Below are 246,561 nucleotides of genomic sequence, written 5' to 3'. Positions count from 1 at the left end.
ATTTGATACTGGTACATAAACATCCAGGCTTTCTCTAGAGTGCTTCCTTAGTATGACCTGTCTGATTCTCCTGGACCGCTTCAAAGCTATCTAACACTGGAGAGGTTCTTGGTGAGCAGATGATGCATTGCACTTCTGCCTTTTTCTCACCACTGCTTTCCAAGAGATTTACAGATTTTTTTGAACTTGGAGCTCTAACCTGTCCCTGAGGCAAACACAATATAAATGTCCTGGCCCCACAGCTGCAGGCAGGAGAGCTGAGAATCAAGGAAAGCTTTTGGCAGGCTTGCAACTAGATCTTAGATTTCCCATTACAAGGCTGGTGCCTTAATAAAGCAGGGAGAGTCTGTGTTTAATTATCCCCTTGTCTGGGAGTTGCCTTCCTGATTTTGGAAGAAGTTTTGGCATTTTACTGATGATCTTGTTACTAATTCCTTTGGTGTTTCCTACAAATCATGGAAATTAATACTTTTCAAAACCACAGTGTATTCCCAGATAATTGCTTCCAGTGCGCTCCACAAAGGCGCATGGTTTCAGAGTTTTGAAATGCTCTGTAAGGAGGTGTACTGCTGTGAAGCCCCTTTGCAGTGATCAAATTACTTATATCATGTTGAGGATAGAAAGGAGGAGAAGAGATCGACTCTGAAAAGGAGAAAAAAAATAATGAAAGGTGTCTGTGGCTTAAGCGGAGGGTGAACTCCACCAAGTCAGAGCACAGAGCACACCCATCGTTCCAGTGAAGGGACTGCATTCTTAAGAGGTGAAGCATTTCAGCCTGGAAAATGGACAAGACGATAAGGGCCGTTGCCTCTTGATTAGAATCGACTTCTGGCAGGGGAATAACCTACATTTGGACAGATTTTCCCAGCCACAATTAGGCACTTTTCAGATGGTAATCCTTAGGAAAGCAATCTATTACTTTCAGCTCTGTATTTGTAGCAAAAATCTGTGGGAAATTAAGATCTGGAGCAAACTAAGCACTTCAGGGAAGTATACTCCCTACAATTGAATAAATACACATACAGCATTTTTCTAAAGATCCCTTTTAATGTAGGCAATTTTTGTTCTTTGGTCACAGGTGAGCACTATATGGGCAGTGAGTTGAGGTGAGAACAAATTCTGCTTTCATGGAATATATTTTTTAAGTCAGGAAAATATTGCTAGTCACAAGATTCTGTAAACCATTTTAAATACTGTATGGTTTGTAATGAATAAAGGGTAGGCAATTTTAAGCAGGATATAGGATTAGAGAGATAAAATTATAGCTGGGAAAATGAAAGAATTTGAGAAAACTGTGGAGATGTTAAAAAAATAAAAAAGATGTCCTTTATCAAAGCTTGCTTTTAAAACTTATAATGCAAAGATGATGATCTTGAAGGAACTATCACACCTACGTAATCATAGGAGGTAACTGATTTACTCTTTTTTGTTCCAAATATAAATAGATAAAAGATAAAACCCATATGAAAGTATTAATGCTCACTAGTGTGATTTCCTGAATAATATGGACTATGGAATTTAACCAGTATTAATAAGTATTTAGTAACTATTGACCTGTATTGAAAATAAGAAACAAAGAATAATTGTGTCTTTCACTATCGCAGACTAACGAGCTAACATGAGAAGAAAGAGAATGTCATTAAAGATATGCTTTATAAGAAATGTATCAAAAAGAGTCAGATTAAGTATTAAAAATTTATAATCATCTTCATATGAAAAGGATGTGCCTGGCTCCCTTATTTGTCACTGTCCTTAATTAGGTAGGAAATAGAGCTCTTCAGTGAGTGCTGCACCAACTTCCACTCAATTTATAGCATGTTATTAAGGAGCCAGAAGTATTTCAAATACGCATATTAGTCTTTTTCTCTTATTCCTTACAATGACTTGTTTGAGTTGAGGCTTGCTCTGGCATAAATAGTTTATCTGTGCAGTCATGAGTACTGCAAATGGAATTGTCCACATAAATAAAGGCTGCAGGACTGGGCTTGAAGTCAGGTAGATTCAGGCTAGTGCAGAGGTTTACCATGGAGAAGTCTTTGCAGCAGACTTATGACTATTTCTGGGAATGCTGCTTCGTTGAGTTTTTTTACATGCTGAAAGCTCTGCCCATGTATAGAATATATTGTAACTAATTTTGACTATCAACATCAGAAATCTTTTGTGAAACAGATTTAATGTAATGGTTTAGCTTTTCTTATTTATTTCTTTGTAACGTACTGAACCCTTGCCTGGTTCCTAAGAGTCCATCAGACTAACGCCTCCCTTCTGGGACATCTGGTTGCTGAGGAAGCAGCAATCAGGGGCAAGACTCACTGGGCTGGCATCGGTGGAGGCCTTCTACCTGAACTGCTCTGGCAGATCCCAAAGAGGAGGTTACTGGTCTTAGCCAGCAGTTTAGGAAAGTGATGATGTTTTCATTGTGGTAGAGACTCACTGTAGGTTCTAGGTCCCAGAAAGACTATGCGAAAGGATCTCTAAAGTTGCAGGGTAAACAGCCACTTTTAATTTCATTTCAGATGGAGGAAAGCCAGCTTTTAAAGACCAGGTGAAAAGTGCACCCTTTTATCCCTAGTACGACAAAGTGAAATTGAAGTTGCCCCAGGTCCAGGATTAGAGCTACGGGTCTATTTATCATTTATTTTGTGATGTTCATAAAGCTGTTAAGTGTTTTGATGCTAGTATCATTAAAATGCAGCTGACGTTATTCTTCTCATATTTCCACTGTGTCAGCGTTACTGAGATAAAAACAAAAAACACCCACTTAGAAAAAGCGTACCTTGAAGGCAGAAGTAAATCTTGTCTGTCTTCTCTCTCTTTTGCTGGAGAAATAAAAGCCATGCAACTGAATTATTTTCAAATGTCTGTATTGAGCGATGGACTTTCACCCTTTTGCTTGTATTGAACTTGAGTCTCAAGTCAATTTTCTTTTGATTCCGAAATTCAACCATGTTGTTTCTATTTGTGCCTTTTGCACAGCCCTCACCCATTCTGCCCAGTTGGTTGTTTAGTCCATTCCAGAACTGTATTTCTCAATAGCTGTTGTTCAGTCAAACTGTGTGGTGTATATGTGTGTTCACACCACTTTGATTTCAGAAGAAAGATTAATTCCCTCAGAGGTTCTGTCCATGTTTTAGTTTTGCTGTGTTTCTTTTCTAAAACAGCCTTTCATCTTTACTGGCAGATTAAAGGGAGGAAGCCTCAGATCACAATATGAATGGTGGGAAAGGACTTAAGTCATTCAGGGAACGCATTTGGGAGACAGGCATGCAAGCTTTATTACAGGAGAGAAAAGGGTGAAGGACCTGACAATTTAAACTGGGTATGGATTAACAGTTTCAGAAGTCCTTCCACCCTGGCTCCCCCTGTGCTGCTCCATTTGTAATAGTGACTGTGGGAAAAACTAAATCAAAGTCACTAAGTTGCAAGTCACTGGCTTTTTTTTTTTGTGGTTCTCTGCAATACCAGCAGACTGGTCCCAGAGATCCAGAGGTCCTCCTGTATTGGATTTTGTGGATGACTCCTGTAACTGGTCTGAGCTTCCCTGTCAAATGCTGGTGTAGACAAACGACAAGAAGCTTGGAAGCTTGTGTAGGCCATCTGTTCCTCTAATTTTTTCACCTGTAAAGAGCAAGCCTTTTTGCTGTGAATCAGAGGATGAAATTTGAAGTGACATGTCAACAAAGGACGCCCAGTGGTTGCACTAATTGACAGTCTTCAATCTAAAAATGAGAGTATGATCTGTTGCTGATAATTTGTTGTTGTTGATGATGATTACAAGATATTTGGTATGTTTTCTTCAGGCTGGGAGGAACTGGGAGGGGGAGTGATTGGGTGTTTTGTTTTCTAAATAAAAGATTCCGAGTCTTGTTGTGCAGCTTAATTAGCACCTTCAGCACATGTTTCCACCTTATACAGAAACTGATGAAACCTGCTGAACTTAATGTGAATCTTCCTGTTGACTTCAAAGGACAGCAGAACTGATCCAAGATCTGTGCTGAGCTGACCTCTGTATGTTTTAAGAAACACAATTCCACTGCTTCTCTCAAGGCTTTGCCTCACTCAGCTTCCTTACATGCTGGCCTCCCCATGCTTACTGTTCTCCTTTCAAATCTGTTTCAAGCAATAGCTTCTTTTCTTCTCCACACTTTAGAAAGGCGTTTGGCTAGAGCGCTTATTTTGCAGCCATCACTAAAAAGTAATTGCATAAGGAGAAATTTTGGCTTGGCCAGCACAGTTACTAGCTCAGCTTACTTAGTAAGCAAGCTTGGTGGATGCATTCCTCCCTCCCCACCCTCCTCCTCCTCCTCCCAGGGGCAGAGCCCAGGTTCCAACTCTCACGCAGGGTAGCCAGCAAAGTTCAGCTTCTCTCTGAAAGCAGAAAGTAACCGACAAGGGGACCGTGACTGAGTGCAAAAGGGTTAATAGGAATGCTGCACTTCTGTTCCAAGAGGCTGCTGTCGCTAATCAGGCTGTTTATATTTACAGCTTTCCCATTCATCCCCACTGAGCAAAAAGCACGGCTCTGAAAACAGAGCCCGAGCATTGCTGTATGTTAGACAGACTGTGTGTAGTATCTGATTGCTAACTGAAGAGACTCAGAGACTGTGGACTCAGTTTTTCTACCTGTGGTAAAACACACCTGCACTTAGCAAGCGCATAATAATTAGTGATGCTCGGGACAGTGTTTGTGAGCTGGCTCCCTGCTCACAAGTGCCCTTAGTCTTGATTTGGGACTCACAAGAGAACTGCAGGGATATGCTGGAGTGGCACTCACATACCAGACATTCCTTATCATGAAGATGAAGAGGGGTGAGAGCTTTCTGGATAGGGGGAATAATGGCAGGGTTATCCTTTCCTTCAGTTTGCTGGGGCCTGCCTACTGATTTAAATTGTAAACAGTATTACAAACCAGCTGTGACAGTTTGTTGTTTCTTGGGAGAAACACCTGATTTCTACTAATATATAGTACAAAAGGGGAAGAAAAAGGAAAAATTATAAATCTCTTCTAATTTAACATCAATCCCTTTTCATAACTTAAGTTATATTAACCACAGGTAGGTAATGTCAGTTCCTTTGGAACCCTGTGATCTTACTTTTTTAACAGTACAGTGTTTCCTTTTCCTTCCCTTTCCACTACCATGATGTTTAAAGACTGCATAGTGGCATGTGTCTGGTACGGTCAGCAGGACAGGTTCCCTGCTATCATGGCATCTATTAATAGAATCAAGCTCACTCTTAAAATTAGCTAGGTTTAGTCCTCTCGTCTTCTGTGTAAGAGCCAATTCATTCCTCTGGGGGTAGAAGTCAACTCATTTCCAGCCTGAGTGTGTTCCAAGACAGAATCACAGAAGGGCTGAGGTTGGCAGGGACCTCTGGAGATCACCTCGTCCCTGTCCAGGACCATGTCCAGATGGCTTTTGAGCATCTCCAAGGATGGAGGCTCCACCACCTCCCTGAGCAACCTATGGCAGTGCTCAGTCACTCTCACAGTGACAAAGTGTTTCCTGACATTCCGAGGGAACCTCTTGTGTTCCAGTTTGTGCCCGTTGCCCCTGGTCCTGTCACTGGGCACCCCTGAAAAGAGCCTGGCCCTGTCAGCTTTGCACCCTCCCTTCAGGTATTTATATACATTGATGAGATCCCCCTGAGCCTTCTCTTCTCCAGGCTGAACAGTGCCAGCTCTCTCAGGCTCTCCTGTGAGGAAAGATGCTCCAGTCCCTCAGTCATCTTTGTGGCCCTGCACTGGTCTCACTCCAGTAAGTCCATGTCTGTCTTCTACTGGGGAATCCAGAACGGGACACAGCATTCCAGATGGGGCCTCATCAGTGCTGAGCAGTGGGGAAGGATCACCTCCCTCGACCTGTTGGCAGCTCTCTTCCTAACGCAGCCCAGAAGAAAAGGGGTACATGAAAGACAGTTTACACCCATTTGTTCTTGTGCTAGTCTTTTCCTTGAACTTGACTAGCACCGTGCTTTTAAATAGTCTGAAAGGAAGCATAAACAGCCATATCCCCTCTTAGTCTTCATTTTGCTAGACTAAACAAACCGAACTTTTCTAGTCTGGTCTTGTTTGATAATATTCACCACTCCCCAGTCCTCCCAGTAACCCTTTTGTGGGTCTATTCCAGTTTGAATTCCTCTTCCCTAAATGCTGTACTGAGTTTTCTAGGTGGAGGCTCAGCAATGCTTTTTACAGTGTCATCCATACCTCTTCTTTCACTGTTGGAAATAACTCCAGTGATAACAGCCCCAACTACATATGCTTTTGTTATGATATCACTTGGTTGTGAATCCAGGCTGAATACCCACTGCTCTCCTCAGTATAAACAAATTTAGGAAGGTATTTGAGTCAGGGGTGGAGTGCTTCCTGGGGTGAAAAAGGGATGGCATACAGATAATTAACATCAATAGCAACAAAAATGTAAATAAACCCATCAGTGTATCATTTCTTTCCCTGACAGCTAGGGAATGTAAGCTACATAGCAGATGACTAGCTGTCAGAGGAGGACAGAAGTGTTGCCTGTATCTGAGGTTAGGATTGCAGGGATGTTAAATTCCCTGCCAGAAACCAAATCCCTCCTGAGATGACAGAAAGGTTCACTTTGGATTCAGTAAAAACTTCAGCCAGACTTCCAGAGCGTAGAGAAATGCATCTGAGCAGTATAAAAATTTTTTCTTGCCACTTTTTTCCCCTTCTTTGCATCCCATCGGTTTCCTGGCTATAGCTGTATTCATTAGTCTGCTTCTAAGCTCATTTATTAAATATTTCACTTTTCATCTGTAGGTAGCAATGACCATTAAAGTTCTCACAGTAATTTGAAATTATTTCTTCCTGCTAAGTGATAGAAGATGGGGAACAGAGCTCCCTGCCCCCTGTTCTTCAGTGAGTGGAGTGAAGGGATTATCCTCTGCAGAATGGTCATGCAGTTAAATGTCGCTAAATTTGAGCAGCTTCTCTCACAGAGGGGTTTGTCTCATCCACTGTGCTGAATATTGGACTGAAGTTTCTAAAAGACTATTGCAATATTGTATCAGAGGAGGGGAGAAAACGTCGGATCCCATCAGTGAAATTGCATGTGATACTACACCCCCCCCACACACAAATCCCCCCCCCCCCGCCACCCCCCCGCCCCCACCCCCCCCCAAGGAACATTTCAGCTTGATGGAGACTTGACAGCGACTGCCTCAGGGACATTCGCTCTAATTGTTCACCTCTGATCCCAGAGTGTGATCTACTCTCAGGCCCCCAGGGTGGCTGCGGAGGCGGAGGTAGGGTCCTAGCAGAGGTTAGGACCCCATCGAGGTAAAGCCAAACAGGTCACTCAAAACATGTAAATTGGCCTGTAAGAACAGATTTAGTCTATTCATTACTGAAAGAGCCTGTAAGCCAACTCTGTTCAGAGCTGAGGTAGGTTTAAACTGCAGTGCCTGTTAAAAGGCAGGAATCTAAATACATAGCTGTCACCCACCTCACATAGCATTCAGCAGCATCTCTCAGACAGAATAATGTTTAGGTGCATATATTCTGCATTTATTCCTAATGCTGGCAATTAAAATGTCGTCTTTTCTTTCTGGATGTCAGAAGAGCATCTGTCACCACGGCCCCTTTCTGGGCCCAGAGTGTTGCCATAAATACACTGGACATAAAGGGCAATTTTCATGCCTCCTGCACAGCTTTAGAGACAGTCAAAACAGATCTCTGATAAGGCAGAGGTGGCAAACATCCAGCCTGACTAATGTCCAGCTTCAATTTGAAGCAAAAAGGAAATGGAAAAGCAGCCTGAAAACCTAGCTGAGGGCACAGAGCAAAATCCTGCTCTCACGTACTCCGTTGTAAATTCAACGTACCTGTCCAGTCAGGTTACTCGCAAAGCCCACTGATGTGTGTGAGGCAGAAATTTGATTCCCAGTGTACAATTACAGGCAGGCATTTGTTTCCCTAGGTGCTCTCTAAATGCATTTTATTCAATGAAAAATACAAGTTTGTGTGCATAAAAGGACACTCGTTAGTGTCCTGTCACAAATATAAAGTCATATTTTATCCCACCCCTCCAATATGAAATATTTCTCCCTTCTGGAATGTCCAGGCCTCCTTCCTGTGTGCTAAATGCTATTTTAATAAAACAAATTATTACCAATTCTTCTTTTTCACCAACATCAGTGGAATATTTATCAATTATTTTGTTAGAGCTACGATTTCTTCCTATGCTTTTTCCTAAAGTAAGTATAATATATTAGATCATTAACCTTAAAAATATCTGTTGGCTTCATTATACAGTATTTGTTCATTTCTTTCTGTCAGATTGGATGATGATGATATAATGTGTTTGGGATGAAAATAAAGTTTTGTTTTCTCTGTTAATTTTAATTTAAAAAAATGCTCAGTAAAAATTTGGAAACCCAAAGAAAACTTTAATTTTGGTCAATCATAAAATACATACCTTGGGTTAAATTTGGTAGTAAAAACCTTCATTGTAAGCATCTTTTGGACTTTGGGTGCTGTAAAAATCAAACACTTTGTCTTTCTTTTGACACTTTCAACACTGAAAGAAAAACATTGCTTTGTTTCCCATGCTCTCACCACTGCCAGCTCCTCCTCTTTGGCTCCTGTGACACGAGATGAAGTTGGACGTGCCAGTGACAGCGTGCACCAGTCAGGCACAGCAAGATATGAACTGGGGATGCTGATGACAAGATAGATATTCTTGGCAGGCACCATGACATTTCTCCCTGCCCTTTGCCAAAGAAAGGAGGTCAGTGGAACACTCTGCCCTACCGGCAGGGCTTCGGGCATCAATTCTGGGTGCACAGCATCGCTCCTCCGTTTCCATGGGATGAAGTAGAGCAATTGGTCCTCCTGCTCAAAATATATGGGAAGACGTGGGCATGCCTTCATGTCAAATCACATTATCTGTGTTATGCCTTGGGAAGATGAGGAGCATCTGGAGCTTCCCACCAGTCAAATGCAAGGAGTGGTATTTCCTTTATGCTCTTTGCTGAACTGTGGATCAATGGACAAATGTATGGAAATGCTGAAAGGGAAGAAACAAAAATGAAACAGATGGAAAGCAAGAGATGGACAAAGATTCAATCTTGGCCCTAGTGAAGCTGCAAAATTCCTTTTGACTGCAGTGGTGCAGAACCAGAACAAAATAGGGGTGGAGAAAAGCAAGGATAGGAAAAGGAAATTGGGGAAAGATGATTTTGTCCCCATGTTCCCATTCCTGTTCCACTCACCCACCAGCAGCCTCCACTATCTCTGGCTCTCATCTTTTTGCATTGTTGAAGCAGTAAACTGTCATTTCTCATCTAGAATCATCCATCCATCCATCCATCCATCCATCCATCCATCTGCATGTCTGGGATAGCTGGCAGCTAATTCTGATGGGTGAACAACCCATCAGTATCCCTCACCAGTTCTCACAGGGCATGTAAACTGATCAAGCTAACAAAGGCTGACAGGTGATAGACATTCATCCACAGTTGCTACCGGTAGCAAAGACAGAGATGTAAAAGGTTCCATATGGTAGCTGTGTTCAATGGGGAAACACAATGCCAGAAGAGAAACATTTCATCAGCCTGAACTGCACTCATTTCCCACAGTCCTTCACAGATTGCTCTTTGGGCTCCCTAACAATCTCATGGGGCCCCTAAAATGTAACTCTCTTCTTATTCTGCTGTAACGCCAAAGGTTTAGGGGACACCAGAAATATATTCTGCTACGTGCATGCTGCATAATAAATGTTGTCAGGTCATGGTACAGATGTTACCAAAAGCCCTTCCTCAAGAGGACAGAAAACCTTGGTGGAACCAGCACCTCATTCATGGCAGTTGTTTTTCAGGGCACGTTGATGTGAATGAAAAAGCAAAAATCCTTTTACCAATCACCTAACACCAGAAAAAAATCAGGATTTCACAAGAAGAGAACAGCTACAGTCTATATTAGAACAAACTAGGTCGCATCTCCCTTTTCAAACACTTTTGCATGGCTGGCTTTCTGTACCTGCAAATGGTGGAATATCATTCACGAGCCTATTCCAGACATTAGTGCAAGTTTCTTCCCAAGACTCTTCCCACAGCCAAAATCATAGTCAGTCTCATAAAGACTCCGTTTAGTTTCTCTTCAGCTAATATCATTGTTTTTATTTAATCTTGCAATGATGTAGTTTTTCCACTAAGAAGTGGAAAATCAAGACGGAAGGGAATATTTTCCCTTCCATCTGTTGGCTGTCTTCTCTTTCCCAGTAGCATCCAAGTTTCACTAAACAAATCCATTCCTGCACAGCCATTTCATGCCTTATCTTGAGCCAGCGCTTACTTTGATCTGGGTTCTTATAGTCTACAGTCATAAGTAGGATGTCTCATTTCAACATCGTTCCTTTTCTTTACTCATTGAGCCGCATGTTTACAATGCATTTCGTAACGAACTTCATTTCTTATTGCCTACTTCACAGGCAAGAAATCCACGTGCAACAGCTTCTGCTAGTGATGTTCTCCAGATGCCCAGCTCTATTTGGTAACATTTTGCGAAGTGTGTCTCTTATTTCTTTTCAGCATTCCTGCAAGCTGTGGCCATTCAGGGCAGCCAGGCCTCCTCCAGAGTTGTTCCTCTCAGTCGCTTTGCAGGGCTCTTCTGGCTGGTGCGCTGGCACCTGGGGAGGTGGTGTCACTCTTCTAAGCTCCATCCCTTGTTTTTACTTCTGTTTAAAAGGTCTGCTCTTTCTCAGTGCAGCTATCTGTTCATCATTGGATGTTTAGTCCATTCTCCCTACAGTGGTTTAGCCCCAGAGTAGACAGAATAATCCCGTTTGGGTTTGAGCCTCTCTTTTCCGTAAAGAGAATGTTATAGACATTGCTATTTTGCACCTGGGATTCCTGCCAGTTAGCTGCATTGACGATAAGGATTGATTCTTCAGAAGATATTTTACTGGAGCCAAGGAAACATTTCTGGGGAGAAAACAAAGTTTTAACAGGACACTTCAAAAAACTGGCTATCCTGAGCTCATAAGCCTACTGCAGTTTTAACTAAAAATCTTTCTTGGCTTGTCCACTGGAAGCTCGCCATCCTTGGAGCTCATGGTTGCTGGGGTAATGCACTGCTATTTGTAACACTTTTCCCCAACATTGAACTTGCTGCTAGTAGATGGACACAAGTCTGTCCTGTGGCATTTGGGTTGGCGCTTGTCCACGGTAGCCCATCGCGGCCTGGAAAAGCTGTGCGGCAAGAGTGACCTCAGTGCTTCGCAGGCAGCCCTGTTCCAAGGAGGCAAAGCACAGGCCGGGGCTGGGGCAGGGCTTGTTGCTCTTGTCACCTTGGGGTGCAGCACTGTTTCCAAGCATCTATAATGCACGTTGCTTCCCGGTAACACTCACATTTCACCCAGGTCATCCATGCTGGCACCAGGACTGCACCAGACAGGTCATTATTTTCTAACTGAGCATTGCATATCTTTTGTAAAAAAAAATAAAAATAAAAAAATCCCCTAGCACCATGACATTTCATTCGGGGCAGTTTGTGGCCCTTCCTTGCCACAAGGAAACTTGGTGTCCAGTAGGACAAGCCGGTGGCTGTGTGGTGACGGCGGCTCCCGGGAAGGGCCCGAGGGCACAGGCCCTCAACAGCTACCGCCACTAGGGCCGGGCAAGCCACGCGACGACAAAGCGCAACGCCCGGCTTCCCCGGCCCGCTTTACGCATGCGTGGACGAGCGCGCCAGCGCCACCTTCCCGCCCTTTTCGCCACTGCAAGGAGTAGCCCGTCGCGCATGCTCACTCGGAGGAAGCGGCTATCCGAGGTGAGGGGGGGACTTCCCCCCCCCAACCCCTCACCGAAGGCGCTCGGGTGTTTCCGTTCTTTTCCGGCGCTGCTGGCCTGGGCGCCGCAATCCCGGCGGCGCGGCGGGAGGAGGCGGAAGATGGCGGTTGGGATTGGCGGGGAGGCGGTGGCAGGCGCGGCGGCAGCAGCGGTTATGCAAACGAGGCCGTCGGCAGCCAGCGCCAGAGCCGGTGTGGACCGCAGCTGAGCAGGGAGGCGGCTGGGGCTGCGCCACCACCGTCCTCCCCGGCGCCGGACACTCCTCCTCTCCCTCCCTCGCCGCCTCTCGCCTTCCCCGCCTGCCCCGGCCCCCCGCCCTCGCCTCGGCCCGGCATGGACGTTGGCGCTCCGCCGTGTCGCTGTGCGCGGCGCTGCGAGGCCGCGAGCCGCCGCTGCCGCTGAGCGGGGCCGCCCGCCGCTCCCGGGAGGGTGGGAAGATGTCGGACACCAAGGTGAAAGTTGCTGTCAGGGTCCGGCCGATGAACAGGAGAGGTAACGGGCGGGCGGCGCTGGGGAAGGGGGCGGCGGGGTCTGGGGGCGCGGAGGTGGCGGGGGGGAGTGTGGGGAGGAGGCGGCACCGGGGCGCGCCTGAGGCGGGCGCAGCGCCCCTCCGCGCCCCTGGCTTCTCCCCCGGGCTGGCGGGAGGTTAAACCCCCTCACACACTCACACACACCCCCGCTGCCTGCCCCTCGCTCCTTCGAGCTGGCACGCCTGTGAGCCTGCCCCCGCCGAGGGGGAGCCGGCGGGGGGCGAGCTGCCCCGGCGTGCGAGGAGAAGGGGGGGGGGGGTATGTGCTTTTGCCCTGGATACAGCCCCCCGCCGTGTCGCCTTGCAGAGCTGGACCTGAATACCAAGTGCATCGTGGAGATGGAAGGGAACCAGACTGTGCTTCACCCGCCGCCTTCCAACACCAAGCAGGGAGAAAGGTAAAAATCCAATTCGCCAGATAAAAACCCAGCCCCGGTTTCTCTGGTTCGCCCTCGCAGACGCTTCGCCTGGCTTTGTTAGGGGAGCGGTGGGGTCCTCAAGTTCTTGCTCGGGGCCGTTCAGGGGAGCGGGCAAGGGCGGGCGCCAGCCAGGGATTGCTGCCTTGGGCTTTCATCGCTGGGATGTGAGGACTAGATCTTCCTTTCCCGGCTTCCTGAGTAGAGTCAGAGGTACCCAAATTGGGATGTAGAGACAGGAGATCCCTATTGGCCTTCCAGGGCTAGAAGCTGATTCTTGATTAACTGCTCAAAAAACCAGCTGTTGGTTGGGTAAGGACTTAAACTGACTGTGTGTGCTGTTTTCAGAAACTTCCCTTGAGTGCAGGCTGCTAATAACTTGATGTAACCTTTGGGGGAACGAGAAGCAGAATCTGCATTTTATGCTAGTGATGGCATTTTTTTAAAAGTTTGTTTACTAGATTTTAACGTATTTTGCATTTGAAAAGGCTAGATTCTTTATTAATTCAGTGTTGTTCTGTCAAGTATCCTATGAGAATATGCTAAAATAATTTTGAAATCTGGCATTTAGTTGTGATGCCCCAGTAAAGAATACCCTTGGAAATAATCCAAAATACCAATGCACTAGACTGTAAAAATAGATCAGAACAGGAAAAGATTTCTTTCCTTTGAGGGAGTGCAGGGAAAGACAGGGAGGTGCAAGGGGAATAGTTACGTTGTATGCTTATCTCTTCAGTTACCTGTTGACTGTTCAACTTGAAGTTGATCTGTTTAAATATATTTAATGCCAAGCAGTGTGATATCATTTGCATGGTTATAGAGATTTTAATCTGAACACATTCTTACTACTTAAGGTTTTATTAAGAATATCTTTGATCGAGTTCATCATAGTTAGGAAGAAAATATAGTGTGAGAATTTTTTTTTTCCAAAGGTGATATGTCAAGTTTTTATAGTTTTCCAACAGGAAAGGTTGAGACCTTTTCTATTTTTGCATGTCCAAGATGTGAGGTGCTTCTCACCTTAATCCACATACTGGAATATAGCTGTGATCACACCAATTTAACTTAAATCCAACTTGCATTGTTTTCAGAACCATTGTTGTGTCTAATGTGCTGCCCTAGGTCTTGAAAGATCTGTGCTTGTTTTCTGCCTCTTGCACAGATCTTTGTGTGATCTTCTATGTGTCATGCTGCCTCTGTGGGTCTTAGCATCCCATCTGTAAATTGGAAATCTTGTTTTTCTTGAGACTATTCTATTTTAGAAAGTTTGAGTTGTTTGGGGTTTTTTTCCTTCTGTATATTGAAGTGTATATGTGGCCTCCATCACAACGCGGCTCTAATAAGAATAACATTAACTCTTTAAAGTGAGTGGATTTGACAGGCATAAAACATGAAATACAAATAGAGTTTACAAAGCAAGAAGAGAATTAAGATTTAAAATTCATTATTTCAATAGAATAAAGAGTCTGTAACATGAATTTTGCTTGTTGTGCACATTGACCTGCAGGTATTCAGTAAGACTGTGCAGTGACTCTATTTTTTGAGACCTTGTGTTTATCTGGCTTTAATACCTATAATATGTATAAATTCTCCTACTTGGTTGGAATTGGCTTCTGGTTGTGCGCTGAGCGCCTTGCAAGCAATCTGTGGCGCTTGTGTGTGACCTCACCATCGGCAGCTGTGTTGGCAGGTGATAGCTGTCCTGCTTGCAGCCCAGTGTGAGGCTGGAATTTGGCCGGCTGTTACGTGTGTGACTTACGCATTTGAAGCAACTGCCTGATATGAGCGGATTGGTGATATCAGTGAGAAATATTGATCAGAAGTAACTCACATATAGTTTAAATACCTTCTGGATGGCAGGTGTTGTATGTAACCTGTTAAGGTGCCTAAGACTTTCTTAGCACCTTGTGAAGATCCTTATGTTTTCTTCAGTGCTGAACTGTTGATTTCTATTTTTTTACTCAAGATAAATAGTTTAATTTCTCATGATGAAGAATGAATTCTGTTCTGTGTGTACCCACCATAAAATGTCTGTATAAACTGGCTCTGAATTGCATAGTAGTTGCTGCTTTACTTGGATTGACGCCTTGGCAGGGTTAGAGATGTCAAATGGATTTTTGGTTTTCTTTGTGTAGCTTGTTTTTATATAGCTCAACTGGATTTTTCTTTCAGAGCAACCATGTCACTGCAAAAAAGATTTCACTTGTTAGAGTCTTTCTCTACTATATTGCTTTATTTTAATATTCTGTTTAGTTTTACCTTTCCCTTTTTATGTTTTATCTTTTTATATGGAAATTTCCCTTTTCTAGGTGAGTGGAAGTACAAGTTTGTACTGCACTTTGGAATAAGAATAAGAAGCCTTCTAAAGCAAATTTAGTTTCCAGGGCTGCTTTTCTTAATTCAGCTGAAGCCAAGAGACTATAGGGTATGGGGAATAGAATGCAGGACCATGGTCTTTATTTGCTTTGTTTTCTCAGTTATAATTTTAAAGGTACTGACGGAATTTTCTGAAGTCAAATTAGGTAGCTCTTTAATAATAATAACATTATAAAATTTGCTCTTGGAAGAATATCCAAGGCTAGGAAAATCAAATTTTACAAGCTTTGCCTATTCTGTAAGGAGTTCTTGAATTAAATCTAAGTTAGGATGCATGATGTTAATCAGTCTCTAGGTTTTATTAAGGATATTTCTGAAGGATTTTAGATGGGCAAGCAATGCTAGTTTTACAAGTGGTGAAAAAAGCCTATGTCCCAGACAGTGCTGTCATTTGTCCAACTTTCACTATAGCATTAGAGGAAAATCAGTAAGTTAGAACCATAAATTAGAACAGGGTTCTTACTCCCATCTTCTAACTGCTAGACCACACAGCGTCTGCACCTTAGCAAACACAGCTACAAAATAGTAATTGCTATTAAATACAAGCGTTTTGTCTTTTTATGAGCAGCAGCCCTGCTGTTCCCCACAGGCACACGACTTTGAGCGTTCTAAACTAATGAAAGAGGAAAACCAGAACATAGTAAAACGGAACAATCTGAGCCTGCAAAGCACAGGAAAGTCTTTATCAACTGAAATAATAGTAGACAGAGTTCAGAAAGGAACGGTTTTCATTAGCTGGTATCAGGTATAATCTTTGGTGCTGGCAAAGTTTTTTGTAAGTTGGTTGTTGGACTTCAAACCTTTAACCCTTGTTTTACTGTCAGTAGTAGCAGTAGTTTCCTTTATATCTGCCTAAGTGTGCTTGTGTGTCATTTTAGTTACCGCTCCTGTCTCATACTCATTTCTTCCCCGACGCTGGTATGGATTTCCCTTTCTTCCCCAGAAAGGAAAAGAACAACATCTTGTCTTTCTGGGAACCCTCTGATTTTTGTCTCTTCACCTGAGAATTTGAATTTCCTTTCTCGAAGTACACTCTTCCTGAAAACATTATTCCAACTAACAGTCTTTTAGAAGTGGGTATTATGTTTCAAAGCTAATTGTATACGTCTTGCTAGAAATGTTTGTATTTGGTTGTTGGCCATAAGGTACAGTATTAAAATGTAACCATGAAATAATTAGAGTATGGAGTTACACACAGTCTTTCAAAATATTTGAGTAATTTTTTAGAATGGAAACATGACACCTCTCTAGGTCTATGAAAGATTTGACTTTATGTTAGAGTCGTTATTTTTAATAGGACAAACTAGGTTTTGCCAGGTTCTTCCTCTGCTTTTAATTGTTAAAATATGCTTTCCTCCAGCCTTACCTTTCAGTTACACTTTTTAACACATAGGATCTGAAAAAGAAGGTTTTATTTTAGTTCCCTGACAACAGCTCTTCATGATGTTATTTTTCCTTTAGTAAGCAAAATATTTGTCTTGACAGAAATAAATAAGGAACTATGGAGACAGTAGAACTGAAATACTATTTGAACTGTAGTTTTGACTGAAACAAAAAGTCATCTATTGGGCAATTTATTCCGCTAGGGCACAGTAGCCTTGTGCAAACTTTGGCTTATTAAAGATCCCAAGTCAGAAGATAAGACAGAAATCATCCGTGTGTGGAGCTGAACGTAAAATTACCACTTTGCTCAGAAGGTATCTTCTAAGCCTGTCTTAATTCTTTTTTAAAAAAACATTTTATGACTTGCTTGCTCTGTCTTCTTTCATAATCATTTTGATGACAGACAGATAGCACCAAGGCCAAATTCTACTTAGGTAAAACGCTTCTTATTCCTTTAAATTACTAAAGGTTGCAGAATATGCGGGGCACAGGGGTTGAGTTACATATAAGCTCTCTAATAAAATAAATAGCTAGGAACAGGTGTGTGTGAGTAGTGTTTGTAGGTCATGGTATTTCCAAAGATGAGTATCTGAAGCACAGATTTCTTCCCTAGGTATGTTGTCCTAAAACGGGTGTCTGGAAAACAGCTGTTGCTCCCCCCCTGCCTTGGAGAAAGTATAATTTGATTTTGGATGCTCTTTGGTACATAGTCCTTCACATGGTGGTTGTGGCATTTTTTTTTTTTTTTCACATCTTGGTTTGAAAAGCATCAGAGATGAGAGAAAAGCGCTGTTGTTGGGAGGGGATGCCCATTTCTGGTAATGGTCCCTTTTTCAAACTTAAACTTGAAGAAGCTGAAACAGGAAAGCTGTTAATTACTTCCATATCTGAAGGAATGACAACGAGATTGTGTCTTTGATGCATATACTCCAAATTATCACCTATCTGAGGTAGATCATAAAATAATAGCAGGCAGTGACTTTTATTTTTGCAGGAAATTGTAAAAGTAATCTGACTTTGACCTCTTCTGTTAACTTTCCTGTTAGACATCAGTGTTCAGGATGTGAACTGTTAGCTTTGAACCTTTGCAGAAGAGGTGAGTTTGAATTATATGAAATGTGCGGTTGGAAAATGTTATTTGGAATTATTTTTGCATTGCTTTAATTCATTCATGTCTCAGATGGGATACTAGATGCAGTTCCATGAAACTGCTGTTCTTAAATTCCATGTAATTTGAAACAAAATGAGACAGAAACTTGTAATTCAAAATATTGTGTGGCATGGCCCTTGGTTCTACCTTCTTAAGGTGGCCTGAACTGTGAGTAAATGCAACATCCATTGTTTCACCATGTTTATAAGATCCAGACAGCTGTTAGGACCTTGTGCTTTGGTCTTTAAACGGCATTGCTAGAAGAAACCAGCGTTGGAGGCTGTTGGGATTGTGGGTAAGCAGCTAGTAGTACTTAACTGGCAGTATTTCAGAACAAAAATAGATAAAGTGTTTGAAGAGAAGGAAAACTCTGCTTGGTATGACCATGTTTAGGCAATCGTTGCTTTGTAGCCATTCTCTGCTCTTGGACTACTGAGTATTATGTTCAAATATCTCTGACTAGAACACAGTAAAATGAGGTTCAGCTTTGAATCTGGCCAATTTTTCTGTTTTGTGATGTTAAAATGCCTACATTGTGAAACATTAAAAGATTTGTTAAAAAGATTAGTAGGCCTTTAGACATACTTAGCTTCTGTGTTTGGAAGGGGCAGGTATGCATGCACTTGCCTATTACTGCAGCCAGAGGTGTTTTTTGAGATCTGGATTACTAGTCAATGCACCTTGAATATGTTGTTTATTGAAATGAATTATGAATTTAAAAAATGTGCAGCTCTTTTAAAATGGATTGGGGAGGGCTTTTCTTTAGGGAGATCAGGACTAAAGGAAAAGTTTTACTTCCTTTGCGCCCTTAGTATAAATAGTAGAGGCAGCTTTCTTGTTTTGAAAAAAAAAAAAAAAAAAAAAGATTCTTTGCTCTGTTGTGCCTCTTGTAGGTTTATTAAATGTGCATATGGTAAGATTTCAAACTTCTAATTAAATTCACTGTAATTTAATATTTTCAAAATTTAAAGTTAAATGATACTTTTGAACATATTGTAGTAACCCAGGTGTGGTCTAGATTCAAAATACTTCAGGAAGTGCTTAAGAAGCCCTGTTCTGCAGAACCTGAGCTCAGAGAGAGGTCATGCACACCAGCTGCACTTCCATGCAGGTCTGTGTACTGCACAGACCTGGGTTGTGAATCTTGATCCAAAGTTAGGGGATAAAGTGAGTCCCTTCTTGGTCTCTGGCCCCCAGTGCAGTATGCACAGGCAAGGCATCTGTTATTCAAGGAGTCAACATGGTGGTGCTTCTAGTAACAAGATTACAACTGAATCTTTAAATTGACAAACGTACTTGTTGCTGTTGTGTTTGAGACATTATCAGATTTGAAATCTTTCGTTCCTGTGCAGTTGGATGCAGATTGTGCAGCAGCAGCAGTAGCTGCCTCTGGCTGTGTTGCTGGTGTCTCTTGCATGAACAGACTGTCCTTAACGATGGGAAAGTAGTACAGTGTCTTTGGCCCGCCCTGGGCATGGCTTGAATCTATTAATGGAAACAATTACTGCCTACTGTAGCGAAATGCCAGCTGCTGCAGCAATGCTGTGCAGATGTTGTTGCTTAACTGAATAACTTCTCTGATTGCTCAGTTCCTTGTATTGTGTGAGGATGTCTGTTACTGATGGCAGTGTGGAGAAGGCTCTTTAAGGAAGTGTGAAAGTGTTGGCTGGAGACAGCGAATTTTACATCTTTAGTAAGTGCAGCCTACAAAGAAAAGGCCCCCACTGTGCAATGATGTGCACCACAGGACTCAGCTGTCAAGTTAACTTGTGACCCAAAGCACTAAGTTAACTAAAACAGTCATGCTCTTGTCTGGAAGTAATGTTGCTGTGTGTCTTTTTACAAGAGGCAGTAGAAGGGATATAAGCTTTTCCAGTCAGTACCTGACTTTGTATGTTGATATGAAATTGGTCATCAGAGTTTCAGGACTGCTGGAGCTTGAGTTGATTGTGTGTCTTTACGATCCTTCTGTGGCATGTGATGGGTGTTCACCAGTGGCTAGGGAGGAGCTCGGTAAGATAACGACAAGCAGATTGAAAATTTGCTGTATGAAGGTCAATCAGAAAAATGCATTGCTGACAGGAGTTGAAAATCAATGACATGAGCTCGAGATATCTATGTTGATGAAGAGCAGGAGTTAAACAAGCTGTTTTCAATGCTGTGGGACGGTGTCCCTTTATGTAATTTCTTGTTTTGGAGGAGGGAAAGGGAATCCATGGCGCTCTGATGCTCTTGTGCTTGGTTAGTGTTAATTATCCTCTGCAGTTCTGACCTTTATTTTTGATAGTTGCCTTTTAATCTAAAAATAATAATTAAAAAAATACCAACCCTCAGTCATCAAAACATCTAATGAAATTCATAACCATATCCCGAACTAATACATTCCTTAGTCATCAGCCACAGCCTTTATTTGGCATTTTATTGCATCCTAAATAGAGGCAACCTCAAGCATGTACATGCTTACCAAATACACCTACATCTTCCTTGGATAACGTGAAGTTAGTGGCTTGTAAGGTGTAACTTTTTCACTAGGAGCTAATCTGATTGTTCCATCTCATTTCACATAGGTGGACCTAGGGAAATCTATATGGTAACAGCCCCTAATGAAGTCCCTAATGATTTATCATCCTATAGTAACTTAGTTATAACTCAGGACAAAGATTTATACCACAATGACTCTTTTGATAGGTTAAGCCATGAATATATGGGGTTACAGCATTGGTGGATAAGGGAAGGGCAACTGACATCATCTACCTGGACTTGTGCAAGGCATTTGACACTGTCCCGCACGACATCCTTGTCTTTAAATTGGAGAGACATGGATCTGATGGATGGACCTCTCGGTGGGTGAGGAATTGGCTGGATGGTCGCACTCAAAGAGTTGTGGTCAACGGCTCGATGTCCAGGTGGAGACCAGTGATGGGTGGTGTTCTGCAGGGGTTGGTACTGGGACCGGCACTGTTTAACATCTTTTGTCGGCAACACGGACAGTGGGATCAAGTGCACCCCCAGCAAGTTTGCTGATGACGCCAAGCTGTGTGGTGCAATTGGCACACTGGAGGGAAGGGATGCCATCCAGAGGGACCTTGACAGGCTAGAGAAGTGGGTCCGTGCGAACCACGTGAAGTTCAACAAGGCCAAGTGCAAGGTCCTGCATGTGGGTCGGCGCAATCCCAAGCATGACTATAGGCTGGGCGAGGAATGAATTGAAAGCAGCCCCGAGGAGAAAGACTTGGGGGTATTGATTGATGAGAAGCTCAACATGAGCCGGCAGTGTGTATTTGCAGCCCAGAAAGCCAACCGTGTCCTGGGCTGCATCAAAAGAAGTGTGACCAGCAGGTCGAGGGAGGTGATCCTGTCCCTCTACTCTGCTCTCGTGAGACCCCACCTGGAGTACTGCATCCAGCTCTGGGGGCCCCAGTACAGGAGAGACATGGAGCTGTTGGAGCGAGTCCAGAGGAGGGCCACGAAGCTGATCGGAGGGCTGGAGCACCTCTCCTGTGAGGACAGGCTGAGAGAGTTGGGGTTGTTCAGCCTGGAGAAAAGGCGACTCCAGGGAGATCTAATTGTGGCTTACCAGTACCTGAAGGGGGCCTACAGGAAGGATGGTGAGGGACTGTTTGTGAGGGAGTGTAGTGACAGGACAAGGGGTAATGGTTTCAAGCTGAAGGAGGGTCGATTTAGATGAGATGTTAGGAAGAAATTCTTTACTGTTAAGAGTGGTGAGGCACTGGCACAGGTTGCCCAGAGAGGTTGTGGATGCCCCCTCCCTGGAAGTGTTCAAGGCCAGGTTGGATGGGGCTTTGGGCAACGTGGCCTAGTGGAAGATGTCCCTGCCCATGTCAGGGGTGTTGGAACTAGATGATCTTTGAGTTCCTTCCAACCCTAACCATTCTATGATTCTATATTTTGGTGCTTATTAATGGTACATTACTTATTTTGAGCTATATCAATCAACGCAGCAATAGAAAGGTGTGTCTGAAACACTGCTGTGTGCTTGTGTTAGTGCATGATAACTCGCACAGTTAGTGATGATGCTGAAGATAGGGACAAAGAGGCCCATTGTGTACCAGCAACAAGGTACATACTTACGGTCTGTTTCTAGATACTAGCCCTCACCAAGCCTGTGCTGCTGCCTCTTCATGTTTAGTAACAGCATACATAGGCTAGTACTGGCTTACTTTGAGATTCATGGCGTCACTGCATCATCTTTTTGCAGTGTATGTATATTCCAAGAATTTTAAGCATTTCATAAACATGAATCAAAGCAGCTGCTGTGGCTGGAATGGTATGCTTATCTTTGCATGTGTTTATGAAGATACTGTTCAATGTGTCTAAAAAACCTGTCAGGATGCATTGTGAACTGTAAACTTTCTGTAATTTGATGCTTTGTTTTAAAAACACATTGCTGCAAATGTCAATATTTAAATATTTTTTCTGAAATTTTTTTTGTATTGGAAAATACTTTAGACTTGCAAATAAAATGAAAAAATGTACATGATATCCTGTTTATTGAGCTTACATTTTCTTAGTTTATTCCACAGTCTCTTTTTAAACATAAATGTAAATCCCAATGTACAAAAGTCTCCAGGCGAGATTAAATTTTCTTCTAGCGTAAGACTTCAAAATTCTGAATCCGTCTCTTAAGCTACTGGAATAACTTTTCTAGCATTAAATACAAGTATGTGGAGCTGTCTGTTTTGCTTAATTTTTTTTTTATATGATGACAACATCAGATCTTAGATGAGAAACTGCAGTACTTGAAACTTCTTCCCACATGGTTTCGACTTTTTGTTTGACTTTATGATTAAAATCATGTGCAGTGTAGCTGAGAAGGCCTTTCACAAATTTGATTCTTTCAGAGTTGAAGGAAAAAGGATTGGGTGAGGTGGAAGGGGAAGTTTATCTGCAAAATGAATGGATTGGTACAGTGACTGGCATTGGCTGCAATGTAATTTTTAATACTTGTGTACTTACTTTTGATGACATTTACTTCAAATTTACTCTCTGATTCAAAAGCTAAGGCTTATTTTACAGTAGATGAGCTTTTGCTAAAGATCAGTCAACAGAGCATTCCAGCAGAGGCACAGAGCTGGCGGAAGTTTTCTACTGGCAAAGCTGCTTTATGGCCCTGAATGAGCAGCATCCTGGTCTGCTTTGGAAAGTTTCTTTGTCAGCATCTGTCGATGTGAGGTTTTTTTATGTATGCAATATGATATAAGTCTGCAGTGCTTTAAACTTGTTTTGGCTCAGTAGTGCCACCTCCCTGAATGATGCAAGTCCTAAGCATTTTGATGTTTTTTGGTGTTTTTTTCCTTCCTGTCATACCAAGTTGTCATTTTGAGATGTTTCTAAATTTTCTGTAGACTTCAGATGTGTTTTTCAGAGCATTTTATCTAATGAAATCAGGCTGAAACAGAAATTGGCCATTTGGCAAAATAAATAAATGTTCTTGTATTTGCTGTATGCAGCTGAAGATGTTAATACATTACTTGCGTATCCTCTGAATGTTCAGCAAGCAGTAGTTAAGTTTGAGTGTTATTTTGAAAGAGAACTTTGCAGTTATGTAAGGGAGTAAGAGCAGAAACCATTTGGAGTCTTCCTGCACCTTCCTGTTGTACTGTATTGGGTTAAAAAGATGGTTCTGAAGGTTTTTTTTTTTTAGAAATGTATCATGGAACACCATCCCACCACTCCAGTTTTGCTGTTTTGCAGCTTCTTACTTTGACCACAGTGGATATGCTATTCTGAAACAAACTGTCTAGAAAACAATCTGGTATTTTCCATAGCGCCCATTACATTTAAAAGGAAGAAAGGTTTGAGAGGTTCTCCTTCTTCTGGTGTAAATCTAATCCTTGTACCTGCATTCTTGATTGGAGTGCCCTTGAGAAATGCTGCTTCAGTGTCCGCAGAGAAACTGAGACACAAGGAAATGCAAAAGATGGCTTGTTAATGGATTTGCTGCTGACATGGTAGAATATAGGGAAAGGATACTTGGGGACCAGGACTGGAAGGATAATGAAAGGCAAAAGAGAGGTACAGAAGTGGATGCCCAACAGCATGATGAAACTCCTCAAAGTACTTGTTGGAGGAAAACAAAACAAACAACAAAACCCAAGAGCATCCAATAAGGTTTTTCACATCCTACTGAAAATGTGTATGAGGAACTGACATTGTCTGGGGTGGTAGTACAGTCTTCATGTGTGTTCTGGTTGAGATCCAAGTTGAAAACAGAAAGGAAAATCAGTTCTGGTAAACAGACTGTTGAACACTGGACAGCTTGCCCTGTAGCTTCCTTGTCAAGAGCTTCCAAGTCCTTAGTATGTTTATTGCTTGAGATGTTTATAATGTTGCAGCTAAGTTCATGTCATATTTCTAATTTTCATTACATAGATGTAATGTATATTTTTAACACTGTATTTTTACTGTTTATTATATTAAATGTCATGATTGAGAATCTGTCTAAATTGGCTGTGAAATAATCCACTTGGAAACAGTTGTGTGTCCATCAAAAGGATGGTGAAAGTGTGTATGAAGATGCAACACTTAAGTGTTCTCCTAAGGTCTCTTTCAATGGAAGAGTATCTTTAAATTTTTTTTTTAATAAATTCAGTAGATGTTCTGTCCCTCTCAGCATCCCAGTTCCATGGTTTGATTCCCTCTTACTGTCAGAAGTGCTGTGTACTGAAGGAAGGGGATGTGTGACTTCCCCACAGTGCAAGTTAGAAGTTAGCTCTTGCCAGTTCTTTTTTAAAATGCTCAGCAGGGCGTAGAGGATGAGTACTGAACCTAGATAGAGACATCAGTCTAATCTCTCCTCTCTTGTTTAATTACTCTTTGGGGAGGGACTGCATCCTCTGAAGTAGTTTTCGAAGTTTCAGTTTTGCAGACATGAATGTGGCAATGGGAAGCTTTTTTTCAGAACTACTAATGGTGTGCAAGCTTTGTGCCCTTAGTATAATCTGTCCTTACTGCCAACACCACTCACAGATAGAAGCTTTGCATATGCTTCAAGGAATGTGGTGTACCTTTATTTGAAGTTTCAGAATGGCATCTTGCAACTCTGCTAGTTTAAACCCAGAAATGCAGTTCCACAGTGTTGAGCTGGCTGAATGCTCTTAGTGTTTTGCAATGCTCATGTGTTTTTTGAGTTGAGTTTCTTCTGGTGCATGGTCTGACTCATCTTATTGGTTTGCTGTTTGAGATATTTTGAAATAAGGAAGAAATTCATGGCTCATGTGCAAGACAGACTCAAATATACTTCGAAAATACTCTTGCACTCACGATCAAGATGTAATATGAGTTTTACAGAAACCTCTCCAAGCCAGCTCGATCTTAATCTGTCACCCTCTGTCAAGAAGGGTGTTGTGGAATGACATCTGGAGGATCTCACAGTTTTAATGTTTGTTTTTCTGAAGATATCTGCATCTTCATCTTGGTTCAGAAAAGACAGAGGCAAGTGAGTCACATGAGTGACCTCTTGCCTGCTTGCCTTTGCTGTGATTAAAAAGGGAAAGTAAATGCTAAGTATTTGTCTGTGGACTTTGAAATTAGGTATTATGAAATGGAATTGCAGAACTGAATTTTGAAGGAGAAATTTTTCATCAGTAGTGTATAAAATGAAAGAAAACAGAAATGTTAACAATGACATGCAGTTGTTATGTAGGAAAAGAAAAACTAAATTAGCTCTTTTTTTTATTTTCAAGAACCATTTAGGAGTGATAGGAGTCTGACTGACTGGTAGCTGTAATGAGCAATGTCAGAGTTTAGTGAGCTCAAGACAAGTGTTTGATTAGACAACTTGCACTTTTTTCCAAATAATAGTGGAAAAGCTTTGTATTTGAAATATTTTTATAATTATCATTCTACTTTGCATCCAAAATAGAAGGCAAATTATGGATTCCCTACATAATTTTTGCTCTAAATGGAAGGAACAAAGGATGCCATATGTCTTTTGTTTTTCTCTCCTAAAGATCGAGATTGGGGAAATCGTGATTCTTTAAAAAAAATCATGTTACTTTGGTTTTGGTTTGGTTTTGTTCTCTCTTTATACATCTTTCTGCATATGAGGCAGGTCACTTCTCTGCCCCAGTACTGTTAATCTAAGAGTATTTGAAATGGAATGCTTGCCTTAGCTGCAGCTTCTCTTGTAGCAGATCTTTCTACTCACGCTCTTTTACTTTCATGTCTCAGTTTGCAGATGTAGTAGATGAAAATAAATTGAACTGATCTAAAGTTTCTAGTCAAACAACATGACTTTTAGCCATTTTTGGAGTAGAATGGCTATTTAAGCAAAACGGAAACGGTTGACTCCTTATTACATTGAAAATTTTTGAGAATTGAGTGCTGCTGCTGACTCTTATTTAAAATATAAGTGACGATGGGTCAAAGTGGGAAAGCTACACTGAAAAATTAATGTGATAAACTTTTTCAATAATTTTGAACTTATTTCTGCATTTGTCAAACCTGAATTTTGTTTGCTGTTCACCTACTTTCTTATTCATTGCTGCAATCCTTCATATTCTTATCCTAATGTTATTAATCAAACCCTGCTGACCTCAGTAGTATCTGCCTTCTTGGATCACTAATTAACATAATGCTTATCAGAGTTCAGAACCTGCCTACCTTTTCATATGACTTTTCATGGTGTTTCAGACTCATCTACTTGTTCCGAGTCTTTCTTCCTCCTTAATATATTGACTTCACATTCTCTTCTAAGGATTTTTGTCAACTTTTTGAGAGACCACATGTAATTCTCCTTTATTTCTTCTAGCTTGTTTTGTGTAACTCTATTTGCTATGCAGGCAGATCTCTAGGTAGATCATTTAGGCTGTGGGTTATTTATGGCAGAGATAATTAGCTGAGTTGCAGGTCCTGAAACAGAAGAATTGCAGCTCAGTGTTGTGGACATTTAGCTGGTAAGCTTTGTGGGGCCTCACCTCCTCCCGTGCAGAGTCAGATCAGGCATCTCGGTGCTGGACTCCTAGAGCCTGGTTGCACAGTGCAAATACTGGGCAGCCATGGATGATGTCAGCTTGGGTCTAGCAAGGCTTCGTTAGCCTGTGCTATGCCTGCTGCCTCTGAAGTTTGTGGTTGTCCCTCTGAACTTGAAAGTGGGAGGAGGTGGCAATGATGGAGTCAAGAGCAGTGCCAGGCAGGGATAGGAAAGGGCAAAAAGTAGCTGGGTGTGGGCCTCTGCTGCTGTTGCACTAGTTCAGATGCAGTGCAGGATGAGCGCAGGATTAGGTAATGAGGCAAAGCTGACGGGGGTCTCCTAATACTCAGAGTTCGGGAACTGGCTGTACGGAGATAACTAATTGAGTCCACAGTGTTGATTTGGTGTTTGGGAGTGTCTGCAACATGCTTCTGAGCATACACTCTGTTATCTGGGAATTTCCGTTGTCAAGAGTGTTTCAGTCTACACTCAGTGTGAGTAGTAGAGCTGACTGCAGATCTCAACACAGATGGTACTAAATGGAACTCTAAAGCTGTGTATGAACATTTTAAGTTGAATTTAAAGTACTTCATCAAATATGAGAAACAAAGTAGGTGAAATACTTTACTGAAAAGTGGGGTAAAACTCCCAGTTTGATTTAAATACACCTATAGACGTAACTGATTGAGCTGAGTGTTAAATTTAAAGCATGGATATTTGTGGTACCAGGAAAAACATTCATTGGGGAAGAATACATTTTTTACTGTTCTATGAAAGAGACATTCCATTGTGTAACTGCAGTACAGGATCACTTGCTCATAGATGCCAGCACAGGCCACAAACTGGACTACAGTCTCTGGGTGAACATGCAGATGCCTGGGCCCAGTAGCGAAGGCTGACTTATCAGCATGCAGGCTCGTTAAATATACACAGCTAATCTTTATACTAAACCTCATCATTTCTGTGGAAGCGTATCCATAGATAAAGTTTATGCCTTTCTCTGTTCTTCCCCAATTTAACTTTCTTCTTCTACCCCTCATCCTCCTGACCTTCTACCTGCATTCTCCCATGCTTTTTAAAGATACCATTTAAAGTTTTATCTCCAGAAGTGATGGTGTTTCAGAGTAAAGAGATTGAGTGCTGTTAGCAACTCCCAGCAGCACTCTGCTGCTTATTCTAAATTGGAAGCTTTGATTATGTTTAATTGTCTGCAGTTGGTGTGGTAGCATGTGTGTTGCTTGTGTCTCAGTTCCTTTGTCTGCTTTCTGTACCTCACTCTCTGAGTATCTTACATTGTAGTACTCACTGACAGTGGTTGGGTTGGGGTTTTTTCCCCCCTCCTATTACCAACTGCTTTTGTTTCTGTGTGCTAATTGCTAAATATCTCTCTCCTGTTCTGAAACTTGTTAGGGCTGGCAGCTTGATTCCATCTAGTTTAGAGTTTGGTTGGGTTTTTTTTTCTGCTGCAATAAGACAAATCTTATAAGGGAATAACTTTTTTCACAATGCAACTATGCTTAGCAACTGTGGGAGCTAAAACACTCAGCTAGACCCCAGTGAATTTCTGCAGGGTGATACAAACTCGTGTTCTCAAACTCTCCCTTCTCTTAACTTGGAGTGCTCCTTTGCTCACTGTATCCAGGCTAGGGCAGTGCACTCAAGTGGTACCTAATCAGGTGCTCTCCACCATGTGAAAGTGTCCGTGGACCTTCTCTATTTTTAGCCATTGGCTTGCCTGTTCTCCACTTTTTTGCTTTGTTTTGTGCCTGAGCTAATAAAAGCCTGGCTGGACTCAGTGTCTGCTTTTTGTCTGCACAAATAAACCCACAACATGGATAAAATTCTCACAGGTAATGGCAGTGGGAAGATATTTCAAACAACTTCCACCTTTCAGTAAAATAATACAGTAGTGTTCCACTCTCTGTAAACAAATGTTCATAAAATGAATTGTGGATATAAACCTGGCTCTGCAGTCTGAGATCACAGCTCAAAAAAACGTTTTGAGGGGATAATACTGTTGGCTGCAAGCCAAGGAGGGGAAAAAGATTCAGGGAAGACTTAAATAAGAATGAACAATTTTTCAAGAAGGAAGGATTATCATATATTTAAAATATTTGAGCTGTAGATAGACTTGGGGCTATTTGAGTAAAATCCCACTGAGAATACCGCATGTTGTTTGAACACATGTTTTAAATGTAAAAGTGTATCTGGAGAGAAACAAATTGTTTAAGAAAACTACTATTTTCTGATAGTGGTATGCAGTGCAGGCTGCTAGTCAGAGTTCAAGATGTCTCTACTTGTGTATTTTGTAAAGATTTCTGTGTGATGATGTCTGCTATCAATAAATGTAAGAGTTACATAGTTGTAGGAAGTCAGTTTGGGAAGGTGATTATGATGACTGGCAATCTTTGACTAAAGGATTTGGTAGTAAAGTTGCTTAGTTTGTCAGTATGGCCTTTAAACTATGATAAGATTCAAGAAGATGCAAAATCAGGTTTTTGTTAATTGTAGCCCTCTAGAATTTTAGAGGCCGGATTCTTAATCTCCTTATATCCTGTTGTCAGCTCTGTCTATATTGTCTATCACTGTATCTCTTGGAGCTCAACAGCTGTTGTGTTGGAAAAGAGTAGACCTGTCAACCTTTCCCACAGGGGCTTTGAGTATGAGAATAGTAATGTTGCTACCGAGGTCAGCATGTTGCTGCAAATTCACTGGGCAAGTTCTGTGGAGAAAGTAGTTGTTGATCTCAGGTAGAGAGTTTTCAGAGCAAAATTATCTTTAAGCTAATCTGCTAGGTGCCTATTTGAAGCACATTACTGTGCTTTTTATGCAGCGCAATACATGGAATAAATTGATGAGCAGAGGTCTGGTGAAGCATGTGAAAGGAATTACAGAAGTAGTTGAGCAGGGGTGAAATGCTTGTGTGAAATGCTGGGGTTTTTGGGAATTGGGCAGGCTTGAGTTGAAAATTAAAATGGATTTTTAATGCTTCTTTTAAAGTTACGTTTTAGACTGGGTTTAGTATCAAAGGATTCAAAAAATTAAATACTTCTTTTCAGAGTTTAAGTTTACAGGTCAAAAACCAAAATGAAGAATCCAGAGATTTTATTAAGCAAATGTAATAGTAAGTTAGAGATCTCTGTAGGTTGTATACAAGTTTTGATTTCCAAAGACTGTAAAAACAGGGCATTCTTTTTTTTTTTTTTTTTTTTTCAATATTTGATGTAATATTTTTAAGGTAGAGACATCAAATAGCTCCTGTTTTCTGTCCCTTTTCTACAATTGCCTTTCCTGAGTACTCGTTTCTCTGGTGAACTCAAAGGCAGGTGAAGAGTGATCAATTCTGAGGATGTTCTTGCTGTCAGAAGGATATTTTTCATAATGTTCCCCGTTTCCTTGAACAAAGTGTTCCAGTTGTCTCTATCCAGTAGAGATACCATCAATTACAAGTAATTAATGGGGCAAATCAGATTATGATCTGTGGTTTTTCTTTTTGAGAGGTAAGATTATTAAAATGTCTATTTTAGTCTAATAATTCTGCATATGGCAGATCTGACCTGAAGTTCTGTTTCTGAGGAAGAAAAACATTTTCATGTTGGACATTAGAGTTCAGAATTCAAGATATGAATGAGTGCTGGAATTCAAGAAAAAATGTGTTCAGAATTGTACTATTCGTTTATACCTTACACACTGCAATATCTTTGACATAACCTTGAAATACAAAATACGGCATTTTGAAGGGCTTAAAACAATTTGTCAAAGTGGCAGTGAAATGACTATTGTTTCATCATGCATCACCTCTGAATGTATTGCAATAGTATAAGGGAGAACATACCCCCATCTACTTGATTCTTTTCCAGGAACCTGCAAAGGTAAAATACTGTATTATCTCAAGAATTACTTCAGTTCGCAGATTGCTTCAGGAGACTTGTCTGGTAGGCACACGTCAGCTATCCAATAAGTTTTTTTTCCTGACTCTCTTACTGCAACATGTTACTAGTAATGAGTAGAAAATAACACCTTTTTTGGGGGGGGGGAATAGCTAATTTTAATTATACAACTGTAGCTTTTTAATTTACACATGACTGGAAGGAAGCCTGGGCCTCCAAGCTATTTTTGTGCATCAATGCTAAACTTAAAATCTAAAGCTGCCGAAAGGAGCAAGTAACAATGTAGAAAATACAAAAAAAAAAGTAAAAAAAAAACAATCAAAATCAACAATTTCATGTAAGTGATGTGAGCTGTCTTAAGTGTCTGTGGGCCAGGCAAACTTTGCTACCTTGCAATTGCTGTTTGCAGCTACTGTGGCTCTGCTGATTCTTGGTAACATCATTATGTCTGAGCTTATTCAAAGTATTGAGATACAGAGAACTAATGACTGTTTACAACCACTACTATACAACATATAATAAATTATACAGAGATAATATCTGTGAAGGAAATATTATTTGAAGGCAGTTTATGTACTGACCACCAGGTTTGCATAGCGTTAAATCTTTAAATTTGTCTAAAAGGGGAGCCTTCATCCTCCTTACCCATTTCTGTTGACTGGTTTTGGATGTCTGTAATTAATGCAGCTTCCTATTTAAATAAGATGATCATGAGAGTTCCCCAAATCATAATACAGTGATTTAATATTAGTCTCTTTTGTATTGGAGTTCTCCATTGTTAAAATCCCAGCTTTGCTCTTTTATGGACTAATCTTGCATATTGTGTTGATGTTTTATAAAATCTGTTGTAGCTGACATAATGACTTTAGATCAAAGCTTCTCTCTTTCTTTCTTGGAGTTGCTCAGGTTATTGTATATTGCTTTTGGGATTGTGGTCATTTAAATTGAGCATTGAGAAATCTATGAATGAAAGCTGGCAAGCTTGATTAGTCCTCTGGTAGTGGTGTTGCCTTCCTTCAGTTTCCATTCCTACAAAATAAGGTCCACTACTGGTTTTCAGACTGCACTGCACCTATGTTGATAAAGCATGTAGAAAGAGCCATTAATCACATAAGTTTTAACTGACGTTTGTGATGTTAGTAGCAATATTTTAGGGGAGGGCTGGGAAGATGCATTTTTATAGGGCATTGCAATGGATCACCATGTGCGAGGTCAGTCCTCAATTTCAGTGCATATTTATCACTTTGATGTAGTAGCTTAGAAGTAAATGTTTGAGATAATTGGAAGTTATAAAATGAGGTAGCTCTTTAGTGTATTTATTAGCATAGATTCTTAAACCTAGCCACAAAAATTCCCTGTATTTAGCTATACTATTATAATTGTCAGTCTATTAATAACTAATAAAACCATTCTGATTTCATAATAGGAGAAGGAAAACTTTGGGAAAAAAAATGAAAATAGAGAAGAATCAACTTTAACTTTCATTTAATAAAAAGCGCGCAATCTGACTCTTGCTTTCAATTTGTGGCATATTTTCAAAGGCTGGAAGATCTTTACTCCTGGTAAACACATGATTAGTGTCTTTACCACTTCTAGGAAAGTTTTCACTTCGCTAATATATATTTTGGTTGCTCCTGTGCAGTATTAACCTTAAAAATTGGTTGTGAAGGGGAGCAAAATGCTGACAAACGTAATGTGATGCATGAAATATGGATTACTAAATAGAAATACATGAAGGCAATTAAAAGACAACATTCATTTATTAGCAAAAGCTTTACTTATTCCTTCTGAATTGTACCTTTTTCCATATAGTCAGTCCACGTGAGGTGCAGTAGTGGGGAATTCCTTTGGGTTGATCAGAGGTCAGATTACTTTGGCGTAGTAGCTAAATCTTTCCCATGCATCTTCTTCTAGCTTCCTAAAATGAAATGCTGTATAACTTACTGAGGACTGAGAATTTTACGCTTTTTCTTCAGAAAAGTGAGTGAAACTATAGACAATAACTTAGACTGGATGAACAACTGACCTTGAGCTCAAGATCGTGATCAGGTAGTGCTTTGCACATCAGCTGAGGTGATGTCAGAAGTTAGTAACCTTCATCCATTTAATTCTGTGCCCTGAGAGTTAATTTCAGTGTTAAGTAGCTCTCCTCTTGAAGAGATGCTTTGTAGCATTTCAGCTAATCTTTTTTTCAACTGTGATACTTATAAAATGTTTGAATTAATATTTTTAAAAAACAGGTATTTTAGTTTTACTAATAGTAAATTAATAATTTCACAGATATATTATACCAGGAACAGGTTTCTTCACGTACCAAAGACTAACAGCTAAAAGCTCAAGTCCAGTGAAGGGGGGGCAGAAGTGCACAGTTACTTAATTATTGGAAGAAACTGCTAAAGTAAAGAAAGATTGTAGCTGCAAACTTGAGGAAACAAGATAGGTTTTTCCTTTTGCCTTTGACCATCTTGCGCTTCTCCTCTTTCTGGATTGTACGGTAGGTGAGACAAGTCAGCCTCCTTTCTGAAATGTAGAAAGCTTTGACGTCCTGCTGCCTTGGACAAAGCTGAGATGGTGGTTACCATCCTCTGGGTTTCTGATGTCACAGAAAATGTCTTTTGTCTTCAAAGCCTGCACTAAGAACTACATCTCTAAACTTTTCTTTCTTTAATAACTGCATCTCAGGGTGCTGGTGGGGGTGGTGTTGGCAAATCAGGAGGAGTATAGTATGCAAATGAAAGTAACAGTTTAATCTCAGTCACAAAATGAGATTTCATAGGTTTGAGAGGAAGTATGTGATAACACATTTCGGTAACTATCAAATATAAGATGGTTAATTAACCTTTTCTCATTGTCCATGTCTATCAGCTAGGACCACCTTCTTTTAACAGCAGCTTTTTCTTTGGTATTTGTCTGCTCTGTGTATTTAGGCTCAACAGTTTACTGAAAGATAAGAATCAGAAATTACTTGGAAATATGGAAAATTGAAGCCTTGTGCAGGCAGAAGAAGGTTGACGGCTCTGAGACAAGTACTGCATTGCACAGAAGCTGTAGAAGGACAAAAGATAGAAGAGCGTTATGGATTATGAGCTGTGTCAGGAGGGTTTGTTACAAAATGCATAGATGAGAAAGAGGAATTTAGTGAGCATGATAGAGTCAAGAGCTGGTGACAGTTCACGAGAAAATTTCTACTGCACATGTCCATTTAATAAATAAAATGAATTACCAAAAAGTTGCACATACTCTATTAAACTGTTGAAGTTGTGTTTCCTTGGTCTGGGTGCTTACTGATGCCTACAGTAACTTTGTTGTGACTTCAGAGAGAAGGGTGGATGGAAAGCCCACTAAAATTCTGGTAAAATTTCATTTTTAGTATCTTCCAGATCATAGTCCCAAAATTCTGCAATTTACAAGCAGGGGAACATGAAATTTCCCATTGCATGTTTATGATGATGATTGCTTGAGTGTTCTCCAATAGTTTGTATCTTGTCATTTAAAATATAAAAGGACACGTAAAATCTTAATCAATATTCAATTAAGTATTGTTTGAGAGAGAGAAAAACTGTTTCCTGAACACTTGCTTCAGAGGTGTCATCCTCCAAGTGGCCTCTTGAACTGTAAAGATGTCTCTGATTTTAGAAATCTATTTCAATTTGTATACAGGAAACAGTATACTGCCTTGATGTAGCACCTTCTCTTTTTTTTTTTTTTAAGTAATTTTAGCTGATTTAATAGACATGTTTGAAAAAAAAGTAATTGTAATGCTTTTTGAGATTGAGGTGCCAAGTAGTGTTGTCTGGTGGGGTGTTTTTGGGTTTGGGTTTTTTTTTCTTAAATGGCGAAAAGGTTCACAGGGGTGTTTAGTTGATTCTCTTGCTATGCAAGGCTGCTGTTAATGCGCTTGACTTTTATTATTGCCAGCTGAATAAGCAGCTCAAAGCAGCTAACAGAATTTTATATTAGTCTTATACCAGCTGGAGTCAGCACAGATAGCAGTAATAGTTTCCATCACTGGGCAAAGATAAATGGCTGCTCTGTTGTAAACATGGAATCATAGAATGATTTGGGTTGGAAGGGACCTTAAAGATCATCTAGTTCCAACCCCCCTGCTACAGGCAGGGACACCCTCCACTAGACCAGGTTGCCCAAAGCCCCATCTAACCTCGTCTTAAACACTTCCAGGGAGGGGGCATCCACAGCTTCTCTGGGCAACCTGTGCCAGTGCCTCACCACTCTAACAGTAAAGAATTTCTTCCTAACATCTCATCTAAATCGACCCTCCTTCAGCTTGAAACCATTACCCCTTGTCCTGTCACTACACTCCCTCATAAACAGTCCCTCACCATCTTTCCCGTAGGCCCCTTCAGATACTGGTAAGCCACAATTAGATCTCCCCAGAGCCTTCTCTTCTCCAGGCTGAACAACCCCAACTCTCTCAGCCTGTCCTCACAGGAGAGGTGCTCCAGCCCTCCGATCAGCTTCGTGGCCCTCCTCTGGACTCGCTCCAACAGCTCCATGTCCCTCCTGTACTGGGGCCCCCAGAGCTGGACGCAGTACTCCAGGTGGGGTCTCACAAGAGCAGAGTAGAGGGGCAGGATCACCTCCCTCGACCTGCTGGTCACACCTCTTTTGATGCAGCCCAGGACACAGTTGGCTTTCTGGGCTGCAAGCGCACACTGCCGGCTCATGTTGAGCTTCTCATCAATCAATACCCCCAAGTCCTCCTCCTTGGGGCTGCTTTCAATCCATTCCTCGCCCAGCCTATAGTCATGCTTGGGAAGAGTGTTAAATAAGAGATACCAAGTAACATATTTGCTGGTATCTGTTTAGATGCATTGAGTATCTGTAAGACCAAGTCCTGAAGCTAACAATGTTAGATTTCTGTGAACTTCATTATTATGGACAACCTTGATGTTAAGAAAAGCACCTTTTTAATAAATAATAGACTTCAAGAAGACAGAGAAGTGAAGTATTTGTAAAGAGACAAGGTGCGATGGATCAGATGGCGTGTATGTGCAATTACACTAAATTAGAATCATCCACGTCTTGGATTTGGAGGAAAAAAATGGAAACTGAATTGTTGGGAAATGTTTTCTTTTTCCTCAGCTTGTGGCAGAGGTGGAGAATAGAGGCGATGTCTCACATAGAGACTGTGGGAGTTTGCAAATAGAATGGTCAGTGTTTAGCAAAGGAAGAGAAAATCCTCTGATACAAATTGAAGCTTAGATGAGGTGATTTAGTTGGAATTAGGTCAGAAGGCACTGGTTTCTGTTGGGAAGGGAAAATTGCTGTAAATCCTGTGTCACAATTTTCTGAGATTATGGAAGTAATTTGCAGTAATGAAGAATAGACAGCTTTTAAAAGCTCTTCAGGAACTGGTTTGAAAAAAAAAAAGTTCATGAAAGTAACTTCTCTGGTTTGGCTTTCTGTGAATGCAGGAACATATGAAATATGTTCTCTGAAGAAATGCATCTGCTTGTGTGTTGGTTATTTTGAAGTTTATTCCATTTAATTTTTCCCCCCTCTAAGACATGAGAAAGTAGGTCTTTTTAGTTAGGCTCTATGCTTTTACTAAGTTTTGGGGTTTTGTATTTTATATTTTGTATCTTTGTCCTCTTTAGTACCTTACTATTTTTGTTCAGCACTGTTTTAGATCCACAGATAATACCATCAATTCAAATAATTATCTGTACATGGTGACAAGACAGCTGTGCAGAGGAGATTCTTTTCTGTTATCTTTGAAGAGTAATGAAGTGAATGATAAAGATATACAAAAGTGACTAGCATAGGAACAGTTGTAACTCATTTAAGAAAAAAAACAACCCTCCAGACTTAATTATTTTTTCAGTTACGGCATGGAAGAGAAAAAATAGTAAATAATTGCTTTTACTGTGGAGCTCTTTGCAGGATGTGGGTAAAGGAAACAATTGAGCAAGACTTGGAGAGCAAAGATGCGCTTTTTTCCCTGCCAGAGAGTCACCAAGCTTTCCCTTGCTGTAGAGCAGCATTTGGGACCTCACACAACCCTATAGGTAAAATGGAGCGAGCATATATAGATACGGCTTTGAATTAGTTGTTCGTGTCAGGTGTTAATGATTCAGATGACATCTTGGAAGAATATTTCTAAGGTTGAGGTGTTTGATAATTCTTAGCAGTTCTCCCACTGTTAATTTAGTGTTGCTGTTGGCAATAAAAGAAGAGTGAAGGTAGGCTGGGTGCAGGTGTGTCTGCTGCTGTTGGGTGACAGGGACGCTCAAGGCTCTGTCTAATGTTGCCATGTTGTGCCTCCCTTCTGGAGAAGACATTATGAAGGTATTAAATTCTAACTTTGATTTTATATTCCAGGCTGTGCCAGGTTTTGGTACCAAGGTGAGAGGTGTGTGAGAATGGTAGTCTCTCATTCAGGGAAGTCTGGGGTATATTTTATTGTGGCTTCCTGGGGGACAACTCAGATCTGACCATGAAAGTACAATGGGAATTCGCAGATTGCTAAAGGATAGTCAGTGTATAGAGTACACTTTTTTCTTTTTGTGATTTTTTTCCCTCCTCCCCCCCCCCCCCCCCCCCCCCCCTTTCATGTGTGAGATGTGTTTCTGGAAGAGAGTTGCTGTTGGGTGATGAGGCGACCTAAGAAAAACTGTTTTGAGACAGCTCTTCAAATGGGCCAAGTAATTAATTTTTTTTTTAAAACAAGCTTAGACAGATTTCAGATTTGTAAAAATCTGCTTTTAAGCTGCTCAGTTGGAAATGAGTATGTCACCCAGATCTTCCTGTATTCTTTTTCCTGCTACTGCCTCCCCAGATTAAAGCATACATTTCCAAAATCTCTCTTGCAGTATGCCCCTCTGAAAGCTTAACTAGGAGCTAGCTACTCATATTGCAGTAACGATAGGCTTACTTTAGATACACTAAACTACTCTCTAGGACTAGCATTGGATGGATTTTATTCCTTCTTTGGAAATTTAGTGACCAAGATACCAAGTTTACCAGGGCTACTGTCATTTGTCTATTGTAGTTATTTATCCTAAAACATGAAATCCATAAAATGTGACTTTAAGTTAAAGTTCGTGCTGGTTTGAGACCTGATGCGGCACATGAAATTTCATCCTTTTTTGTGGTCCTGTGGTTTTGTAGATAGGTGTCTGTCTACATTGGAAGACTGCACGATAGGGTAGAAGTACCATTAGGAGCAGAAATAATGCTGTGTGTTGGTGCTCATTGTACTATTTAGAACTTAGATATTTTCCTGGAGTTGTCTTTTTGTTTCTCTCCAGTTTAAACAGAGAAATTATCCCTCTTTTTTTTTTTTTTTCTGGACTTTGATTAGCATGGTAAATAAACTTGAGTTACATCACTTGTTTATACGGGTCTCAATCAAAACTTTTTTTCACAGCTGTGCTCCGTTTCCACAGAGCTTCCCTTTCACTGTAGTTCAGTGTTATGTTTGACCTGAAGTATGAAGCTGTCATGGGAACAACATGTCTGGAGGATTGTTCACAGACTGGTTTGCTTTTGAAGCAGGATTCCTGGTTAGCTTTCATGCCAATAGTTAGACAATGTCAATAAGGAAACAATTGCTTTTGCTGATAATTGTTCCTTCAAATGCTTGTTTGGGGCTGTTCCTTCAGTAGGAGGGTATGTGCTTTGATGGAGATGATTACAGCATATTTCTATCAGTTTTCTGAGGAGAATCTTTTGGAAAAATATTAATCATCTGCAAGGTATTACTGCAGTATGAGAAAGAAAAGCTCCTCTCCTGTGCCTCACATATTTAAACGTTGCTGACTGTGCAGTTTTCGTGTTTTGTGCTGTGGGTTAATCATTAATATGTAGTATATATACATAACATGCCCCAGGACACAGACACATGAGTCTGTTAACCCACGGCATTTCAGGCACTCTGTTTTGAAAGATTGCAGACACCTCATGAAACCCCTAAATGTGATTTGACTATAGATACAGGACCAAGTATATCTCTGTATGAATTCAGGCAGCATTTCTCATGCTGACGTTCCTGCATTTCAAGGCACAATGCTCTATTTCTCATATTTCTGACAGTGTCCGGTTTGTATACGCACCTGACTTAATCTAGGGTTATTACTTAGACCTTGCCCTTTCTGCTCTGGATTCGTAAAGTATTATGTCCTTAAGTTGTTGGGAAATCTGGTAGCCAAATACTGAAGGATGATGAGTCTAGCCAGCTATTGGATTATCATTTGTATTATTGCAACTGTAAGTGCTGTGGTACAGTAGCTTTTTCTGCTTTGTTTTTATACATCATGTATTTTCCCTGTGGAACAGACCAGATGATTTATACATCTTTTTCAGATATTTTGGGGAAAAAACATTCTCTCACCTTGTATTTCTTTAATGTTGATCTAAAGTCTGATCCCATTATATGAAACTCTATCCTTGCATATAGAAGAGGATAGATCCAGTTGCTTCTTTGGCCTAAACAGATTTATGCTGAATTTCCCATCAAGATCAGCGGTGGGCTACAGGGCTAGCACTCCTGCGCACACCCTTATCTTCTGTTCATCACATCTGACTGGACTGTTGCTCTGGAAACCGTTGTAATGTCGCAAGTGACTTCATTATGATTAAATGAGGGGAAAAAAATAGAACAAAAGAGCACATTCCTGTTTCAACATGCAACTTGGAAACTGAAACTGTCTCACATACATTCTCTGTATTTCAGAGCACTTTTTGGTAACAGGACACAGATCTGTCCTGCTGGTCAGGAGTAAGATCTGTGATTTGAAATTGCTATTATTTATTTCCTTTAAATAGAATATATAATCAACTGATGTAGTTACAAGGATAGCTGTTTTAGACTATTAAGAGCTGTGCATGGATCTGTCAAAAAAGAACCAATTAGTATTTACACTTACATCTTTGTCCCTCACAGAGACTAATGACTTGTCTTAAACACTGAGAATGCTTTAGTTTCCAATTATATCGGGGATTATTTTCTATTTATTTCTAGTATCTGTATAATATTTGAGTTTCTGAAACAGGTCTGTAACTGCAACTAACCAGAAGATTATAAAAATGTGTCAGGATGCTGCAAAATTATTTGGCACTGGCTCAGCATTGTTACTGATCTAAAGGGATTTCTATGTCTTTCCTGGTTACTTATGGTTTGGTTTTGTTTTTTTTTTTCTCAGTTCACACTTAATAGCTTGTCTGTTAAGTTTAAATCTTCAGTGCTGTATGGTAGATAAATATAGCTTATTAATGACTAAAAAAGTGGAATACAGAGTTAAGGTTTCCTAGACCTACCCCCTGTCTTTTTTTCCGCCTTAACTCCCTAGAAGCTACTTGCTGAAGGTTACCCAGCCTCTAGTTTTCTAAGCAGCAAACTCTTATATCCGTGCAACTTGCATTCAAAAACGTATAATGGTTGGGAGTGAGCTCAGTGGTTCTTGCTTGGAGGTGCGAGAGAGGACAAAGAGATCAGTAGCCCTGCAGGGGTGCCGCCACTGCTCCCCAGCACAGTGGGCATGGACAGTGCTGTTTGGATGTCCAGCTAATTAACCCTGACCATCCCACTGGTCCTCAGCGGCGCATCTGGGTTACTCACTGGTTTCTGTAGTAGCGCAGTGTGCTGCTGGTCACATGTCAGTGCTTTGCTGGGAATCTCTCCAGAACTGAGCTGTGGTTTCTGAGCTGTGGCAGCCTGTCCTCCTGGGCCTTAGAATAAAGGGGGCTGCTTGCTGTTCACTGAGGGATGTACACTCATCTGCATCGTCATTTGGAGTATTCCTTGCTACTCCCACCTCTGTACAGAGGTGAAATCAATAATAGGCCTGCAAAAGTTTAAAAAGGCTTGGCATAATGTTTCCATTAAGGCTCTAAAGATAATAACAAAGCTGAGGGACTTGTGTACAGGGAGAACTGATTTAGTCGTGTTGCTCCCAGGAGCAGCTTGATAGGTGCCACCACAAATTAATTAATCTTTTTTTTTTTTTCTCTCCTCGTTCATTCATTTGACTTTATTGTCACTGGTTTGTTACACTGAATGAAGTAGTTGACTTGTGAGATGTGTAACAGAAGTGACTGAAGTATAGACAGTAAGTGGGATGAGGCATGCTGCAGAGATACAAGAACAGTTTTTTTTCTTTGGCTATATCCATATGAATTGCTAAAATCAACATTTGCAGCCATTAATAAACTTTAAAGTCATTAATACTTTCAAGTAAATTGTCGTTTTCTTCCCTAACAGTGTCTAATGCCGTCCTTTTTTGGCAAAGCAAAATGAGTAAGTCTATCCTGAGTAATACATGAATTATCTTTTCCATTATCTCTCAGGAAGTTCTGATTGTTTCTGAAACTTTGCGTACTACTGATCTGCTACCTGAGGAATGTGTCCACTCCCTCTATTGTATAAATACATGGTGTAACCATTAGTATGAATCTGTTGTTCAGTTGTTCTTTCTGGAAAAATAATTAATGGTATCAAACTAGTATATTTTCTCGTACAAAGCAATCATTCTCTGTGAATGTATGTTTTTATAGTCTATGTAGATACAGGTAGATGAGCATCTTGGAGATAAAACTGTTTGCATAATATCATGTGCCCTTTTGCTTTTGTTGCTGGAATCCTAAGTTAATTTCTGAATCATAAATTCTGATCACAATATGAAGACAGCCACTTAGTCATGCTGTTTCTGAAGAAGGTCTGAAGTAGGACTTCATTATCAAGGATAGTATTGCGAATATGCATGTTCTAGGATCAGTCAAATACTGTTAACACTCACATGCAAAGTGTACATTTGTGCAATCACCATAGTCATGTGAATTATCAGTTTAATAAATGAGATAAGATGTGTAAATAACTATTTAATTCACAAAATTCTGACAGACTATTTTCATTGCATGCTGTTACTGAACACATTTAAGTTGATATTTTTAGCAGATACACATTGTACTGAGGCACAGTAGTTGTGAGAGGCCAGTTCTTTCTGAATTGCTATTTATAGGCTGGCCTGGAATGCTCACATGATGATATTGTTTGTCATCTTGGGTATTTATATTGCCAGGGATGCTATGGCAAAGAGCTTCTCAGTGTTTCCATGATACAGTTCTATTTCCAAGATGTATACCTAGTGCCTAACATAAAGCTTAGCTTGAAGATTGAGGATGTACCTCCTCTGCAAGTGGAATAAATGCTGTCTTCATATTTTTGAAAGACCTATGTGATTGTAATGGCTTGTATATTTCATTATCATGTTGCTACAACAAATGTTAAAACACGTGGAAGTTAAAACCGGATCTGAAATGTATCCATGGAAAAATGGTCAAAGAATAGACAGAAAACTGAAACTTAAGCATTGCAATTTGTATGTGAGATCATTCTAGTACAGGAGTTCAACCCAAAATGTCCAAGGCATGAACGGTTTCGAGCTGGGGTAGTGAGACCCTGTTGAAAATACAGGCTAAAATTAATGTTGGCAATACGTCAGCATTTTGTTTCAAAGTGTTCTTTAGTTTTATTAGCTTAGGTTCACTCCAGTTCTTTAGCACAGTGATTAAAAAAGATAAAAAGACCAACTTCATTTGAGGAGACTAGAAAAGGAAGAGCAGAAAATAAACAAGCTGTTAGGAAGAGACTACCACTTATGTGTAGTTGTAATAAAATATGCCAAGGCAAAAAGGTGAAAACCAAATTTTTTGTCAGCTGCTTCATGGAATTTTCCTGTCTGTCTTCTACCTGTCATGTTATTTTTTCACCCTTCTTTATAAAATGGTTTGAATTGCTGACTTTTCACTTCAGAATATTGATCTTTTGGTTGGTTAAGTGAGGTAAGGCTTCCCTGTGTTTGTCTTGTAAATTGTTTAGGGCTGAATTTTCTGTTTTCTATATTTACTAACCTTCATTTTTATTCTCTAATACCATTTCACCAGCTTAATTTACAACCCAGCAAGGGGTGAAGAAGCAGCTATGTATAGCAAAGGGTACTTTTGTGCATTTAAACCTGGGCTTTATGAGCAAATGAACCTCATCCTTCTTAAGTTTAGTTTAAATTTTTGAGAAATCTTACCCGTCAGCTTTTGGATCTTGAGCACTTAAAACTTTCTGTTTTAAAGAAATTGTATTGCCAAGTTAATCTCAGTAACAAACAATGGGAGGGAAGAGTTGAATGTTTTTGTGGAATCTCCTATTTTGTCTTCTAGTTGTTTTTATAAAGCTCTAAAAGCAGCTTCAAAAGTTCACCTGAATTTAAAAAAAAAAAAAGTACGTTTACTAATAATATTCTTTCTAAATTCTCAGTTACTCAAAAGATTTATTTTCCCGCCGGTTATGAGTACAATCTCACCCATGATATTCTCAGAGCGGTGTATTGTTACAACACTGAACAAATTGTCTTAGGACAACAGCAAATGTGATACTTGAAAAAATTATTTTCTTTACAATTAGGCCCAGGCTTTTACACTTTGTCAAGATTCCTCCCAACTGCAGATGCGCAGAGCAGCATCTTGGTGCTCCATTCCCATTTGCTCAGCATCACACCGCTGTGACGGCATTGCTTGCCAACGCAGATTTTGAAGACACTGTTTAATGGTTGATATTTACATGTCTCTGCTATTAACAAAGGGAAAGGTGGTCCTGTGAAGTAGCACACCTTGGAACACACAGCGCTGTCTGTCACTGCAAGGTCTTGTGTCAAGATTTCAGTTGAGAGGCTGTTGATGCATCTGTGGCCCCTCGTATCTTCAACTGCATGTGCAGGGACCTTTGCTCACTAGTGTTCACGCCGCTGTCGCTAGATCCTGTGACGTAAAAGTTGAAGATAACAAGCACTTTCCGCTTCTGCTGTCTACCACTGTGTGATTCATGGAGAAATGACCACTGACTGTCATTTTCTTCTATAAGGAAGAAAGAATCTTCATCTTCCACTTGCCTCCTATTCTCCCCTTCTCCTACCCAAAAGGTTGAAGAATTTATTCATTATGTTTGAAATAATGAATTCATTTTAGGAGGGGATTTGAGTGTGGGATCCCCACTAACAGGAGAGGATTTGATGAGACTTTTCAGTGTACAAAGGAGGCTAGCCTTCTCTCCCTCCCTCTAAAGGGAGTAGAACGGTACTAAGGATTTTTCAGTTTGACAAGCTGGGGTTGCATTTGATTTAATGTATGCAATGCTGTCTTCCAGAGAATTTTTTGAATGAGAGAGGATTTAGAAAATTCTTGACGCTTCCTGCAGCACTCTACAAAAATTATGTTTATTTGCAACTGCCCAAGAGTCAAGAGTTACTGTTCTTCTAGTAATTGAAGTACTTACCCTAAATTTCTTGATACAGATTAGTCTAAAAAAGTGCCATTTGGGAAAGCTAGGTTTCTATTGAAAGGTTACCATTTTTATGTATCCCTATTTTGTGCAGTTAACTTCTTTTTTCACTTAGCTTGATAGTAATTTTTATATAGCTGATGTATAACTAAAGGAAATGTTATATTGAGCTTTTGAGTTTTGGTTGTACATGTTAGGGGCAGATTTCATTGCCTTAAAAAGAGGAGGGTTCGATTAGGAAAGACACATTAAATATGAAATCATTGCTTTTCTGCTTTTCCGTTGACTAGTTAGCCACAGGTGTTGCACAGAGGAGTAGGTACAGGTACGTTCAGTAAGACATGCAGAGGACATACATTTTTGTGGGAGGTAGCACAAGGGACATTAAGTAGAAATAGAATTGCAATCCCAAAATGTAGCTGCTCAGTTTATAGTATAGTCATGGAGGTGGAAAGCTGCGTCTGTATTTGAAGGAAGCTTTTGCATGTTACATTTATCTTGATCCTCAGTATTTAGAAAGTGAGGGATAGAAAAGCTAACATGCCTGTAAAATTTTCCATTGCAACCTATTGAGAAGACAACTGTGAATAAAACAAATGGTTTTAGTCCTTTGGATTATGAAGCAAAAATACTGTCTCTAGCCTTGCTTTCTTCCTGGAGTATTATTTCTTGGATGCAGGTTTTAAATTGGATGGTGCCTCAAATCTGTTTGCAACATATTTTTTAAAAAAAAAGTACTGAACATTGCTTCATGTCCCAAGTTTTAGATTTGATTGTGCAGACAGGTCCTAAGGTAGAAGGATGTTTTTGCTGTATTTCACAACACAGTTCTGTCATTTTGGTTTTGGACTTTTGTACCACCTTTTTTCAAATTGCTGCATTTCTTAACCTGCAACTTTTTCTTCTGAAACAATGGAAAATGGTGTATTAATAATGGCATCATCATTTCAGATAATTGCAGAACCCCTTGATCAGTTTTCTCCAGTAAACTTATCAACACTGTTAACTATTTAAAAAAATTAGTGCCTAGCAAAAGTATTGATAGCATTTTTAAGAGTCAAACTTCATTATTTTCTACAATGCTTTTCAGCAATCCCTATGTGAATGGTATTGGGTGGATAGTTTAGTTAAGGTCTCACACATGATTTTGTTCCCTTTAGAAGGGACATATTCTTTCTGCAAATTTCCTTAGCCTCTTTTTACAAAGACTTCTGGAAGATTCAAGACCCAAAATGATTTTACAGGTTCCAGTGAGTTATTTTAAGCTACCAAGGCACTGACACTTGGGCTTCAAGTGTTTTGGAGCAAAAGAAGCCATTCACAACCCATGGACTGTGACTTTTGATTTCTCTTGGTTATTAAAAATCACAGACTCAGTAGCGGTAAGCCACATGTCCCACCAAAATCATTTCCCCCGCCCCTGCACACCTCATGTGGAGTCCTGAAGAGGTCTCTGCTTGGTCTGGTATTTCTTCTTTCATAAATGAACTGGAGAAGGGGTGAATACTGGTATGACAGAGTATATTGGCAGCACTATGCTGGCAGCCACAGAAAGTCGTGGGAGGACCTTCAGGTGGGTTGTGGCTGGCTGATAAAAGGGTACATGAAACTCGCTGTGAAATGTGGGACTGTTACAACCTACCGAGGAAGCAGGTTGGAAAAGAGCAGGAAACAAAGGAGGAAGCTTTGTCTCTCTGTGCAGCTGCAAAGAGATCTTGACTGCTGTGTTTTATTCTCGCCCTCCTGTCTCAAAAAAAGTGTGCTGGAACTAAGTAGTAGTAGAGAATGACAGTAAGGCTGGTGAGCTTACAGACCACTTTTACATGAGGAACCAATAAAAAAAAGCGAGAGGCCTTTGGTCTAGAAGATGACAGCTGGGGTGGGGAAAGGGGTATGGTTAGAGATCTGTACATCTGTGAACAGCAGGAGGAATGATATACTGCCTGATATCTTCCAAGAGCTGTGGGACTTTACCTTAAATTATCAGGAGGTGGGTTCAGAACAAATAGAAAGATACACTCCTTTTGTGATATGCAGGTAGCCTGGCAGTCAGTACAACTTCACCTCTCTCTCTCCGGCTTCATGTTCCCAGCTGCATGTTGATGTTTACTGTGTGCGTTCCCTGCATTGGTACAGCCGTTTTCTGGTCTGTAAACTAAATTGGTGAAGACAATTTTTAAAATAAAGATTGGCAAAGCAAACTAACACTTCCCCCTGACGCTTCGACCCCCCTCATCCCACGTTTAACTGGCAGAGGCACAGCCAAATGTGACGCTGTGGCACAGAGCTGGGAACAAGAAGCTGGAGAAGAGCAGAAACTTCTTAAACTGGCTTTGCCTCTTGAAAAATTACAATGAGGTATTCTTAGGGCAGCTGTTGCCAATGTCTGTTACTCTGAAGCTTACTCATTCTACCTCAGACCTGAAACAGAGAGTACATGCTTGAAGCCCTACCTGTTTTTCCTCCTCCCCATCCCTGCAGAGATAAAACTATTTCACCTGCAGCCTAGTTAAAGATACAATCTCAGCTTTCAAAGTTTTTCTTTCTGTTTCTGAAATGTTCTTAGCACTTCCTAGCTAAAGTAGTTCTTCAGCTTTCAAAAAGTAAATGATTTCTACAGTTCTTGCCTCCTTGTTTCTTTCCTGATGTCTAATGCAAACTGAAATTTTTCATAATTCGTCCCTTTGCAATCCATAGAAGACCTAGGTGATGGTTCTTCAAGAGTACTGTAGGAATATAGCAAAGACTAGAGTTATGCTTTCTATGTGAAAATATTTTTGTTTCTATGAATGTACATATTTTCGAAACTGTTTAAATATGAATGTTACTTCATAAGGAACGCAGTATGAATACAACATAGGAACTCTACCATTCTAAAAGACACTTGGTAGAACCTCTTCTGAAATATTCTCTACTTTTCAGATTCACTATGTTTAAGAAATACGAGTTCAAACTGATGTGAAGATGGCTAGAGGACTGGAGAACCCACATAAAAGCATGCTTAGAACTAGGAGAGAAGCGTAACGCATGAGGCCATATGTAGAAAGCAGAGTTGGATTGAAGTGTTAAATTACAGGATAATGTTGGCACAAGAACAAATAAATGAGATTAAATTTCTTCAATATCAGAAATGGGGAAAGTTTTCTGGACAGCAGGAGAATGAATAGCCTTCCACGAGGCAGAACACCACAACTGACTTTGAATTGTTCAGACTCCATCTTAAAAGACTTTATGGCATTGTTGCCTGTGACGGTTATAGACTACATGACCTGGAGATCCTTGCTCTATGTTTTATTGCTTTATTCAGCAAGTTAATGGATATTGGCAGATGTGATCACACTTTTTAGCTATAAGAACAGACGTAAGTAATTTTTTTGTTTCTGTCTTCTCAGGAAATACTGAAAATCCATTTCAGTTCTGAGGTAGTTCTTTGATCACAGTAATGACTTGTGCACCATAACATTGTGATCTCTTTCTAGACTTTCTTAAAAGCCATCAGTGTCTGTGAAGTCTGAGATTACTTCTGTTTCTCCTATGCTATCTTGCGATGCTCACTAAAACAGCATTCTTGCTGTGCTTGTGATCTGTATGTCCACGTTTACTCTTTGAAATCAACATTTTTTTATATTGAGAACTGCTTGTAATACTTCATCTGGAATTTTACTTTTGACTTTGTCCTGGTTTCAGCTGAGAGGGTTCATTTTCTTCACAGTAGCTAGTATGGGGCTATGTTTTGGATTTGTGCTGGAAACAGCGTTGATAATATAGAGATGTTTTTGTTATGTGGACCTGTTGTTGAGCAGTGCTTACACAGAGCCAAGGCCTTTTCTGCTTCTCACACCGCCTTGCTAGTGGCACGGCTGGGGGGTGCACAAGGAGTTGGGAGGGGACATAGATAGGACAGGTGATCCAAACTAGCCAAAGAGGGTATTCCATACCATATGACATCATGCTCAGCATAAAAGGGGGGCTAGCCGGGGAGGGGGGTAGCAGCTCCAGGACGCGTGGCTTGGGGACAGTCCGGTTTCGGGACAGGTCTGAGCATATGGTCTGAGTTGTACGGTCCTTGGGTGAGAAACTGCATTGTGTATTACCAGTTTCGTATACTCTGTTAAGTACTGTTTTGTTTTGTTCTGTTTTGTCTTCCCTTCTCCCTTTGCTATCCCAGTAAACTGTCCTTATACCAACCCACCAGGTCTTGCCTTTTCCTTCCCATTCTCCTCCCCATCCCACTGAGCGGGGCGGGGGGGGGAGTGAGTGGGTGGCTGCGTGGTGCTTGGCTGCCGGCTGGGGCTAAACCACGACAGACTTGCACTGTAGCATTGCTGTTTGTTTTTGAAAAAATTGCAATTTTTATGGGACAGAGGCCAAGTGTTTTGTGTGTATTGTAAAAGTGAAGTCTATTGTAACAAAACAAATAATTATAAATTATGCCCCTCTTCTAAGTTTGAATGCTGTACTACAATTGCTTGCATTTAGCTGCGGACTCATTCTCCACTGAGGCACTTCAAAGCTGTATCTGTCTTCACTTACACAGAGACTCTCTCTAGAAAGTTAAAGTCAGCAGTAAATCAGCTTTGTCTGGTTTAACCATTTTTAATATTTCTGACTTGCACATGCAAACTATTTTTTTTTTCCCTGAGAATTATTTGAATATGTACTTTATGCCTTCTGGCTCTTACTGAGTTTTCTTTCAGAGTTTGTCTTTAAGCATTACATTTGCACTGGAGCTGTAGAGTCACTTTCTTAGTAATGACTGTGACCATCTGCTTAGAACTAAAGAAAATAGAGATTAAATTAAACCTCCTTTATCTGCCAGAGAAAACTGAAAATTGCTACTGTGATGATAAAGTAGTACTGTCCAAACTTGTTTACTGAAAATAATAGGTGAAACCTGGATGCCAGTCCTTGCCTGATAATGTCATTTGATGGGCACAATGAATAATAATCTTCATAGGAGACTGACTGTATCTTTTGGGAGATGCGAAGAAATTTCAGGCATAAAAAACAGATGTGAAACCCTACTGAAGGTTGCTGAGCTGCCACAAATTTTATATTTCATGTTGAAAATTTCTTTCTATGAAACTGATATGTATGGGTTGGTATGGGGAGCATGTCACCAAAGGATTTTTTCAGAGGTGGTTTTTATTGACTTTTTTTAATTGATACAAATCTGGGATGATAGTAATGGTTACAAATTCCTGAATCACAAACCTTGCAGATCATCTTTTATACTAATGTTCATGCTCCTGCTCTATGCCACAATATCTTTAAAAAATAGATTTTAGCATTTTTCACAGAAGGCATGAGGTTGTCAGGGACCTCTGGAGGTCACCTGGTCCAACCCCCCTGCTCAAGCAGGGCCACCTAGAGCCAGTTGCACAGGACCATGTCCAGACAGCTTTTGAAATCTTTAAGGAGAGACACTCCACCACCTCCCTGGGCAACCTGTGGCAGCGCTCGGTCACTCTCACAGTGACAAAGTGTTTCCTGATGTTCAGAGGGAACCTCCTGTGTTTTCAGTCTGTGCCCATTGCCTCTGGTCCTGTCACTGGGCACCACTGAAAAGAGCCTGGCTCTGTCGTCTTTGCATCCTCCATTTGGGTATTTGTATCCATTGATGAGATCCCCCTGAGCCTTCTCCAAGCTGAACAGTGCTAGCTCTCTCAGCCTCTCCTCATAGGAAAAATGCTCCAGTCTCTAATTTTTAACTTTTTAATTTTTTTCCTGATTCTATTATTCTCCAGCATATAAAGCCAGACTTCCTTAAGAACATGAATTCAACAATTTAGGATTCAATTAGATCTAGAAAACGAATTTGCTTAATACTGGATTCAAATACCATGTGGGTTTTTTAATCTGTGAATCTGTTAAAGTCATATATTCCAGTCATAAGATGATCCTTGTTTGTTTTTTTTTTTTCCCTGCAAAGATGTTATGTTGCTACAGATCTAAATATTTCCTGTTTCATTGTACATAAGTGGTGTGCACTTCATTTTTCAGTCTAGGAAAATTTAGGGATCTTGTTTATTTTTCCACAGTGCTAGTTATAGTGGTTGCATAGAAGTCTGGAGTGTTTGTCGCTCTTCTCATTTATGTCTTACCATATGGCACGTGGTGTGTAGGTGGTTGTTGTTACTACCAAGTGCATGTTATTACATACATAACATAATGCCTTGCTATGCTAATGTGTATTGTCCTCAAACCTGGGTAAAGTTTTAATATTGAATACAAATTAATGAACAGTGTTTTCTTTCTGATAAGTTCATTTAATATTCATGTCACTCAAAACCCATGCTAGGATGAAACGAAAATAGTGATTTGTGAATTTTGCTGAGTCTCAGATAACTTTTTCATAATGCTAACATACATCTGCAGAGCTGTATGAAAGGATGAAGTGTCAAGCTCAATTAGCATCTCTCTTGAAATCTCATTAGTAACATAAAGTAAATGAAATTTGAATGGTAATTTTCCCTGTCGTGGTAAAGGAACGTGACGGTGAGACTTGGGGGTTCTTGTTTGTTGTCCAGCCTGAACACACGGTCAGGACTGTTGCACATGTATCTTCAGAAACTTCTCAACCATATCCTTGTCCTGATCAAATAAGAAAGAATATGCTTACCTCCCAGCAAAAAGAGTGATTTTTTTTTTTTCCTTTTTTCCATTTACTAAGTAAGGTGTTACAACTAAGGTTCAGATCCAGTTACTCAGTTAATACCTGATGTTTCTTTCTGGTACATAGCCTTTCCACTAAGTAGAGAACTTCTGTCTTGGTCCTCGTCAATGAAGCTGCTAATGGCTGTTTATATCTTTGTAGCAAATTGTAATGCTTGAGTTTTGAACAGGCAAACAAAGTAAAATTTAATTTATGAAATGCTATGTTGCTTATCAGATTTCCTTCACATGCCTTTGAAAGTGATCTGTCTTGCAGTAAATACTATATACAGTGATAAAATAGCAGTATATTTTTCAAATAGCTTTGAGCACTACCTGCACAAGGGGTGTATCTTCACTGTAGCCTAGTGTTTTGATGGTTCTTACAGGCAACATTTCTGAAGGAATTTCTCAGGAGTGGTAGGATTGAAAGGTAACACTTTCCATTGACATTGGAGGCTTACAAGGTAGCTAATAGCTGGGAGTAGCTAACCCAGGTGACTAGTTGGTTGGGTGTGAGAGTCTCAACAGAGTTTGTGTACAGAGTTGAAATGCCAGTTAATGCTTGGGGTATTTTTCTTTTTGAGAGTGCTAGTAATAATGCAACAGAATAAGAATAATGGGTGCCGAATAAATGCCATGGTAATTTTATTAACACTTCTAGAATGTGTTTCCACATACTTTCCGGAACTATAGTATGTTTGTCCTGACAGCAGTTTCATTGCATTCAGGCTAAGAATGATTCGAGACAAGTCTAAAGAGCTAACAGATCTTGGGTTCTGAGATGGGATTCTTTTTCCCCTCCCTCTTTTCGTCATCCTGATTAGTTAGTAAAAAACTGATTAGTAAAAATCTCCTCATTTAGATTCTTTTGTATTCAGTTTTATTGCAAAGGAGGGAAAAAGAAGCCATTTTAGAACGGTCAGGACTAGGTAGCGTAACTAGTAGGAATCATTAGGTAGACTTGCATTCCTTTGCCTTTTGTTACAAGGCTAGCTGGATGTTAATAAGAACAAGCTTAGTATACTTATGACTGTGGTTATGCTGTGCTTCTGATAGGTGTAGCAGGTTTTCATTACGATAACTAGTCTTGGGTAGGGTTTGAATGAGTATGATTAAAGACTTGGGGAAAACAGAGTAATGTGGTAAGTTCTGGATGGGGTCTCAGCAGTCAGTCTCTTGCCAGAGAGCAGAACGACAATTTTAATCAATTTTTGCCTTTTCAGTAAAATTAACTGACATGGAACTTTTTTTAAAAAAGCTTATTTTATGTGGGACGATAGACAAATTTTTTTTAGTGAACTTTCTAGCAAAGTGATAGATTAATCTTTCTACTTATGGGTTGTGACTGTTCTAAGCTGATTGCTGTTTGCAAAGTGGCAAGCTGTTGCATGTAGGACAGGTATCAGCCCTTTTTCAGGCTGTCGGTAGAGGTTGGTTTTACATGAACACGAAGGCTTCTGTGTAAAGATTAGAAGCACTTGAACTTCATGTCAACAGATTAGTGGCATTGGAATAATAATGCCTTGGGCATTAAGAATAGTCAGGACTTGGCAGTGGAAGGTAGAGTAGGGACTAGTGGTGTTCCAGGGCAGTTGTCACTTTGTTTTTCATCTTGTAAATGTCAGAATATAATGCCTTTCATTTATTTGAATGAGCTTGTGTTCGTTTTATAACCTGTGGTGCCTTGGTTTTTTTTGGTCTTTCATCACTGTTGTAGTGGATGAAAGAGTGAAACCCTGTTATGGTGAAGTATCCAGGGATTTTCTAGGTTTGTTCTGTGTCATGGAAGTCACTCTGCTACTGTAACGTCTTTTTTGTTTAACTTGCACTGCAGTATTCGTCATTCTGATTTCAGTATCTGACTTTTTTTGTGCATATCATAAGGTTTGCAGTGAGTAGCACAACTTCTTGATACAATGTTTCCATAAAATGTGAGAGAGCAACTTCTTTTTGCAGTATGCATCTGTTTCTGGTGGTGTTTCTGATTATGATCACTACTGCCTTATTATGCAGGCACTTGGTCAAATCGCTTTACTTGTTAAAATCATAGAATCATAGAATGGTTTGGGTTGGAAGGGACCTTAAAGATCATCTAGTTCCAACCCCCCTGCTACAGGCAGGGACACCCTCCACTAGACCAGGTTGCCCAAAGCCCCATCTAACCTCGTCTTAAACACTTCCAGGGAGGGGGCATCCACAGCTTCTCTGGGCAACCTGTGCCAGTGCCTCACCACTCTAACAGTAAAGAATTTCTTCCTAACATCTCATCTAAATCGACCCTCCTTCAGCTTGAAACCATTACCCCTTGTCCTGTCACTACACTCCCTCATAAACAGTCCCTCACCATCTTTCCTGTAGGCCCCTTCAGATACTGGTAAGCCACAATTAGATCTCCCCAGAGCCTTCTCTTCTCCAGGCTGAACAACCCCAACTCTCTCAGCCTGTCCTCACAGGAGAGGTGCTCCAGCCCTCCGATCAGCTTCGTGGCCCTCCTCTGGACTCGCTCCAACAGCTCCATGTCTCTCTTGTACTGGGGCCCCCAGAGCTGGACGCAGTACTCCAGGTGGGGTCTCACAAGAGCTGAGTAGAGGGGCAGGATCACCTCCCTCGACCTGCTGGTCACACCTCTTTTGATGCAGCCCAGGACACAGTTGATTTTCAGGGCTGCAAGCGCACACTGCCGGCTCATGTTGAGCTTCTCATCAATCAATACCCCCAAGTCCTTCTCCTTGGGGCTGCTTTCAATCCATTCCTCAAAAAAAAAAGGCTTCCCGTCCTGAGGGAAACCCGGCCACAGGCTGCGCCCAGCCCGGCCCCTGCCCTTCCCTGAACTTAGCAACCCAGCGCCACGAAAGGAGAACCGAAAGGCGCCGGGGTGACACACCACCCAGGAGGAAAGCCCAGGACCTGCGGTACCTTTCCTGGCTCCTCCGGGAAGAGCACCCAGTTATCCTCAGCGCCTCACGGCGACCTCCCTCTCACGGGCCTTATTCCATCACCCCTACACAGCCAGCCCCGGCGTCCTGCCGCCTGCCCGCGCTGCGAAGAGCCGGCCGCCGCGGGGGGAGGCGGAGCGGGGCCCAGCGAGCCGGGGCTGGGGGCGGACCCGCGACTTGTTTTTCTTTTGCTGTTCTTCGAAGGATTATTTTGTCTATGGAACAGACTTTTGCTGCATTGGAGGATTAAACAGATACAGGGTATGTGCTGCCCACTGTATGCAAGAATATAAAATAACTATCTATACTTGTGTATGTATATGTGTCAAGCAGTATGTAATGTAACTCTTCAAGGAATCCTAGTATCGAATTGTGATACCAACTTCACTGGTCAGTGCTATAGGAGGTGCCCCAGCCAAGCACAAAGGTGGGACATTGTTCCCTTTAAAGGCATTGCCTCTAGCATTTTCTTTGATCATCTTTAGTATTTAGAAAATAGAAGGGGGAAATGGGCAAGTACATGTCCTTTTTCTGTGTTCTTTGTAGAGAAAATGGTGTACTGCCAGTAGTTTGCAGTACATGATCATCTGAAACTGTTACTGTGGCAGACTGCGATCTTTTTCTAGATACGTGCTTTTATTTAGTACAGTGTCCATTAATAAAATATAGGCATGCTTTTTAAGGTGCTTGGTATTCAGCCTGCAAGTAACAGCCTGCAGTGATAAACCATGAGACAACGAAAGGTCCTAGACCTGTGTGATCTTACTGTGAAAGATAGGAGAAACATCATCTCTTTGCTTCTACATAATTTACGTTGTTTGCAGTTAGGAGTGCTGAATGTCTGCTGTCTCGGGTGCAGCCACTCTGAAAGCCTTACATACATGGATAAACAGACTGCAGTTACTTCAGTAAAGCAAGGTGTGCTCGTTATGATGGTCCTACCACTAGTTTGTTCCCTTGCTTTCTGCCTTTGAGTGAGGCAAACACACACTGCTAGTGATACTCTCAGCCTGAGCTGTGAGGCAGCCTGATTTAGCAAAAAAAAAAAAAAAAAAATTAAAAAACTCAGTACTATAATACTTGTTTTGAACAGCTGGTGTTTGGATTCCAGAGATGCTGGAGCAGTGGAATGTAAAAAATATTATTTTTATCTATCAGGATGATCTTTTACATTTGTTCATCTTTATGCTTACAGAGGAAAGAAGGAAGACTCGTTTTTCAACTCATCATAAAAAATCTGAGGACTTCTCTCCCTTTTCTAGTATGTTGGTAGTTGCTTGTAATAATTCTTTTGACCAGCGATTCTGAGGAGTGCCTCAATGACTATGTAGCTACTACATGTAAACAATTAGTTATATATTTCAGAAAACAGAGAGTACCATGAATTTGCTGTGGTTGCATGTGTGACAAGAGCCAAAAGGTATTTCAGACTCAGTGTTTTAGATGATGATTTCTGGTGTAGTCAGAAGAGCAAGCTGCAAAGTCATGTGGTTCATTCATCATCTGCTGTAGATATTATATGTGGTTACTTAACATAGCTGGTTATGATTGCTTCATCTTCATTAACTAATTGTGAGAAAGGAAAAGAATCCAGCAAATGCTTTCCAAAATGTGAAATAATTATAGTACAATTGTGCCCTACTTGGCATCTTAGCACAGCCAAATAGGAGATGAATTGGGCTGCATGGATGTTGTTTCAAAGAATCTAAGACCTGTTTTTCAAAGATGCCTTGTTCCTTTGTCTCCTTCAATGTGGAGCACCTGGTTTTATACCTACATTCTCATTTTTAAACGTACCTTGCCCCTACTGAAGGTGACGTTCTTAATGGGGGGTGGGTGAGGTGATAAAACCCCATTATATGGAATGGGGAGAAAAAACAGTTATTTCAAGGTTTTTTGATGTATAAAATATTTTTCCTTCTGGTAGAAGTGTCATTTGGTTGGGAATGCTAATCACACTTGCTAAGGGACAAAAAACAGGTGTAGTTCTGAGATTAAGTCTTTGAGATGACAGTATTGTGTACTTCTGGATGCAAGAGTGTCTTCTGTTGCTTCCTATTGCATGGGACTATTTTTCTAGTCAGAATACATAATGCCAGCTTATATCAACTTTTTATATCCTGTGAAATAGTGTAGGTAGTTAAAAAAGAACAACCTTTGCTGTTGTTAAACTACTAGCAAAATGCACTTCCATCATGTACTGTCACAGGCAGCGGGTAGATGGCACAGAGAAAACGTGGATGCAGTCAGGAATATTTCTCATTCATGTGCTAGCATAGGACATGAGAACTGACATTTTGTGAATCACTTCTCTTGGCAGACATGAGAAGCATTATGTTTAAATTTTAAATTTAAGCATTATGTTTCTGTGTTGGGTTTGCGTGGCAAGGTTTTGGTAGCGGGGGGGCTACAGGGGTGGCTTCTGTGAGAAGCTGCTAGAAGCTCCCCCTGTGTCTGACAGAGCCAATGCCAGCCGGCTCTAAGACGGGCCCACCACTGGCCAAGGCCAAGCCAATCAGCGCCTCTGTGATAACATATTTAAGAAGAAGAAAAACACTTGGAGAGAGAGCTTTTGCAGCCGGCGAGAGGAGTGAGAAGATGTAAGAAACTCTGCAGACACCAAGGTCAGGGCAGAAGGAGGGGGAGGAGGTGCTCCAGGCGCCGGAGCAGAGATCCCCCTGCAGCCCGTGGTGAAGGCCATGGTGAAGCAGGCTGTCCCCCTGCAGCCCATGGAGGAAGGATGAGGGGGTGTAGAGATTCCACCTGCAGCCCATGGAGGACCCCATGCCGGAGCAGGTGGAGGCACCTGAAGGAGGCTGCGGCCCGTGGGAAGCCCACACTGGAGCAAGTTCCAGGCCGGACCTGTGGACCCGTGCAGAGGGGAGCCCACGCCAGAGCAGGTTTGCTGGCAGGACTTGTGACCTCGTGGGGGACCCCACGCTGGAGCAGTTTGCTCCTGAAGGTCTGCACCCCATGAGAGGGACTCCATGGTGGAGCAGGGGAACGATGAGAGGAGTCCTCCCCCTGAGGATGAAGAAGCGGCAGAAACACCATGAGATGAACTGACCGTAACCCCCACTCCCCATCCCCCTGTGCCGCAGAGGGGGGGAAGGTTGAAGCCGGGAATGAAGTTGAGCCCGAGAAGATGGGAGGGGTGGGGGGAAGTGTTTTAAGAGTTGATTTCATTTCTCATTCCTCTACTCTGTTTTGCCTAGTAATAAATTAGATGAATTCCCTCTCTAAGTTCAGTCTGTTTTGCTCGTGACGATAATTAGTGAGTGATCTCTCCCTGTCCTTATCTTGACCTACAAGCATTTCGTTATACTTCTTCTCCCCTGCCTAGTGAATGAGGGGAGTGAGAGAGCGGCTCTGGTGGGCACCTGGCCCCCAGCCAGGCTCAACCCACCACAGTTTCATTTTTAAATTTAAGCATTTAGTTTTATCAAGAGACAACAGGGAAAAAAAAGTTTGCATTAGCAAAAAGCTTTCTAGAAATTGGTTTTCTCTGTCTGGATAAAAATTGGAGGTAGCTACGCACTCTGCGATCTTGATGTGTGTTAGCCAAGCAGGACAGGAGAGGCTTAGTACTGTTGTGAAAGGTAAAGCCTGTATAGATACCCTCAGTAGACATACTACTCAGTAAAGTTAGAAAATCATTCTAGTGATATTTTACTAAAGTCATGATGGCTTAAGGAGAAAGGCAGGAGGAAGTTCAGAAGTTCAGTGGGCTTTGTGGTCATTGAAATTCATACTTTTCCTCTGACCTGTAAGAATGTTTTTCAGGCACTTGGTGGTATTTACTTTGGATTTGAGTTCTAGGCACGTGAGAAAAGTCAGTCTTCTGAGTGTGAAGATGGAAGATGTCCTTTGTCAGGTTAAACCAAAATCTGCCATTGTGCAGATGCATTACAAGGTTAGGTAACTCTGATAATTTCTTGAAGCGTACTAGCTGTCCACTTTAGATGAGATTTTGTTGTCATTCGAAAGGTATACCTGCACGTTGTCATTGACACCATGGATGATTAGACATGGAATTAAAAATTCCGGGAAGTAAAAATTCTAATTGTTGTATCACTGTGATCTGTTGTCTGTCCCTCCTCGCCCTCTCCCCCCCAGCCCCAGCTGTGACACTGAATCACCACATTTGTATGGTCAATGTTAGGTAAAAATTGAGACAAATTCAATTATTTATGAAGCTGAAAGCTGCTGGTTTCTGGGAAAGAAACCATACAGCATGTGTTGAAAAAAGAACCCACCAAACAAAACAAAAAACTTACGTGAAAAATTGATTGAGGCTAATGCAGGTTTTATAGCACATCTTTAAGCTGCTACAGATGTGATTTCTGGTAAACTGTGAACAGTTTTTATTTATTATCTGAATCTTTTGGTTGAAGAAAGTATTTCAGAGTGTCTCCATCTGAATTACTGCCAGGATAAAGGTTACAGTGAGTTGGTTAGCTGGAATTTCCAAATAGTGAAAAATATTCAAAGTACAGCTAAATGTGTTTTTCAATTAGAGTGTATTCTGCACAAGCTCTGAGCCACCTGGACATGAGTTAGCTGTGAGCTGAGCCTGTGTGGCCACCATTAATGAAAGGGTAAAGCTGCAATGAGTGGTTTGGCTCAGGGACAAAGTATGTTTGCCTTATACCAGTACCACGTACCAGCTATGTAACTTCTGGTTTAGGCAGACATGTCATCTAAGGTACGAGCTGAGAGTAGGCAGAAAAGATTGTGTAAGATGTGTTTGTGGATTTGTGACTCTGCAGCTTTTTTGCTGAGCCGTTGTATTGTGGGTTGCTAAGAAGACTGCTCCAAAGTGGTGTTGTTCCACACCCCCACCCCCCTTCTGACTTGGTGGAGTTCGTATTTGTAGTCTGGTGGGTGAAAGCATGGATTGGTCCCATGTGTTTATGCATTGAGACTATAGCCTCTTGATATCTTTGAATTTTGTGTAGTGTGTCTGTTGCTGGGTAGATAGAGACCTTTCATCCATATCCCTGTAAACTTTACTATGTTCTCTTATTTCAATACAAAATTTAAACATATGCCTAAGGCTGCAGTTTTCATGAATGGCCTAAGTCAGTCTAATTCTACACTGTATTTTCAGCTCCTCTCTTGCAGCGGTATTAGCGAGCACAGGGTTGCACAGTGAGACAGGGCAGCAATCTCACTTGAAAGAAAGAAATCTCATCAAAAAACCTCAAACTGATTTAATTTACTATGTGGCCATATGGCTGCAAGCATAAGCAGAAAAGCATTTAAGGACAAGTTGAAGTACACTGAACTGGTGTCTTTAGTTTGGGGGTTTGTCATCTCTTTTATTTCTGACAGCACTCATTGGAGTTGTGTGTGAGGTGTAACTGTTTTTGCGTTGGCTTCCTATGCTCCATGTAGGCTTTCTGTGGCTAGGAATAACACAAGTTTATTTTTCTTCACACTTCTATAATGTCTACAATACACATTTATTTGACTGTTACCTTGGTCTCACGTGTGTAACACTGCTGAAGTCAGTGGGGCTTCATCCTGGCACCTTGGTCTGCCAGTTTGCAGGCTCAGTTTGCCACAAAAGATGGGCTGTGTTTTGACTTCCATGACAAAACACATGCTTGTCTTCTTTCTGGAACTTAGTGCTGTTAGATTTTTATACCTATAAGGAATCTGACATTTTCCTTTCTTTTCAATGTGGGGCTGTTTTAGTAATTAAGTAATTACTGGTTAAAAATCTGTGGTGTATCATATAAATATCTTCTGATCCGATTAGTCTTAAATACATTGTGGATTACAAAAAAGTTCAGATAATAGTAGTGATGTACACTGACTTTATTTCTTTTCTTTTTCTTTGCTCCTTCCCTTTACGTGAATGGTGTATTCATACTTCTCATCGTCGTTGCTGCTTTTTTTTTTGCCAATCATCTAGAAAACCACCCAAGGTAAGTATTTTGTCTCTTTTTGCATTTGTACCTGCTTGAAAATGTTGAGCAATGCAGAAGTGTTGGGCATGTTGCCATGGCATGTGATCAATACAGCTTTGATAAAGGAAAATACATTTTAAAAAAAAATCTATTCCTCACGCTGCTAACTTAAAGACTTCATAATTCCAGAAGAATAAGTTATAATCCAACTGACATGCAGACATATAATTTGTTAAAGCTGTGACCAGGACAAGCTATGATTTTAATGTATACATAAAAACATTTGAAAGAGTAAATAGGTATTGTGTGTAAAACATTTCATTGCATATAATTGTGCTTAAAAGTTAAAATACTATTTTTAAAATGTGGCAAAACACATCTAGTAAGAAATGAACTGTTGTTGTTTGTAATTGATGATATTTAGGAATTAATAATTTGTGTAAAAGTGGCCAAAGTGCACTGGAATTCGCCTAGAAAAGATTCTCTATGCTGTTTGTAATGCAGAGGAAGGGAGTGAGGATGAGTGTTACGTACCTGTTGGGATAGAGAAGGAGCCTTACTGGGATGACAAATACAGTAGCAGTTTAGGACTGGTAGCAATGATAAGGTAAAAGGACTGTGTAAACCACGTCTTGTCAGCAAATGCAAAACACTGTATTGGTATTTTGTTTCAGCATTTTAATGATAATTTTATCCTTTTTGTTTCCATTGGAGGGTACTTTTTACAGCAGAAAGCTGTAGCTAGCTCTGAATGTGGTTTTATTTTCTGTTATTCTGATTTGTAGATCTTCAAGAAACAGTGTATGCAAATCTGATGTGACTTCTACAGGTGTAGCAGAGCATTCTATAGGCCTTCTGGGAGTAGAAATTGGGATGGATATTGATCCATATATCTGTCTTATATAGATATCTATGGACTTTATGGTCCAGACAGCTATTTTATATGTGTGTGTGCATATATAGATATAACATTTATATGTATTGTTTTGATTAATTTTTTGAAGTATCAGAAGAAAATATCTAAGTCACATGTATTATTCCCAATAGGCAGAGAAGAATAGAACAAACTCTATTTTAACACAAATTGAAGTAATCATATTTGAAAAAAAAACCAAACCAAAATATGTAATTTAAGGTCACAGTAGGTGAAAATGAATAGCACTGATATTACAGTTTAAGATGATAGGCTGTACTGATTGATTTTTTTTTTTCCCCCTAGAATGATTGAATTTCTTAAAATCATGGACCTAGTTTTTAATTTCTCAATTTTTTGAAAGCATTTGATAAAGTAGTTCTGTCAATCCCAGTTAATATATGTAATACAAAAGAGTTTGTTCATGGTTAACAATTTTTAAAAAAGCAGAAAAACCTCCCTCCTTCCTGTTGTTGTAATTTCACAAAAACTTTTTTACAGGAGCCTTCATTTGCTGTAGTACATAATTCATGTGCCATTATAGGCAGATAAAGTTATTCTTGGCATTATGTAAAAGCTTAATTATGGCCTTGCATTTCTTTGACAAAAACATAACAGCTGCACGCTTGTGCATATATGCCACGTTATTGTTAGGTATAGTTAGATGGTCATTAATATCCTTCAGCTATAATGCTGAAACTTAATGGTGTTGTGCGAAATGTTTATCAGTTTGAGACAGAAGAAGGTTCTTATCGTCAGTGGAAATAGGCCTTGAGTTTGTAAAGATGTAACATGAAATTTGATGTTCTTGATTTATACAGTTTTTAGGGTACTGTGCATAGTTGATTGTCTTCAAATTAGGATTTTTTTAAAAATGAAATTTCATAAATATTCTTCCAGCCATGGATGAATTGTGATCCCAGTTCAACTCCGTAGCTCAGAAGCTGTGGTAGGAAAAGTTATTTAAGGATATTAGGGTGTTTTGCTATTTCTTTAAACATCATGTTTAAGTGCATTACTACTCATGGGATTTTAATGTAATTTTGTGACAAAGGTAAACAGTTGTTCTGACATGAGATTTGTGAACTGTGCCCTAGGCCACCTTTGGATTTTCTGTCCATACTTCTTTAGGCCTGTGGTAGGTCTTGTGTTTTTCGTACAGTGACCAACTTCTTTCTTTTTAATTCATTTACACTAAGCTTGCCAGTGTAGACTGTTTGCTGTTTCCTAATGTATCTCCTTTATCACTTACCTCCATCAGCAGTTGTAATAGGGATGTAGGAACAGCTGCCTGGTGAATGAAAATTTCCCTTCCTCAGTTCTCCCTTGTTTTTCTTTTTAGTGACCAGGTAGCCCTGTAAGTCACCCTGCATGTCAGACTGACTGCTTCATGGAGATTCATGTGAGCGATGTCTTCACCTGTCCAGCATAACTTTTTTCTCTAAAAACAAAGCATGATTAATTGGCCATCTATCAGTCAGATGGGAATGGCTATTAAACATGTTAGCTGTGCATTTACAATATTGTATAAATGCATAGACAGTACACATTAGGGGTTATGATCTGTCTGGGTAGTGCCCTGTTAAGTGCTGGAAGCCCCAGACTCTAGCCTATACTGAGGATTAGGCTTCAAAACAACAGATAATGAATGTGAAATTAGACTCTTTTCTAAACTAATTATGTCATTTGGCTTAATCTGGCAAGCAGTTAATATTGGATATGGTACTCATTACCTGCAAGTCGTTCACGTAAGTGTACTTGCACGTGTAAACCCTTAACATTATTAATTCTTCAAGCCAATGATTAGGGGCTTTAATAAAAATGAGTTCTGCAGAATACTGTTTTGGCTATTTAAAATGTGAATACCCCTTGGCTGTCTTTTCTGATTCTCTGAGAAGTTACTACTATGTAGCAGTCAGGCACAATGGCCCTTCTAGTTTAAAATCTGCAATCTTGTTTTAAGCCACAGGTACAGGTGAATTTGAGACAAAACTCCAGATTTTTAACTCATGTGGTGGGTGCGTAGACCTGTGTCACTGTTTGCTTTGCTGTGGAAGCCATAACCTCTAGCTGCCTCGTTAGCAAAATAGTAACCAACAGCTGCCTTAAACTGCTGTAGGTGTTTGAAAAAATCTGAATCAAAGCCCCATATCTTTTCTTTACTTAAACTTCGTGGTTACCAGAACAAGTCTTTTGTTTAACTTTTAATAGTTACTAACACTCTGTGTACCATTCTCTGTAACCTAGAAATGGCCTACGTAACTCTGTTACCCAGGGTAATGTGCATGCTTATGGTGACTCTGGATACAGTAGTACCACAATCTAGCACTTCCTGGCTAATTCTTTCTCATTTTGATGTGTTTCCGCTGTAATGTTTGAGAGTTAAAATTCTTATAATGAATATATAATGAGTATGTACTCAAGCTCATACACATATTTGTACTATGGACTTCCAATTGTGCAAGATCTGTCCTGGTGAGTTGTGTTCCATTACTTGTAGCTCTGTCTGTTACTTGACTATTTCTAGATGTCTAAAATGTGATGTCCAAAATTTTTCCAACTGTCATACCACTCAGACTGAAAATACTGTGCAATGTCAAACACTGAAATAATAGGGCTGGGAAAAACCCGCCCTGTTGGTCTGTTAGCTCCACTCAAAATTTTTGGTTTAGAAGCTACTACCCTAGTGTGGCAGGTTCTTGGCAGCTTCCTTTTATCTAGCTTTCTCTTTTAAATGCCAGGCTGAAGTATGAGGTACAGAATCTTGCAAAAATAAGAAAATTTCAAGGCTTGTTTGTTAGTTCCCTCTGTAATTTAAGAGCCCGGAATAATTTTGGGTCCAGTTGTGAGAACTGGCCAACACCTGTGTGAACTTACATCTGCTTGTGGTTGAATGCCAACCTGTGCAGACACTTGAAGCAGATGTATACCTGTCTTTTGTGGTTTTCCCGTTTTGCTTACCTTCTGAAAATACCTTAAGCTTCCCGGTATAGTGGCTGTGGAATTGACATCAGAGCAGTAGGAAAGCAGAAATACTCATCCATATAGTCACAGAGAGTTGCTCAAAATGCTTAGAAGAATAACTGAAAGTTCAGGAAATCAATAGTGGAGATACAGGTAACAATTTTCAACTTTGAGTTTCAAACAAAAAATATTTGCCTTTTTTCTTCTAATGTTAAAACACCTAAATGGAATAGATTTTTCCATAATGTAGTTAAAAACTAATTCACAGAGGGTACTTGAAGTTTAAAAAGTTCGGTTTGTGTGTCACAGATCTCTCCTTTCAAATATGTTTTAATAGTAGTTTTGATATAGTTGAGTGATACAGTTTTGATGTTAGTTGGTAAAGTTTTTTTGCTTGCTTCAGAAAGCTAAAAAGGCATTTTTAGTGCCCAGTAATGCCCAGTTTGAGTACTGGCCATTGAGTCTAAGACTTCCGCATTAACAGAACTTCTGATAGCTTTGATAGTCATATTGACAGGGGGTTTAATACCTTCTTCAGGGAAATGGATCTTGGGGAGAAAAAATTAATAAGAAAAAAATTATTATTCTGCATACTCATATCAAAAGAAAAATTAATACCCCCCAGTTTTGTTTTCAAGGAATAATAATCAGTGAAGATGGGAGAAGGAAGGGAGCACCTTAGACGAGACTTAGAGGGTTTTTTCTTCCTCACAGTGTAGGTTCTGTATTTTGACCCCAAGTACACTTGTGTGCTCTACTTGGGACTACATGTCCTGCAGTTCCTGCACTAGAGGTCAGGAAAATATAAACTAGTAAGTCATCTTTATACAGAAAAGATGATCAATAGGGTCGCTCTTCAGGTAGGACACTGTCCTACAGGCATTTCCCATAAAATGCCTTCATTACGTACCTGAGGAAGAGCCTCACTGACTGGGACCAAGTTTCTCGCTCTTGTATGCCTTATTTCTCACTCTGTTAATTCTTGCATTTGGAGTCTATTTTCCCAAAGGTCTGAGTTGTCCTGAAAATTGCTTTGATTGGGTGCTTCCTTAAATTACTGTTGCTGGGAATGTTCAAGGTTACTCTTTTGTCATCACTGATCAAAGTAATTTTTAAAGTTTTGCCAGCCTGTTTTAATGGAGAAGGGAGTTTTACTGCAGCTGCTCTATATGTTTTGCAGATAGTGCATGCCCCAGCAGTTTCTACTTTTTCTTGCCTGACTTTTTTTTTTTTTTAAAGTAATCTCGCTACTCCTGTTAGAAGGATTTGGCAAATTTCCAGAACAGATTTTATAAATAGCCTAAGTCCATGTCCTGGCTTTTTATGTTTAGTATGAAAACATACTAAAATGCTGTATTTAATTTTTTTTTGTTTTGAGACAGAATTTTTCTCTTCCTATTGCATAATTATTTCAGAGCTTTTAAAAATGAATTTGACCAATTTTTACCTTTAAAAAACTCTAAATAAAAACTGCTTTTCTGTGAGAAACATTTGGCTCCAAGTACATATTTTAGTTTTGAAAATCTCTTTGCAAGATCAGTATTTAAATTATGAGTCACTGAATAATCCTGTCATGATTTTCCATGTTAACTAGGGGGAAAATGTGTAGGACAATAGATTAAATTGGCCTACAGTATTGTTGTATTGACATTTAAATCATTACAGATGAGCATGTGTAGCTGGGTAAGCTTTCTGAACTGGGCTGTGTGATCCACTGCAGAAAATACTTAGTTTCAAGGGGAAAGAATGGGCATCTGTTAGATTTGGATCATTACAATTGGGTTTTCTTTTGTAGTTGAAATGCTTGCCATTCAATTGTAGAGAGATTAGGTATCCTTACCAAGTCCTGTGAGGAAAATTTCCTTAGAAGTGGAATGTGAGAAGAAAAAACACTATTTCTTGGGCTGTAAAAGTTAGGAAAAGGGTTAGAGCGTTCTTACTGATGATGAAGAGTTCATTATGCCTGGATTTGAAGCATGATGAACAAATGCACAAAAGTAATATAAAATGTCTCGTACTTAACGTGGAGGCCTGAAGTTAAGGTGATGTAACTGCCGCATTTTGCCTGCAGTTCAGTGGCAAAACAACATCTTTGACTCAGTCACATCAGGAAATGTCGTGACTCATGAGGTTGTCTCTTTCTGTTTGTGCTGCAGTAAGTGACTCAGACCTCCCTGTTAGATTATTAGTATGGAAGTTTTTTTTGTTTTCCCTTCAGAAGGGAACTCCAGAACTGTTTCACTCTTGTGGGCTAAGTGTTGTCTCAGTATTGAGTCTTCTCTTAGGCCATTTGATGAGTTTTGCATTAAGTTGGAGGAAAGGGAAGCTGATGAGGTTGCTGCACTACCAGGTTTTTATCTTTCTGAAATATTTGCAGTAACAGACATTTTCGGAAGAGTTAGGCTACAATATATCTGTAGATTAGATTGCATAGTAATTCTGCAATAGCAGGGAATTCAAGGTGTTCTACATCCCCAAAAGCCAAAAGGAAATTATGTATCTTCTTCCTCACTTCAGGGTTTGTCTCACAGGGAATTTGACATTTCTTCTAGTAGAGCCTGTAGCTCTTGCTCTACATTGACCTGCATGATTTGTCTCACTGAGGAGATCAGCTGTTGGAAGACCAGGCAAAGAAAATCTTGGCCCAGGCAAAGTTTGAATAAAGAAGGTTGTTTGGTTTTTTCCCCCCATCTCTTGGGATACCAAAAGAAAAAAAAAATAAAAATCTATATCATTAACTCATCCACTGTCAGTTTACCATGGTAAAATGTGGGAAATACACTGCATCTTAAGGTGTGTTTGTGGCAATATAGAGCTGTTAAAACAACAGTGTTAAATGGCTATACCATGATGTTCTCAACTGTGCAGAAAAAATAACTTGGATCAAATCCCAACATGTTAAGTGGTTTTACAGGACACTGTTCCAGGTCCACAAGCCCACTGAGCACAATATTGAATCTCATTCAATTTCTACCCAGCTGGAATTCTTGACTGAAATGATATTAAGTCTTTTCATTACAGCAGGCTCTGATAGCTTGTTTGTCCAATAGAGCTACATTTTCTATTTCTAGTTTTTGAGCTTCCTCTACTGAGATCCAGTACTGTCCTCTGAGTTTAGGCAGATAATCTGATACTATTTATTTGCTCCTTAAGGCCTGTAAGTAGTAATGCTCTTCTATGAGCATTAGAAGTCCAACCCGTGGTAAAACTTTTTTGCATCTTGTATTAATGTCTGCTAAATAGTCATCTTGCCAAGTTCTGTATATTTAGTCCTTTTGGTGCTGTTTCATTACTGTTGGCAGAAACTTTTGTCAGCATTAAGTGCCTGGAGAGGAGTGGAGCTAATTATTAGGTTTTGGCTGTGTTTTGAAGTCTGTATTAAGGATACAGTAAGCAGTATTTTCTATTGTGTATAATACAGATAGAAAAGAAGTACCACAGTTCTGCAACTCTCAATATTTCCCAGAAGTAGTCCTGCTGATGAAGCCTTTTTACAGTTCTGATTTAGGATCCATAGAAACAATAGAGCCTAACTGCAGTTAAGCAGTTATGGATTTGTACTGCTTTAAGAGTCTTGTAGCCACAGAATCACAGAATGGTAGGGGTTGGAAGGGACCTCTGGAGATCATCTAGTCCAACCCCTCTGCTAAAGCAGGTTCACCTAGAGCAAGTTGCACAGGATTGTGTCCAGGCGGGTTTTGAGTATCTCCGGAAAGAGTTCCTAATTTATATTTTTATGTGCTTCTATAGGTGTTTGCCTTTGATCACTGCTTCTGGTCCATGGATGAATCAAACACCACAAAATATGCAGGTAAACTATTTTCCATACATTTGACAATAAATAATTTGAGAACATATGAGAGCTTGGGGTTTTGTTTTGTGGAGGTGTTTTGCATTTTGTAATGTGACTTCTTCACAGAAACAGATTTCTCATTTTTAAAAGGATTGAGTCATCTGAGTGCTAGTGTCTCAGTTTAAAAGGAATGTAAGCTTTAAGGTGCCTGGTACACTGGGAGGGCACTGGAGCATCAGGAGGGATGCTTTTACATCTAAGCTATAGTGTTTGTTTTTTTAATCCCCTGGAAGAGCCTTTTTTGAGTATTCTTTTTGTCACTTAAAATGAAATTTCAGTTCTGCATCAGAAATTACTTCTGACTAATGCTAGTGATGAACATGTGTGCTCTCAATGGTTTGCATTCCTGTGCATGAGAGAGGAATAAAGCATGTTATCCTCAGTGTGATTATTTCAGGTCTTTCAAGTCATTCATAGTCTGATTGTTCAGATCCCTAATGTTTTTCAGTGATTAGTTTTATGACTCCTTCCTCCCAAAAGCTGGATAATCCAGGCGAGATTGTAGTTAGTTTTTTGATAACTGGATTTGTGTATTAGCATATTCATACTTTATAAGAGGACTTGTTTTGATAGAAATGGCTCTGAACACTGGGATTTCAAGGCTGTGATCCATGGAAAGGGGAAAAAAAAAGTTTTTTCGATTTAAATGTTCATATTATGAAGTTTTGTGGCCCATAAGAAATTTTGAAGCTTAATAGGGTTAATCAGCTCAAAGTTTGAGATCAATAGTCTAATAAATGAACTGTCATATACTTGTGTTAAAATGTATCTCTGACTGCCGTAGCCCCTGGTATCAAATCCCAAATCTTAGGGATTGCACATGATCATAGATTCCACTGTATTTCTTACTTCCCTGAGCAAAGATAGGTTTCTTCAGGAAAAAAGTTCTGCGTCTGTCTTTCAATAACTGTTTGCACTGCACAGTATTCATAGGTTTAGCTGGTAGGGCCATTGGAGCACACAGCACCTCCTTTTGTGCCTGCATCCCTCCATTTCCTTTGAAAGGAAGCAGGTGATGGTATGCACCCAGGTCTTGGCACCATGTGCAAGTAGGAACTGCACCTGTTGGGTGCACCATGGTGCTAACCCGCTTGTAGAGAAGAGATAAACCAGGGAAACACCCCTAACCAGTTAAACTTGTTTCTGTCTGGGATTAACCCATCTCCAGGTGAATTCAGTGGAGTTCTAACTCTATTTATTTTTAATTTGAGTTAAAACTTGATTTCTCTAGCCTCTTTCAGAAGTTGTCATTGAATTATTCTTATCTGAGAATTTGAAGTTTTATTATCTGTATACAGATGAACCTCTTGTCAGAGTGGACTCTAGGAAGCTGCCACCCACATCTCGCGTTTTCTTACTGGCCAGAAAGCTGTAAGGTGTTTTTTTGCCCATTCCAGATAGTGTTCCTGCCTGGGGAAAAAAAACAACAAAACCAACCAAACTGTTTTCCTTGGGTTTTTTTCTTTTTTTTTTTTTTCCTCTTAGAAATATGATAAGAATGTGAACTTCAAGACTTGCATATAAAAAACAATGGTTTCACTGATGATTTTTTTTTTTTGTATGGTCTTGAAGTTAACTTGTGACTTTCAGCCCTCATGTTCTAGAACATAATGAATTGGGCAGAATATCAAAATAAAAGTTAAAAAATAAAAATCTATTTCAGGCCCAAGTTACTGGGTTGCTGGCTTGTTCACTTGCTTGTGTATGAGCTGATACTATCTAGTACTAAAGTAGCGTTTCTTGTTTTAAAGCCAACAAACCAAATGCTGAAATGGCAAGATTTCAGTTTTTACATATTTTTAGCATTAAGGTGCCCTAAGTCTTTTTCACAGCTTGGCCTAAATGTACTAAACAAAAAAATAACTGGTTTTGGTTGGGGTTTTTAATAATTCCTTTGCCTCATGGAACAACCCCCTGTTGTTCTAGGCACCTTGCAAATATACATGTTGTCTATGTCTAGAGATCATACCAGAGACTGTTACAGAATTAACAAGCTTAAGACTCCAAACGAGCCACCTGCCAGGCTAAGTTTTTGAACTAAACTGTAATTTTGTGGTTAGACACTGGACTACAGAAGGGATGCTGATCTGGAAGCTAGACAGATATGTTAAATACTCCCTGCCTGAAGTAATTCTGTGTGGATGTGTAAGTTTAACGTCATTGGCAAGAGCAATGATTAGTTGCACAATTAAAAGGAAATGCGTGTAAAGCTTGAAGGCGAAGTCCAGAGTGCTTGTTGTATGTAAGTAATATATAAGCTTCAAGCTTAAATAAAATTCTTGAAATAAAAAAGGTATATGAGACAAATTTAGTTGAAAAAACCCTTTTATCTGCATCACAGAAATACAGTGGAAGGTTTAACAAGAGATTCTCAAGTACTAGGCTACTCTGTCATGGTGCTCTGTGCAAAACCAAAACATGCTCATCTTGCGTTCTGTTGAATAGATCTGTGTATATCATACTATATTAAAGATTTTGTCAGTTGATGTGGGACATCAGAAAAGCCATGAAATGGTGTGCACCACAGACAGCATAGGTCCAAATTCTGTGTTGACTTATGCAGATAACTCTTCTATGTTGTTGGTGTGGTTTTTTTTTTTTTAATGTCAACAAAACCAAAGTTTTTACTCTCCTGGAAATGCACCTTTGTTACAGGATCCTTAAGGCTATCATACGTTGATTATAGGCTGCTTTTATATTTCACTTTGATCCACAATACTACTGGCGCTTATTAATATTGTTTGCATAAGAGCAAGATTCTTGTTTGGATAAACTTAATTGCATGGGTAATTGGTAACAATTCTCAGGCTGTGGGGGAGCAGGGCTGACCCTGAAATGGCATTAGCCATCTCTTTCTCTTATCTCACAGAATGAGTTTAGTGCATTTTAATCTTTTTTTGGCTGAAGCTAAGGCTTATTTTGTATGGACTAATTTTCTTTCTGAACTCCTATTCAGGGTAGTACAAGGGATCTTATTCCAATTTGAAAGTTATCTTCTCTTTCCAGCATTTGAAAATATTGGGATTGTTGCTATGAAGGCCTAATGCTGTGTATTTAGGTTCTAACTTTTATTTCAATAACCCTGTATGTACAAAGCACTAAACTACCTTTTTTTTTTTCCCCCCTAAATAATCATGGTATAGAAGTAGGTTGCTGGTAGCAGAATTTCTTTCTAGCAATTTTTTTCCACTGAAGTGGAAATTGGGTTCTAAATTTGAAGATGATCCAGCAATATCACTAACATAAATAGTGACTGAAGTGGAAATTGGGTTCTAAATTTGAAGATGATCCAGCAATATCACTAACATAAATAGTGAAGATGACCTTCACATGAGGAAAAACATCTAGAGAGAGCATCTTTGCAGCTGTCCTTGCAGGACTGTATCTCTCATTGAGACAGGGACTGGAGCACAGAAGAGGAATAAGCTCTTTCACAAGACCTTTGTGGAAGAGGTGCTTTGGTTTCAGATACTGCAAGAGATGGAGACTTCTTTAACAACTTGATATCCCAGCTTAGAGATCGCAAGATGCAGAACCTCCTCTGAATCGCTCTTAAGACTGAAAATGAAGTGTCAGTGTGTTTCGTTTTAATCCAACCAATTAGCAGGTAGAGGATTACTCTGAATACTGCGGCTGTGTGTTTCCGAACAATATGTGGCTGCATTGTTCCAAGCAAGGAACGGTTACAAACCTCTGGGTTTGTGCTGATCATCACGTGGTAGCTCATGGGCCTTTTTTCTGATAATTCTGAGAGACATAGTTGGGTATTTGGCAAGTATATGAGCCTCTTATCTGAAAGGAAAAAAAATAACCAAAAATGGATCAATGAAATAGATTTTTGAGAAAGGAGAGGAATTTTGTTATAGGACAGAATGAATTTGCCTTGATCTGGAAAAGGGATAAGCTTTGCCTGGCAGGCTATAGGAGAGAAGTTTTGAGAATATGCAAAACAGCATTTTATTACTGCTCGTTTCTTGACTTGAATGGGTCAAGAGTCAGTTCATGGATAAGGACACACCTGCTTGCTTTGAAAAGCTCACAGACACCAATAACAGCTCAGCATTTTGGTGAAGGGGAGGACACAGAAGTTCTCAGCGACAAGAACAAAGAATTCTTTTTACAAGCCTAGACAACAGTAAGACCCTATTGAATTCTACAGTGAAGTGGATTTTTTAAAAGAAAGGAAAGGAACTCTTCAGTTTAGGAAGGATTCAAGAGATGGTATAAATACCTACCATAGCACTTGGGCAGGCCCATTCCAAGGACCTCAGGCTGTATTGACTCGACTGTGGATTTTTCTTAAACCCCCTAAACTGCATCACATTTTGGACTGAAATTTCAGATCTGTGTTTCTGCAGGCTGCATTGTCCTGAGAGGCTAAACACCTGACTTTGGGCTAAACTTTAATTTCATATGAAATACATATATATGCTGACTACTGCTCTTCCAGCAGCTGTTTTAAAAGGAAACAAACCAGGCAAGTGGCTTGAAGAACTGTACACTTCTGCCCTTGTGAATGATAGTAAATTGTGGATTTTTAGCAGACAGGAGTGTCTGTAGTTCAGGCCTACCCACTTAAGCTGTAATGTGGGAGAAACCTATCCCTGTCTTACTGTTCCCTTGAATTTTTTACTTTTTTAAGAGGAGACTCTACATAGTATGTAGGACTTAATTTTGTGTCACACAGCTGACAACTGACCTGTACATTTTTGAGGAAACTTAATTATTCAGTATGATTTTAGTACCGTATGGGTACACTTAAAATATAGGTGTTGCGGCACCTAATTTGAAGCACTGAAGACCTTTTAGTGGTTTAAAGATTTGAATGTTAAAGACTCCAGTGCTTTATCAGTTCTGTAGTGTTAGGCTGCAGCAGTTAAATGATGCTCGCTCTTATGTTTTTACGTTTTAAGGTGAACCATTGACATATTTTTTCCAGTTTTAGAGAGATTCTTTAAAAACTGTTATCTAGTAGAGCTTTTAATAATTCTGGTCTTCACAAATAAAGTTTTATTTTAACTGTTACATCATGGAACCAACTGCAATTTATTGTTGTCAAGATTTGCTTGTTAAAATGTTGTGAGTTAGAGATTAAGCCATAAAGAGACTTGAATTTTCAGTGCTGCACATAACAAGTTGTTATTTGATTCTAGCTATTTTTACCATGTAAAGGAGGGGGTTCAGGAACGGCAGCGATGTGTCATAGCGTTGCAGTCGTGACCTGGCTGAATGATTCTGTGTTAATAGGAGACAAATATCCCTATTTCAGATCAATGAGTTGTTGTCAACTAGAAATACTAGACATCTGGAAACCAGACACTGAAACTAGTTTTTGTTACAGTGCGTCTTGAACATGTTTGTCCTTAAATGAGCAGATCTTAGGAAAGACTATACTGTTAACTGCCTTTTTTTTAAAAGGGAGTTTTGGCAAGGGTGCAGCCCTTTTTCCTCCCCTCCCCTTTCTTCTATCCGCTGTCTGTCACCAGTCTAGCGAACTGCGAACGTATAAACTGTATTTGTAAATGTCACTGGCTTAATTTTGCAGATTGTGAGAAGAGGTCCTAGGGTTCCTCTGCAATGTGTAGGTTTCCCTAGGAATGCTGTCAAAGTGGGTCTTCCTATCAGGGCTTCAGAAACTATAAGGGAGTGATTTTGAGGAAGAGAAGGGGAAAAAGCATAGAGATACAAAAAATAATGCTTAAATATCTCATTCTGAAAATGGTATGTGTTGTAATATTCTTGCATGTCATGATACTGATTTATCTTTGTGTTTTCAGGGACTTTTAATTATCTTACATATTTTCTGAATTTAAATATTCTAATAATTCATACTGGCTCAGAGATTCCATGTAAGACATTCATGTACAGTTCTTTGGGCAGATAATGCGAAAGTTTTATTTTAGAATTAATAGTAATTTAATAGCCATTATTAACACATGCAATGCCATACTTTGCTACTTTTGTTTTATATTTTTGCCATTGAAATACCCAGCCATTTCAGAAGGTAGAGAACATGTGAAAAAACTTTTTAGCTTCAAAGTGTCATACTAAATGCCCTTGCTGCATGGTAACGGCACAAGCATTTGAAAGTTCCAGGAATTTAAGTAGGTTAAAATGTAAATCTGAGAGGAGCATGGGTTTCCTTTAGCTTTCAGATAAGTCACAGATACCATTCTGAATGCTGAAATCTTCAATACCTTTAGTATGGTTATTTCTAAAAGGAGAGATGTTTATTATCTTGGTTTATGTGTTTATGGAAGAATGTCTGAGTATGTCAGAGTGCTGAACACGTGAAAGTACTCAGTCCTAAGAGCTGATGGGAAGATTCTTGGGTCAGTTTCCTGTTGGAAGTGGCCTCCTGAGGTACTAAGTGTTATTCATTTGATCTTTCTTAGATTTCTTTTTTTTCTCTACTGTTGGTATCAGGCTTGTCAAAATGTACAAATTGTGTCTTGAAGCTGCGAAGACACTTACAGCTGTCTGGTGAAAGTGGAAAAGATTTCCGTATTGTCCTGACGTTGCTTTCCACTACATCTTCAGAACCGAGTGGGCATCCACCAGTGTTTCTCAGGTTTCGATTAGCAGAGCATCCCTAACGCTGGGTTAACAGGGTTGCCTGCTTTGCAGCATTCGGAACACTGCCACATGAGCCTTAACCAGAGTTACAGAGCATCCGGCAACATTGTCTGATAATCTTCCTCACTTCCTGATTCCAGGTCAACAGTCTTGCTCCTTAAAGTAAAGGAAACAAGATTATTTAGACTGTGTTCTGCAAGAAAAAATCACCAGACTTTTCTCCATTTTCCTCAAAGGGATGAGCAGACAGGTGTAGGGGAAAATATATTTTTTTTTCTGTATTTCTCTGTTTTTCTGTAAATGAAGTTAGAATAGAGTTAAAACCCCTGCTTACCTCTTTAAACACCAGGTATCTGTGGAAGAAAAGTCCTGTAAATAAGCGAAAGTATTAATTGCAGGTGATATAGATGCATTTAGCAAAACAAAAATGCAGTAGTGTAGGCAATGGAACTGCATTATTTCTTTTGATTGACCATAAATGCATGTAGACATAATTCTCTATAATACAGATTTTGCAATCAATTTGCACACCCACTAATAAAATCTGTGAGGGAAGCAGTGAGATTGCTTGATGAAAAATATCGAAACACCATGGTTGATATTCTGCTACCCTCAACACTGCACTGCATTAGCAATGAATAAAATACCCGTAATTGAAGTTTAATATCTGGTGTTCTTTTCTGTTAGTGCACTTAAAAGCAAATTTTATTTTCTCCCATGATAATTCGACTGGTTACTACAAAGATCACTCTTTAATGACCCATTTGTCTATGTTTGTATTACTGAGCTCTGAAAAACTGTAATAAACCCACCATTTTAGAATTATGTATCATGGCCTGATTGACTTTCAGATTTAGCATTGACCATTTGAAAATTAAATCCGTTCTGAAAAAAAGAATCCAGCTTTGCCTGTGAGATTCAAACTGGTTTCCTTTCCTGATATTTAGCAGTAAGAGATTCTGTAGGTCATCTTATGCCTATCATGACTGTGCACAGTTTTATAACACTGTGATATCTGGTTTTTTTCCTTGGGAACCATGGGGGAGGTTACTGTTTTATTGCTGTTCAGAAGTGGATAATGAAAGTTTTTTTTCCTTTTCTGACAAATGGTTTTACTCTCCACTCACAATCATTGTGGAATATATACTCTTTTTTTCCTCTTAATAATTATACTCAACTTCAACCTTTGCTTGATTTTGCATTCTTGCTCAGCCAGATAAAGAGGCAGGGAGCCACTTACTGACATTTGGTAACTTCAAAATGTGCTCTCAGGAGCTGTTTGGAAAGCAAATTTTTGTGTATTGTATGTTCTTGTTAAAATCTTCCACTGATATATTTTCTTCATTCATTTTTCAGTAGTTTAACATTCTCTATAGCAATTTCCAGATTATTGAACGGTGTGCTCTCAACATAGATAGGAAATGACCAAATGATCATAAGTTGAATGAGAAGTGAATGAATGTGCATGGGGAAGGAGATTGAGCTATTCCAGAGTACAGATTCTCCTCTGGTTTTAATTCCTATATTTAACATTTCTGAACTGTGTTAATCCAAGGAGCAGTGACACTTTGAAATTTTAGAAATTCAACTGGAAAGATACAGAAAGACCATTTGATAGGGCATCGCTGCACTAGTTTTTCCTTTACAGCAGAAGAGAAATTAGGTTAAAGGAAAAATAAAAGTAATATACTACTTTTTATTCCTATTTACATGTCTGTAAATCATTCCACAATCATTCTGCAGGTTGTTCTGCAGGAATTTTCTGGACTACTAATTACTCAAGGATCATAGAACATACATTTTCTCATGCAATGTATAAACGTATAGCTAGACCTTTTTTTTTATGCCAGTATGTTCCATTTTGAGAACTAGGGAAGTCACTATTGCATCCACAGTACAAAATAATTTCTTGTAACTGAAAACTGCTGAAACTAACTTACCAAAATGAGAGATGCAGCTGATCATAGCTGTTCAGAAAGTCACCAGCAGTGAATGTAAGTTGAAAACCAAACACCAGAAGGTGCATAAATACTGTCCTTAGCTCAGCTCTGCTTGTTTTGGCTGTATGCACAGCTGGTGTAACTCTCTGATCAGAACTCAAAGCAGACAACCCATTGACCCTCTTCATGGTGTGCATATTCTGGGCTTTCCTCTTAAAAAAAACCCAGACTAACCACTATGCCTATTTTAATTTTCTATGTCTAAAAGATTGAATCATATCTAAAATCTGCCTGGCACAGGCAGACAATTTTCAGACTATGAAATTCTGCAGCTTATGTTTCAAACTATGGATTTGCCAGAATATATCCTTAAACAGCTCTGTTGAAGTCTTACAGCCTCCTAATATGCACTTCCTTCCTGAATGTCATCGGAATGCTTTTATCTTGGTTTCAGCCTCACCTTGCCGTGGGGTGAATCGTAATAGTTTACAGTGAAACTTGAGGCCAGCTCCCAAGAGAACAACTGCTACTATTTCTAGCATGGTATTTGTTGTACCTCTAATATCCTAGTTCACTAATGGGTTTCGTTGCAATTCTGTTTCAGAACTCCTTTGGGTATAGTTTGTGATTAAAGAATGTATATTAATTGCAAAATTTACATTTAAATAATACAAAATGTAGACATTTATGTTACTTTCTAAGCATTCAACTTACATGACACCTTTCGAAGAACTGCTGCCTTCGCAGGAAAATCAGCACTGTATTTAAACACAGAGGTAGCTGTTAACACTAGTTTCAGGCAACAGTTTTGAACTTGTCACTCAGTTGTGCATGAAATCATTTTTGTTCATCAGTGCAGTCAGTAGTAAAAAATAATTTGCAAACCTTTTTTTTTTCTTCTTCCCCTTTCAGTAAATTCTAGTCTGATATTCAGTTTAAAATAAACTTAAATAATTATTTTCTAGGTCAAGAAGTGGTGTTCAAGTGCCTTGGAGAAGGAATTCTCGAAAAGGCCTTTCAGGGATATAATGCTTGTATTTTTGCCTATGGACAGACAGGTGAGTCTCCTGTGCTAAAGGGGAAGAACATTTTGTACACATGGGAAGTGGGAAGAGCAAAACATAAATATGAAGCTAGATAATATTTAAAAATTGTATTTTGAAATAACGTAATGTGAAATGTCAAACATTTGGCACAGCTGGTGACAGTGTAAAGTTCTTAAAGCAGCTCTGTAAGTTCCTAGCTACTACCTATTGGGGCCACTTTCAAAGCCTGAAAGGAGTAGTTCATACCAAAGGCTTTTTTGTTTGAGTGTGTTCAAAGGGGTCTCAAGTAATGGCCCTGCTGAAGGAAACCTTTTAAGATAACTTCTCTTTTTGTTTACCTGTACATTGTAGTCCAAAGAGCAAGCTATCTATCTGGAATAGAATGTCAAGTTGTTCTGATACGTGCTTCTGGAGGAATAAAGAGTATTAAAACATGTGCTTCATGAACACATAAGTAGCTCAGAAACTAGAGTCTAAAACATTTTCTTCTCCTTTTTTCCTTTAGGTTCAGGAAAATCCTTTTCAATGATGGGCAATGCAGAGCAGCTGGGTCTGATCCCACGGCTCTGTTGTGCTTTATTTCAGAGAATCTCTGTGGAAGAAAATGAATCTCATACTTTCAAAGTTGAAGTGTCCTATATGGAAATCTACAATGAGAAAGTCAGAGATCTGCTTGACCCAAAAGGGTGAGTGGCTTCACTCTCCCTCACAGCTTTCCTTATTTTTCTCTGAAACTATAAAAGTAGAAATCACCTTTGGAAGTCCTTGAGAAGGTTTTTTCAGAATGTATGTTTATATGACTTCTTTAGAAAGGCTTAGATACCAAACACTAGAAAGAAGACAGTATCTATGTATAGCTTGTATATGAAGTAGTAACTGGCAAGGATCAATTTAAATATTAGGATACCATCATAATGATGCAAACAAATACTGTGTGAAGTAGTTTACCACCAGAAATCAAGACTATGTACAAGTAAATTCAGGGGTATTTTTGCCATATGATCCAGAATTTTCATCAGCTGGGAGTTTGAAGCTTATTTACAGCTTGTTTTGATTATTTACAGCTGGTTTAGATGTTGAACTTTTTGAATGTGGAAGAGTAACACCTCAGAATATACTCATGGCACGCTTTTTTCCATTTTGTCTACACAAAATACTGGTTAGGCTTGGAGATGTAGTTTGATACATCTAAACTACATTTGTAGTTTGTAGTAGACAGGAGGTAGTTTGATAGTTTTTGGGGGTTTTTTTTGGCTGAGTATTGATATGTGTGATATATTTTGATTCTTGAATATAATTGCGCTAGGTGAAGAAGTACACAAGTTAGTTAAAAAGGTAGATTTGAGACTTACTTGATACATGTCAACAAAGCATGGAAAATGCAAGAAGAATTGAAGCTTTAGCAAATTGCTGTGGGGGAGGAGTTTTGGTTTCCTTTTGTGTCAGCATTCTTTCTGCCTAATAAGGCCTTTTGGGTTTTGTTCCAGCCACAAATCCTGGGGTGGGAGGATGCATTAAGGATAATCATGTATATAGATTAAAAATGGTTAGATTAATTTGAGTCTTTATTGTTAATTTGAGTTAAAAATTATTTTTCCTCCTGTTACAAGACATAAATTGACTTCCACTATATAGCAGATTCTTACAATTTCATACTGTAATTTTTGTTGTTCAATAAATTTCATGCTAGTGGTTGTGCATAAAGTCTACTTTATTCCATAGGAGTCGACAGTCCCTTAAGGTTCGAGAGCACAAAGTGTTGGGACCATATGTAGATGGCCTGTCTCAGCTGGCTGTTACAAACTTTGAGGTAAATCTAAACCAATTACAAGTTTATAAATAACACCTATGTACATAAGCAGTAGGAATCTTATAAGAGAGAAGCTAGTATCTATCAAAACATTTTGGTTCTTGAGTGTTTATGGTCTCTGGCAATCACAGAGATCTTCTTTAATGCTTCAGGAGTATTTATTTCATGTAAAAGCATTGGATTTGCCTTTGTATTGGTTAAAAACATAATAGTAGTATCTCTTTACTTTACAGTTTTCAGTGCATATAGTAAACACCAAGAACACAGTGTTTCCTTGACATGGGAAATATGAGGCTTCTAAAATAAAAATATTAGTCTTCCAGCATGAGTTCCTTTGATTTTTTTTTTTGTTGTTGTTGAATACAACCTCTTATTTTATATGGGTGTATTGCATGAGGACCTACAACAAGGCTTATATAATTAATAATTTAAATCATGACAGCATCTGAGCCTACTTGCGTTACCAAAACACATTCAAATAAATCAATATTGTAGAAGCCAGTGAACTACTGCAGCTACAATGGAAATAATTAAAGCGGTGCAGTTGTATGAATTGCGTAGGCCTTTCATTTTATGAGGAAGCTGATTTGGAAATGTTGGCTTTTAAAATATGTTCATTCTTTGTGTAGTTTTATGTGGGAACCATTTTGCTTTTTTAATGAGGATTTTTATTTTTCTGAAGCATCTGCGTGTGTTAGAGTTGTAAAAACTGCTCTTGCAGCTTTTGTGGTGAATTGTGTACTTTGAAAGCCCACCTCCTTTGTTCAAATTCTAGGAAATTTTGTTCATATCTAGTTTTTGGCTGATGACTTTTATGAAGCTGTCTTGGAAGACTCAGCAGACATATATCAGACTCAGCGTATTCATCTTTGTTTTTACATATATGGGAAGGTACAGGCTCCAAGTGAGGTAACCCTTTGAGCCAATTAAGTGAAGATAGTATTAGTGCAGTTCAGTAAAGAGACACGTTGTGTTCACTTGTGTAAGTAGATCTGTGCTGGCCTGATTACTGGCATTAAACAATATGATTTGTAATGTGGATGTTACCAACATATTTCAGCAGCAGATAAGGAGGAAGTGCACTGAAGGTAGTTGCTGGGTTTTTAAGCACAGCACAGCATTTAAAACAAAAATGTGATTTAAAGTCCTTCTGTGGAATTATATATACTCCGTACCAATACATCTCAAAACGCACGAAGAATTTTGTCATTACTTCTGCCTTCCCTTCTTCCTCTCTCCCACACGTACACACCCTTCCATCTAGATGGGGATTTTGTTCAGCAAGCACAATACTTGCCTTTATCCTAGCATCATTTTCTACTCTTTTTGCTCTAGGATATTGAGTCACTGATGTCGGAGGGAAACAAATCACGAACAGTTGCTGCAACCAACATGAATGAAGAAAGCAGCCGCTCTCATGCTGTATTCAATATTATAGTGACTCAGACACTTTATGACCTGCATTCTGGTGTATGTATTTCTGTTGGTTAATTTATGAAGTTGTGGTGAATTATTCTTCTTCCCTCCTCTTCCACATACATTATCTGTTTAGCTGTGTTTTTACCTTCAATGCCATGGGGTCCAGTAATTAAAGTAATATTGGCAAGACCATAAGATTGAGAGAACCCTTGAAGAGTGAGGAAGCACACCAGATAAAGCAAACAGTTGGGTCACTTTTTAAGATTATATTGCCACCACAAAACCTGTCTTAGGTCTTAACTGTTGCTGAAGTTGATATGTTTTAATGACCTTCTCTGCCAGTAAGTTTGTTGTTGTTACTACGCAGCTGATTCTGGTTCATTAGTGCTTCAACCCTTTCCTATAAAATATTATGAAGAACAGTGTTTCATGGTACCAATGTCAGACATGTTAGCACTTTGTGCTGGTGTTTCTTAGCTATTGTTCTCCTGTGTCCCATCTGCGCAGAATTCCGGAGAGAAGGTCAGCAAGGTCAGCCTGGTGGATTTGGCTGGGAGTGAGAGAGTGTCCAAAACGGGAGCTGCAGGAGAACGTCTGAAGGAAGGCAGTAACATAAACAAGTAAGACATTGGCGTACGCAGGTTGCAAAGCTTAATCTTGTAAGAATCACTGTCGTTTTCTTGGCCTCCTCTCTTGGTGTGCTTGTCACAAGTCAATTCTTCTGACGAGGTCTATCATTTGCAGTTTGATATGGCTCTTTCAGCTGCTCTGTGCTAAACACCATGTGTTTCCGTACATTGGCATGGGGACCCTGATTCATACTTGACTCAGATGAGGGCTATATGGAAACAGTGACAGCACTGCTCTTTAATTAAGCATATACCTTTTGTGATTCATTTATACACCCTGTCCCCAGGCTCCTGTGTTTGTCTCATCATCTGCTCAAGGAAGAATGCAAAATTGCAGAGTTGAATGGCTTTGTTCCAACATGTATTAAAATATGTAAGAGTATAATTCACAGTTTAAGAAAACCAGATCAGAATGAATCTGTGTTAGTTTAGCATTGCCTTGGGCACTTGTACTCAAGCAATGACAAGTTTCAAGGCACTTTTTTTACTGTAATTACTGTGTTACTGCCCAAAAGCAAGAATTTAGCACACTATTACCACTGCCTTAAATATACTAATTTTCCTGGGAAAGTAAGAGTTTAACTGTTACATTAAAAGCTACTGCTTTTTCAATTTAATTTTAAAATGCTCCAAAATGTTTTGGTATTTTAACTTAACAATGACAGCACGAAGTGTGTTTGAACAGCATTTGTACTTAAAATGATTTAAAATTACCTCTTTTTAGGGTTTGAACATGTTTGTTCTTTCTGGCTTAATTTCTAATCTACTTTGTGTTTAATGCATCATATTGCTAGCCACACTGGCATAGTCCTTGTGAAACAAAATGATGTGGCTCTGTTTGCCTAATGGGGCAGGGTACCCCACAGGGTAAAGTTACTAGTTAAATTCAGATTGGTTTTACTAGAAACTGTGTGTTTGTATTTTGCATAAGCAAAGGGGAAATTAAATGTTTAATTCTTAGAGAAGAATTCAAGTACCAACTCTCCCACCAGCTATTAACAAATTGCAAGTGTAGCTGTAGATACAGAAAGATTTCCTATTTTTTCTATTAGGACCCTCACACTCAGTGTTAAAATTCTACAGTATCGATGCAGTAGGGGAAGGTTGTCTTGCCCACGCTAAACCTCTTTGACAATACAGGACTTCAGGTGCAAGCACCAAACTTTTCTGTAAAAGATATTTTAGAAGTGGACAACTCTACATTTTCCCATCAATTAAATTATTATATGGTATGAATCTGTATTACTTAGTCAATTTTTTAAGCATTCTCTATTTGAAATCTCTTTTGGAACTGGTAGGCAAAAGAGAATTCTTAGTGCTGTGCTTGGTGTCTTCTGTTAGATTTTTGTTGTTACTTGGAGCTTTAATGAAGTCTGACTCTTACTGGAAGTCTCAAAATTCGTATACGTGTTTTATCAGACTAGTTCTTCGGAGAACATTGTGTACAATCTTCATTTGGATGTGATGCACCTTACTTATTAGGTAAAGGCAATAATCTTTCCTGGAGTGATATAGTATACTTAAACCATATACCTTACTATGTCAGCTCCTTTTTTAAATTTTTTTTTATTCTTTTATTAAAAAGCAGTAAATTGAGTTGGTAGCATGCACCGTGTTTAATGGGATCAAAAATTGAGCTGCTGAAATTACCTGGCAATTAAATTTACTGCTTGCACTATGTTTCATTGCCTTGAAGAAAAATGTGGAAACAACATACCCGTTCTGTATTTACAAGGCAGGGAAAATGCATACTCATCTGTGTGTACCAAAACTAAGTAGCGTGACATTCAGCCTCTGCAGGTTTCTCCGCTCTTCGTTTTCTGTATGAAACCTGGCTAGGGCTCTGGTAGCTGCCGCTTCCATCCCACAACTCATCCTGTTGTAAACGCTCTTTCCTATCGTGGGTCAGCATGTTGCAGAGGGGAGGTGACAGATCGCTCTCCCACTTACTGAAACAACAGAGAGTTGTGTCATTTTGTTAACATGTTCATTAAGTTGTAATAAAGATTACTTCTGGTTTTCTCAGACCTGATGCAGAGTTGCCGTGGTGAAGGTGCTGGATGTCTGCTCTTTATTATCCAGGTTTTTGGGGGACTTGCCGTACCTCACAGGAAAGCTGGATGTGCTGGTTCCTCCCCAGGATGTGCTAATTCCCATACCTAGCATAGAAATTCAGGTGCTTAACAACTTTGTGGTGTAGTCAAAGAATTTCTAGAATACAATAGTAAGAGGAAGCAGAATAAACAAGCTGTCAGTTAGTGTCTAAGAAAAATACTTTCTGTGACCAGTCTGCAATTTTAACTCAGATTAGTAAAATCATAGCTGTTGTAATTTTAACTTGAGAATGCAAAAAGAAGCCTTTAAAATGTAGGCGGTGGGACGGAAGGAATGGGTTGGGACAGGTCTGGCTGCAAGCTGATTTTTAGGGAGTTTTTTTTTATTCAGAGTTAACTAATAGAAAGGTGGTTTCTGCTCATTGAAGAATTTGGCTGTAAGTTGTACAGAAGTAGCTTGAATGGGTATCATTTAGGGACAGAGGTGTTCCCTGCGGTGAGGAAGCACCACTTCCCTCCAAGTGCCACTGAGCTTCCCTGCCACCCACTAGCAAGGGCAACCTGGTCGTGCCTGAGGAACAGGGACGAGGAGAACAGAAAGTGTGCAGAAATGGCTCATGCCCTTGCACCACGTAAGTTCAGTCTGCTGCTTCTGAACTGCCTCAGACTGCTGTGCACTATGGGCTTAGGTTGATTCATTGTATAAGTAGTGTGAGATAGGATCAAAGTAATGATGGATCTCTGATGAATCATTTAGCATGAAGGAAAGCAGCTGATGAGTCCTGTAATTATTTTGTTGGGCAGCCATTTCTTTTACTGCTTTCCTTAAAGTCTTTAAACAACTTTGTGTTAGAAATCTCAAGCAGAATGCATAAATGACTCCAGTTTGGCTGTTATTGCAGATGTTAACAGTCTTAAAATCAGTATTTATAAGGAGCAGAAATATTATCACATCTTTTAATCCTGTGCTAATAAACTGTAGCTTATAATTTCCTGTTCATTAAAATACAGTGCCTATAACTCGAATTGGTGTTGCAGCCCTGTTGTGAAATAGTTTTCAGTGATAGGCCTTTGTGAATCCCGGTTCTTCCCATCCCCCTTCTGAGTGTCCTTTTCTTCCCCCTCCCTCGGTTTTTTGCTTTGGTTTTCGCATTTCCCCTCACTTAGAGGGAAAGAGGAATCGGAGGACAATAGACCAGGGTGATTTTTTTAACTTTATGCTTCTTGAAGATGGACTCCATCGGGATTATGCTGGTGGTGCTTTTCAGTTGTGCTGTAGGAGGTTGCTATGGAGCAACATACAGCATCCTACTGTTTGTTCTCGCATGTTTAGCATGCTGTCGTCTCCGTCTGGGGAGACCAGAGATTGGAGGCAAGAACCAATTCTCCCTCCCTCATCTTCCCCCCCCCCACAAGCTTTCAGACGTTGTTAAGCTTTTGTTTAGGTCAAAAACCTAAAACTGTCCTTTTTTCTGTGAATTTTTCAGAGGTGAGTTGGAAAGTTATCGTATAGACAAATTTACAAAATAGGGTGCTCTCTTGGGAGATCAGATTGCCTAGCCTCTCCTTAAATTTCTTTTTCTTCTAATTTTGCTTTCGGGGGGGTATGCTATATCTCTATACCACTTTGTGCTATATGCAGTATGGGATGTATTTTGTGACACATGTAATGGTTCTTGTTACCTTACCCTCAGATAGTCTTCCTTGAAATAGTCTTCTGCAACATTTTTTGTCACTTTCTAAATGTTATTGCTGAACCACTGGTGGTTTCCAGGAGCACTAAGGCCTTGTTACAAATACTGTGCAAACACTGCCTATCAACTAAAATAATAGTACTACTTTGAAAAGAAAACTCAAAAGGATGGAGTGGAACAGTACAATTAAAGATTTATTTGACTATCTAATTGCAATGCTGCTGAAATTTTCCTTGCTAGTTATAAAGAGTAGCATATAATTGGGTGTGAGTATGATGGACCAGTATGCTCTTGGGCTTCAGCACTGTCTGTTTTAAAACCCTATAGGCATCTGTTTAATGTTCTCAGGCTCCTGAACCAGCTCATTATCTTAAACATACTCACCCCAAGAGCCCCGATGTCACTTAAAATTTACACAGGGTTGTATAACAGTTGGATTACATAATGCACATAGATTGCTAATTCAGTTACCCCTGTGGGTAGGAGTGGTACATGTACCAAAATGAATGAGTTATCTGTATTTTCTTCACGATTCTAGAGTGGTGTTTGGGATGTGGCTGTCTGCTAAGCAATTTGGGGGCTTTTCTCTTTCATGCTTGTGCAACATTTTTGTAACTGGGAGATTGTTTGGTCTGTTCCCCCCACAAGAAGCTACTGAGGCTCCACCTCAATTATAAGTCAACCCATTTGTCAAGGAACCTCTTAATAATTTTTTTCTGATGAGCAGTCTTCCATTGTTGTGTGATGGCTGATTAGTTACTGGTTCACCAGGCAGACTAGTTCTCCTGGGCCATAGCTCGCTTTGTGTTGAGGATGCCTCCTTACAGCTTCAGAATTTTTCAGTTTTAGTCTGTTGTTGAGCCAGTGCTCTTAAATCATTGTTCCTAGAGACAGTGGATTCTTGCTGTGCTGCCAATGTTGACTCTTAACAGCATTGTGAGATAGCATCCAAGATAGAAAGATTTTTAGTCTCCGAGAAAAGGTAGATATCAAAGGCAGTGATTCTCCACGTACTAAAGCACTCTGCTTTACACTTTTCAAACTATTTTAAATACCCGAGTATTTCAACTTGGTCTCAGTCTTCCTGGAACTTGGTCTTAGTACTAGATCAGATGAAACACTGTAGATACCAATCTTTTTCTTCCGAATATGTAACTTTAATAAATACATTGCCCTGTTTGGAGCAGGGCAATGGGCTAGCTGATCTCCTGTGGTCGTTTCCAACTTAAATTATTCTGTGATATTTTAAAAATTGGATGTGAAGTTCTGCAGAGCACAAATTAAACTCTTCAGAAAATCCCCTTTTCTGTGTGTAATTAAATCTACATTTGCAATATGTGTAAAAGCTGTTCTACTGTGTTGCATTTATAGATCACTTTCAACGCTGGGCTTGGTTATATCATCACTCGCTGACCAAGCAGCAGGGAAGGGGAAAAACAAGTTTGTGCCTTACAGAGACTCTGTACTCACTTGGCTTCTCAAGGTAATTAATATTTTCTGTTCACCCTGTTTACAAGATGTCAGCTTAAAAATGTGGAGGAACATTGTAGCATACCTCTGTGTACGTGAACTTCTCATCTATTTTTTTAAAGAAATGAGCTAGGGAGTTCTCGTAGCTCTAAGTTGTTCCAAGTAACATGGACAGCTAAGCGTATCTTGTGTTACTTCTATGTAAAGTCCTATTTGGCTATTTTCAGTTATAGTGGACTCAAAGCTGGTGGAGGTGGCTGGAAGTGTTTATGGATCATATGGGTTAGTTTGCATCCAGAGTACCTTTCAGTGTCTAAATAGTAAGCTTTGTATTTTAAGTAGCTTTGTAAAGACATTGTATAGTCTCAGTACAATTTTTAACCCTCAAACTTTCCGTGGATGTGCTCTGTAGGACAACTTGGGAGGAAACAGCCAAACTGCCATGATAGCCACAATTAGTCCAGCAGCAGACAACTATGAAGAAACACTCTCTACTCTGAGATACGCAGACAGAGCCAAAAGGATAGTTAATCATGCTGTGGTGAATGAAGATCCAAATGCTAGGGTCATCAGAGAATTACGTGAAGAAGTTGAAAAACTGAAAGAACAGCTCTCGCAAGCTGAGGTAACAGAATTCACAGTACAATGTAAACAAGAGTTTCCCAAGGGAATGTCCAACGCTGACTGGAAGACTAGCTTTCTTTTTAAGCCTTACAAAATGAGGAGGGGAAGAGTCTTGCACTTTTTTAAATAATTAACCTTTTTTCCTGATATAAATCCAACATAATATTTGCTTATATTTAATAACTTTGTAATGACAGCATTGTTCTGAGGGTGACCCTTGTCAGAATAGACTGTTCTTGAAGAACTTCATGTCAAGGAATAATTGATGCAGCACAGATTAAGAGCTAGAGTAAAATTTCAGTCTGTAGACTTACTAGCAGAAATCATTTTTGCATTGGTGGACTGTATAATTTTATGATGTCAGATGGAAAAATGTGAAAAGCTGTAAATCTGGTATTGAGCCACAAAATATGTGGGACATTTCTCTCCTTGACATTTGTGAAAATCTATAAAAAAAATTTCAAAACTGCAACACTGAAATGATTAGCAATTTGTTTTACTGACTTAACACTGTGTGATTGCTGCTTATCTTAGGTTTATACTTCTAACTGGAGAGTAAAATATCAGGGTAGGCTAGTTTACTTGCTGATATGTGGAGACATTAGACACTGCACTGCAGAAAAATATTTTTTTCTTCAAGCAATACACAAAATACTGGTGGAAAAAGAACAGAAGGGTGCCTGAGGGCAAATTTGTGTGGTGTTTAAACTTCACATTCATTTAAGGAATAGTGTGCCTTGTATGAACAGTTCCTTACAGGCTGATATGGGAGAATCTGCTTTAAGAAAAAAAACTATTCACTTTTTCATAAATAAAAATCTGTTCTAATCCCCTATTTTAAATCAGAAAATATTATTTTAGCACATTCTTAATTATGCTGGCAGACTGTGGCTGAACACGATCAGTAGGAAGGTGTCCAAAGTCTTACAAATTTTTTTTAAAAGTTTTTTTTTTCTCTTACGCCTTCTGTTAAAAACAGTTATATAGAGTTATAGGCCAGCTTGTTGAATTGTTATTTGGCACTGGACGTATTCAAGCCCTTTGCTTTTGTTTCCTGTTATGAAATGAGAAGCCTATGTTAGCTCCAGAGCGTGCCTTCAAAGGTAATCAACAGGGTCAGTCTGAAAGCTTCCAACTCTAGGAACACTTAAGAAACTGAGATAGAATGGAAGGCTAAATATTGAGAGGAATTTGTATTTGAAACTAGGGTTGGAAGAAAGACTTCCCAGTTGAACTTCAGACAGCTGAGACTTAAAGTTTTAAAATATTCAGATATTTTTATACAGACACTGAAGCTTGAGTAGCCAGGCCCAGAGATTTTGTTGGTTTCATTAACCTCTGGAGCTGCGTTGATCCTCAGCTATTTCAGATCCAGACCATTATAGGTCGACTCTGTCCTCTTCCTTTACCAATGACCTGTTTCTTCATCTTCTGCCATGAAAACCTTGGGGATATAACATGAAATTTAGCAAGTATAGATTTCAACTATGTTGCTGTGTTGTTTCTTTGTGCAAGCAGATATTGCAGTGGGAAGAGTAGCTGAAGGTTTTTGCTGATTTCTGTCTTTTAGGCCATGAAGGCACCAGAACTGAAGGAAAAATTGGAAGAATCTGAAAAACTAATAAAAGAGCTAACAGTCACCTGGGAAGAAAAGCTAAGGAAAACAGAAGAAATTGCACAGGTATTTCAGACATTTTGTGGAGAAAAGGCCAGATACTCATATAGCTTGTCAGCTGAATTTCATGAGCTTCAGTGCTGCCTTCCCCACCAGCTATTTAGAATTCCTCTGGATTTTTGTCTTTTCCCCTGGTTTCTGTTTTTTTTGTGATTTTGTTTTGTTCTGGTGAGTCTAAATGTCATTAGAATAAATGTAGCTGTCTCATGATATCATTGAGCAAAGCTAATATTTGCTTTTAAAATGAACCATCTAAATATGTTTGGGCAGCTCATTTATAAGACCACAGTGGGATCTTGGATGTGTTTCCCTTGAAGTGACTAAGAAAATGAAGAATTACAAAAGGATCAGAATTTTGGGTGGTATTTGTTGCTTTTGCTTTTAGTGACTTCTAAACCAGAGAAGGAAAATGTGTACATGTGTTCACTACTGTTTGTTCATTATTATTGTACTTAAAATAAGACTTCTGCATTCCAGTGTACTTTTGTATCATTTCCACATTCTAGTCCTAATGTTCCAGAAGTGTGTTTTGGTGCAACTACTGTTTAAATTTAAAAAAAAAAAAGCGGGAGAAAAACCTAACCAACCCCAACCAGCCAAACAAAAAACTCCAGCACCCAAACTGGAGCAAAGCAAAAGACATGTGTGATCGAGTAAATGCTTTAGCTGAATTAGTAGTAATAATAATGATAATACTGCAAAAGAATAAACCTAACCTGTGGCATGCTATTTTCTATATTATCTATGATTATGATTATCTTTGAAGTAATTGCAACTGAGACTATTTTCTAACTAACGTAGAGGTTCAAAGCCACATTGTGTTACTTATGAGTGACTCTAATAAAATCAATAGGGCTGCTTAGGTAAGTAAGTTCCACTTTGGGGAAGCAGGTGTTTGAAGATTAAATCTAACTTTTTATTGTTGGTGTATAAAAATAAATTCTATTAAACATATTGTACGTGACCAACGTCTTAAGTTCTGTTTCTGCTAGCAATATAAAAATGCACATTCAAGCATGCATGTCTTCAGCTTTGGTTGCTCTGCTTTCATTTACTTGCTGTACTTGTCTCTACATATTGCAGCAGGCAGGAATAACCTATTTTTGTCCTTGCAGGAGAGGCAAAGACAGCTAGAGAGCATGGGAATTTCCCTTGAGTCTTCAGGTATCAAGGTTGGGGATGACAAGTGTTACCTGGTGAACCTGAATGCAGACCCTGCACTCAATGAGCTTTTGGTTTACTATTTAAAGGTAAGAATGTGAACAGGATGTTTACACAGAATGAAAGGACACTTGTTTATTGTTTTGAATTTCTGGCTCAATTTGTTATTCAGAGGGTATTTAGATTTTTAAGACTAGTTGCAGCAAAATAGGATGGGCCTCCTCCTACTGTTTAGGCTTTTGTTCTCCCTTTTGCAGTTCATCCTCATGGTTTTCCTAATTCATCTCCTGTTTGCCAGCAGTGGGAGAAGTGCTCAGTGTGTACCAGTCTTGAAATAAATTCTAGCGTTTCTAGACAGGATATGAACAGAATTGCCTTTTGGACTGAACTTGAAGTGAGAGCCTCGTGTTAGATACTTTTTGTTAGCGAACTGAGGATTGCTTTATATATTCAATGAATTAATCATAAAGTGATGATGTTTAGTAGTAATTGGTAAGAGTAAACATAATCTTCGATGACAGAAAAGCTTAAGAGAAAGGTGAAAAACTGCACTGTTAAATATACAGGAATTTATTTTCCTAGTACCACTAGCTTTCATACCATTCTGTTTAGCAGAGTCTTGTGTCAGAGTGACGTAGTATCAAATACAAACCTAATAAGTCCATAAGGAAACATGAGCTTGTCAATACGATATGAAAGACTACCCTGTCTATTTTTGTAGTTATTTTTCTGCTTTAGTGGCTGAGATAGGGCTTCTGCATTTGAACAGTAGCAAATAAAGCACTTCTCTAACAGCAGTAAAATATTTCAGCCGAAACTACAATATGACTTTAAATTATGTAGAGACTAGTATGTTTAGTTGAGTTGTTATATGGCTGTATTCTGAAAAGCAGCTGACTCCATGCACCTTGTTTTACTGTCCATGTTGTCCTCTGTTATATATGCCTATATGACATGGCTGGTTTTCTTCATTATTTGCATTTATTGCTTGTGTACAAGCATAGTCTGAGAATATTTTTAAATCAGAATTTGTGTGTCAACTGCTTTATCTTCATACAGTTTTAGATAAAGCAAAATAAAGTGCAGAGCAGAAGCACAGTTTGTGTGTGATTTTTTTACAGTCTTCGTATCTCCTGTGGCACCATTTCTGCTCTATAGAAGTGCTTAGCAAAGGAGACCATGTATATTGTGCAGTCTCAGTGCTTTAGCTAATATTTTCTTAGTTATATAAACAATGATAGTTTGCTTGTCTCTTAGTAACAGATTATTTTCTAGGATCACACAAGAGTTGGTGCAGATACCTCTCAGGATATACAGCTCTTTGGTATAGGAATTCAACCAGAACACTGTGAGATTGATATTGCTTTAGGTGGAGAAGTTACACTCACACCAAAAGAAAATGCAAGGTAAGAAAGATCATTGGCACTTTCCAGTGAAGTGTTTGCTTTTCTTTACCAGAAGATAACTTCCGTGCATTTTTGTTTTACATAGAAGTATCTTAGATTCCGATCAATGAGTAGCTTCAATATAGATGACTTAAGTAGATACTTAGAAGTGAAATTCAGTGACAAAACAGATTTCCCCACACGCGTACACATCCACCCAACCACTCTGCAGCCTAACAGGCTATCAGTGATTTGGCTCAGAGTAAACCATTGCAAGAAGGTGATCGGTGGGAATGAGGGACCATTGCTTGTCTGTATCTTGGGGGGTAACAGGATCACTGAGATGCTGCTGGCTGTTCTGACCCATGTGATGGGATAGTAGGCTGGTTCTTGAGGGTAAATTGTGCCTCGTTGTAAAGCTCAGTATTCTGTGAGAAAGAGGTGTTTTAAACATCTGAAGATCTTTAAATTCTTTTCTAAATCTTTAATTATTGTTGTGTCTAGTAAATATGCAGTGTGATGTCACATTTCTCCTTTTGTTTCGACTTCTGTATTTTAATTATTTTTCATTTTGGGGACACTGTGGCTTCTTGGGTGGAATTGTAAATGTCTTTATCATTTCATCTCTAGTGGCATGTGATAAGCAGTACCTTTGTCCTAGTTAATAGTCATGCTGCTTGACTGAAATCTGAATATCTAAATAATGTGTAGATTAGTATTAGAATGAGAAACAAAAGTTTGAGACACAACTTTTAAAAAAATACGATCTCTTTTGTTCTGCCTTCAGTAAAATATTTCTTAGCATTTGCATTTTTCTTCTGCAACCTATAGTACAAAATTTCAAACAGATGGGATTCAGACTTGTGGTGACAGAGTTACTGTACTCGAAATCAGTTATTTTGACTGGCATGAACAAAGGCAAATGTTAGTGGAAAAAACATACTTTGTTTTACTCATGCCTGATCTGCAATGCTTAAGTAACTGTTCTTGAGATACTAGTGTCAAGAGAAATTTAGTTCCAGAATTTCATCGAAAAAATAAAAGTAAAAAAATTCTGAGTTTAAATCAAATGCTTACATGTTTGTGTTGACTTATTTGAGAGAGACAACTGAATACAGAACACTGCATCTGAAAAGGTTTTTTTATTTTACTTAATTTTTTTCCCCTTTCAAATAAAATGTTCTGCTTTGTAACTCCCATATGCAGAAGTTCAACAGCTCCATTTTTCCCATTTTGTGATTGAAACTTAAATGCGAAGAAACCGAAATGCAAATATAGCAGTATACCAGATGTTCACAAAAATAGAGCCTTATTAATAATAGACTCCATTTGTTAAAAGAATGAAACTTGGATCTAAGGGTCCTTTTCTTACGCTTGAATGCCGAGTATGTTAACAGTGTGTTTTACAGCTCTGTGTTGACTATCTTACGTCTTGGAGAGCTTTATCAGTAGGATTTGCATGCATTCAAGTTTACAGACCGTTTATAAGAAACAGGCAGTGACCCAGTTTGAGAAATGGGCATTTAGAGAAAAACCATGCAACTAAAAGCAACCTTTTCTGTACGTTTACGGAAGAGTTGTACCAGCCACAGCTGGAGGGGAAAGGTGCTTTGGTTTAGTTCCAACAGTAGAAATCAAACCAGTGACTTTCTCATTGATTCTTTAATGAGCACTTAGCAGATTTGTGCATCATGATACAAATCACTGTCTGTAGATGGGAGAAACAGTAGATTTTGTAGTTACTTTTCAACCTTTTATTTTTAGGATTTCACTGAAGTTATATTTTCTTCTTTCAGATCCTGTGTAAATGGTGCACTGGTATGTTCTGTCACTCAGTTATGGCATGGAGATAGAATATTATGGGGAAACAACCACTTTTTTAGGTAATAGTTGATATTTACATTCCAGCCTCTTTATGTTCAGCTTTTTTTTTCTACTTCTACTGTTCTACATAAACTTTTTAGAAACTGAATTTCAATTTTTACACAGAATCAATTTACCAAAGAGGAAACGACGGGATTGGCTGAAAGACCTTGAGAAAGAAACTTCGTTAGGAGAGCATGATCTTGATGCAGCCAGCGAAGCTTCTTCAGAACCAGACTACAACTATGAGTTTGCGCAAATGGAAGTTATTATGAAGACACTGAATAGTAACGGTAAGGCAACTGCCAGGTGAAAATGCTCTTTTGTATTGTCTAACAAAATCAGCATGGAACTTTAATTTCTGGGTAAAACAAGTGGTACTCTTGCTCCAGGGGCCTTTGGAGTATTTTCAGGAAAAGATATTTTACAGAAACAATGTTAGGCACATATATACTTACATACATGTATATGTATGCACCTAGATATAAATACACACACAAATTAGTAGTTGGTTTACGCCCTGTCACACAATTTTACCTGTATATCTGCTGTCCTTTATAGTGCAGCTGAGTTGTAATCATATGCCTGTCAAATCATTGTCTAAGTTCTGCTAACCTCTTGCTTTTGCAAGTTGCTGCAGACAAATATGGCTCAGTTATTCATCCTTCTTTCTGTATCAAATACTACTGACACCGTTTTAACCTTCGTAGAAAAACACTGAAATGATAACAAATCAATAGTCAGATGTCAGCTAGCGTGTTTTTTAACGGTTGATCACTCTCAGTATTTTATTTAAGTTTTGTTAAAATCTATTGTGATGCCTTCTCTGGATGGTATAATACAATACAGTATATATAAAATAATGGTATGTATATATAAAACAACATGGTGTTTTCATGATTTCCAGAAGGTGACTCATAGTTCATATGATATAATATGGTATGAAAAACTTGGTAAACTACTGAATGCTTTGTACAGGGTTTTTAATACACGAAATTTGAGGCAAATGCCTTGGGTTTTGGTGACTGACCAAGAAGGCACAGCAGATGGTGTTTCATTGCTTTCTGTTCTCCTTTCTCCATATCTTCAAGTATTTCCATTGTCTGCTGTGGTTTACTTGTTGAATTACAGTATTTACTTTGTTCTTGGTTCTTTAACTTTCACTGTTTTGCCGTTGAGTACAGCATGATGGTTTCATATGCTTGATGCTCTAGCAATAGTTTGCAGGTTTTTTACAGTTTGATTTTAATGGGATTACTTGTGAGTTACAGGGTCAGGTCGTTTCAGTTGGTGTGAAATTAATGTTTTGATAACAGAAATACTCTCATTATGGTTCGCTCATACCAGGAGACGAATTTCAGATGAATCTGCCATCCTGGTGGTCTTCAGTGTTGTCATCCCTCGTGAAGATTCTGTTGCCTGTCTTAAGGCCTCAAACCATCCCATATCTGTGCCAAAACTGGGACAAAGGTTTTGAACTCAATTGGCTCATGCATGAGACTGCTGGAGAAGTTTGAAAGCATTAATTGATGCTTGTTCTGCTTGTCACTAACCAGGGATTTAACTAAACTGTAGCAGTCTACAATGAGTCAGTGTTCTTTGAACGGAAGGTCACATTTTTTGGTTTTCATGTGTTGTTATCTAGCAGATGGAAATGATTCTTCACAATGTTTCAGTGTCTTTGCATTTTAGTTCAGTAGGCTTTTTTGATTGTGGTCCAGGACAATTTTTGTCTTGGTCAGTTGTTTTCTGTGTCTTTGCTCAAGAGCAGCACAGACCTTGCTGTTTCAGTAGAGCTCTTTCCTCCTTAATGCACCGTAAATGTTTGCAGTTGTACATGTCGCACAGTTTCAGAGGCATCATAACCCAATTATTCTGCTTGTTGTGTCTTCTGCTCCCTCCCACATAGGTGTTGCTTAAATAAGTTGGAGTAGTAAGTGATAATAAAACCCTGACAAAACAAGTCGCTGCGAGGATCATAGGCTGGTCTTTTGATTCGAAGTCCAGTAGCTCTTCCAGCTTCTGTCCTTCTCAATGGTATAGCTAAAATACAGATTTTGTTTTTTTCCTGACAGGCTTCCAGTTTGTTGGGTGAGAAGTAAAGCAGCTTAGTCGCAATACCATTTATTTATTCTTCTTTAAAATGAAAAAAAAATATGGGTAAGAATGAAGAAATAACTAAATAACTGAAGACAGTTAATTCTGTCATCTGCATTTGCTGGAGAAACCCTGGGAGGGGAATATAGGGTTATTTTAAAAATTTGATTAGATGATTATTTTATAGGCATGTATGGGTTTGGGATTTTTCTTTCATATCAGTGGTTTGATATAGCCCAAAGCAAGAGTTTTTTGGTTTTCCTTTGTTTTGGGTTTTTTCCCCCCCTCTTGATCTATTTGAGAACAGTAACCCTCTTTTAAATAAATAGCCTAGCTTCTCCAGGGCACAAACATATTTGTTTTTATGGCATGTAACCAGGACAACAGTGTCACATATTGCATCCGGCTCCAGAGAAGCTCTGAGGAAAAAGTGTAACTTCGAAAACAGCTGTAAAGAAAATATCCAGATTCTTTCCTTCCTTCAGCATGTTCACTTTCTTTGTGGGATTCTGTCAGATCAGCTTTGTACTGCTAATTTGTGATGCTGGTCAAACACAGAATGCAGCAAAGAAGTTTACTTTAATCTTATATATGGTGCAGTGGTTAAGTAAACAATGTCATTAGGTTACGCAGCTTCTCATTAAAGCAAAGAAAACTGTTAGAGCTCAGGGTGGGGATTTTGATGAAACTTAGCAAAACAGCCTGTGTCATAACCTTCTTCTAGCTTGCTTAGAAAAATGCACTTACACAAAATCTTAAGGAATTTATTCAGCATTGTTGTTACTGGATTAAGAGATTCCAGATGTGAATTAAGGGACATTGCAGGAAGGTAGTAAATGCTGTTCATCCTGCAGAGAAAGTACATTCTTCTGGTTCAACGTTAATATTCTAACAATTTGCAGAGGATTAACTGCATACGATTGGTCTTCTTGGGGCCATTCAACTCTTGTCACATAAATATATAAAGGATTGGGACTTGGGACTTTTAACACTGTATGGAAATTGTTGTGTGTTTGGTGGGCACTGGGTAGAATCTTCCCTAATTTATTTGACTTTGCATGAGAAATCCAAAATTGTGCACCATGGTATTTAAATCTAACTTAAATACTATTGTAGTTCTTTTGAATTGTGAAAAACTTGACTGTTTATTTTTTTCATCTTTTAAATAGGTGGTTTACAATTCACACCATATTTTGGTTTTTCACTGTGAAAGGCTTGGGATTTTCTATGTAAACTCTTTCAAAAATTAAATTGAAGAGTTTTCTAAAAGTATAAATTTACCTCTTGCATTTCAATACAAGCACAACCCACTTTTTTTTTTTTCCCTCCAAACAGTAGTGGATTTGGTTGAAATTGGGAATTTTTAGGCTAGGTTCTTGCATCTTGTTCCAAATATTTTCCATGGTATAATTTGATCATGTGGTGGTTGTGATCCTGTAAATCTAGATGGCTGAAAAGATCACTTTTATTAAGGAAATCTGCTCCCTGAACTCAGGGCTGGTCTTTGAGCAGTTTAGGAAAGTCTTGTCTTAATGAGTCAGCCTTAGATTCATTTCCTGTATTTGCAAACACAACAGAGGGCTTTTAATTTCTTCCATGCCTCTTCTCTATCGTCTGCATAGTACCTGATTTCTCAACCATTCTTACATGTAACTAAAGCTGGTTTAGGGATTATGCGGTAAAACCTATGCATGTGAAGGTAGTTCTGGTGTTATCCAGAGGAGTGTTAGGAGAATAATGATGATGCAGATCAGCATTAATAACTTGATTTGTAACCTAGAATATTAGAACTTGGTTCAGTCAATTGTTTTTGTTGCACTGTCTGTTTAAAAGCTAAAAATAGCTGTCTTTCTGAGAATGTCATGTATGAAAAAGTAATATTTCTGGTTATTTTAAGACACTTTTATGCATCACTGTTTTGCTATTTGGTTGCTATTTATACTGACTAATTCTTAACTTTGTGCTTTATAATTACTATTGTGGTGGCATTTTATGATGCCTTTGTGTGAAGCCAGTGATTTCTTCCATGACTAAGGCTAGGGCCACAGTAGCAACTTACAGTACTGTTTGTTTTCTGCTAAAAATAAAGATGTGCTTTACATCAATCTTAGCATTTCAAAAAAGGATGCTGAGAGGCAAACACAAACCCTCTGTAACAGCAGAACCCTGGAGATGCTGTTTGCTTCTCTGGCATTTATAATAGGAAGGATTTGTTTTACAAAGTGACTTGCTTCACTGGTATATTGAAACTGTAGACAGTGAGTTAGTTTATCTTTAGTAAAATTAGTATCTGTAGTTTTAGTACTAAGTCATAGATTACTAAATACAGTAATGCTACATTGGTTTGCAAAGATACAGGAGCTGTGGGTTTTGGGAGAGAGTATGTACGTGTTATGGTGACCAACATACGCTACCAGTGATGAAAACCCTACAGAACCTTTCATTTGAATTCTCTATTGCATGCTATAGTAACCCAAATTTTGTTTCATGTAGCATTGTAATATCAGCAAAACTTGTACAAAATCTTACAAGGAATGGGTTTTGGTAGCGAAGGCAAGATGGTTCATAACTAAATCACACTGATGTGTTTTGGGTGTTTTGGGTTTTTGGGGGGTTTTTTTGTTTTTGTTTTTGTTTTTTTTTTTTTTTTTGAGAAGCACACCTCTAGTTCCATAGTGGGACAGCGTGATTAAATCTAGGTTTATTTTTCTCCCTCCTTTGTGACAGACTGGCATCCTTAAAAGTCACAGCAGCTCTTTTTTTTTTTTTTTTTTTATGGTTGCAAAACAGAGGAGATATCACAAAGAATTGTTTTAAAGCTGAAGTTTTTTGAATCTGAAAATCCTGATATGTCCTAGAGCTGCAATGTTGCTTCCCCTAGTAATCCACCTCTCCAACTGCGGAACTCCTCTCCCTTCCCCTTCTGAAGTACAGAATCAGCAGTTTGTTAGGTGATGTGCTGTCACGCAGATACTCATCTAGGCTGTCCCTCTTGCAAACCACTGTTTTGCTCTGTTTAAGCTTTCAGATGTATATACATGAAGCAGATGTATACTGGTAGTATATAGGATTGCTCTTTCAGAGGCACAGCCTGGCATTGGACCTAAAACCAGAAATAGACAAATGAGTGTTTCTTTAATTTGAATGCAATTTAGGTTTAACCATAGCTGATTGACACAAGCGGTTGTTGTTTCAGGATAGAGTATCCAAATGGATATTTGTTCTGGGTTGATACTGAGATGAAATGTGGTTTGTAAAGCCAAATGCAGAAGTCCCCTCCAGAATGTACTTTGCTTCAGTGCTGTGAAGCGCGTTTGTGCAATGTGATGTGTAACTAGTCAGGCAATTTGTTTGTCTCAATTTTCATCTGCGGCTCTCCAGCATGTTTCATTCTCTACCAAAATAGAAAAAGCAAATTGCTTTTTACTTCCTTAAGTTGCTTCCTTCTCTGGTTAACATCATCTTCCCTCATATTTTGCTTTGTTCTCTTCTTATTAATTTGTCCCCTTTCCTACTGGGATTCTGGAACTTAATATAACTTCACAGTATCGAAGTATGCAGTAGACGACGGTCTTAACCATTGTTCTAGCTTCTTTGCATGCTGTATTTTTTTTTTATGCTTGGATTTATTTAGTTAATGCAATATTTATTATTTTGGGAGGCAATGGCTGTCTTGTGTTTGCAAAGACTCTGGGATATGTTGATTGCTGGTTACCAAATAATCGATGACTGTTCTGTAATGCTGAAATGGCATTTTCTCACTTTTCTGGGTTTTTCTCTTTTTTTTTTTTTTCCCTCTCCTTTTAGACCCAGTACAAAATGTGGTCCAGATCTTGGAGAAACAGTACTTGGAAGAGAAGCGGAGTGCTCTCGAGGAGCAGCGGCTGATGTATGAACGTGAGTTAGAGCTGTTGCGGCAGCAGCTCTCTCCAGAAAGGCAGCATCAGCATGGCAGCGACAGACTCTCCTACACTACTCAGACTGCACAGCAGAAAGTAAATCTCTGGACAGAAGAGAGGTGAGAATACTGGAGTTAAAACAAAGGAATTAATAAGAACTACAAAGGTTAAAAGATGGGGCTTGAACCACCTGTCAGAAACCGATAATATTTTTTGGTAGACTTGACATGCAGTACAAGATCTGCCTGTGCCAAAGTGTTAGGATTTCATTTAGTGCTAGGTTCTGATGTGTAATGTGCATACAAGATCTTCCTATTTGATTTAACACACAAATGAAATAAGAATTTAGCCTTTATTGATCAGCATTATAGCATTTTTTAATTGTGGTTTGTGGGTTTTTTAACTAGAAAAGTGCTTCTGAAATGTTTAGTTTAGCAATTATTGTTCTAAGTTCCTTCTGGAAAGAAAGGATAGCACAGAGGTAAATTTGTCAACTGAGACTAAGATGTCCGCTAAGGGGCATTGTGTGTTGAGAGTATACAATGAGAGCACAGTATTTTGCAATCTAAAACCTATAAAAAAATACAGAAAATGGGAGTCCTTAAATGTTGTATGTCTGTGTTTCTAAAAGTAAGCCCAGCTTTAGAAGAGAATTGCTGTGTATTTAAGAACTGCAGAATAGTCAAACAGAGTATGTTTGAGCTGTTTAAGAAGGAGAAGGCTTGCCATGAGGTGAACAGGCCTCTTTGCAAAGGAATAGCATGGCACCTGAATGCAACCGTGGTGAAAGATTGTGAGATTTGCAGGGAGAGTTAAAAAAGCAGACTAGTAAGATGTAAGCAGAGTTTAAGCAGCATGTGTGTTTGCATCTTGGCAGCAAGAGAAGCTTGTTCTTGGTATCATTGGGGAGAGAAGGACCATGCTCCATGGAGGGAAGTTCTAGAGGCAGCAACTGAGATGATTTAAGTTTTCTGCATACAACATAAGAAGGACATGGACCTGTTGGAGCAAGTTCGGAGGAAGGCAATGAAGATGATCAGAGGGCTGGAGCACCTCTCCTATGAAGACAGGCTGAGAGAGTTGGGGCTGTTCAGCTTGGAGGAGAGAAGGCTCCAGGGAGACCTTAGAGCAGCCTTCCAGTACCTAAAGGGGGCCTACAGGAAAGCTGGAGAGGGACTGTTTACAAGGGCATGGAGTGATAGGACAAGGGGTAATGGCTTTAAGCTGAAGGAGGGTAGATGTAGATTAGATATAAGGAAGAAATTCTTTGCTGTGAGGGTGGTGAGGCACTGGAACAGATTGTCCAGAGAAGTCGTCCGCCCCTGGAAGTGTTCAAGGCCAGGTTGGATGGGGCTTTGGGCAACGTGGTCTGGTGGAGGGTGTCCCTGCCCATGGCAGGGGGAGTGGCATTAGATGATCTTCAAGGTCCCTTCCAACCCAAACCAGTCTATGATTGTATGATTTTCTTTTAAAACAGAAGCTTCATTATTCGCTCAGCCTTTTTCCTGTGTGTAGCGAGTTTGAGTGCTCTTTCCTATTTTGATTACTTTTGCTTTATTCTTCACCATTAAAAAACCCCAATACACACATGTACTAGAGAAGTCTAAAGAAAGACAGCCAAGATTGTGTTGCAGCTTTCAAATTCAGAGCGTTAGAGCAGAAAAGATCTTGGTTTGGTTTTTGTGCAAGGTTTTGTCTTGTAATTTCTGCCCAGTTTGGCCTGGGAAAAACCCTAAACAAACTGTTGACCTACTCACCAGTGATGACTAGTATGTTTTCCATTGCAAATATAGGGAGAAGTAGTGCTGTGTTTCAACATTAATTAAAATAATTGTTTGCCCTGGTAAGAGCTAAAAACAGAATCATTGGGAACTGAATGTAAAGCATTGCAGAGTCATGGCTGGGATTTGCAGGCTCTTTTAGGGCTGCAGAAGGAGTGCAAAATAAGAAACATGCTACTTGGAATCATTACTATTCAGAACTGCTTTGAGCACAGCAAGGCCATCAAGAAATCATTGATAACCCACTTCAGTAGCAGAGATGAGAACTGAGCTTACTGGCAAGGGAAGCAATACCTTTAAAAAGATGCAACAGAAGGGAAAAGGAAGGAGCAAAAAAATTCTTGCCTGTCCTTGAGAGGAAAAAAATGTAATTGATCAACTTAAAATTAACCAACCACCATAACATGTAATGACATGAAAAATGAGAATCTGGAGTGATATCAAGGCTAAGTGTTCTGCCAGCCTTCTCAGTAGTTGTTAGATGTTTCTTAGGAGGAGCTGTGCTTTGAGTAAGCATTTTTGCCTCTGGATTTTATGAGTGAATGCTTTATGTAACTGTTGGACTACTTGAAGACTGTATTTTGCTGCATTGTAAAAAAAAGAGGAGAATGAATGCTCTTGGTAGTGATCAGTAAGGAGTCTGATAATGGTTTGGTGGCATTGCCATTGAATAAGTAGTTTTCTGGAAGAACTTATCAGTTTCCTGTCCTCCAGAAGATCCTCTTAGGTATACTTTTCATTTGTTTCTAGTTCTAGATGATATTTGGGCTTCTGAAGAAAAGGGCAAAAAAGTTGAATCTTCTTAAATAATGAAAGCAGAAAAAAAAATCTTTGGGGTATTTCTGTTGTAAAAGCATGGCAACATGGTGCTGAGAGGGTGTTTACCAGCCAAATGACCAGAGGGCAAGAAATGCAGGAAAAAAATGGGAAGACTGGATGTGAAGAACGTGCAAAAGAGCTAAATGTCTGGATTGTATGGGATTTGATGAGTGCTATTTTAGCTGTCACTCTGTTGCCATTGCAAGTGAAGCTGAGCTCTGCCAGATCAGCCAGTAAAATGAATTTGATAGGTGTCAGATGTAGGCACATGGTTATATCTGAACACGTTGCAGAGTTTATTCTGGCTTTGTGCTGACTATGGAAGGACAGGTGATACCTGACCTGGCATTAAAACTTGTTGGCATAAAGTTAACCCACTGTAACTTTGAACAAATTTAATTTGTCGTGGCGAGGGGAGGTGGTGGTGTGCTGGAACAGGGGTTCAGTTCAGCATATTTTGTATCTGGCCTTAGGAATCCCAGAGACTTGCAATGACACCTGGTGAGTGTCAGATGTCAGTTTCCCCTAGTGTTTGGCTTAAATGATTGTTTCAGGATTTCATGTTCAGTGGGTATTTACTTCGGTTAATACCCTGATGGAGCTTGTCATATGTTTTGTGTAGTAAGAGTTAAGAAATCCTATCTGAAACTTTTTTTTTTTGCTTAAGTTTCTGGAAGGGTGCTGGCACAGCTATATACAGAAAAATACAACTGTAATGAGAACTACCCATAATAATTGGTTGAATTACTCATAAGTCCTCCTAATAGTCCCATTCCTTTCTCAAGAATCTTGCTAAGAAAAGATTGATGTGGGAGCCTCCCCAAAAAGCTCACCAGATGCCAGTTTCCTGGATCAAGGAAGGGACAGTCTGTAGCTGAATCCCATTGCTCTTACAGCACTTACAGATCAAAGCTGCCTTCTGTTTCTCAAGCTAGGCAGCTGTCTCACAGTGGTTGCAGGTGTAATGCCCTCTCAGTATTAAGTACTATTTTGTGAGTAATTCTTGACTCTACCTTCATTTTCTGGGTGAATCCAAAATTATAGCCGTCTGTGGAATGTGTCACTCCCATGGTCTGGAATTGCTCCATTTAATCTTGATGGCCTGGATAACAGAAGCAAGAGAGAGAGGGAAAGGAATTTTCCGTGTAATGCTGTGAGCAGATACGGAGGAGATGGACTAAAAATCCACTGATAGTAGCAGTTATTTAAGATCCAATAAAACCCACCGGTGTTGCAAACTTAGGCCTGATGGGGGAGAGAGACAAAGCTGCATGTTTCAGCATGTTGAAGGCACTAAAATTCCAGGCTGCTCATTAACACTGCTGGTTGTTTACCACTTTGGTATGGTATCAGGGAACCAGCAGAATGCAATTTTAATTACCCAAGCTGTTTTTTGGGGTATTTTGAAAAAAGATAGCCACTAAAGAAGAATTATGTTGGGGGTTGAAAGGCATATTAACAGTTGTTTGTGGTTTGTACTAAAGACATACAGAAGATCTAAGTTTATCTGAATAAAGGCAAATAGGTAAACTTTGCCTGTATTCAAAGCAAGGCCCAAGAGTTTGTTTGTTCCACCTACACTTGTCCATAATGTAATGTATTTTGTAGAAATGAGAAGTGTATATGCACAACGTGTACTGTATTTCAGTAGGATTTTGCATAGAAAAGCTAAAAAAAAAAAAAAAAAAAGTCATCAGGAAAGTGCTGGTCACTGAAATACCTGAAGTTTGATCATGAGTTTTATGAAGATGATGAGACACAGTAAGTGCTGTTTGGATTCCAACGAAAGGCAGAGAGAGGGATTTCACATTTGCTCAGAGGATAATCGTGATACTTTTAAAAGGCAAATTAAAGACAAGAATCCCAGGTGAGAGTGTATCTTAGTATCACAGTTGCGAGGTATAGTATGTGTTATAGCAGGTTTGCCAGGTGTTACGTTAGAAGAGATTTGCTCAGACAGGCCTTAGAAACCTTTTTGGAATTTTTCCAGAGACTGTTAACTGTACCGAGTGCGCAAGCTTTAACTTGTGCTCATTCATCTATTACTTAAAAGGTACTTTGGGTATATAGGACCTAAGATTTTTACTGTTTTAGTGTGTACACTTCAGATCTCTTAAGTATATGAAGGGAGGTCGGGGGGTCTATAGTGCTGCAGCACTGTGATGTAAAGCTGTGACCTGCAGTGATTGCAGGTTCCAACATCATGATCTGAGGAAAAGCAGGTTTTATCAAGATGAAGTCTCACATGTTGGGACCGGTAGTTTCTGTGGAACAGGACTCCAGATTAAAGACAAAGACAGCTGCAATTATTTCATTTCTTGAAAATTAGGAATGTCCCTAGGGCTTTTAACAAGTCATCACTGTAACGGCTCCCATAGTACTGTGCCCTTTTATTTGGACATTACCGTGCTAGACTTACCTCAGCAGTAATGTGTTTGTTTAATATGTGATCACTGCTTTTCTTCAATAAAGTGGTCTTTCCAATAATAGAAATAGGTTTCTGTGTATTTTTCATGTTACCTACTGCACCACAGGGATGAATTGTTTCGACAGAGCCTGGCTAAACTTCGAGAACAGATAGTAAAGGCAAATACACTGGTGAGAGAAGCAAACTTCTTAGCAGAAGAAATGAGTAAGCTAACAGATTATCAAGTAACACTTCAAATCCGTGCTGAAAACCTCAGTGCCAACAAAAAGGTAATGACACCAAAGAAAGCTGGAAAATACAGTTTTATGGCTAATCTAAAATATGTGTACGTATATAACATTCATCTAACTTGAGGCCATAAAATGGTACTTTTGTTAGATTATGCATAGGCAAAATATGGGTGCTACCTGACTTAAAATTATTCACTTTCAATGTATTAAAGTAAAAATGGGAACATAGCATCAAGTATGGCTCTTGCTGTTCTTTCAAGTATACGATCACCATATGTGCATGTGGTTTGTGAACAGACATTTGCATTTTATTGCTGTAAAACCTGCATTTTAGTTACCTTTGCAAAAATTACTGGGCTTTGTTATAGATGCCTACAATTTTTTTGTCTTAAGGGTTTTCTAGTTGTAGTGCTGCTGTAAATACAATGATAGCAATTAGGATAATATGCTTGTCATAAGTGGTCTGACTGAGAGTGTTAATGTTCCTGTGTTGAATGGTAGTTGTCTGAGAAGGACAGAGAGGTCTGGATCCTCAGAGATGTATAGGGCATGCTGTGTTTGACAACAGAGATAGTATGGCTGGCATGCAGAGAGAAGCTGTATGTTCTGTATTTTATTCCTTTTTAGGAATGCACTTTGAGTGAAGAGTTAAACTACTTACATGCACCTTTCCTGCAGTGATTATTTTTTCCTCTGATTTAGAGGGGTGCAATAGTAAGTGAGCCTGCTATTCAAGTGAGAAGAAAAGGAAAAGGTACTCAAGTGTGGACTATTGAGAAATTAGAGAACAAATTGATTGACATGAGAGACCTCTATCAAGAATGGAAGGAGAAAATTCCTGAGGTATTGTATGTATTTTCTGAAAGAGATCAGACATTGAGTTTGTTCTTTTAACCCCTTTTAATATGTTGTACAGATGAAGTGCAATGACTTTCTATATGAAAGGGTATCGTATTGTGTTTTAAAAAAAACCCAACACCCCCCCCCCAAAAAAACCCCAAAAAACCCAACCCCAAAAACCAAACTATGAATAATACTAAATATTCAAAATGTCCATGCATAATAAAACACAGCTATGTCTATCCTCACTTGCAATCTCAGATATAAGTGTGCTGAGGTCAGATATAATTGTGCTGAGGTAGTGACTCAGGATACCACTGAGAGTGTACCTGGCATAGAATAGGTGCCGTGCAGATGGGTACCAGCTCTGAATGGAAGCAGCGAGCTGCATTAGAAATAAAATGGTTAAATTGCGGTCAGTATCAAAGCTAGCAAGGATGCTGCTTAGATACACTCAAGTTGCTGAACATTTTAGTGGGGTAGAACTTGATCTTAAAATGTGAAATATTTTGTAATTTCATCTGTATATCCCCAACCTTAAAGCAGTGAAGAAATCAATTGAAGATACTTAGTCTACATCAGTATCTCCATCAAAACTAACTGGTGTTTCCTGAGAATTTTAGTAGTACGTTAGCCTTGGCAAATAAGCGTGAGACTTGTCAAAAGCTTGCTTGTTTTCTGGCAAGAGATAGACATGAGATTTGGTGTTCCAGAAGATGCCCTCTAAGTATCCAGGTGGAAGTGCATAGGAAGTATATCTTGCTGTCTTGTGGCTGATAGGGAGCACCTAAATTACTTGCATCAAGAATCATTCTCAAATATGTTTGAACAGCTGTTGTGCCTTTGTTAAATGCCTTGGATGGGACAATGGCAATCTCTAAAATCATAACACAGGGGAGGTCAAGCACTTCATTTGTGCCCATTGAAGACAACGATGATTTTGCTGCTGACTTTAGTAAGAAGTGATAGCACATCCTTTGAATATATTATGTCTAGCTGAGCCAGGATCGCCCTTGCCATAACCTATATCATCCATAATGCATGTGTTCTGTGTACTACATAAAAACACATAGGTCGAATGCATGTGTCAAAGATGGAGGAGGAGGAGAAGGGAAGGAGCTAACAGGTCCACTGAGGAGTGCATGTCATGCTAGGAATCTGCATGAATTCTTTGTGGCTGCGTATGGTGTACTCACATAGAAAATGCTGCAGATATGAACTGGGCTCTACGGGAGTCATAAGAACACGTGTAGGCTTAAGTGGGAGTTGTTCTGCACCTTCCCTTTGCCCTTGTAGTGGTACCCAGCAGCCAGACCAGCTATTGAACCTGATGATGATTTGTCCTCTCATTTAAAAAGTGTAAACAGAGCAGAAAAGGTGAAACTTCCTGAAATCAATGGCTACTGTGCTTGCTTCTGGTAAAATCTGCTTTGTCTTGACATCATGAAAAAATGTAGATCATCATATTACTATATCCCATAGTAATGAAAGGATTGTATAATGTCTTATCTCAAAGATTGCATTTCAAATTTGTGATAGGCTTCTAGTCTCTTTCTACTTATGTAACAGGAAGGAACAGAAAAGATGGGCAGTGACTTAATTTTTGTACCATGATCCCATACTGTGTGGTTATTTGATTTTTGTCTTCGCACCCTTACAGTTTTTGACATACCTTTTGTGATCTTTAAAACAGGTAAGGAAGCTCATTGGCAGAAGAGGTGATCCTTTTTATGAAGCGCAAGAGAATCACAATTTAATTGGCGTCGCAAATGTGTTTTTGGAGTGCCTTTTCTATGATGTTAAGCTGCAGTACGCTGTGCCCATCATCAGCCAGCAGGGGGAGGTAAATCCAAAGACTGCCCTAACGTATAACGGGCTGGGCACACCTATACACTCATACCTACGGGGCTAACATGGCTTTTTGCCGGGAGACTTAATGTACACTCAGTTTTCAACAAGCAAATGATGCTTAGTGTCTTGCTTCCCCAGTGAATAAGCGCTTTGCAAATTGCTCTGTGTGTTTTCTGTTTAATTGTTTACAGTTGCCCAGCTACTAAAATAGTAGCTGGGCAGTTTCTAGTGTCTGTAGGTAACTGGACAAAACCCAGCATATTAAGGTTTTGATGTACAGTCATGACACTCTATGCCCTTTCTGTTGTGTGTGAATTAAAAAGGTCAGTAGTTCTGCATACAAATAATTATTTTTTATTTTACCTCTTTTTTTGACATTGTTGCTTTTCATTTGGTGGTTGAGAGCTGTTCAGTTCTGCTTCTGCACACCTCCTAGAGTTAGATATTTACCATCTTAATGTCTTTAAGTCCTTTGTGCACAGGTTCTTAGTATTTCTCTTGCCTTAGGTTGCAGGACGGTTGCATGTTGAAGTAATGCGAGTCACTGGGTCTGTCCCAGAACGCGTAGTAGAAGGAGATGACTCATCTGAGAACTCCAGTGAGAGTGGGAGTCTGGAAGTCATGGATAACAATGGAGAAATTATTCATAGAGCGAAAAAGCTGTCCTGCAGGGTAAGTGAGAACGCAGGATGAAGTTAACAGTTTCAGGCCTTCATAACTATGTAGTCGGTCTGATGTAAAGTACTAAGCTGTGTAGGTTATTGCTTGCTTAAAGTTCTCTAAAGAGAAAAGAGACTTTTCTTGTTCTGGTTCAGTGTAGGTCAGTCTAACTGGCTGTGGTTGCCTGTGACTGGGAATAAATTTGCATTAGTTTCTAGTATATGCCAGTCTGTCATAAATACTGACGTTACAAGGGCTGTCCTTCTTGGCAGACACAGAAGGGGAAACGGTTTTTCTGTGTAACCATTTCCTGTGGTTTGTTTGATCATACAATGTAGAATCTATGGGTGGTGTCTGGATTTCATTTATTCTGTGATGGAAGTGCCTTATTCTCCACTTGAACTTACCAGCTTCCTCAAAGAAAACATGCACATGGGTGGGTAGATAGATGCGTGTAACTGCTTTCCTTGCATCTGCAATTCTGTGTATGCAAAATATAAATTTCCAAAATAGAGACATCCTTAGACAGCAATTGGAGGTGCCCTTTAAAAATTCTTCTTGGCTATTGGTACTTTTGGATTAAAAATTTAGGTTTTGTACAATTTACAATTGAAGAAGAAACAATCATATTTATGAGAACATCTGTGTTGTATCCTCAGGTAAAAATAAAAGAAGCAACTGGACTGCCACCTAATCTCTCCAACTTTGTCTTTTGTCAATATACATTTTGGGATCAGTGCGAATCAATAGCGGCACCAGTGGTAGATCCAGATGTGCCTTCACCTCAGAGCAAGGATGCTCATTTTACAGTGACCTTCTCTCACTGTAAGGTAACTATTTTTATTATGAAATAGTGTTACCAGGAGGATGGTATGTTTGAGATAAGCAATTTAGGATTTGAGCCTTGTTTTGCTGGGGGAAGAAGGAGGGAATCAAGTTGTATAACTAATGACTTTTGACTGTACTTCAGAAGGCCATAATATTTCATCTCATTACTGCTTCAAAATGCAGCAAAATGAAAAAATCTTTCAATTATTGGTCTTTTCAGATGTCATCTTTAAACTATAGTGTTCATTGGACAATGACATCTTATTACCTACTTGTTTGGCAAACTCAGTAACTTAAAGATTATTGGAGCTGTGACATCATTTTAATGGAAATTTTCAAAGCATGAAACGCAGTATGCAGAAGCAGGAATTCCTGAGATTACGTGTTTTGCAACTTTCTTGACCAGAGTGGAGCTTTATGATCCAAACTGTATGGTTTTACCATGGAAGTGGTTAGTTTGTTGTGTCCTTACAAACTAGTTGAGATACAATTATTTCATTTGATTGGATGCAATTATGTTTTTCTCATTGCCAGGACTACGTGGTGAACGTCACAGAGGAGTTTTTGGAGTTCATTTCAGAAGGAGCTCTTGCTATTGAGGTGTGGGGTCACAGATGTAGTGGCAATGGCAGTTCTGTTTGGGAAGTCGATTCTCTTCATGCTAAAACTAGGACACTGAGAGACAGGTACAGATAACAAATTACTCATGAATGATTCCATCAACTTTCCAAAGGCTTTCTAATATTTGCGGTGCACAAAATTTACTTTGGTGAGGCAACCATTAGTTTTTGTGGGGATGTCTTTTTAGGTGGAATGAAGTAACTCGAAGAATAGAAATGTGGATTTCCATACAAGAATTGAATGAGATGGGAGAATATACCGCAGTTGAACTCCATCAGGCAAAAGATGTAAACACAGGGGGGATTTTCCAGCTTAGGCAGGTACGTATCTTTTTCCTGTCGTCTTATTCGTGCCTAAATTGATTCTTAATTTTATTCTTAGTTTTTCTCTGTTTTTTCTCTTGCCCTCTCTTTCTTTCTTTCTTTCTTTCTTTCTATCTCTCAATTACCTGTTCAGGGTCATTCTCGCAGAGTTCAGGTGACAGTGAAACCCGTGCAACACTCGGGAACGTTGCCTCTCATGGTAGAAGCAATTCTTTCAGTCTCTGTAGGTGGTGTGACTGCGAGATCAACCAAACTACAAAGAGGCTTGGACAGCTACCAGGTAAGACGGTTACTTTTTCATGTGTGGATTTATACTTTGTTTGGTTGGTTTTTGCTGTTCTAGAGCCAGCCCACCATAGTTCCATAAGGAACCTTAGCACACTGATACATGATATGGAATTTTGCAGTTTTACTGTGTTTGAGGCCAATATGTATAATGTGAGCATATGCTGCTAAATTTGTTTTTTTGGGTTTTTTGCTTATAACTTGGTACATAACTGATAAAGAGCCAAGTGTGGTAGTTGAGTTTACATAAGACAGAAGCAATATTGAAATTGGTTTTACCTTTGCGTGTAGAAGTGATTAATAGTAGATTCCTAGATCCATTAATTTCCTTCCCTTACAAGGATGGCAAAAGTCAAGGAGAGGAAAAGCAGGAAAAAAAAATAGAGAAAATGTCTTATAGTGAGGGCACTGTCTATTTTTTCAAAAAGGACTGAGCTGTTACTTGATCAGAATTGGAAATAGCCATCACTGAATGTGAAAGGCCTATTTCATTTAGCAGAAAAATTCTTAAGAAGTATAAATGGCTTCAAGCTGATACTGGACAAATTCATATTGGAAATAAAGCATGCTTTTAACAGCAATGGCAAAGAACAAGCGGAACGGGCTACCCAAGGAAGCGAGGTGCATTCAGAACCACAAGTAATTACAGCCTTAAATACACACGAAACTGTAAAACATGAAGATGGGTGATATGCTTGCTCAGTCCTTTTTCTGGCACTGTATTCTATCATAATTTTTTTGTAAATATATTCACTAATTCTCAAATCACGGTTGAGATGCTATAGTCTGTAATGAAAAGAATCTGTTTCTACCTGTTAATAAGACTTTGGTTATTTGAATGTTGTAATTTTAACATCATACAAGTTTGTGGCAGAAATGTTTGTATTCATGTTTTGGGGTATTTCTGTGAGTTTTTCTGTTGAGAGAAATGCATGTTCTTTTGTGTTTTACAAAATTTATTTTCTCCTACCAGAAGGAGGAGGATGATGGTGGTGATATGGATAGTTACCAGGTATTGCTGCTGTTGCTGTCAATCCTGTGGCATGGGGCACAGCTAATGCTAATAGCCAGCAACTTTCAAATGAACAAATGTACTGGAGCAAGCAAAACCGGCTTTGAAATATATATATGCTGTGCATTTAAGAGGCTACCTGGGCTATAAAACACTGCTATTTCCATTTATCTTGTGACTTTATACTTTTGCAGTGTGCTCTCTTCTCTAGTACTCCGCAGTCAGCTCTCCTAACTGGCTACATGAATTGCTATGTGAATAAAAGCCTTTAATTTCGAATGAAAACAGCCCAGTGCGTATCATAGAGTAAAGAACAACCACCTGCAGTTGCAGGCATCTTTCCCAACCAAATTATACAGCATAGGGGTTTTTGTTTGTTTTCTAAAGAAAACATTGTAACCTTTTTAGTTGTGCAGTTTTCTGAAATGCTAGTGGGGGAGAGAGGGGAGGGTGTGAGTGGGGGGAATACAGAAGCTTCAGTGAAGCTATTTTTTTATCTGCACAGAAACAAACCTTGAGCTTGGCTTTTCGTCTGATAAGTAAATACAGGACAGTCACAGTTTAGAAAGCATAACAGAAGAGTCATTTAAAAGGCAATGAAGGGCAAAAGAGGAAACGCCTAAAAAGTAAAACACATTGCAAATGTCTACATGGAAGACTTATTTCTAGTAGGCAGCTTTACAGAAGTAAAATCCAGTTAGTTGAGAATGCTGACATCCCTTGAGATGATGTATTAGGTTTTACAGAAATGTCAAAAATACCAGTTAGGTACTAACTTCTTGCGGGCTGTTTATGCGCTTCCTGACTTATCACAGAGAAGAATGAACCAGTTTTTCTGTGATACCACAAAGCATGATTGCATGACGGGATTTGTTTGCATGAGAAATCTTCTAATTGCACTTATAGCAGCTGCTAGCAATGGAATTTTGTGCAGGTTTGAGGGCATACTGACCTGTCTAATCTTCAGGAGAACTTATGATCAACTGATGATACCTGTTTTTCCTATTCCATACACTGTTAAAAAGTTTGATTGCCACTTCTGTGAGTAATTAGCCTATGGTGTATAATTCTGTTCAGCAACTGAGTTAGTCGCATTTTCTTTTCCTCCTGTTGGAATTTGAGACTTGAAAGCAATAAGCTTCCATTCATGGGTGATGAGGTACTTAATCAGTGTGCATGTCATTTGGGGAAAAAAGTTTTCTGCATCATGCAAGCTGTTTAATACCAATTCTGATGAAATTATCACAAAATTCACTGCCCTTTAATCTTAACCACATAACCTCATAACTTGCTTTTTCTCTTTCCATGTTAGGAAGAAGATTTAAACTGTGTACGAGAAAGGTGGTCTGATGCATTGATAAAACGCAGAGAATACTTGGATGAGCAGATTCAAAAGATCAGCAATAAACAAGGTTTGAAGCTTAAAGTCCCTGTCATAAGTACTTTATTCCCTATATCACAGAGAATGTATCTCATATATAACACTAATCTTTTTCACTGTAGAAAAATCTGAGGATGATATAGAACGAGAAGCCCGGCTGGTTGAGCAGTGGGTAGGGCTGACAGAAGAGAGGAATGCAGTGTTTGTTCCAGCACCAGGCAGTGGAATTCCCGGTGCCCCTGCAAATTGGTACGTTCAGAAAAAATGTTGGGGTGGTTAGCTTTTTCTACATGAATGTTGCACGCTGCAAAGTAAAAATCTGAGGATGTTTTAGAGCTTTCTACATTTTCCTGTAATGCTACCGGTTACACTCAGCTGGCAGAAGGCTAGAAGGTCAAGTGCTGGTTTGAATGTAAGAAAGGTTTACTCAGTTAACAAATTACATAAAGTAGCTTTGAGATAGCTTTCAAGGTCTGAAAATCACTTTTGAATTCAACATAGTATTTTACGCTTGTCTGAGAGAGTTAACCTGTAGTTTGACTCCTTTTAAAAAAGGAGTGGTTCAAGAATGAATGGTAGAACACATTATAATTTTACTAAAAAGGGGTAGGGAGGGAAAAAATTCATTTAATTTCATTTAAATTTGTGTTTTAGTTAAGATAATTGGAACCGATGTGCAAAGATGAGGAATGCAATGTGTTAGATTTGGGAACGTGTGGACAAGAAATATGGCTCTAATCAAGTGTACGCTGATGCCTGTGATAATACCCAATATCTTCATTGGGTGAATGATGTAGTGATAATCTTTCCTTGTAATTTTTTTCCTTTATCCGCCTGAAGCATGCTGTGCTCATACAGCAAAAAGTGTATTTATTGATATAAAGACTATGCCTTGCCAGTAGTTATGTATCTAGTTGTTTGAAAGGTTGCTAACCTTTATGTATGAGATAACTGCAACCAGTTATCTTCCTAAGATGCAGAACAGGATGTTTAAAACTGTCATCCTCACAGCAACGGAAATGTGCTGTGCGGTGTGAATTAAGTTTTGGTAAAGCACTACATTTAGCTGCGTGTGTAGATAAACAAAATATTGTCTGTGCAACATAGATGTTCAAATTAACCATCAAAATGTTGACAGCCTTAGTCATCGGTTACAGTTAATATGAATCTTGCATAGAGATCTGTTTGCCCAAATTATCTTAGATATGAATTTGCCTGTTGACAGCAGTTTGTTTTGTTTCAGGATTCCACCTGCAGGAATGGAAACTCATATACCTGTCCTGTTCCTTGATTTGAATGGTATGTTGTAACAGCAGATTAGGAAACTTGGGTGGCAGGGATTAGTTTGGATCAATGAATTGATAAATGGAAGAATTAATTTGAAATGTCTAAGAAATCAAGCAAGCCCTGGCGATGGCACTGTCTGATATGGCTTGTGAAATGTTTTTTCTTCTGATTCTGTATGTTGGAATAATTAAGCACAACTATTTTAAAATAAAGGTAAAAATCAGGGAACATGCAAGTACAGGGATAGGCTGTACAACAGAAAATAGCATAAGAGAGCAATCTTAGCTTAAATTGGACAGCAGATAAGAAAATCCTGTATACGTTTTAATGTACGAATTCACATATCTTAAAAGCACTGATGGAGAATCTCCCAGTGCTTCCAGACCTTCTTCCACTGAGGTATCTGTAGAGTTTTAAACTGCTGGTTTAATGAAGGGCGTGTTAGGACTACAATAAGCGTTTTGTTAGGGAATCTGTATGTTCTCCCTTTGAAGGTGTTTCGTTTTACATGCAAGAAGACTATTAGTATATATACTCTTAGGACATAGATAACACATAAGCAACAAGAGACTAGAGTTAGCACTACATTTAAGGACTATTTAGGAAGCAAACCTGTAAGTATAAACTTGGACATAAAGCAGAGGAGGATCCACAGGCCTTGTCACATCCAGCACTTTAGTGGGCTACTAGACATGTTTATGTAGGCAACACATTAATACCTGCTTTAGAAGCTCCTTTTGGAAAATTATATACGCGCTTTCCTTCATCTGTGCTCACAAGAAATGTTATCATTTGTTTTTTCATTATCAGCAGAGATTAGCAGACAGAAGACCAAACAGGATATTTAAACAGATTGATGGATCATTGCACAACTTTTTTTTGTTTAGCTAAAAGCCTAATGTAGCTGGAACTGCTATTCTCAATTTAAAGATTCCCTGATATGTCAGAAGTGATTTAACTAAGAGATGAGCCAGTTAGACTGACAGGTAGATAAATCAGATTTTTTTCTGGTTGGGTAAATTAACGTTATGAATACTAGAACGAGTTTTCAGTTTTGTTTGGGTTTCGTGAGAATGTGTCCAGGCTGAGTCTTAGCCTGGGTTTACTTCCTTTCTTTTGTATGCTGAAATCGTCTTCAAAATTATGCATAGTAATAATATTAATTGGGATTAAATGTATTATGAAATATGGGTAGGACTTTATTACAACTTTGTATTACAACTTTGCCTCTATATATTAATATCCTTTGGTATAAAACTATTTCATTCTTTGCACATTTGTTTCATTAGCTGATGACCTCAGTGCCAATGAACAACTTATAGGTCCCCATGCATCAGGAGTTAACTCAATACTACCAAAGGAGCATGGGAGTCCATTCTTTTATCTGCCGATCATAAAACACAGTGACGATGAGGTAAATTGTTAGCAAGCCTCCTTCTCGACAACTGCAGCTTATGTTAACACTTTCTTCTTATATTTTATTTTCTACTTGTATGTATTTAATCATTATGATTATCTTTCTGTCTTAGAAGTACCATCTATATCTGGTGCAGCCTTCATTTTCTGCCCTATTTATTTAGAATTTAAGAGGATATGACTTGTTAGCTCTTCTGCCTTAATTCAGAGGTGACAAGTCTTAGCTCTTCTTGGCAAAAGAATAATTCAGCTGCCTGACTCAAAATCCCTTTTTCTTCTTTCCTCTCCCCTTCATCATTCCTCTTGCAGGCTCTTGATTCTTCAGAGAAAACTACTTCATTTATTGTGCACGCTAGGCAAAGCTTAATATTTAAATAAAACTTTTTCCTTTATAGTACACAATTGCTTTTTTAAATGTAAAGTTTGGGAATCGTTGGAAAAGAATGGTTCTGAATCTATTTTGGAACTTCTTAACTTATTTCTTCCACATTCTGTGCCAACTCAGGCCATTGCTTCAGAGACCATTTCCAGAATAAATGGGATGCCCAAGTTGGGGAGGAGGCAGGGGGAAGGAAAAAGATGTTCTGCAGGATGGGAGCGTGTTTATTCTGTATGGGCAGTTATAACCTAAGTCAACGCAGGTGGAAGATTTGACATTGCAACTGTATTAAAAGTTTATTAAATTCGATAGGATTTTTATTCCTTCCTCCAGTCTTGCTTCTGCTTTCCTTTCTGTCTTCAGCTGTGTGAAGACTTCCTTTTGGGGCAGGGTTTGCACAGTGCAGAGATTGTGCTCACAATTGTATTCCGTAATATCTTAACACTTTTATGCTGCTTCTGATAAATTCCTTGCTATGAAAAGGAGGTTTGACTCCACTTTGTGCAATGATGCTTATTTTTCTTTCATTAAAGAATTGTTTCACTTCATGATAAGTCATTATAAATTATACCTGTTGTTAGAGTAATTGAATCTTTGATTTCTCTTTCTTTCCTCCATTTCATTTGTCTGCATAGGTTTCAGCCACTGCTGCTTGGGACTCTTCTGTCCATGATTCAGTGCACCTGAACAGGGTAACTCCTCAAAATGAGAGAATTTACTTAATAGTGAAGACTACTGTGCAGCTCAGCCATCCTGCTGCAATGGAACTGGTATTACGCAAAAGGATTGCAGCCAATATTTATAACAAGCAGGTAATAAGTTTTTGGAGTTTTTTGTTACTAATTTTTTTCATATCCTTAATTTTATGAATGTGTTTACTTAGCTGCTTGCTTCATTTTGTGTAAGTTTGGTCTCTTCAATTATTATGAAAGACAAATGAAAAACAGATTATTATAGGTTGCAGCGAAGCTGTGCACTTCTGGTATAGTGTTTTGAAGTGTCTGTCTTTCGACCTGATTTGGTTCAGAGTGTAACGGGTGTTACTTTTGTAACAAAAAAGAAGTTTACCTTCCTGTCTATACAATTTGAAATGTTCTTTGATTTAGAGAAGCTTGCAGTAGCTTATCTAATGCAGGGTCACTATAGCCACTCTATTCCTGAAAGCATCTTTGGGGCCTTCAAATGTTTGGTCTAAACACAATTGATCTTTTTTCTTTCTCTTTGCTGCTTTCTCTGTTAATTGCAGACGAGGCTTGTTTCCCACCGCTACCCAAATGTATACATCTCCACCCCCATTTAACACAATGATTTTGGATAGGGTGTTTTCTTTGGCAGCAAGAGTGGTTGCTGTTCCCCTTGCTTTGCTGCTTCGTGCGTTTAGACAATGAGGTGCTCTCTGAAGTTACACTCCTTTGTTTCCCAGATGATTGAGACCAAAGACGATTTCAGAATTGCTTCAGATCTTGCCATGCAGTGGCAGGGGAGGAGCACAGAACAGCCATCGTACTTCTAAGCAACTTGCTAAGCAGCTGGATCCTCTGCCTTTCTGCATTTGGCGTATTGTCCTTTGCTAGTTTCATTTGTCTAAAATCCCTTATTAGATGAAAGTTGGCAGTTAGTGATGTACGGGCTACCTGACAATGAAGCATGCTAAACTCATGATTACAACAGTGAGAACTTTGGTTAGCATTTCAGTTATGGCTAGAAAGCAGAGTTATGCTTTGCTATTGCAAAAGGAATTTTCTATCTGTTTAACAGGCGGCTGACAAAATGAGAAAAGTTGGCGTCTCTAATATACAGACTTCTTTGCAGCCACAGTTTCTCAGTTACAAGTTAATACACGAGAATAGAGCATCAGTGCAAATTAGGAGGAGAACGTTGTTGATTGAACTTAGTAGCATTGTCTACAGAGCACAGGGCAGTAAAGGTTACTTAAAGGATCATTAATGCTAAAAAGGAATGTACTAAATTATGGTCCTGAAAAATATGCTTTTGTGGTAAAATACATTTTTGCATTGCGACCTTTTATTTCTTAGAATGTCACAACTAATCATTGTCAAAATGATAATTGAAAATTACTTTGTTTCTAGAGTTTTACCCAGAGCCTGAAAAGGAGAATATCCTTGAAAAATATATACTATGCCTGTGGAGTGACCTATGAAATAGTATCTAATATACCAAAGGTAAATTATACCATATTTCTCTGGTGAATTCATTGAAAGGAACAGAATTACCTACTGTAGTGGGTGATACTGATTGGGAAGTAAATGTCCTGCTTTACTAATGGGGGTGGCTTGCCAAAGTGTATATTCTGAAGTTCAGCGGTGAGATCATGTTTATCTTTAAAAAGTTGAAAACTGTGGGAATTTTATTTTCTCTTCTACTGTGTTTAGCTGAGTTCTTGTAGTAGAGCTATTTTTGAAATCATATTAGTGTCTACAGAGAGAATATAGAAGGTAGTTAGAGGGATGTTCAGGTCAGTGAAAACAGAATAGCTGGGAAAATGAATTCACAGGAGTATAAATTGCTTTTTATAGAAAAGGCTTGTACAAATTATAAATGTAGTATAAAATTTATTTTAAATATAAACAAACAGGACAAATGAAAACAATAGTGTTGTCACCATGTAATTGTCACTTTTGTGTAGTAGTACTTAAATTTTGAACTCCAGGGAAATCACACAGAATATCTAAGATTTGGGAAGGAAGTTGCATTTACTCGCCTAGGAAGTTGGCATTAGTTAATCCTTAACATACGCAATTTTCGGTTATATATGCATTATTCCTAGAAGTACATTGACCACAATAAATGTGCAAAACTTCTCCCAAGCATGACTTCTTAGTTCAGCATAATTTACATCTGTCCTGGATCATTGATTATAATTAGGATTCTTATATATTATAATTAGGATTACTGATTAAGGATTATCAATTCAAATTAATTTCTGGATTGAAATGGTCTAAATAAGCAAATCAATATATTAAAACCAATATGCTTTAATTTTTAAAAACCTCAATTGTGTAACTTGTAATTTAGGCTACAGAAGAAATTGAGGATCGCGAGACCTTAGCGCTGATGGCTGCAAGGAGTGAGAATGAGGGCACATCTGATGGTGAAACGTACATTGAAAAATACACACGTGGTGTGCTGCAAGTTGAGAACATTTTGAGCCTTGAACGACTAAGACAGGCAAGGAAAAGGCACTTTTTGCACCTTTTGAACTGGATTATGAGAATTCAAGTAGAGATGATTGATCTTTTAAAAACATGAGGTGTTGCTTGTTTTTTAGTTCGGGGAAGGTTTTTTTTTTTTTTTTAGAGAACATTGGATGGATAAACATAAGACTAAGTTACTTCTGTGAAATACAGAATTCCAACACTGGTGGTTCTAGTAACTGTAGCTGGCAATGTTGTAGTAGTACTCGCAACCTAAAAAGGCAAAAGCCAAAGAATGAATGTCAGAAACAAACTTTGGTGGTTGTGTGTGCAAATTAAGTTTGCAAAAACAAGCCCTGTTTGCTGTTGTTAGCCACACTGAAAAAAGTCTGATCCTGCTTGATCATTTCTCATGAGGAGACCATGTCATTGTCCATCTTTGATATGAGCACTTTTTTAGTGTCCATTTCTTTATGCAGGCAGTCACAGTCAAAGAGGCACTCTCCACCAAAGCGAGAAACATCCGCAGGAGCATCAGCACTCCAAATGTCCACAATGTAAGGACCCTTTATCCTCTGGTAAATTAGTACTAATTGGGCAGGAGGGTGGTGTCTGTGTGCTGATGTGATACTTCCACAATGTAATCTCATAATTAGTATTCTGAGCTAGGACTAACCAACCTGTAGAAAAGTTGTCATGAATGAAAATGAATCGGTCATTTAATAGAAAGCCCTCCCCCATAACTGTCTGTTCTGGGAGATGACAAAGTTGACAGGGAAGTGGGAGGGTTGGTCTAAACTCTTACAGTTGTGGAAGTGGTTTAGGATGATGACTGCCCTGATTCAAGTTCCTTTTGCTTCAAAGTCCTTTTAACTTTTTTCATAGTATAAGGGATAGTTTCCATTTGGGTACATTTTATGCGTTCTCTTGCCATCCATTCATACAGAACAAATGTAGCTGTCCTTATAAATAATCTTATCTGAAAAGAGGTAGCACAAACATTGTTAGGACTAAATGATCACAATGTCTCTTCAAGGCATTATATTTTATAAATAAATGTAGGCATTTTGTCATTCTGCCTGCTGGTGTTTTGCAGGTATCCTGTAGCCGACTAGATCTTTCTGCCTGTGATGATGATGATAAGGTATGTAAATGTGAAGTTCAGAAAATGGTAAACAGCAGACATTCTCAGATTTATTCTCTCTTCTAAGCAAGACGTATGTAAGAATTGGAGGGAAAAAAAAGGAAAATGGTATTTTAACTATTTACATAATATATCTACAAAAGGCTGCATTAATTATATATTATTTTGAATTAAACCTTCCTGTCATTCTCTGCTCTTCATATTAGAATTGTAGAAACTAATATTTAAGGGGAAATCATAGCAAAACTTAATATATTTCACTGAAAAGCTAACTACCTTCTAAATAATCCATCTGTGTGAGACAAAATTGTCTTGAAGTCAGTAAATTGACATTCCTTAGGTTTTTTTAAAAAGAACAAAACCTCTGCCTTTGAGTTTACCTATTAATTTTTCCATGTTTGCCTGTATCAGCGTGCACATTTATGTATTTTTGTTTCTTAGGGTTGGTCTGAAAGTCACCTAGATATATCTGACTGTTCTTCCAGTTACCAAGATGTATCATGCTATGGTACTTTACCCAGGGAGTCACCTCGCAAGAGCAAAGATGGCAGTGGTGAGACTTTAAAGTATACACAAAGTATATATAAAGTAATGACAGTGTTTGTGGCTTTTTAATTACTGCATTAAACTGATAATTAAATTCTCAGTGCTCTTTTCCTATTAAATTCTCAGCACTCTTCTAAATGCGTTATCCAGCTTCTTGCTTCAGCAGCTAAACTTAATCTGGAAATAGGAGAGAAAGGGAGAAGTACATGAAGAAATCTGGGACAAGATAGGATATTGGAAGTATCCAGCAAACTGAGAGGGAAGGCAGAAAAACAAGCTAAATATGAATCAGAACAGTACAAGAGAAAAAACAACAAAACCCAACCCACCACCAAAAAGGAGCTGCTTTTAGTTCATTAATTTGAAAATGAAGACGCTTTTGTTAAAGTGGGAAGGGTCCTTTTGAGGTTTGTTACGTGACCTGAATGTTTGCTCTGCTGTGTCAGTGTGTCACAGGTGCCTTATTTTCTTTAGGTCAAATTGTAGCACACTCTTCTTGAACAGGCAGTACAGGCAGGCACATTGCTGCAGTAAGGTGGGACTGAGAGTTTTTTCATTGCTTCCTTGCCTATGATTTCCTTTTTTGATCATCCTGGTCATGCAGGATCGCTGGCTTGGTTCCAGGGCAGAATTGCAGCATTGTGGGCAGAGCTCAGGTGAAGCGCAGGAAGCAAAGACCTGTCAATTCCAATTTCAAGGACACTTCCTACTGTTTTGGTGACTGAGGTGATAAGGAGAAATATTGGAGCCTCAGAATGGAGAGGGCAGATACTGCTGTTCTCTGCTTTCCCTCTGTTTCCTGACTCGCCAGAGGGACATACTGCAGAGCTCTATGAGGGAAGATTATCTCATGCTTGGGCCAGTGGTTCAATACTGAAATACTAACATTCATTCTGTAGCCATCAACTTGCCAAATGCATGGCTTAACTGTCCGTTATTTTTAATTATGCTTTTGTGGTCAAGATATGAAGAAATGAAATACTATATTTTTTGCTTTTTTCCTAGGTGTTGTATCGGAGAATTCCCATGCTTTAATGGCCAGCCCTTTTAAAACATTTTCTCCCCAGCCACCAAAGTTTTTCAAACCCTTAATGCCAGTGAAAGAGGAGCATAAAAGGAAGACCCCACTTGAAAGCCGACCTCTGCTTAGTCAAGAGGTAATCTTTGAAAACCACCTTTTTTTTTTTTAATGGAGACCAAGTGATTTTGTGTACTTGGCAAATCATTTGCAGCATGCATCTGATGCAATAGAATTTTGTAATTTTTGGTAAAATTAATCAGGCTGTTCCTTATATGAGATGCGATTTTGGTGTTTGATTTTTACCTGAAACACTGGGGGGGGGGGTTGTGGGGGTTTGTTTGGCTTTTTTTCACTCCCTGGTAAGTATTCTCTTTTATAGGGTACTTCTGTTCTATTTTAAAGTAACAGTAACTGGTTTTTGGTTTTTTTTCTTCCAGCAAGATGTTGGTGTGTTTTTTCAAAAATAAAAATTAATTTCATGAAACAGTGTTCTAAGGCAGTTACAATTCTGACCCTTATTCCTCAACCTAAAACTCTGTTGGGAGGAGAGCATGCCTTTCTCTACCTACTAACTTGAATTCTGGTGTATATCTGGCCAGCATGGGTGTTCCACTTTCATCGTGTCTTAATGCCTTTCCAGCTTGCACACATTTAGCGCTCTGGTCAGAGATGTGGTTTGTGTGATGTGTTGTGTGTCTTAACCTTTGCAGAGCATGCCTTCATCTCAGGTGCACTGCGCTGGCTGTGCTGTGCCTTCAGGAAATAAAGCCAGCAGCATGCCCCTAGAAAGCAATAGCGTACATGAGGAAAAGATTGTAAGTTTTGTACTGATTTCTGTTATGAGGCCTGGTGGTGGGTTTAGGGCCATTTGGTGGTGGGCTTAAGGTGCTTATGCTACTGCAGCAGAAAAAAGGTGTCATGTGGATATAATCACTTGTGCTTGATTGTAACTAATCACTATAACAGTTGCTTACCTGGCTTGCAAATACAATCTATTGTTGCAACTAACTCAACTGGGGTTTGAGGTTTTGTTTGGGGGGGGTTGGGGGGTTTGGATTTTTTTTTTAATATTCATATGTGATTGGTCTTGTGAGGTGGGTGGGAGGGGGGACGCTTTAGTTTTTACAGGGTAAAAAATATCAAGTAAAGGGTGGTTTGGGGAACCATGTTGCTGTCGCTCTAACATACCTTGTATGTTACTCAGATGTTGTGACTATACCCCAGAGTAAATGGAATGATCCCATTTGGTGTAAGTAACCATGCATTTAGGTGTGGGTACAGCTTCTCATTGCCTGATTTGGAAATAATATGACTAAAATAAGATTGCTGCTCATAATTAACCTGCAGCCTGTCTTCATTATCATTCAGGCGGTGAATTGAGGTGGAGGGCTTTTATTTTTCTCTTCACCTGCCAAATCCTTTCTCACTGTTGCTTCAACAAAAGGTGTATCATCGTTTCTGCTGTATGATGGACTCAGTTTTTGGGCTGTGGAACATGGCTGTAAATACTTGCTTTAATCAGAGCTTTAGATTTAAAATTCAGAACCTTCAGATTATTTCCCTTAAGTATTATAGGCCTGTGTTACCACTGAGTGCTAGTGATCGATTCTTCCTATTCAACAGTCATTTTCATACCTGCCATATAACCAAATCATTACAAAATCTGTTCTGAATTTCTAATGCTATTTTGTAGGTTGTTAAACTAAGGTATCCTGAGCACTCTGGTGTATATATTTGAAGCTTGGCTGCTGGTTTTGGGTAGCAGCTGTGTTATTCTCAATCATGTTAATTTTCCATAAGGTAGCTGACTCACACTGAGTCACTGATACAAATAGCATGAAGGTATTTGGAAGACATAATCTTCTAATGGGATGAAAAACATCCCTTGGAAACTAAATTGTTATAAATTTTTCCATAGCAACTTCAGGGCAGTTTTAATCCCTTGGGTAAAAACAGTGTCCCACCCCATGCGTGCCTTGAATTAACCCAGGCATTTGCCTGTGCTGTTTTCCAAAGATAAGCAGAAGCTTTCAGAGCTGGAAAAGGGCAACATCCTGCACCAGGCTTTTCCAATTAGAATGGAACTAATTCGTTGAATGCTGTAAACCTGCTGTAGCCAACAGGGCCCTGGAAAGAGCTGTTCTTTCAGTTCTCAGCTGCCTGCTCCAATCCTTGTGTTGACTTCTCCCTTCCATCAACAGAGCTGTTTGTTTAGTTGCATAATAAGTCAGATCAAGGGAACTGATCCGTCCAGCTGATGGCTGGACTACCATGGAGTTATGTTTCATTTGGATCTACTCCCCTGTCTTTTCAGCCTGTAGACACTTGAGTGGGTACCAGGGTGGAGGGGCAGGCAAGAACTAGCAGCCACTAGTGGGGAGGAGGTTGAGATGGCTGTTTTTGTGTAGCCCTGCCAGCTTATGACATCAGGTTTATCAAATGATGGCTTCTGGGGCTTTTTTATTACTTTAGGAAGGAAGCCTTTGTAAGATGTAGGCTTCCCAGACCCCACATTTTTCAGAGCTGGAGCAAGACTATGTTTAACTAGGCTGGAATATAAATTTCATACATTTGCATGAATAGTGCTCTCAGAATGAGTTCAGAGATTACACTAGGGCAGCGTCATGGCTCCACATGAAGCTTCAGCCGTCTACTCCTCTCCATCTGATTCCTGGTGAAATTTTCACATTGCTGATCAATATTGTAAATGATCGCTCCAAGGTACAGGGCCTCATACTCTAAATTAATCACTGGATGATTGGTGTCGCTTCAGGCATGAGGCTCACTTGCATCTTACAGCATGTAATAATACTGTAGAAATAAAGTGACTAAACATACAGGAAGCTAATAATTTTAACTAGTTTAACTAATGTTCTGCATCTAAGTAGGCATAAGGATTATGTTTGGCCTTTTTCTCATGTTTCACTGAGATCTGTTCTTAAATTTTCTTGAATATTGTCATGGTTTTACCCCAGCCGGCAGCTGAGCACCATGCAGCAGCTTGCTCACTCCCCCCCCCCCCCATCAGGAGGGGGGAGAGAATTGGAAGAGTTAAAGTGAGAAGACTCGTGGGTTGAGATAAAGACAGTTTAATAGGTAAAGCAAAAGCCGCATGCACAAGCAAAGCAAGGAATTCATTCTCCGCTTCCCATGGGCAGGCAGGTGTTCAGCCATCTCCAGGAAAGCAGGGCTCCATCATGTGTAACGATTACTTGGGAAGACAAACGCCATCAGTCCAAATACTGTCGCCCCCCCTCTTCCTCTTCCCCAAGCTCCTTATAAACTGAGCATGACGTCTTATGGTATGGAATATCCCTTTGGTCAGTTTGGGTCAGCTGTCCTGGCTATGTCCCCTCCCAGCTTCTTATGCACCCCCAGCCATCCCGCTGGCAGGGCAGTGCAAGAAGCAGCAAAGGCCTTGACTCTGTGTAAGCACTGCTTGACAACAACAGGTCCATATAACAAAAACATCTCTATTATCAACGCTGCTTCCAGCACAAATCCAAAACATAGCCCCATACTAGCTACTATAAAGAAAATTAATCCTCTCAGCTGAAACCAGAACAAATATTCGGAATACATCTGTCAAAGGAAGAAAAAAGAAAAAGCAGTTAGCAAAAAATACTTTTATTCAGTTGGCCTGCAATAGAGCATTCAACTTAAAATTTCAGACCGTAGTTCCACATGTGTTTAATATTGCAACTATTTCAAAACAGCATGACATAAGGGCATGCTCTATGTAATATACAAGTACAGTGGAATATGTTATGGTCAGATGAAATGTTTTCATATTGAGTGTATTTGAATGCTGCCTGTAATTAACATGGCTCAGAGGGGTTTGGCTAAGAGCAAATCCTCCTAGCAGACAATGAAAATTGAAGCACCAGTCGTGCAACCACTAAATAAGTATTACTGGTTTTTAAATTAGTAAAATGGAAACTGGCATCTTTGAGGTTACTTGAGAGCTGTAATTTAGGGATCTGAAAACTCAGATACTTTAACTTTTAACTACACAGTATGTTTGTAACAAAGCAGGTGTAGGGAAGCTGCTCTGTGGTCTTGTTTACTTGGCTTCTGTTATTGCTACATCTTAATGTATAGTCTTGTCTCCGTAGTACTTGCTCACGCATTCTTATTGTTATCAGTTTTTAATCTGTTCTTCATTATAGTCTCTCTGTTTACTTCCCAGGGAAGTGGCTATAGTTTCTTTACCAGTTTTTCAAGGATTTCGTCTTTATTTTTTCCAATAGCCTGAGTAGTACGAGGTGGCTTCCTTCTTATTTCCCCACATCTCACATCCACAGGAATTTGAAGAACCCTGAAATTGCTTGCTTTCTGGAATTTCCCAATTGGGAAGCTAAAGAGGAGCTTTGAAAGGAAATATTTCTTGTCCCCACAAGGGATACTTTTTGTTTGTCACAAGGGGATGTCTCACCACCTATTTGCAGCATTCTTCACAACCCATGTTCTAGTAATAAGGCTGTTTCTCTGTACTTTAGCTTTTTTATTTACAGTGGTAGATGACCCCGAAACAGCACACGACTGGCAGTGTGGTTACTTGTTTGACTTTTCCTAATCAAGTCACCAGTGTCTGTGTGTCTGTAGAGCTATTTCTCAGTTACAGAGCCTCTTATCCAGTCTGATTCTGAAGAGGGACCCTGTGTGTACTAAAATTTTGTTCAGTCAAATGAGGAATCTTGCAGGATTCAAAGGAGAAACAAAGAACTGTGTTATAAAAGTGCCTTATGGTTTCAAGTGGATGTTTAGCTAGTATCCAATAGAACTACTTCCTTCATGAAATGCTTAGCAGTTTGGAGTTCATGTAATATCTTAAATCCACCACATTTGATGAACGCTAGAGTTTGTAATACCTTGCAAACAACAAACTATAAAATTCTGCATAGAGCAAAACTTACTTTTGCACAAGTAATAAGGGTGAAAGGGAAGGAGTAAGCAGAATAGTTGAGAAAAGATCCCTCAGAGACAAGCAACAGGTATAGTCCAATGTGCAAAAAAGATGCTTTGCTTAATGCTTTTGTGCTTGGAAGAGTATTCATAGTCCCCATAAAGTGGACATTAATTTTGTCCTTTGCTTTTAAAGGGACTACCTGTAGATTTTAGTTCTGAAGAACAAGATTTTCAGTAATATAAATTATTTTCAATAGTCATGTGACATTTCATAACACTGTCACTCCTCTGCAGAGAAGTAAATAATTTCAAAATAAAGCCTTCATCCAAATTCTGTATGAGAAATAACTCTGAAGCAGAACTGTAAAAAAATAGTAAGCAAAGGATACCAAGCCTTTACTTGAGCAAGTATTAATAATCTGAAATCTGGTTGGATTTGTTAGATATAGACAAGTAGAGGCATCTTCTTCAGATACTGGTTGCTCTGCCAACAAAAATTTAATATTATTGGAAATCTTGATTCAACTTAAGAGGCTGTTCTGCATGGGTAATATGACTGAATCACATCTGCTATGAGCTTGAACATGAGACCTTGTTACAGATAAGGGCCATAGCGAGTGGTGATCACTTAAAAAAGGCAAGATAAGAGAAAAGTGAACTCATTTAGAACATTTTTACAGTTCTTAAAAAAAATCAAGCAAAAACTGGGGGAAAAAAACCCCATCTCCAGATTAGGAGAAAGATCATGTCACACAAGCATGTGTTTCCCAGTACAGACCTATGAGGATGTTTTAGTTAATTGCATTGCAGCTTGGGCTGGGGGAACTGGTCACAAATCACCTGGAGAAGGCCAAGTCAATGCCTTCTTTACTTCAGTCTTTATCTATAAAACTAACCTTCAGGAATCCCAAGCCCCTGAGACCCAAGGGGAAGTGTGGAACGAGGAACACTTTACCCTTGGTAGAGGACCACCCCGTTGGGGAGCACTTAAACAAACTGCATGTTTGTTTAAGTAACATACCCACGAGTGCCGAGGGAGTTGGCTGATGTTATTGTAAGGCCACTCTTGATTATCTTTGAGTGTCATGGCAATTGGGAGAGGTACCTGAAAGAGAACAAGTATCACTCCTGTCTTCAAGAAGGACCAAGAAGAAAGAGTCAGCAAACTACAAACTGGTCAGCCTCACTTCTGTCTCTGGGAAGGTGATGGAGAAAATCCTCCTAGAAAGCATTTCCAAACACATGGGAGGGCAAGAAGGTGATTGGGAGTAGTCAGCATGGATTTACAAAGGGAAAATCATGCTTGACCAGCCTCAGTTGCCTTCTACAATAAGGGTGACTGGCTTGGTGGATGAGGAGAGAACCATGGATGTTGTTAACCTTGACTTTACTAAAGCCTTTGATGCTATCTCCTATAACACCAACATAGGTGGGCTGACAAAGTACAGGTTAGGTGGACAGCAAAGTGGATTAAAAACCAGCTGAATGACTGGGCCCGGAGGGTTGTGATCAGAGGTGTAAAGTGCTGTTTGGAGGCCAGTACCAAGCAGTGTGCTCCAGGGCTCAGTATTGTTCAACTGTATTGAACTGGGGCTAGTACTGTTCAACACCTTCGTTAATGATCTAGATGATTAGACAGCGTGCACCCTTAGCAAGTCTGCAGATGATACAAGACTGGGAGAAGCAGCTGATACACCAGAGGGTTGTGCTACTATTCAAAGGGACCTCAACAAGTTGGAGAAATGGGCAAAGAGGGATCTCATGAAGTTCAACAAGGGGAAATGCAAAGTCTTGCATCTGGGGAGGAACAGCGCCAGGCATCAGTACGTATTGGGGGCAGACGGGCTGGAGAGCAGCTTTACCTTAGAAGTACCTTGAGGAACTCATGGAGAACAAGCTGGCCATGAGCCCGCAGTGCACTCTTGTGGCAGAGAAGACCAACAGTATACTGGACACAGTCGGCCGGTTGCAGGAGGTGGTCCTATGGCACTAGTGAGGCTCTATCTGGAGTATTGTGTCTGGTTCTGGGCTCCCCAGTACAAGACAGGGAATTACTGGAATGGGTGGTGCAGGTTACAGACATGATTAAAGGCTTGGAGCATCTGACATGTGAGGGGGGGCTGGGAGAGCCAGGACTGCTCAGTCTGGAGGAGACAAGGCTCAGGGGCATCTCATCAGTGCATAAAAATAGCTAATGGGAGGGAATGATGACAAGGCAGACTTCTCAGTAGTGCCCAGTGACAGGACATGAGGCAATGGGCACAAATTAAACCACGTGAGATTCCATTTGAATACAAGAAAACACTTTTTTTTTTTTTCTCTGCGATGGTGGTCAAACGCTGGAATGGGTTGCGCAGAAAGATTACAGAGTCTCCATCCTTGGAGATCTCAAAACCTGCTCAACTGGACACAGTCCTGGACAATCTGCTTGGGCTGACCCTGCTTGAGCCAGGGGGGTTTGGACTAGATGATCTCCAGAGGTGCCTTCCCACCTAAACAATTCTGTGATTATTCTGATGTGTGCAAACTGAACAAAACTGTTTGCTGTCTATGTAATTGAAGCTTTGTTGTAAAAAGTTATTTGAGGAGTCTTGGTTATTATGAAGTACAGGAAACATTTTCAAGAAGATGTTTATCTTAAACTTGATGGTATTGGTTCTCAGTGCATTGCTCATCTGGTTAAGTATTGTGCTTTCACATCCATGATTCATGGCAGATGTCTGAAAGCATCGAACTACTTTAGATATCACATGGGATCTGTCTTGGTCAGTAGTTGAAATCCATGATGCAGATAAAGGAGTAGAGAAATAATGGGTGCTTGAGTTCTGCTAAACTTTAAGTACTTCAGCAGTTTTCATTTTTCTGAAAATACTATTCTTTCTAGTGGGCATTTGCTGTAAACTAACAATTTTTAATATATATGTGTGTGTACACATATGTTTTTATATGCATATATATGTATAAATAAATACATATATGAAAAACGAAGTACTTAAAAAAGCATCCACGTGGAGTCCTGCCTGCAGTATTTTTACCCTGGGAGAGCCGCCCAACCATGTTGCTGGGGTTTTTCTCACACGTATCTTGGCAGATGGAAGGCCTCAGGTTCAGATGGGCTCTCTTTCAGAGATGTTTGTGGGCTGGTCGCTGCATCACCACTCATTAGCAAAGGGAGATTCAGGGAGTTACCTCCAAATTCTGCCAGGCTGATTAGTGCCATTTATTTCCCTACAGACACATACATGTATGTGGAGCAATGCTTCCTTGAAGATTCTCTGTAATATTTGATCCTTTTACCTTTATTTTCAATCATTGTGCATGTGTTCAGGAGTGATGGCTTAAGGGTATCAAAATTATTTAGCCTCTTTGGTGTCAGATTAATAGAAAATACCATTGTGCTGGATAGTTTTTAACAGCCTGTATGTTAATAGCATGTATGTTAATATTGCAGCTGAGACCTTGTGAGGCTTCTTCCATTGACATTTATGTTTATCTTGTTAGGTGGTCAATTAGTTCTATAGAATATCTTTAATAGGTTTAATTAGTCTAAATTGTGGGAAGAAAAGTTTATAATACATAGCTTTAAAAAAATTAGTATGATATAATATGTAAACATACAACTTTTTCATGTTGTGAGCTTTCCCTATGCCAAACTTTATTGCTTTATATTTTCTGAACTATTTAGAATTTATTTTTTAAAAATTGAGTAGCTCAGTGTAGAGAGGATGTGTTCCCAGCTGCTTTTTTCAGAGGTATGTTCCATTCTTCAATTAAATAATTTTGAAGATATATATTTCTCCACATTCAGAAATGAAAAAAATCAAGGAAGGTTAGTTTATTTTGAAAACTTTACTGTCAGAGGTTCCTAATCCCACGCAACACTCTCTTGCAGGACTCCGAGGAGGAAGACAGTGAGTTGGAGGCCATTAATAAGAAGCTGATAAGTCCACAAAGTTTTCAAAATTTCCGGCCTTACGTACCGGAGGAGTTTGCTGACTTCAGTGTTTACAATGCTAGCCTGGAGAACAGGGAATGGTTTTCTTCTAAATCAGACTTCATGAGTTCACGTGTTCTTGAGAAAGAGGTATCCCGCAGCCCCACCACTAGCAGTATTACTAGTGGCTACTTTTCCCACAGTGCCTCTAACGCTACTCTGTCTGACATGCTTGTTCCCTGTAGTGATAGCACAGACCAGCTAGCCAGTCACATGAAGGAGCTGGACTCTAATGATCCCTCAGGATCATCTCTTGCACATGATTTAAGATCTGCTTCGAACAAGGAGTGTCAAGAGTCAGAAAAGGAATTAGCGAGAGAAAAGTTACCTGTGTTTCCACTGAAAGAAAACAGTGCCTTAACGGAACAAATACCGCTGTCCCTCCATGATGGACAGACTGACAGAGACTCTCAGCGGTTACCCAGAGCCAGATCTTCTTCAGCTTCAAGTTCCTCGGATGGCAAAAATACCTGTCGTACAATTGAATTTTCAGCACGTGAAGCCACAGTAGAGCACACAACAGACATTCTGGAAGATCACTCCTTTACAGAGTTCATGGGCGTCGAAGATGGAAAGGACTTTGACCATTCGACAGCTCCACAGCCATGTTCCCTCGTGTCCTCTAACGGAGTGAGTGCCTCGGAGTTACCCCCAGGCACCGACAAGGAGCAGGGCGCGTGCGTGGGCCAGCTGGGCTCTGCAGCGGCAGCAGGCGACCAGCTTGCAGATGCTGCGGAAAACCCTTTGTGTTCTGTACTGGGAAAAGAGACTTCAGAGCGTGAGACTGACACTTCCGTAGATGATTTTATTGGGAAGGACCACTTGGATGGTTCTGATTGTGAAGAAGGTGCTTCTGCAGATCAAGCCCACGTCTTACCTAGCTGGGTGGCAGTGGGTGAACAAGTCCATGTCGGAAGTAATAAGATGGGCACGGTGAGATACATTGGAACGGTGGATTTTTCAGCTGGAATCTGGGTTGGAGTTGAACTAAACGTTCAGCTGGGTAAGACTAAATATGCTCTGGGTTTTCTATGCAGTTAGCATCATCTATTTGTGAAGTTCAACTACAATCATATGCTGTTTGGTCTTGGGAAATATCTCTAATTTCATATAGGCATGGAATCTAATACACCCAGGTCTGGGCTTTCAGTTTATAGGAATACTTTGCTAAGGGTTAATTTTTAATTGTCTCAGAGCCCTGTTGTTCTTGCTTTATGCAGAATACTGCTCTCGCACGTCGTGGTAGTTCCTGTTGGTACCCCCCTATTTTTATAGATCAGAAAAACAAGCAAAGCCTACAATTGGCAATTTTTTTTTTTTTAAATCAGCATGCATGTTCATGGGCAGTACTAACAATGGATGTGACTTGTCAGATAGGTTTGCTGTCTGTAACTTTCAGAGTTGGGTTTGGTGGGGTTTTTTCTCCACTGGGAAAGCTTAATTATAGAGCACGGGTTTTCTTTAACTTCAATTCAATGGGATCAGAAAATGTCAATGTTCTGCAAGTGTTAAGAGATGCCTACAGAAATGCTCCAGATCTTTTGAAAAAAGATTATGTTTTTAGTAGTGGAATAGATATTAACACTAGTACTGGAAGTTTCTCTGACAGCTATGTTTTAAGCTTTGTAAGCAGTTGATTTTGAGGATAGTTTATTTTGTAAAATGCACAAATGTTTGACATTAACTGACAGTTTAAAAAGTAATACTTTAGGAAATCGCCTTTTGGTCACAATTCAAGCCCTCCTTTCCAGGTTTTGTTCTCCCTAGTGTGTGGTATGCATTGGGCTTCGTCACTCAGCATTAAAAATCTTGACTATTTAACAGATAGCCTTGTAGCGTGAATATCTTTGCCTAATGAAAGCACCAACAATTAATTCTGTGTGTTTATTTTCACTGAAGGGAAGCATGATGGAACCGTAAAAGGCAGAGAGTATTTCCACTGCAAACCACGACACGGTGTCTTTGTTCGTCCTGGGCGCCTCAGCAAAGCACCAGCTTCCACAAGGAAATGGAGTAGCACTTCACGGTCTCAGGCATCTTCCACTTCAGAAAAACGAAAAAGTTCTGTGCTTCAAGGCTCATCATCCACTCCTAAAACAGGAGGAGAAGTCCTCTGCAATTCAGGAGATGCAGCGGCTTCTGCTTTTTCTAGGAAACACGAAAACAGGAAATCTTGGATTAACTAAACTGCAGTATTTTTGCACTTAACTACACACATCACTGTGTAGAAAACTTTATGGATTTTTGAAGCTATTGTACATTGTAATCTGTCCATATGGAATGTGTATTCTCTAGAGGAGTCCTTGACTTAATTCTCTAATTTTTTTATAAATAATATATATATTATATATATATATGAATGTGTATCTATAGTTTGTCTGCCAGTGGGCGGATACAGCTGCACACTAAAATACAGTTAAAGCTGATCTGTAGATAACTGAGGTACTGGACTATTTGTTACGCAACAACTCGGGAGATATATTTTAAACAACAAAAAATATTTTATTGTGGAAAAAACAGGATGTAAATCCGTATTTGGGAAAAAAAAAAAGCTACGGTTTGCTGTTCTTAATTACCAAAGAACTTGTTTTAGACTGACACATTTGCTGTTGATATCTTTCTATTGTAAATGTTTTAACTGATAACTTGGTGCCATGTTTCTTTTAGTCACTGGGCACCGTGCAGCCTTATGTTCTGTGTTTAAGCACACTGAAATATCCAACTGCTTCATATTTTTTGTCTTCCTAGAGGCCTGCCACTGTGCTGACTTGGCATTGGATTGAAATGACTAACAATGCCTGAAGCTATATGTCTGGCATTTTATATGTTATCTTAAGCCAGCCAGGCAGTTTGACTGCAGAACCAGTATTACTGCAAGGGTGTGAGAGGACAACATTTTGGGGTTTTTTTTGTGGGGGGAGGGGGTTGGTTTTTTGGGTGTGGGGAGGGAAATGGGGAAACAAAGAAGCAGTAAATGGATGATGACTGCAAACTTTGCACTTGTTACTTGCTGGTTATTATCCAGATGAAATAGAGACTGCTAAAGTAATTTTAATCTGTAAAGTTTATTTTAATAATGGGAATGATGGAGGGATTTATGTCTGGTGCTCATAAATTCCTAAGAAGGTTGTTCCACATGTAGATACTGTAGATGCCTGTACAAGCGTTCTGGATATTTGTAAAGTAACACGGTAAAAAATGAGTGAAGTGAATGGCCTACTGTATCTGTTCTTCTTTGTTTCTTAGCAAGTGAATGATTGAGATACCTGGGACCTTACTGAAAAGCTGCTGTTCTTTCTTTGATTGTTGTGTACAGTAAGCGGACTCTCGTATTTTACTATTTACTGTAAAGAAACTGTAATTTATATACTGCCATACTGTATTTAATTGGTACAGACCTATTGTGTGCTAGAATACAGACTGTTTACTTGGGATTTAAAAAAAAAATGTTTTGCTTGTATTTGGTACGATTAGGTTTCATGGTCAAATAGTAAGCTGTTTGTAGCTGATGGTGCTCAGATGCAAAGTACTTTGTAAAAATACTGATGGATAACAAGGTTGGAGTGGAAGACTGGACGGCATTAACCTATTTAAACACTGACGGGTTCATGCAGTTTGGAGAGGAGAAACGCAGCCCCTGTGGGTGCACATTCCTCACCTGCTGCTTTCCCCCTCCTTCACAGGACGGGGAGCAGAGCTGGGGAACTCCTGCCAGAGAATGGTGTCATGTGGGTCAAGGGGAGACAGGACAAGTTCCTGGAAGACAGACAAGACAGACTCACTGCTAAATATGTCAGTGTCTCAGCTGAGTACAACGTGGTTGGCAGCTGGGAGGGTGATGTGCTGGGGGCGGGGGGGGATGAAAGCAGGGTGTGCAAATCTCAGTGTACTTACCCTTGACATAGCTTTTGGCTCCTCTGAGATGGGATTCTTACATGTTAATTTTTTTTGGTGAAATTAATATCTCTGCAGAACACTTCATACTTCTGGTGTCTACCTTGAGTTGCTTTCACTGCATTAGTGATACTGCTACTGGAGGAAATTATTGTAATAGAAAAAACAGAAGTATTTTATCAGGCACAGATGATCCTAGAATGCTGCCAGGTACCTACACCCAACACCACAGTCTTCAAGTTAATTTTAGATGTCACTTTAATCTTTTTATAATGTTTTTTAGAAAACATACACATGTGTGTGCACATGTTTGCATAAACATATTTGTCCAAGGCCACTACAAACAATTTTGAAAGCTAACGTGGTCATTTTCTTATGGCAAAGATAATCAGTATTTACACCAGGTTAGGTTAGCATCAGCAGAACTAGGTTCTTCATGGTTTCAGACCTTTGAGAATACAGGATGCATCATTGCTTAAGAAACACAGGAATAATTTTCCTTCTTGGGGTATACGATCTATAAACACCAGAGAAACCAACCTAGTTTTGTGCTGTACACATTTTGCATAACCTGTGCTGTCATGAATTCTGTTATTATTGAAAGATCTGTACTTTTTAAAACCTTGCATGTTAACACGCCCTGCCCTGGGTTAAAGTTTGAAGGAGCATATCTAATGAATATGATGAGGTAATGTGGAAACACAAGCATTTTAGTTGATGTGCTCCTCAAACTCTTACATAAATGCAGCAGCAGTTTTTATATTAGTAATGTTAGACTAGTAGTTTGCTGTCTTGAACTTTGTAATCAGTGGAATAATGTGGTGGTGATAGTCCAACTGCGAATTACCTTTTAAAAAAAAAAATAGTACCTTAACTAGCATCTAAAATACACTGCCTAATAAGCAGGATCTACAATCCATAGTAAGACCTTGATTTAAAAACCCAAAACTAACCCTGGTCATAATACTGGATAATGAAGGGCAGAGCCAATCCCTGATTTGTCTGAGCTGCCAGAACAAACCTGTCATCTTGGTGGTTTCCCCAGTTCTGACAATTATCTGATTTTGACCATCAGGATAGTTACAGTGTTGAATGGGATCATGCCAGCCTTTATCTTGGTGTCTGAATTTATTATGTGCTGTTTTTTTCAAGCGTACATGCGTTTATGGAGATTCAGAGAACAGCTGTTACAGTTCAGCCAGCAAAAGCTCAGTGTTTAACCCAGTACTGTTCCCCCGCAAAAGCCTGCCTTCATGTTTGCAGCTGGAGGCGGAATATTACGTGCTCCTATGATGTAAGTAACAAGTGCCGTGAAGCAGTGTAATGAATGAAGCATGGGCTGCAAGCCCCTGGGAGCAACCTTTGGGTATTTATATTTACTCCCCACCCCCCTGCCTTGGTGTTGCCTGTTCCCCTTGATTCCTTCCTGTAACCGCCCATGCCCCGTACCGAGGGATCGGGTCTGAGGCAGAAGCTGCTCCCTGGCCACCTGGGCTGGTTCGCAGGTGGCGGGCTGAAAAGAGCTCCTCTGCAGCGTGGTGGGACTCGCCTTTCCGTCTTTCTCATGTTGGGGTACACGGGACCTCTTTTAGGGACCTCTTCATCTGTTTATAAAGCTGGTAATTGACAGAAAACAAAGGAAAAAAAATGAGTGAAAACTCTGCTTGACTGAAAAGGACTACAATTTAAATTTATTGGGGAAGGGGGGGGAGAGGAAGAAGCTGTTTCTGCAGAAAAACAAGCTGAGAACAGCTTTCCTTATAAAAAATGTGGAAACTGTGAGCAAGCTGTCAAGGCTGGGTTTTTTTAATGCTATGAATGTCCAAATACAGGAGTTTTGTCAGAGACCGTGTAAACAGTGACTGAGGGTGAACCTAAGACTGATGATACTGGAAAAGCATCCACCTTTTCAGACCTACTTGGGTATAATTAAATTAATACGTGCTCGTTCCGGCGTTACGTGAGCCATCGAAGGGAGCTGCGGTTCCACAGCACCCCATCTCGGCCTCCATCCATCCCCTCCTGCCTTGACACCAGCCGCAACCTTTGCTCGCACACCCGGTGCCGGCCGGGAGCTCTGCGAGCCGTCAACAGCGAAAGACGAGGCCGGGGCGGAGCGGAGGGAAGGCCGGCCCCGCCGCAAACCCAGGGCGGGACGTGCGGAGCCGCACGCCTCGGCTCCAGCGCCGTACGAGCAGCGGCCCGCCGCCGCTCCCTGCCGCTGAGGTAAGTACCACCCCCCCCCATCCCCCCCCCCCACCTCGGCGGGACGCGAAACCGCGATCCCAGGACCTCTGCGGGGGGGGCTGGGAACCGCGCCGGCGGTTCCCCTTCGCCCTTCTGGAAGCGGGCAGCTGCACGTACGCTTGCTGCCCGCCGGGGTTGCTGCCGCAGCTTCGTTCCGGTGCGAACCCTGCCCAGCGAAGCGCCCGTCGGGTTGATTTTCCCTTAAAATTTGACAGTGGGATCCTGGGAGTTGGTCTTGCGTGAGGCAGCAAGGTTTAAAAGCGTGGTGTGAGGTAAACGTTAAAATCCGCGATGGTGTGGTTTTGTTAGTTAACGAATTTATTTAAGGATAACTAATCTCTGCGATTCTTAACTGGAAGCAAAACCAGACAAAAGCAGTCATCCCCTTTTGGGGGTCTTAGATTGGAGATGTCTGTGTTTTGCAACACAAAAATTGAAGGTGCAGGAGAAAAGCATGAATAACGTTTGTACCCTGTTCTTTATAGGGAATTCCTTACAGGGAGCTTGCAGAAATCTGCTCCCTAAATAGGCTGCTTGTGTTTCATTAATTTCTTCCCAGGTAACGTGCGTCCGAGTGGTGCTGATGAGTCTCTTTCAATCTACCACTAGAAGGTTGGTTTTCCAAGTATATTGTGGACTTAAGGCTTCTTCTTCAAAGAAACAGAAGTTTTGCTTGGAAATGGCTCGTCCTAGTTCAAGTAAGACATCTATTTGTTTCCTTTAGTACTCCGGACAGGTGTTTAAGCTAGATTTGAAGTTCTAGAGGGTTTTGTATAATAGGCAGCATCTATAGTTTAATTCAAAATGTTTAGAAGACCGTGAAGTTGTTTTTTTTTTTCAGCTGCTAAAGTTTATCTTCTGTGGATAGTTCCAAAAACCCTCACGCAGTTGCCATTAATGTGGTCGCCTGGTGACTTGTTTTTAGGATTTATAATTTATGCACATAAATGTATGCTAATGAATTGCATTTCCTTTCCATTTAATTGCATTTCCTTTCCGTAATCCTAACAGGTAATAAAATTCACTCCTCATTTCTTTGTACAAGAATTATGGAGGGCCTCGAGCATTTGTAACAACTCGGGAACAGGGTATTGGGTAACCCCAGGAGTCTTGTTCAGTCTAGTAGTAGTAAATACCCTCTTTTTGTTTGTTCGGGGGCTTTTTTGGGTTAGTTTTTTTAACTTAAGGATGTGTTTTAATTGAAAACCACACACAGAACTTCACAGGTGTAACAGTAAAATCCCTAACAGTTGAGTAGCCGAGGTGCACTTACTTTTTCTGCCGCCTTGAGCGTCGGTGTTTGGCTGCTGTCCGAGACTGGAGACTGGACTAGGAGAGCAAGGGCTTTGTGAGGTTTGGTTTACAACAGCAGATGGGGCATCAGAATCGTAGTATTCTCTGCCCAGTTCCACAGCTCTTGTGCTGTGCGTCTTGGGACTTCTCCAGTGCTATTTCTCCTTGTAAAAACTTATCTGCTTTTAGTTTTTTAAAGTAAACAAACAAAAAACCCACACCGTAGTAAATTGTGAAGATTAGGGTTGCAACCAGCAGCTTGAAGTTCAGCTGGAGGCCAGTCACTAGTGGCACACTGTAGTAGTCAATACTGGGGCCAACATTGTTTAACACCTTCATTGATGATCTGGATGATGGGACAGAGCAAGCCCGCAGCAAGTTTGCAGATGACACAAAGCTGGGAGCAGTGGCTGATACACCAGAGGGTCGTGCTGCCATCCAGAGGGACCTCGACAGGCTGGGGACAGGGTATGCCAGGAACCTCATGAAGTTCAGCAAATGGAAATGCCAAGCCCTACCTCTGGGAAGAATAGCTCCAGGCAACAGAACAGGATGGGAAGCAGCTTTGCAGAAAAGGCCCTGAGGATCCTGGTGTCCTGAGGACACCAAGTTGAGCATGAGCCATCAATGAGCCCTTGTGGCAAAGAAAGCCAACAGCCTCCTGGGCTGCACTAGGCAGAACATCTCGAGCAGATGGAGGCAGGTGATCCTTCTGCTCAGCCCTGGTGAGACACACCTGGAGTGCTGGGTCCAGTGCTGGGCTTCCCAGTACAAGAGAGACATGGAGATACGGGAGAGAGTCTGGTGAAGGGCCGGAAAGATCATTAAAGATTTGGACCAGGTGACATGTGAGGAGAGGCTGAGAGAGCCGAGACTGTTCAGAAGACAAGGCAGACTCTTCTCAGTAGTGCCCAGTGACAGGACTTGAGGCAATGGACACAAGTTAAACCACATGACATTCCATGTGAACACAAGAAAACACTTTTTTTAGTGTGAGGGTGGTCAGACACTGGAATGGGTTGTGCAGAGAGTGTGGAGTCTCCATCCTTGGAGATATTAAAAAACCACCTGACTGGACACAGTCCTGGACAATCTGCTCTGGCTGACCCTGCTTGAGGAGGGGGTTTGGACTAGACTATCTCCAGAGGTCTCTTCCCATCTCAGCCATTCTGTGATTCTAAAATACGTTGCTTTAAACTTAATATCCAAGGTAAACTGGAAGAGATTTTTTTTTTTGTCTCTCTCTAGCTAATCTGTTCCTTTTTAATCTTGCTTTGACTCTTAGAAAAAGTGCAAAGGAGATGCAAAGGAGATTTCCCATCTTTTTCCCAAGTTACTTTACCACGCAGGGAAAAATGGAGGGAACATACATTCAAAAACAGAGAATACAATTGCAAACATAGAAAATGGGCAAGATGCCTCAGAAAGAAATGCGTTTTCCCAAACTGCCTTAATTTTGAAGGTGATACTTTCTAAGCAAACGTAAATTTTTTTCATCTCAGGATCTTACCTTGCAATTAGAAAGCAAACTGTTCCTGGGTGGTGGTGGCAGCAGTTGTTATCATGGTAGCATCTCATGTGGGGTTTTAGTTTAAGGCTCTGTCTTTCAAATATTGACTATATTCATAGTTTAATACATGTTGCCCTACCAAGCTTGCTCATCTGCATTTTTGAGGATTTCCAGGAATTGCCCTTCAAATTCCAATATACAGAAACGCAGAAACAAATTAGTATTCTGAAATTAAAGTCATGGGAGGTGTACATGGAAACCACTTCTGGATGCGTAAGTTTGGCAGCACTGTATGCATGTGTGTTGGGTTTGCGTGGCAAGGTTTTGGTAGCGGGGGGGCTACAGGGGTGGCTTCTGTGAGAAGCTGCTAGAAGCTCCCCCTGTGTCTGACAGAGCCAATGCCAGCCGGCTCTAAGACGGGCCCGCCGCTGGCCAAGGCCAAGCCAATCAGCGCCTCTGTGATAACATATTTAAGAAGAAGAAAAACACTTGGAGAGAGAGCTTTTGCAGCCGGCGAGAGGAGTGAGAAGATGTAAGAAACTCTGCAGACACCAAGGTCAGTGCAGAAGGAGGGGGAGGAGGTGCTCCAGGCGCCGGAGCAGAGATCCCCCTGCAGCCCGTGGTGAAGGCCATGGTGAAGCAGGCTGTCCCCCTGCAGCCCATGGAGGAAGGATGAGGGGGTGTAGAGATTCCACCTGCAGCCCGTGGAGGACCCCACGCCGGAGCAGGTGGAGGCACCTGAAGGAGGCTGCGGCCTGTGGGAAGCCCACGCTGGAGCACGTCCCTGGCAGGACCGGTGGACCCGTGAAGAGGGGAGCCCACGCCAGGGCAGGTTTGCTGGCAGGACTTGTGACCCCGTGGGAGGGACCCCACGCTGGAGCAGTTTGCTCCTGAAGGTCTGCACCCCGTGAGAGGGACTCCATGGTGGAGCAGGGGAACGATGAGAGGAGTCCTCCCCCTGAGGATGAAGAAGCGGCAGAAACACCGTGAGATGAACTGACCGTAACCCCCATTCCCCGTCCCCCTGTGCCGCTGAGGGGGGGGAAGGTTGAAGCTGGGAGTGAAGTTGAGCCCGGGAAGATGGGAGGGGTGGGGGGAGGTGTTTTAAGAGTTGATTTTATTTCTCATTCCTCTACTCTGTTTTGCCTAGTAATAAATCAGATGAATTCCCTCTCTAAGTTTGGTCTGTTTTGCTCGTGACGATAATTAGTGAGTGATCTCTCCCTGTCCTTATCTCGACCCACAAGCATTTTGTTATACCTTTTCTCCCCTGTTTCGTGAATGAGGGGAGTGAGAGAGCGGCTCTGGTGGGCACCTGGCCTCCAGCCAGGGTCAACCCACCACAGCATGGCCTCCTATATAAAAGCCCAAGTGAACAGCTGTTTGTTTTTCCTCCCCACGCGTAGATATGGCTGATTTTCGGGAAGCATTTGCCAAAGCGAAGCATATAGCCGTTATCACAGGAGCCGGCGTTAGTGCGGAGAGTGGAGTTCCTACCTTCAGAGGGGCTGGTGGTTTCTGGAGAAAGTGGCAAGCCCAGGTATGTACTGGTGGCCCATGCCCACACAGAAACTTTTCTGTTGTTTGCGTTATCAGCTGTTTGGAAAAACAACGTTCTTGCGGAGAGCTCTGGGTCTTTCTACCATCCCTGTTTTCTCGCCGCCTTGCAGCTTAGCTGTTTGCTCATCTTTTGACACCCTCACCGTTTTCCTACCTCATGGGGCCTTTCCTGTTTTAAACTCCTAAGAACCTTTTACCGAAACAGCAAAGGACAGAACCGATGATGTCGATTAGCTGTTTTATTCTTGGTTTCTCATAACACTCTTTAAAAACATTGTAGGATATTTTTGTTTGTTTGTTTGGGGACAGGGCTCCTCGCAGTGTTTAACTGTCCCACAAGTTCTGTCTCTCTTGCTGGTGTGATCTTGCCAGCAGTGGGAGGGGAGGTGGAAGCAGACCCTGCGGGGTGGAGTGAGGCAAGGGAGAGCACCGAAATACATGAGTTGTGTAGGTGCCTTGTGAGTCTGGTCCTGCGTGGCACTGCAGATGTTTCCAGTAATCATTATACTGTCAGTAACTGCTACCCCAAACGGTGCGATCACATTTGCTTTCTTTGTGTTTTTTAGTGATAGCATTCATTAAAAACTTGTTGAAGTTAAAAAAGGGACAGAGAGACAAGGTTTTAGAGATGGTTTGAATCTAAAGCTGCATTTTTTTCTTTCAGTGACTATTAATCCGAATAAAGCACGCATGTGTATAAATGCCTGGTCCTTCTGCATCAGCAAGTTTGCATGCAGTGTTTTTATGTCAGTAGAATTGGGCACTGAAGCATGACACTGAGCTACTCCTCGTTTTAAAAAAGATAAGGCAAAATTAAAGTTAGTGTGAAAAATATAACTTAGATTTTACAGGCATATAAAGATAGTAGACTTGGGTTTTGACAATGGCTGTGATTTGGCTTGCGTTACACTTAAATTAGGGCAGGAAAAAAATTGCTAGCAAAGGAAATACATCCACATGATGCTGAGTTTTATGGCTGCTGTGGAGAAGAGAGCTTTGAATGCCAAAAATCACATGCACTGAAACATCTCATCTTCCTTTGTGCTGTACTGAACTCCTAATAGTTTGGTAGGGTGGCACAGAATAAATTCTAAGTGTGCTAGGTAAAACCATGTGCCACACTATTGATATCAGTCATTTCCTCATTTGATAAGATACATTGACTTGTCATCCTCATAAGGGCTATTGAACTATATTCTTGTCAGCTGCCTCTGTTATAAATAATCTGCTTTTGATTATCTTGTTATGCTGGTAGCAGTGTAAACAGCAGCACGCTAGCAGGCTTCGCCTGGGGAGGGGATTTTCTTGCCCTTTCGTTGGTAGAATGAATTGTTATGTCTTTTCCAGGAGCTGGCTACACCAGAGGCTTTTGCACGAAACCCTTCTCGTGTATGGGAATTTTACCATTACCGCCGGGAAGTGATGCTGAGTAAACATCCAAATCCTGCACATATTGCCATTGCAGAGTGCGAAAGGCGACTGAGCAAGCAAGGAAGGAGCGTTGTGGTCATTACTCAGAATATCGATGAGCTACACAGAAAGGCAGGCACAAAGCACCTCTTAGAAATTCACGGTAAGAACCAGCTTACCTGTTTCTACAGACCAGCAAATTTGTGGGGGAGGAGAGAGTAGGAGAAGTACTGGGAGAAAAGAAATTTGTCTTTAAAATGATAATAACTCACATGAAGTTATTCACAATGTTGCCCTGTTCTATTTTGGAAGTTGTTTCGGGTACTTCATAGCCTCTATTTCTCATCTTTCTTAATGGATTCTGACAGTACGCAAGAACTGGTTCTCCCCTCTCGCTTGCTCAGTTTTGCCTCGCATCCACTTGAATACATGTGAATAGTGACACTGGGCTGATTTTGCTTAGAAAAGGGGGAATAATCCACTGAGGACTTCTGCTCTGTGGCGGTGGTGCTGCCACACTGGTATTGCCACCAATAAAAAGTGCGTTGGCAAGACCAGTCTCGCCAGCGCTGGTGCTTTCTGCTGTGCTACCTGCCGCTTTCCCTCTGTCCTGCCCTGCCCTTCAAAGACCCACCGGTGCAGCCCTTGGCTACAGGAGGGAGAAGGGGCTGGAAACAAAACAAGAGTCCCTTCCCTTTCTCTCCTATGCCCAGTGGCGCTCCCTGTCTCTTCCCCATAGTTAGTGGCATCCCTCGCTCTCGCCCTCTCCCCAGCAAAGTCCAGAGGAGCACAACACAGGTGCAGCATGCGGGGCTCAGTGGGGCTTTTGGATCTGATGAAATGTGTTACGGGGTGGACAAAATGGAGGGTGAGGAGGCCCTTCTCCGTCCTGTGAGGTGCTTTCATGCTGCAGGCCCTGCCACAGAGTGGAAATCTCCCAGGACAAAGTCCCATCCTGGTCTCCCAGCACTATGATGCTTCTTAACTCTAAGTATCACGAAAGGTTTAAATGGGATTTCCCACTGCTACTTTGTGATCTGGACATGGGAAACCTGCACAAATTGTTTTGCAGTTGTGGATCAAAGGATAAAGCCTTGGGTATAGTTTAATTTTAGTCTTAGTCTTTACAAAATATAAACAATTTTAAACTCTTGGTAATATTGCGCATCTCTACAGCATGTTACTAATGCTACAAAAGTCTTGGGGTTCGGGAGTTTTGGATAAAACAAAAAGGTATTAACGGGCATTTTTTTTTAAGAAAATGTTTCTGATTCAAGGGAAAAAGCAGTAAAGCAGAAATCATCTCCCTCAGTGCTATTTCAAATAATGATTTTCCTCTGAAATACTGTTACGAGGCTGTGTATTACTTATGTGGTGAGGTAGAACAAGGTGACAAATCATAGCTTAGGGGGACTGTTGCTGTTGTTCACTGCAGCCTTTCAGCTGAAAGGGCTGTGTCTGTGTTTGCCAGGCCCGGGCTGTGCTGAACTATGACGCTGGTCACCTTGGGTTGCTGAACAAAAGCGTGCGTACACGCTGTGTAAACAGTGTCTTGTTCATAATGCTGCCAGGTTTCCACACTTGGCTATTACGTTCGTGTAGTAAGTTACCCACAAGGTACAGTCTTCCAAGTCAAATAAGGGCTGCCCAGGATAAACACAGCTGTTTGTTTGTGCAGCAATGCCTCAGAGCAATTGCTTGATCCCTGGTGTTTTCTCTTTATGCTTTTCAGGTAGTTTATTTAAAACTCGGTGCACCAACTGTGGAAACGTGGCTGCGAATTACAAGAGTCCAATATGCCCCGCATTGGCCGGGAAAGGGTAATACGTCTGCCTTCCAAACTCTGCATTTTCTACTTTGTCTGCTGTTCAATAGAAAGGAGTCATTTTAGGAGCATACAGGAGTTTCAGCCAACCACCTCATTTTTCTTTAGTAGTATTAATGTTAGATTTTACACAACTGTTTTGAAGCGTGAGTATACTGTTTCGTTACTTCAGTGAGAGCCCGTGATACCTTAAGTCCTGTAAGTGAATAACTGTTAACTTCTAAGTTAGCACAACATTATATATGTCTTAATTAGAACAATTTCAGATGGTCTGAAACTCTCGTATTGGACACCAACTAATTGTACTCTTTGAGAATGTGTGTTTACTCCCATCCTCTTCACCTTCCAGGGTTTTTTATTAAATTAAATTAATAAAGCTTATTCCTTAAATTGGATTGTCATCACTTGGTACATGGATTGTCCTCTTCTGCATCTCTTGAGCTCCTAGTAGCTTTGGTCCTTTAACTCATCAATGAGAGTCTCATGATGACAGGTCTCAAAATGCAGATGTGTGAAGCAATCAGGAGGGAAGCATCAGTTCCCAGGATTTCTGCAACTTAAAAAGTTGCAGAAGAATCCTCGATCTCCTTTTTCTAGCCATCCTCTTTCTTTCACCATTAAAAAAAAGGCGGCAGGGGAAGAAGGCATAAGCTTATAGATTTTTAGGGGTTCTTCCCCTTTGCATTTCACCAGATCTTTAGATAGCTACGTAAGTATTTGTTGTGCCTTTGACCAGCTTATTACAGCTGCTTAGCTCTGGGATAATTCTGGACAAATGCCTACCTGCCCTGTGTGCGGTATTTAGGATTGTAGTAGGTGTCAAAGTTGGCTGAAGTTGCAAAGGTTCCTCAATTGGAGAGTGTGCTTTAGAGAATACTAAGTTTTTATTAATATATAAAGTGCACTTTGTATGATTGAATATGTATTTCAATTTTGTAACTTCAGGGCTCCTGATCCTGAAACAGAAGATGCCACAATTCCAGTTGAAGACCTTCCTCAGTACGTATGGGCTGCTTTGGGTTTTGCTGTTACGTCTTTGTGCATCTCAAAGGGCTTATATTACTGTTCACGTCGTTTTGGAAGGACATGGAAACATTCTACAGGAGAAAAAGACGTGAGACTTTGCCCCAGAGAACCGAGTCTAAGCCTGGCAATACAGGGGACAGCAGACAACAGGCGCTTGTACTAGAAGTTTACCATGATGCTAAAGGGATTGCATGCCTGTGTATTTGAGCATGAAGCTGAAACATGCCTGAATTCACAGGTTTTGTAGTAAGCGGAGTAGTAGTAGAATTGCAGTAAGAAATTAAGTGCTACACAGTGAACGTTTTGCCGCTTTGCAGGTGCTACCTACTGTTAGTCAGTCTGGAATACTGTGCTGGCGTACAGCCACTGCATAGTCCCTTGCAGGCATTAAATATGCCATGGTGCTTTTTTATAATGGCGAAAGCTTTGCCTTAGCTAGTTGCAGGTGCAATAAACCACTGTATTTTTTATCTGGTTCCTAAAGAAAAGAGGCTAACGCGATGCTTCTGTCTTTCAGTTCATGTTCTCCTTAGAAACCCGTTGATCAGTTTGTTAAAGTTGATGGAGGCAGAGGTCTGTAGCGCATCCTATGTTTTTAAGTTTCATGTGTTTCAGGATCCAAGTAAAAGAAAGACGGGTTTAAATATCTAAGCTGAACAGCTGTTCAGCAACCCGTTCTGTGTGACCAGGCAGCATGCGTGTACATCCAACATGCACGTAGCACGGCATCAGCTGCCTTCTGTCCAGCACGTGGTAGAGGAGGGTCTGGGGAGAGCTGTGAAAGAGAAGGGAGAAAGAGTGACGGCAGATAAAACGTGTCCAAATGAGAACAAAAACCGCTTGGCCATTTTGCAGGTTGAAGTGCCGCCCACATCAGAAGCGTAACGCTGTCCCTTTATGTTTTTTAAACAGGTGTGAGGAGGACGGCTGCAACGGGCTCCTCCGTCCCCACGTTGTGTGGTTTGGTGAAACCCTGGATCCCAACATTCTCACAGAGGTTGAGAAGGAGCTTGAGATATGCGACCTCTGCTTGGTAGTGAGTGACGCTTTTGTTACCTGGCCTCTTAACCGGCAGGGAAGCCAAGCTAAAGAGGTTGTGCCTCCTGGGTAAAGGAGATGCATCTGCCCTTCCCTGAGGGAGCTAAACTCCTGAGGGACTCTCTAGTGTCATGTGTAAAACATTAAAAGAGCATTAAGTTTGAAAATTTACGTATACCACTCAGAAATTAACAGATTTAGCACGTGTGTATCTTGCTCATCTGGCATCTGCATTTAGTGTACACAGGTGTTAGGGAGTTAGCTAGTATTTGAATGTCTCTCAGTGAAAAAAACAGTTACAAAATGTTGTAAGAATGTAACTAGCTGTTTTCATGTGCTGCTGTTTCTGTGAGGTTGTTTACATGCCATGCTGGTTTTACATTGCTGACCAAAACATTTGCTCAGAATACTGCATACCCTTCAGAAAATAATCTCAAGTAACAGAAGGGATGACTTGGGGGCTTTTTTTCCTGAAAGCAAAGTCTGCTGGTTTGTTTCTGTTTGGTTTTTGGGTTTTTTTATTCATGTACAGTTACAATCCCCAAATAGGCTTTTTTGTGTTGCATCAGTGAAACAATTCCCAATTCTTAGCTGTGTTAAATAACTACATATGCAGTGGCACTAAATATAGATATTGATTTGGTTTCATTTCTTCCATGCTTTACTGGTTTTGCAGATTCAGTGTTCTGAGAAGAGTCCTTACCTTGTGGGTTGGTTTATTTCTGTCTGTTTAACTCCTGGCCTGCTACACTCGTGATTTTTCACCCTGTCCCTGCAGGTCGGGACTTCCTCCGTGGTGTACCCTGCCGCTATGTTTGCCCCTCAGGTATCCGCCAGAGGGGTGCCAGTTGCAGAGTTTAATATGGAAGCCACTCCTGCTACAAACAGATTCAGGTAAAGCTGCTCGGTTTTAAACTAGCAAGCTTTTAGTCCCTTCCATCTTCATTGCCTTTTCCATTGAATTGCTGAAATGCTTTGAAAATTTTTTAACAAGGATGATCTAGTTTCTTCCCCAATGCTTAAGAAATGTTATTTTTTTCTAGTAAGAAAAGATGGTTGTTCTCGGTGGAACTAAATTACACTTGAGATACATCTGTATTTTTCCAAGTGTGAAGCTGAGGCCTGACCCTAGGACCTAGAAAAGCCCAAACCCCCCTCCCTGGGAAGCAGGAGTAACTGGTGTACCTGCATGTCAAATGCACTCTCGGGCACTGCCAGAAAAAGCAGCGTGCGCTGGTCCTTGCCCACCCCTTCACCCGGCTGCTTCCTTCCAGGTTTCACTTCCCGGGCCCCTGCGGGACCACCCTGCCGCCGGCGCTGGCCCGCCACGAGACGGAGATCATCTCCTGAGCACCTCGGAGCGGCCGGCGGGGAAGCGCCGCAGCCCGGCGGGGGCAGAGGGAGGGCTGGGGAAGGGGGTGGGCGAGAGGAGGCGGCGGGTCTCCGCGGACTGTCCCCTCCCCTGCTCCCCACGGCAATAAACGGGCGGCGGGAGCCCGGGGCGGGCAGCGCGGGCCCCGCCGCTGGCACCACAGGTAGCCGCTGGCCAGGCCTCCTCTTTCTGCGTGCTCGTGCGGGGGCGGTTGAAACCGCTGGGCGCGAGGGGGCGTGGCTCGCGGCCGTACTCCCGCCCCGGGGCGGGGCGTCCCCAGTCGGCGCGGGTGGCCGTGCCGGGGGCGGGGCGCGCATGCGGCTCGCGGCGGAAGGCAGGGAGAGTTTCCGGGGCGGGGGTCAGGCGGGTGGCGTGGGGGCCATGGCGCGGCGGCAGAAGGCGGCGGCCGCGGGCAAGCGCGGGCCGCCTGCCGCGCTCCTCAGCCCGCCCTCCTCGGAGGACGAGGCCCCGGAGGAGGTGTCCTTTGGCGTGGCCAAGGAGGCGGCCGAGACCGAACGGAAGCTCGTGGGGGAGGCGGCCAGGAGGTACGGACATCACCCCACCCCCCCCACCCCCCCCCCCAAAGGGCCACCGGTGCGGAGGCTCTTTCCCCCGCCCCGAGGCCGAACGGCCGCCTTGACGGCGCCTCCCGCCTCCCCGCAGGCACCGGGAGCTGCTGAAGGAGAAGCGGCGGCGGCGGCAGGAGCTGTTCACGGAGCAGAAGGTACGGCAGCACCCCCCGACCGCCTGCCCGCACCCTCCCCGCCGGGCGGGCAGCGCCCCCGCCCCGCTAACTCCCCTCTCCCCCGCAGAAACGGAAGCTGCTGCCCGATGCCGTGCTGAAGGAGCTGGCCGCCGCGCCGCCCGCACGGTGAGGGGGCGATGCGAGGGGAGTGGGCTTGGCGTAAACGGAGGGGGCGCGAACTGGGAGAGTAACCTGCTGCCATCTGCTTACTCCACAGAGCCGACGGGAGGGCTGCGGCAGCTAACCGAGGTATGCTACAGCCCCGTGTGCTAACACGGGGCTCTTCCCGATACCTCAGGATTTCCGTTCTGTGCTAGAGCTGCAGTGGGGGAGCGCTCTGGTACGGAGGCCTGTTTGGAAGTCTGAAACGTGAACAGCAGGCCGGAAAGATTGTCAAGGGAAAAATATCTGAGGAAAAACGTGAAGTTGGTAGCGGGTGCATTTTATCTGATTCCTGTGCCGTTACAGAAGTCGTTTGCTGTACAATGATTTCAGTTAAAAGAGTCTGAGGTGTTTAAGGAAATAATGGGCAGGTGTTATGATAGAAAAAGCAAGGATTACTAGAGGAAGATTAATATTTAGCATTCTTTTAAGTTATAGAGGATACTCCTGCACAGATTTGTTAATTGCCCTGACACTTCATGTATCGTACTATGATTTAATGATATCTGTAAAAAATTAGGTAACTTTTTTTCAAATTCTGAACTAGAAAGTCAAGAGTCTAGAGTATTCATGACTACTGTTTTCTAGCCCTCTTCATTTCAGAGTACTTTACAGGAAAAAAAAAAAGTGAGGTTTTTTTTTTAAACAGTTCTCTCATCTGTACCTCACATAATTGTATAGCTGCTGTGTAGCAGCTACTTTTTCTTCCTTTTTTAATTATTTTTTAAAAGTCTGTTGGCATAAACAAGAGCAGAGCTCAGGATTGATGGTTTGAGTACTCGGTCTCCATGGTGCTTATTGAACGGTGAGAAGGAAGCCGAGGCTGGAGTTCCCTTTTCTTGTAACTGTTGTGTTGCACTGAATTTTTGTGCTGTGATGAATCCTGTTTTGTGTCGCCAGTGCCAGGGAAGGGGAAAGCCAGCTGGCAGTGCTGCGGGAGGTTCCCTGAGGTGTGCTTCTCCCCTCCCTCTCACCGCCTTTCTGCAAAGGCAAGGCTTTCTACCTCTTACTAGTCAGAGCTTCTGAAAAATGCCTGTTGGAGTTAACTAAATATATCTTATTTTTCACAGCCTACTTGTTTTGCTCCTGTTCCTGTCTCACTTACAGCTCTTGATTCATAATGTTGGGGAATTTTTTTCTGGTTTCTATTAAATTTACTTTAGGTAAACATGGTGGAGATGGGGCTGCAAAGCAGAGGAGAGGCCAAGCCCAGAGGCAGGTGAAGACAGACAAGCAAAGAAAGGGTGCCAGGTATGCTGGGAGATTTTGCTACTGATGTCCCTATAGAGGAAAGTTGCATTAGCTGCTGGTGAGAGCAGTTTGACTCCAAAGGAACTACTCGGGGCACAGAAGGGCCTATGGTCACAAGTTCAGAGTCTTGGTCCAACTGTTTTTTTTTAAATATTGCTACAAAGCTTGGCTGAGCATCAGCAACCAGCACTGGCCCGTTGTGCTCAAGTAGCAAAGCACTGACTGGCCTGTCTGTTGTTCTGGGTTCTGTAGGTACGCTACAAGGATTTAAATCTTTTCATTTAACTAGGTCAAAAGGAAACTATACAGCTGTGCGCTTGAAAGATCAGAGTTTAACAGGCCTCCACCTACAGCTCGCCAAAGACTTTTTAAATACTCAGCTCTATGGCCCAGACACCAACCGGGCACAGGGTAAGCAGTGTTCCTTAGGTGGGTCTGCAGCTAGAGGTGTCTATGTTAGGCTTAGTAATGAACACTCATCTCCTTTTCAGCAAATGAATTTTTTTCCCTTGAAAATAAGAAAAACCCAGTTAAAAAAGCTGCTGTTCAGTTTGTGGATAAATCTTGGGGTGAGTATAACAACTCAAAGTAGGTACCACTTTCTGCATATGAGGTTTAAATACACTTTTTTAAAAAAAAAGCTTTCCGATGCTAGAGGGCTGTATCTTGCTACCTTCTAACTCAACCCACTAGTAAGGGAAGGGCAGCAGGACAATACAGCCTGAGTGGGGGGAGGGTGCATGAGAGACAACTTGAAAAAATTACATCCTTTTTGGTATGTAAAGAAACAGCATCTGGGCCTAGAGCCATGTTTTCTTGTTGAAAGAAACTTTGTTACAGTTTTGGCATACAACCTCTAAGCTGTTAGAAGTCATTTCACATATGTGTAAAACTTAAAGCAGGGATGCTAAGAGCCCAGAATTTCTGTGTGAGCAGAGGGAAGTGGTGCCTGTTTCTCCTAAAAAAAAAAAAAGTGCCATTACATGATACATGCCTCAGCTGTAGCCCTCATCACAAATACTAGAGGCTGATCATTGGCAGGCAGAGCCTGCTTTCCAAGTTGGGTTTCAGAAGTGCAGGCACTGCTGTACCCCCACCCTCCTCCTGGAGGAGGTTGTTGTATGTGAAAGACAATAGGAACTTTATCTGCTTTCTAATCAGTTGTTCTGTTCTGAATTGCTGCAGTAATCAGTGGATTGCCACTTCTGCAGTAGATGGACTAAGAAAATGGTAATTAACCGCTGCTTTTTTTTTTTTAAGGGCAAGAAAAAAAGCAAAGAGCAACAAGGTTTAAAAAACATTGGCTCTCAACACAGATTAAAAATCAAGTATGAAGACAGTTTTTTCAGAAGATGCAATTAAGGACTTTTACTGAAAGTTAGTTTCTCTACACAACAAAGATGTGTTTTCCCCTCTTCTCCAGCATCACTCCTTTCTCAGCTCTAACCACCAGCCCAGGGCTGTTCCCAAACTGACTTCCCTGTTCTCATCCCTCCCCTTTCAGAAGCAGCTGGAGAAGCTAAAACCCTGCTGGGCCAGGGCCCTGACACTGATTTAGAGCAGCTGGTGTTATGCCCAGGCTTGTAGAGCTGCCTCCATGAGGCAGAACCTTTGCAGTGAATAAAGATGAACGATGATGTACTTACTTACTGTTCTGGACGCTGCATTTCTTACAGTTATCAGTTATTCCTGCTTTTCCAGTTATTTGCATCACTGTGTCCTAACATCAGAATCATAATGTCAGCTCACAGAGTAACAGGACACTTCTCATCCAGCTTGATGATTACTTTCAAGGAATAAGGGGGTTTTTCCCTGCCATTTTCTGGGAGTACCAAATAAGCTTCCATTGCTGCCTTGACTCTGCCCTGCTAGCTAACTTGCTTTGTGCCAAGAACACAGTAACCCTTCAGCTTTTGACAGCCTGGCCACTGCGTTCATGGGTCCACCTAAGACCCACTGTCCTAGGATAGAACTCTAGAACCAAGAAAATGTAGCATACAAGTCCATGCTACCATGTATGTAGAAGTAAGTTTTTAATGGCTGGTTAATTATGATATCACTACATTTTATTGCAATATAGTACTATTTAAGCACTTTTAAAAATGCAAGGTGTACAAAGATTAAATTAAGACTGTAAATTGACTAAATATTTGGTTTTTATATAAATAGGTCATAACCACACTGTGTTGACATGTAATACTGTTATAATACAACAGTTAAACTGGTGAGTCTACACAACAGAAGCTTTCTGTAGTTAAACAAGGAAACAAAGTTGAAAAGACCATGTTAAAACAAAAAAAAAAAAACAAACAAACCCTACTAAGATCAACAGGTTGGGATTGTAAGTAGCAACAAACATATTCACTCAGCTCCTGAGTAATTCAAGTTTTACAGTACACATTAAAAAATATCATTTCTTCCCATCAACACTATGTATCCAAACCATCAGGTGTTTATGCATTTTGCAAATTACACTGATTGAACTATGTAACAACAATGGGGGTGGAGGTTGGCAAGTCATCCTGCTCGACGTTTACATCACCCACATGCTAATACATCTGTGTTTTCTAGTCCGTCCCACCACAAGGTAGCAGGATTTTTGGTTTGTTTTGGACAATCGTTTAGAGGATTGTTACTCATCAATTTGGATGTCTGACATTATCAGTGATATTTTCAACTCTTAGTTGTCCAAGAGGTTTAAAGATGGAAATTTTCTCCTAACACTAAGTTAGAAATCATTTGCATCATGCTGTAAACTAGGAAGCAACATAAAGCAACAGACTTGTCCTTAGTACATAATTAAAATTCCAAATTCCAGTCAGCAGAGCTGGTCTACTTTCCATGTTGAATGTGCCACAACACCTTTCTGATCTTCAAATGCATAGCTAGTGTAGGTAGTCTTCCACTGTGGCAAACGCACAGGATCCAATTCCTGATCGAGCCATCAATCCCAGACACTGTGACGCTTGTCCCATTGCTAGGGCAAGCGGTGGTTGCTTTGGCAGGTTGTGAGTCTCTGAAGAAGAATCAAAGGTGGCAGTTAAAATACCTGATTAATTTCATAGTAATGTACTGAAAACTTAAATTTTAAGCTAGCTTAAAACATTCATTTCAAAATTCCTGTGTTTACTTGCAAAGTTTGCTCTTACAGTAAGACCCAGCAGGAGCAAGAGTGGCATTTTCAAGTTCCCCGCATAGTGCCATTATTGAACAAGCCTGCTCTGCTTTGAACAACAACAAAAGATGATGATGTCTGTTACATTAATATGCCCCCCCACACCCCCCCGCCCCTTACTAAAAGAGCATACTGTAACACTGCTGTAGTGTGTTCACCACTCAGCCAGCTCATCGGATGATGTACAGTGAGCAGCGGTGCTAGCTGGCCGGAAGGCAAGGCACCCGTGCCACACCTGAAGACCACCGGGCCTTCCTTACCTAGTATTGCACTGTTCAGTACAGAGCACACAGGTTCTCTTTGTATCGGGTCAAGCTGATTTCCAACAGGGCTGCTCCAGGGATCTGAATATGCAAGTAAACTGAATGCATCCTGTGGAAAGATGATTTTTATTACATCTCACAGCTATATCCTACTAATGAGAATGAGGACTATTTTCTTCACCAGTTTTGATTCAAAAATCAAAGGTGATTGTCAATGACCCTCACCAATACAAAAGGATAAAAAGAAACTGGAACAGGGTTTGTTGCATTTTGAGCCAGCAGTGGTTTTTCCCAACAGAAAGACAAACGTTAGCAGCACATGACTGGGAAAGAGAGAAAAAAAAAAAAAACAGACTGAAAATTGCACAGTTGGTCTTTGGCAGGGGAGTTCTTTTCCAGAGCAGTCTCAAATCAAGGTAAACTAATTAACACACAGAGCACTGAAGAGAGCACAATTTAAGCATCTGTATCGATCCTCTTTCTTGTGGTTCGTTTATCATTAGAGCTGAAAACAGCACTCTGATTGAGGAGGCCAAGCTACATGGCCAGAAATGAGATAGAGGGAAGTGCTAAATTCATCTCTGGTTTTAATTGTATTACAGTATGAAATTATCTTCCCTGTGAACATGCTACACAGAGAAGACAGGAGACAGTGCCACACCACAGCTAACTAGAACACTGCTCTCAGACACACACAAAAATAAATTGCAGAAGTTAAAGCAGAACAGTATTGCAATGCTGCACACTGTGGAAAGTTTCTGCTGGGCAGCAGTTATTCACCTTAACACTACAATCTCAAGATTAAACATACCTTCAGCATTTTCTTATTCGCTGTGTTTTTGCCACATTCTCTTCTTAGTTGCTCACTCATTGCTTGCAATTCTCTTCCAAAATGGATCATTCTTTCAATAGCCGCTTGGCTGCCGCCACATAGTTGACGTCTTAACTGACTTGAATCTACTTCTGCAAAAATGATACCATCATCATCACCACTAATAGAGTTGACATTTACAACCTATGGATCTAGAGAATCCGCACTGATTTCACTCCAAAGACACCTGCCTTCTCAGAGAGAAAGCATGTCGGGCCAGAGACCTTGGCATAACGTACTCCTATAGCGAGCACTGTTGAACTGCTCCTTTGTAAACTTTAAGGCTTAGTTAACTAACAGCAAAGCCTGTCTACATGTGCTGTTTATTTTGAAATGGTTAATTTTAAACTATGAACCAAATTTTACCCTAAAATTTTATGAGAGTTTAAAATTAGCATCAACAACAATAAAAGTCCACACAGTTCTGCCTTTTTAATTCTTTGGCATTGCAGCTCTAAAGACGCACCAAAGCCAGAACTGCTAATGGAGGGTAAAAGCCCTTGAACTTCCCAAACAGCCACAATGGATGTTGCTACAAGACGATCATTTAGACTGTTTGTACTCCTTGTAGAATACATTAGTTTAGTAATTTGAACATTTCAGGCTTCTTTTGTAATCAAGCAGAACACTACAATCAATTTCTTTACGGTTTGCTACAATATTCCCCAATATGGGTGATTTCAAAATATATTAATGCAGTTTATGAATAGTAAATCAATCCTTGGCTTCTCTGAAAGTTCTGCTGTTTTTAAATTTACAACTAAAGCAACCTGTAAAAAAAAGGGGCAGGGGGGAATTTAGCTATTCCTTGTCTTTTTTTATCAATGGAATCAAGTTTTGAATCCAAATTTTGATGTACACTTTAATTACAAAACCATTCTTCTTTCTGATGTTAACATTGCCATCTAGTGATGTATTTTGACCACTGTTTCCAACAAGGATTTGTAAGTGTGAGCATACTACCTCTGAAAAAAAATCTGCCTGCCTAACATTACATACACAGCACTAAGGAGAATATATAAATATTTCAAAAAGCAAAAAACCACCAAACTCAAACTGTGGGGAGTAAACAATGTAGGCTGAGGAGCCACATTTCTTTTTTACAAAGGTGAAGCACCCACAAGTCTTCAAGCTTGTTGCTAGCTGCAGCCCAATTTAGGACATTGCTTTCCAAAGGCAGAAAACTACATTAAAAAAACCACAAACAACTCTGCGCCCTGTGCAGCTGCTTCATGTCTGCCACAGCAAGCCTCCTGTGGGAAAGGCTGCAAGAGAGCAAAGAAGAGTTTTGGGTTTTCTGTCACAGAAAATAATAACCAGCCTTCTTATTACCCAGTTCAGAGCATAAGGCAGGGAAACGAGTCTGGCGATTTCCATCTCCCTGCTCCAGGGCTGTAGCAGAATTGTATTTGCTTTTCAACAATCACCTATTATTTATTTACCAGCAAAGCTGCCTGATTGGCAGCAGCACACGCCCTCAGAACTGTGAGGTGTTCACAGATAGTTGTGAGTACCACTGCGTTCTGAAAGTTTACTGGCCATGTCTTGAGTTTCACATTTAATTTAAACTACCTATTAATTGATGTCTGGTTAAATCAATTGATGGAGAAGATAGTTCTGCAACTGTAGAAATGGCTGGGATGGATTCCTCCGCCAGCAATAACAACCATTGTCTAAGCTCCAGCCCGCGCACACTTAAGTGATCTGACTGCCTTTCCTGGACAGGGACAGCCAGCACTGTGACAGAGTCAACAGTATCTTTTTTTATGGTGTGCTGGCAATCAGAGGGTATTTCAATACTCAATTGTCACTAACCTCAACAAGTATGACTGAGTATAAAGCAGGTTAAATAAAATACAGGGTTTTTTTTAGACCACAACTATGTACAACAGGATATTTTTTTGGTGGAAAACTTTTTTTTTTTGTTCTTGTTTTACACCTCAGTTCCCAAATATAGCTCTTTTCTTGAGCATTTCATATTTAGTAGTTTGCATTCTTCAATAAAAGTGATTTCGAATTTCTACTCTTACTATCAAGTGCAAAGATGCCATGAGAACCACGAACAGTAAGAGGACTAGGGAAAGAGGGAAAAGCAACCTGCCAACCCTAACCCAGGCATGCAACACAACAGGATGTTTCCTCTCAAAAGTACTTCCTTAGAAACTGATGACAGTTTCAATATCCATCAGTTACCAGTTTCCCCTCTTCTCACACTGACCTCGGACCACCTAAATCAGTGGTTGTATGATTTACATCTAATAACAGCAAAACAAACAAACAAACAAACAAAATTTGAGCTAATATCCTTAATTTTCAAGTTGGGAAGCATTGCAAGTAAAAACATAACCTTGTTGCCATCACTTAATAAAAATGTAAGAAATATCACTGCAGACCCATTTCTGTGTCACATTCTTCCATTTCGTGATCATGTTTAGAACTACCATTTAGGAAGCCATTGGATGAAGTCTCAGCAACCCCATTGGAGTAGTGATCTGTTTCCATGTCTACATCATTGCTGGAAAGAGAGCAATAAAAAATTTTACTTCAGTACATAGGACTATCTTCTTCACAACTTCTGCACAGTACTTGCTCATCTTGGCTACTGAAAAGCTGCTTTTAAATATTACCAAGTTAGACCACAGTTTTTTCCATAGCAACTGGTGATACCAGAGCACCAGGGAGAATTTCAAGGCACTCTCAACTAACATTGAAATTCAGTAAAATAACATTTTCAGCTGCTGAAAAATTAAACATTATCAGGAGTAAGTAGCGTAACACTTTCTAAATACACACCAAAAAGTTTTACCTTGTTTATCTATCTGTACATACATACAGCTGGAGAAAACGCATTGAGAAAATATACTATTCCCACGTTTTGGTGGTTTGTTTTTTTTTTTTAAACACAGTTAACTCAATATACAGCTTACTTTGAGGATATCCTATTTAGGCAAGTAATTCTTTCAAAAAAGCTTTTTGAACCTCTCATTTACTCTCAGTGGAATGCCAGGGGAAAAGAAGAAAAACCTAAAGCAAATACTGAGTAAACCAAGACACTGAAGAGATACTTGAAGGCAAATTCAGAGCATACAACTCTTCACCACACTTTGCTCGTAGAAGGTCACAGAAGCACTTTTAGAAAATGCCAGCATGGCTTTGGGGACTGAGCTTTGCTGACAGTTACATCCCAGCCTGTTCTATTTCGTCATGGAGAATGACAACCTAAAACCTCTCTCGACCAAAAAGATTTAAATTAAAAGTTAAATTAAATTGCTTCTGAGCAACCAAAAATATTCAGCTTCCTTTAAGGAAGGAAACCAAAAGGCCTCTCTGACTGGGCAACACTGCAGCCAAGGAATTGTCTTCCTCCTGCGAAAAAAAAAAATCTTAAAGTTGCCTGGACATGGCCAGGCTTTTTGGCAGAGGCAATTGCTGACGCAAACACAAATCATGAAGTTAAAAAGTAAACTGTTACTCTTACTTTTTTCCCCCCAACCATCACTATCCAACTGAAATACTTTGTTATCACCACATCATCACATCCTAGTTGGCAGTTTTGGGAATCCATCTTGGACACCACAGCCAAGTACTGTTGTACTTCACATCAAATTAGTTTCTGCTGCATCTGTGCGACTCAGAGCTTAATATTTACTGGTTATGAATGACCATATTAACCCTGGTTAATACATCTATTTTCATGCTCTGAATTGAACATGTTTGCACAAGTGACAGTGATTGGAGTACGCAAACAATTCTTGTGTGTGCAATGGAAGGGAGTCCGCATTTCATATGCATCTCAATTGTGTTTACTTTGCAGGTACTGCCACAGAGTATCTGGAAGACTTCATTACCTACGTGCAACATGCTTAAATCAATATCAGCAGCTTAAATTAAAATCTCAAGTGCCAGAGAGCTAGTTAATCTTCACTATACAACTTTGAAACTGACCATAAATAGCTATAAGCAAGGAAATTTATTTTTGTCCATTACATTTCTTTAACCAAACAGGAGAAAACAATCTTTTAAGCTTGAGAAGTTAAAATAAAACAATCAAAGCACACTAAGAGTGATCACAAGCTGTTGGTCCCTGACAATAAATGTTTTAACTATCCTTGAAAAAAAAAAATCACATCTAATCCCACTGAAAACTCTTCTCTGCAATACAAGCACATGGATAACACAAGCCTTAATGTAAGTTAGAAGCATCTGAAGTTTATTCACCTGGAATAGCTGTTAACCTGCTGTGATCTTGATACATTTATGTTGTTGAGCTCTGGTACATTCAAGCTGGTGGTCGTGTGTTTACTGTGACAGTAAGATTGATGCACTTTATTTGATATTACTCCATTACTGCAACTACTTTCAAACCCTGAAAGAAAGTTTTAATAACTGTAATGATCTACAAATTTATTTGTAAGTACCAATTTATAGAAGTAAGTAGCTTAATTGTTCCTGGTCAGTAAAAGCTAGATTTGCCAAACAAACTCAAATACTTAGCCACTGTGTTTCAGGTATTTGAACCTTTAAGTTTTCTGCAGTACAGATGTTAAGCATTATTTAACAATGAGAAGGTTTTTCACTTGTACACCAGTAAAACAGAAACCTGCATCAAGGTAGAAACATCTTTTTTTTTTTTTTTTTTTTTTTTAAAAGTGATACATTGTTTCTGAAAGATCTGAAAATATTTCCTAGGCCACTGTAATCATTATGAATGGAAGCAGACATTCATCTTACTAATTCCTAATCATATAATTCTCTTAATAAATACACAGTAAAATTCAATGCTGAAAATACTTTACATGTTGCTACACTTAAATACGACCTCCCTCCTTCCCCATATAATTATTTTAATTGTTAATATTGTGCTTTGCTAAATAAAATTACACCATGCTGTGAAATTATGATGTCTGGCTAAAACCTCTTCTGACCCTTCTAAAATATAATCAAGAAACTACTATTTGAAGCAAACATGTAATTGCCAGTTCTATCAAGCCCAAAAGCAGGAGCTCCCCAGTATCTTCTAATATAGAAAGAGGTCACGGGAAGGGCGTATTATAAACAAAACAGCTGCTGCCATTCAGGAAATCCCAAACCTTAATTCTAATAATGCATTCATCAACTTGCTTATTAACTGGTGCCTCTATTTTCAAAAATGAGAAAGTTAGAGGTATTTTCTACAGCGCATCCAAATAACCACCTGAAGAACAAACAGCAAATCTGAGTGGACCTCCAACTCATACACATGATAGCACGGTCTTGACACAGAGGGAAGAGCAGCAACACTGCTGCCCTTCCAAGGGCAGCAGGTATTCTGGTAGCCAGGCTACACTGGCTTCCTACTCAATTCCACCAAGAAGAAAAAAAAAAATTTAAAAAAGCCCCTGATTAGGTCCAGTTTGGATTTAAGAATGAAACAGAAGTGAAAGATGGCCTCTGCTACATTAAGAGTCTTGGGTTGACAGATGACACATTCGCGTACCATTTTAACATGCCCAACCTCTTCCCTGCAGGGGTGTTTTGGAAGGCACGGGGATCTCCCCATAGGCACGGGGCAGCTCTGAACATCCACAGCTTCGCTCTGAAGCTTTACCACCACACAGATGCTCTCAGAGTTGTTTCAACTGTGCAGACTGAAATTTGGCTGCCAGCAGGAAGTCTTACCTAACTCCACCACCTAGCTTCTGGTATTTCCTATGCAAGAGCAGCTGTACCTACTATTCCATAAACACCATAGGAAATGGACCATGTAAACTACTTGCTGCATTTAAATCACCTCGCCCAAGCCATAAATTATCATGGAAAGGACAACAGAAATTTGTGGCAGAATCTTCCATGTCCTGGAAGCAAGTATTTCTTAGAAATCAGTGGCAATCTGCATTGCAAACCCTTAGTAAAACCAAGGGCACAAGCAAGAAAGATTTGATTCTATTTATACACTTTCCATTTCCCCAGTGACTGTGAATCACATATTTTAATCATTTATACTTTTTATACAAAGCACTCAGTGTCAACTCTTAAGTAAACCAAATTGTCTGCAAGTATTTGTAACTTCTCCTGATACTTAATTGTATGAACAAATGAATCTACATGGTGTGGTATATCCAAATCTATACAGCATATCCTCCACATCAACTTACCAGAAAAGTGTGTGCTGCTCCCTTTGCCTGTTGCCAAATTGTGAATATTCATTCCATGGCTGGGACTCATGCTAGGACTACTGAACGATCGTGGGCTAACAGGGTAACTATCTTGAGATTTTGGACTGTGGCCTCCCAAACATCGCACTTCACTGTCTGTACCATTCACCATCTCTATAAACTGGCGCACCCTAAACAAAAAGCAAAAAAGTTAAGCTAATAAAACAATTTACACATTTCAATTTACCAATGATAGAAATGATTTAATTTTAGTGTTAAATATACAAAAAGTCTGACTCAACAAAATGCTGGATGTCAGTAACCCAATCATCAATTAGCTTTGGAGTATTCAGCCAAAACCACACAGTTACAAAATTTGTGACAGAGGAGAACAGGAATATTATCCTTCAAGGACAGACTACGTCAATACGTCCTCAAAGTTTAGAGAACGAAACTGTATTTTCTTGTTTTAACTGTTTTATTGGCAGGGGCAAGGTTATTTCTTGAGAAGGATATGTTGTTATGTTGTCATGTCTGTCATTTCTCTCAAAGTAAATGAGAACATAGTTTGACTGTCTGGAACAGTAAGCATTGAACAGTAGCTCTTAACATTAAACATTTGCACTAGAAAACAGTTTGAAAAGCAAGCTCATACAAACCTTCCCTTTAGAGGCTGTTGCTCTTTGTCAATTTTATTTTAGGTAAGGAGGTTTTACTACAGACTACTGCTTTAGGTTTTAGGCTTGGACAGCCTCAATACAACAAGCAAAATTTAGAAAGTCAGACTGAGAGAAAGATAACATACAATTGATATTATTGAGTGAAGTCTTTCATCACAATGTTCACATTTTGTGAATTCTGTGGTAAGTCTGCAGTACTATCACATGAATTCTGTTCAGCACTTGAGCGTGACAGACTTCAAACACATTCCAAGTTACTTAATGGAACATAAAAATTAAAGTGCTTTGTTCTTATAGGAGATAACAGATTTTTTCCACATTCAAACACTACAACGTGATACAGAATTCTGGAGGATCAGCGCAGCTGGCAAGTAAAAATGCCAGAATGAAGGTGACTATTGTGTGCCTGGGAAACCAAGAGAACTCTTTGGGATTATGGAATTTCCACAGTATTAGCAAAAGGTTTCTAGTAAAGTGACAGGGAGTGAAACAGCTCATTTAAAGTCAGTCACCCATTTGGAGGAACAGACCAACTTATGCCAACAGGACTCTTAACCTTCTTGAATATGATACTGTATCAGTTTACATTTTAAGTTTTACTTGACACCCAAACTGCTTAAAATTGATTTAAAAAATTACAAAACTTAGTTCTAGAGAACAAGTCTACAGTGAGATGTGAATTATGCTGCAAAACAGGACCTTGATGACAAAATCTAGTTAAACATGTAGCAAATAATATAGCATAAAAAAAGTGAACTATACACATTTTCTAAAAAAACCCCGCTGCTTAACTTTGTTTAAATTTCTGTGAAAGCTTTAAATGAGTAACTGTCTTGTCTCAGAAGGTACTGCGCCATCTATAAACACACATCTGTATAATTTGAAGACTCACTTTAATGCAAATAAGAGATTAGGATTTCTTTCTAGTAAACTTGGATACAACTGTTGTGTTGTTTCAATGGCTTCTCCCATTCTTCCTGCTAAAACCAATTTCTGAATTCCTGTTCACCAAAAAACAAATAAGAGATTAGGATTTTTTTCTAGTAAACTTGGATACAGCTGTTATGTTGTTTCAATGGGTTCTCCATTCATCCAGCCAAAACCAATTTCTGAATTTCTGTTCACCAAAACCAACATCAGTTAAATGGACAGCTTACAGATTAATACATGTAAATTAATGATTAAAAGACACTGCAACGATCAATCAACACGTTTTTTTCCTCTTAGAAAAAAAAAAGTGTAAAGAAAGATCATGCTTCCTTAAAATGTTCAATAGGAACATTTAAGAACTGCACTTCACCTACATATATCTAAATGAGTACTCAGTATTTTTATTGATTGCCAGCATACAACTACTTTGTACTCAGATTGCACATGTAGAGTTAGATTAAGATTGCAGACACTCTTCTGCGATTTATTTCTCATTTTCACACCTTTAGAAATAAGTATGTACCAAACTATTATCACCCAAGAACATCCAAATTGCATCCCACTCCCACAGGTTCAATTTTGACTAAGAAAAACAAAATTTAGTCTCTCTCACCTACAACACATGGTTCCAGTCAGGTTACAGTTGACTAAACCCTTCCACAACAGTCCCTGCTTTAGTTGATGCTTCCATTGCTGTAACCTGGCACAAGTTGCCAACAGCCTCACAGCTCTATTCACCAACAGAGAAATTGATCCAAATGAAAAACAGCCCAAGGAATGGGGTATTTTTCAACCAGAGCAGTTTCCCCATGTGGTATGTCATGCAGTCACACAAATGCTCTTGTTCGTAGAGCAGGGATTTAAATGAACGGGGAAGGCACTGTTTCATCAGGCTGCCAAACAGCACTGCCACAGCAAGTTAGAACTGAACTGCTGTTCATTCTCCTTGTCCTCTTCCCCTTCACATCTGTAAGCAGGAAAACTCCAATTTGATTTAACTTATAAAGCATTCTCTAAACCCTACTCCTTTTCACAGTTAAAAGTCTAAATGTTTGTCAAGACTAAGTTTTACATTCCTGTTTGTGACTGACCATTAGCTCTCACAAACACTCATTTAGAGACATTACACACATTTGCTTAAGACAGATCACAATTTTCCATTCAAGAGAAAGACAACAGGTAATTTACCACATTCCACTACATCAAACAAGTTCCAAAGCGTTAGTGCAGAAGTTCATCTTAACCAGCTGTTCATACGTGTGTAACTTTATATGACAGCATAGAACTGTACTGAGTAGTGCTGAAAGGAAATTCTACAATGACGCTTAAGAGAAAGCTTTAGGTAATATTTGTTTAAGGGAGGAAAAAAGGATGTAATGTGCTTTCCAGCCTTACTTTGTCTATTTTTAATGGAAGCTAATTCTTCTAGCACAGTCTGGTCTGTGGATCTGGCGAATGCCTCTGCTGTTGCACAGTATCCATGGTGAACTAAGTAAGATGATACCATTCTAAAAATAAAAAGAAAACAAAACCCAGAAACACTCATTAAATACAGGTAAGAAACCAAGAACCTTTTGAATGCAAAAAAAACCTTTTCTGGAAAAAAAAGTGACTGAAATGAAGAATTCTACTTGAAATTCAGAAATTTCTGTAAAAGTCAGACAAAAGTAATTCGGTTAAGAGTCAGTATCTTCCTCAAAACACTGTACAGAAATTTAAAAAAATCAATGTATCATTTTATTATGATGAATTTTAATAAAAATGATTCACCACCCAAAGGTAGGCTCAATTAAAATATTACCTCCTAATTAAGGTTTTTTTTTGGTCATTACATACACTGAAGTGAAATTTCTGCACACTATTTTTTTGTTTTCACTGAAGAAATAAAAAATGCAAAGCCACATCCACCATTTCTAAGTGAAACACTAATGAGCCACAACTTAACCTAACCAGTTGAAGGCTGAGAATACGAAGGGAAATTTCCAGACTCCAAAGTATTAAAACTGCCCATTACAACCATGGCGATTTTTCTAAACTCCCCAATCCACATTAGATAGGCCTAATCGGAATGGAAGGCTTAGGCTCATCATTATAAACTCTAATTATTAACGATGTAGATAACTCTTCCCCACACATCTATTCATGCTCAATTTTACATGTTTATCAAACCCGTTACCTTAACAAAAGTATTTGTACTAGTTTCTAATACTATCTGTAATTTTTGACACAAGACAATAGGTACAATGTTTTAAAGATCTCTGAAATCATGCAATTATTAATATTTTTTTAAATGAACAATATTCAAAGTCTTACTTCTGAATCATTGTTTGCCACTCTCCTTCCCGATCTCCTATTGGAAATCTGTCAATCTGTGCTTGAATTTTGGTTCTCCATTCTCGCATATAGTCTTCAATATCAAATACAAATGGGTGTTGTCCAAAATTAGCATCCACAACCTCTCCTGGTGTTTGAAGCCCTACTGTAGGGTACAAGTTTGGCTGCAAGAGATTTTTTTAATTAGTTTTTTTCCTCTTATTCTGAATTCCCCACCTTTTTTTTTTATCTCTGTAATAATATCCCCACTGCCACTAGTAGTGTGAAGCAGCAAATACCTCTGGATCATCTGTCCAGCAGTTAAAGCAACTTCTACCAATGCAGAAATACAATGCCTGATTAATTTTATTCCCAGTGGTCGTATTTTTTTTTATTTTGAGATAAGAAAGCCTTACTGATCCTTCTCTTTCTAGTCAGAAAATGCACTTTTAAAGTTGTGCTAAAGTTTACAACTTCTAGTTTCAATTTTACAAAATATTAAATACCAATTTTTAAATTATTTTTAAAGACCAGGTTTAAAGTTTCTTTTAAAAAGAGAACAAAAATTAAACTTACAAAGTGGGCCATTTTCCTTTTGGGGTGAAATACTTAAAACATCGCTGAATTTTAGTGGTAAGAACTGACAGGATAGAGAACTCATTAGCCTCAAAGTCCAAGTGTAGCGCCTAAAAAGAACTGCAACAGTGCATTGAAGTTCTCGTGAATTCCTGGACTTGTATCTAGAAAAAGACTTTAAAGCATTTATTGTTGTCTCAGTTTTATTTTCTGCTTAGAGATTAGGTCTCCATGCAAATTTGAAATATGCCAAATATGAGAAAAGTAAAATCTGCCTGTTGGGATTAAAGTAACTTTCTCAAATGCAGCTAGCATCTCAGCAATGGCAACGCAATCAGGTGGGGTTTTGTGCGGGTGGGGTTTCATTGGGTTTTGTTTTTTTTTTTTAAATTTATAAATATACCTACATCATATTTACAATGCAACCAATGGTGGTATAGTATAATAGTATCCTGATCTACAGAATAAGCTAAATAAATTAAAGCTACCAGAAAGAAGTTATCAACATGCAGATCAGTAAGAACACTGAAGCCCAGTGAAATTAAAGAAAAATATTCTTGTTGTTAAAACCATGCCCAAGACTATCTTGCCCTCACTCCCTTTTTTTTATTTTTTTTAAATAAACCTTGCTCATAGTGTTACCTAGTCTAGATTAAGCAACAAAGCACAAGCCTCAAGTCTTTTAATGAGATGAAAGCAATCAATTCTAATGAGGAGGAGCCCAGCTTCAAACTTCAGATTACAGTGTTAGTTTTCCTGTGCTGGTACGGTGTGCTAGCAAGGAGCCCTGCTGGCATCTCACAGATCCAGGGCAGTGGCAGTGGCTCCCTACACGAAGTGCCCAGACCTGTGGCGGGGCTGAGAGGCGCACTGGGTTATTGACTTCATTTTTCCTTATCTGTCCTTGCCTCTTAAGGCCATAGCAAACAAGAGTAGCTGGCCAGATGGAAGTGCATCACGCACTGTACCCTAACCAGATTAAATCAGAAATGAAGTAGATGAGAGAAAAAACCAAAATAAGTGCAGTATCATGTCTGTACCAGTAGCAAAGGGAACACATTTATAACGATTTTAAAGAAAGTACAACTTAACTGACTGAAAAGCTAGAAGACTTCAGATATCTGCAGCTTTCTTTAAAAAAAAACCCAAAAACAAAAAAACCAAACCCAAAACAACCCACACCAAAAAACCCCAAATCTTTGATACATTTGAACTTATGGAGGGAACACTAAAGAGAAAGATTTTGAAAGTTAGGCATCAAGCATGAGTTACAGTGACCACGTCTTAAGTAGCCAACCTTTCAGAATATGATACACAACTGTATACACACATGCACAATGTTGGTGTTTAATGTAGCTTTGACTTCTACGTAAGGCCTGCATGTGTCAAATAAAGTATGTAATAACTACTGGTGTGTATTATTTTCTGCTAAAATTCCATTGGAAATGCTTGACTGTTAAAAAAAATGAAAAACAAAACCCCTGTGAGGATCAGTGTCAAAACAAAAAACTTTTTGCTTCAATTAACAAATCATCAGTGAAATGATGAGGAGAAATATCTGATATTAAATTTCTTAAAATTATCACTGTATTTCCAAGAAGCATGAGGGTAAACATGAGTTACATTTGAAACATCTGTTTATAATACACATCAAAGCTGTCTGAAAATGCACTTATCTTACCGGTAAATCTGTGAAAGCGATGCCTGAAATAAAGAGAAAATTATGATTAATTTTCATATGTCTGGATTCTAGCCTCATTGTCTTAAGTGTATCATTTTATGTTCAGAAAACTCACCCAAACCATCTCAAAAATAAGTAAAGTATGGTGATATCCATGATGCTTAGGCACAAGTGATGTGCTTAACTAACAAAGGGCAGTATTTGGCAAAAAAGTAATTTTCCTTCAAAAGCACTCAATTTGCCTTCAGTTTTTCAAAATAGGGCTTAAGATTTAGCAAACATCATACAGATACGCCAATTTAAAAGTATGAAAACTCTGGTTATGGATTAAAATTAACAGGAAAAATAAGAGTATCTGAAGATACTTTTTCACTTGCATGTCTTAATGCTGACACACTAAGATTTAACAGTGTCTTGTCTTGTTTGCTATTACTTTTCTTCATCAGTAGGCATTCTCTTTACATGAGCAGCACATGCCTATAGTACTCCAAACCAGTGTGGTAAATGTTTTGCTCTAATCCACACCAGGGCATTATGGTTTGGTTTTCAAACAGAATAGCTTAGTATCTTGTTATATAATTGCAAGCATCTATCTACCCCTAAGACCAAGGCAATGATTTTGCTGTCTCAGGATTAGAGAAAAATCTGACCTCTATACACTTCAGGAACTTCAAGCAACTATTGGGGAGGTAGGGAGGTGAGAGGGGAGAAGCTTTCACTTAAATAAATACCAGGAAATCTCCTTCTGACAGCCAAATGATAACAGTATTTCATAATTTCCTTTATTGTTGCAAGTATTTCTTCAATTATTTTTTTTACAAGTGCATAATAATTCGAATCCACTTATCCCCTCAAACTCTTATTTATTTTGTATCACTGCCTTTTCAAATTTAAGATTAAAACAAAGCTTTCAGCCTTTTGTCCTAAATTCCAGTCCTGCTTTCCATCTCCATTCTTTACCAAGAGTTCGAATCTCAAGAGCATCTGAATTCCTTACATCTTTGATTCAAAAGAATGACATATAGAGTGAATCTGTTTCCTCCCATCACATCTCAAAGCTATAATTTTATTTATTACCTGTTCACACCCTAACTTTTTCTAAGCTATTACTGCTTTCTCTATTTAACACATTCTGACATCCAATTCACCCTTTTCCAAAATAACCATGGCAGTAGGCAAGATAGATGAATGATGACTGACATGTAGGTATTAGGGTTTTTTGGAGGGTTTGGGTTTTTTTTCAACCCAGGATTTCACACCTGCATAAATAATTGCTTAGCCCTTTATGTAGCACCAAATCCCGGGCTGAGCGAGAGATTTCCAATACTCTGGAGTGCATCTGTGGCACAGAGAAGAAACATAAATGTCCTCTAAGTCACAATCGTATAGGAATTCTGGACAACCAGCAGCAGCAGCAACTCAGCAAGACAGACAAAATTTCTAACTTCTTTTTTCCCTAAACACAGAATCAATTTTCCTCTATCAGAAATTCAAGCTAGCAAAGCCCTCAACAGGAGAACAGCTGTCAGGTTTCCTTCTGAAATCCATGAAGCATTTGTCAGACTCTGTCTATGACAGATGACATTTTACTAGCTTCTCCTCACCTATGCCATCCTGTTCTCCTCCTTAAACAAATTTTAATCACTTGGAGTGTTGATTCACAGTTGGCCTAACCCAGTCTGCTTTAACACTTCCACTGAAAGAGAAGGTTCTGCTCCTCCCTTCCTAGCTCTTCCATGCATGTAACCATAAGGATAGTCAGAAAAGCAGTATCTCTTCGGTTGATCAACAATCTCATCCGACTTACCTGCAGGCACACTGTTAGTAGTTCCAAAAAAAGGAGTAAGGTAAGACTACCCTTCTCAGCTTTAACCCAGTTAAAGACTAGGATAAACACAACATGAGCCTGTTACCTTCCATTTTGACATATACCCTGAAACAGGGCCAAAAGAAACAACTACACAAGTTCAAGTGTTCCACTGCTGTGTCAAGGTATTAAATCCAGGTATATAGACTCATTCAATTTAGAAGAAACATTACATCATGATGGAATAGAATCACAGAAGTGATTACTTGGAATTGACCTCTGGAGGCATCTATGCCCTGCTCTGAGTAGGGGCAGGACAACTCCTGAGTTAGATCTGTTTGCTCAGGGCCTGAGGAAACAAGCAGGCAGTCTTGTTCCAAGAGACAAGAGGAAGAATTTAAACCACGTCCTTCCCCTTACTACTTTCCAAACCTTCCTCATATTTGGCAATGTGAGAAAACAGAACAGTGACTTCAAGTGTTCCTATCTCAACAACCTCTTACTTCATTTCAAGCTAGCGCCTCTGTTCCTTATCATATTTCTACCCATGACAAAAAACTTATTTCTTCTTTCTGAGCTTTATCCCTTGAAACTTCCTACTCCCCTCAGCACAATTCCAAAATCTTAAGCCCTTGCTCTCTCCTTCACGCAGGAAGTGGATTTTTTTTCTTCTTTCTTTACACTCTGTATGTTTGCTCATTAAACTGCATTAAGTAACTGAATAATTATATATATTGCATCAAAAATTTTATCTCTATCCCCTCCTGCCATCTTCAAACTCAAAAATTGTCTTGCAGTGTTGCATAATGCTAAAATTTACTACAAGGATTTAATGGACTTAATTGTAGCACAACTTGTCTAATTCATAGTTTTAGCCCAACTATGCATGACTCCAGACTGGGAATCCAACAGACACTGTTGTCCAACATATGTTCAAAATAATGCCTATGTGATGTAAGGTTTTAGTGAAGGCTAGGTGCCCCCCATACAGCAGCAATGAATTTTAGCTATATCAGTTCTCCAATTCTCTTACATCTACTACCTTATGTTATAAACATCAAGTACTATTTATGGATTTAGTAGCAGAGTTCATAAATGCAGGTCCTGTGGAATGAGATGCTACAACAAATCCTTCCAAATTCACAAGGAATGTCAGTGCAAGTGGCACATAAGAAATTATTCTTCCCAATTCTTTAATTAATTCATAGATTAGGAGACTATTGAAAGAACTATTCGAACACTTTGCTCTTAACATGAAGAGAATTTCAGATTTACAACATATTTACAGACATAATGTTATCATTAAAGACAACGTTTCTCCATACCCAAGCTGTGTCCATTCTTTGTGTAGAAGCAGGTATTATTGATAAGGTTGACACAACAACCAATGACATCACCCGTAGTAAACGTTGGGCCGTAGGGTTGTCCAGTTCCAGAGGAACAGAATGAATGTCCATCATCTCCATGGTAACCATATGAATGCTTATCCCAACCTAGAGAACAAAAGCATTTTCAATTTATTCCTTTATTATGAAATAATGGAAAGACTACGCAAAGTTAGTATATTCTAACCAGGTTAATATGGTTAATTTCTATGCTCAGCTTTCTGATTTCTAAGATTTCTTATCTGACATCCATTTAATTTTAAGAAATGACAACTTCTTTTATCAAAATGGCTGAACAGGTAATTCCACTTGTAGTACATAACAGGTAATACAAATTCAGATAACACATTTTTCTCTTTAAGTAAACATGCAAAATTATCAACACCAAAAATATGATCAGCTACAATGCTGAAATTTGAAAAGATATATACAGATCTGACATGTCCCAATAAAGCAGTGAAGATTCTCCTGTTCTCCCTTTCATCTTGCAGAACTATTGCTACTGTGTGTCATAATCAAATTCTTCCTGGCTAAAACCCAAACATGCATCTCTGGGGAAACACATTTCTACTCCTGATTATTCTTAATGACTATTCAGCAGCAAGCAGTCTCTGCATAATAGCAGAGTCCCCAGACTATAGTGTCACTAGCTTTGCTGCTGCTAAAAATGAAAATAAATTTTAAAAAAATTATCAATACAGGTGAGTCACAACCAGCAGGTAAATCATTATGTATGCAAATATGGTGCTAATTTTGGAGGTGAAGAAGCTGCAGAACCAGTTAAGAAGCTTCATATTGTTAAACAACCCAATGAAATTCACAGCAAGCAATTTTAGTCTGAGTTCATTTAAATATACCTGTCCACACTCTCTGCAGTTCAACACTAAACAAAAACATCTAGAAAAGGAGTAAACTTTCAGGCATCACAAAATCTTCCTAACAGATCTATTAAATACTTATTCAAAACAATATAAAGCATCACCTTTAACACAGATCGCCAAATTTCATGTGTGTATACACACACACACGTATATACACACACGCAATCTGACTAGAATTTGTACTGACAACTCAGATTTTTGAAGAGTAAAAGGTTGTGGGTTTATTCTTCTGTCAAGCTGCTGCGTAATGGGTTAACTTGAAAGTATTTTCCATACTTGGGCCCCTCATCTGTACGATCAGTAGCTTCAGGTGGCACATTAAGCATTTTTCAGTAAATTAAATACCCCAAATTACTGCAGTTACATTGATTAGTAGTTATCTTTGATAATTATTTGCAATGCATCCTAAATCATACTCAAAATAAACTTAATGCCACCCACTAATAATTCATCACCCTTAGCTGGGCTCACATGGGACTTGCCATCATCATAAGGATCTCTACCAGAACATTTGAGTGAGAAAGTAACAATGCAAAACAAACAGAATACAGAGACTCTAAGGTCAAATTAATATGAATTTGTTCTTGGCTAATAGTAACGATTTCAAAAAGTCAGCTTGCCTTTTTTTGTTACATTTAAAGATCTATTAAAAAAACCTAACATGCACACACACACAAAACTTCTTTAAATACTACACAGAGATACTGTAGACAACTGTTAACAAGATAGTGTCCCTGACCATGCAGGTTAATGGAACAGTCAAAACTGAAAACTATGCTACACGTTGTTACTATTAAGGTTGGAAAGGTACTCACTCCATGTTTGAGAAAGTTTTTATCATAGTTGCTAATCTCTATTGCTAGAAATTCAGTTTACAGAGCAAGGCAATGTATAGCTTCATTTTTAGCAGGAAACATGATGCAAATTTTAAAATGTATTTGTTTGCTAAAAAGTATTTGCATAATGTTATAAATAACACTAAGAGTTGAGGGAAGTAGTACAGGAGCAAATGTACAGTAAAACAATTAATAAAAAGCTAAAGTTTTTAGCTACAAGCTTTACATAATTCAGATAACAAATACAACACAGAGATGTCATGCTACACTCTCTGTTGCTTACCAGAACCTTCCCATCAAGGTTGAGCATATTTTAAAAACACAATTAACCAATGTAACTCACTCACCAAGCATACTAAATACTGAAACATACCTGGTAGTCTGTTCATGTTCACACCCTGTGCCGAAAGCCCAATTCCCATGTAACTGTAAAAATGAGAGAACAACAGAAATTTATCTGTCTCTTACAAAACCACATATATATGTGGGATGTTGCCAAGAAACACTATGCTGATTAATCAAATACCAATTAAGCTGCTGAGAGGTCATTTAATACTGGTACAACAGCAAGAGAACTGAAAGAATCAATCTTACTAACCGTTGCTGTCTAACTGTTAGGTGTTGGTCTGACTGAGCTATCTAAACCCCTCTGTCATCACAGGTAGATAATTCATCACCCTAGACTTTGGATGGATGGAGCTGCCTTTTCCTCTTTGAGGGAGCCTAGATGATTTAGAATCACAGAATCATTTAGGTTGGAAAAGACCTTTAAGATCAACAGGCAATGGGCACAAACTGGAACACAGGAAGTTCTGTCTGAAAATGAGGAAAAACTTCTTCACTTTGAGGGTGACTGAGCACGGGAGCAGGTTGCCGAGAGAGCTTGTGGAGTCACCTCCTCTGGAGAGATTCAAAACCTGCCTGGATACAATCCTGTGCCACATGCTCTAGGTGATCCTGCTCTAGCAGGGGGTTGGGCTAGGTGATCTCCAGAGGTCCCTTCCGACCCCTACCGATCTGTGAATCTGTAAAGGTAATTCTTGGTATATATGGCATATAGACAGATTCTGTCCCTGGAAGTGGTAAGCACAACTTTATTCTCTTTTAGGCATTCTGGGTTATCAATGGATAGAATGCTGATATTAGCCATAGAGTTTAAAGTATGAACAAAGAAAGCCCCAGGCCATGTCTTATTTTGAAAATAGGGGTAAAGCTATACACATACCGATTTCATTGCCTTCAATGTACATAATCATGTTTTGCAGACAAACTGGAATGAGTAATTTTACAAAATACATGCAAAATTGTGCATTATTTCAGCAGCAAAATGCATCCTTGTGCAACACTTAGAAAAATATCAGACTAAATCATTAAAGGCCTGGATCATGGAGCAGAATGAGAAATTTACTAGCAATGTTACTTAACTGTTGGCAAACTAAAGAGGGAAAATATTTTAACTATACTGACCAACAATCTTGAGTCTAAACAAGTTATGGCTAGGTCAATAAAGTCCTATGGTCAGCTTTACAAAGGTAGTTTTAATAAAGTCAGTGTCCAGTACAATTATTAACAATTTAATAGCAAATACTGGAAAGTTGAAATTAATAATCCCCTCCCCCCAAAAAACCCATGCTATTTGAAGTTAGTAAAAGCAGTTTTACTTCTGTTTCTTATGCAAAGGTCATTTCATCGCCAAGATGACAGGAAACCAAAAAGAAAACCAACACAATGAAAAGCTAGGCTTTCACCCTGCCCCAAAAAAACAAACCTCACCAACTAAAAGCAAGTGTCCAAAAATCACCTAAACATATCATTTCCTAGTTTATCAAAAGATGCAAATAATTTTGACACTAGTTCAAATTAGTTAACATAAATTTATCATTAAATAATAAGCTGCATGAAAAAAAATCACCCATACCAATCTGAAAATAGTTAAAGACAACAAACACGACCTTTGTATTCCCATCTCATAAAATGCAAATTTAAAGCAACTATTAACCTGTACTTCCTAGTAGAATCTGTTATTTTAAATACATTTCATATAGAATGAAATGGAGCAGGAAATCTCAGAAGTAATACACTTAATTGTGTACTAGGTTTGGGGTTTTTTATTGATTACTTCCAACAGTTGCCTTAACCACTTCTGTGTTTGCTATCTACAAAGCCCTTCTCTGCTGCTTTCTAACATGTGATACCCATCTTCATCTCCCTCCAACATACCAACAACATGAAATGGAACCTCAGAAACATATAAAGCAGATACTACATTTAGAGATACTGAAGAGCTGAAGCAAAGGGCAACAAACAAAAGAATTAGTCTTTGCTGCATTGCTAATTATATTACTGAGGCACAACTGTAGCAGCAGAATCAACAAAACAATTATAAATGAAACCAACAAGTGGAAAACCCTTGATTTTTGTCTTGAACAATAAAAGCAGAATTGTTATTAGCATAGCCTGGAGTTTGATGCATGAAGGATTCTCATGTAAAGACTGAAAATCTGTTATTGTAAAGTCTCCTGTTAAGAAGAATTTATTAAAGAAAGGAAATTTATTTTTAAAAATAGTTTTAGATAACTTAAACTCCACCAACTGCAGAAAGCTTTTCAACATGAGTCATTAGAAAAACACTTCATCCCCATAAAACTTTCTTTTCAGTATTCTTATAAAATCAAGATTAAGGTTACACAAAAATGTCAAAATACTAGACAGAAAATCATCATCTAGGTAACACTTTGGTACCAGCTGGTTTTTTTTTATCCCTCAGGTATCATATCTTCTGAGCCTCCTCTGACTCAGTAACAACTGTAAACACGGACCCACTGTATTTAATACAGCAGGGAACAAGGATTCTTTACCCACTGGCAAGGACTAGAAGGCACTAGTCAGGCACCATCTCAGTAAGAACTCACTTAAAACTACTTGGAATGTGAACACCATTTCATCAAGGAGACATAGTATTAATAGAAACTCAAGTAAGATTAGATTAAAACATTTTGAATAACTAACACATTTACTACAGACATCTTTCAAAAGGAAAAAGGAATGGCTACATATGGTTTGGAAGCGAGTGAAATTAAATGCTCATGAATTAAGCTAATTTATTGTTATAGTTGATGGACAGCTAATCGCATGTTCAACTAGATATAATACACTATAAATTGAGGGGGACAACACTACCATGACACACAGGCTTTAGATGCTCTAAATATTCATCAGCAGGAGTTGTATTTATGCCAAACCACTGCATGTAATGTTTTTTTTCCTGGCACCTGTAAGCTTCATAGGCTTAAAAAGACTTTTTTGTTTGTTTTTTAAAGAAGCTTAGCCCATATTTAGGTCTAGAGTCATTGTCTGCAAAAAGACTTGCTTCAGTAATTACATAAATTGTCCTCCTATAAGCTTACTTAGAGTTCACATATCATGTGTCTCAGAATCAGGAGAAAAACAGCAGCAGAGCTGTGCATTTAAGTTTTCCTTCCTTAGTCCACAACAAAACTGCAGGGCAGCACAACAAGCAGACAGGCTACCACCCAGGTGCAATGCAGGCCCCAACTGTTCTCAGTCAGTTCATGGTGCACGTCCTGCTGTCCTGTCACATGAATGGGTTTGGTCTAGCAGAAGACAGGAAGAACAGGTCCGCTTAAACCATGTCACACAATAACAGCAGCCCTGGGGAAACACGAGGCGTCAACAGCAGGAAACAGCACGCTCACTCCGACATGTAGCACCTTCAAAAAATGGACATGACACAGCGTGGTTTGAGAGACCACAGAGGGTGAATAACTGTGTGATTCTGATGCCGACTCCCTCGTCGCTTCCCTTTGTACCCGTGGACGGTGCTTCTACCTCAGCTCACCACCTGTAAACATCCCTGGCTGCTGCGGTGGGAGGATCACTTACCCAGGCAAACAGAAGGAAGTGGCCTGGGACCCTTGTTATTAAGACGCCCCTCTCTCTCAGCATTTTAGTCCCACTGGTTGCTACTCATCACCTCATTAAAGTGCTCAAGTCTTATAGGAGCTCGTAAAATTACAAACAACATGTAAAACTACTCATGGAATACATGAAATCAACCTGTGAGAAATTGGAATAAGAGACTATGGCTGAAAACCGATTTAATGTACAGCCAAATTGGTATTAAGGACCGAGAAAGCAAGTGCATCTTACGTACTCTCAATTTTTCATTTCAAATTGTATTTATTCTTGCTCCAGTTCATTAAAGATACAGATTACCATTTTTATGTCTCAGCACATCTTCTAGTTCACATTTCACAACTGCAAGTCATATAGAATTTTTAGGAATATTACAAAACTACAGAGTTTAGAATTTGCTGAAGATTCAGCTTCTTGCCACAAAGCAAAAGAAAAGAAAAAAATAGAGGCACTACGATACTTTTTTTTCCCTACTAACACAGACTGAAAAGCCTTGGCTTCTCTGCAGTGAAATGTATAAGCAGCAGCAAGCTCACAATATTTTCTCAAATATCTTGCCAGTGAAAGAGCTAAATTCACATTTTTGCTGAAGCCTAAAGTTTCTATTTGGGTGCCTGAATAGACTAAGTGTAAGTAATTAAAAACCAGAACCAAATAGAAGGAAAACACAGCAGTAAGAGGAACAGAACTGGAGACTGCTAAAACATAAGGAAAAAGAAAAACCAAACAAACCAGCAGTTCACATAAGAGATACAAAATTCTGATTTTTATTTGAAACTGTTTAATTAGATCTTTTAGCCACTGTATTGAAGATATATGGAGAATCTTTCAATATGGAACCTGATCATAATTGGAATTTGGGTTAATTCTATCCCATCCCACTCATTCCATAAAGAGTAATACAGAATCTCAAAAACTATACCAAATCACAGGTACCTCAGAAAGCTTACTAGTGGCTAAAGATAAATTTAAGTACCAAAGAAGCACTTCTCTAGTTAAAAAAAACCAACACATATTCCATACTTGTAAAGACAAGTAAAATGATTTAGCATATCTTTAAGTAATGAAAAAAACATAATAGCCTCCCTACAACAGAGATTTCATTAGCAACCTGCTATCTGCAAAGAGTCAAATTCCTTCTGACTTTCACTGTGCCTACATGTTCTACTGAAGACAGTGTAACCTGCAGAACTGCTACATCATGCTTTGAAATCCAAGCTGTTTTGGTGATGATGAAAGTAAATCAACCTGGTATCTTATCACCTACATGCTATATATTTAAAGAAAGCAACTTCAATCATATAGTGTTAAAACCTAAGTCAACATAAAGTCTGTAAGGAACCTAAGTCCAAGCACTAACAGACATTTACACCCATAAATAAGGCAACTGAAAACATCCTAATGTTTCAAATGCATTGACTACTAAGTAAAATTAACAGTCTGAAAAAAATGTAGGCTATACAACAGGTGTAGTTTGTTTTACTACCAGGTTTGTATCTTAGAAAAGAGTACAAGTAGAAAAAACTGCAACATCTGTAAGATTTTTAAGACTAAATGATCTTCTAAAGGGCCTTTGCAACTGACTTGCAAGGACATACAAAGTTTGAATAACATTCTCCTAGAATTTTCTACAGTCTTCACTGACGCTATAGTATAAGGTCAGAAATAGACCACACTAAAAAGGTATCTAAATTTCATCTTTAATACAGTTACTCTGCATTAAAATTTTGTAGGAATATGCTAATCCAAGATTCTTATTGTCTGCACAATCACAATAAGAAATGAGCTGTTAAATTTTTCTCTATTTAAATGTTTCAAAATATGCCATAGACAGTTTGAGTCTTTCATTTCAAATCGAAAACAAGTTTAATTTTATGGAATGTTTCCAAGGAAACAGTATTTTGAACACGATAAACCCAGGTTTCAGATGAATCCAGTTCTACATAGAGAGAGGGAAAAAAATGTCAGGCACTCATCCTTGCATAGTGCTTGAAAGTGTTATTCCTGTAACATTTTGCTTGTGATTCTATAATGTTCCTAGAAAGGTTCTCATTTACTGACATCCCTCTCACTTTCTGAGGTTGCACAATTTCTGTCTCGTGACACTTCTCCCTAAGCACTAAAGCCTTTTGGGGGACTATACAGTCAGAAAAGAATAGTGGCACAGACAGTAATATAATCTCAGTCTGGGCTGCAGTAAGATTATCATCCATACACTATATTTCTGTGAATGAACCTCATAAGAAGAAATAAAAGATTTGCAAGAAGACCAAGAAGTTAAATATATTCTCTTGACTTTTTAGAAATCCTAACTTCTAGAAAACATCAACAAAGAAATAAAACTCTCCTGTTCCAGTTCCACATATTTTTGACCAGTTAAATACAAACCTCAAATAATCCTCTTACACATTTAGAATTTGTTCATTTCTGTCAATTGTCTGGTCTTATACACTCAGGTAAAAAAAAATACTGCTACAGTTCAAGAAAAGATGCACTTGCTGATTCATGATCCAGTCTCTTCTTGCAGCTGCTGCAATTCACTTGAAGGCACTAATGCAAGAAAGCTACTTCAGACTTTATCAGATTCTACTCTATACACAAGTACTCTGCTAATAATTCTGCAAGACATGTAAATAGAGACTGAGTGAAGTTTGCACATCGTTGTAACAAATGCCTGTTATTGCAACAAATAACTGCTGAGGACAGTTATAAAAATAGGTCTTAAGATTGCACCAAGTTTTTACCTTAGTAGTGTACAAAACAAATACAAATAAAACAGCAATTGATGATATTCTATATTTTGTTTATTGGTTTACACTTTTGTTGTGAACAAGAAAATGGGTATACTGGATGGTAAAGAAAAGGCCAACTTACTGCAACAGAAACAATTTGCAATAAAGAAATATGTTTTCTGTTTAAAGAGTTACACATATGTGCTTTAGAAGACAACAAAGCACTGATATTTCAAAAACATCACTCAAATGCATTAGAACAGCTCAGGTTAAACCATAGGCACAGGTGTCATGAAAACTTAAACTTAATTCTCCAGGTGTTGGTTTTGGATAGTTTTTTTCTTTTTTATTTCTTCACCCACTTCATCACATACACAACACATACTACAAGATACTGCCAAAACAACAGATGACTGATTGTATGGCCAGTGTTAAAAAACAGCCATAACCCAACAGGTGTCTAAAGCCTTAACACTGCTTTACCAAAAAGCATACCAATTACTTGCATGAATTGCTGTAGTAACATTTTATTTTAATGTAGAACATTTAGCAAAACTTACATATGCAATATAAAGCACACCCATGAAGATCTGCATCAGTACAATCGCACCACAGACTAAACAACTATGGTCACAGACACGTAAGCTAAGTGCTATCTGCTAAAAGATTAAAGCCTTTCTAAACTTAGCATTTCTTCTAGGTGGCTTACCACTTCCAATTCTTGATTTCATTCTTCTTTAAAAAAAAGCATATATGTTTAGAGGATTTTGCATTTTAAGCATATATCTTCCTCAGCTGTTCTAAAAGCACTAAAGACTGTATAGCAGTAAATGGCATTACTATCATTTGCCCATTGCTAGTAATTGTACTTACAAATCAATGAATAAGCTAAAGAATGGACAGAAATTCAAGACACCAAGAATAAAGGCATTTTCCCCAAAAGGTCGTTCTGCCCAGGAAAGAAACAGAGAAAAGTCTCTCCTGGTGAAAAATTTAAAAAAAACAGAAAGCTATATTTAAACTAAAATTAAGTGGGCATAAGCTGGTACCATGACCAAAAGTAACATTCCCTCCCTCCTGCGCCCAGAGCCGCACTCTCTTTTACTGCCATAGCTACTCATGAAGCGATACAAACATCCATACCCGGGAATGAACCTGGCTCAAAACTAACTCACTCTTGAGCCTGAGGTCAGCTTTTGGAGAATAAGCTACCCAATCGGGTTTACTGTGAAGCTGACACAGAGTGTTACAAACTGGGACAAGGGAAGCAAACTCCATGAGTGTTCAGAGACTGCTTCTCCTCATGGCCAAATCACCACGAAGTCTTCAAACAATGGTTTAGAGTAAGAATTGTAAACATTCAAAAACCATTGTCCTGACTGGAAATGAAGAGATTCATTACAAGAACCAACAAGTCTAAGACCAAAATTCATGTAGAAATGGATGATCACTCAGTAAACCATACACACATAAGCTGTTTATAATATAAAATAATGGAGTACTATCTTGCTCCTGAAAGCCAGGTAGCCAGTGGATACCCTTGACAGCCCCTTGGAAAGCAGAACCAGAGTACGCTTAATGCCCAGTATTAAATGCCAGAGTGCAACCAAAGGTTACAGCAAAGCTCAGAGACTCTCAACCAAGAGAGTTATAGATGACTCTTCACCATTAAAGGATGCCCACAGCAACAGCACAAAACTATCAGACTTGTAGTTTACATGAACTATGATAGTATCATACAAGTATCTTTAGTTGTATAAAAAAGGAAAACATTGTTTAAAATATTAACTGTGGGGCTGTAAGGCAGATGCATTACTGCTTTACACAAAGCCAGAGGACCTAAATATGTAAAAGACCAGTGTAACTGAACTCAGTAAAAAGTAGTATAAGAAAACTGAAATTAAGATTTGAGAGAGACTAGAAAAAGTCTCATTTGGATACATATAGCTAGCTAAGAGAATGGCTGCTATGATGATCATTTTTGGAAAGTGAGGGGACAGTAAGTATTTGAACAGATTTAGAGACTAAGGCTTACATCTCCAAATCACAAGAACAGGTCCACAGGACTTAGCACACCCTTGTTCATTCCCATTCCGAGACTGCCAATGTAGTTTTCTTTAATTAAGCTCCTATTCTGAAAATTTAGATGAAACTAAAATTAGAGAGAGTTGTATGCAAAAGGCAATGCAAGGCTTATCTCATTCCCTTGAGTACTGTATTAAGAAATTACAGAACAAAAGCTATGTACATTACTTCTGGTTCTCTGATAGAGCAATTACAAATAAGGACTGTGTTAACAGCTTATAAAGGTTTAATTTAAAGCTACAACTATGTTCAGCTTCCCCAATCATATCAGAATTTTTCCACAGTACTTGCTGCAATACTCTGCTTTAACTGACACATATATATATGTATTTATTTTTAAATTAACTGGAGATTTCAACAGAGATGCAGATATAATTTATTGCAGTTAATATACTCTTCTTCCTACCATGCTTTCTCATCATCACCTTGGTACTCTTACCCCATACTTAGACCCATTACTCATCTACTGTTATCATCTCCAATCGCTCACATCACTGTCCACAACATTCTGCACGAAGCCAAACAAAACAAAACAAAAGAGAGTAGAAAAGTAGAATGTAAATAAATAGAGGTCCTCAAACTGCAAAAGGAGACATGAAATTAAGGAAGAAAACCGAAGAAATAAAGACCAACAGAAAATATTTACAGAGTGACATGACAACCAGTTAGCACTTTTAACAAGAATTTAAAAATATTTAAGATAATTATTTCACATATCTGTACTGTAGCAGCACAAAAGATCTTAGGACTCTTCATGCCAAACACTGTACAAATACCAAGACAGTTTTTGTTTGAATATTTCAACCTTATTACTTTTATTAACCTTAATTCTCACTTCCCTTTTCCTCATCTGTTAACCATTAGTTCCTGCATGGCCATATCACCTCTCATTCAGGTATCAAAAAGCAAGTTCACTCTTCATCTGCTCTGCAACACCAACCTCCATACCCATTTCTTACTTCCTAGTAAACCTGCTTTCATGCTTTCTTCAATGCGTCCATAAAGCCTAGAAGGTGATCATCATGAACATCTGCAAAATGAACATACTATGCACCTTCAAATTCCTACTCAAGGCTGTTATCCCCCAAATACATACTGAATTTAATGACCAAGTTCATTAGTGTGACAAAACCCATGCTGTTCTCGCATACAGCTACGACGAGCCATACTGGAAGCCATGCCATATCCATGTCCTACACTAAAAAGAGCTGTGCTCTTTCAGAGGAGAAGAATAATCTTTGTGATTGCCCAGCAACTTTGAGATATGCAAGACCATATTCCAGGAGCAGTGCCATCAAGCACTACAGCAGCACAAAAAAATACATCTCCTAGACTAGGTTTTTAGTAAAAGTTTTTTGCTGATTTGAGGCATGTCATGCTAAGTAGAGCACACAAGCAAGAATGGTGGTAGACTCGCCCATATAACATAATACACGGACTAAATACTTTAAGCTGTGTTTATTAAAAAAAAGTAGTAAAGGCTACTACCAAAGAGAACCCCAAATAAACACCATTAAATTATCCACTGACATTTATGAAAGTTGAAAGCTGTACTTCAGCTTGCAGATAGATATCTGAGTTGCCTCGGGTAGTCTAAAATTTAAACAGTACTATGACATACAGCTGTAGTGCTTCCACAGCAGGCTCAAATCTTGAGAATAGATGCTTTTGCAACAGTAAGGTGTTTTATCTAATTGACCCTATTAGTTCCATGCTGATCCTCCACAGGTATGGTCCTCCTGAACTCTGTTACCATTACGACACCAAGCAAAGAAGAAAAAAAAAGGTAAAAAGCAAGCCAGGTGAAACACAACAGGCAGTGAGAAAGAACTAATAAATACTCTCTCACACAAACTGGCTTCTATACACCTACTTATATATCTCTGCATTAAATTCCCTAGTTTACTTATTACAGAATAATTAGTTTGAATGCAGTGTAACAGTGGACTGTAACAGATTCACACTGCATCTAGTCAAAGGCCTCTTAGACCTGAAAATGGGGTCTAGATACACACACATCACATCCAGTGAGGCTCCGTGTCAACTCCTGCTCTTCACCACCTCAGCTAGATTTGGCTTTGGCTCCGTGCACAGTATTCCTCAGCATCCATACTATCTTACACAATGAAAAAATGGTACATCTCAGCTCATTATGCAGCTAACATTTCATAAATTGACACTATAAAAAGGTCACAAGGCTGAAGCAAGGACAAGGCAGTAACCTAAGAAAGTACCCCTCCAATTTTTATAGCTTCCTCAGCAGGCAACTTCACAAGTCTTAGCTATGTACACCTCAAAAATAACCATTTAAAATAGAAAACCTTGAAACACTTTATTCAAAGGTGCTTTCTACTTTTGTAGGATTGCCCTGAGAGGTCTACAGATTTTGAAATTACTAAAAAGCAACACAAAGAGGTCTAAGGTAAAGTATTAGAGGAGAGGAGCTATGTAAAATAACACACACATGGACACCTTTTGAAATCCATCATTTCAAAAAAGCTAACTTCCAAACTAAGCAGGCAGAAATACATTTCAGGAGCAGACGTGCATCACTAGCAAATCACAGTAAGAACATCTTAAATGACAGCAGCAGGCCAGTTTTTAAATAATGTTTAAGGAATAAAAGAACTCAAAAGGTGTTCCTAAAATTGATAGCAAAATATTACTTGAAACACTAATTTCTATCTGTGGTGGGCTGACCCTGGCTGGAGGCCAGGTAACCACCAAAGCCGCTCTGTCACTCCCCTCCTCAGCTGGACAGGGGAGAGAAAATTTAACAAAAGGCTCCTGAGTCAAGGTAAGGACAGGGAGAGATCACTCACAATCACCATCACGGGCAAAACAAACTCAACTCAGGAAAATGAATTTATTACCAATCGAATCATAGTTGAGTAATGAGGAATAAAACCAAACCTTAAAAACACCTTCCCCCCACTCCTCCGTTCTTCCTGGTCTTAACTTTACTCCCAATTTCTCTATCTACTCCCCCCGAAGCAGCAGAGGGGGACGGGGAACGGGGGTTGTGGTCAGTTCATCACACATTGTCTCTGCCACTCCTTCCTCCTCAGGGGCAGGACTTCTCACACCCTTCCCCTGCTCCAGCACGGGTTCCCTCCCACGGGAGACAGTCTTCCATGAACTTCTCCAACATAAGTCCTTCCCATGGCTGCAGTTCTTCATGAACTGCTCCAGCATGGGTCCCTTCCACGGGGTGCAGTCCTTCAGGAACAGACTGCTCCAGCGTGGGTCCCCCACAGGGTCACAAGTCCTGCCAGCAAATCTGCTCCAGCGTGGGCTCCTCTCTCCACGGAGCCACAGGTCCTGCCAGGAGCCTGCTCCAGCGTGGGCTTCCCACAGGATCACAGCTTCCTTCAGGTGTATCAACCTGCTCTGGCAAGTGGTGTCTTCCAGGGGCTGCAGGTGGATATCTGCTTCCCACCATCCTCCATGGGCTAGAGAGAGACAGCCTGCCTCACCATGGTCTTCTCCATGGGCTGCAGGGGAATCTCTGCTCCAGCACCTGGAGCACCGCCTCCCCGTCCTTCTGCACTGACCTTGGTGTCTGCAGAGTTGTTCCTCTCACATATTCTCACTCCTCTCTCTGGCTGCAATTGCTCCTCGTGTTTGGGGTTTTTTTCCCTCCCTAAATATGTTATCCCAGAGGTGCTACCACCATCGCTGATGGGCTCAGCCTTGGCCAACGGTGGGTCCATCTTGGAGCCGGCTGGCGTAGACTCTATTGGACATGGGGGAAGACTGTAGCAGCTTCTCACAGAAGCTATCCCTGTAACCCCCTCACTACCAAAACCTTGCCACACAAATCCAATACACTATCATCTTGATTTAAAAATAATTATGTCTTCATAGTGTGACAAAAGGAACTACAGACATAAGTTTTTCACAAAGAAATCTCTAAGAGATAAGCTTTGGGAACAGAACTGCTAACAAACCCATAAATGCCCCTACAAGGCAGCAGCAGTACTGAGAGGCTATTCTTTCAAAATATCTCTATGCAATACTACAAGAAAAAAAAAAAGTTTGAGTACTCTGACTTACAGAAGGCTTACAGAACTCTGGGAGAATGAAAGAAAAGCAGCAGCAAGACAGACAAAAAAAAAAGACAAAGGTTCTGAATTTCATCCAAAGAGCTATGACATAGTTCTTCTCTCTCAAGATTTATTTTCACAACAGGACATAAGCATCCACCACACGCCTGTACAGTACCTAGGACAATGGCATTCAATCCTGACTGGAACCTTGACGTAGAACTACAGCATACACCACAGCATATTGGAAACAAGTATTGCTTATGTAGTCCTACATAGGCAACATAATCAATGCCTTACGATTAAAACACACCCTCTACCAAAAACAGTGAAAGGTGAAAATGAATTAGTGGTCTGGCAAAGATTTCATTAGCACTTCAGGATTTTCCCAGGTGAGATTCTATCTGTCTCAGTAGACTTAAAAGCATGCTATCACCTGCGCTTCAACAGATTCGTAATTTGGATGGATTCTGGGAAGCAGCAGCTTCACTCACTCAACTACTCCTGTTCTTTCTATAGGGTGAAAAATTCCCAGGCACTTATTCAGAACATTCCCCTTTATCCTTATTACTGTTCACCAACAAGTAGTCGTAAGAATAACTTTGTGTTTTAAAATTGATACGACATCCATGAAGACTGCAATAAGGAGGTAAGTTGGTCTGCTGCACACCCTAAAAACTTTCTAAAAATTACATGAAAATCCATAAAGCCATATAGTCAAAAACCAACACCTTTAAAGGTAAGAGCAGGGTCAAACTATGGTCATTCAAACCCTAACTTCTCTGTCAAGAGAAAATTAGAATATGCTGTTATAGTATTTATTGTGTATACTGATTTGTGGACAATTAATACCACAGTCAACTCCCTTAAAACAACCAAATATCAGAGTGCAACTTCTCATGAATAATGAATTAAGCTATATAAAAAGTGGTAAAATATGAAAATAAGTTTTGATACCAAAGACATGTGTTGACTGAAAGATGATGTGCAACAGCACTTCAAGTAATAATTAATAATGCACTAAATGCTTACCCATCTCTTCCTTTACTGACAATTTTAACTTCGAAATAGTATATGCCACAGGCTGCAGGTATAGGATGTGTAGCTCGAACAGAAGCAGCGTCTTTTGGAGTTTTTCCATGACCTGAAAAACAATTGCATTCAAAACACAAGAAAAATGCATTTTAGGTAATTGCAGAAGATCACTCAAAGGTATACATACCAACTTCTCAAAACAGAAGGCTTATGTAATAAGCAAACAATTTACTATGTTCTAATCAGCCTCATTTTTATGCTAGACTATTTTCTTCCAACATTAAGTTTTCATTGTAGGCATCTGCATTGCAACTAAGCATGTTATGAGAAGTTCTAGATATACTATTCTAAAAGGTTCTAAATTATTTGAAGGGAAACTAGAAAAAATTTTGCTGCAGTAGGTAACATAATTGACAAAAGCCCACCTGGGTTTGAAAGAACCGTATGATTTCTCAAATGCACAGGGCTTACTCATTTTTAAAGACTGATACATGACATAACAGAGTTTAATGCTTAGCGCTTCTGAATCCTCAAGTTGTTTGAGATACTTTAATTCTAATGTCCTTCGGAATAAAAATCAGTCATTATACAGAATGTACAACTCAATTCCTTTTTCTTAAAAGGATGTATCTACTCTACGGATTTTCAATCTAGAGCCATTTACACTCCATTAAAACTAACTCTTGTGAATATGTCACGCTCTTCACAGCCCTTTGCTCCAACGGCAACTTGGAGGCAGGCTTTTGGCAAGATGACTTGTTTTAGCAGCAATCTGTTCAAGCAAGCTCAGTGTCTCCCAGGCACCCCAAAATCCCTCAAGTATTGTGTGAAAGTCGCACATGGAGTCACAGGACATAGTTTTAAATAAAAGAGCAAGGTAGAAAGTATAGTGGATCCTGCTAAGAGGTATTTCAATAAGATGGCAACCAGGAACAAATTGTCATTGCCATAAGAATAATTCACACAGAACCCATGCCCACTCTCTGTGTGGATATGGGGCACGATGAAGAGACGACTGTTTTGAGTGTGCTGTATGAATCACTTGGGTTGCAGCACTCCTGCTGTCATCTCCAGTCCAGACACGGAGGTCTACTGCACCTGCATAGCAATTGATCTGCATATGCAAATAAATAAATACACTCCTTCCGGTGGCATTAACACTGGAATTATTGCTCAGGCACAGATTAATCATGTCTCACATACAGCAAGTCAGGTCATACAGCAAGAAACTGCAGGAAAATGACAGCATAGCCAGCTAGAAAGATCAGGCACAGGTGACCTACACTACTGAACCTCTATCCACAGAGCCCTCTAGTGTAAATGTTGATAAAACAGTAAACACTTCTCTGTAGAACTAGCACCAACCATCTCTTACCAAACGGCATATACTGAGCCAAAGAGAACTCTCCATTTGACCATGGCTGCATTTGCATTCAAAACTTTGCTAGCATATTATGAATTCTTCACTTATCAAGATTAGGTTTAACCTACGAAGTTTTTCTGACGTAACTAGTTCACCTCAGTGTGTTACCATCTTGAGGCAACTAGCCAACTATCTTTTCTGGGTGTAAATGCATTGCTAAGTTCAATATGTCATTACTAAACATTTTATATAAAGATCCTTCTATCACCTTGCAGATTTTACAATATCAAGCTTATTAACTACCTTCTGTATGTTGTTTTCATAAGTCTCACACGAGAAAAAACAGTAATTTACTCCTCCATACACAAGACAACATGCATGTTTTATTGTTCACCACTTTTAAGTTATTTCCTCAGGCTGTGTCAACCACGGTAATAACCAAGTGCATAACCTTAGAGCTTCCATAGCTTTGCTTGGTTTTCAAGTGCTGGTAGCTCACTATTTAGCTACTATAAATTAGATTGTCATTCCTAAGTATACAGAAATCCTTCAGCTAAAAGATACCCAAAGCTATATGGGCAGAACATTAAACTCCTGAGAGATCCCTTAAATTCAGTCAGCTCTGATTAAATGATGCGTTAGAGGAAGAAGTGGAGGGATGGAAAGATACTTTCTTTTTAAGTATCCTTAGGTTTTTACTTTAAAATAGACTGCAAAGTTCCCTTGGTTACTCTATGCACTTGACAATCTGTGTAGTTTCAGTCTGAGTCAGTCTCCTTATTTGGGCAAGTCTTCCACATAGAAGTAGTAGGAACTAGCCAAATATTATTGAAAATGTACATCTATTACCCAGCAGACTTTGTTTTGTGAAATCACAGTCTAAGTGTTTGGAAACAATACCAATTTAAGGTATTCTTAGCACCTCTTCTTGAAACTAGTCCCCTTCTTCCACTCCCTCCCCAATTCAGGCAGCTATCTGCAAGGACATACCATGAACCAGATTGATTAGCTGATCGGGCTTTAAGAAACCTACCAGATTTTTTTAAGCAGCAGATCAGTTCCCTGATCCAGTTCACAGTGCAGTCACACACAGCTGTCACACTGCAAATAAGAGGTCGACAGAGGGGCAGAAGTAACAGGATACCTTACCAGTATTGCCAAACACTTTGTGTGGTGAAGCAACATACTTGGGGAAGTCAGTGCCCAAAACTACTTTCATCCTACTAAAACAGAAGACACCCTAAATTTAGAACTGCTGTCCTTTTAATATAATCTCCTATGAATCCCATTTTACCACTTGAGTATGCTGCTTTTATTTGCAGTTGCATACAGTTATTACTTCTAACAGCAAATTCAACAGCAAACAGTTAACTATCAAATATTCCGAATACCTCTACATTGTCTCAACATGCTAGTTGAGACTTTCAGTACTACCAAGCTATGTTGGATACATGAGGAGCCAAGAGATATACATACTAGTTATCAGCCAGCTTTAAAACAAGAAAAACTATTTACAGAGCATGTAGTGGAACTGCAAAATTTCTTACCAAAGGATATTACAGATGCCAGTGTTTACGCAGACGCTGGGCAAGCTTCTAGAACAGAAACTAACTGAGAAACTGCCTTCAGCTCAGGATGTCCTTCTACTTAAAATGGCTGGAAACTGAGAGGGGAAAACACAGATAGACCATATACGCCCAACATGTTTTTAGGTTTTTCCGTAGGCACTCACTTATGACTACTGTCATTGAGAGGACACTGAGCTGGGTGGCCCATTAGCTTGACATTATGTACTGCTGCAATATTCTTTGGTAACCTGAATCCCCACTTCCTCACTTGTGAATAAAAACCAACTTCGACACCCAGCTCCAAACTTCTGAATCAGAGGTTCCAAACACCTGAAGTAGATCATATGAACGCTGCCCTATGTCCCTAAACCAGACCTCTTTCATAGGTGTAAGCTATAGCTGAAGTATTTAAAATAATATTTTTGAAGTATATGTTATTTAACACTAAAAATTAATCATTTTCAGCATTAAAAAGACAATTCTGCAAACAGATGTATTGGGGTGGAGAAGGGAAAACAGGTGTACAAAGCTTGAACTTTACACTGTAAACCAGTTCATAGGTAAGTTCAATTATCAGAATTGGTTTTGATTGGGTTTTCACTAAAAGTGTTTAACAACCATGAGTCAACCATGCTTAAGGAGTAAAGCTTTTATTTTTTAAGCATTCATTTGCACTGATGATTTTTAATAAAAGTAGTATCATCAGTCCTTTAGCAAAATTAAATTGAAATTTATCTAAATTTAAATTCCATTTACTTGAAAAAAGCCAATTCAGATAAAACCATCTTTGGAGAAGCTATTTCAGCTTTCAAAATTATAATCTTTGACCCTAAATCTAAGTGTGTAATGCACATGCACTAAATAGTCCAAAAGAAGTCTATGGGAGTGCCTACCTAGACAAAGTAAGTGTATTTATACAGTTTAAATCCTTAAATGAAGTTTACATGAGCTGAACTACAGTTATTTCCAACAGGTGGTTCAATAACTTGCTCACACTGCCAAAAATAAAATAATTACGGCCTAATCTTCTGTTGAATTCATTAGGAAATTTTCACTGAGGCAAGAAAAAAAAAAAAAAAGATTGTGCAAATTACTGACTTTACTTCAACTTTTTCCCCAGTTCAAAAAAGTGGGACATCTCAGAGCTACAAAGGTGTCCAAAACAGGCATACGGTACAGTACTGAATGTACTTCAAGTGTTTTCTGGCAGAAAAATTGACACCATCCTTGCATCACTGAATGATCACACAGAACGATTACTATAGAATCCTCTTCTGTTTGGTATAGCAATTGGGAGGTATAGATTGCAGTGAAAAATAAAATAGATTTTTTTATTTATTTTTTTCTAGTTTGGTACTAGAGAGACTTCAAAGGCAACTGCATTGTAAATAAATGTCTGGCTAAGATTTCCTGGCCTGAGACACCTTAGAAAGAGTTTACGCGATGGCAGCTTACTCAAAATCACATAACTTTCCTCAGCTTTTTTTGGACAATCGTCACAAGACTAACTTAAGTTACTACAGGACTTCCATGATTTTAGCACTAATGATTTAGTCTGTTTACCTAATTCTGTGTGTAGTTTCTTTCATGGTTACGATCTGTGTTGAGTCTGTATTTTTATCTCTTTCTACTACATAGCACAATTATCTGCTGAAAACTGAACTTGTCTGACTAGTCGAATGTTCATATTACATACAGCATTTATGAAATCCCTGTTCTCCAACAAGATCCATGTGTTAATTCAGAATATTTTAGAAATAAGTAAGAATATTTTTAAAGATGTCTTACCTTAATAGCTACATATTTTGTGCAGTAACTGCTTCACATGTAGCATACACTGGCCTGAACCCTTATGCTTTCTTTACCACTTACCTACAGCTGAGAGCTGTTAATATTACAATTAAGTGAAATGACATAATTTTTTTTCTGATACTGTTTTTCATGTCTCCCTTACATAGATATAGCACAAACAACAGTCACTAGGACAGTGTTAGCTTTCTATCAGCTTGCACAGCTAACTGGCAGCAACACAGAAATGTACGTCTGTCCATCTAAAAACCAAAAATACCCTTGGGTATAGTCTTTAATATATTGCAGTATCACTGATGCCAACGTATACGTATTTCATATCCAGATTTTGACAAAGCTTCCTAATCAAGAATCAGAATTTGTAAAAGTATAACAGAATAGCTCACTGCAGAAAGAAATTAGCCTGTTATGGTAAACAACACACCAGTCAATGCATCTTCTCCTCAACCACCTCCCCATGTATGTTTTCTATTTTAAGAAACACTATGATTCTGAGAGCTAACATAGAAGAGCACTGACCCTCAGGTTTTGTTGACCCCTGACAAAATTTAGAGAGCTGTTATCCTGATGCTAGACTGTATTCCTTTCTTTAAACCTCCGCTACTTGATCAATGCCTTGTTTTGTGGCAGTTTTGATTTTTAAGCACTCTCTAGGATGCTTGCAAAAAGCTTGACGTCCAGAAATGCAGCACACAAAGCATCGCAGCTGCAATGGGTAGAAAGAGACATCTACTGCATCTCATGTTTCCATATGAGTTGTCCACTGGTATGCAAGAAAATGAAAGCAATCTTCAAAATTACATAGAAAAGACCATCATTCCTCTCACATACCAAGGAAACAAAAACATCACTGCGCCCAATATATCAGTACATTAAAATTATGAAGTTAACTATGTGAAAAAATTACTCTGAAAGCTTTTGCTCTGATTGTTCCTGCAACCTATTTTTTCAGAGGCAAGTATCCCCAGCACATGCAGGGTGGAAGAAAAGCACTGATGTTACCACCATCTGCCTCCTATCAGTCACAGAGAGGAGGAAATTACTCCAGAAAAACAGTTCTATAGCCAGAAATCTGCAGAGGTAGCAGAGAAAGCTTAAGTGTGTACAAGGTACCTATACTATACTAATAGAAAGTAGTAAGAACTACTTTTGATTACTGGCTTCTTTGGACAGATCTGTCTTCTCTCCCTTCCCTGAGTATTTTGGTCAAGAATAGAACAGATCTTTATCCATGCTTGATGTGCGATTCAAATTTTCCTTTAATAAAAATGTCTACCATTCTTCCATGACTACTTAGATAACTTCAGAAGCACTGAAGTACCAATATTCCACAAGAAGATTCTTTGAATGCTTTCTTTTGAGACCTCTATTCGCAACTGATTTGTAGAAACATTTAACAGTGCTAAGCACATTCTTACTTGCCATCTTCCCTTATTCTCCTCACTGAATTTCCTCATTTTCTTCCCTTTTATTGTATCTTAGAGCTGAAGGATCCAGGTGGGAGAAAAGGCAGCAGATGTTTTAGTGGTTTTTTTTTTTTTCCACAGTTCACAGGTAGGAATGCTCTGATACCATTCATTGCTTAGTCCAGTTAGCAACTCCAGGTGCCAGGCTGGTAACATATACATAGGGCTGCCTAATAGCCACCTTCATGAAATTAGGAGGGAGAAAAGATGAGCCACTTAAGAGGCCATTCACTCTCATTTGCAGTTAGAAGAAAGAAAAGTGTATACATGGTAGGTTGGCATCTTTCCTCTTCACAGTCCTCTGGGCTAATCTAGGAACTCTTCAACCTTCACCGCTTACTATTACTTAAGAGCTACAGGTATTTTATTATTATAACCTACTAACTGTGCTTTATGACTTCTGGTAGAGTATCCACAGTACTTCCTATGTTACCAATACTTCAGAGATATGCAGAGCATCTCATAATTTCTTTGAGGTAATGGCTTTCTTTTTTTAAAGCTAAGGCAGAGGAGAGAAGAGAGGAAAAACAGGGATAGCACAAAGAAAGCTTGAAAATATGCTTCTGCAATTACACTGACAGACCAGAGAAGTTCTAAGTCTAAATTCTAGTTCATGAGCAAAAAGAGTTGGTCAAAGACGACAAACAAGCAGAAGGACTTGACAGCCATAAAGCTATGATCATCTTCTTAAAAAAAAAAAAAAAAAGGGGGGGGGGGGGGAAATCAACAAAAGACCTCAAAAAAACCCCCACTGCCACTAAGCAGAGAATACAAAAAGCTTCTAAAAATACGAGGTCATAAAACACTGAACAAAAGCCAGGAAATTCAAAGTTGAGTATTAAATAACATGTCCTTAAATCACTTAGTGCCTCCCAGAAACCTGCTCTATAGTCATCAACCTCCTTTATTATCTTTGTATGGTGCATTAAACTTAGCATTTTTAACTGAGTATTTTGTATGTCATAATAAAGCCTCTCTATTGAAAAAAAAGTCTCTGAGAGTACATTTAATCCTTTTGTGGCAGCCAAATCCTGCCATGTGTTTGTGTTGCTGTTCTCCTCCTCTGATTAAACAGTAACATGTTTATCGAGATTTCACTTGAATTTCTCCACTGTAAACTCCAAGAAAGGGTAATTGCAAGGTTGTTTTTTTCCCCTCCCACTACGTTCATTTGACTACAGACTGACAAAAGATCCAGTTCTTCACGGCCAACTCAGAAGTGGTTTTGAATCCACAAAACTTCTACTTTAGGACTTGGGCCTAGAACACCAGATGTGTCTATGTTTTTTTGGTGTTTTTTTTTTTTTTTTAAGGTCAGAGCATAGCTTGTTTCCAGCTTTTATGACACTTCATAACAATCAACACAAGGTTTTTTTTTTCTATTGCCTCTTGCTGATTTATACAAAGGCATACTCTGATTTCTACCTTTGAAAATTAGTAACTTTAACGATGAAACATCTAGGCACAAAGTTATAAAAAAAAAAATCACCTTTATTAATCTAAGTCCTATTGTCATTCCTTCCCTCAAATCACTCTGTAGTCTGTACAATAGCTAGGCAAGACTATCACCAGTGACTTTAATTCCATTTTTCACAGTTTAAAAATAAACCGTGTTTTTCTCTGTGCTTTCCCCTCCCGTCATTTCCGTGTTTAACAGCTTAACGCTTGCTGCTCTTAACTCCATTTAACCCTTGCTCTTCTCGAGAGAGAAAAAAAAAAAGACACTTCTCACTCATTACCATAAACAGGACACGTCATGCCGATTCTCCTTTATTCTCCTGCCTCAGACCCAAACCTTCTGGTGATACCTGAATCCACGGAGGAAGTCTTAGAGTTTACATAATGCCCACTCCAGAAGCATAAGGAGGCGGGGGCGGCCCCTTGCCCCCCCTCCCCCCCGCGACAGAAACGGGAGGGAGGGGAAAAGAAAGAAAATAAAGCTGAAATAAGGAAAAACAAGACCCTTCTCTCCACGCTGCAGGCAATTTAGGGGATCAGAAAACACAGAAGGAGAAGAAAGAGGGAGAGGAGCGTGTGTTATTTCCTGTTATTGTTACTCTGGTGCCCACTGCCCGACGGAGGGGTCGGGCCGCTGCTCCCCGGCCCGCAGCCCCCGGCCCAGGGAGGGCCCCCTGGCCCCGCCGGGGCACGATGGGTGGCAGCGGCCCGGGCCGGCCCTCACCTTTGTAGTGTACCCGCAGGTTGTTCTGGGAGAGGCCGATGTAACTGAATTTGTCCTTCGGGCTCCAGGAGCGGGGCAACGGCGTCTCCTGCTCGTCCACGGCCGGGTAGAGCCTCTTCAGCCGCCGCTTCAGCTCCTTCTCTTGCTCGTTCAGGGCCGGGTCGCCGTGCGGGAACGGCGCCGGGGCGCTGGTGCTGCTGCTGCTCCCCGCCGACAGGCCCAGCGCCGCGCCGGTACCGCCGCCCCCCGTCGTCGCGGGCCCGCTGCCGCCGCCGGCGGGCGGCGGCGGCGCAGCGGTGGCCGGTGGCGGCGGCGGCGGGTGGAGCAGGAGCGCAGCGGCCGGTGCGGGGCCGGGGTTGGCGGCGGCGGCGGCAGAGGAGATCCCCGGCGCCGGCGGGGGAGCGGCGGCCGCCAAGGGGAGCTGCGGCGGCGGCGGCTGTTGTTGCTGTTGCCCGGACATCCCGGCTCCGGCCTCCTCCTCCGCCGCCGCCTCCCGCGGTCGCGACTGTCACCGGACGGGCCCGGGGCGGAGCGACGGGCAGGCCTGGGCGCTGCGGAGCGAGGCGGCCGCCGGCAGGTCACCCCCAACCAGAGCGTCTCGGAAGGGGGCGGGGTGGGGGGGCGATGACGACGACGGCAGCGGCCCTTGGAGCTGCCCGATGGGAGCGGGGGGCGTCGCGGCGTGCGGCGGAGCCAGGCCGGGCCGAGGGAGCGAGTGAGGCGGGGAGAGCAGCAGCGGCGCCGGGCGGAAGCGACGCGGGCGGAGAGCGCGCGCCAGGCGCCGCGGCAGGGCTGACTGGCTCCCCCCCCTCCTGTCTCGCGCGCGCGCGCTCTGTCCAGCCCCGGCGCGAAGCGCTGCCGTGCGTCCCCGAGTCAGCTGAGCCCGAGTCCCTGCCCCGCCCACTCACCCACCTCCTCCCGCGCTCACGACAACGCGAGGGCGGGGAGAAGGGGCGGAGGCTCCGCCCCTCGGCGGGCGCGAGGCTGGGCGGTTGGGCAGGCGGCGCGCGCCGAGGCGCGAGGGCGGTGGCGAAGTGCTGAGGGAAGGGGGGGGAGGTGTCGCGGCGGCTTGTTCCGCCATCGATGACGAGGGGTGGAGAAAAAGAGATGGCGACAGGCCGGTCTGGTGGCTGGGAGGTTGCTTCCCATCAGGCCCGGCTCGTCTCTCCTGCCCGCCTTCGTGTCCGGCCCCGCGGGTCGCGCTAGGGAGCGGGGCAGGGGCGAGTGGCACCGAGAGCAGGGCAGGACAGCACACGTGAGATGGGAAAGCTTGGGAATGCCTCGGTTGACAAGGATAGGAGGAGCAGAACAGTGTTCCTAGGGGCTTTTGTTGGGATTTTTTCCTCCTTTGGTTTGTGCTTTGAGGGATACTTTTGCTTCTTAATGTCATTGATTAATAAGCAGTTGCCTGCATTATATTTTCGCATGGCAGCAATGAAAGAGAAACATCTACAGACAGGCAAGCGTGACTTTGAAAACATCAGAAGAGGAAGGAGATTTTACAGGCAGATCTAGAACCCAAAACGTTGGGTGCTTCACAAACCCATTTCCAGCTGTCAGCGTGTTGGAGAACAAGTACAGAAGCAGGAAATAGAGGAGGTTAATTATGCTTCGCCTGTATAAAATGCCTGGTGAGGTAATGCAGGTGTGATGCTCACAAAGGCTTGTGGGAAGCTAAACATTTCTCACCTATAGTCACCAAAATATCCTGTCACACGAGACCGCTCCATGATGTCTAGTAGCATCTATGGCTGGACAAAATGCAGTTATCTAAAAATACCCTACCAAAAGGAGCAGCAAACTATACAAGAGTAGAACTGCCTAGGATGGGCGTCAAAACAGTTGATGAATCATACCCAAGGGTCAATTACCTTGGCACTGGTAGACTATCTCCCCCTAGATATAAGTTTGCTTTCTAATATCTAGACGTTGTTGTAAACCATGAAGCTTAGTAGTTGAGAGTTAATTTTTTTTTTTTAAAAATACAGTATTTGGCTAACATAAACTTTGAGGGATATATTTGTTATGTTCATAAGTGCAGACGTGTCTTAACTTTTTCTTTGAATTTCAATAAATTTTCTGCCATAGCTACTTCGTGAGTCGTGGCTCACTTAGCATTTGTGCAAAAATATTTCATGTTACCCATTTTGAGATTGCTACCATCAAGTTCCTGCTTCTGGTACAATAAGACAGGAGAGCAGGTGTTTCCATGCTTAATTTTTGACATTATTTGTTACTCTGCTTGCTTTTATCCTGTCATGTACCACCTTCCTAGGATAAACAATCCAAATCTGTGAAAACATTAGCTTTTATAAAAGCCTTTCCCCCAAGCATGCCCCCAGACAGACTGATCCACATCACGTTTTCTGAGGTAGGATATACTGTAGACTAACCCAGAGGAGAAAATAAATTCCTCTATGTAGAGGTATTCTAATATTCAGTATTAACCCCTATGTTATTTATTCCTCCTGTGTACTATTAGCTTATTTGTTTTCTGACAACAGCTTCGCAAGGATTAGGTAGAGCGCATGGATATTTACAGAAATGCCCAGTTTCTGCTTTTCAGTTGACCTAAATGAATTGGAACTTGTCAGATTTAGAAGTGGTCGTCGTGTTCCCCTCTAACATGCGTTATTTTGCATTTTCAATATTGAACTTAATTCACCATTACATTCTATTTCTTTAGGACTTTAGGACTTCTAGGACTTCCTCATCATCACAGTCCCCTCTTGTCTTGCTTAACTGAAATAATTGCGACAGCTGCAAATTTTACTATCTCACAATACAGTCCTCTTTCTAGCTCAGTGGTAAATACAGCAGCAACACGAGACTTGCTACAGAGCCCTGAAGCAGGCTGTCGTTAACCTTCCGCCATTGCAGAAACTCGCTGTTGAATCCTGCTCTTTGTTTTCCATCTCCAGTTTTTGAGCTGTGATAGTACTTTTCTTCTTGCCCATTGATTACTTAGCTGCTAGAGTAATTTCTGGTGTAAGGATTTAATTGGAGGTCTTTTGAAACACTAAAACATGAACTACTCCACCAAAATTTCTTTGTTTTTCAAGTGGGGTGTTTTTTTGACACTTTCAAAGAATTTCAATAGATGGATCAGCCAGAAATTATTTTGCTTTGCAGAAAAGCCAAGTGAGGCCAAATTTCATATGCAGAGATGTTCTTCTGTATGCTTGGTTTTTATTTCTGTTTACTTTTAGTGACCATTTCAACCAAAGAAAATGCAATCTAGCATTCCAGCAACTGAGAGTATTTGTTTGGCCTCCTGTTGGGACATGTTGACGGGGTGTCAACATGTCAGACACAGGTTTTAATGCAAGTGCAGGTGATCGGTTCCCTCCATCTCTCCCAGGTACCCCTGACTGCCACCCTCCAGGCACCTTCACGATTGCACAAGCACAGCCTCTTCTCATGACGGAGCATTCTGCACGGCTTCGATGTTGATGAGGTTGATTTAACTCCTGGAGCCTGCGTTGGCTGCTCTCTGTGTTTTCATGAACAGTGAGTAAGTGGGCTATGGCCATCTGTGCCAGTGATGCCAATAGCGTTCTGGCTGTCATCAAGAAACAGAGGCAGGGTTCTCCTTTGAGGTCTATTTCTGTGCGTGTCCTTTGTCCCCCCTATAGGATCGAGCCTCCTAGTTGCACATGAATTTAGTACATGTGCTACGGCTGCCAGCCTGACAAATTTCCAGCCTCTTTCTCTCTGAAATCTAGTATCTCCCATTTGTAGTGATGGTAACTGTCTGCTGTTCTTTGTTTAGTATTTCTGCTGGTTAAGTTCTTCCAGTGCATAGTTTCTTTGTAACTGTTTTGGAATTAATTTTCCCTGCTTCAAGAAGCTGCTTGGAAGTCAGCAGTGCGTTATTTATTGTTGTACCTACTATGCTGAATTACTGGTCCTAATAAGAAAAGAAAACCACTAAGGAGTACGCTATGATATTTCAACAGTGTTAAGGATAGATCTCTTCAAACCACTTGGAGGACTTTTTTGCTGAGTCCTTTGCTATTTGGACTTTTTTTTTTTCCCCTGCTAATTTAATTGCTCATATATAGGATAGGCTTGATGAACTGACAAATGAAAGACTTGCCAAAATGAATCATGTATGAATTATAGGCCATCATCAGCCATTAACTTGGTTGAATCAAATGGTAATCAAGTTGCAATTTACAGTATTACTATATTGCTGCTCACACATAACACGGTGCTTCTGCTTTTATGAAACTGAGCAATCCGCTAATAGAAATAATTTTGTTGTGTGAGTCAACTATACCTGTGCCTGTCTTAGACCAAGAGTGATTAGAAATCTCTCTTGTTTGCCAATGCTTCGCTTGTGGTATTTTAATATATATATAAATATATAGATATATATCTATTTAGTTTTGGTACTTGAACACCAGCATGTATATACAGCAGAAGCAGGCTTGTTCTCTGTATTCTGTTCTTACCTTACTGGTATGCACATGGGCACTGTGGTCTATGGGGACCCCAAGTTTTATGGAAGTATGAGCCACTCCTTGTACAAAATCTCACCAAATTTAATCTCTAAAGTCCAATTTCTTTGAATTTCTTTGCATTTTGTTAATGAGTTTAAAGCTTATTTATAGTTAACGTCATGCTTTTCTTCCAAAGTTATTATTCATACCTCTTTACCATATCCTCTCTCCACACTGAAGAACAATTATTTTTTATCATTTTCTGGCGCACAGAGAGGGGCTTTTTTTTTCTCAGTATTAGAAGGAAGTTTAAGGAGAACTGAAAATCTGTTCATTGGGATAGATCATAAATAGAAGATTTTATAGTCTCTGCTGTCTGGGCTACTGCACAAGCATCGTATTCTAACTAAAATGTCAAAATGAGCACAGAAATAAAATGCCCTCCAAGCTGAATAGAATGTGTTTTATTCACAGGACAAATTTATGTGGGGGCAGGACAGAAAATATGATGAGACGCATCGGTTTATTCCTTTTGTGAAAACAGATACCAAACCATAACACTATTGGAGAAGTGATTCTCAGTTAGCGGGTCAAGATCCATTTCTGAGTCATCGTGAATTTCTGCCGAGGGTGGAAGCAAGTTGGCATGATTTAAATATTGAAATATAAGAAAAACCATTGAAGACTGACTGCAAACAGAAAAAAAAAAATCCTAGTGCCCAAAATTTCTACAATAAAGGAGTTTGTTTGGCCAGATCAGCCTGGCCTAAAAAGTCCCTTTGTGGTACGTAACTGAGCAAAGTGAGGTTGAAAGACAGGAAAAGATGAAATGAAATAAGAGCTGATGATCCGGCCTGGTTGGATTAACAGACCGAAGCACTCTGCGCTCCTTTTCCCCTTGCCCTGGCCGGGTGCATCGGCAGCCTGACTCCTGTGAGAGGCTGGATGAGTTCCAGCGCCCTTTTTAACCAACAAGGGGCAGGTGGGTCACAAAACCGCCGAGTTTGGAAACTGCTGTATGGCTGGGGCACGGTAGAACATCCTCTGTATGATGTTTAGAATGGAAATTTACAAGTTATGTGAGTTCGGTAAACATTTTAAAGTTCTCCTGGCAAACCAGGCAGTGTTTTGTTTCCAGTCCGTGCATTGGTAGGGTGCCCATTACCATAGATGAGCAAGCTCAAAGACTGCAGGCTTTCAGAAACACATGGGATGTGTCAAGCTGACCCACTTCTTGAAAGCCAGGCTAGGCCTTTGTGAAATGTCCTGTACTTGTTAGATGTTAGGATGTCAAGAATGTTTAAGTCTCCGCTGACGGGATAATTATTGTTATGGTGTTTATAGAGGTGGGAGGGCCCTAAGGGAAAGGAGGCCAAAAAGGAGAATCAGGAAGTGAGATGAGTAAGGCTCCAGGAATCGCACGCGGATGGAGTTTTGTCGTGCTTTTTTCTTTAGCTCACTTGGTTCTTCAGTAAAATAGATGTTTACATATCAGCAACTATTTTTTCCTCTCTTGCATCTCTCACACCTACAAATTCAAATGTTCCACGTGCTAATCTTAGTGGCAGAAGTAGATTTTAAATGGACTTTAGGAACATGAAACTGTCAGGTGAAAACACTGAGTTTTAATAATTTTTAGTTACTGTAGCTGCTCCCAGTCCTACTGCCAATCTGTAGTCTGCCTCTTTCAAATCTGTTCCAGGGAAACAGGTTAGCATGAAATCCTGAGTATCTGCTGAAATCTGAAATCCTGAAAATCTGCTTCCCTTATTATAGTAGTATTTTACTGTACAGGACTGATTACTAAGTTATAATTTATGGAATATATTAAATATACCAGAAGCCTGTAGAATGTACAGACAGTTGCCTCCTTTTATTTTAAGAGCACAGACATGCATCTACAAAGCACATCATCTGACAAAATGCAAAATATTTTTCTAACTTTGTTCACTTATAGTAACCTTGGAGAATACTTGCATGACAGAGGGATTAAAATATTTCAAACAAGGTCATGAATTTGCAGGTGACTGTTTTTAAGACTAACTTGCCATTATATATGCTGTCATGATTGCAATGTATTATGCTCAGAAGCCTGGAGGAAGAGTAGCTTCCTGTTCTAGTATATATTATTATTATTACGATGATCAGCAATTATTGCTGTTTGCCAAGCCATGCCTATGCTAACCTCTGTCATCAACAATATTGTTTAATCAGCTTAAAAATGACTGAATCTTATCTACTAGGCAACTTCTTTTAACTTACTTTATGAACTTACCTGTGTGAGGATGCTATAGAGTAGGACCTGAAAATCTTTACCATATAAAAGCCACAGTATTGCCACTGATTTGTTACAGCTGCATAGTACTGCCTGTCTTGGAAGTGTCTTAATAATAAAGTCAGTTTTCCTTTCTAGGAATCAAAATGCTGAGAAAGACCGAGAGGGTATCTGACCTCTTCCCTCCACAGCTGGACCAGCTATACCATGAGCATTCCTGACAGGCACTTGCTTAAACTCTTCATAAAACCTCCTGCGACTGATACGCTAACAGGTTTGTCTTGTGTTTTGACTAGTAACAATGTAAGGGAATGCTTGATCAGTTTGAAAATACATAATTAATTTGGATAGTCTGAAAACTAAATGGAATACAAGCATTTCTGCTGCTTTTTAAACAATTTTCAACGGTGCTTTTTGAAACATAAAATTTAAGTCTTGATCCAGATTTGCATTGCCACAGTAAGTGTTCAAAACTCATGAGTCAATGCCCACCCACAAATGAAATTGGCTTAAAAGCCCATTTTCTTAAAAATAAGACATTTAGAGAGGATGGGTAGGTGGTTGGTTATTTGCCATCTGTTTTCTGAGCTTTTAGGAGACCTTCCTTTCATATTTACAAGCTTTTGCCATACAGAAAAATTAAAAAGTTGCTTAAAAAATATAAAAACTGGGATTCTTACTGCAGTCCCTTGACTTTGGCGGCTGAAAAAAATACTGAAGGATTTGCAATGAAATAATGAAAATCAGCAACACCTCATTTGACCTCACAGCATTCTTCTCCATGTTACAGCTTTGTAGAGGAACAAACAGTAATCTGTATATACGGATCCCCTCATATTTAATATATTTGGTATATTTTGAAAAAGGCTGGGGAAAAGTGTGGAGTTCAATCTCAAAAAGCTCTCCATTGTATATTACTAACTTCAGTTCACTTTTCTGTTTCTTAAGGTAATTAATGTATAATAATGCTTGTTAATAGGCAGATGCTGTCTGTACTCCAGTCTCATGGTACAGAGGAATTTATTTTTAAACATAAAGATTGCAGGAAACTAACAATTCAGTGTTGTCATGGATTTGTCACACTTGGCTAGTTCTTGGTAATTAAAGGAAGGTTTTGATAAACAAGTAGTTTGCTTAATTTTAATGATCTGTGGTTAGGAGTTCTAGGATAAACTCGCTTGTTAGAGACTCCTCATTTCTTCTAGTGAATATATGATGTTGTTGACATGCCAAGCAACTTTGACTAAAACTCTGTGAATGCAAACACCTCATTTTATATAGTGTCTTGCAGTTAGCTGCCAGACTGGTTGGGAGCACACTTCTAGCAACTTGCAAGTTTACTGAAGTGCCATATTAAATTTATATGGCAGGTAGCATTTATCCCCAGCTCTGAACTAATCCTTACAAAAGTGCAGTCTATAGGAGGCCATATGTTGTAGAGAAGGTAATTGTCTCTAAAAATAACCAATGGCATGAAGCTGTATTGGAGAACCAGCTCATTAGTGAGAGCAATACTAATCACATATGAAAATCCTATCCTTAGCTTAATTTAGATTTTTCTTGTTTGCTGCACCAGCCAGCCTGGATTTTTAGATGAGGGTCCATGCTAAAAAAAGTTCATCTGAGATTCTGAAGAACCTGAAAATGCATTTCTAAAAGTTGTTGCCAGACTGCAGAAAGGTACAAACTGGTGCACAGAGAGACACATCTCAGTTCTGACTGTGGTAAGGTTCCTGGGCTGCACATGCCTCTTAGCCAGTGAGTGACACACTGTGAAAGCATACCAGAAGCCGTCAAGCGCTACAACTTCTCTCTGCAGAAGGCTTGCACTGGCTGTGGATGAGCTGGTGGTGAGCTTTACTGGTAACAAATCTAGTACACTCAGTAGGAGCATTCTGTGTCAGTACTAGAAGCAGGAATCACTTCTCTGACCAGTGCATTGGGTATCTCACCCAAGCTCTCACCTTGGTTCTGTCAGCAGTTAATGGAGAAAGACAGGTTACCTGGAGGACATCCTTCCCATTCTAGCACATTTGACAAAAACTGATGAACCGGTTCCTGCTTAATCAAGCATTCTGCGTTCTGGAAAAAGTTGCATGTGCTCATACAAACGAAGACTACTAGGATGCAAGTGCACTCAGAGGGAAAGAATTAAAGCTGCAAAGAATCCAAATTAACATGTTTCTTAATATTACAGGTGCTTGACTTTGAAACTTTATAATGTTCTTACAATATTTTTACAGGCATGAGATTTATTTTAAACTCACTGTATGGGAAATTTAAATCTGCGCCATTTTGGATAGTATAATTTGTGGAGGTTTTGTTTGGTTTTAGTGATTTCTTTTAGTACATATTTGGCTTCTAGAGACAGCATATTGTTCAAAGCATGCTTTTTCTCTCCAAAGCCTCTGCCTGCAGCATGAATTCCTTTATATGATGGAATGCAGCAGGCGGCTTCCTGTGGGTCCCGTATGAGCTGTTAGGTGCCACCGAACAGCCTCCTGACACGCCTGGTCAGCACAAAGCCAAGCTGCGTGTGCAGCCCAACCTGGCACACAGGTGGCCCAGCAGGAACAGCAGCAATGGGTATGGGCTGGCTCGCCTTCCCACTTCCCTGCCTGAGCTTTGTGTCTGAGTGAGGAGGACAGGAGGTAGCACTGGCAAAATGCTGAAGAGGTGGGACCGAAAGCTGCTGAAGATGCAGTGCAGCTGAAGCAAGATGTGACTCAGTGACATGTCATCCCTGGCTTATAGGAAGAGGTGAGACAAAGCTTGGGCAAGAGGAAATACGCTTGCAAAATTAAACACTTCATAGGAAAAATAGCCTCTTCACCTCAGTTACTGACATCTCAATTTTCACCGCTAATCCAGGAATTGCTGTACGTAGTGTGAGACATTAATGCTGGCCCTAATTCTGTTGCCTGCCCCTCATCTCTAGGGTAAGATTTGACCTTTTGCAGACTTGCTACTTCTTTGCAGCATTTTCTCTCTACCCTCTAAACCTCAGTCTTTTCTGCATTGAACTTTCCTGCTCTGTATCCTTTCATCTCTTTTTATGCAGAAGTAAAAGTTCCTTGTGGGCAGAGATGCTTATTTGTCTGTTATAATTTATCCACTGTATGGGAATCACGTAGTTATATAAAGCAGTAATACTATTAATAGCAGAGAAGGCAGCAACTTCTTTTTCAAACTTTTAATACAAGTTCTCTATCAATTTAAATGGAAGCATGATCCATAATTAAAGTGGCACAGTCTTATGTACAGAAGGAATATTGAATCACAGTGAAAAACACAGGAAAAGGAAGTAGTATAACCATGTCTACCCCCAGAGAATATAAATGCAGCCACACAAATCTTGTAAATGTTCCTTGGTCAGGTATGTGCTTACAGCTTGGTATTGGCTCAGGCAGGATTGACGCGAAACTGAAAGACAAAACCAGCAAACATTACTGGGGCAACAGTGTAGGAAAAGTTTAGGACACTACCCCCACCCCCCACCCTGCCCTCGCTGTAACAAGGAATTAATCATTCTTTGTTAAAGAATGGCTGCTAACAAATGCGTGTGAAAGCAGTAGTTAAAAATTGGCCAGCAAGAAGTGCCAAGTGATGGTTATCTGAGCTTATGTTTTCTGGCTCTAGCAACCAAGGGTTCTCTGTGCTTCTGAAGGAATGAATGCTAACGATGACATATCCAGCAACATCTTTTCAAGAGGTGGTACTGAAGATGGACATCAATGCTGCCTGAAAGACAACTCTTCTTCCTTTCAATATGGGTCCTAAAAGCAGAGGAAGGTAGGAAGAGGAGGAAGGGTTGTAAGCAACTAGAATTAGCCTGTATTTTATCAAAACCCTGTATAATTTCTGACCCTGTTCAAGAATGAACTTTTGCTTTAATTTTTAACTGAGAAGAAAGGACATACTGTAAAGGTATAATATCTGCCCTCCATTGCTTCGTGCAGAACTTAAAAAGCATGAAAGGAAGGAGCCAGGTATCTACTACTGTATCAAGTTTAAAGACGTTGTCAAATTAACAAGGCCTGAACTGTTATTCTCTTTATTTACTTATCATTAAGTGATATAACATTCTCTTCCACATCCTGAAGGTCATTACCACAGTATATTTATTTTGGCTTCTTAGTGATGTTGAACATCCAGTACTGTGCCTTTTAAAAACACATAACACGAAAAAAAATTCACTAATTCATGCTCCTTCAGTGCTGCCAAGAACGTATCAAAGTGTAACCAAGCTGCATATGGTTTGACTGCGGTAAAATGTTTGCACCCTGCCTACACTGCAGGTGTAGCTCTACTGGAAGAAATATCCCAACTAGGTGTCAAGGGTTGGATAAAATCCTCCCTGGGGAAAACTTGAGTGCCTAGTATAAAGAGCTGTCCTCAGCTGGCTCCAGTTTGATTCCTCTATCTCATATCCTGTGCCTAAAACCAGAGTTACATTCATTGTTGTGGTGCACAATTCCGATCCACTTACATGTTTTCCTCCCACAATTACGAAGCAGTAAGGAAAACAATTTGACCAATGGTGCTTTAGTTACAAAATCAACAGATGTATGATAAAAATTCTTGAATTTAGCATTGCAAGATGATACCCTTAAAATAAACATTAAAATATTAGGCACTGCACAGTTTTGCCTTTGTTTACTGAGTCTCAGGTGGTGGACAAAGCATCGACTCTACTGATGCAAAAAACCTCTGACTAGCAGCTCCCAAACAAAAGTCCTAGTCCTGGCCTTCCTATTGCACTCGGGCTGGTGGGATTTTGAACTCCCTTGGATTCTCACTAGTAAGTCAAGCTTCACATTGGTGCGTAGCACATCAGGTATCAATGCCAGGGCCCCACAACTGGATAGGAATGGAGATGTTCGCTACCAAGGGGCACACAATGTTTGAACTATGCAGTGCGTAACTGAGGAAATAAGCATGAGGTAATAAAGAAAAGTCAAGCCAGTAGTAATCTGACTAATCCCCCCTTTCAGGGGGATTTTTTTGATAGATAGTTGAACTCCAATTGTGAATTTCAGAGATAAGATACTGTAGTAATCTTGTACAGTAATCAATGTATCATGATTATATATGTTATGCAGTTGAAAGAACCTTTCCCATAGTTGATGCTATTTAAGAAAATGTACTTAGTACTAATTTGAATTTACTTTTTTTAAGAGAAGATCGTGCAGAAGGGTGAAACAGGAAACATCTTTTAAAGCGAACTCATGCATCTCTAGCGCAATTACTTGGCCGTTGCACTTGCACCTCTTTAGACACTCCTCTATCTGATGACATGAAAGTCACTGCAAGATGGATTTAATCTGGCTGTTGGGTATTTTTTGAAGAGGCAGAGACTACAGGAAACTTTCCTAACTTGACAGATCTTCTCTGTGGAGTTCAGTGAACTCGCAGGCAGGACCGAAAAGCAAGTGTCACAGCGAGGCTTTCCTCCCAAATTCAGGCAGTTCTTCCCTACCAAGTCCTGGGGCTGCTGCAGTTCAAGCAGCACCCCTGCCTGGCTGGACCAAGGGTGCACATAGTCACAGGCATAAGAAATGTTGCATTTATTCCCTCAAAGGCCACCTTAAGAAAACAAAAATCAGAACCAATGAGCAAAGTCTGCACTGATTGTACATGTTCCAAATAGGTCACAAACATCTAGTTTAAAAGCTTGTCTCTGTTACTGTTGTGCCTCTTTTAAACAGGCTGAGGGAAAGAAACAGTGATTGTCTGTCTTCACCAGTTGTGTTGGAGGTTAATAAGCACTTTAACAGGTGCCAGTCTTTGGATTTTCATCTGTAAAAGAAAAAAGAGGAAAATTCAATATGTAAGTTTACTACATCAGTGAAATTGTTGCTGTAAACAGGGACTATGAACTATATAGCACTTCATCTGCAGATCTCCATGTGCTTTCAAAAAGTAAGGGTTGTTACTGCACTCTTTCTGCTGGGAAAACAGGGGTGAAGAGGTGCAGTGACTTGGCCAGAAGTCACCCAGCTGGCCAGTGTCAAAACTGTGGATAAATCCCAGGACTAATTCTTTATCCCAGAAGCTGCCTCAAAATAAATAATACAGAGAATTGTGCAATGGAGTGTACTCTTGGGAACAGTGGCAGAACATGAGATGAAAATAGATATAACAAACTGAAATACTGGGAAGTAATTAGATTTAAGCCAAGAAAATAACCATAGAAGTATACGTGAGATTAAACAACATGTAGTAAAGAAACTTTGCTTTGGCAAGGCAAAATTTTTATTATTAAAATATGCTATATTTTCTAGATGATGTTATTTTCTAGATTATGTCTCTAGGTCATGTCTGTCTGGTTTTTTTGGGTTTTGTTTTTTTCAAGTGATTGAAGGTAACGACCATGACTACAGCCCTGAAAAGATAATTTCCTGAAACACAGCTTCTGGAGGTAGAATAGATACACATTTGTAGACCCTGAACGTAACTGATGATTTTGACCTGTATGTGCTAGCTAATGAGTTCTGAATCTTGTTTTGTCAAGTGATTCCATGCTCTCACCAACAGAGCATTCAGGCGGAAGTTAACCACTGCGGCAAGCATTATGTTGTACAGCCCTCTTGATCTACAGGTGTCTTGAGGCATCCGCTATCCAACTGGACATCCCTCAGCCCCTGTGTTTGGGCACTACCGTGAATACATGCTCTTCAGCTCTTCGCTCTGCCTAGGCTGCATGGCTGACCACACGGTCCCAGGACTAATGGCTGATAGACAGATTTCCCGCAAGCTTATTTTGCAGCTCTGGTGTTTTGAGTACTCTGAACTTCATTCATCCCTGCAGAAAATCAGTGGAAGCAGACTGTCCCAAAGGAGTCAGCTCCTTCAGCCCTGGGCAGTAGAAGAAACGCGTGGACGGAGATAAAGTAATTAACATCTACTTTCATTTGTCTGTGTAATTTTTTCCTCACTACTTGTCACCATTCTTTTCCATAAGATTCTCTTGCAAACTCCTCTGAGTTTAGGCTACTGCACACAACTGAAATCACAGACATGTTCTGATACTCATCCTGTTTCTTCTGGTTTTCTTTCAAACAGCCTGCAAGACTTTCTACTTGTCTCTTCAGGCCAGTCATACCTTTAAAATAACCTCATCAGGTGACTGAAATCCCTCAAGATGGAATATGTTGCTTAGCTACCTCCAAGCTGAAGGTCAGGCTTAAAAACTACTTTGCCCTGGGTTGCAGCTGCCTACCTTTTGGGTTCTGTGTGAACAGATCATTAAGGTTTAATAACACCTGGCCAGCCCTTCGCCAGGAGCCCTTGGAAACACAGCCCAGCAGGAAGTTGTACGCCAAAAGCAGAGTCACTCAAAGCAGAGCTTACATCACACTCACGCAGGTACGAAGATATGAATATTGACCAGGCTGGGATGGATTCCTCAAATCATTGCACGTGTTGTCCCAGGGTATGAGGCCACCTCCCTCACTGACCCTTCCGCACAGCAGCACTGTCATGAAGCCCAAGTCATTAAATATCCCAGGGCTGTGCTCCCCTGCCCTGTACTACAGCCAGAGGCACTGGGATGGCCCCACAGTGAGCCTGGGGGCTGTGAGGTTACCTGGGTAGAAGAGGGCCAGTTGCTGCCCTCTCCCCTCACAGGAGCGCCAGGGATCCCACTCCAGTGCGCGTGTTCCCTGGGATGCCAGATGAATTATGGATGAGTCAGCCAGAATTTTTCCATGCGCTTCCGCTGCTGCACAATGCTCATCGCCAAGTGAGCTGTGGTTTTCAAACGCTGTCTGGGCCTAATGCTTTTAACATTTAAAAAAAAAAAAAAATTGCTCCGGGTTTTCTGACAGAGTGGTCCATGGCAGGGCATGGGGAATCCTGACACCTGTGCAGTGTCAGGCCCTCGCGTCCATAATGTTTTGCTGAATAGCCAAGCATGTGTTAGAAATCATTTGGTCCTTTCTGCCTGCTTTGCTGCTCTGTCCCTCCCACTAGCTGAGTATATCGACAGAGTCAATTAGAAGAGACAGCAGCAATGCTGAAACTGATTTGAATTTCAACCAGGATCTGCAACTAGAGCTATGTACAGAGAGCTGAGGGCAGGCAGTTACCCAAGCACCTAGTGACTGTCCATATGCACTAAAAGTCTTTTTTTTTTAATTATTTCAGTTCTTAGCTAGATTCAGATTAATTTCTGTTTAGCAAATGTTGATTTCTTTTGCTCTTCTTTGAGCACATGAAATGCATGTGGTCTTAATTTGTGATGATCATGGAAAAGAAACAGTCCAGTTCTGGAAATATTTGCTATGAGACAAAGCACAAAATCCTTCTACAAGAGCATTTGATGAGTCCTCTCAGAAAGACTGTAGCTTTTGTAAATGCTTGTAGTGATGAAGCAGCACTGATGTCAAACTATACAGCTTTGGAGACTAAGTATTAATTCAAGCCTTATTATAAATTTCTATTATCTGCATTCAAGATGCATCTAGAACTCCCAATCAAGACAGGCTTCAGCTGTGCTAAACACTACATCCATAGAAATGACGGTTTGCACTTTAAAGCACTTGGCGTCTAAATAGACAATGTGAAATAAGCTGGTGTGAAGTCAAAGAAATGAAAGAAAGATCCCTACTAGCTCTTTACCTAGACACAATCAGTAGGCTACTTGGCTGCATTCATCAAAGACAACTGAACTCTATGTTTATCTTCAGACAGCCTGAAAACTCATTGATTTTAATGGGAGAGAAGCACAGGAGTATTTTTCCCTGAATGCATGTATGATCCCTGAATCCAGCCCTGAGGAGGAATTTGAAGATGAATGACATATTGTTTTACAGGCTAACATGGCAGAGATGGCACAGGAAGGAATACAGGACAATCATGCTTTTGGGAAGGCCATAACCAGCATCTCCTGGAATTGCCCGTAGTGGTGAAAGAGTCCTTGATTTGCACAATCCTCCCTTAAGAGCTATTCAAATGCAGATGTCCCAGTCAGCTCTTTTGAATTCTCCAAGCTCGGGTAGTTGCATTTGGCCCTGGTTATGTGGCATATAATCTCAATTATTCATGCACACATTTCATGACACCTTTGCCATAGTAATTAAAAGGGCTCCAGTGGCTGTTAAGCGAGAATATGATCCAGGCACAATACTGTGATGAAGTTAATTGATCTTTAGCCTGAACTACTCTATCCACCTTATTTCTAGCTTTCACCTCCTGCCATAGGATGTGGCTGTCTTTGTCCGTAGGATGACGGAGCCCCTTGCAGTTAAGGGCCTGCACAGCCTACTGTTCATCATCGTGTTCCCTCTTAGTCTTCTTTTCAATAAACTAAAAAGACTGATCGTAAGTCTCTTACCATAAATCAGCTTTGCTTAGATATCATGTAACTCTTATTGCTCCTTTGTGAAGCCTAAATTGTCAACATCATTTTCCTCAAGCGTGGGCACCAGAACAAGAGACACTATTCCCTTAATGTTACTGTATTATCACCTCTTTACTCCTACGGAAGGTATTCTACATCCAGGGATCACATCAGCCTCCTTAGTCACCTCATTGTTCTGGCAGCTCCTGTGCTGTGGGTTGCCTGCATGATGAGGTTTGTCACTAATTCTTCGAATTCTGTGATTCATTCAAAGCTGTCTGCACTGCTGCAGCGAGCACAGACCCTCCTGCAAGCAAAAGAGTAGAAGTCACTTTTAAGTCACCTTTCATTTTTTGCCTCTTGACCACATCAGCAGAGCACCCACTGAGGTGGCCACAGGCAGTGAGGTGCACAGCAATTCCTCTGCAGACCGCTATTTAAACATTCCTTTCATGCTATGGGGAAAAAAACCCCACATTTAGTCACATACAATTAGTTACTGAACAAGTATCTCTATTGGCCTGAAATACGTCCACTCTGCCATGCTGCAAGGGCCCTGTAGCCCAAAGTTTCCTGTGGGACACAGTGATGGCATAACTTCCTTGAAGGGGAGGAGGCTCCTTTCTTTAGAGATATGAGTATCTCTCTAAGTAAACAGAGCTAAAAGGTGGTAATTTAAGAATAGTTGTCTATTTTCCTTTCAAAATGAACGTACAGCGCTACATTTAGAAACCCATGTAACAATGCAAGGTTTCTATGTGCACATTTATTTACCCAGAAGATTTCATTGTACTATTTAAAGTTTAGACAAAAACAAATCAAAGGATTACAGAAATAGTTGTGTTGTGTTACAGGTATTAGAGCACTATGATGTAAACCAACACAATAGAATGCCCTTAGTTTGACAAATTAGTTTTTAATTACCAGATTTGAAAACAAAGTAGTTGTTCTCATTTCTTAAATAGTCTATCAGGTTTTCTAACTTAGATATGTGTTGGATCTAGGGAAAATGACTATGTTTGTACAGGATATAAATATATTGCAAAAGACTAGAGCGTGCAATGCTGCCCCGCTTTTAACTTCTTGTCTGAGATTACAGAGCCAGGATCCACAAAATTAAAAAATAACAGTTAAAAGAACTTTTAGCCCTGGGAACAGGGTGCTGAAATTTGGATTTAGCTCTATGCCATCAGATAAAGCATGGAGGAAAAGAAAAAAGGAAGGTGCACAGACACACATAAAAATATATCAACGTAAGGTCACTGCAAGCCAGAGTAGAGTGTGCCAAAAGTTTTCTGAGGGAACTTTGTTCAAAGGATTTAAAAAACCTCACTTCATTTACACCAATAAACCAGAACACAATATAAGGCATAGCTTATGTATTTACATTTTAATAATAGTACTGGAAACTGAAACATATATCAGTCATAATACAAAATAGTACCAGAGCTAATATAATCAGGAAAAAAATAACACATGCTCTGGGTCAGTGTGTAGGTGCTTCATCATGCCTAACTGTGACAATTTGGAGACCATGCCTGCGTGTAATTTTTGGTGAGTTTAGGTACGAAATTGTTGAGTTACCAAATGTCTTGGTGAACGCAGAGCTGAACTGTCAGGCCCATGTCATACACCTTCCAGAGACAAGAGAGCAGAGAGTTACTAAAACTCAGCTGCTCCCATTCAAAATGGGAGCATCTTTGGAAAATCAGATAGCTGGAGGCTGAATCAGTCCCACCATGTTTGCCTGGCATCCAGGAGTGAGGAATGAAAGAATCTTTCTCAGATGCAGAGCACGGACCAGCATTGAGCATGAATTCTTCAGTGCTGTGGTGTATGGCATGATGATGCAGCCAAGCCTGTCTAAGAGCTCTTGGACACCAAACGGGAGTCCTGCCTCCCCCAGGCCATGCTCCTGTGGTGGAATGGATGGCTCACCTAGCTAATCCAGCGAAAACACTGCTCGCCTTCTTTGGCAGAGTTAGTTTTCTACCAGTTTAGGTCCCTCGAAATCCTTGCTGTGAGACAAGATGAGCACTCCAGTGCAACAGAAAGGGAAGCTGCTGGGGTGCACAGCTAAGGAGGAGGTGGAGTGGGATCCCCCCTTTCGGCAGCGATTAATTATTGGATCAGGTGAGCTGAGCTGTCTAATCCCACCATGGGCCTGACAGGCTGGGGGTGCACTCAGAGGCACAGAAAGCTTGAGCAGGGGAACAGAAAAGACAATCCTCCTCTCATAGCAGTCGGTTTAGCTGTGAAATCCAACTCACAACTAAAGAAGTTGTTTCCTATGGCTTGGAGAGGAGCAGCAGACTTCAAAGTCTCAGACCCCAGCCCAAAGAAAGCTCAGAAGACTTAGGCAAGGAAAAACATGTAGATACTGATTATTTTGCCCAGATCTGTATATTCCTTGAGCTGCTTCAGTAGGGCATGGTCAGTGCTAGCACTCCTCAAACGCGTGTGCCCAATTCCTTCCACAACTGTATGTCCATGAAGAGATGCTCTATACTCAGTAACTCAGTGTTGCTTTATAGGAAGGGAGGGACAAAACCTGCGCTTGAGCTAATGGGGAGCACGTGGTAAAGGGAGCAGCAATTATGTTTTGGGAGATTATAGGAGCCAAACTGTAAAAGGTCTTATTTCCAGAGAGGGGTAACAGAGGGTTTCTGTGCAGGGATAGAGCCAGCTCTGTGAGCTGCTGAGATTAAACACAGTGGGAGAACACACGGACCCAATACAGCAGGAGCTAACTGTCACCACCTGGGAGCAGGACTGTGTGATAACTGCAGGGCCTAGCTCCACTTCCTTTTCATCATCATTTTTCCTTGGTGAAATATTCAGAGCCATTTTGGTCTAGCCTACATCTGTATTTCCTGACTGAAATGAAATATGACACACACACACACACACACATCCTCCAAGTCCTCCCACCCAACAGTGCCTCATTTACTTTAAGGGGAAAAATGATTTGCAGTCACTGACCCTATTTTTCCCATTACAAAATCATTTATCAGTATGCTAGACTTTGCCTGCTGAGCTAACCCACATTAATAAAGCAAAATGCAAATGATGTTCTTGTCTCTGCTGACCCTGACTTTGAAAACTGTTTTTTCTTTCCCTGCTTCTGATCCTTGACAAAAGAGACACAGGCGTAAGCTTAGAAGTCAGCAGGTACATCTGCCTGTCTGTCAAGTGACCTGGATCCCACTTTTCATTACACAGATTTTCAGTACAGTGGATATTATTAGTGATGCTGTAGGAAATGATAGATGATGCCAGTTAGGCTAATTAGGTGGTTCCATATTCCTCTACCAAAATCTTTCCCTCCTTTCCCTTAACTCTTTCTCCTTATGGTTAATTCTCCCTTTCAATCTTGCTGGTTTGTCTGAAAAACAGCTTTGATGCTAAAGGATGCATGTACACCCATCAGGTTTCAGACAGTGGAAAGAAAAGTCTCTGAGAATGTCTTCCCTACCCATGCTGGCGAGCTCTTTCTCCTATGACTTCTCCTTTCTACAGTGCAAGACTGAATAGACCAATTCCTAAAGATATTAAGACCCATACCACCTCTCTTTCAAAGCTCTTAACACTTCTCTCTCTCATTCCCTCTGTCCTTCAGAGCCTCCACTAAGTTTCCTCTAGCGTGCACAGTTATTCTCAATATTCACAACATTTCCCCATTTCCTTGGCTCATCTCTCACCAAGACTAATACCACAACTCATGTACAGCAAGTACTTCCAAGCCTCTTTTCTACTCGGTCTTGCATTTCTCACATTCTGCTATCTATTCTCACTGCACCACTGAAATTGCTCTCGTGACTTCTGCTTCCTTAAATGATGTTGTCTTTATTTATATCTTCACTGATCCCTGTCTCTTACTTTTGTCATCTCTCTGCCAACTTTGTCTTTCCTCTCAACACTTTCTCTCCTTGGTTTTCACAACTCCATCCTCACTTCTCCCTTTTGACAGCTGAGGCTTCCTTTTCCATTCCTATTCGCCATGGAAATCTCAGCAGGCTTTCTCTCTTCTGCCTCTCCCTGTGGATCAGTCCCCAGTCACGTTGGCAGCATTCTGCATCAGTGACGTGTTGTCATGGTTTAACCCGGCAGGCAGCTAAAACAACCACACAGCCGTTCGCTCACTCCTTCCCACAGTGGGATGGGGGAGAGAATCTAAAAGAAAAAGGTAAACTTGTGGGTTGAGATAAAGACAGTTTAATAGGACAGAAAGGCAATAATAATAATAATAATAATAATAGTAATAAAGAAGAATATACAAAACAAGCAATGCATAGCACAGTTGCTCACCACCCGGAGCCAATGCTCAGCTAGTTCCTGAGCTGCATCGCCTCCTGGCCAACTCCCCCAGTTATATATGGAACATGACATCATATGGTATGGAATATCCCTTTGGCCAGTTGGGGTCAGCTGTCCTGGCTGTGTCCCCTCCCAGAGTCTTGGGCACCCCCCCACCTTCTCCTTGGCAGGGCAGTATGAGAAGCTGAAAAGTCCTTGACTGCTTGGCAACAACTAAAACATCAGTGTGTTGTCAACGTTATTCTCATCCTAAACCCCAAACACGGCACTGTACCCGCTGCTAGGAAGAATACTAACTCTATCCCTGCCAAAACCAGAACATGTGTGCATTTGTCTTGGTCTCTTCATCCATCCAGTCCTACATTTTAGCCATTATGTCTTCTTGGGGAATTGTCTTTGCCAATTCAACTTTCACATGGCTGCTGCTGAACTTCTGAGGAGCACCCTGAAGTGCTACTCCAATCCCTCTACTCTTTCTATAAGCATTGTCCTTCCTTTTGTCCTAACCCATTGCTTGGACTAATCAAAGCCAGTCCTACCCTAAGGCAGCCGGACCACATTCAAGCTTTGCAACCTTTTCTCAGCCACAGCGCTCTTGTATGTTTCTTACTATATCCGTGTGGGAGATATCCATAATTGCCCCTTCCTCCCTATGACAAACCAAAAAGTCAATACAATTATTCTTGGCCATTTTCTCACCTGTTTAAATCCCTCCCCTGACTTTGCCTTTTGCCATCATTCAACTTCTAATTTTCTTACTCCTTCAGTCACGCCCTTCTGATCACTTTTACTTATCATGCCATGCATTTCTTATTCTGTTTTATCAGTGATGCAAACATTAATCCTTGTGATATTTGTTCATACTCCTTGTTTCATACTTCTTTTCATTCTGCCTGAATAGCTATAATACAAATAATGAAACTTGGGCAAGCTATCTTCCCCCTCCACCCTGTCCCTTTCAGGTAAACTTGAAGAAACTAGCTAGGAAACTGGAATTAACTCCTAATTTAGAGAGGAAAAAAGAGAGAGGAAAAAAGAGAGAGGAAAAAAGAGAGAGGAAAAAAGAGAGAGGAAAAAAGAGAGAGGAAAAAAGAGAGAGGAAAAAAGAGAGAGGAAAAAAGAGCTTAAAAAGCCCAACGGTGACTAAAGAACAATCTGATAAAACTGAAAAAATAAATTGCTTTGGTGACTGTTTTTTTTTTTTTCACCCACTGAGGGATTAAAAAGTTCAATGAACACATAAACAGAAGTTTATGAAAGTCAAGCAATCACAAATATAGGAAAGAATAAATTAACTGCACTGAAACAAATATTAAAATATTTTTAAGGACAATATGTGGGATAGAAATTGTGGTTGGACTGCACTGAGAAAGGAAGAAAATAGATGAGACAGACTTATCAGGCTAACAGCTTTTTTTGCCCAGTCCAGCAATTCCATAGTCTGTTTGAATTTCTGCCTAGTGCTTTCTAATTTAGGGCTTCATCCTTTGAACAGTGCTGTTGTATGTAGCTCTGTTAATACCAAGCTAAACAAAGTAATTTTGCAAATTTGGAGCCCTAGAGCCTGATACTCTGTAGATGTAGCTCTGCCACCTCTACTATAAGCCATATGAATGCTTGTATTTGTTGGGGATAACCAGTCCCATAAAAACTGTAGTGATGCTTCTGCCTAATACTCAAAGCAAGGAGTAAGGCTGAATACAAGTTTGGATACACTTGAAGATGAGTTTTCTCTCCTTCAATTTTTTTAAATCAATATCACCTCTGAATTCTGAGCAGAGCAAGTGAGCTGTAAAATATATCAATATAGAACATATCTGTGATCAAACACAGCCCTGGGCACTGTGCTTTGTGCTAGTGGAGCACATCCTCTGAATGATGGACATGACAGGAGAGAATAAAACAAACCTATGCAAGGAAAGGGGCACAGCAGAGAAGGCTTGAGCCACAGAAATATAATTACGTAGTTACTCAGTTTAGTCACGCATGGCGCTGGATAGGTTGCTTTATGAGTAAATATGCTTACCTGTCAAATGACTAATCAACCCCTTATAAACAAGAGCTTCTCTCATGTACGGACAATAGCAAGGCACCTGAAACAAAAGTTATGCATGTGAAGGTTTTTCTAAAACTGGCCAGCCAAATTTCTCTTACCTAGGGGATTTTTCTCATCCTGTTTTTACACGGAGAACTATGTATTGCTGCAACTACATCAATATAATTAAACCACCATGAATTCCTATTAGGGAGGCTGATAAGCTGTATAAATGGGACTTACACCAGCCTATTCCCATTGTATATCACTGTAACAGGACATATAATATACACATTTTTATAGATATTAAATGCTCCACTTCCTGCTCGAAGATAAAACAGGGAAATCAAACTGCCTCAGCAGGGGCTGATAGCATTGCAATGTTCGCAGGGAGAAGCAAGCCGCGCTCCCTGGAAGAGGGGCTCCTGGCAGCGCAGGGAGGTTCCCCTGTACTGGGGGGCTCCAGGTGACCGCAGCTGCGGGGAGGGAAGCCCCAGCCTGGAGAAACTGGGGTAGGGGATGGGGGATGGCCCTGCTGTCAGCCACTTCCCATGCTGGACCCAGGAGGGAAAAGCGATCTCACCAGACATCAGTGGAGAAGCTAAAGAGCCTGGGGTGTGTGCACAGCACTGCCTGGATGTAAGGGAGGTCTGGAGAGGCTTTGGCTGGAGAACAGTAGGTGGTGGCATAGAGGGGGCTGAAAGGAAATGTTCCCCGTAACCCTCCCAGATAGCTATGACGGGGAGGGCAGGGAATCAAGGCACTCCCTGGCAGCTGTACAACTATTTTGGTCATTAAAAATAAATCCTCGCCTCCCCCTCCCCATGACATAGGCCAAGACAAAGTGACTCAGTCTCTCTCTACAGGAGTAGATCTCAAAGCAAAACATAATCTCATTAGCACAATAACTGAGGTTACTCATCCACAGTTTCTGCAGGCTCCTTCCAGATGTCTCTCTCTTTATTTAGTCCCAGAATGCTTTACTCTAAATTACAACTGCTGCCACAGCTATTCAAGAGACTTCATCTCCCCAGAGTTTGCATTCCTGGATTAAAAATTGCTGCAAGCCAGGCTTTCTTCCCTTGTGAGCAAGGGGAAAGGTTTCTGCTCATGCCATTCAAAAACCACTTTCTGATTTCCTACTAGGCACGTGCCATGACAGAAAAACGTTGTTACTTGAAGCACACAGGGAAGGGCTGGGAAGACTCTGAAGCACTGTGCTACACTCAGTCACATATATTAATTGCTTAAATGAACATATACCAAAAGCAAGTGATTTCAAGCAGTTAAATCTGAACTCTGGACAAGGCCTCTGAAGCCCTCTCTATTTTTTCCACCTTGATACTTTCTAATAACAAGTCTAGCACAACTGTGAGCATTGGCAAGTTTAAAAAAAAAAAAAAAAGGTAAAGAGAAAAGATTACTTATAAACAATGAGGCAGGAGACAATGTAAACCAGTTTGACTAGGTGCGACTGAGCAAACATCGACAGACTATAGCAAGTTACTGCAAAAATTGTAGAGACAAATCCCATCCTCTTCACCACTGCACTGGGCGAAGCGTTGCTTTTAGCAGGATCCCGATTCAGCCTAGAACTCACACAGCCACATTACTGGGATACAGGCCTTGCCAGTGGGTGTATTTTAGCCTTTTAATGACACATTTCAGATGTTTGTTTTGAAAGTAGATCTGAGCTGCTAGATTCTAAGTGTACCAATGCGTTAGGTTTGACCCAGCGTAAAATTTCTTAGCAGTTAAGCTGATGACTGGAGCTAATTCATTAGCCACTGTACATGTGCAACACAAGTTTTATTTTAGCCTCAGAACACATAAATGCAAGGTGAATAAAATCAGAAAGTCTTAAAATTAGGCTCCTCTCTTCCTCCAGACACACCCAACTAAATTAAACCAACAATGTACCAGGAACAAAAGACTATTTTTCATCTCCTTTTTTTGTCCAAGCTACCTTGGAGTACTAATCCGTATCATGTACAAAGAGCCTGTAAAAACTTCCTTCTAAAATTATAACAACAGAAGAAATTAGGTCAGCTACTACAGAGTAGGTTGGATATAATCAAGTTATAGCACCCCGGGACACAAAAGGTAGCGCTTTTTGCATTTGCATTTCGTCAACTTACACAGCTTATTGCTGTGGGAGGAATTCAAGGCAAATAACACTAAGACAGGATTTGCCAAAACGTTGGAAAACTGTTTGATCATTAATCGCATTTGCTAAGACTGTGATTAGGGTAATTGCTCTGTATTTCTTTTCACAAACTTCTTGTCCATGGGGGGATCAGGAAGGACCATCCCCTACCCCCACAAAGTGCAGTGCAGCTTAGTTGACTCTGTGCCTTTTTTTCCGCCCTGAAGCATCAAATACTTGCCCCCCCAAAAGGCACAATCCTAATTGCTGGATACTGAGTAGCCCAGTGGCAGGATCTAAAAGTAATATCTGTTTCATTGTAATTGTATCTCATTTTCCTTCTAAGTGACTAGTTATTCTTTGGAGTGAATTTTCAAAGCGGTTAGCATTGGGAACATTCAGCTGGAGTTTGGATGGACTTCCATAAAAGCTGAGCTTCTGAAATGCTACCCAGTGTTTGACAACACTTCTCTTCTTCAGTGTGGCTAGTGGCAACAATAGTGCGCGAGGTCTCATGTCGTGTCAGTGGCTATGTCATGTATTAATGCTGCCCCCCCACTTTGGGTCTAGCTTCCTTTTTTTATTACACAACTGCATAAAAAGGTTCTTGCCTGCATCTGAGGCAATGTTTGAAAACTCTGTTTAATTACTAGCACATGCATTTCTGTGACACACATCCCTGTGGAATCTGGGCATTGCTACTTTAATTTAGAAGCACTGATATCATTATAATGAGCATAATACAGACCTTAGACTACATGAGACAGAAAGAAGAGCAGAGCTCCTATTCTCTCTCCCTGCAGATTAAAAACTCCCTTGGATACTACAACATTCTTTTGAACAGCAGCTGTAAAATTTTTTTGTGGGTTTTTTCCCCCCCATGCTTATTATTTCAACAAGTACATATAAAGTGTGCTCAGTTTACAAGAAAACAAAAAAATCCTGTTCTTCCTGTCAGTGCTACAGGCTCATCCTATGCTTCAGAAATCCATTGGATTCTTTCCCTCTCAGATCATCGGCTACAAGGGTTCTGTAGGATAAATTTATGCCTTGTTTACATTGCACAACAATACTGTCTTCAGGTTCTGCTCACAGTGTGTGTGCACAACACGGAATTGCATCCAGCTCATTTACTCTCTCTCTCTCTCTGTTATGTTGTTTCTGAAGAGCCAAGAGGATTAAAAAAAAGCAGCAAACATTTGATGTTGTTGTTAAACCCAGTTCATCTGACTTTAAGTAAACAAAGTAATAAATCTATTAAGAAATAAGATGCAACTTTTACAGTTACTCTCCAGGAGAGACCCGTGCCTTAAGGAAGAAAGAAAAATTGAGGAGTTTTATGCTGGAGGCATTCCCGAGAAAGGTAAGGAGGTATGCAAATAGAAATCTAATCTGGTTCTGACGTGTGTGCTCGGGCAGAAAGCTATTGTTAGACAAACATGTTGTTCCTGAGCAGCAGAACTAACGAAGCCTGATTTCCTACGGATTTGTGTCCTTTGTCCCACATCTCTTTCTACTTCACCACAATAATCCCAGCCCTCCTCATGCCTCCAATGACACTGTCACTACCGAGAGGTGACAAACTCTGGGACTAGTCTGGAGCTATAAAAAATACTCACTGTCAGCACATGCGTGCTGACTGGCAAGCAACATATAAGGGCCAAGATCCTCTTGCCTTTTCTTCAGTTAAGGCAGTAACCTGAGATTCTGTCCCTTATCCTGCTGCCAGATTTCATGAAATGTTTAAAAAAAAAATTATGTCTAACATTATCACTCTTTCAACTCAGTCAAAATCTGATTTATCAGAGGGTTACAAAAATTATTAGGTACAGGACAAACACTGATTGCGTAAGCTTTGTTTCCACAGGAAACTAGATTCAGAAGTTCGGCCTCTTTTCATTTCTTAAAAAACAAAAAAACCGACAGGGCTAATTAGGAAGTTTTCCCCTAGTCATTTTCAGCTGCAATAGTTTGGGTAAGAAATGGTGACTGACCTGCTATCTCACACTAAAAGTTAATGTCTGATTTATTTTTTTAATAAAGAAATGTGCAAAAGCTTCTATTGCTACTGCTAACACTGAGACCTTTTATATGGCTAAATATTTCCAGTCTACTGCACAATCATTATTGCCCCTTTCCAAAGGAAGACACGCTGCCTCCTCTGTGGTCTGCTCTCTGTGCACCTCTCCATTCCCAGCTTTAGGAGGGCTCCGTTGGACCGCATCCTGCCAAGACTTCAGACTACATTGAGCAATAAACATTGTCTGCTCCAAGCGCTCCCTCTGGCATATTTGCTTGAATCATGACCTTATGTTTTGGTTTTGCTGTTTATTCCAATTTCTTCAATACACACTCCCACTGCTGCTTTACCAAGCTGCCAATTAAGAACCTTCCTTTCAAGGGCCTTATCTATTTCTCCCCAGGAAACCTAAACAAAGAAGTAAATAACTGAGGACCGAAAGCTTACACCTCCCAAATCACTTAATTTCCTCTCCCCATCACACCTTAACATCTCAGTTACAGCAACTCTTCTGTTGGCTGAGGGCAGGATAACAGCACTTTAGGAACAGCAGATGTGTGTCATTTCACCAAGGCAAAACACGGCATTGCCAGCAGCGCAGGGCTGCAGAACAAAGCATGGGAATAGAGAGGCTTGCAGCACAGCGTTGTGACATCTGAGAACTGGATGATGACCAGCAGTTGCAGTTGGTGAACAGAGGTTACATCTGCCATCAGGATTCCAAGAAAGGCTTCCATTTTATCTGTTTTCCCCTTAAAATGGCTGGAACTTCCTATCAGTCTCAGTTGGGCTGAGGCCAGCTGTTGAAATGTCACTCTAGATCTCCAGCAAGACGTCTTGCAGGACCAGGACAGTGAGGAGCAGCAGAGGCACCCCAGGAGGTGCCCAGACTGAAGGGGAGTAAGGCACTGAGGCTGTGGTGAAGTGAGATGGCTGTTGCAGTGCGGGGCTGAGTAGGGAAGGGAAGGTACAGATCACAGAGGGAGGTCGAGAAGACTAAAACAACCAAATTGTTTATGGGCTTAGGATTTTGGCAGATGTGTCCTTCCTTGCCCTCCCTGCATGTGCGCACACACATATATATGCATACACTTACCCTTCTTCACCTTCGGACTGCTGGGAGCAGGACAGAAGATCCGTCAAGGTATAGTGAGGTAGAGAGTGCCCAGACTAAAGACTCTTCCTGGGATTGTTCATCTGACAAGGACCTAACAGAAAGGAAGGATAATTGAAGTGCAGATTATCTTTAGCTATAATTAGATGTTCATATATATAAAAAATATCTTTAAAGAAGTTTGAAAGATGATTTCAAGATGAAAATAAGGCTTAGTGCACTTCAGAATCTAGATGTTTCCCCTTTAAAACTGATGCTATATTGAGGGGAGTCTTAGTGCTGTCTTGAGTTTTACAGTAAATTATCTCAGATGCATTGGCAGAAGATTAGAAGACAAAAAAAAAAAACCCTTTAAAAATCGCCTTTTTTCATACTCATTGAACACTAGGGCATGACATGTGTTTTTTGACCTACTGCAATCACTGTAAAAAGATGCTGACATAGTCCTGACACTTGAACCAATGGATATAATGTTTTAGTTACAACTCTGTAAAAGTTTCCAGCTAGCCAAAAAAATAAAAACCGTTTCCCTCCAGTGTTTATATAAACCTACAACAGAGGTAAGTTCTCTATGGAGCCCTGTCTTGCTAACATAAGCACCACACACATATAATATGATCATGTTGGTTTGCGCTAGTCTTCCAACCAGATTTCTTCTTGCTGTTTCTACTGGACCACTATTCCAAATCCTAAATTCTCTGGTAGTCAGGAACATCTTTATAATTTCCATCCTAAATATACTTGGGGCAAGTCTGTGTCCTTCACTTGAAATAATTCTTCCTTTTTCTTGTGTTTGCTACTAACACAGTACCCTAGAGATCATGCCCAGAGTCAGCTTAGCTTCAGTGTTCATTTGTTAGGCTAAATAAATCATGTTTCTGAACATCCTAGTAGCCCTTCTCCAGAACACTTACAGTTTGAATTGGTCTTTCTTGAACACCAGCGAACAGAACTATTTTTGTCCTACCCTCACATTACTTCTTAATAACATCGTCTTTGTATATTCTTCAAGTTAGATTATGTGGAACTTGAAGTCAAGATCTATTAGATCTATCGCGTTTCTTTTGCCTAAAAAGTCTATTATACAGTTATTACTAAAAAAAGCTGCTGAATTAGTCTGGCACAATCTACCCTTGGTAAAACTATACTTCTTTTCATGCAATTTTCCTTTTACATCTCCAAGTATTCTTTCCTTTATATTAGTTGAAGAGCCCTCCATACTACTGGAGGTAGCAATCCATGGCAAATTAAATTTGGATGCACTAGGGAAAGAGCTCAGAGAATCATAGTTGTCATATAGATCAAATGTGGCTTCTTAAATCTGACTAGTTGATTGACACTGATCACATACCAAAAAAAATGAAATCAAGATTCTGGCAACAGCCTATGTCAGTGCACTGTATCAGTGCAAGAAATAAAGCCTGTGTAACACCTAGCTGTGCCTAGCCATGTTTATCAATCTTCGTCACAAATGCTAGTTACATATTTGATAGCCGGTTTCATCGATCTGAACTCTATGACAGCAGAGACCAAGCAGAGACCACCCCACCACCCCCCCCAAAAAAAAAATCCAACAACAACAAAACAAAAGCAGCAAAGCAACCCTCATACAGGTCTCTCGGGACAAGGTTTAAATAGAGCGAATCTATTATGCTGGCTAGCTAGGGACTCATTACTGAATTCACCATTCTTTGTCTTTGGAAAGGCTAGAATCCATTCCGGGAGAAAAGCCCTTCAGCCCTCGGGATCCCGGCAAAAGATTAGAGCATCTTTTTATCATTCAACAGTCCTATTTCATCCCCACTGCAGAAAAGATTATGCCAAGGCCCATTGTTTCCTATCCTCAGCCAGGCTGGGATCTCTTCTGAGAGCGCAGAATTTTTAAGTGCTTGCAGCCCTGGTAGGAAATGCTATGAAAAATAGGCAGGAATTGCCTCTCTGCTCTTAAAAGCTGGGTTTCCCTGTATAATTATTTCAGTAGGAGCTGGAATTCGGAGGACTCGTCCGAGTGCGGGACAGCAAGGGACAGAGCCTGGCACTCCCCCTCTCCCCTACGTGGAGCAGAAAGCAAGGCAGGTCCTTTCTCCAGCAGCACAGATCTTTTTCCCAGTGACGGAATCGCTGTACTCTGCGTGTGATGATTTGACGCTGACATAATGCTTCCATATAATCTCTGAACATGGGAATTTCAGCACAGACCTGTTAAACTATCCTTGCCTACATAGCTGCTGTCCAAAATTGCCTTGTAACTTAGCAACTGACTTGCTACCTGCTCTCACTCATAGGCCTTCTTTTACATTACCATTTCTTGAGTTGCTCCCTTTCATTATGCATATGTATTTCAACTATTTTCCCTCTCATTTGCAGTGCTTCAAGAAGCAAGTCACTTTTATTGGTTTTGCCCTCGTTTGGCTATCTCTCTACAGTAATTCTGCCTCAGGAACATCAGCCTGACTGCTCAGCTTGACTTGGACTTACCACCACATCACCTAGCCCAGCAGTTATTTCAGTAAGGGTAATTAGCAAGGAATCATCATCCTTTGGTAGTTTGCAAACGGGACTCAAACACCATACATTAGAGCAACATAGATAAGAGACCTAAAACCAACCAAACCCCACTACATACGTTTAAGTTATGATTTTCACACCAAGCCTAATGCAGCTTATATAATACTTCACATATTTGCAATAAAGTGTTTCATTCCAGGACAACAGAAAAGCGCACGAAGTAAACCTCCATTTTCTGGATCAGCACACTGCTACCACCAGTTAAAGGAACAGGCAGCTACACATGCTGCAAAGGCAGTTGTTAAACAGCCATCTGTCTCTCTCGCTGGGTTTTGTCCAAGAGCAAAGAGGAACTGCATGCCTTAACCTTCATTTATGGACTGAAGTAACTGGCTTTGCTTATGTTTTCTTTCACTGTTGCTACAGTCTTATCTATTTGGTATCTGAGATATTTATACAGTACACAGACTTCTAGCACCTTGCAATTTTTTCCCCTCCCTTATGTTTGTATCTGTTTATACGTGATCCTGTGGCTTGTTTTATTCAGAGATAGTTGAGTACTTCAGGGTCTTGTGGTTTTGCTGCATGTGGTTATGTACTAACAGTGTACAGAAATATTTAAATTGCTACTTGAAATACAATTTGTACAAAAACTTAAACAAGCATCAATCAGAAGACTGATCGTGAAACCTTCATATAAATAAGCCTTTAACTTCAGTGAACAAGTAAAGGCTTGCAAGAGAGCCTTTGGTCATATTTTAATGCATTAAACACTGTTTTCATTAAGACAGACATTAAATCCTTCATTAAGAAGAAACTGAATACCAACCCTTCTCTCCTCCAAATCTCTCTACAACTTTGGGGGGCAGGGGGAGAAGCTTGAAAACAATGTTGAAACTACCAATGACATATAAAAGAATCCAAAATGTATTTATTAAATGACATATTGAATATTTGAAGTTAGGAACTGCAAAGGAAAATGAGCTAGGAAAGCCCAAGTACAGAACCATGCTTTTTTTTTTTTTTTCTCCTCCTTTCTGGTAGGTAACAGCTGAAAAAGAAAATACCTTTCAAAACACTGGCATTTATGTAAATGGAGATGAGGTTTCTATTAAACATTTACCTTTTGCAGTGAGCATATTTTTGCTTTGTTAGCTGATGACTACCACTGTTTTCTCTATCAAACAGGATTAGCTTCCTTAGACATTCCCAACCCCCCCAGTTAACCACACTTTATGAATCATCAAATTTATAACTTGTCAGGCGTGGTCTGACACCTTTGGGCAAACTAGGACCCTGTTTCAAACAAGACAAGTTAACTGCTTAACAGCTTAGCAAACAATATGCTGTTAAATTTTCTGAAGTCTTGGATGCATTTTTACTGAATAGCAAAAAGAGAGAGTAATAGTATCTTAGCACAGCTTTTTAAACAGTTGCGGTCGTGGGTATCCCCAAATCAGATTATTAAAATGAAACAATTCACATAGAGGAGCGTGCTGCAATGCATAGACTGGAAGGTGGCTAGGAGGATAAAAAAAAAACAACTCAGAAGCTTCTAAAAAAAGCTTAATTTTTAAACAAAGTTCCTTATTCGAGGAAGCAAACCCACTGAGATCTCTGCAAGATTTTTTCCCAGGGACTTTTGGAAGTGTGAGCCTTATTTTGCACTTTTCCCCCCTCAACTTCCACAGAATTTCAGCTTCTTAAAAGCTTCCCAGAACCCAGTATTTCTGAATGGTACTGCAATGTAACATGCGAGACAAGGTAACTAGATCAAAGAAAAATACTTAACGAAAACGTAAAAGCCACATGCAGCATCCACGCTAGACATGCTCAGTCTCATCTGTGCATCATCAGTGGTTAATTTTTTTTTAATTTTTTTTTTTTAATATAGGCTCATGCCTTTAGCTTTATTTGTTCTTAAAAGCTCCGTGAAAAGTTCAGTAGCTGAGACAAGAAGGCGGTTAGTGCCTCAGCCTAGCTGGCATCGAAGGAACACAAGGGAACTCTGCATGTAAATCACGAGGCATTAGAATTGACTACTTTGAAAGCCACGATATAAAAGATTATCAAAACCTCCAGCCACTCTCTGGATCTAGTTATGGTAAGTAGTCTCTAAAGGGAGCTTCTGAAGTGGCCTTTGTATTTATTAATTTCTTGCATCACTGGGAGATCTTCGTAAATATATAATGTTTAGTGCACCTCTGCCACAAGAAAAAGAGATCCTAGGTAAAGACAAGAGAATGACTTGGAGTGACACAAATCATTCTGGGCAAAATCACAATCAAAAGTGACATATTTAATAGCTACCTATTCATGGAGTAACATGCATTCCTGACAGTCCTACCTAAGAGGACTACGAGATTTCTAAGAATGGAGAAAGACCAAAGCACGCTGGAGATTTATTAAGGTATAAACAGCATAAGCTCTGAGTTTTCCCCTCATGCCGAGGGGATGCCCTGCATCTCTTCCCACCCCTGCCAAAGTAGCTATTGCTCACCCTATGGGTTCTGAAGCAAACCCTGCAGCCCTGTCTACAAGCTTGATTTGTCCAAATTCAGTTGCCTGCTGTAAGTATGCCATTATTATATTCATATAACATACAGTTCTGTTTAAAGTCCTCAACAAAAGTGTGCCACTTGCCTGCAGGGAAAAAACCCCAACCACCAAACCACAACACACCACCCTTCTTTTTTCCCTCACTACGTTTTTACTCACGAGCAAGAAGAGACTATTCACAAGTAGCATTAGTCATGACTTGAATCAATCTGATAGAATTTCAGAACGCAATGGGGAACCTGGGGAACTTCTAAGAGTTTGATAGGGCACATATCAGAACAGCAAAGGGAGGTAGGGTATCTGAAATATTTCCACACATTAGCGTGCCTCACTACAGGGAAAAACATTGGCCCAAGATTGGTATTTGCCACAATACTTTGTTACTCAATTCCAGTATTTTGTTTTTGATACCAGCTGGGCATCCTCCCAAGAAAACTGGAATCTTCTTTCTTGGAATGGACAGATTTCAAAGGAACGCTATGCAAGCACTGGTATCTTCCTTCTATGATCTTAATCTAGTTACAAAACTGCATGTTAAGGATAAGAGGCAATTGCTCTGACACTGAATTCAAGTGTAAAGTAAAGAATCAACACTACTGCTTCAAAATGTTTGACAGTAGGGTAAAAAAGGTGTTTTAAGCCAAAGGAAGCTTTCCTAACAAAGACACAGCAGGCCCTCTATCTCCAAGAGTGTATGCACTTGTTTCTGATTAAAGCAACCCCCAATATTCCAGGCACATATATGATTACAAATGAACTTTCTATTTAGGAGCTGAAGAAAATTAATTGCTTGTACAGAAAGCTTTACTCTAAAAACAAGCACAAAATACCCACCCTGCAACAGTAAGCCCTATAAATTCAAGATACGTGTAACTAAAGGAAAAATAATTAAAAAGAAGCCACCGTTGTCCAACTAATCAAATTCTGAATACAACTTTTCCAAATATATTAAAACATTAAAAAAATCATTTTTACATTGTACTTATTCCTTGAAGAGACACTTTACATAGCAGTTTTGTTAAATATTGAATTGTCTTGCAGAGTTTTGATCATTTTAGAAATCATAACAAAGGCAGTTCACTTGATTCTTGAAAACTCAGTGGGAGATGATAAAGTAAGTCTTGCTCACACTTTGCAACCAGTAGTTCAAAGGAACCAGACACAGGAATTTAGGTAACTTTGCTGCTTAAAAAACAACCCCCACAAAAAAACCCCACCAATTTTCCTGTGCGAGGCCTGCAGATGGTAGCGAGAGTAAGAACGGAAAAGTCCACTGAAGCAGTATGACTCAATATCTAGAAGGTAAAAGCATGCCTTCTCCAAAGTCAATAGGTACTGGTAATAGCTGCACAGAGCTAGGATTTCACCGTTTATGAAAAGGTCAATTAACTGAATATTCACAACTAGAATAAGGCTTATTCTAGTAAATCAAAACATTCGTGGTTAGAAAAATTGAAGCAGATTTCATACCTACATTAAAAAATATGTTTCCAGTTGTCAGTTCATGGTTTTAAGTACAACTCTACAACTTTCTGGGAAATGAATGATGCAATCAACACTTCCCATAGAGAAAGGGCTAGACAGCATGTGATTTAACAGTAATAAAATACTTGAAGCAAACAATTTAGCTAATACATACCAGCGAAAAGGAGACAGCTCCCTTATGGATTTTTACTGAAAACAAGAGGGAAAGCAAGGTAGAGAAGCAGTTAAATTCAGTATACTCCCACTAACATATTACAAGTAAATACAGTTTTTTAAGAACTTGGATCTTGATTTGTTCTGCAAAACAAAGCAGCTTTTGGAGCAACTTGGGTGTTCCAGCAAATGGAGTGATTCTCAATCTCCTTCCCCAAAAGGAAACAAATCTTTAAAGAAGCGCCTGTCTTTGCCGTGTGAACATGGAAGCTCTCAGGGAAAACTCACAACTGGTTTTAGCATAGACAGACTGCTAGTCTCAGATGCTCTCAGTAGAAATGCGCTCTTCCTGAAAGCGAATCGGAGCTGGAGCTCAGCTTTAGCTGCATCCTCTGTTCTTGCAAACTAACTTAAAGACAGAGCCTAACATGTCTAGATTAATTTTTTTCTTTTATACTTTTTTTTCCTGCCAGTTAGGAAATGAACAGATATATTTCTGAATCAAGGGGGAGCTACTGCAGATTTTCACAGCTAAAGTGGCTTTATGGTATAAAGACACCTATTTATTTTTCACTTGCATCTTTTGAAAGAGCTCTGCAAAATTAAAAATCAAAATATGAAGTCAGAGAACTGAAAAGTATTTCTGTATATTTAGAATTGCTACTGATTCAAATTAGAGACAAGATACAGCATGATACAGAAAGTCTTACAGAAAAAAAATTGGAGAATTGCCAGCTTAGGTCTCCTATTTATAAATTTAGTGATCACTTGACACTCAACTGTTGCTTTTCAAGAGACATCAGGACATAATGCTAAGTATTTGCTTCTCACCTGTACCAAAAGGCTCATTCTTTAAGTCTCTCTTTGAAATTATTTGTTTGAAGGGATTTTCTACCTTTTTGCAATGCCAATAAATACACACGGTACACATGATAAGACTCTATTAGGAAGATTGCTAAAGTGATCTTTAAAATCAGAGGACAATGGAGAATATTTTGCATCTATGCACATAGGATAGGAATAACAAGCTTACTCCACACTTGAAGACTTTATGGGCTAGGAAATAATAATTATGTTCTATTTATAGTGTCCTTTTCCTGAATGACATAGTAACTTTATTCCTTGTTTAGAACACTCACCAAGAAGCACTGGTTTGCCTGACACTTTGCTAATTCCAGGACAATGCTGCTCTGTAATCTCTCACTTCCTCCTTCCATCTGCCCTGAAAAGAAATTTATTTGCATAGTATCTATTTTTAGCAGGATAGACCCTATATTTAAAATCAGTTCTAAATAGTTATTTTAACGACTATTTACCAGATGCTCAGGCATATAGGTAAAGATATACTGATTACATAGACACATAGAATCACCTGTCCTGGGAAGATAAGAATCAATGCTAAAGTCATTCCAAACTTACATTATTGCTTGTCTAATTTGAGAAAGTGTCAAGTCCTAGTAGTTAGTACAAAAAGTATTTTTTTAAACAAAGAAGTGAAGATCTTGAATATAGATTCATTCAAATTTAGAGGGGCTGTTAAGTTAGTCTGCAATAATAGTTTTCCTCACATTGACTGTTCTTTCCTCCTCAGTGTGTTAGAGGGGCTGTTGACTTCACTAATTCTTAGCTTATAAGAAGTCCTATTAGCAGTGACTTACCTTTAAACAGAGATTAAATTCAAATTAAAAGGTTGCATTTATAATAAAAACTCAGCATATTCTATGAAATATTCAAAATTCTTTATTTCAGGCCAGTATGGTATTGTTACAGCATCCATCCCTTCCTCCACACTTGCACATAATCAAAGTTGGCACACTGAACCACCAAAAAAGTTAAATGGTTATTACAGTACAGGCACAAAGTAGCCAAACAGCTTTGCTTTCATTAAGCAAAGCCATGATTGTGCTCTAACAGCATTTATTACCAGTGCATAGATTGTTCTCTGCTCCTAAGAACAAGCAAGAAAGGGAAATTTCCATTAACTGAAGGGACACAGATGGCAGCTCTGGTACTAAAGCAGTTATTTTATCAGTGGAAGAATGATAGATACCTGGATACACTGGATGCCTGCCTTCCTTGCTTTCAGTTGCACTTACTAGTTCACATGGGCTTGCTCAGAGCTGAATTAAGCATCCTTGCAGGTCTCCATTACTGCTTTCATTATTATAATCACTAGCAAAGTTCCACATTTGAAGAACCAACAGGAAGTTTTTTGGTTCTGTTTTTTGTTGGGGTTTTTTGTTTGTTTTTTAAGTAAAACAACAAAAAAATCCAAAGACTGTCAGTATTGCAGTTCCCTCGCCTAAGACCCTGCTTTATAATCACTGTTTAAAATCTCTTTCTTTCCTAGAAGCATCAGTTCCCTTGCATCAAGAAGGCAGCACCAGAGATACTTCGTATCGCTTAATTGTAAATTAACACACCTAGTGTATTTTACTGCATTTCTAACTTCCAGTTACAGTGGTAAAGTTAACAATTGGCATATGGAATGAGCATCAGATACTTATATGTACCAAAGACAAGTTAGTCACAAAAACCTCTGCAAATATATTACAAACAAACTAGCAGCAAACACTGCTGTCATTACACAGTACTCTTTCATGAAGCATGACCGATCAGACAGCCATCTGGAAAACAAGCTGATAACTATAATGTTATAAAAATAGCAAAACAAGTATTTGATCATAGTAACTGTATGAACAAATGTTAGAAGGAGGGAAGTAAGCATGATTCAGTTAACACAAATTCTACTTATACAAGAGTGCCTCCAAGCCACAAAACACGTAGTTTCAGTTTTACATTAATAATCAAGACTTCAGTCCGATACAGGCAACTGACTCCGGCAAGCACGTCTGAACAGGCAACGGAACATATTTCCGTCGATCCTTCTCTATAGCACGCAGCCCCATACCGTTGGTATGAATGCCAGTCTTCGCTTCTGACACTTGTAGCAGCAAGGTGTACTGCAGCTCAGAAGGGAGGGAAATGGCAGAAATGCGTATACCATGCTTTCATCAGAGGTAAGTTTCAAAATATGCACGGTATGTGTACAGTTTGTTTCTAGGCACATCTTTGGTTACATTCTTAATACAGTCTGCTTTACAAAAAAAAATAAATAAAACAGTCAAGACTTGGTTGAAGTCCAGGCAAAGATAAAACTCCTTTCTTTCAGAAACCATAAGAGTAGAAGTCCCTTTAAACTGATGTTCTATTATATCCATAAACGATAAAATCCCAGTGCTACAGTAAGGCATGTAAATACTGAACCTGAAAGAAAATTAAAATGGGGAGGAAAATGGAGACATTAAATCATTAGTTCTCAGAACATTTCTTCAGAAAGCTATATATACATCTTACTACAATACTAAAAGTGTAACCACCACCCCTTCCTCATGTAAGGAAAAAAAAGTTTTTGATTTACAACAAACAATTTCAAGGTGGAGGGGCACAAAAATGACAAATAAGAAGGAAAGAAAAAAAAGAATGCAGGAAAACTGGGCTATCAAAAGGCTAAAAGAAACCCTTAGTTGCTTACCATTCCAAAAAAGATCAGTTACAGTTGTGAAGTAAGGAAATGAATAACAGGATTATTAAATCACTGTCGAGTATTCAGCAAACAAATAAGTGAAAGCAATCTTTAATGAGGCTTATCAGTTTGCAATTTTTTAAAATTTCTATTTAAAGGAAATCACCTTTTGGTTTCTAGTATACACACAAAAGATTTTTGCCATTGTTTGCAACATGAGCACTTCAAACATAATGCAAATTTTTTTTTCTTTTTTTTTTTTTCTCCAGGCAAAGTTCAACATGTTCTTGAGTAGGGATGGTGGGGAAAAGAATTTCCTCTCATTTTAATAAATTGCCTTTTATTTTCCCGTAATGGTTCTCTCTGAAGGATATGCCTGAAGTACAGTACTATGAATAGACATGATTGTACTTGTGACAAAATCCATTGTGAAAAAATAATCAGAAAATCTAAATCAGAAGAATAGTTTTCTACTGCAAACCTGCTCATTTAATAGCACTGCATACTCAGTAGCAAAATGTCAAAATATTAAAGTTACCTAGGGCAATAATGTATGCACACACACATCTATAGTATTTTTCTAATGCACATGCCTGAAATATGAAAGTTTAAAGAATACGTGGTGCTGAACAGTCAGAAAAGCTGAAATGTTCCTTTCTGCATCTAGATCTCCATCAGGTAAAGAAATCCCAGCAATGCATGCAGCAGGCTGCTTTTACAAATTGTCAGGCACAGAACTTTTTCAACCTTGTTAACAGGCAGTCTTTTGGATTTCTCATGCACATTATTATTATGATGATTACAGTACAAAGCAGGAGGAAAACCAAAAAGTCGTACAGTCGTAGCCCATGCAAAATAAAGTTGTGAGTCACAGGAAACTTTGTCTGGGTTAAGTGCACAAATAAGGCTGCTAATCTTGACTGAGACTATTTAAAGTATTTTTTTTCAATTAGGGCCTTTATGAATACAGTCAAGCCAGAGTTTGCCAAACATTTAACAATGTTTAAGAGTTTTGCCATCAGAGACAACCATCGGATTCCTTACCTGCTAAGTACTTAATATTATCAAGTTTGTGAGATTCGAGCATTGTTTTCAGGTCTGCAACTTCTGTGTCTATTTTTCTGTCTGCTTGGGTCAGAGCTCGATCTTGTTGCGCATGCTAAAAAACAAAACGACAAAATGATGCCATTTGAACAGTTTCTAGTTTATTTAGAAATTTAACCCATCCCTTCACGTTGTATTTTTGGCTCCTCTTTAAATGAATGTTAATTTGCATTAAAAGAGACCAAGTTCCTTCCTAGCTGTTTATATCCAAGGAATTGAATAATTTGGTGAACTTGGGAAATTTATATGATTATATGTTCCTTAATACGTAATCTAGAAAGTGGTAGAACTGGATGCCTTCTTATCTCAATCTAGCATTATAAATATTAACTTCAATCTGTCATTTGGCCCACCAATGTTAGTGTCACTGCTCACTTACAAGAGCTGCTAAGAACTCTAAGAGCCTCTTGTGACAAAAACATACCAGAGCATAAAGATTTATGGATCATTAGAAAAAACTGAGAATCGGTCTTCTGACGTAAAAACCCATGTCTTCATCTTGTAATGATTTCTACCACAAAAACAGATACAGACAATATCAGAATCTGATTATGACAGAAGACAGGACTTCTGTAAAAAAAAAAAAAGGATAGAATTATTCCTCTGGAAAGACTGAAAGATCAAACTTGTAAACTGAGAACAACAGCTGCTGAGTTGCTGATATTTTCAAATCAGCACTTCTGAAACATTGTGAATCAGTTAATGATTTGCTGCTAGACATCTTCCTACGGATAATTCCTCATACTACAGAAAGGAAATAAAAAGAAGAGGAAGTGCTTGGTAAAAACCTCCTCTAAAATGGAAGCCAAATCAATCTAGCAATGTATTTCAGTCTCACTCAACACGGAGGGGAAAAAAATAATTTCCAACTAATATTAAGAGTAGAATTCTATCTAGAGAAAATACTACATGCATGAAGTTTCAAACCAAAGTGACCACTGAACAGCTTATATATACATGCAGAGGGTCTAATAATATATATGAAAGCCTTTTTATTCTGTAGACACTTCAGTTACCTGTACCAATATGAAAATACACAGGGAAATAATACGGCATAATGACATTTTTTACATTAAAGTGCATAAAGACATGAACAACTCCAAAAAGAATACCATGTCTATAATGCAAGTATAAGAAGATTTGCCGTGTAACGATCAGCTACCAAGTTCTTACCAATTCCACTATTTCTGTCCTCATTTCAAGTAGTTTTCTTTCATTCAGTGAGTACTGGAGGGAAAAAGATAAAAAAAAAAAGGTAAACATGCCATTGCCATTAAACTTCTTCCCTCACACTTAAAATCATATTTCTTTGTTTCCAAATTCTGTAGAACATTGAATCCAGACAAGATTATTGTCTGACAATGCTTGGGAGACAGTATCGTAGGATAATTGCTGTCCTTCAGAAAAGCACAATTTAGGCAGGTGTTCATCCACACCTCTGAACTATAAAGTGCAACAAGTCTGTCAGACACTCATCTTCTGCAAAAACTGTAGATATTAATAAGCAGCTGGAAAAAAGATTGACAGATTTGCATTTCTGAAAAACAAAGACCTATGATTCTGAACAGTAACTCTGGAACAGTTAACTAATACATTGAGCATACAAGCACAATTAAGACCAAACCATCTACTTTCTTCAGGCAGAGGAGTACAGTTTTAAAACATGGTATCAAACTCAGCTATCAAAGAAATGCTTAGCCAGCATCGCACGCGCTCACCATTTGTATTGTTCTGACTATCATTTCATGATATATTTGTTAAATATAGAAGAATTGTATCTCATGTTGTGGAACATCAGAAGTTGGGGCTTCTTTTTAAGTTATAGCTATTTGGGTTCAAGAAAACTTAAATCCAAATTAAAGCAGCATACCTTTAAGGCAGGTGACCTTTCTGACTCATGAACAGGCATGATTTACCTTGACATCTATAATGGTTCCTGTCCCACTACTGCAGCAATTCAATTATTCAGACAGCTGCTAAACCAGCAATCTATAGGGCAGAGTATTAAGGTCATCAGGCACCCATCTCAGAACCCTCAGTCACACAGAAATCACCTCATCTGTTGACATTCCCATGTGGAAAGTCGCTTTATTTTCCCTCCACTGGAAGCTTATTCCACTTTAATATTAAACTCAGACTAATCTACATAAATGCCTCAGCACTGAAAAACCCTCCTGAAAGATCTAGAGCTCTGTTTGGACTTTTGACTGATCTAAAGTTAAGAGATAGCAGGCTGCTACAAATGTAGAAAGTGACATAACAAAGACAAATAACAGCATGTCTACAATTAATGAAAACAGTCATTAGATTCTGCAAAATGATGAGAGGGATAAAAAAAGAAATTCAGACCTTTTATATAAATAAACAGTTTTAAAAGTGGTACGATGGCAAAATAGAATCATAAACGAATCTAATTTAAATTATGTTTGAGGTGAAATTCCACAGAATTGGACCTCACATTAATAAACTGATCATCACTATCAAAAGAACCATGATGTTTAAAATAAACAATATTATGGATTGAAACAGTTCATCTGGTTTACTTTAAATAGATGCTGTTAGCCAAATACACATTTTCTCAAAAATTTATATTCTACAAGCTTCTTTCTTGATGTTTGTATGTGCTGAAGTTTTGCTTTGTGGCTAGAACTCTCTAGGTCATACTCAAGGATTTTAAACTTAGGTTTAAGACAGTGAAATACACCCTTTTACTGCAAGGTATCACCACACATCTGTAATAAGACCAGAGTATAGAAAAAAGGAGGAAAGACAAGGTTAAGCTTCCCCCCTGAAATTCAACAGGGAGATTTCCCCTTAAGTCCACATTTTTTCACAGTGCAGAGAAAATTCAGTTTTGACAGACGCATCTTGAGATTTTTAACAGTAACCTTAGAGACACTGTGATGCATGAACATATATGCAATTTTGTACTGTACTTTGAGTTTTTAAATCCCATCTGTATCACTGCAGATATAAATCACAGCATAAACAGATGTGCATTAACCAATGTAGGATTCTCCAAGAAATATAAAGTGGAATGAATCAATTAAAAGATAAAGCATTTAGAGTTTGAAACATTAACGTTGATGATAACTTCCGTCTCCAAGCGACAGAGGAGCCAACAAGGCCGGACCTTGTTCTCACCAACAAGGAAGGGCTGGTGGGGAATGCGAAGCTCAAGGGCAGCCTTGGCTGCAGTGACCAGGAAACGGTGGAGTTCAAGATCCTTCAGGCAGCAAGGAGGGTGCACAGCAAGCTCACTACCCAGGACTTCAGGAGAGCAGACTTTACCAAGCAGATCCCTGAAGAGGCCAAAGTACCATGGGACAAAGCCCCAGAGGGAAGAGGGGCCCAAGAAAGCTGGTTAGTATTCAAGGGTCACCTCCTCCAAGCTCAGGAGCAATGCATCCCAACAAAGAGGAAGTCAAGCAAAAATGCCAGGAGACCTGCATGGATAACAAGGAGCTACTGGGCAAACTCAAACACAAAAAGGAAGCCTATGGAGCCAACTGTATCCTGAGCTTTATCAAAAGAAGTGTGATGAGGAGGTCGAGGGAGGTGATCCTGCCCCTCTACTCTGCTCTCGTGAGACCCCACCTGGAGTACTGCATCCAGCTCTGGGGGCCCCAGTACAAGAAAGACATGGACCTTTTGAAGCCAGTCCAGAGGAGGGCCACGAAGATGGTCAGAGGGCTGGAGCACCTCTCCTATGAAGACAGGCTGAGAGAGTTGGGGTTGTTCAGCCTGGAGAAGAGAAGGCTCCAGGGGGACCTTAGAGCAGCCTTCCAGTACCTAAAGGGGGCCTACAGGAAAGCTGGAGAGGGACTGTTTACAAGGGCATGGAGTGATAGGACAAGGGGTAATGGCTTTAAACTAAAAGAGGGTAGATTTAAATTAGAAAATAGGAAGAAATTCTTTACTGTGAGGGTGGTGAGGCACTGGCACAGGTTGCCCAGAGAAGCTGTGGATGCCCCCTCCCTAGAAGTGTTCAAGGCCAGGCTGGATGGGGCTTTGGGCAACGTGGTCTAGTGGAGGGTGTCCCTGCCCATGGCAAGAGGTTGGAACTAGGTGATCTTTAAGGTCCCTTCCAACCCAAACCATTCTATGATTAAAGACTGCCCACATCAGCGTTGACAAATCGAGAAATTCTCCTTCAGCACTTATTCCAAGCAAAACTGAAGGTTAAGAACATTTTACTTAGTGCTTCAAGTTAAATCAATTTAAACTTAGGACATTTCTCTGAATAGTAACTTAGTAAGAATACAGAGTAACCTTCAATTATCCTGAGTTTTATTTTCAGAAAGCTAGATATTCAGTCCTAAGTCACATTATCATATTTACTTCAATTGTAATGATGCTCTGCCTACTATAGAAAATACTGGATTATGTGTCTCCCCCAACTCAGCACATATGCTACAACCTGCTCCCCATCCATCTGCCTTTTTCCTTTTCTGCTCATGACTGGCAGAGCTGGCAATTAAAGTCGGGGAGTGGAGGGCAGGAAAAAAATAAATGAGCAGTTTTCATAGAAACTATGAAATTATAGTTGCACAACAGACTACCAAGCTGGTCAACTTTCTTAAGAGAAAGTTGACATGCACAGTTTGCTTTTCCTGGGAGGCAGTCAAAATAACATAGTGTTCTGCACAATAGACAAAGTGAAGATTCCAGAATCCTACATAAATGTACAAGAAAACACTAGTGCCTAATTTATCACTGGTGAAGTGGTTTTAAATATGTTTTGTAAGCCTGAAGTATTGCAAAGCTTATGATCTACACAGTTAATACATTTCTTGTGATGCTTTTTTAAAAAATTAGTATGAAGTATTAACCTTTAAACAAGAATTCTACCTGCTCAAATTGTACTTTTTTCAAGCATCTACCATGGGATAACAGACTGTTAGTCATTACACTAAATTACTGACACAGCTGTTACCTAAACTAATCATTGTGAAAAACTTTGAGGGGCACACACAGAAGATAAATGATATCTACTTGAACAGTTCTTGTTGCCTAGATTGGAGATAAATATTATGTCTTTATTACACACCTGTGAAAAAGGACTGAATAAGAAATAGTATTAATAGAAAAATGTCATTAAAAGATCTTTCAATTTAGAAGATGCAATTCCTTTGAGATCCTAAAAGCTATTATAAAAATATCTATGGGAACAGAGCTCCATTTAGAGTGTGACATATAATGCAAAAACTTGTTAATTTCTAATTCTTCATCTACTTTATTCTAATTTAAGATCACATCAATTCAGTTCTACCAGACATTTCAAAGTTCAAAACAATCTGAACGAGTATCAGTTACAATTAAAATAAAAATAAATTACAACTTTTTTTCACAATAGGTACTTTCTGACAAACTAGCTACACTATAAATTCTGTAGCTACAGGGAAATGAAACATCTTCAATGATGATAAATTTAATGAAATATGTAAACTTAATTAAGCATGAAAATAGAGAAAGAGATGTACTAATAACATAGAAAACCTCTAGGCAACTACTCAGCATATTTAGATTAAATATCAAATATATTAATGTGCTAACCCTGATATTAAACCAGTATCAAAATAGACCGACATACAAAACCAAACATGGCACCTTGTACTATAGCAGCATAAGGATGAGTAACTTGGATTATTATCATCTTGAAGCTGAATGATACTATAGATTACTATGAAAATGATCTTTGGGTAAGATGCTCTTACCCAAATTTGGAGATTACTCAAGTGTTGAGATGTTTCTAGAAGAAAGTAACCAAAACTTACCAATTCTTTTACTCTGCTCTTCTCTAGGTTTAGGTTTAACTTGTTATCTGCACGAACTTTGGTAATTTCATCCTAATGGGAAAAAATTGATAAAGCAGCAAGTGAGATTTTCTATTTAATCGTAAGCAGAAAAAAACTGGACAAACATATTGTGCCTTTCTTTACATGTCTCAGGAATAAAGCTTCTCTCCAATTAATGTACATTGTTTTCAAAAGTGTAAGTATTCCTATTCTTCCCCTTGGAAATACTCGTGTACTATAGTATGAGTTGGATCTCAGAATCAAAACCTAAGAATTGCTTTTAAAACCAGAACTCCAAGAACAGCACTTAATTGAGAGTGCATCCTTCTGTAAATGCTGGGAATGTTTCATATATCCCGTAACACACTCTGATTTCTAGGAATCCGTGCTAGGTACGCCTGTAAGTTGGACCTCCTCCATGAAGGAACCTTGATGCTCAAAACAACTTTAAAAGCAGTTTCTAACCTTCCAATGTAAAAGAAAATCTGTTTCTAAAGACTACACCTAGGACTTTCAGAAAAAGCTACAGACATTTTAGAAGTCGGGAAGTGTTTATTATGTTTTTCAACATTTAACTTTTTAAAACTACCGTAAGTTGTACACTTGCATTTTACTTTATCAATAGCTGTAAGGGATTCCTGCTTTTCTCAGTGACAGCTGCCATTTTAACACAACATCCTGGCAGGAATTCCAGCCAGCTGACTGTTTGTCATGAGGCAAACTGCTGATCACATGAATGTGGGGGAGAAGAAAAAGATTGCTGACGTTCTGGGAGATTCTATGATTAAAACCAAGTAAGCATCTCTCAAGTAGGCCAATGTCAACTAGTCAAGAGTTCATTAAGTTAGTATGAACGATAATTAGCCTCAATTTCTATGTTTGACTTTTTGAACTTAACTGGTTTATAATTAGATGTCATTACAACACATTACAGTTTAATGAATCAAAAATTAGAAATATGTTTTTCTTCAACTTTTACAACTTTGTGTCCTTTTGTCTCTTAGAGGAACAAGCATGAGCAAACATAAAATAACTAGCCCTTGTGAGAATTACATTTACAATTAAAAGTAAAATTTAAAGACATCTAGCTTTTAAGAAAAGATGACTCAGATCCTTGATGCTCTACCAGTGGATTACACTTACTCATTTATATGCAACTAAAACCAAAAAATAAGTTACAAATAAAAAAAAATAGATACCAAATGTATTTTAAATGGTATTCTGAAAACCCAGATGCATTAAGCACTTTATAACAGTATAAAACATGCAGCATTAGCTTTGAGAAATTTTTCTTCACCTCTTGTACCACAGTTCTCTGTCACTGTAAATGAAATATGCATGAAATTGTCTTTGCTGCATCCCACAATGTACCATCAACTGCAATTTCAGTATCCTATATATCACAACAATTAAGCACAGCTTTTCAAATACAATCTTGAAAGCAACAGTTATTTTTTTTAAAGCAAACTAGACAGGTGTTAATTCTTAATTATATAGGTATGGTGTCTTACCATGACTTGCTTCTTAATCTGCTGGAGTTCAAGCTTTATTTTCTGGAAGAGTAGAAAAAAATTGTACACTTTATTACTGTATATGAAACCATATAATCTAGAAATACTAATGAATTTGCATGATCAGTAACAATTATTATAATCCATGATGTGAAAAGGAATGCTAACCAAGCGTGGTTTAACTCTGTCCTCAGTATGTGTATAGATATATGCATGTCTATACACAAGCATGTTTGCTCAGTACTGTGCATTTCCAAACAACAGCACAAGACAGAAGCTGGCAACGTCCCACAGCTGTAAAGGTGGCCAAATGCACAGGACAGTATTAACAAGAGTAAACCCAGCAGGCCAAGAATCAATTGTTTCTCCATATTCAGCACTTGTGAGCCTGCACTGGAAGTGCTGTGTCCAGCTTTGGGCTCCCTGGTAACAGACAGATGTTAACATAATGGAGCAAGTCCAGTGGAAGGCCATGAAGATGACTGGGGGCTGGAGCACACTATGCTGGGGGTGGGGGGGGTGATGAAGAGAGAGCTGGGTTTGTTCGGTTTTAAGGAGAGATGGCTAAATATCAATCGTACTGCAGCATGCAACTACCTTATGTTCTCTAGAGGTCCTTTCTAACCCAAATTATTGTATTACTTTATCTCTTTCAAAAGATATATGAAATAGATACAGCTGTAACATCTTCTATTAACTCTCTCTGGAGATCATCCAGTCCAATCACCTGCTCAAAGCAGGGGCAACTACAGCAGGCTGCTCAGGGCCATGTCCAGTTGGGTTTTGAGTATCTCCAGGATAGGGATTCCACAGCCTCTCCGGGTATCCTATTCCAGTGTTCTACCACCCTTAGAGTAAAAAGGGTTTTCTTAAGTTTAAATAGAATTTCCCACATTTTGATCTGTGCCAATTACCTCTTGTTTTGTCACTGGACAACACTGAAAGAGCCTGTGTCTGTCTTCTTTATACCTTCCCTTCAAATATTTGTATACATTGATGAGATCGCCTCTGAACTGTCTCTTCTCCAGGCTAAACAGTCCCAGCTCTCAGAGTCTTTCCTCGTATGTCAGATGCTCCAGTTCCTTACTGATCTTTCTGGCCATTTGTTGGACTCTGCCCAGCACGTCCATGTCTCCCTTGCAGTGGAGAGGCCAGAGCTGGACCCAGCACTCCAGATGAAGTCTCACCAGTTCCAGGCAGAGGGGAAGGATCACCTCCCTTGATCCACAGGCAGCTCTCCTAACAACAGTTGTTGGCCGCCTTTGCCACAAGGGCTCATCGCTGGCTCATGGTCAACTTGGTGTCCACCAGGACCCTGAGGGCCTCTTCTGCAGAGCTGCTTCCCAGTAGGTCACCCCAAGCCTGTTCTGGTGCCTGGAGCTACTCCTCCCCAGGGGCAGGACTTGGCATTGCCATTTGTTCAACTTAATGAGATTCCTGTCATCCCGTATCCCCAGCTTGTTGAAATCCCTCCGAATGCCAACACAACTGCCCGGTGTATCAGCCACTGCTCCCAGCTTTGTATCATATGCAGACTTGCTGAGGGTGCACTGTGCCCCATCAACAAGGCCATTAACGAAGGTGTTAAACCATACTGGCCCCAGAGCCAACGCCATTGGTACAAGATGCTTTTTTACATCATTAGGAAAAAAATAAGCAAGTGCTAGAATAGCACGTTCCAAGATAGTGATTTTTACCTCGTTTTCTGAACGAAGTGCTGAAAATTCACTTTTTTCCAAAATAATCATGTCTTTTTTCACGCCACCAATATGGGACATTACTTGCTGAAGTGCAACTTCCTTTAAAAGAGGGAAGAAAAACCTCAGAACATATAACTATAATGCTTTTTCTCATCTGTGCCTACAAATATGATAGGCTATTTTGGTATCCTGAAATTTTTAATTCCGCAATTTCAGATTGATTATCAGAGTTTCAGAAAGCGAGATAAATTAAGTGACAGTGACAATATAAGCAATTTAGGCTCAAATGTTGGTAATGTTTGACAAAATTAGCAGTGTTAACACAGATCAGAATAATTCAATTAATGGCCTAGGAAATAGTTTCTTCCAAGTCTTCAAATTCTTAAGCTAGCAAAGGCATTAGGGAGAGAAGTGTCTCTGAGCTAAATGAGGAAAGCTGGCTTTCAGACCAAGACTCCTCAGTGCAACCATACTCTTTTGTAATTATCTCCTTTTTTATCTCCCCCTGCAAGGGGGGCTCACTCTGCTTCACTACTCAGAACCATGCACTATACTTACACTTTTAATTGCTCTTCTCAGTCTGTTATACTGATCTGACAGAAGACAAACAAGAACCCTCTACAACTTTCAAGGATGGAAAATTCTGTAGACATTGTTCTAGACCCTACACTATTCACATGTGCAAACAAGGACTGCCTTCTCTGACGATCTCCCTCTAATAAGCTTTTGATTCTGGCCTAAGAACCCTACAAATCTGACACAGCACTCTAACTTCACTTTTCTCAGGAAATGCTATTCTAAGTTGCAGCATTGTATTTCTAAGTGGCATCTGGAGATGCCTGACCAGGCTACCTGACCACAAGACTGAAAAAACAGGTCAGCGTAGTGGACATACTAAAAAAAAAAAAAAAAAAATCTACAGGAAGAGTACTGCCATGGACACCTCTTCTCTTACCCTCTGATGTCTCCAGCTTGCTTTTGCTCTCTCTCCTCCTCAATGAGCTGCTCAGAAAACAGAGAGTACACTCTTCCATATTCTCTCTCATCTCTATACATATACATAGGTATGTATTTCTTTTTCCCTAAGTTTTATCTAAGCAGAGTAATACTTTTACATACCCAACTATGGCCTAATAGTAATAGCTACATCCACAACGTTCCAAACCTTCTTCAAATTCTTCATTCTCTTTTTGCATAAGCCCTTGTACGTTCAAAGACTATAAGGAAGTACAGGTTTATCATATTGCCCAGAGTACATGGCATACACACCTGAGCTGCTTCTATCTTAGCATGCTATACAAACCTGCACATTTGAATCTTAATGGCAGAAAGTCACCTGAAGGTCAAATCTAACAGTCTGAGAAAACATCTACCATCAGTAGCAACATTTAATTCAGCACAAAACAAAGGAAAACATATTTACTTTCATCAAAAAAGCTGGGCATAGGAGGAGGTTGAGATTGCTTATTGTAGACTGCTTACTGTAAAATACAACCAACCATGGGAGAAAGGGTCCCTTAACATTGCATTCCCTGATGGACTGTGGAACAAGTTCAGCACAGGAGGAGGAAGCACTCCCACGTCTGCTTTGCCTGGAATCTAAAAGCTAGGCAGGATGGGCTGAAACCTCTCTAGATGGAAGCTGGTGCAAAATCCAGATGTCCTTCTTTTTAATGAAATGCCCTACTGCCAAGACTGTTATACTACAAAGACAGCAGCTGCTGTTTTCTCATATTTTAAGACAGCAGCCTAGTTACTATAAAGTAAGTTAGAGCTTGTGTTCAGGTGACTTGGAGCTGTGAACCCCAGCCTCACAGAGCAGCCCAAGAGATTGTACTGCAGCTATGCTTCTTGTCAGCATCATCTATTTTACCAGCTTACGCGTCAGGGAATTCCAGCATATCAGATATTGTGAATCCCATTCAAAGATGCTCAAGTTCCACATGCAGTGAATCACACCTCACTCCGAATTTTAGTTTCATTTCTGGAGCCAGATGCCCAAGAGCTCAATGTGGCAATATTGAACACTATCATGTCCAATTCCTTACATGGATCTACCTTTGTATGACCTGACAAAGGTCCCTTCCCCCAAAAAAATCACAGCCAGTATTAGAACAAACCTTGCCTTCAGACGCAATTATTCATTGATACAGTCATTCCCTCACAAGTCAAAGCTAACAATTCAGTTCAGTTGTACGCAATTTCCTGGTAGCCAGGAAGAATCTCTGTAGATACTCAGCATTATCAGTCTATTTCCAAGCAAGTTTTCTTCACTTCTTCCCACCAAGATGTATATGCTAGGCAGGCTTGGAGCATACCATGAACAATGTATACATCAAAGGAAAAGGAGATAGATTTCAATATCAGCATCCAAACTATACATGTTCCTATATCTTATCAGTATGTACAGCTACACCAATCATGCCCTAAAAACATCATATAGAAAAAGAAATTCAGCTCAATTCTAACACAATTAAATGTCACTCTGAAACAAAGAGACAAGTAAAAAGGTACTGCATAACAGGGTGGTAAATAACTGAGGGAATCTGTACTTTCTTATTACAAGTCTACAAAAGAATATACGTAGGAGCCGTAACTCCATGGATTAAAATCCATGCATTGAATACCTCTGATGTCTAAAAACCTTCTCAGTAATTCTATTTCACGTTACAGTAAGATTGAAACTAAAAAACTACCTGTGGTTTGCATACCAGCTCACAGTACCTAGATCTCAAGGTCCACCACGACACTTGGTAACTATTTGATAAACTCAAAACAAAATTCACTAGCCAATAGATACACAGGGATGTTTGTTCTTCACCTTCAAACTTTTAAAATACAGTGTCTAACTCTAATAAATAGCAACATATATTTCATTAGCAGGCATACTAGGTTTTGATTTGCTTTAACTCCAGTATTCTCTGCTCTAACCTGCTGTACTTTGGTGACCATGTCCTTGTAAATCATATCCAGGTTGGTGTTCATAATTTTCACTAATGCAGATACAATGACCTCCGACTGCTGAGTAGTGAACCCTAAGCAAAACAAAATGCAACAACATTCAGAGACAGACCTAAATCTGGACAGTTTACAGAAATGCCACTTGCTAATTCTTAGCACCAAGTTAAAACCAATGTCAGTTATGAAAGATAATAAAACATACTCGTCTTGATCCAGCACTAACAAAAGAACACAACCAGTCAGTACACCCATGTTCCCCCACCCCAAAATTTTGTCTGTGACATAGTATAGCTGCTTCTGCAGTACAGCACTGTTATATCAGCAGGATAAATGCTGGAAATTTTCTACAAGTAATATGAAATGTCATCTCTCATGTGGTTATTTCTATGAGTAAGAATTCTGACCCTGAGAAGCAGATCCTTACTCTCAGTATACTACAAATCTTCAGTACCACTGAAGATGTGTAAAACTCAACAACTGAAAACAAAGCTAACTGCTCTGATTTTAGGCCTACCATCCTCTGAGTCCCTATTAAAAACCTTTTGAACTGAATATATTGGGAACTATTGTAAAACATTGTCCCTAGAAATACTCTCAGCTTCCAAAATGTAGGAGGAAAAGCATCATGAACAAGATACAATCATTATGAAAAGAAACACTTGCAAAAGCATGATTGTTTCAAACTAACTAGCAGTTAAGCCTCAGAAAGCATGGATGGGGTCTGAGAGTGAGTTGCTTTCAATAGCTGATGTAACAGTTTGCCACCACCAAAAGGAATACATACCCATCCTCTCTCTCCTTCTCTCTTCTTATGCCGCCTCCTGACACTTTGTATGTGTCCTGGTGCTCACGGAACTGCTCTGTGAGCTCACTAAGCTAGCGTCTCAAAATACCAAGCAAAAGAGCTGGAGAGTTTTCTGAGAATGAGGCTGGCATATGGAAAGAGATGAAACCACATGGCGGGGAAAGGGACTGGGACCTCTCCATTTCAGGTGCTACTAAATATGTAGGAATCTGATTAATACATTTTAAACCACTACCTTGAAAACACTGGTTTTAACTCTCAATTCTTAAAATTTAATTTCTCTTTAGCATTTTTAATTACCAGTAGGATAATAAATTATTCCAATCAAAGTTATAGACGCTCACTGTTTCCTTTTGGAAGTAGAAAAAATCCTACATGTTCCTACCCAGTACATAAAAAAAATTAAAATCCATAAAACTGAAAGTGTAACATCACGTCAGGGAGAAGTAAGTAACAAACTTTATAAACTAAAAAAACACTCATGAAATGACATTAAAAATAGCTACTTGTTTCTAGCAAATTACCATTTTCTTCCAAGAGGCATACCAGTGCATGAGTGTCAAAAAAAAGCTTCCTATTTCCCAGTAAGGAAATATTCCCTTTGCTTTGCAAAGATGATGACGCAGAGATGCTTAAATCTGAAAAAGAGATAAACAAAACATAAGTTATTTTTAAGAAAGAATATTTATTCAACATGTTTGCTTCGCAGAAGTTTCCTTACTGCCCCAAATATTTTTCATTTATGACAAAATATCAGATTGCACGTTGAGATTATTGCATCTTGCTTGAAACTAAAAAACTATCCAACTAACAAGACCTATGTGCAAGAACTTGAAAATAGATTACAACGTTATTGCTGCGCTTTTGAGATGCTCTCCAAGAATATAACATCCTAGAAAAATCTCACCAGGTGACAGGGTCTTAAAATTGTTCCTTTACAGTTATCAGCATAATCGGTGGAAGCTGTAAGCACTTCAAAGCTTTGAGGACTAAATCCACGGACTCTTTCCATTCTTTGTTAAAGAAGCGAACCTTCACTGGTTACCCTTTAGACAAAAAGTAATGACTCACAATCTGCCATTCACTATTTTTACAGAAAATATTTTCGACGTTGAATGCAAGTCTAAGCGTAGTTTCCACTTGGACATTCGCAAAAACTGGCTGACAGAAAGAACGCAAGATGGAACATGAGGTAAATTGGCACGAGGGAGAACTCTCTGTCCTCACAGACATTACATTTTAAAACACTTGGACGGAAAATAGGGCTATGCCTTAGCTGCCTTACTTAAGGATCAACAAAGGATAACCAATTTAGTCTTCGGGCAGGGAAAGGTCCTAACAATCGCCCCTACGGGCAGCTCCCTAAGCTGCTGCGGAGAGCAGGGCACCCCTTGCAGGCCCCTGGCTCCCCAGGGGGCGCGGCGGACCCCCACGCCGCTGGACCCCCGGGGTCACGCACTCACCCCCGCACCAGCCTCCCCCTACCCGCTCTCACCCCGCTCCCCGCAGCGGCTCTCCCTGCCGGTCCCGCCGACGCGCCTTCCCCACCCCGCGCTGCCGTTAACGGACGTCGTGGCCGGGCGCTGCCAGTCGCCGAGGCAGCGGCGCGCGGGGGAAGGCGGCGCGCGGCGGCCACGTGAGGCGGCAGCGACGGGCGGGAGGGCGCCGTCCGCGCCGCGCGGCCGCAGCAGCAGCAGCAGCGCCCGCCTCCCGCCGCTCACAGCCGTGGCCGCAGCCGCCTGGCCCCTGGCCATGCCCGCGCCAACCGGTCCCGATCGACAGAAGACGGGGCGAAAGGGAGAAACCGCCGCCGCCGCTGCTGCTGCTGCCGCCGTCGCTACTGGAATGCCATCGCTGAGCACGCACCGCCCCGGCGGCTCACTTCCGCCTCCGGCACGTGGCAAAACACGCAAGTGACGCCGCGACAGGCGACGGTTGATTTTATGGTTCACGCGGCGGCCGCGGCGAACAAAGCGGCGCGGGCGGGGCGCCTGCGAGGCCCAGCCTGGCCCGGCGCGGCGGAGACTCAGGTTCCCCGCTCCCCGGTGCCCTCCCGCGGGTTGCGGCGGTACCGGCGCCCCCCGGCCCCCGCGGGCAGCGGCCCTGCCCGTGCTGTGGTGCCGGGAGTTAGCCGTTAATGGCACAGGCTCTGCCAGGCGTCGCGCAGTGGCAGCACTGCTAACTCCGTCCTTTATTTAAGTGAAAAAAAAAGAGTATTTTGGAAGAGGGATTTGTCCTGGTGCTGCAGGATGGGCGCGATCCGGTGCCTCCTGTCCGACCTGCGACCCCTTCCGAAATAATGCCTTTCTTCATTTTGGGCGAAGATAGACCTTTAGTAGAGAAAAGTGCATTTCGGACAAACCTTGTCATTCTGTGATGAGACGAGATTTTGCGTT

At 40.0% G+C, this 246,561-nt stretch overlaps 5 protein-coding genes across 14 annotated transcripts; 3 read left to right on the top strand and 2 right to left on the bottom strand.

The window, feature by feature from the left end:
- The first annotated feature begins 11,870 nt into the window (after positions 1-11,870).
- On the top strand, positions 11,871-132,181 carry KIF13A (kinesin family member 13A). Of its 5 annotated transcripts, none has more exons than XM_054818041.1 (40): positions 11,871-12,306; positions 12,651-12,741; positions 59,298-59,310; positions 66,920-66,980; positions 76,504-76,596; positions 77,090-77,270; positions 78,307-78,394; positions 79,730-79,864; positions 80,321-80,433; positions 85,562-85,673; positions 86,073-86,285; positions 87,855-87,965; positions 89,075-89,209; positions 90,396-90,526; positions 92,302-92,388; positions 92,495-92,661; positions 98,273-98,483; positions 103,499-103,661; positions 104,325-104,465; positions 106,156-106,305; positions 106,821-106,985; positions 107,633-107,803; positions 108,336-108,487; positions 108,610-108,742; positions 108,879-109,025; positions 110,007-110,042; positions 111,355-111,454; positions 111,546-111,672; positions 112,667-112,722; positions 114,000-114,124; positions 115,141-115,317; positions 116,596-116,688; positions 117,542-117,694; positions 118,140-118,217; positions 118,757-118,804; positions 119,246-119,357; positions 120,356-120,507; positions 121,082-121,186; positions 129,172-130,276; positions 131,173-132,181. In XM_054818041.1, the coding sequence occupies exons 1-40, from the start codon at positions 12,252-12,254 to the stop codon at positions 131,457-131,459; spliced, it is 5,973 nt and encodes a 1,990-aa protein (XP_054674016.1). In that variant the 5' UTR covers positions 11,871-12,251; the 3' UTR covers positions 131,460-132,181. The 5 variants fall into 5 exon arrangements, with proteins under 5 accessions (XP_054674016.1, XP_054674015.1, XP_054674017.1 ...); XM_054818040.1 differs by having other exon boundaries at positions 110,004-110,042; XM_054818042.1 differs by lacking the exon at positions 110,007-110,042.
- Positions 132,182-135,240: 3,059 nt separating this feature from the next.
- On the top strand, positions 135,241-146,614 carry SIRT5 (sirtuin 5). 4 transcript variants are annotated; one of them, XM_054818053.1, is made up of 9 exons: positions 135,241-135,393; positions 135,974-136,112; positions 139,624-139,757; positions 141,125-141,350; positions 142,920-143,007; positions 143,958-144,011; positions 144,951-145,074; positions 145,855-145,970; positions 146,351-146,614. In XM_054818053.1, exons 2-9 carry the CDS (start codon positions 135,998-136,000, stop codon positions 146,424-146,426), a joined length of 933 nt encoding a protein of 310 aa, XP_054674028.1. In that variant the 5' UTR covers positions 135,241-135,393; positions 135,974-135,997; the 3' UTR covers positions 146,427-146,614. The 4 variants fall into 4 exon arrangements, with proteins under 4 accessions (XP_054674028.1, XP_054674031.1, XP_054674029.1 ...); XM_054818056.1 differs by lacking the exon at positions 135,241-135,393 and adding an exon at positions 135,495-135,686 and having other exon boundaries at positions 145,903-145,970; XM_054818054.1 differs by lacking the exon at positions 135,241-135,393 and adding an exon at positions 135,495-135,686.
- A 6-nt stretch (positions 146,615-146,620) lies between these two features.
- NOL7 (nucleolar protein 7) lies at positions 146,621-150,251 on the top strand. Its single transcript, XM_054818061.1, has 8 exons — positions 146,621-146,993; positions 147,112-147,172; positions 147,261-147,319; positions 147,411-147,442; positions 148,519-148,606; positions 148,896-149,017; positions 149,098-149,175; positions 149,867-150,251. The coding sequence occupies exons 1-8, from the start codon at positions 146,764-146,766 to the stop codon at positions 149,938-149,940; spliced, it is 744 nt and encodes a 247-aa protein (XP_054674036.1). The 5' UTR covers positions 146,621-146,763; the 3' UTR covers positions 149,941-150,251.
- A 366-nt stretch (positions 150,252-150,617) lies between these two features.
- On the bottom strand, positions 150,618-193,242 carry RANBP9 (RAN binding protein 9). 3 transcript variants are annotated; one of them, XM_054818049.1, is made up of 14 exons: positions 192,361-193,242; positions 183,970-184,081; positions 170,512-170,564; positions 168,362-168,529; positions 165,230-165,252; positions 162,973-163,157; positions 162,055-162,167; positions 160,622-160,730; positions 159,050-159,240; positions 157,134-157,281; positions 155,357-155,430; positions 152,856-153,007; positions 152,042-152,153; positions 150,618-151,622 (listed from the first exon to the last, which is right to left on the bottom strand). In XM_054818049.1, exons 1-14 carry the CDS (start codon positions 192,818-192,820, stop codon positions 151,492-151,494), a joined length of 2,031 nt encoding a protein of 676 aa, XP_054674024.1. In that variant the 5' UTR covers positions 192,821-193,242; the 3' UTR covers positions 150,618-151,491. The 3 variants fall into 3 exon arrangements, with proteins under 3 accessions (XP_054674024.1, XP_054674023.1, XP_054674025.1); XM_054818048.1 differs by having other exon boundaries at positions 155,309-155,430; positions 192,361-193,241; XM_054818050.1 differs by lacking the exons at positions 150,618-151,622; positions 152,042-152,153 and having other exon boundaries at positions 152,876-153,007; positions 155,263-155,430.
- A 9,021-nt stretch (positions 193,243-202,263) lies between these two features.
- MCUR1 (mitochondrial calcium uniporter regulator 1) lies at positions 202,264-246,066 on the bottom strand. Its single transcript, XM_054818039.1, has 13 exons — positions 245,661-246,066; positions 244,690-244,803; positions 243,331-243,434; positions 240,397-240,498; positions 238,700-238,741; positions 237,168-237,239; positions 232,564-232,617; positions 231,331-231,445; positions 227,900-230,027; positions 226,762-226,796; positions 220,038-220,149; positions 208,552-208,730; positions 202,264-206,861 (listed from the first exon to the last, which is right to left on the bottom strand). The coding sequence occupies exons 1-9, from the start codon at positions 245,917-245,919 to the stop codon at positions 229,972-229,974; spliced, it is 918 nt and encodes a 305-aa protein (XP_054674014.1). The 5' UTR covers positions 245,920-246,066; the 3' UTR covers positions 202,264-206,861; positions 208,552-208,730; positions 220,038-220,149; positions 226,762-226,796; positions 227,900-229,971.
- Positions 246,067-246,561: the final 495 nt, after the last annotated feature.

The sequence above is a fragment of the Grus americana genome, chromosome 2 (genome assembly GCF_028858705.1).
Source record: "Grus americana isolate bGruAme1 chromosome 2, bGruAme1.mat, whole genome shotgun sequence".
Classification (NCBI taxonomy): Eukaryota; Metazoa; Chordata; class Aves; order Gruiformes; family Gruidae; genus Grus; species Grus americana.
Note: the sequence above shows the minus strand (reverse complement) of the source record. Positions and strands in the feature narration are given on the sequence as shown.

What these genes read in the sequence shown, in the direction of transcription:
- RANBP9 (XM_054818048.1), bottom strand. Translation starts at nt 192,820, where the DNA reads ATGTCCGGGCAACAGCAACAACAGCCGCCGCCGCCGCAGCTCCCCTTG. An exon ending in GAACATGAACAGACTACCAG is followed by an intron (nt 168,530 to 170,511) that starts GTATGTTTCAGT and finishes TTTGTTCTCTAG; the next exon opens with GTTGGGATAAGCATTCATAT. An exon ending in CGAATAAGAAAATGCTGAAG is followed by an intron (nt 152,154 to 152,855) that starts GTATGTTTAATC and finishes ATCTTTCCACAG; the next exon opens with GATGCATTCAGTTTACTTGC.
- SIRT5 (XM_054818053.1), top strand. Translation starts at nt 135,998, where the DNA reads ATGAGTCTCTTTCAATCTACCACTAGAAGGTTGGTTTTCCAAGTATAT. An exon ending in GGAGAAAGTGGCAAGCCCAG is followed by an intron (nt 139,758 to 141,124) that starts GTATGTACTGGT and finishes TGTCTTTTCCAG; the next exon opens with GAGCTGGCTACACCAGAGGC. An exon ending in GCACCTCTTAGAAATTCACG is followed by an intron (nt 141,351 to 142,919) that starts GTAAGAACCAGC and finishes TATGCTTTTCAG; the next exon opens with GTAGTTTATTTAAAACTCGG.
- MCUR1 (XM_054818039.1), bottom strand. Translation starts at nt 245,919, where the DNA reads ATGGCCAGGGGCCAGGCGGCTGCGGCCACGGCTGTGAGCGGCGGGAGG. An exon ending in GGACAGAAATAGTGGAATTG is followed by an intron (nt 231,446 to 232,563) that starts GTAAGAACTTGG and finishes TTTGTTTTTTAG; the next exon opens with CATGCGCAACAAGATCGAGC. An exon ending in TAATATTAAGTACTTAGCAG is followed by an intron (nt 230,028 to 231,330) that starts GTAAGGAATCCG and finishes ATTTTCTTTCAG; the next exon opens with GTTCAGTATTTACATGCCTT.
- KIF13A (XM_054818040.1), top strand. Translation starts at nt 12,252, where the DNA reads ATGTCGGACACCAAGGTGAAAGTTGCTGTCAGGGTCCGGCCGATGAAC. An exon ending in GGAAACAACCACTTTTTTAG is followed by an intron (nt 92,389 to 92,494) that starts GTAATAGTTGAT and finishes ATTTTTACACAG; the next exon opens with AATCAATTTACCAAAGAGGA. An exon ending in CCAATATTTATAACAAGCAG is followed by an intron (nt 115,318 to 116,595) that starts GTAATAAGTTTT and finishes CTTTGTTTCTAG; the next exon opens with AGTTTTACCCAGAGCCTGAA.
- NOL7 (XM_054818061.1), top strand. Translation starts at nt 146,764, where the DNA reads ATGCGGCTCGCGGCGGAAGGCAGGGAGAGTTTCCGGGGCGGGGGTCAG. An exon ending in GTGGGGGAGGCGGCCAGGAG is followed by an intron (nt 146,994 to 147,111) that starts GTACGGACATCA and finishes GCCTCCCCGCAG; the next exon opens with GCACCGGGAGCTGCTGAAGG. An exon ending in GTTTGTGGATAAATCTTGGG is followed by an intron (nt 149,176 to 149,866) that starts GTGAGTATAACA and finishes TTTTTTTTTAAG; the next exon opens with GGCAAGAAAAAAAGCAAAGA.